We start from the raw sequence: 284,610 nt of genomic DNA, 5'->3' as shown, positions 1-284,610 counted from the left end.
CACCAGTTGAGAACCCCTTTTATTTAACCAGGTACACCAGTTGAGAACACCTTTATTTAACCAGGTACACCAGTTGAGAACACCTTTATTTAACCAGGTACACCAGTTGAGAACACCTTTATTTAACCAGGTACACCAGTTGAGAACACCTATATTTAACCAAGTACACCAGTTGAGAACAAGTTCTCATGTACAACTGCGACCTGGCCAAGATAAAGCAAAGCAGTGCGACAAAAACATCACAGAGTTCCAGAAATAAACAAACCTTCTACCTCAGTTACACAAGTATAACCTTCTACCTCAGTTACACAAGTATAACCTTCTACCTCAGTTACACAAGTATAACCTTCTACCTCAGTTACATGTAAGTATAACCTTCTACCTCAGTTGCACAAGTATAACCTTCTACCTCAGTTACATGTAAGTATAACCTTCTACCTCAGTTACATGTAAGTATAACCTTCTTCCTCAGTTACACAAGTATAACCTTCTACCTCAGTTACATGTAAGTATAACCTTCTACCTCAGTTACATGTAAGTATAACCTTCTACCTCAGTTACACAAGTATAACCTTCTACCTCAGTTACACAAGTATAACCTTCTGCCTCAGTTACATGTAAGTATAACCTTCTACCTCAGTTACATGTAAGTATAACCTTCTACCTCAGTTACATGTAAGTATAACCTTCTACCTCAGTTACACAAGTATAACCTTCTGCCTCAGTTACATGTAAGTATAACCTTCTACCTCAGTTACATGTAAGTATAACATTCTACCTCAGTTACACAAGTATAACCTTCTACCTAAGTTACATGTAAGTATAACCTTCTACCTCAGTTACATGTAAGTATAACCTTCTGCCTCAGTTACATGTAAGTATAACCTTCTACCTCAGTTACATGTAAGTATAACATTCTACCTCAGTTACACAAGTATAACCTTCTACCTAAGTTACATGTAAGTATAACCTTCTACCTCAGTTACACAAGTATAACCTTCTACCTAAGTTACATGTAAGTATAACCTTCTACCTCAGTTACATGTAAGTATAACCTTCTACCTCAGTTACATGTAAGTATAACCTTCTACCTCAGTTACATGTAAGTATAACCTTCTACCTCAGTTACATGTAAGTATAACCTTCTACCTCAGTTACATGTAAGTATAACCTTCTACCTCAGTTACATGTAAGTATAACCTTCTACCTCAGTTACATGTAAGTATAACCTTCTACCTCAGTTACATGTAAGTATAACCTTCTACCTCAGTTACATGTAAGTATAACCTTCTACCTCAGTTACATGTAAGTATAACCTTCTACCTCAGTTACACAAGTATAACCTTCTACCTCAGTTACAAGAGCTGATGATAATCTCATCTGAGATGTGACAATATTGGTGATGGATGTACAGGGTTATGAGATGTGGGTGGGGTTCCACCTCCATCCATATACTGATGCAAACCTGGGATCAAAATCGCTTGTCTTTTTCTTTCAACTAATCTCTGTATCTGTATGTAATGTACCTGACAGGAAACAAATACTATTTGAACCCAGGTCTGTTACACTACAGAGCTGTGGCTCTTATCTCTTCCACAGCAGGTTTACCATATAGGCGGGAATCGGGTGCTATTTGGGATGCAGGCTATGCTTCTCTGTGCCCTTTCCATTGCCCCAGGGCGCCACACAGAGAGAAGCTCATCCTCCAACCGCTAATGGAACATGTGACCTTTGACTTTTACACTGTCAGCTGCACTGAGCAAGAGGGGCTGGGCTGGTGAGGAGCCAGGAAGAGGTGGACGAGAGAATTAGAACCAGATTCAGAGAGACCAGGAAGTAACATGAATTCTGTGTATCTCTATGGATTTTAAATATATGATCATTATTTATTACGCACTATGTTTATTATGCTATATAAATGGTTGAGATGCTGACAAATGTGCTCCAATTGACAGGAGGAGGTGTACTGGAGAGCAGGAACCAGAGAGGTGCCAGGGAGAAACTGGTATCTGCTGTATATCTCTCTGTGGACGTATTGGGGGGAAATTATGATTAATTTATTATGGAATATTTCAATTTTGGTCCTTTTTAGGCACTGAGCAAGAGGACCTGGTTAGGAGGAGGAGGTGAACTGAGGAAGTGAGACCAGAGAGACCAGGAAGGAACAGTTCTACTGTATGATATGATATTCTTACCAAGCCGGTCTATACGTACTATATACTTTAGTTGACTTTCTGTTGGTGTCTGTGTGAATCATATGATTGAGAACAACAGATGGTCCTGGGCTCTCGGGAAGACTGTACCAAGTGCTGTATCCATTCATTCTGTCATCTGTGGGATTCAACTGTCAGAGAACTGACAAGCTGAGGCTGGCTAGAGCTGTCTTCCTTCTGCCTTCCCAATACCAGTTCCACTAATCTAGACAGCTTCACATCTCTACTGTATTGATTATATACAGTCTACAGTCTTTTCAGTGTTCCTTTTGTTCTGTGGGATTCAAATGCTATCAGGGAAATTACCAACTGAAGCTAATTTGTCTTCCTCCTGCCTTCCTCCTCTCTTCCTCCTGCCTTCCTTCTCTCTTCCTCCTGCATTCCTTCTCTCTTCCACCTGCCTTCCTTCTCTCTTCCTCCTACCTTCCTTCTCTCTTCCTCCTCCTACATTCCTTCTCTCTTCCTCCTCCTACATTCCTTCTCTCTTCCTCCTCCTACATTCCTTCTCTCTTCCTCCTACATTCCTTCTCTCTTCCTCCTACATTCCTTCTCTCTTCCTCCTGTTTTCCTTCTCTCTTCCTCCTGCCTTCCTTCTCTCTTCCTCCTACATTCCTTCTCTCTTCCTCCTGTTTTCCTTCTCTCTTCCTCCTGCCTTCCTTCTACCTTCCTCCTGCCTTCCAAGCTCCATCTAGACAGTCATGCAGTGAAATCACAGTATTGTCAGAACGTTGTCAGAGATATGTTTAATTCCAGTAGAAGCCTCTTTAGGAGCCTCTGAGAGGTCTCTCTCTGTCTCTGTTGTCTCCATACTAGATGAATGACAGGACTTGCCCCACCACTCTGGGGGACGGAGACAGGGCTGTGTCTCTCTCTGGGGGACGGAGACAGGGCTGTGTCTCTCTCTGGGGGACGGAGACAGGGCTGTGTCTCTCTCTGGGGGACGGAGACAGGGCTGTGTCTCTCTCTGGGGGACGGAGACAGGGCTGTGTCTCTCTCTGGGGGACGGAGACAGGGCAGTGTCTCTCTCTGGGGGACGGAGACAGGGCAGTGTCTCTCTCTGGGGGACGGAGACAGGGCAGTGTCTCTCTCTGGGGGATGGAGACAGGGCAGTGTCTCTCTCTGGGGGACGGAGACAGGGCAGTGTCTCTCTCTGGGGGACGGAGACAGGGCAGTGTCTCTCTCTGGGGGACGGAGACAGGATTAACAATCAGCCAGGGACTCAAATGGCCCTAGTCAAAAGTAGTGCACTATATAGGGATTATGTTTTAGGAAGCAGACATTGGCGTCGTCCCTGAGGGATGAGACTGAGAAATGAGACTGAGGGATGAGACTGAGGGATGACACTGAGAGATGAGACTGAGGGATGAGACTGAGGGATGACACTGAGGGATGACACTGAGAGATGAGACTGAGGGATGACACTGAGGGATGAGACAGAGATGACACTGAGGGATGAGCCTGAGAAATGAGACTGAGGGATGAGACTGAGAGATGAGACTGAGGGATGACACTGCGAGATGAGACTGAGGGATGACACTGAGGGATGAGACAGAGATGACACTGAGGGATGAGCCTGAGAAATGAGACTGGGGGATGAGACTCCAGGGATGAGACTGCGGGATGAGACTGCAGGGATGAGACTGCGGGATGACACTGCAGGGATGAGATGCGGGATGAGACTGAGGGATGACACTGCAGGGATGAGTGAGAAATGCCTGAGGGATGAGAATGAGGCAGGACTAACAACCAGCCAAGGGTTCGGTGACTCCATTCCTCCGGAACCCACTCAGGGAATGCTGATCGCGTCTCCTCAGTCCTCACGACCAGATGGTTGACAGGAATCCAAACTTCACAGGATTCCACAAATGTTATTTCTCACATAATACAATATAGCGATAACGCTGACTAATCTGTGTAAGGTACAAGTCCATGTAGGAAAGTTAAAACAAGGTTAATCATGTGTTTTCCTGTAAATGTAGCAGCGTCCTTGTTGTCACCTCTGGATGTGTCCGTCATTGTTGTCCATCCAAACAACAGGTTCACACACTACCTTCATCCTACGCCAGGTTTAAACAGAAAACCGCCGACCGAACCTTACTCAGTCCTGCTTAGTGTAGCCACGGGTGTATTAGGCTTTAGATCATGTGCCAAAGCCATAGGCTAAGTGGCTGTTAGTTCTCTAATTGACAGAATAGAATCGGCCCAAACCAATGACTGTATAAATAGAGGTCCAGACACTGGGCTTTCTCCCCAATGACACCCTATCCCCTATATAGTGCACTGCTTCCCTATGGGCTCTGGTAAAAAAAAAAAAAGTAGTGCACTAAATAGGGAATAGTATTCCAGACTGTTATTCCTTTTGTGTTGGGCCCATTGGAGGTCTCCCATCAGTCACATTGATCCTTGCTTCTTGTTAGGGAACAGAATGATATTCCACTTGACATTCAGTTCAGTCAGCCATCCCCTGTCAGTATGATGAGGTGTTTTATCATGGGGCTAGTGCCTAGCTCTGTCAGTATGATGAGGTGTTTTATAATGGGGCTAGTGCCTAGCTCTGTCAGTACCTAGCTCTGTCAGTATGATGAGGTGTTTTATAATGGGGCTAGTGCCTAGCTCTGTCAGTATGATGAGGTGTTTTATAATGGGGCTAGTGCCTAGCTCTGTCAGTATGATGAGGTGTTTTATCATGGGGCAAGTGCCTAGCTATGTCAGTATGATGAGGTGTTTTATCATGGGGCTAGCTTCCTAGTGCCTAGCTCTGTCAGTATGATGAGGTGTTTTATCATGGGGCTAGCTTCCTAGTGCCTAGCTCTGTCATTATGATGAGGTGTTTTATCATGGGGCTAGTGTCTAGCTCTGTCAGTATGATGAGGTGTTTTATCATGGGGCTAGTGCCTAGCTCTGTCAGTATGATGAGGTGTTTTATCATGGGGCAAGTGCCTAGCTCTGTCAGTATGATGAGGTGTTTTATAATGGGGCAAGTGCCTAGCTCTGTCAGTATGATGAGGTGTTTCATAATGGGGCTAGTGCCTAGCTCTGTCAGTATGATGAGGTGTTTTATCATGGGGCAAGTGCCTAGCTCTGTCAGTATGATGAGGTGTTTTATCATGGGGCAAGTGCCTAGCTCTGTCAGTATGATGAGGTGTTTCATAATGGGGCTAGTGCCTAGCTCTGTCAGTATGATGAGGTGTTTTATCATGGGGCAAGTGCCTAGCTCTGTCAGTATGATGAGGTGTTTTATCATGGGGCTAGCTTCCTAGTGCCTAGCTCTGTCATTATGATGAGGTGTTTTATCATGGGGCTAGCTTCCTAGTGCCTAGCTCTGTCAGTATGATGAGGTGTTTTATCATGGGGCTAGTGCCTAGCTGTCAGTATGATGAGGTGTTTTATCATGGGGCTTGTGCCTAGCTCTGTCAGTATGAGGAGGTGTTTTATCATGGGGCTAGTGCCTAGCTCTGTCAGTATGAGGAGGTGTTTTATCATGGGGCTAGTGCCTAGCTGTCAGTATGATGAGGTGTTTTATCATGGGGCTTGTGCCTAGCTCTGTCAGTATGAGGAGGTGTTTTATCATGGGGCTAGTGCCTAGCTCTGTCAGTATGAGGAGGTGTTTTATCATGGGGCTAGTGCCTAGCTGTCAGTATGATGAGGTGTTTTATCATGGGGCTTGTGCCTAGCTCTGTCAGTATGATGAGGTGTTTTATCATGGGGCTAGTGCCTAGCTCTGTCAGTATGATGAGGTGTTTTATCATGGGGCTAGTGCCTAGCTATGTCAGTATGATGAGGTGTTTTATCATGGGGCTAGCTTCCTAGTGCCTAGCTCTGTCAGTATGATGAGGTGTTTTATCATGGGGCTTGTGCCTAGCTCTGTCAGTATGATTAGGTGTTTTATCATGGGGCTAGTGCCTAGCTCTGTCAGTATGATGAGGTGTTTTATCATGGGGCTAGTGCCTAGCTCTGTCAGTATGATGAGGTGTTTTATCATGGGGCTAGCTTCCTAGTGCCTAGCTCTGTCATTATGATGAGGTGTTTTATCATGGGGCTAGCTTCCTAGTGCCTAGCTCTGTCACATTATATCCCACACACTCTAACCCTTATATATCCCAGGCCATTATTTATCCTGTATAGTCGACCCTCTGAGCCAAAGATCAATACAGACACTGTAATGAGCTAAAAGCCTCTGCTTTAAACCAATAACCTTCAAGTTATTAGTATCTTTACTTATTATCTGTGTTTACTCCAGTTGCATTAACGTTAACGATTAAAATAATAAGGACTGTGTGTTTGATTACCATAGGCCTGGTTGAGTCCCAAAGGGCACCCTAGTTTTTAAACCGTGGACTACTGGTCAACAGTAAAGTACTAAAAGTAGTGCACTACATAGGGAATAAGAGTGGCATTTGGGACGCATCCTCAGTAGTGGGTATTGCAGACCTTGGGTTTGGCTGACCAATCAGAAAAAAGTAGGCAGACACTGGTGTCTCATTAAAACCCTTGTGGTGTGGAGAGAGAGTCTCTTCTTAGATCAATGCCCCCCCCCCTCTCTCTCTCTCTCTCTCCTCCTATCCACCCCAGTCTTCATCTTCTCTAACCCCCAGAACATGGATTTATCTCCATCATTACGGCATTACAGCTTCAAAGTTAGTCAGCATGCGGTGTGTGTGTGTGTGTGTGTGCATGTGTGTGTTTGCCCTGAGATCAATTAACTTTCATCCCATTTCTGTCTCTGTCAGGCTGTTCCTGTCTTCCAGTGAGGGAAGAGGTTGCCATTTGGGAAGCAGACCCAGACAGCAGGCACTTTCAGACTTTCCTTATTCTGGATCCAAAAAGAAAGGTGAAACCTTTTCCCTCATGGCCTCTGCAGAAACACCTAGTTGGGCCTGAAGCATTAAGCATTGCAGGAGAGGGGATGGGTGATTGAATAGTTTGTTTGTTAGGGTTTGTGTGGCAATGTAGGGTTCGTTAACCTACAGTATTTGATACTTGGCAGTGAGATAGATATAAGAAGACGATTCCACAGTTTAGTCAGGGTCTAGTTCTTAAGAAACACCCATTTTTTGTTTTTCAACACAAAATCTTTTCTAATTTTTTTTTTCAGTTGCATGCCCTAATTAAAATGACTGCGTTTACTCCATTCCATATGGAGAGGTGTCCTGTGTGGTGAACATGTCATTAACCATGCTTCTCCAGAAGGGGGCACTGTGCCATTTGAAATGTAATGGGTGAAACGGATAGCGAGCTAGGTTTTATTAGAGGGCACGAAGAAGATGGATTTAGAATGTATTGCAGTCATCTTAGCTCACTGAAAGAAACACTTAGCAAAGAGGTAGAATATCTATATTCATCCATAGTTGTAGTAAAAACAATTACTTCATTGGTTAATACAGTGTAGCGTCGGCAGGGTAGCCTAGTGGTTAGAGTGTTGGACTAGTAACCGAAAGGTTGCCAGTTCAAATCACCGAGCTGACAAGGTACAAATCTGTCGTTCAGGCAGTTAACCTATTGTTCCTAGGCTGTCATTGAAAATAAGAATTTGTTCTTAACTGACTAGTTAAATAAAGGTAAAATTGACTATGCATGGTAATTTCTGCTACCACTCTCTCTCCTGTTGTGAAAGTGGCTGGCTGAGTCCATTGTCCATTCTCCCTGTTGTCTGTGTGGCTGGCTGAGTCTTCTCTCTGTTGTCTGAGTGACTTTCTGGCCCAGTGTCGTCCGGTTTTGGCCGGAGATAGGCCGTCATTGTAAAATAAGAATTTGTTCTAAACTGACTTGTCTAGTTAAAATAAAGGTAAAATAAAAAAAAACAGTGAAATGTAAATGTCTCTAGACACTGAAGTCTTCTAAAATAGCCGCCTCATGTCAGGGCTGCTTGGGAGCAAGCTGTCCCGTAGCATGTTAAGTTAAGCCCCGCGGCTCGAAGGTTGTGATTGCATCCTTGTGATCTAAGGTTTGATGACTTGAGATTTACCTCTCATTAAATGCATAGAGGTAAACCGTCACTGTGTGCCATTCAATTACCTCAGAGGCACAAATCCCTCTAATTATGAGCGTTCTGCCCTTTTAAAATGCCATTATTGTACTTTGTCCATCATCGCTTCTGCATGTACAGTAAAAGTGTATCATGACGATACTGTAGATACACTTATGGTTGTTTTATTAATCCCATTTGGACACTTTTTTTACAGTAAACTGTCTCCCGTGAACAATATTAGTGTGAGATATGTCTGTTCTGCCTCGTGCGTCTGTAGGGTAGATTGTTATTGCAAAGGTGTGTGTGGGTTTTTCTGTGTACCCTCGTCATGCAGAAGTAGGATGGTCCCCTGACAGCCAATGAGGGGGTTACTACAGTAGGAATCTGTTAATTGGATGGCGAAAGGAATATCCCTAGTCAGCTTATTCTACACCCCCCCCCCCCCCCTTACTGTTGTTCACACCTATTGTAAGTCCATTGGTTCACTCCTTTGTTTAAGCCATCATACACACGCATGCACATGTATGAACACAGACACACACATGTATGCACACTTACACAAACACAGGCATGCATGCAGTGCACACACACACACATACAGATGTAGGATCTTAATTTGAGCCAGATTGCTACAGGAGAAAATAATGCTGCAGCAACTGGAAATGTGAATTATTATGCAGGTTATAATTAACTGACGTTTTTGTAGGGGTTGACACGTTTTTGTAGGGGTTGACATGTTTTTGTAGGGGTTGACACGTTTTTGTAGGGGTTGACATGTTTTTGTAGGGGCTGACATGTTTTTGTAGCGGCTGACATGTTTTTGTAAGGGAAATTTCTATGTGAAAATTACAAACTTCAGAAGCCTTTCTAAACATTATACTGTAACAGTGTGATCAAATTAAGATCCTACATCTTCACACACACAGACACACACACACACACACACACGTGTGCAGGCTCATAGAAGACCATAGCTTACACACACACATACACATGCGCGCACACACACACACACACACACACACACATCAAGCATGTGATTGATGATAATGCCATGTCACATAAGCCCACAGTGAATTTAGAACGGGCAGAGTGTGATGAAAAGGCAACATCAGAGCGAGAGGGGGGAGGGGGTGAAGAGATAGCGTGAGAGAAAGAAGGACAGAGACAGAGTGAGAGATTGTGATGGAGAGAAAGAGGGAGGGGAGAGAGGTAATGAAAAAAAAAAATAGGAAGAGAATGTAAGAGAAACACTAAAAGAGTATATTTGTCACCTACTGAATGATAATACTGAGGAATGGAAAGGAGGAGAAATATACATTGTTTAAAATCACAACACTAGACATTCATTTCCTGTATTTTACCTGCAATGGAAGTGGTAAGGCACTTCTTCACCTGGCCAGCAGCACTGTAGCTGTATAGCTGGAGCTGTTTAGCTGGAGCTGTATAGCTGGAGATGTTTAGATGGAGCTGTATAGCTGGAGCTGTATAGCTGGAGCTGTATAGATGGAGCTGTATAGCTGGAGCTGAATAGGTGGAGCTGTATAGATGGAGCTGTATAGATGGAGCTGTATAGCTGTATAGATGGATATGTTTAGCTGGAGCTGTATAGGTGGAGCTGTATAGCTGGAGATGTTTAGCTGGAGCTGAATAGGTGGAGCTGTATAGATGGAGCTGTATAGCTGGAGATATATAGGTGGAGCTGTATAGATGGAGCTGTATAGATGGAGCTGTATAGATTGAGCTGTTTAGATGGAGCTGTATAGCTGTATAGCTGGATATGTTTAGCTGGAGCTGTATAGGTGGAGCTGTATAGCTGGAGATGTTTAGCTGAAGCTGTATAGATGGAGCTGTATAGCTGGAGATGTTTAGATGGAGCTGTATAGCTGTATAGCTGGAGATGTTTAGCTGGAGCTGGATAGATGTATAGCTGGAGATGTTTAGCTGAAGCTGTATAGATGGAGCTGTATAGCTGGAGATGTTTAGATGGAGCTGTATAGCTGTATAGCTGGAGATGTTTAGCTGGAGCTGTATAGATGGAGCTGTTTAGCTAGAGATGTTTAGCTGGAGCTGTATAGATGGAGCTGTTTAGCTGGAGCTGTATAGATGGAGCTGTATAGATGGAGCTGTTTAGCTAGAGATGTTTAGCTGGAGCTGTATAGGTGGAGCTGTATAGCTGGAGATGTTTAGCTGAAGCTGTATAGATGGAGCTGTATAGGTGGAGATGTTTAGATGGAGCTGTATAGCTGGAGCTGTATAGCTAGAGATGTTTAGCTGGAGCTGAATAGGTGGAGCTGTATAGATGGAGCTGTATAGCTGGATATATATAGGTGGAGCTGTATAGATGGAGCTGTATAGCTGTATAGATGGATATGTTTAGCTGGAGCTGTATAGGTGGAGCTGTATAGCCGGAGATGTTTAGCTGGAGCTGTATAGATGGAGCTGTTTTGCTGGAGCTGTATTGATGGAGCTGTATAGCTGTATAGCTGGAGATGTTTAGCTGGAGCTGTATAGATGGAGCTGTTTAGCTGGAGATGTTTAGCTGGAGCTGTATAGGTGGAGCTGTATAGCTGGAGATGTTTAGCTGAAGCTGTATAGATGTAGCTGTATAGGTGGAGATGTATAGCTGTATAGCTGGAGATGTTTAGCTGGAGCTGTATAGATGGAGCTGTTTAGCTGGAGATGTTTAGCTGGAGCTGTATAGGTGGAGCTGTATAGCTGGAGATGTTTAGATGGAGCTGTATAGCTGTATAGCTGGAGATGTTTAGCTGGAGCTGTATAGCTGGAGATGTTTAGCTGTCTGTCTGTGTTAGTGTCCGTCTGTCTGTGTTAGTGTCCGTCTGTCTGTGTTAGTGTCCGTCTGTCTGTGTTAGTGTCCGTCTGTCTGTGTTCGTGTCTGTCTGTCTGTCTGTGTTAGTGTCTGTCTGTCTGTGTTAGTGTCTGTCTGTCTGTGTTAGTGTCTGTCTGTCTGTGTTCCTGTCTGTCTGTGTTCCTGTCTGTCTGTGTTAGTGTCTGTCTGTATGTGTTTGTTCGTGTCTGTCTGTGTTTGTTAGTGTCTGTCTGTCAGTGTTTGTGTCTGTCTGTGTTCGTGTCTGTCTGTCTGTCTGTGTTAGTGTCTGTCTGTCTGCGTTAGTGTCTGTCTGTCTGCGTTAGTGTCTGTCTGTCTGTGTTAGTGTCCGTCTGTCTGTGTTCATGTCTGTCTGTCTGTGTTTGTGTCTGTGTTCGTGTCTGTCTGTCTGTGTTCGTGTCTGTCTGTCTGTGTTAGTGTCTGTCTGTTAGTGTCTGTCTGTGTTAGTGTCTGTCTGTCTGTCTGTCTGTCTGTGTTCCTGTCTGTCTGTGTTCCTGTCTGTCTGTGTTCCTGTCTGTCTGTGTTAGTGTCTGTCTGTGTTTGTTAGTGTCTGTCTGTCTGTGTTAGTGTCTGTCTGTCTGTCTGTCTGTCTGTCTGTGTTCCTGTCTGTCTGTGTGCCTGTCTGTCTGTGTTCCTGTCTGTCTGTGTTCCTGTCTGTCTGTGTTCCTGTCTGTCTGTGTTAGTGTCTGTCTGTGTTTGTTAGTGTCTGTCTGTCAGTGTTAGTGTCTGTCAGTGTTAGTGTCTGTCAGTGTTAGTGTCTGTCAGTGTTAGTGTCTGTCAGTGTTCGTGTCTGTCTGTGTTAGTGTCTGTCAGTGTTCGTGTCTGTCTGTGTTCGTGTCTGTCTGTGTTTGTGTCTGTCTGTCTGTGTTCGTGTCTGTCTGTCTGTCTGTCTGTGTTAGTGTCTGTCTGTCTGCGTTAGTGTCTGTCTGCGTTAGTGTCTGTCTGCGTTAGTGTCTGTCTGCGTTAGTGTCTGTCAGTGATGTCAAATGTCAAAAACATGTCATGAATATGCATATGTGAGTGGATGAGTTGTCTCCATTAGCAAGCACCACCATAGTGTTCAAAACATTAGGAACACCTGCTCTTTCCATGACAGACTGACCAGGTGAATCCAGGTGAAAACTATGATCCCTTATTGATGTCACTTGTTAAATCCACTTCAATCAGTGTAGATTAAGGGGAGGAGACAGGTTAAATAAGGATTTTTAATCCTTGAGACAATTGAGACATGGATTGTTTATGTGTGAATGGAAGGGTGAATGGGAAAAGCAAAGGATTTAAGTGCCTTTTGAACAGGGTATGGTAGTAGGTGCCAGGCACACCTGTTAGAGTGTGTCAAGAACTGCAATGCTTCTGGGATTTTCACACTCAACAGTTTCTCGTGTGTATCAAAATTCGCCCACCCCCAAAAGGACATCCAGCCAACTTGACACAAATGTGGGAAGCATTGGAGTCAACATGGGCCAGCATCCCTGTGGAATGCTTTCGACACCTTGTAGAGTTCATGCCCCGACGAATTGAGGCTAGTCTTGAGGGCAACTCAGTGTATAGTCTTGTGAGTGTGCATAGAATCAGTACAAGATGAGGTCAGTGCAGATAGTCTGGGTAACCATTTAATTAACTATTTAGCAGTCTAATGGCTTGGGGGTAGAAGCTGTCTCAGCGCCTGTTGTTATGGGAGCCGATGCACCAGGACCGTTTGCTGGGCGGTACCAGAAATGAACAGTCTATGGCCTTTGGTGGCTGGAGTCTTTGGCAGTTTTTCAGTCCTTCCTTCCATAGAGGTCCTGTCCTCTCGACACCAGTGATGTACTGGGCTGTGCGCGCCGCCACCTTCTGTAGCTTTGCTTTGGGGTCGTAGGCGGTGCATTTGCAATACTAAGCAGTGATGCAGCCAGTCAAGATGCTCTCGACGGTGCAGCTGCAGAACCTTGAGGATCTCCGGGCCAATGCCAATGTAACGTGTGGGATATGAACTCTGGTCTCCCACGGGAGTAACCAGTGTCTCAGCCTCCCTGAAATTAACCCTAACCATTCTGAATGCCTAAACTTAACCCTAAACATTCTGAATGCCTAAACTTAACCCTAACCATTCTGAATGCCTAAACTTAACCCTAACCATTCTGAATGCCTAAACTTAACCCTAAACATTCTGAATGCCTAAACTTAACCCTAAACATTCTGAATGCCTAAACTTAACCCTAACCATTCTGAATGCCTAAACTTAACCCTAAACATTCTGAATGCCTAAACTTAACCCTAACCATTCTGAATGCCTAAACTTAACCCTAAACATTCTGAATGCCTAAAATTAACCCTAACCATTCTGAATGCCTAAACTTAACCCTAAACATTCTGAATGCCTAAACTTAACCCTAAACATTCTGAATGCCTAAACTTAACCCTAAACATTCTGAATGCCTAAACTTAACCCTAACCATTCTGAATGCCTAAACTTAACCCTAAACATTCTGAATGCCTAAATTTAACCCTAACCATTCTGAATGCCTAAACTTAACCCTAAACATTCTGAATGCCTAAACTTAACCCTAAACATTCTGAATGCCTAAACTTAACCCTAAACATTCTGAATGCCTAAACTTAACCCTAAACATTCTGAATGCCTAAACTTAACCCTAACCATTCTGAATGCCTAAACTTAACCCTAAACATTCTGAATGCCTAAACTTAACCCTAAACATTCTGAATGCCTAAACTTAACCCTAAACATTCTGAATGCCTAAACTTAACCCTAAACATTCTGAATGCCTAAACTTAACCCTAAACATTCTGAATGCCTAAACTTAAGTTTTAGATTCACTTTTGCAGAATTTGACTGACCACACGGCGTAAATAAAACATCAAGCCATGGCTTAATTCTGTTGCTGCAGTTACACCACATTTTATTTGAAGATTGAGTTGGCCGCAACACACAGTGATTATCTCCATTCCCATCAGTGGCTGGCTGCTATTCCTGGTGTGGTAATGAGGAAAGCCATAATGACATGCTGCGTGGAGTGGAGCTATATAGCTCTCAGTGTGAGGAGAACTGGAGGGTATGACGATGGGTACTGTGCTGTGGGAAGGCTTCAGCTGCTGTGTTGAATAGGCCCCCACCTCACGGGCAAAACATTTTTGTGGCCCCCTTCTTGACGGTGGAAAGATATTTTTTTAAATTTTTTTTTAACAGTTCATCTTTTATTGGTTGCCATGGAGAAAATTTCAAACCAAGTTTGCTGCAATTATACACATTTTGACTTGGGGTGGAGAGAATATTTTTCAATTTGAATTTCCTGCAATTGTACACATTTTGCTATAAGGTAGAGAGACATTTTTGCAGTTTTATAGCAATTCTACACATTTTGTCATGACTTATGCCATGTTACTATGATATAGTCTGAGTCGATATCCACATAATAATAAGGAATTCCCCTTTGACCACACCCACAAATTTGGGGTAAACAAACATTCTTTCCAATGTAAAAGGGACAACTTTGTCGTCCATTTTTGATAATACAGAAAAAAACAAAACATGGCGAAAAGCTGCTGTGTTGTTCAGTGTACATGTAACCAGGTGATAAATCCAGACCTACGGTTGGCAATGCTCCCACAAAGGGAAATATTGGCTGCGAGAAGAGCTCCGTGGCTTCAGGCTATTTGCCGTGGGAAATGTGGGGAGTAGGCTACACGTAGGCTACACGTAGGCTATGTGTGTGGAAAACATTTAATCACAGGTAAGACATTTAACTTGTTTAGTACTTGTTTAGTACAGTCTGTTAGTAACTCCACTCACTACTTGTAGTGAGATAGTTTGTTAGTAACCCCACTCACTACTTGTAGCTGTATAGTCTGTTAGTAACCCCACTCACTACTTGTAGTTGTAGTCTGTTAGTAACCCCACTCACTACTTGTAGTTGTATAGTCTGTTAGTAACCCCACTCACTACTTGTAGTTGTATAGTCTGTTAGTAACTCCACTCACTACTTGTAGTTGTAGTCTGTTAGTAACTCCACTCAGTACTTGTAGCTGTATAGTCTGTTAGTAACTCCACTCACTACTTGTAGCTGTATAGTCTGTTAGTAACTCCACTCACTACTTGTAGTTGTATAGTCTGTTAGTAACCCCACTCACTACTTGTAGCTGTATAGTCTGTTAGTAACCCAACTCACTACTTGTAGTTGTAGTCTGTTAGTAACCCCACTCACTACTTGTAGTTGTATAGTCTGTTAGTAACCCCACTCACTACTTGTAGCTGTATAGTCTGTTAGTAACTCCACTCACTACTTGTAGTTGTATAGTCTGTTAGTAACTCCACTCACTACTTGTAGCTGTATAATCCGTTTGTTTGTGTTGTTGGTCTTGGCTAGCTTAAAATCTCTCTAGGGTATGTGGGCTAGCGTCCCACCTGGCCAACATCCAGTGAGATTGCAGAGCGCCAAATTCAAATACAGAAATACTCCTAAAAATTCAGAAAAAAAACATATTTTACATAGGTTTAAAGATTAACTTCTTGTGAATCGGTGTCAGATTTGAAAAATGCTTTACGGCGAAAGCATACCTTACGATTATTTGAGAACATAGCCCAGCAGACAAATCATTACAAACAGTAACCAGCCAAGTAGAAGAGTTACACAAGTCAGAAATAGAGATAAAATGAATCCCTTACCTTTGATGATCTTCATAGGTTAAAACCTGTTAAAGATATGGCAGTAATATGCCCCCTTTGGAGGGATTGGGTACCCCTAGTAAACTGAAAAAAAAATCTGTCAAAAATTGCTAATATATTCATATAATAATTATTATTGGATAGAAAACACTCTAAAGCTTCTAAAACCGTTGGAATTATGTCTGTAAGTATAGCAGAACTCACAGGGCAGGCATTCTTCCAAACTAGTTTTTGTGGTCATGAAAGTTGGAGCAACTTTGACGTCATCGCCCCCACCCTTCCCAACCAGTTATGATTCTGGGGAGACTTTCTATGTCTTCCACTAGATGTCCTCATTCAGTAGAGCTTTTAATCGTTCAAATCCCGCGAGAATTGGCCCTATGGGAGTGATTTGAGTAAGTGCCACGAGGAAAAAACCTGTGCGTTAGGGCGCAAATTGGTCATAGCCATTCCTTTGTTCCAGCACTCAAGAGAAGGACAGACGATGGCCGATTGAATTGAAATTTGTTTTGTGTGTTAAAAACATCATAAAGCTTGCTTCTGCACTTAGTTTGACCTGTTTAGTCGACATATAATATGTAATTTTGAAGTTTTGATGCGCAACTTTTCCGGACCAGAGGACATTTTGGCTGCATTTCAGCTGATGTTATTAGCAGTAGCTAATACAAAGACGCAAGACTTGAAACCAAACAATGTATTGGGTAAGTATGAAGCCTTCCACAACATTCTGAACGAAGACCATCGAAGGTAAGGGAATATTTATGCTTAAATCTGTGTTTCTGTTGACTCCAACATTACAGAGAAATGTAGCTTGTATCTGAGCGCCGTCTCAGCATATTGAATAGTGTGCGATTTCTGTAACGTTAAAAATAAATGTAACAAAGCGGTTGCATAAAGAAGCAGTGTATCTTTCTAACTATATGTAGAACATGTATATTTAGTCAAAGTTTATGATGTCTATTTACGTTATCTTGCCGCGCTACCTAGATTTCCTGCGGACATTTTTGAGTAATTTCTGACCATGAACTCAATGTAAATGGACATTTATGGATATAAATGGCATATTATTGAGAAGAAAAAAAAATAGTACTGTGTAACATGTCCTATTACTGTCATCTGATGAAGATTTTCAAAAGGTTAGTGAATGATTTATTTTTTAATCCTGCGTTTTTTTGATAGCATGTTTTGGCTATTCAAATGAGCTGTGTCTGGTGGTGGTTTGACATAAATATGTACTATGTTTTCGCCGTAAAACATTTTAGAAATCTGACTTGCTGGCTAGATGAACAAGGTGTTTATCTTTCATTTGAGCTATTGGACTTGTTAATGTGTGGAGGTTAAATATTTGTAAGAATATTTTTGCGTTCCATGCGCCACCGTTTCAGCTGAACGTGGGAGGGTTGAGTCCCAATTGGGAACCAATATCTTTAAGAGGTACTCAATACATTTTCCTTTTGTTCAATAAAGTCCAAAAAACTCAGTTTTGTTCGCGCATTTCTTCTAATCCACAGGCTCAAACGCAGTCGAAACAGGCAAACATAAAATCCAAATTGTATCCGTAAAGTTCATAGAAACATGTCAAACGATGTTTATATTCAATCCTCAGGTTGTTTTTAGCCTAAATGATCTATAATATTTCAACCGGACAATAACGTTGTCAATATAAAAGGTAAACAAGAAAGGCACTCTCTCGGGATTGCGCATGAAAAAGCTCTGTGACGCGGTAGGGTCCACTCATTCAGACTGGTCTTACTCCCTCATTTATCAGAATACAAGCCTGAATACAAGCCTGAAACAATTTCTAAAGACTGTTGACATCTATTGGAAGGCATAGGAACTGCAATTTGAGTCCTAAATCAATGGATACTGTAATGGCATTGAATAGAAAACTACAAAACCAACAAGAAAAACTACTTCCTGAATTGATTTTTCTCAGGTTTTCGCCTGCTGAATCAGTTATGTTACAATCACAGACACTATTTTAACAGTTTTGGAAACTTTAGAGTGTTTTCTATCCAAATCTACCAGTTATATGCATATAATATCTTCCGGGCCCGAGTAGCAGGCCATTTAATTTGGGTATGCTTTTCATCCAAAATTCCGAATGCTGCCCCCTACCCTAGAGAAGTTAATGTTCCGGTAGGTAGCTAGCTAGCACTCACTCACGTGGCTGCTAGGACCGCAATGAAAATGGGCATAAGGGAAGAGCTATTTTGTTTTTGTATGTAGAACCCGGGAGCAGCCAATGTTGAAAAGTAATCTTTAGACATTTTGTAATTGATTAAAGCAAGCCGATAACAAGAAAATATAGCAAGAAAACACATTTGTTGTGATCCAATGGAGTAACCTAGGTAACAGCGGGTTGTTTTCCCCACAGGAGGGCAGGGCCGCGACGTTCTATCTAATAACGACTTGGACTATCTGAATGAGAGTGACTTACAAAATCAATGAGGGACCCTAGAGATCAGGGCCCCTGGGAACGTGCCCTGCGTGCCCAGTCGGTAATTCGACCATGATTACTACAACGTTTGATAACTGGCTAACTGGTCAGTGACTGACATACTGTATCAAGAGAGAAACTGCTGATGCACAACCAAAATTCAAAATTGCACCTTGTATATTCTATTATTTTACGTTGAGACCCTGACTGAGTTCCTAAAAAAAACTAGCGGCTGCGGGGCCCTAAGCGGTCACTTATGTCGCTTAGTGGCTAGGGCCGGCCCTGGAGAGAGAGCAAGAGAAAGAGATGGGAGAGAGAGCGAGAGTTTCTTTTCACTTTTGTTTATTGTTTATTTCACTTGCTTTGGCAATGTAAACATATGTTTCCCATGCCAAATAAAGCCCCTTTTGATTTGAATTTAATTTAAGACAGAGAGAGAAAGAAAGAGAGGGGATTAATATCGGCGAATAGCACTTAAGGACTTACATTATTAATCAACCTGTCATACATATGTACAGTCCACCTGGAAGACCAGGGCTTCACAGGATTGGATAACAGTATCATGGAAATCTTGTCTGTTTTGGTCCATCACCTAAAGTAGAAACTACCTAGCCCAGGAGCTGTTATTCTGCGTTACACAGAATGTTGACAATATCCTGGTAAGTCTATGATTATGATTACGGCTACCTATATGAGTGTCTCCCTTTGCAGCTGAGCCTTGTTTTCGAAGCATTCACCAACGCATGAATCTTTCATGTTGAAGCTGGTGGATTTGTCCTCTGTGAGCTGTAGGTTGGCTATCCCTCCTTCCTTGCCATCTGCATCACGCATACGGCAACAGGAGCTTCAATCTTCAATGTAATCATTTGCATGAATATAGCTTTGGGAGATACTGTAATGAAAGTCCCTTGCCTCTCTCCTCCTTCCTGTCTTTCTCCCGTGATGAAACCAATCCTAGCTTCTGATCAGAACGAGAGAGAGAGAGAATGCATCCCAAATAACACCATATTCCATATCCACCAACATTTTCGAACGTTTTTAAAACTCCGAAAACTATTGATACAACTTCCTCTGCGCTCGTACATTATCATAATTCATATGCGCGCCACTAGAAATCCCTGCATTAGCATGTTTCTGTTAGCTGATACGTCCTGATAAAAAGACACCATATTACTAAAGATGGTTCTATCTGTGATATTACTGTCCTGCTAATGTGCCTGGACCTTGTATCAAAAAATCCCGAACTGATCGAAATGGTTGCCCAATCAGGCAGGCTAGATGCAGTTATTTCGAAATGAACATGCAGAAAAACCGCCAAGCTTTTGAGGGGTTATTCAAGCAACTTCGGCTATTCACCGCAGTTTTCAGCCTATAGTTTTGTACTGACTTGAAACCAATAACATTCTGTATTACGTTGTGTTGTAGCCTAGGTAGGATAAATATATTGTCCCTAAAAAAACAGGAGAAAAACAGATCGGGTAGGTTTACGAACTTCATACCCGGAGATTGGGAGGGAGCGCACATACCTATGATCAACTTATTTTTCTTTCACTGTGTACATTGACGGGATATATTCACAGCAGTATGAAGCCTAACATTGAGCTTATGAATTATGGGTTAATATGCATATGCTTCTAACATAGACATACTTGAGATGTAGCCCATAGCCTGTCTTCATTGTTCTGTAGTGTAATTACGCACATGGCCTCTCCGCTGCCACGGCTATTCCTATTAAATCCTGTGGAGTCCCAGGAAAAGCCAGACTACAGAAACTTGTTGTACACTTGTTACGACTTATTTTCTTTAGCCCACTAATAGCCTAGAGGAGGATAGATGCGCGCATGCTCTTTCTTGCTGAATGTAATATAAGCTACAGCATTAACGGGTGGAGAGGAAAGGAGAAGCCCATGTTTTCTTATAGTAGGTTTATCTTAATACCGGGCTACATCCTTACAAAATAGGCCTACACCATATTTTGGCCTGTTAATGTACCTTTCTGGACCTTCTAAACTGTCGAGAATAGACCCAAACTGATCCAAATGGTTGTTCCTTAACCAAGCCTAGACTACAGTAGGCCTATGCAGTAATTTCATGAAACAAACCAGGAACGTGTGAGCGGTTATTCAAATTAGCCTAGGCCTATATATCACTGCAGTTTACAGCCTATGGACAATACTTGTGTATTCACTTGAACACAATAGTAAATGCCTCATTGCACTGTGTTGTTGTAGCCCAGGTAGATGAATGTTCTTGTGAATAAACGTAGGCCTAATCAATAGTGGAGCTTTGCGTGCCCGGGGATCACAGAGCGCAGCCTGGAGGAATGCACTACGGAACTGCCATTTCATAATTTGTTAATACATTTGTCTTGCACTTTGACAGGTAAATATTAAGCCTATAGTCCTAATATTTAGCTAATGAATGGCCTAATATCTAGCTTAATGTTGTACTTCTTCGGCTACACATCACTAGCCTCTCTCTTCCAGCTGTTTCCGTGCGCACTCAGGCTATCACTCTAAAAAGAAACGGTTCCTGAAGTATCCTTTAGTTTAGGGGTTCTTCAAACTGAAACCATGGGGGAACCCCTATAAGTTATTTGAAGAACCCTTTAAAATGGTTCTTCGAAGGACTCACGTTAATGGATCCTCGAAGAACTCTTTTAATAACTTTTTGGGGTTCGTTTTTGAATTACTCCTCATGACCCTTTTATTATTAGTAGTAATACGCGCAACAACAATAACACAATATTTCAGTTGTCAGTGCTTATTATGATTTTAGTGGCAAAGCAGAATTAAAACATCGAAAGATAAGGAAAACTCCCACCGAGCCCCATGTCTAATGGATATATCCCCTGGCGTGTGGATGTTAATGTGTTGTTCTCCGTATCCATAGCCAGAATGATTTTGCAGTGCATGGTGATTGAACAGGTTTCCTGTCATATTCATCAGAGGTGCAGGGAGGATGAAGACTGAATCCCCCCAAAATAGTAATTATACAGATGATTAACAAAGGAGGGTGGTAAATGTAATCTGTATAACATACCAATAGACATACCTTTGTATACCTCCTCCTCTGTGTATCTGCAGACACAGAGAGAGCAGTTCAGTCATCTACACCCCTACAGCTAGCCTTCAACATATTCTTATAGCCTACATATTCTTATAGCCTTCAACATATTCTTATAGACTACATATTCTTATAGCCTTCAACATATTCTTATAGCCTACATATTCTTATAGTCTACATATTCTTATAGTCTACATATTCTTATAGCCTTCAACATATTCTTATAGACTACATATTCTTATAGTCTACATATTCTTATAGTCTACATATTCTTATAGTCTACATATTCTTATAGCCTTCAACATATTCTTATAGACTACATATTCTTATAGCCTTCAACATATTCTTATAGCCTACATATTCTTATAGTCTACATATTCTTATAGACTACATATTCTTATAGCCTTCAACATATTCTTATAGCCTACATATTCTTATAGTCTACATATTCTTATAGTCTACATATTCTTATAGTCTACATATTCTTATAGCCAACATATTCTTATAGTCTACATATTCTTATAGTCTACATATTCTTATAGTCTACATATTCTTAGTCTACATATTCTTATAGTCTACATATTCTTATAGTCTACATATTCTTATAGTCTACATATTCTTATAGTCTACATATTCTTATAGTCTACATATTCTTATAGTCTACATATTCTTATAGCCAACATATTCTTATAGTCTACATATTCTTATAGTCTACATATTCTTATAGTCTACAAATTCTTAGTCTACATATTCTTATAGTCTACATATTATTATAGTCTACATATTCTTATAGTCTACATATTCTTATAGTCTACATATTCTTATAGTCTACATATTCTTATAGCCAACATATTCTTATAGTCTACATATTCTTATAGTCTACATATTCTTATAGTCTACATATTCTTAGTCTACATATTCTTATAGTCTACATATTCTTATAGTCTACATATTCTTATAGTCTACATATTCTTATAGTCTACATATTCTTATAGTCTACATATTCTTATAGTCTACATATTCTTATAGTCTACATATTCTTATAGCCTTCAACATATTCTTATAGCCTTCAACATATTCTTATAGACTACATATTCTTATAGCCTTCAACATATTCTTATAGCCTTCAACATATTCTTATAGTCTACATATTCTTATAGCCTTCAACATATTCTTATAGCCTTCAACATATTCTTATAGCCTTCAACATATTCTTATAGCCTTCAACATATTCTTATAGCCTTCAACATATTCTTATAGCCTTCAACATATTCTTATAGCCTTCAACATATTCTTATAGCCTTCAACATATTCTTATAGCCTTCAACATATTCTTATAGCCTTCAACATATTCTTATAGCCTTCAACATATTCTTATAGCCTTCAACATATTCTTATAGCCTTCAACATATTCTTATAGCCTTCAACATATTCTTATAGCCTTCAACATATTCTTATAGCCTTCAACATATTCTTATAGCCTTCAACATATTCTTATAGCCTTCAACATATTCTTATAGCCTTCAACATATTCTTATAGCCTTCAACATATTCTTATAGTCTACATATTCTTATAGCCTTCAACATATTCTTATAGCCTTCAACATATTCTTATAGCCTTCAACATATTCTTATAGCCTTCAACATATTCTTATAGCCTTCAACATATTCTTATAGCCTTCAACATATTCTTATAGCCTTCAACATATTCTTATAGCCTTCAACATATTCTTATAGCCTTCAACATATTCTTATAGCCTTCAACATATTCTTATAGCCTTCAACATATTCTTATAGCCTTCAACATATTCTTATAGCCTTCAACATATTCTTATAGCCTTCAACATATTCTTATAGCCTTCAACATATTCTTATAGCCTTCAACATATTCTTATAGCCTTCAACATATTCTTATAGCCTTCAACATATTCTTATAGCCTTCAACATATTCTTATAGCCTTCAACATATTCTTATAGCCTTCAACATATTCTTATAGCCTTCAACATATTCTTATAGCCTTCAACATATTCTTATAGCCTTCAACATATTCTTATAGCCTTCAACATATTCTTATAGCCTTCAACATATTCTTATAGCCTTCAACATATTCTTATAGCCTTCAACATATTCTTATAGCCTTCAACATATTCTTATAGCCTTCAACATATTCTTATAGCCTTCAACATATTCTTATAGCCTTCAACATATTCTTATAGCCTTCAACATATTCTTATAGCCTTCAACATATTCTTATAGCCTTCAACATATTCTTATAGCCTTCAACATATTCTTATAGCCTTCAACATATTCTTATAGCCTTCAACATATTCTTATAGCCTTCAACATATTCTTATAGCCTTCAACATATTCTTATAGCCTTCAACATATTCTTATAGCCTTCAACATGTTCTTATAGACTACATATTCTCACCTCTTTGTTGATTATATATCCATTACATTGTAAATGTTCTGTGTAAGAAAGATTTGCACAAATATGAAAAGATGCTATCATCATCAAACAATCTATATTTAGATAATACAAGGGGAAAACCTCACTTTAAATTGAGGAGATCTATACATTTTTCAGTTAAGTGGCTGCACCTGCTGTCCTTTCAAATCCAAATGTTTCAGTTGGACAGTTAGGTTCCTGCAAGAACCCCCACCAACTAAGGAGGTTCCTCGATGAACCACACCTTCCATGGGGTTCTTGGAAGAATCTTTTTTGTAGGGCAATTTCCCCACCAACTAAGGAGGTTCCTCGATGAACCACACCTTCCATGGGGTTCTTGGAAGAATCTTTTTTGTAGGGCAATTTTCAGTGCCAAGAACCCTAAGATTCTTCTAAAGAACTTTGAGGATCTTAGGAGAACCCTTGTTGAACACCTTTTTTTTTTTTTGCAAGGCTACTCAAACCTCTCCACAATAGGCCATTCCTCTTCTCATGAAATCACATGCAAGAAGAGCTATAGGCTATTTATTTAGATCATTTTAATACTATGCCTAATAGTATATTCGAAGGAAAGAAGCAGGCTTGCTCTTGCTAATCACTTAATGTAAAACAGGTCTACAGCATAGGAAATGCATGTTGGGGAATGTTGAGGAGAGGGGGAGAGAGAGAGAGAGAGAGAGTGCATTGGTGTGATCACTGTAGGCCGGTTTTAACATTGTTGCACTGATGCATTGGAAATAGTTGCACAGGATATACAGTAATGCGTACAGTGGAAAAAAGAAGAACCTAAGGAATTGACAACCATTAGAAAAATGGAAATCACTTGCAAACCGCTTGAGCAAATGAGGCAACAACTTGCTTTAAAAGATGCACAGCTTAAATGGCGTTTGTTGTTGAATTGCGATGTTTAAATACTAGTTACTGTATTATTTTTCATTCGGTCTACATCTACATTGAAGTATTATTTGCAGTTGTCACCATGACAACGAAAACACCCTGAAAGCACTGAACGGTCTGAACCAGTATCAGTGTTAAGAGACCTCGTGAATGATCTTGTGTTACCACTTTATCATTATAGGTAGCGTGCAGTAGAATGTGTTGATCGACGACAAAACAATTTTACATTTTAATCATTTAGCAGACACTCTTATCCAGAGTGACTTATAGGAGCAATTAGGATTAAGTGCCTTGCTCAAGGGCACATCATCCGATTTCACCTAGTCAGCTCAGGGATTCGAACCAGCAACCAGAACTAGCCTACTAGTAGGTCTAGCTAACATTATTATCACAACATAACTACTCTACTAGTAGGTCTAGCTAACATTATTATCACAACAGAACTACTCTACTAGTAGGTCTAGCTAACATTATTATCACAACAGAACTAGCCTACTAGTAGGTCTAGCTAACATTATTATCACAACAGAACTACTCTACTAGTAGGTCTAGCTAACATTATTATCACAACAGAACTACTCTACTAGTAGGTCTAGCTAACATTATTATCACAACAGAACTACTCTACTAGTAGGTTTAGCTAACATTATTATCACAACAGAACTACTCTACTAGTAGGTCTAGCTAACATTATTATCACAACAGAACTACTCTACTAGTAGGTCTAGCTAACATTATTATCACAACAGAACTACTCTACTAGTAGGTTTAGCTAACATTATTATCACAACAGAACTACTCTACTAGTAGGTCTAGCTAACATTATTATCACAACAGAACTAGCCTACTAGTAGGTCTAGCTAACATTATTATCACAACAGAACTACCCTACTAGTAGGTTCTAGCTAACATTATTATCACAACAGAACTACTCTACTAGTAGGTTCTAGCTAACATAAACGAACTTGAATGAAAAAAAAAAAATACACTTACACTTATACTTACTTGACTTGTTTACTCAATAAATTGACTCCTTCAAATAATTGACTGGAAAGTTTGCAACCAGCGCGCTGCAGTAGGGAAGTAAAGCGGAAGTCGAATCCACAACCGCCATTGTTTGGCCGTGCCCATAGCAACGTTGGGAAATGAGGTGAATACAGTAAAACAAAGGGAAGAGGATGCAGACAGAAGTGACTGAGCTATCTGACTCCGTCTTCCCTTCCTGGACAGCAAGCTCTATAGGGCATACATGCAGTTACAGACAGCTCTTGCACTGAGGTGTGTGTGTGTGTGTGTGTGTGTGTGTGTGTGTGTGTGTGTGTGTGTGTGTGTGTGTGTGTGTGTGTGTGTGTGTGTGTGTGTATTTGTGTTTGTGTGTGCTTATATATAGTGTAACCATGTATATCCTGGAGCATTGTCAGATCAGAACCTCTGCACCCTCCCAAAATCTTCAACTCAATAATTAAACCAAGGACGTATCTCTGTGGGATATAATAGGATTTAAAACTAGGTCAGCGTCACAAATGTCTCCCTAGTCCCAATACAGTACACGGTCAACAGTAGTGCACTACGAAGGGAATAGGTGCCACTTGTGACACACACCTAGTTGTTGTTTCTGTTCCCTCATAAATCATTTTACTTTCCTCCCAGATGAGAAACGCCTTTAGCTTCAGTCTGTGTGGTTAGAGTCAACAATACACAATACGTTGGGTCGGTTCACATCCTGAGGTGAAATGATTAGCTAGCTGTGTTATAGCCACTAACCGCACTGCAACAGAGAATTACAGTCTGTGTCTCAAATATCAATCTGTTCCAGAACTATGGGCCTTGGTCAAAAGTAGTGCACTATATATAGGGAATAGGGGTCCATAGGACTCTGGTCAACAGTAGCACACTATATATAAGGAATAGGGGTCCATAGGACTCTGGTCAGAAGTAGTGCACTATATATAGGGGATAGGGTGCCAACGTTAGCCAGCACCATACGTTAGCCAGTACCATACCGCCCTGCATCCCACTCCTGGCTTTCTTCTGAAGCCACGCAGGGTTGGTCCTGGTCAGTCCCTGGATGGGAGACCAGATGCTGCTGGAAGTGGTGTTGAAGGGCCAGTAGGAGGCACTCTTTCCTCTGATCTAAAGGAATATCCCAATGCCCCAGGGCAGTGATTGGGGATGTTGCCCTGTGTTTAAACGTGTGTCCTGACTCTCTGTGGTCACTAAAGATCCTATGGTACTTATTGTAGGGGTGTTAACTCTGGTGTCCTGGCTAAATTCCCAATCTGGACCTCATACCATCATGGTCACCAAATCATCTTACAATTGGCTCATTCAACCCCCCCTCCTCTCCCTTGTAACTATTCCCCAGGTCGTTGCTGTAAATGAGAACGTGTTCTCATTCAACCCCCCTCCTCTCCCCTGTAACTATTCCCCAGGTCGTTGCTGTAAATGAGAACGTGAGCTCATTCAACCCCCCCTCCTCTCCCCTGTAACTATTCCCCAGGTCGTTGCTGTAAATGAGAACGTGTTCTCATTCAACCCCCCCCTCCTCTCCCCTGTAACTATTCCCCAGGTCGTTGCTGTAAATGAGAACGTGATCTCATTCAACCCCCCCTCCTCTCCCCTTGTAACTATTCCCCAGGTCGTTGCTGTAAATGAGAACGTGTTCTCAGTCAACTTACCTGGCAGAATAAAGGATATATTTAAATACACTCTTAGAAAAAATGGGTTCTTCGGATGTCCCCATACGAGAACACTTTTGGGTTCCAGGTAGAACCCTCTGTAGAAAGGGTACAACCAAAAGGCAACCAAAAATGGTTCTTCAAAAGGTTCTCCTATGGGAACAACCAAATAACCCTTTAAGGTTGTAGATAGCATTTTTTTGTTAAGAGTGTATTGTTGACTGCTTGGATTGTGTTGGAGGAGAAAATTATATAGATTTGAGGGAGATTTTACTTTCCTGCCCCCATGTAATTCAACTATTTTCATGGTTTTGTAAACTGCAAATGATTATTGACTAGAGTGGTGAACAGAGGGGGTGTAATTTCAACATGATTAAGTTGTATAAGTATTATCATGAACATATTAGCTTTTTTTTGACGGCAATTCTGTTTTTTGAAATGATAAAAACATGTTGACTTCCCTGTGATGAGAGAAACGAAGGCGTGGTATTATCCTCTTTGTGTCTGAGGTGTTTTGACTTTCTGTTGTCTAGGAGACACCAGAATGGTTTTGAAGATAGCGGCAATTTTGGAAAACAGAGCTACTTCTCATTCATCCCCTTTTCTCTGAAAATGGCACATGTCAACGTAAGCATTTCACGGTTAGGTCTACTACACCTGTTGTATTCAGCATTTCACGGTAAGGTCTACTACACCTGTTGTATTCAGCATTTCACTGTAAGGTCTACCTACACCTGTTGTATTCAGCATTTCACGGTTAGGTCTACCTACACCTGTTGTATTCAGCATTTCACGGTAAGGTCTACTACACCTATTGTATTCAGCATTTCACGGTAAGGTCTACCTACACCTGTTGTATTCAGCATTTCACGGTAAGGTCTACCTACACCTGTTGTATTCAGCATGTTACTGTAAGGTCTACTACACCTGTTGTATTCAGCATTTCACGGTAAGGTCTACTACACCTGTTGTATTCAGCATTTCACTGTAAGGTCTACCTACACCTGTTGTATTCAGCATTTCACGGTTAGGTCTACCTACACCTGTTGTATTCAGCATTTCACGGTAAGGTCTACCTACACCTGTTGTATTCAGCATTTCACGGTAAGGTCTACCTACACCTGTTGTATTCAGCATGTTACTGTAAGGTCTACTACACCTGTTGTATTCAGCATTTCACGGTAAGGTCTACCTACACCTGTTGTATTCAGCATTTCACGGTAAGGTCTACTACACCTGTTGTATTCAGCATTTCACGGTAAGGTCTACCTACACCTGTTGTATTCAGCATTTCACGGTAAGGTCTACTACACCTGTTGTATTCAGCATTTCACGGTAAGGTCTACTACACCTGTTGTATTCAGCATTTCACTGTAAGGTCTACTACACCTGTTGTATTCAGCATTTCACTGTAAGGTCTACTACACCTGTTGTATTCAGCATTTCACTGTAAGGTCTACTACACCTGTTGTATTCAGCATTTCACTGTAAGGTCTACTACACCTGTTGTATTCAGCATTTCACTGTAAGGTCTACTACACCTGTTGTATTCAGCATTTCACTGTAAGGTCTACTACACCTGTTGTATTCAGCATTTCACTGTAAGGTCTACTACACCTGTTGTATTCAGCATTTCACTGTAAGGTCTACTACACCTGTTGTATTCAGCATTTCACTGTAAGGTCTACTACACCTGTTGTATTCAGCATTTCACTGTAAGGTCTACTACACCTGTTGTATTCAGCATTTCACTGTAAGGTCTACCTACACCTGTTGTATTCAGCATTTCACTGTAAGGTCTACTACACCTGTTGTATTCAGCATTTCACTGTAAGGTCTACCTACACCTGTTGTATTCAGCATTTCACTGTAAGGTCTACTACACCTGTTGTATTCAGCATTTCACTGTAAGGTCTACTACACCTGTTGTATTCAGCATTTCACTGTAAGGTCTACCTACACCTGTTGTATTCAGCATTTCACTGTAAGGTCTACTACACCTGTTGTATTCAGCATTTCACTGTAAGGTCTACTACACCTGTTGTATTCAGCATTTCACTGTAAGGTCTACTACACCTGTTGTATTCAGCATTTCACTGTAAGGTCTACTACACCTGTTGTATTCAGCATTTCACTGTAAGGTCTACTACACCTGTTGTATTCAGCATTTCACTGTAAGGTCTACCTACGCCTGTTGTATTCAGCATTTCACTGTAAGGTCTACTACACCTGTTGTATTCAGCATTTCACTGTAAGGTCTACTACACCTGTTGTATTCAACGCAACATTTTTGATTTGATGTGTCAAAGTTTGGCGGTCAGAGAGAAAATAGTGCTCACTGTCTGAGTGACTTTTGTGAATTTCCCTGTTGTGAATTTACTTTAGGAGCTGGTCCGCACCCACGGGGCACAGACATCAGTTCAACTTCTGGTTTTGATTGACATTTGGTTGAGTTGTCAACTAACTTGAATTCAAATGTGAAATCAACACAAAATGTCACCATTTAGGTTCAAAGTTCAAAATTACTATATGACCTTCCGTTGAAGACTTTAAAAATAATCCAATTCATTTTCCACATTGATTCAATGTAGATTTTTGGGGGGTTGAAATGCTGTGGGAAAAACATTGATTCAACCAGTTTTTGCCCAGTGGGAACTGACACGTGGTCTAATGGACCAATCCCTAGTGGTAAAGATGTTATCTTTAGGCTGTGCTCAGATCCGTTTCCCAGACTCACATTAAGCCTGATCCTAGACCTAAATGTCAAGGTATTCGTCGTCGGAAGATGAGGAATCATCGGACCGAAGCGCAGTGTGGTAAGTGTTCATGTTTTCTTTATTAAAACTGAACACCTAATAACAAAGAGAATATCCGAGAACAGTCCTGTCAGGTGCAAACACTGAACAGAAAGTAACTACCCACAAAAACCCCGTGGGATAAGGCTACCTAAGTATGGTTCCCAATCAGAGACAACGATAGACAGCTGTCCCCGATTGAGAACCACACCCGGCCAAAACAAAGAAATACAAGAACATAGAAAAAATCACACCCAAATCACACCCTGACCAAACCAAAATAGAGACATAACAAGGCTCTAAGGTCAGGGCGTGGCACTAAAAAGCATGTCTAATGGTGATTTTTTAAATTTGAGTGATCTTTAGTCCAGGACTAGACTTAATCTGTGTCCAGGAAACCGATCCAATAACTTTTAATGTGCAGTGGATGGTGATTTGCAGATGAGTGATTCCCCATAGAGATACAATATTCTATGGATGTCCCAATGTCTCCCCAGAGGCTGGCTTGGTCCAAATTATAGCCATTCAACCTGTTGAATAATGAATTAGATGTAGTGACCTTGGTACTACCTTAGTGCTTTAGCCCAAGGGGTAAGGAGATATTTTGTGGATGATATTGATGATTGTAGTAGTTACTCATTGATTATAGGTGTAGAAATTGATGGGGTGGCAATATGACCTTGCCAATGGCTCCTTGGCTGGGACAAAGCTGTTTTAAAAAAATAAAATAAAAAACTCTCCTTGGCTCCTCAAAACGTCAGAGAGAAGGCATGAGAATATTGTAAAAGGGATTGTGCTGCTGAGATATAAATAATAGGGTGCGTCCCAAATTACAGTATAACATACTACTTTGACAAGGGCCCATAGAGTTCTGGTTCAAAGTATTTTCCCTAAATAGGGAATAGGGTGTCATTTTGGAGAATATTGGTGGAGGAGATCAGAGGACAAGACTCCATTGGGAGTCTCCCATTGTTAGTTTACCATTTTGTCTCTTGGACATGAGAAACATTTCTTATCAGACAGATGGACTCATTCTGAGGGGAACCAATCAAAGGGGAGTAAGACCCATCTTTACTGTAATTAACAGTGATTGCAATTTGAGATGTCAAAATGTTTCAACAGACATCAGACTCTGCAATCAGTGGTCACAGCAATTATAGTTTATATTCTGCGGTATTTTTACCCAAATACAGCGTAAACATATGTTTCCCATGCCAATAAAGCCCTTTGAATTGAATAGAGAGTGAGAGCACGAGAGGGGGGAGAGCACGAGAGGGAGGGAGAGCACAAGAGGGAGGGAGAGCACGAGAGGGAGGGAGAGAGCACGAGAGGGAGGGAGAGAGCACGAGAGGGAGGGAGAGAGCACGAGAGCGAGGGAGAGAGCACGAGAGGGAGGGAGAGAGCACGAGAAGGAGGGAGAGAGCACGAGAGGGAGGGAGAGAGAGCACGAGAGGGAGGGAGCGAGCATGAGAGAGAGAGCACGAGAGGGAGGGAGAGAGCACGAGAGGGAGGGAGCGAGCATGAGAGGGAGGGAGAGAGCACGAGAGGGAGGGAGAGAGCACGAGAGGGAGGGAGAGAGCACGAGAGGGAGGGAGAGAGCACGAGAGGGAGGGAGAGAGCACGAGAGGGAGGGAGCGAGCATGAGAGAGAGAGCACGAGAGGGAGGGAGCGAGCGAGAGAGTGAGCACGAGAGGGAGGGAGCACGAGAGAGAGAGCACGAGAGGGAGCGAGCACGAGAGGGAGCGAGCACAGAGCACGAGGGAGAGAGCACGAGGGAGAGAGCACGAGAGGGAGAGAGCACAGAGCACGAGATGGAGGGAGAGAGAGAGCACAAGAGGGAGGGAGAGAGAGAGCACGAGAGGGAGGGAGAGAGAGCACGAGAGGGAGGGAGAGAGAGCACGAGAGGGAGGGAGAGAGCACGAGAGGGAGGGAGAGAGATCACGAGAGAGAGAGATCACGATGGAGAGAGCACGAGAGGGATGGAGAGAGACAGAGAGAGCACGAGAGGGAGGGAGAGAGAGAGAGAGAGAGCACGAGAGGGAGGGAGAGAGCACGAGAGGGAAAGAGAACGAGAGCGAGAGAGAGAACAAGATACATTTCAATAATAAGAATGAGAAGAGGTCATGGCCCTCTGTGTCCTTTATCTATGTCATTTAATGAGCAGCACAATTGGTTTCAGCTGACAAAGAAGTAGAATTAGTCTGACCATTCAATGACTTGAATAGAATTCATCAATTAAATGTCGTAGACAATGAAAAAAATAAAAAATAAACACTTGGCCCTGGAATTAAAGCAGTTGCGTGCCCTCTTCAGCTAGAATAGATTATCTGTAAATAATAAGGACCTGTGAATCAGTGGAGGCTGGTGAGAGGAGCTATAGGAAGACCGGCTCATTGTAATAGCTGGAATGAAATAAATGGAACGCTAACGCTAAAGATATGGAAACCACATCCATTCCATGGATTCCATTCCGGCCATTACAATGATCCTATATAGGTCCTCCCACCAGCCTCCACTGCTGTGAACCTATGGTGCTACGCCAGTCTAAAAAGAAGGTTTGTGAGCCCAGCAAACTGGGAACATTCCAAAAACATTGGCTAAGATTCCCATTAAGTTCTAGTTAGGGATTTATCTAACATCTATAGTTTATATTCTGCTGTGTTTATACCCGTTTTTAGTTGGATGGAGATTCCTTTAAATATATTGTATTCTTGTGTATTCGTATGCTTCTTAAATACATAAGCCTTTCAACACGTGTGATGAAGAAATAAAATCAATGTTCTGTGTCCTGATTGACCATATTTGACTGAAAAAAGAACACAAGGTCACATCTGTCCCCTGGTGGCACACAGGGTTAATTAATCTGGCAAAAATAACTAAATGTTGCAAATTCAAACCCCACATGTGCAGATTGTCAACATGTAAAAAATATATATATATGGTTGTTTTTGTAGGATTAAATGCTGTGCAAATGTTCTGTGAAATAAAATTTTAAAAATGACGTGTCTCTGTATCAACAGGGCTCAAATGTAAATTGCCATTACATCTGGAGAGAAACAAAATTGGGATGTATTTCAATCTGCTTTAATGAAAAACACATTTGCAACGCTGAGAATATTGTGGTAAAACTTAAATATAACATTTTCTAAATGTTCTTGAAATGTCCAGACGACATCAAAGACAATGTATTGTGTGAAAATCAATGGAATATGATGTTAAACCTAAAAACAATTATGCTATGAACGTCATAAAAATGTCCTTCTTACAACATTAAGGGGATGTCTTGTGCAACCTAACTTTAAACATTGTATGAATGTCATCACAACTTAGCATTGTTCCCACAACCTAATTAAGTGTTCTGGGAACCTTTAAAGAACTCCGGACGGCTGATGAAGTGTTCTGGGAACCTTTAAAGAACTCCGGAAGGCTGATTAAGTGTTCTGGGAACCTTTAAAGAACTCCAGAAGGCTGATTAAGTGTTCTGGGAACCTTTAAATAACTCCGGAAGGCTGATGAAGTGTTCTGGGAACATTTAAAGAACTCCAGAAGGCTGATTAAGTGTTCTGGGAACCTTTAAAGAACTCCGGAAGGCTGATTAAGTGTTCTGGGAACCTTTAAAGAACTCCGGAAGGCTGATGAAGTGTTCTGGGAACCTTTAAAGAACTCCGGAAGGCTGATTAAGTGTTCTGGGAACCTTTAAAGAACTCTTGAAGGCTGTTTAAGTGTTCTGGGAACCTTTAAAGAACTCCGGAAGGCTGATTAAGTGTTCTGGGAACCTTTAAAGAACTCTTGAAGGCTGTTTAAGTGTTCTGGGAACCTTTAAAGAACTCCGGAAGGCTGATTAAGTGTTCTGGGAAACTTTAAAGAACTCCGGAAGGCTGTTTTGTCAACATTCTTGCAACATCAAAGGAATGTTTTGTGCACCTGATACAAATATTATCATAATATCAGCATTAACTGTACAGTTGTATTGTTCTTGGAACCTATCTGTTGTCATAGACACACTATGATCCCACAACCTAAAGAAACATTCTGTGAACCTTTTAAAGAACAGACTAAATGTGTTCTGGCGAATGTTCTTGTAAGATTAGGTGAATGTTTTTTTGCACCCAAAAAATAGAATCATCTGCGCAACTGGACAGTTTTTGTGTTTTGAGAACATACAGTGCCTTCAGAAAGTATTCACACTCCTCGACTTATTCCACGTTGTGTTATGTTACAGGCTGAATTCAATTTTTTTTGACTCACCCATCTACACACAATATAATGACAGAAATAAAAATATGTTTTTAGAAATGTTTGCAAATTTATTGAAGATCAAATACAGAAATATCTAATTTATATATATATTCATACCCTTTAGTCAATACATGTTAGAATCTCATTTGGCAGTGATTTCTGGATACAATATTCGATTTTGCAATATTTGCAAACTATTCTTTTAAAAAGTTCTTCAAGCTCTGTGCTACGGGTTTAGTTTTTTCCATTTATGTTTTGACGTTGGATTTATAGCACGTAGGGTGCACCGATTGGTGTCACCTCGTTAGTCAGTATGTGTTTCACCTGTGCTGGACCGGGTACTATTTCAGAGTGGCTGGCCCAGTGCTCCAGTTACCTTGAGAGATGTGGAGGGTCAACACCTTTTAGTTAGCTCGCCCGATTTGAATTCTAGAAAAACATTCCTTTATCTGATTTTGTTTTTGCTCCATCATTTTGGTTTGCTTCCTGTCTTTAAGTTTGGTGTGGATTTTTTATGTTGTTTTCCCTCTTCTTGGGCAAATTTAGTGTGCACTCATGTTGGGTGTCTTTTAGGTCCCAGTTGTTGTTGCTAGTCAACTTTCTGTGGACACCTCCATGAGTGTTTTTCAGAACCCCTCCTAAAACCATCCCTGTTTTGTTTTGGTTGTTGTCAGTGACTCTTTGTTAGTTCCCGCTTCTGTTTTGAGCAACATTTTTAAAAAGTTTTTCTTGCTGGGGAACATAACAAAATGGGGGCTCGTCTGGGATCTTGTTTCCCATGAGTATGCTAGTCACTCTAGTCACCTACTCTGAAGCTCTGCTGTGCCCTGATATTTGAGTGGTCAAAAGACATTTTTGTGGTAGAGTTTCTGTCACTGTCATCCACCCAAAGGGATTATCAGATTGGGGGAATCATTTTGAAAGTTGCATAAACACACAGGCTAATAAAATAAAGCCTTGGACTTCAAGTTGGATGAATTGGTGGAAAACACCACATGGGAATTGTTAGATAATGGTGAATCTGCTCATCATTGCAAAGCATTACACCACCCCTTTAAAAAAATAAAAGCATTACGACACCCCTTTAAAAAGAATAAAAAGCATTACACCACCCCTTTAAATGTAAATAAAAAAAAGCATTACACCACCCCTTTAAAACAAACAGCATTACGACATCAAGGTGGTATCTGGTGATCCAAAAGCTGTAGTCAAAAGAGTTTATCGGTACTGCTTTGGTGGAGGAACAAAGGCTCTGCATCTTTTAAAGAACATATTAAATGTGTTCTGGGAACGTTCTTGTAACATCAAGTGATTATTTTTTTCACCCTAAAATAAACATTGTAAAATAATCCGCACAACTGGACAGCTTTTGTGTTTTGGGAAAATATATTTTTGTTACCAAACACAACATAATGAAACATTCTGGGAACCTTTACAGATTAAATGTGTTCTGGGAACCTTTAAAGAACAGATTAAATGTGTTCTGGGAACCTTTAAAGAACAGATTAAATGTGTTCTGGGAACCTTTAAAGAACAGATTAAATGTGTTCTGGGAACCTTTAAAGAACAGATTAAATGTGTTCTGGGAACCTTTAAAGAACAGATTAAATGTGTTCTGGGAACCTTTAAAGAACAGATTAAATGTGTTCTGGGAACCTTTAAAGAACAGATTAAATGTGTTCTGGGAACCTTTAAAGAACAGATTAAATGTGTTCTGGGAACCTTTAAAGAACAGATTAAATGTGTTCTGGGAACCTTTAAAGAACAGATTAAATGTGTTCTGGGAACCTTTAAAGAACAGATTAAATGTGTTCTGGGAACCTTTAAAGAACAGATTAAATGTGTTCTGGGAACCTTTAAAGAACAGTGTTCTGGGAACCTTCTTGCAACATCAGGCAAATGTTTTATACAAACATTGTATAATCATCACAAATGGTTTGTTTTTGTGTTATGATTTTTTTTTGCTGCGACCTAACACATGCTCGGTGAACTTCACAGAACCAATTTTGGTTTGCTGGGGGCTCTGTTCTTTAATCGTCAGTGCTTCTTCTCGTGATGATGTCTCCGAATGGAGAGGGCTTGTAACACACAAACACATGTACATGCACACACACACACACACATACAGTACACACAAACACAAACACGCATGCAAACACATACACACACATACTCTGCTTCACTTAACAAGGAGGGCTCACCATCTTGCATCAACCTGAACCAGATCATACCATCCCTGTGTTGTGCTCTCTCTCTCTCTCTCTCTCTCTCTCTCTCTCTCTCTCTCTCTCTCTCTCTCTCTCTCTCTCTCTCTCTCTCTCTCTCTCTCTCTCTCTCTCTCTCTCTCTCTCTCTCTCTCTCTCTCTCTCTCTCTCTCTCTCTGTGTCTCTCTCTCTCTCTCTCTCTCTCTCTCTCTCTCTCTCTCTGTGTGTCTCTCTCTCTGTGTGTCTCTCTCTCTCTCTCTCTCTCTCTCTCTCTCTCTCTCTCTCTCTCTCTCTCTCTCATATAACATACAGTTGAAGTTGGAAGTTTACATACGCTTAGCTTGGAGTCATTAAAACTTGTTTTTCAACCACTCCACAAATTTTCCGAGAGGCTAATTGACATAATTTGAGTCAATTGGAGGTGTACCTCTGGATGTTTTACAAGGCCTACCTTCAAACTCAGTGCCTCTTTGCTTGACACCATGGAGAAATCAAAAGAAATCAGGCAAGACCTCAGAAAAAAGATTGTAGACCTCTGGTTCATCCTTGGGAGCAATTTCCAAATGCCTGAAGGTACCACGTTCATCTGTACAAATAATAGTACGCAAGTATAAACACCATGAGACCACGCAGCCATCATACCGCTCAGGAAGGACTTTGGTGCGAAAAGTGCAAATCAATCCCAGAACAACAGCAAAGGATCTGTGAAGATGCTGGACGAAACGGCTACAAAAGTATCTCTATCCACAGTAAAACGAGTCCTATATCGACATAACCTGAAAGGCCGCTCAGCAAGGAAGAAGCCACTGCTCCAAAATCTCCATCAAAAAGCCAGACTATGGTTTGCAACTGCACATGGGGACAAAGATCGTACTTTTTGGAGAAATGTCCTCTGGTCTGATGAAACATAAATATAACTATTTGGCCATAATGACAATCGTTATGTTTGGAGGAAAAAGGGGAGGCTTGCAAGCTGAAGAACACCATCCCAACCGTGAAGCACTTAGAATAAGGGTTAGGGTTAGAGTTTAGAATAAGGGTTAGGGTTAGGGTTAAAGTTTAGAATAAGGTTTAGGGTTAGAGTTTAGAATAAGGGTTAGGGTTACAGTTTAGAATAAGGGTTAGGGTTAGGGTTAAAGTTTAGAATAAGGTTTAGGGTTAGAGTTTAGAATAAGGGTTAGAGTTTAGAATAAGGGTTAGGGTTAAAGTTTAGAATAAGGGTTAGGGTAAGGGTTAAAGTTTAGAATAAGGGTTAGGGTTAGGGTTAAAGTTTAGAATAAGGGTTAAGGTTAGGGTTAAAGTTTAGAATAAGGGTTAGGGTTAGGGTTAAAGTTTAGAATAAGGGTTAGGGTTAGGGTAAGGGTTAAAGTTTAGAATAAGGGTTAGGGTTAGAGTTTAGAATAAGGGTTAGGGTTAGGGTTCAAGTTTAGAATAAGGGTTAGATTTAGGGTTAGTAGATAGTTAGTTGAAAATGTTACTGATGGTCTGTAGAGCATCTACAGATGGACTATCCAAAGAAATTGTTACACAGACTGCTTGTAAATGATTGTAGTGCTGAAGGTTTCTGTGGCACCAGGACCCAGATATCACTGTTAGTCCCAAATGGCACCCTATTCCTTCTATAGGGCACTACTTTTGACTAGGGCGCATAGGGTCCTGACTTGACTAGGGCGCATAGGGTCCTGACTTGACTAGGGCCCATAGGATTCTGACTTGACTAGGGCGCATAGGGTCCTGACTTGACTAGGGTCCATAGGGTCCCGACTTGACTAGGGTCCATAGGATTCTGACTTGACTAGGGCGCATAGGGTTCTGACTTGACTAGGGCGCATAGGATTCTGACTTGACTAGGGCGCATAGGGTCCTGACTTGACTAGGGTCCATACGATTCTGACTTGACTAGGGCGCATAGGGTTCTTACTTGACAAGGGCGCATAGGGTTCTGACTTGACTAGGGCCCATAGGATTCTGACTTGACTAGGGCCCATAGGATTCTGACTTGACTAGGGCCCATAGGATTCTGTATTGAAGCAGGCAGAGGATTCAGTTCTGTCAGTCCATGGTCTGCTTTCTTTGTTTTGTTTATCCTACATGCTGACTGCTAGGTTGAGGTTTTCCCAGACCTCGTGGATGACTGCTAGGTTGAGGTTTTTCCAGACCTCGTGGATGACTGCTAGGTTGAGGTTTTCCAAGACTTAGTGGATGACTGCTTTTTAGGTTGAGGTGTTCTCAGATTTAGTGGATGACTGCTAGGTTGAGGTTTTCCAATACTTAGTGGATGACTGCTCTGTAGGTTGAGGTTTTCCCAGACTTAGTGGATGACTGCTAGGTTGAGGTTTTCCCAGACTTAGTGGATGACTACTCTTTAGGTTGAGGTTTTCCCAGACTTAGTGGATGACTACTCTTTAGTTTGAGGTTTTCCAGACCTCGTGGATGACTGCTAGGTTGAGGTTTTCCCAGACCTAGTGGATGACTGCTAGGTTGAGGTTTTCTCAGACCTAGTGGATGACTACTCTTTAGGTTGATGTTTTCCCAGACTTAGTGGATGACTACTCTTTAGGTTGAGTTTTTTCCAGACCTCGTGGATGACTGCTAGGTTGAGGTTTTCCCAGACCTAGTGGATGACTGCTAGGTTGAGGTTTTCTCAGACCTAGTGGATGACTGCTCTTTAGGTTGAGTTTTTCCCAGACCTAGTGGATGACTGCTCTTTAGGTTGAGGTTTTCCCAGATTTAGTGGATGACTACTCTTTAGGTTGAGGTATTCCCAGATCTAGTGGATGACTGCTCTTTAGGTTGAGGTATTCCCAGATCTAGTGGATGACTGCTCTTTAGGTTGAGGTATTCCCAGATCTAGTGGATGACTGCTCTTTAGGTTGAGGTATTCCCAGATCTAGTGGATGACTGCTCTTTAGGTTGAGGTATTCCCAGATCTAGTGGATGACTGCTCTTTAGGTTGAGGTATTCCCAGATCTAGTGGATGACTGCTCTTTAGGTTGAGGTTTTCAGCTTCCTGGATATACAGTATGCACAGAGAGAACAGTGACAAGTTCACAACCAATCCCCAATTCTCTCCATGTTGTCCTTTTTGCTCTAATTCTTTAATGTGTGTGGATAAAGTGGTAGAAGCTCCACCACTACATTACTCATCCATACTTATCCAGACCCCCTCAGATCTACAAACATTGAAGGGTTTGGGCCAAGGGGAAAGGGTTGGAAGCAAATTGGGACTGGCTGTGAAGGCTGCAGCTCTAGTGAAGTGAAGTTGAAAGTCCCTGTGCTTGCCACCTGTATGTACGTTGAGCGGCTATTGGCTAATGGTCGCTGGCTGAACCTTCAGAATCTTTAGAACTTGGAGGGCATGTGGCTGTCATTCTAGAACCAATCAAACGTCTATCACATCCATTCTACCCCACAGCTGTGTCCAGCTAAATCCCATAGGGCTCTGGTGAAAAGTAGGTCCCTATTTAGACAACAGGGTGTGATTTGGGACGCGGTCTCTGTATTGTCACATCTGTCTAGCCACCAGCGATGTCACAGGAAATTAGAAATCCCAGTATTGTTTTTCTTTTATTAGACTGTGAATTGTGTCGTGATGCTGTATTAAAAAAACACAGGTTTTATTCTCTTCCGAAAAAGCATAAGAAAAAAAAAAACATTCATCAAGTTAAATCAAATTGTATTGGTCACATACAAAAAAAATACACGTGTTTAACTGATGTTAATGGTCACATACACGTGTTTAGCTGATGTTAATGGTCACATACACGTGTTTAGCTGATGTTATTGGTCACATACAAGTGTTTAGCTGATGTTATTGGTCACATACACATGGTTAGCAGATGTTATTGGTCACATACACATGTATAACCTTAACAGATGTTATTGGTCACATACACATGTTTAGCAGATGTTATTGCAGCCAAATGCTTTTAAATGCTTTATTTGAAATTATGGGAGTTTGTGATTATGGTTATGCATGATGGAGTTTCCTCTTTCATCATGACGGAGGGATTATGACTGCTACTGAATGTTATGTCTGTTCATTTGTAATGTTATGTCTGTTCATTTGTAATGTTATGACTGCTACTGAATGTTATGTCTGTTCATTTGTAATGTTATGACTGCTACTGAATGTTATGTCTGTTCATTTGTAATGTTATGACTGCTACTGAATGTTATGTCTGTTCATTTGTAATGTTATGACTGCTACTGAATGTTATGTCTGTTCATTTGTAATGTTACGTCTGTTCATTTGTAATGTTATGACTGCTACTGAATGTTATGTCTGTTCATTTGTAATGTTATGACTGCTACTGAATGTTATGTCTGTTCATTTGTAATGTTATGACTGCTACTGAATGTTATGTCTGTTCATTTGTAATGTTATGACTGCTACTGAATGTTATGTCTGTTCATTTGTAATGTTATGACTGCTACTGAATGTTATGTCAAATCAAATCAAATCAAATTTATTTATATAGCCCTTCGTACATCAGCTGATATCTCAAAGTGCTGTACATAAACCCAGCCTAAAACCCCAAACAGCAAGCAATGCAGGTGTAGAAGCACGGTGGCTAGGAAAAACTCCCTAGAAAGGCCAAAACCTAGGAAGAAACCTAGAGAGGAACCAGGCTATGTGGGGTGGCCAGTCCTCTTCTGGCTGTGCCGGGTGGAGATTATAACAAAACATGGTCAAGATGTTCAAATGTTCATAACTGACCAGCATGGTCGAATAATAATAAGGCAGAATAGTTGAAACTGGAGCAGCAGCACAGTCAGGTGGACTGGGGACAGCAAGGAGTCATCATGTCAGGTATTCCTGGGGCATGGTCCTATGGCTCAGGTCCTCCGAGAGAGAGAAAGAAAGAGAGAATTAGAGAGAGCATATGTGGGATGGCCAGTCCTCTTCTGGCTGTGCCGGGTGGAGATTATAACAAAACATGGTCAAGATGTTCAAATGTTCATAACTGACCAGCATGGTCGAATAATAATAAGGCAGAATAGTTGAAACTGGAGCAGCAGCACAGTCAGGTGGACTGGGGACAGCAAGGAGTCATCATGTCAGGTAGTCCTGGGGCATCCTAGGGCTCAGGTCCTCCGAGAGAGAGAAAGAGAGAGGGAGAGAATTAGAGAACGCACACTTAGATTCACACAGGACACCGAATAGGACAGGAGAAGTACTCCAGATATAACAAACTGACCCTAGCCCCCGACACATAAACTACTGCAGCATAAATACTGGAGGCTGAGACAGGAGGGGTCAGGAGACACTGTGGCCCCATCCGAGGACACCCCCGGACAGGGCCAAACAGGAAGGATATAACCCCACCCACTTTGCCAAAGCACAGCCCCCGCACCACTAGAGGGATATCTTCAACCACCAACTTACCATCCTGAGACAAGGCTGAGTATAGCCCACAAAGACCTCCGCCACGGCACAACCCAAGGGGGGGGGGGGGGGGGGGGGGCGCCAACCCAGACAGGATGACCACATCAGTGACTCAACCCACTCAGGTGACGCACCCCCTCCAGGGACGGCATGAGAGAGCCCCAGTAAAGCCAGTGACTCAGCCCCTGAATAGGGTTAGAGGCAGAGAATCCCAGTGGAAAGAGGGGAACCGGCCAGGCAGAGACAGCAAGGGCGGTTCGTTGCTCCAGAGCCTTTCCGTTCACCCTCCCACTCCTGGGCCAGACTACACTCAATCATATGACCCACTGAAGAGATGAGTCTTCAGTAGAGACTTAAAGGTTGAGACCGAGTTTGCGTCTCTGACATGGGTAGGCAGACCGTTCCATAAAAATGGAGCTCTATAGGAGAAAGCCCTGCCTCCAGCTGTTTGCTTAAAAATTCTAGGGACAATTAGGAGGCCTGCGTCTTGTGACCGTAGCGTACGTGTAGGTATGTACGGCAGGACCAAATCAGAGAGATAGGTAGGAGCAAGCCCATGTAATGCTTTGTAGGTTAGCAGTAAAACCTTGAAATCAGCCCTTGCTTTGACAGGAAGCCAGTGTAGAGAGGCTAGCACTGGAGTAATATGATCAAATTTTTTGGTTCTAGTCAGGATTCTAGCAGCCGTATTTAGCACTAACTGAAGTTTATTTAGTGCTTTATCCGGGTAGCCGGAAAGTAGAGCATTGCAGTAGTCTAACCTGGAAGCGACAAAAGCATGGATTAATTTTTCTGCATCATTTTTGGACAGAAAGTTTCTGATTTTTGCAATGTTACGTAGATGGAAAAAAGCTGTCCTTGAAATGGTCTTGATATGTTCTTCAAAAGAGAGATCAGGGTCCAGAGTAACGCCGAGGTCCTTCACAGTTTTATTTGAGACGACTGTACAACCATTAAGATTAATTGTCAGATTCAACAGAAGATCTCTTTGTTTCTTGGGACCTAGAACAAGCATCTCTGTTTTGTCCGAGTTTAAAAGTAGAAAGTTTGCAGCCATCCACTTCCTTATGTCTGAAACACATTCTTCTAGCAAGGGCAATTTTGGGGCTTCACCATGTTTAATTGAAATGTACAGCTGTGTGTCATCCGCATAGCAGTGAAAGTTAACATTATGTTTTCGAATGACATCCCCAAGAGGTAAAATATATAGTGAAAACAATAGTGGTCCTAAAACGGAACCTTGAGGAACACCGAAATTTACAGTTGATTTGTCAGAGGACAAACCATTCACAGAGACAAACTGATATCTTTCCGACAGATAAGATCTAAACCAGGCCAGAACTTGTCCGTGTAGACCAATTTGGGTTTCCAACCTCTCCAAAAGAATGTGGTGATCGATGGTATCAAAAGCAGCACTAAGGTCTAGGAGCACGAGGACAGATGCAGAGCCTCGGTCCGATGCCATTAAAATGTCATTTACCACCTTCACAAGTGCCGTCTCAGTACTATGATGGGGTCTAAAACCAGACTGAAGCATTTCGTATACATTGTTTGTCTTCAGGAAGGCAGTGAGTTGTTGCGCAACAGCCTTTTCTAAAATTTTTGAGAGGAATGGAAGATTCGATATAGGCCGATAGTTTTTTATATTTTCTGGGTCAAGGTTTGGCTTTTTCAAGAGAGGCTTTATTACTGCCACTTTTAGTGAGTTTGGTACACATCCGGTGGATAGAGAGCCGTTTATTATGTTCAACATAGGAGGGCCAAGCACAGGAAGCAGCTCTTTCAGTAGTTTAGTTGGAATAGGGTCCAGTATGCAGCTTGAAGGTTTAGAGGCCATGATTATTTTCATCATTGTGTCAAGAGATATAGTACTAAAACACTTGAGCGTCTCTCTTGATCCTAGGTCCTGGCAGAGTTGTGCAGACTCAGGAAAACTGAGCTTTGAAGGAATACGCAGATGTAAGGAGGAGTCCGTAATTTGCTTTCTAATAATCATAATCTTTTCCTCAAAGAAGTTCATGAATTTATCACTGCTAAAGTGAAAGTCATCCTCTCTTGGGGAATGCTGCTTTTTAGTTAGCTTTGCGACAGTATCAAAAAGGAATTTCGGATTGTTCTTATTTTCCTCAATTAAGTTAGAAAAATAGGATGATCGAGCAGCAGTAAGGGCTCTTCGGTACTGCACAGTACTGTCTTTCCAAGCTAGTCGGAAGACTTCCAGTTTGGTGTGGCGCCATTTCCGTTCCAATTTTCTGGAAGCTTGCTTCAGAGCTCGGGTATTTTCTGTGTACCAGGGAGCTAGTTTCTTATGAGAAATGTTTTTAGTTTTTAGGGGTGCAACTGCATCTAGGGTATTGCGCAAGGTTAAGTTGAGTTCCTCAGTTAGGTGGTTAACTGATTTTTGTCCTCTGGCGTCCTTGGGTAGACAGAGGGAATCTGGAAGGACATCAAGGAATCTTTGTGTTGTCTGTGAATTTATAGCACGACTTTTGATGATCCTTGGTTGGGGTCTGAGCAGATTATTTGTTGCAATTGCAAACGTAATAAAATGGTGGTCCGATAGTCCAGGATTATGAGGAAAAACATTAAGATCCACAACATTTATTCCATGGGACAAAACTAGGTCCAGCGTATGACTGTGACAGTGAGTGGGTCCAGAGACATGTTGGACAAAACCCACTGAGTCGATGATGGCTCCGAAAGCCTTTTGGAGTGGGTCTGTGGACTTTTCCATGTGAATATTAAAGTCACCAAAGATTAGAATATTATCCGCTATGACTACAAGGTCCGATAGGAATTCAGGGAACTCAGTGAGGAACGCTGTATATGGCCCAGGAGGCCTGTAAACAGTAGCTATAAAAAGTGATTGAGTAGGCTGCATAGATTTCATGACTAGAAGCTCAAAAGACGAAAACGTCATTTTTTTTTTTGTAAATTGAAATTTGCTATCGTAAATGTTAGCAACACCTCCGCCTTTGCGGGATGCACGGGGGATATGGTCACTAGTGTAGCCAGGAGGTGAGGCCTCATTTAACACAGTAAATTCATCAGGCTTAAGCCATGTTTCAGTCAGGCCAATCACATCAAGATTATGATCAGTGATTAGTTCATTGACTATAATTGCCTTTGAAGTAAGGGATCTAACATTAAGTAGCCCTATTTTGAGATGTGAGGTATCATGATCTCTTTCAATAATGACAGGAATGGAGGTGGTCTTTATCCTAGTGAGATTGCTAAGGCGAACACCGCCATGTTTAGTTTTGCCCAACCCAGGTCGAGGCACAGACACGGTCTCAATGGTGATAGCTGAGCTGACTACACTGACTGTGCTAGTGGCAGACTCCACTATGCTGGCAGGCTGGCTAACAGCCTGCTGCCTGGCCTGCACCCTATTTCATTGTGGAGCTAGAGGAGTTAGAGCCCTGTCTATGTTGGTAGATAAAATGAGAGCACCCCTCCAGCTAGGATGGAGTCCGTCACTCCTCAGCAGGTCAGGCTTGGTCCTGTTTGTGGGTGAGTCCCAGAAAGAGGGCCAATTATCTACAAATTCTATCTTTTGGGAGGGGCAGAAAACAGTTTTCAACCAGCGATTGAGTTGTGAGACTCTGCTGTAGAGCTCATCACTCCCCCTAACTGTGTCTGTTCATTTGTAATGTTATGACTGCTACTGAATGTTATGTCTGTTCATTTGTAATGTTACGTCTGTTCATTTGTAATGTTATGTCTGTTCATTTGTAATGTTATGACTGCTACTGAATGTTATGTCTGTTCATTTGTAATGTTACGTCTGTTCATTTGTAATGTTATGACTGCTACTGAATGTTATGTCTGTTCATTTGTAATGTTATGACTGTTCATTTGTAATGTTATGACTGCTACTGAATGTTATGACTGTTCATTTGTAATGTTATGACTGCTACTGAATGTTATGTCTGTTCATTTTGTAATGTTATGACTGCTACTGAATGTTATGTCTGTTCATTTGTAATGTTATGACTGCTACTGAATGTTATGTCTGTTCATTTGTAATGTTATGACTGCTACTGAATGTTATGTCTGTTTATTTGTAATGTTATGACTGCTACTGAATGTTATGTCTGTTCATTTGTAATGTCTGTTCATTTGCAATGTTATGTCTGTTCATTTGTAATGTTACGTCTGTTCATTTGTAATGTTATGACTGCTACTGAATGTTATGTCTGTTCATTTGTAATGTTATGACTGTTCATTTGTAATGTTATGACTGCTACTGAATGTTATGACTGTTCATTTGTAATGTTATGACTGCTACTGAATGTTATGTCTGTTCATTTGTAATGTTATGACTGCTACTGAATGTTATGTCTGTTCATTTGTAATGTATTTTATTTCGAGGAATGCCAAATGCTCCTGACTTTATGTTCTCCACCATTTACATAGGAAACAACACAGAGCTCCAGCCCAACTGGAAGACTGGAGAGTAAAATATAGTGTGTAATGTACACAAATATTCTAAAATGCACATACAATTTCATGATGAGCTTAAAAAGTGCTGTGATTTGCCATGGATAAATATTACCAGCGAAGAAAAAAAAAAAAAGGTCCCATATTGGCCCCATCCACTTGGCCCAGTCCACTTGGCCCCGCCCACTTGGCCCTGTCCACTTGGCCCCGCCCACTTGGCCCCGTCCACTTGGCCCAGTCCACTTGGCCCCGTCCACTTGGCCCAGTCCACTTGGCCCCGTCCACTTGGCCCCGCCCACTTGCCCCGCCCACTTGGCCCTGTCCACTTGGCCCCGCCCACTTGGCCCAGTCCACTTGGCCACGTCCACTTGGCCCCGCCCACTTGGCCCCGTCCACTTGGCCCCGCCCACTTGGCCCCGTTCACTTGGCCCCGCCCACTTGGCCCAGTCGAACCAGTGACTGTAGTGACACCTCTTGTACTAAGATGCAGAGCCTTGGACCGCTGCCCCACTCGGGAGACCCCCCCCCCCCCTAAAAAAAGATAGCATATTAATGTGAGGAATCTAAGTATTCTGTCAAATGTAGGAAGGTAGGTTTATGGAGTCCAGGTGAGCAGGGTATACAATGTATATAACATGTCAACATCACACGTATTTCTTTAGTGTTATTGTTTTTCTGGGTGAATAAAGTTTGTAAAATATCCTTGTGGCTGGGGTGGGGGAGGGGGGGGGGGTGATGCCTAAAGTATGGTAAGTATACTAAGTGATCTCATCTCATTGGGAACAATAGCAATGTAAGTTTATGATGAAACTTGCATGTGTGTTTTGATGAAGTTGATCACATAGTCAGTCCTCAGTCACACAATTGTTAATAATGGGGTTTTCTCTGAATGTCTTCTTGTAGTTGTTGTAACAAACATTCTATCACAGGTGCAGAATGCCGTGTCCAGTGGGCTGACTGGCGTAGCCTGCACAGATGAGCAGTGACAATGGAATGCAGGGACTCGGAGGAACCTTGAGCCAAAGTGGTTAAACAGCATTGACTTCCCACACCATAAGGCCAGTGACCAATAATATGCAGAAAAGCGTCCGGAATGTCCACCCCTGGTTCCCACTCCTGCCTCCCACCCCTGGTTCCCACTCCTGCCTCCCACTCCTGCCTCCCACCCCTGCCTCCCACCCATGGTTCCCACCCCTGGTTCCCACTCCTGCCTCCCACCCCTGCCTCCCACCCATGGTTCCCACCCCTGGTTCCCACTCCTGCCTCCCACCCCTGCCTCCCACCCCTGGTTCCCACTCCTGCCTCCCACCCCTGCCTCCCACCCCTGCCTCCCACTCCTGGTTCCCACCCCTGCCTCCCACCCCTGCCTCCCACCCCTGCCTCCCACCCCTGCCTCCCACCCCATGCCTCCCACCCCATGCCTCCCACCCCTGCCTCCCACCCCTGCCTCCCACCCCTGGTTCCCACTCCTGCATTCCACCCCTGCCTCCCACCCCTGCCTCCCACCCCTGGTTCCCACTCCTGCATTCCACCCCTGCCTCCCACCCCTGCCTCCCACCCCTGGTTCCCACTCCTGCATTCCACTCACAGGAGGAATTGAATAGGAGCCTGAGACACCTGAATCTGCCTGTGGGGAATCTGCTCTATGAGTGTGTTAATGCTGAACCGACAATAACATCACAGCCAGTAGCATCCCAGGTAAAATTGGACGGAAAGGAACATTTATTTGTGGCTGTACCATTTTCAATGTATGTGAAGATAATGAGCTCCCAGTGGCTGGAAGACTGTGGATACTCTGTGGACCACAGAGGCACTGTTGTCAGTGTCGAAGAGCCATGGTTATCAGCAAGTCCTGGTGGAGTACTGAAATCCAAGGAGTTGTTGAAGATCAAGTGTCCTGTCATGGGGTAAAGGCTGTGATTCTCATGTCTTCAATAGGAAAGTGATGTGAAGGTGATGCAGGACACACCTCGACTGCAACCACATGGGCCACGTGGCTACAACATGCAGGTACAAATTGGTCTGTTTCACACAGGACTGAGAGAAAGTAAGGTGCTCATCTGGACTCCGTCCCACACAAGTTGTCATCCCTGTTCCCTATGATGCACGGTCCTGTGCAGAGGCTGTCCTGAGGTTTAAGGCATTCTACTCAACACACATGCTGCCATTTATTGTTGAGGAGCATCATCAGGCAGGCAGATTGTCACAGAGTGACAAATATATATATGCAGCTCTGTAGAAGTATGTCGTCAGATGTCTCACCTGTTTACAGATACTATTAAAACCTTGTTTTTCAATTTAAAAGCCTGACTTAATGCATCAACAGTCTCAGTGTTGTGGAAATGTTTTTTTTCGGCTTTGTTTTTCATTAAGATGAATGAGTATGTAAAACAAATAATTAAGTTGAGTTGTTATTAGAATGAATTGACATTTATTTAACATAACTTTTGACAACTTTAATTCAATATTGGGAAATAGACCTTGTGAATGGCATTTGACTGGTCAGTTCATTCAGGATTTTCGTGATTGATATCACCACGCAGGTTACACAGGGCAGCGCAGATTCAAAGGTATTTTGTCCATTTTAGATGAGAGGTTGATTGGCACTGTCTGTGAGATGATTCTAAGCCGTTTAAGCCTTTGAATTACGCGTTCCACATGAACCCTCACGTTCGCTATCCGTCTTGTAGATGTGGCGTCCTTCTCTGACAGCTGTGCACCTCTATTTTTTTTTTGAAGGCTGGAATTGTTCATTTGACCTTCCTCTCGTGTAGCAGATCACGGATTGTGAAGTCTCGGTCAGCCATGACCTCATCACCTGGCCAGAGGTACTCCAGGAACCCAGAATCCGATATATATTTTTCCGCTACATCTACTTCCATATGCTGAGGAGATGAACATCACGAGGTGCAATGGCCACCGGATACTTGATAGTGTTCTGGGCGTAGTAATGGCTAAACGACTCCCTCCTTGAATCCTGATTCTTGCACTTCTGTAAAGCAGTTTCTGAGCAGTCAATATTGCAAGATGTTCCTGGGTAGTGGTCCTTAAAACATTGTAGCACGGACGGTCTCCCTTAGCAACCACGGAATGTACCCCCTCTGATTCTCTTCCATCGTGTCAATCCAATAACTAATCACTCGACTGACAATCCTCTGGGAAACACCAAACCTTTCTGATAGGTACTGCTGCAAAAAAAATTTAGCTTCAGCTTCATCAGTGTTATCGGAAGTTAGTCTGTCAGTTTTAACTGAAAGCTGCCTTTGTAGATGGGTGGAAGATGTTTCCTTCAGGGTAGAAAAGGCAGCAAGAGACAAGCCTGTATGCAGTGGGACAGAGTGCTTCGTTCGTCAGCAGGGTTTTGTAGAGAGGTGCTGCTGGGCTTTGTGTCCGCTGCCTCACAGGTAGCGGGGCTTTACATGATCACCTGAGCTGTAGCTGTGATCACTTAGAGATGGGTCTTCGCATTGGGTTTAGGCATCCTTCTCTGGAATAATATCCATTCCTTCTATCTGTGTTGGCCAATCCCCAATTTCAATTAGGTGAAAACACAACAGGCTCAGTGATCACGGCGATTTAGTTGCAATTGTGATTCTTTTTCCGACAACATCCGCGCGACGCTAGTGGCCAGCCTCCCCTGTGACGTTCCAGAATAAGGTGAATATACTAGTAATGAGCTGAAGGACATGGAAGTGGCAGTCCTATACACTAGAGTGATCCCTATCACGGGGGAAGTCAGTCTGCTGTAGCCTTTATGGAACTAGAGGCCCCACACATTTGTTGTTAGAGAGAGAATGTGACAGTCAGCCTGCCCAGTCCACTGGAGAAATCCCATTTCCCACTGCTCAATCAACCTAACCCATAGCTAACTCTCCTGTCTGAGAGACACTGATAAGGTCACAGATTTAAAACTCCCTGGTGTTTCTGCTGGCTTCTCAGTCAGTGTGGTGGACCGTCTTGTTGTGGTCTGACGTTTCCTGATGTCGTGGAAGACGAATGAAGATGAATGTTTTAGTGTATACTGCCTATTATTGCTGCTGCTGCTGCTGCTTGAGCTGTATGATTGGTTGAGGTCTGTTGAGCTTGCAGTAGGGCTTCGGTGTCTGTCAATCTGTCACTCACTGTCTGTCTGTCTGTCGGTCAGCCTGTCTGTCTGTCTGTCTGTCTGTCTGTCTGTCGGTCAGCCTGCCTGCCTGCCTGCCTGCCTGCCTGCCTGCCTGCCTGCCTGCCTGCCTGCCTGCCTGCCTGTCTGTTGGCCTGCCTGCCTGTCTGTCGTGTCTGTCGGCCTGCCTGCCTGCCTGCCTGCCTGCCTGCCTGCCTGCCTGCCTGCCTGCCTGCCTGCCTGCCTGTCTGGCAGCCTGTCTGTCAGCCTGCCTGCCTGCCTGCCTGCCTGCCTGCCTGCCTGCCTGCCTGCCTGCCTGCCTGTCTGTCGGCCTGCCTGTCTGTCTGCCTGCCTGCCTGTCTGTCGGCCTGCCTGCCTGCCTGTCTGTTGGCCTGTCTGTCTGTCGGTCGGCCTGCCTGTTGACCTGCTTGTCTGTCTGTCGGCCTGCTTGTCTGTCGGCCTGCCTGTCTGTCGGCCTGCCTGTCTGTCTGTCGGCCTGTCTGTCTGTCTGTCGGCCTGTCTGTCTGTCTGTCGGCCTGCCTGTCTGTCTGTCTGTCGGCCTGTCTGTCTGTCTGTCGGCCTGTCTGTCTGTCTGTCTGTCGGCCTGTCTGTCTGTCTGTCGGCCTGCCTGTCTGTCGGCCTGCCTGTCTGTCGGCCTGCCTGTCTGTCGGCCTGTCTGTCTGTCTGTCGGCCTGTCTGTCTGTCTGTCTGTCGGCCTGTCTGTCTGTCTGTCGGCCTGTCTGCCTGTCTGTCGGCCTGCCTGTCTGTCGGCCTGTCTGTCTGTCTGTCGGCCTGTCTGTCTGTCTGTCGGCCTGCCTGTCTGTCGGCCTGCCTGTCTGTCGGCCTGCCTGTCTGTCGGCCTGTCTGTCTGTCTGTCGGCCTGTCTGCCTGTCTGTCGGCCTGTCTGTCTGTCTGTCGGCCTGTCTGTCTGTCTGTCGGCCTGTCTGTCTGTCGGCCTGTCTGCCTGTCTGTCGGCCTGTCTGCCTGTCTGTCGGCCTGTCTGTCTGTCTGTCGGCCTGTCTGTCTGTCTGTCGGCCTGTCTGTCGGCCTGCCTGTCTGTCTGTCGGCCTGTCTGCCTGTCTGTCGGCCTGTCTGTCTGTCTGTCGGCCTGTCTGTCTGTCTGTCGGCCTGTCTGTCTGTCTGTCGGCCTGCCTGTCTGTCTGTCGGCCTGTCTGCCTGTCTGTCGGCCTGTCTGTCTGTCTGTCGGCCTGTCTGTCTGTCGGCCTGTCTGCCTGTCTGTCGGCCTGCCTGTCTGTCGGCCTGTCTGTCTGTCTGTCGGCCTGTCTGTCTGTCTGTCGGCCTGCCTGTCTGTCGGCCTGCCTGTCTGTCGGCCTGTCTGTCTGTCTGTCGGCCTGTCTGTCTGTCTGTCGGCCTGTCTGTCTGTCTGTCGGCCTGTCTTGACATAACTTTTTACTTATTTTTAAAATGTTTTCCATTTTCTCTTAAGAAATGTTAAGTGAATCCAGGCTCTGCTTTTCAATAGACCTCGACTGCTTGGGTTCCATTCACTGGTACAGTACAATAGACCTGTGTGACTAGAGCCCTGTTCTACTTACAATAGACCTGTGAGACTGCAGCACTGTGCTGGAGAGATTTGAAGCCCTCTGTCTCCTCTGCACCCCAGAGATATAGAAACTCAGACAAACTGTTACAGCAGTGTCTATTATGCTAGGGAATTAGGAGAATATGAGGTGTCGAGAGAAAGACAGAGACTAAGAAGTTTTAAGTTCACACAGTACAGTAGCACTGATTTGATTTCATGAAGTTAAAAATACCATTTGTTAGCAGTTGCTTGTTTTTTGAGAGAAGAGTTGCAGAAGGGGAAACTCCTGATTGTCCTTGTCACCATCACTATGATAGATCACTCTTCAGGTTTTAGTCAGTGGCTGTGTTCTTGTCTCTTTGAGCTGTAAAATCAAGCCTTCAATTGTGTTAGTTCAGTTGTCTATGTGAACTGTTGCACTATTCATAGGTCACAGGTAGATTTACTGTTTGGATTTTAGTTTAAAGCTGGAATCCTTAGTGGTCATACTGCCACGTCCAAACTGCCACGTCCAAACTGCCACGTCCAAACTGCCACGTCCAAACTGCCACGTCCGTTTGAGATATTACAACAACAAAGACGCTACTGTCCCCCCCCCCCCCCCCCCTCTGACATCACTGCATGTGAGATAGAACAGAAAAATATGGTCTGCAACTTTATTTTACGTTGATGCGCGACGCTTCCCCAGCTCTCTGAGGCGGACAGTGGAGGTTTTTGCCCTACTGAGGATTCCATCTTTACGGGAGCATACGCCTGCTGTAGGACAGGTTGTCTACAGTCAGTCAATCAGTCAGTCAATCAGTCAGTCTACAGCCAGTCAGTCAATTAGTCAGTCTACAGCCAGTCAGTCAATTAGTCAGTCTACAGCCAGTTAATCAGTCAGTCAATCAGTCAGTCTACAGCCAGTCAGTCAATTAGTCAGTCTACGGCCAGTCAGTCAATTAGTCAGTCTACAGCCAGTTAATTAGTCAGTCTACAGCCAGTTAATCAGTCAGTCTACAGTCAGATTGTCAGTCAGTCAGTGTACAGTAAGCGTTTCAGTCTAAAGTCAGGCAGTCAGTAAAACAGTCAGTCTACAGCCATTTAGTCAGTCTACAGCCAGCCAGTTAGTCAGTCTGCCTGACTAGACGGATTTCCTGACTGTAGACTGTCTGTAGATTGACTGACTGACTGACTGTAGCCTGACTGTAGACTGATTGCCTGACTGTAATCAGTCTACAGTCAGGCAATCAGTCTACAGACAGTCTACAGTCAGTGTGTGTGTATAACCTGTAATTATTAGCTGTCTGAAGCAGCTGTGGGAGCTGACCAGGGTTAGAGAGAGCACAGCATGGGAACTAGGGGAGGTTTCTATTCCAGAGAAATCAGAACCAACCAACCAGCAGCCTAATTACTCTCTCTGAGTTACGATGAACAATGGCTCCAGGGCTGTGTGTGTGTGTGTGTGTGTGTGTGTGTGTGTGTGTGTGTGTGTGTGTGTGTGTGTGTGTGTGTATATATATATAAAAGCCTTGGGTCTCACCATACACCATGCATTATGGCCCTAGTCCCAGCAGTATACAGTAAGTGGTACTTGTACATGGTGTTTAGTGCCAAGGCCCACCACTCAGTCCTCTCTGCTGACCAGCCTTACCATGCCTACCGCCCACTGAGGCCTGATGGAGAGCCTGTGGACCGGAATGTGCACACACACACACACACACACACACACACTAACACATTCAATTACATTCCATGAGCAACAGAGGGCTAACTGAGATGTCGTATATGGCTAGCTGCTGGGCATGTTGTTTGCTTCAACGGAAAACAAGAGGCACAGCAAAAAGACTGAGAGAGCTTGTTGCGGCCAGGTTGCTCAAGATCCACTGCAAAATTAGACGTCCGTCCAGGTAAGCAGGATGTCAGGAGATTACGTCAACCGTCCTCTAGGGGCAACAGTGAGCGCTATTACCATCAAGTAGGCTTAGGTTTTGCTAGGATGCTGTGGAAGTGGATGGTGGATCGGGGTAAACTGTGAGCTCTGGCTTTGAGTGTTGTGTGATCAATTTCAGTACTAAGCACTCATTTTAGAACATTTTTGTACCCTGTCCCAAACCTTAACTCTTAACTTAACCATTTGGAATTGATGCCTAAACTTAAAGGTGCAATAATGCAGAAATTGCTCTGCCATTTCCTGGTTGCTAACATTCTGTTTGACTAATTACAGTTTATGCAGTGGTAGAAAAAGTACCCAATTTTCATACTTGAGTAAAGATACTTTAATAGAAAACAACTCAAGTAAAAGTGGAAGTCACCCAGTAAAATACTACTTGAGTAGTCTAAAAGTATTTGGATTTAAATGTACTTAAAGTATCAAAAGTAAAAGTATAAATCATTAACAATTTCTTATATTAAGCAAACCAGACAACACGATTTTCTTGATTTTTTTAAATTTACGGCTTGCCAGGGGCACAGTTCAACACTCAGACAAAATTCACAAACAAAACATGTGTGTTTAGTGAGTCTGCCAGATCAGACGCAGTAGGGATGACCAGGGATGTTCTCTTGATAAGTGCGTGAATTACACCATTTTCCTGTCCTGCTACAAATTCTAAATGTAAGGATGGGTGTCAGGGAAAAATGTAAGGGATAAAAAGTACATTATTTTATTTAGGAATGTAGTGAAGTAAAAGTAGTCAAAAAATATAAATAGTAAAGGACAGATACCCCCAAAAAACGACTTAAGTAAAAAATACTTTTAAGTAGTACTTAAGTACTTAACACTACTGAGTTTGTGACAAAAGCAAGCAATGTAGAGAATCATTGTACCATCTAAACCGCTGTGAAATATATTTTCAATAGACAAAAATATCGTATTTTCAGTTGTTTGAAGATGATGTACAAAACCGAATGTGAAAGACTCAAAACAAAACATAAGAACGGGGAAGCATAGAAATAGAGCACATAGAACACATCTACCGCTTCTTAGACTTGCTTTCAATGAGAATGAAATATCTTTAACTCACATTTCTATGTGAATTTGGCAAGGTCACGCCCAAAAAGTTACTTATTGCAGCTTTAACCATGGAGTTGTATTTGTTTTTTTTACCCAATGCTAAACCTTAACCCTTAACTTAACCATTCAAAATGAATGCCTTAACTTAACCATTCAAAATGAATGCCTTAACTTAACCATTCAAAATGAATGCCTTAATTTAACCATTCAAAATGAATGCTTTAACTTAACCATTCAAAATGAATGCCTTAACTTAACCATTCAAAATGAATGCCTTAATTTAACCATCCAAAACGAATGCCTTAATTTAACCATTCAAAATGAATGCCTTAACGTAACCATTCAAAATGAATGCCTTAACGTAACCATCCAAAACGAATGCTTTAAAATGTAATATTTGTTGATTGTACAGTGGGTTGTGGACTGCAGTTGAAGCTTAAACAACTCCTCTACATGTTCGATTGTTCTGCTCAGAGTCACTCCTTGTTCATTATCAGCACACCTGGTTGCAAATATTATTTGAAATCTTTAAAATACTGTGAGTGTTTGCTCTAGCCTGCATGCACTGCCAGGTGGGTGGGGTTTACCGTTTTGGGGCTATTCTATTGGTCCATTAAGCCAGGCGAGCTCAATCAAGCACAGAGACTTTTAAAAAATGATTTCAAACAGTATTTGAAGCCAGGTCTGATTATCAGATTGTTAAATGCAATACAAGGCTAGTTTAGCTGCTGTCTCACAATTGACAGGCATGAATAGATATCGTTCCTGGAGGTTATACTGTAGGGTAATCTGATGGCTTCATATTCAACCACTCATACCAAGTCGTTTCACTGTCATAAAAAATATAATTGCAATTTTATTAGCCGGACAAATGAGCCACAACATAGCTGCGTATATACACGAAATGGCACCCTATTCCCTATTTGGTGCACTCCTTTTGATCATGTCCCATAGGTCAAAAGTGGTGCACTATATAGGGAATATGATGCCATTTGGGACGGACGCAGAGACGTGATGAAAATACATTATAGCCTCATAGTCTATAAGAGTTCTGCCAACGCAAGCGTTTGAGGAGCTGTTCAGAGGAGAGACGTGCTGAAAGCGCACTGCCGCTGGTCAATAGAAACTCGTTCTTTGGGGATGTTGTCAGCGGATGTAGGCGAATCAATTTACCATCGATTAAGAATATTTATTCAGTATAAAAAAAATGCACAGCACGTTCAATAGAACATTCAATCAATGCATTGCGTCAGTTTCTATGTACATGTTTAGCAATAGTCAGATTTTAATAGACGTGGACAATAGGACGCCACAGCAATATATTTAGAGGGAAACAGGTTATGATATATATTTGTTATCTTCCGATTTTAAAATGCTAATTATTTCACACAAACCTATTTAGTCAAAGAAAGCACCTGGGAAGTCTAATTGGCAGTATTTGAACTCAAAGTAGGCTATAAAAAGTGACGTATATACAGTAAAATTACTAATTTAACTTTTAACATATACGCTAATTGGATGAGGATATATCCATTAATTTACGTCCGGTGGTTAGCTGTTGCTATTAATAGCCCAGGAAAATAATTTGGAGCGAGATAATGATCCATGTCCGTTAATCAATAGAGTGGATCCGCACTGAGTGACAGTCAGTCAGTCAACTACAGTCAGTCTGTCAGTCAGTCGCAGGCAGCCGGCATGTGAAAGAATGCAGAGCGGGGGTGGGGCTGTTTCTCGGAGCATCTACATTCCAAACGCTCCATTGCCGGTAGAGATCATTCTTAGCCTGAAGACAAAGAGAGAAGCCCACGCTGGTGACTTGGTTGGGACTCCGGATCCACCGCCCTAAATCAATTACAATTTCATTTGGTTAGGCTGCTCCATGTTTCCACTATACTCAAACTGGACAGTGTTCCTTCTCTACCCAATGGAGAGCACTTACCGGATTTGACTTAACTCTTCATCTCTCTTCCTCTACTCATCCACCGACGGTTGATCTGTTCTCAGTGTAACGCTCGCTGTGCACCTGCGCTTGGGAGAAGGGCGTGGAGATACACACGAAAGGTACTCGTACGCGGCCAGGCTGAGTGAACAGGGGAGTTGGCCGGGTTCTTCCGCGCGCATGGAGGGAGACGTTATGGACAAGCTAGATAGCATGGCTGCGGTGTGTGACTTCGATCCCATTGCGGGAAGCGTCCCGGCCACCAAAGTGGAGATCACAGTGTCATGCAGGTAAGCTTGCAGAAACCGCTGGCTCTGTATCTCTCACAGATAGGTCCGTTGCGCTTCGGGGAACAGCGGGCAATACGAATCGCCCAGTTGCAAAGTTAATAGACCTTAGCCTAATGATGGAATTGATATTTGTATCGGTGATATTATTGGCCTCTATAGATGTCATATTACATGTGCAGGGAGAGGGTTAGACGGTAACTAGGCAAAGGAAACCCCATTTTCTGAACATGGTGTAATGTGGACATTTCATGTCTAACTTTTAATCAAGTTTTTTTTTTTTACTCTGTGAGATTTTCCTGAGATTTTTGTTTTTAAGGGTGGGGATGGGTGCGAGACTGTTAGACACAAACCGTTCCCCCATGTGTTTGCTGCGCCACTTTTCCAGCCAGTGAATAAAACAGCCGCGTGCCACAGTTGATATCGACGGTCGGAGAGTTTGTGGGGTGAAAAGTTCGCCTGAGGCGCGTGGCTCTTGTGTTGCCTGCTGCGAAATCTCTATAGAATAAGCATCGCAGCATCGCAGCAGCAGCATCGCAGCACAGTTGAAAAAATATATGGCAAATAGAAATCCAATATGGATGGTGTTAAGAGACAGATGAGAAGTGTTGAATGGAGCTCATGGGTGGGAATAATAACAACAAGATAACTCATGTAAAATATACTGACTGTGTCTGTAAAATGTATATAGGTTCAGAACTTTTGTGAAACGGGACAGTTCAAAATGTATGGCAAATAGAAATCAAACTGGATGGACATCAGAAATGTCTGATGTCCGTAAAATGTATGTTATTATGTATCAGCTGGAAGTAGAAGACTAGGTGTTGTTGTTTATTAGTTTACTCCATTTAGAGGAGGGGTGGAGGGTTAGGGGAATATAATAAACAGGTTTTAGTATGTTATTATGTATCAGCTGGAAGTAGAAGACTAGGTGTTGTTGTTTATTAGTTTACTCCATTTAGAGGAGGGGTGGAGGGTTTGGGGAATATAATAAACAGGTTTTAGTATGTTATTATGTATCAGCTGGAAGTAGAAGACTAAGTGTTGTTGTTTATTAGTTTACTCCATTTAGAGGAGGGGTGGAGGGTTTGGGGAATATAATAAACAGGTTTTAGTATGTTATTATGTATCAGCTGGAAGTAGAAGACTAAGTGTTGTTGTTTATTAGTTTACTCCATTTAGAGGAGGGGTGGAGGGTTTGGGGAATATAATAAACAGGTTTTAGTATGTTATTATGTATCAGCTGGAAGTAGAAGACTAAGTGTTGTTGTTTATTAGTTTACTCCATTTAGAGGAGGGGTGGAGGGTTAGGGGAATATAATAAACAGGAAAAATATATTTAAACAAAAATATACAGTATATTTTAAATATATATATATATATATACAAACAAATATATATTTGGGTTAGGGGAATATAATAAAGGAAAAAAAATATTTTAAAAAGACATGTGTGTATGTGTGTATGTATGTATGTATGTATGTGTGTGTGTGTGTGTGTGTGTGTGTGTGTGTGTGTGTGTGTGCTTGCGTGCGTGCCCAATTTTTCAGTTTTTGATTTGTTAAAAAAGTTTGAAATATCCAATAAATGTCGTTCCACTTCATGATTGTGTCCCACTTGTTGTTGATTCTTCACAAAAAAATACAGTTTTATATCTTTATGTTTGAAGCCTGAAATGTGGCAAAAGATCGCAAAGTTCAAGGGGGCCGAATACTTTCGCATATGTATGTATGTATGTACGTATATGTGTATGTGTGTGTGTATGTGTCTCTGTGTGTATGTATATGTGTGTATGCATGTGTGTGTGTGTATATGTATTTATGTATGTGTGTGTGTGTGTGTGTGTGTATGTATGTGTGTGTGTGTGTGTGTGTGTCAATGTGTGTGTGTGTGTGTGTGTGTGTGTATATGTGTCTCTGTGTGTATGTATGTGTGTGTGTGTATGTGTGTGTGTATATGTGTGTATATGTGTGTGTGTGTGTGTGTGTGTGTGTGTGTGTGTGTATATGTGTCTCTGTGTGTATGTATATATATATATGTATGTATGTATGTATGTACTTATGTGTGTGTGTATGTATGTATGTATGTATGTATGTATGTATGTATGTATGTATGTATGTATGTATGTATGTATGTATGTGTGTGTGTGTGTGTGTGTGTGTGTGTGTGTGTGTGTGTGTATATGTGTGTATATGTGTGTGTGTGTATGTATGTGTGTGTGTATGTATGTGTGTGTGTGTGTGTGTGTGAGTCAATGTTTGTGTGTGTGTGTATGTATATGTGTGTGTATGTGTGTGTGTGTGTGTGTGTGTGTGTGTGTATATGTGTCTCTGTGTGTGTGTGTGTGTGTGTGTACCCGGCTACCTGGGGAGGCAAGTATTCTAGTGGTTACAGTGTTGGGCCAGTCACCAAAAGTTTGGTGAATTGAATACCGAGCTGCCAAGGTCAAAATCTGTCGTTCTGCCCCTGAACAATGCAGTTAACCCACTGTTCCTAGTCCGTCATTGTAAATACGAATTTGGTCATAACTGACTTGCCTAGTTAAATAAAGGTTACATAAAATGAAATATATATGTATGTATACATATATGTATGAAATGATGCAGACAATTACATTGATGGAAGCTACAATGTATCTGCAATATTAAATCTGATCTACCCCCCCCCCCCCCCCCCCTCCAAAAAAGAAAGAAAAGCATAGCACATGTAGCCAAGTTTTTCCCACAATTCCTAGCCTAATCATTTTGCCACGACAACTGCGTCCAACTGCCCTCACTACAGTGGCGTGGATTGGGGTGGGGTTTGAGAAGGACAATGCTCCCACACACTATTATTTGTCCAGCTTCATCGTAAAGCAGATGCAGTGCCATCAGAAATGATACACTACCCCTGGACTTTTTCCACATTTTGTTGTGTTACAGTCTGGATTTAAAATGGATTACATTGAGATTGTGTGTCCCTGGCCTACACACAATACCCCATAATGTCAAAGTGGAATTATGTTTTTAGAAACTTTTACACATTAATAATACAAGAAAAGCTGAAATGCCTTGAGTCAGTAAGTATTCAATCCCTTTGTTGTTATGGCAAGCCTAAATACGATTAGGAGTAAAAATGTGCTTAAAAAGTCACATAATAAGTTGCATGAACTCACTCTGTGTGCAATAATAGTGTTTAACTTGATTTTTTAAATGATTACCTCCTCTCTGTATCCCACATATACAAGTAACTATATCTAAGGCCCCTCAGTTGAGCAGTGAATTTCAAACATAGATTCAACCACAAAGACCAGGGAGGTTTTCCATTGCCTTGCAAATAAGGGCACCTATTGGTAGATGGGTAAAAAAAACAACAACCTGACATTGAGTATCCCTTTGAGCATGGTGAAGTTTATAAATTATACTTTGGATGGTGTGTCTATATACCCAGTCACTACAAAGATACAGGCGTCCTTCCTAACTCAGTTGCCGGAGAGGAAGGAAACCCCTCAGGCATTTCACCATTAGGCCATTGGTTACTTTAAAACAGTTTGTATTTGTATTTATTATGGATCCCCATTAGCTGTCGCCAAGGCAACAACATTAATGCAGTTGTATAAAACATTTTTGAAACATTACAAAGCATTTCACAACAGGTTTCACATCAGGTTTCACATCAGGTTTCACATCAGGTTTCACAACAGGTTTCACATCAGGTTTCACAACAGGTTTCACATCAGGTTTCACATCAGGTTTCACATCAGGTTTCACATCAGGTTTCACAACAGGTTTCACATCAGGTTTCACATCAGGTTTCACAACAGGTTTCACATCAGGTTTCACAACAGGTTTCACAACAGGTTTCACATCAGGTTTCACATCAGGTTTCACATCAGGTTTCACAACAGGTTTCACATCAGGTTTCACATCAGGTTTCACAACAGGTTTCACATCAGGTTTCACAACAGGTTTCACAACAGGTTTCACATCAGGTTTCACATCAGGTTTCACATCAGGTTTCACAACAGGTTTCACATCAGGTTTCACATCAGGTTTCACAACAGGTTTCACATCAGGTTTCACAACAGGTTTCACAACAGGTTTCACATCAGGTTTCACATCAGGTTTCACCCTCGGGCCGCTATTCTACTACCACATACAACACAACACAAAATCCATGTGTACATGTGTGTATAGGGCATATGTATGTATGTCATAGCCACCGCTGTTCCATTTTTAAATGTGTTAAAAAAAAAAAAAATCTGTTTCTACTGCTTGCATCAGGTGCTTGATGTGGAATAGAGTTCCATGTAGTCATGGCTCTGTGTAGTACTGTGTGCCTCCCATAGTCTGTTCTGGACTTGGGGTCTGTGAAGAGACCTCTGGTGGCATATCTTGTGGTGGGTGTCCGAGCTGTGTGCTAATAGTTTAAACAGACAGCTTGGTGCATTCAACATGTCAATACCTCTCACAAATACAAGTAGTGCCAAAGTCAATCTCTCCTCTATTTTGAGCCAGGAGAGATTGACATGAATATTATTAATGTTAGCTCTCCATGTACATTAAAGGGCCAGCCGTGCTGCCCTGTTCTGAGTCCAATTGTACTTTTCCTAAGCCCCTCTTTGTGGCAACTGACCACACGACTGGACACTAGTCCAGGTGCGACAAATCTAGGGACTGTAGGATTTAGCGTTGTTGAGAGTTTAATGACTGTGATATGAGAAAACTACAACATTGTAGTTACTCCAACTACAACTACTCCGTAGTTACTCCATAATACTCACCTAAATGACATAGTGAAAAGAAGGAAGCCTGTACAGAATAACAATATTCCAAAACAAGCATCCTGTCTGCAATAAGGAACTAAAGTAAAACTGCAAAAAATATGGCAAAGATATTAACTTTACGTCCTGAATACAAGTGTTATGTTTGGGGCAAATCCAACACCACTCTTCATATTTTCAAGCATGGTGGTGGCTGCATCATGTTATGGGTATGCTTGTCATCGGCAAGGACTTGGGAGTTTTTTTAGGATAAAAATAAACGGAATAGAGCTAAACACAGGCAAAATCCTAGAGGAAATCCTGGTTCAGTCTGCTTTCCAACAGACACTGGGAGACAAATTCACCTTTCAGCAGGACAATAACCTAATAACCTAGATGAAATATACACAGGAGTTGCTTACCAAGACAACACTGAAGGTTCCTGAGTGGCCTAGTTACAGTTTTAACTTAAATCTGCTTGAAAATCAATGGCAAGACTTGAAAATGGCTGTCTAGCAATTATCAACAACCAATTTGACAGTTTTTTAAAGAATTTGTAAAACAATAATGTGCAAATATTGTACAATCCAGGTGTGGAACGATCTTAGAGACTTACCCAGAAAGACTCACAGCTGTAATCGATGCCAAAGGTGATTCTAACATGTATTGACAACTTATGTAAATGTGATATTTCTGTATTTCATTTGCAATAAATTAAATAATTTGAAAATCAATTTAATCCGTTCACGCTGTAACACAAACAAAATGTGGAATAAATCAAAGGGTATAAATACTTTCTGAAGGCACTGGAGAGGCCACGGCGACCTTAATCGGCTGTTCCTGTATTAAATTCAGTTGGCAATTTCCATTAGAGGTCTGGGAGGTGGAAATAAACAGATAATCAAATAACGATAGCCTGTTATCAAGTCCATCTGGAGTCATATACAGTGGGGCAAAAAAGTATTTAGTCAGCCACCAATTGTGCAAGTTCTCCCACTTAAAAAGATGAGAGAGGCCTGTAATTTTCATAATAAGTACACTTCAACGATGACAGACAAAATTAGAAAAAAAATCCAGAAGATCACATTGTAGGATTTTTAATGAATTTATTTGCAAATTATGGTTTCTAACAGAGGCTATACTAGTCGCATGTTGGTTAGGCTATCCCTCATTGTAACTTAAAGGGCACATGCTGAATTTTTCTCAATACCGGCAATTGATGAGTGTGTCACAGAACTATCAGAAATCAATATGATGTCACCGGCCCTGGAGGAGGAGAGAGATTGATCAGGGGCTTTACTTTGATGCTGCTTGTGGTCTCCCTGGAGCTGCTTACACACACACATGAACACACGCGCACACACACACACACACACACACACACACACACACACACACACACACACACACACACACACACACACACACACACACACACACACACACACACACACACACACACACACACACACACGTGCACACACACACAAACACACAAACACAGACACGAACACACAAACACACCCTCCTATAAATAAATAGGCTCACCACTGGCTATTCAATTAACTGGAGGGGAAATTGATATGGTACTGTAGATGCATTACAGTTTAACTTAATGTGTAATAGTCAGCTTAACCTTGTGTATTCATTTAATATTCAAATGAAGTCTAACTTATCCATCCAATCACCAAGCTGTCTCTGTTTCCTTTATTAATGACTCCCTTTGACTGTGACCTTTTGACTGACGTATAGAATCTGAAGCCAGATGTAACAGACAGTAGCACTGTTCTTCTGTGCTTAGTTTTAATGTGTATTTGGCCAATAAACCGCTACGTGGACAAATGTCACCCTGTTCTATATATAGTCCGCTACAGTTGAGCACTTGGACCCAGGTCAGTAGTGTGTAGGTGAGAAATTAGAGAAAATAAGTGTGTGTAAAGGCCTCAGATTGCAGCACATATGGAATTGAATTGGCGCTCAGCTCTGCTTTCACCCCTACAGCCATTCTAAGATTCTTATCAGCCATTCTAAGGTTCTTATCAGCCATTCTAAGATTCTTATCAGCCATTCTAAGATTCTTATCAGCCATTCTAAGGTTCTTATCAGCCATTCTAAGATTCTTATCAGCCATTCTAAGATTCTTATCAGCCATTCTAAGATTCTTATCAGCCATTCTAAGATTCTTATCAGCCATTCTAAGATTCTTATCAGCCATTCTAAGGTTCTTATCAGCCATTCTAAGATTCTTATCAGCCATTCTAAGATTCTTATCAGCCATTCTAAGATTCTTATCAGCCATTCTAAGATTCTTATCAGCCATTCTAAGGTTCTTATCAGCCATTCTAAGATTCTTATCAGCCATTCTAAGATTCTTATCAGCCATTCTAAGATTCTTATCAGCCATTCTAAGATTCTTATCAGCCATTCTAAGATTCTTATCAGCCATTCTAAGATTGTTATCAAATCCCACCTGCCTGCCGCCGCCGTCAAGGCAGTAAAGCTCCGACAAAACGGGAGGTGCAGAAGGAGATAACCCCTTCAGTATCAAAATATTTATCTGAAGGCAGATTGTTTCTATCACACAGCAACAGACAGACAGACCATGGCTTTCTGTTTAAAAGGACCTGGGACTCTGAGCACTCCAACCCTGATAGGAGATGGTCTGTATGTGTCGCTGCCTGTCTGGCCTTAGAGAGATACAGTGCTGCATGAATACAGGGCAGACAGAGAGGTTTGAATCCAAGATCAGGGATTTCTATTGGAGCTGTTTAGAAGTAGTGTAACCTAGTTACTTTCTTGGCCCCTAAGACCCTCACAAATTTCTACAGATGCACCATTGAGAGTATTCTGTCAGGCTGGATCACTGCTTGGTACGGTAACTGCAGCACCGCCTGCAACCGCAAGGCTCTCCAGAGGGTGGTGCCGGTCAGCCCAACGCATCACTGGGGGCGCACTGCCTGCCCTCCTGGACATCTACAGTACCCAGTGTCACAGGAAGGCTAAGAAGATCATCAAGGACCTATTCTGGACTCTGACGTTGCTCGTTCTGACATCGCTCTTTCTGATATTTTTGTATGTCTTTCTTTTATTTTTTGGGGATTATGTGCCTATTGTTTTGTATTGCTAGGTATTATTACTGCACTGGTGGAGCACCTGCGATAACATCTGCAAATCTGTGTACACAACCAATAAACTTTGATTTGCTTTGATTTGCTTACCGCCACAATGGGTCCACAGACGACGCAATCGCAATCACACTGCGCACTGCCCTAACCCATCTGGACAAGAGGAATACCTATGTTAGAATGCTGTTCATCGACTACAGCTCAGTATTTAACACCATTGTACCCTCCAAACTCGTCATTAAGCTCGAGACCCTGGGTCTCGACCCCGCCCTGTGCAACTGGGTACTGGACTTCCTGGCGGGCCGTCCCCAGGTGGTGAGGGTAGGTAACAACATCTCCACCCCGCTGATCCTCAACACTGGGGCCCCACAAGGGTGCATTCTCAGCCCTCTCCTGTACTCCCTGTTCACCCATGACTGTGTGGCCATGCACGCCTCCAACTCAATCATCAAGTTTGCAGACGACACTACAGTGGTAGGCTTGATTACCAACAACGACGAGACGGCCTACAGGGAGGAGGTGAGGGCACTCGGAGTGTGGTGTCAGGAAAATAACCTCTCCCTCAATGTCAACAAAACAAAGGAGATGATCGTGGACTCCAGGAAACAGCAGAGGGAGCAGCCCCCTATCCACATCGATGGGACAGTAGTGGAGAGGGTGGAAAGTTTTAAGTTCCTCGGCGTACACATCACGGACAAACTGAAATGGTCCACCCACACAGACAGCGTGGTGAAGAAGGCGCAGCAGCGCCTCTTCAACCTCAGGAGGCTGAAGAAATTCGGCTTGTCACCAAAAACACTCATAAACTTCTACAGATGCACAATCGAGAGCATCCTGTCGGGCTGTATCACCGCCTGGTACGGCAACTGCTCCGCCCACAACCGTAAGGTTCTCCAGAGGGTAGTGAGGTCTGCACAACGCATCACCGGGGGCAAACTACCTGCCCTCCAGGACACCTACACCACCCAATGTCATAGGAAGGCCAAAAAGATCATCAAGGACAACAACCACCCGAGCCACAGCCTGTTCACCCCGCTATCATCCAGAAGGCGAGGTCAGTACAGGTGCATCAAAGCAGGGACCGAGAGACTGAAAAACAGCTTCTATCTCAAGGCCATCAGACTGTTAAACAGCCATCACTAACATTGAGTGGCTGCTGCCAACATACTGACTCAACTCTAACCACTTTAATAATGGAGAAATTGATGTAATAAATGCATCACTAGCCACTTTAAACAATGCCACTTTATATAATGTTTACATATCCTACATTACTCATCTCATACGTATATACTGTACTCTATACCATCTACTGCATCTTGCCTATGCCGTTCTGTACCATCACTCATTCATATATTTTTATGTACATATTCTTATTCATTCCTTTACACTTGTGTGTATAAGGTAGTTATGAAATTGTTAGGTTAGATTACTTGTTAGATATTACTGCATGGTCGGAACTAGAAGCACAAGCATTTCGCTACACTCGCATTAACATCTGCTAACCATGAGTATGTGAGAAATAAAATTGGATTTGATTTCTGTTTCTATTGGAGCGGTCTATATTCAGTCTCTTTGGCGTGGAGAGTTAGACAGACAGGAAATGGAATAGTCGAGGTCCAGCTGAGCTCAGGACAGGGATGTGCTCTGTGTGGTTTTTGGATCAGTTGGTTTGGTCGGTAAGTAGGTTGTTTGTTGAGTATCTTGTCAGTTGAGCATCTTGTCAGTTGAGCATCTTGTTGGTTGAGAATCTTGGGTGTTGAGCGTCTTGATATTGATAGTTGAGTATCTGGTCAGTTAAGATTCTTGTTAGTTGATCATCTTGATGGTTGAGCATCTTGTCAGTTGAGAATCTTGATGTTGATCATTTTGCTGTTTGAGCATCCTACTGGTTGAGCATCTTGCTGGTTGAGAATCTTGGCTGTATGATTCATGGGTTGGTTTCCTGTACATACACTAAATGGTTTGTTTGGTTACATCAGGCATAATAATAAGCACAAGAGGATGAGTAACTGTGACTCCAGCTGTATTTCTCTCTGTGTGTCTCCACCAGCTGAGATCCTGTGTAACGGTGTTAAATCAAATCAAATCAAATGTATTTATATAGCCCTTCGTACATCAGCTGATATCTCAAAGTGCTGTACAGAAACCCAGCCTAAAACCCCAAACAGCAAGCAATGCAGGTGTAGAAGCACGTTGGCTAGGAAAAACTCCCTAGAAAGGCCAAAACCTAGGAAGAAACCTAGAGAGGAACCAGGCTATGTGGGGTGGCCAGTCCTCTTCTGGCTGTGCCGGGTGGAAATTATAACAGAACATGGCCAAGATGTTCAAATGTTCATAAATGACCAGCATGGTCGAATAATAATAAGGCAGAACAGTTGAAACTGGAGCAGCAGCACAGCCAGGTGGACTGGGGAGAGCAAGGAGTCATCATGTCAGGTAGTCCTGGGTCATGGTCCTAGGGCTCAGGTCCTCCGAGAGAGTGAAAGAAAGAGAGAAAGAGAGAATTAGAGAGAGCACACTTAAATTCACACAGGACACCGAACAGGACAGGAGAAGTACTCCAGATATAACAAACTGACCCTAGCCCCCCGACACATAAACTACTGCAGCATAAATACTGGCGGCTGAGACAGGAGGGGTCAGGAGACACTGTGGCCCCATCCGAGGACACCCCCAGACAGGGCCAAACAGGAAGGATATAAACCCACCCACTTTGCCAAAGCACAGCCCCCACACCACTAGAGGGATATCTTCAACCACCAACTTACCATCCTGAGACAAGGCTGAGTATAGCCCACAAAGATCTCTGCCACGGCACAACCCAAGGGGGGGGCGCCAACCCAGTTAAATGACCTAACGTTAACAAGGACTTTAGCGACTGTAAGTGACTCCAGATAGATAACCAGTGTGTGACTAGTTTTAGTCGTATGTACATGATACACATGGTACATGGTATACACTGCCCAACAAAATTCCTTCCTTCTCAGCAATGCAATAAACACTGTGTTTCTTGTTTCCTGGTAACGGAGAGATGGAGCAAAAACAGAACTGACAAAATGTCACCAACCCCCTGAAGGGTAGAAACTAGTGTTTTTTTTTCTTATTTCACCATTTGTTTTCCTTCATTTCCTTTTCTTTCTCCCTGGAAAGACCACTGGGTTTATCTTTTCCTCTGTGTCCTTTTCTTTCTGCCTGGAAAGACCAATTGGTTTATTTTTTCCTCTGTGTCCTTTTCTTACTCCCTGTAAAGATCGAACCCCATGACACAAGTCATTATTAATACCTATGGAGGTGATAGGATAGACCTATCTACCATTGGGCAAAAACTGGTTGAAGAAACCTTGTTTCCACGTCAATTCAACCCCATCTATGTGATGATGTTGAATCAACGTGGAAAATTGATTGGATTTGCAACAAGTCATTAAACGTTAAGGGCATATTGTCTTTTTCCTCAACGGACTTTGAACCTAAATCCAACGACATGGTGACATTTTGTGTTGATTTCACATTTGAATTCATGTTCGTTGACAACTCAACCAAATGTAAATCAAAACTAGAAGTTGAACTGACGTCTGTGCCCAGTGGGTGCAGACCAGCTCCTAAAGTAAATTCACAACAGGGAAATTCACGTAAGTCACTCAGAATCCAGGCCCCTTTATACCTCACCAGTTCTCTGTTCTGGAACACTTACCATTCCACAGAGGAAGAAGAGATTTGGAGAGAAGATTCTCTAGAAGGTTGCTGACAGTCGAGCCTCTCTCTCTCTCTGCTCTCTAGAACAGGCAGGTCACACACACACACACACACACACACACACACACACACACACACACACACACACACACACACACACACACACACTGACTGTTTCTATTATGGTTGAGGACACACTAGAGAGCATCAGTGAATCTCTATCTCCGGCGTTTCTTTACTACTCCACAGATAGAGACTCACCCCCATGCCCCCCCATGCCCTCTGATGCCCCCCATGCCCTCTGATGCCCCCCATGCCCTCTGATGCCCCCCCATGCCCTCTGATGCCCCCCCATGCCCTCTGATGCCCCCCCAAAGCCCTCTGATGCCCCCCATGCCCTCTGATGCCCCCCATGCCCTCTGATGCCCCCCCAATGCCCTCTGATGCCCCCCCATGCCCTCTGATGCCCCCCCAATGCCCTCTGATGCCCCCCATGCCCTCTGATGCCCCCCATGCCCTCTGATGCCCCCCCATGCCCTCTGATGCCCCCCAATGCCCTCTGATGCCCCCCCATGACCTCTAATGCCCCCCATGCCCTCTGATGCCCCCCCATGCCCTCTGATGCCCCCCCAATGCCCTCTGATGCCCCCCCATGCCCTCTGATGCCCCCCATGCCCTCTGATGCCCCCCATGCCCTCTGATGCCCCCCCATGCCCTCTGATGCCCCCCCAATGCCCTCTGATGCCCCCCCATGCCCTCTAATGCCCCCCATTTCCTCTGATGCCCCCCCATGCCCTCTGATGCCCCCCCAATGCCCTCTGATGCCCCCCCATGCCCTCTGATGCCCCCCCATGCCCTCTGATGCCCCCCATGCCCTCTGATGCCCCCCCATGCCCTCTGATGCCCCCCATGCCCTCTGATGCCCCCCCATGCCCTCTGATGCCCCCCATGCCCTCTGATGCCCCCCATGCCCTCTGATGCCCCCCCATGCCCTCTGATGCCACCCCAAGGCCCTCTGATGCCCCCCCATGCCCTCTGATGCCCCCCCATGCCCTCTGATGCCCCCCCAATGCCCTCTGATGCCCCCCCATGCCCTCTGATGCCCCCCCATGCCCTCTGATGCCCCTCCAATGCCATCTGATGCCCCCCCAATGCCCTCTGATGTCCCCCCATGCCCTCTGATGCCCCCCATGCCCTCTGATGCCCCCCCATGCCCTCTGATGCCCCCCATGCCCTCTGATGCCTCCCCATGCCCTCTGATGCCCCCCCATGCCCTCTGATGCCTCCCCATGCCCTCTGATGCCCCCCCATGCCCTCTGATGCCTCCCCATGCCCTCTGATGCCCCCCCATGCCCTCTGATGCCCCCCCATGCCCTCTGATGGCACCCCCCATGCCCTCTGATGGCACCCCCCATGCCCTCTGATGCCCCCCCGTGCCCTCTGATGCCCCCCCATGCCCTCTGATGCCCCCCCATGCCCTCTGATGCCCCCCATGCCCTCTGATGGCACCCCCCATGCCCTCTGATTTCTCCCCATGTCCTCCGATGTTACCGCCCATGCCCTCTGCTGTCCCCCACCACCCCATGCCCTCTGCTGTCCCCCACCACCCCATGCCCTCTGCTGTCCTCCACCACCCCATGCCCTCTGCTGTCCCCCCCATGCCCTCTGATGGCACCCCCCATGCCCTCTGCTGCCCCCCCCCCCCTCCCCATGCTCTGTGCTCCCCCCCTCCCTTGCTGGACCCACCCCTGCATGCCCTCTGCTGGCCCCCCCATGCCCAATGCCACCCCCCACCCCCTCATGCACTCTGCTGACCCCCCCACCCCCCCCCCCCACCCCCCATGCCCTCTGCTGGCCCCACTGATTTGGTGAGATAGATTGATATAGATTGGTTAGAGTAGAATTATGTGGTGTGTGTGTGTGTGTGTGTGCGTGTGCGTGTGCACCGAGGCACAGTGAGGTCACTGAGGTTCGATGGAATTCATTACCTGCTGAGAAACACACGCAGAAAATCACAGAGGTTATATCACAACAGAGATATTTGTGACAAATAGTAGTGAAGTGTGTGCCTGTGTGTGTGGATCCCCTGGGCCCAGTGCTTGAGACCATAGATTGCTGTCCTCCAGGGACCTGTTTTATGTTTCTCCTGCTTCTCAGAATAACTGCTGCTTCTCAGTCTAACTGTCCCTCGGGGATCAATGTAGGGGAGGATAGGGACGGAGGGGGAGGAGGGAAGATGAGTGGCGGGGTGGGGTGGATGGATGAGAGGGGAATAGAGGGGGGGAGCTGAGAAGGAGTAAAGGGAGGAAACGATGGAGGACTGGAGGTGGAAAAGGGAGGGAAGAGAGAATGAGGGAGGGATGGAGTGAGGAGTGGTGGCTGGAGGAGGAAGGAGGGATGGAGAGAGGAGTGGTGGCCGGAGGAGGGATGGAGGGAGGAGTGGTGGCCGGAGGAGAAAGGAGGGATGGAGGGAGGAGTGGTGGCCGGAGGAGGAGGGAGGGATGGAGGGAGGAGTGGTGGCCGGAGGAGGAGGGAGGGATGGAGGGAGGAGTGGTGGCTGGAGGAGAAAGGAGGGATGGAGGAAATAGTGGTGGCCGGAGGAGGAGGGAGGGATGGAAGGTGGAAGGAGTGGTGGCCGGAGGAGGAAAAAGGGATGGAGGGAGGAGTGGTGGCTGGAGGAGGGAGGGATGGAGGGTGGAGTGGTGGCTGGAGGAGGAAGGAGGGATGGAGGGAGGAGTGGTGGCTGGAGGAGGGAGGGATGGAGGGTGGAGAGGTGCCCGGAGGAGAAAGGAGGGATTTTGGGGAGTTTCTCCCATTCTGGAGAGCGTCGCTGCACAGCTATTTTCAGGTCTCTCCAGAGACGTTCGATCTGGTTCAAGTCCGGGCTTTGGCCGGGCCACTCAAGGACATTCAGAGACTTGTACCGAAGCCACTCCTTTGTTGTCTTGGCTGTGTGCTTAGGGTTGTTGTGCGGTTGGAAGGTGAACCTTCGTCCCAATCTGAGATCCTGAGCACTCTGGAGCAGATTTTCATCAAGGATCTCTCTGTATTTTCCTCCGTTCATCTTTCCCTTGATCCTGTCTAGTCTCCCAGTCTGAGAGTCTTTAGGTGCCGTTTGGCAAACTCCAAGTGGGCTGTCATGTGGCTTTTACGGAGGAATGGCTTCCGTCTGGCCATTCTACCATAAAGGCCTGATTGGTGGAGTGCTGCAGAGATGGTTGTCCTTCTGGAAGGTTGTCTCATCTCCACCTAGGAACTCTCGAGCTCTGTCAGAGTGACCATCGGGTTCTTGGTCACCTCCATGACCAAGGCCTTTCTCCCCCGATTACTCAGTTTGGCCAGGCGGCCAGCTCTAGGAAGTCTTGGTGGTTCCAAACTTTCTTCGACCTTGAGGCTTGGTTTTTGCTCTGATGTGCACTGTCAACTGTGGGATGTTATATAGACAAGTGTGTGCCTTTCAAAATCATGTCAAATCAATTGAATTTACCACAGGTGGACTCCAATCAAGTTGTTTCAAGGACATTTCAAGGATGATCAATGGAAACAGGATGCACCTGAGCTAAATTTCGAGTCTCATAGCAAAGGGTCTGAGTACTTATATGTACATAAAGTATTTGTGGTTTATTGTGTGTACATTGATGAGGATTTTTTTTTATTTAATCCATTTTAGACTAACATAACATTTGGGAAAAGTCAAGGGGTCTGAATAAATTCCGAATGCACTGTATAATCACTCTGCACTCTCTGACCTGTAAACACACACCACTAAATCGGATGTGTTCCCTGTAAACACACATAACTAAATCGGATGTGTTCCCTGTAAACACACACCACTAAATCGTATGTGTTCCCTGTAAACATACAACACGAAATCGGATGTGTTCCCTGTAAACACACACCACTAAATCGGTTGTGTTCCCTGTAAACACACAACACTAAATCGAATGTGTTCCCTGTAAACACACACCACTAATCGGTATGAGGTGTGTGTTGTTTTCTGACTCAACCCTAAAAGCCTACCTAGTAGTTATCAGTGTGTGTGTGTGTGTGTGTGTGTGTGTGTGAGAGAGAGAGAGAGAGAGAGAGAGAGAGAGAGAGAGAGAGAGAGAGAGAGAGAGAGAGAGAGAGAGAGAGAGAGAGAGAGAGAGAGAGAGAGAGAGAGAGAGAGAGAGAGAGAGAGAGAGAGAGAGAGAGAGAGAGAGAGAGAGAGAGAGAGAGAGAGAGAGAGAGAGAGAGAGAGAGAGAGAGAGAGAGAGAGAGAGAGATCTTTTTCCAATTTTGGGGATGTTAAGATTGCGCCTCACTGGGTCTCACAGGTCGATGGAGCGGATAATTAATGTAGGAACCCTCGACACCACGGAGGACAAAATTAGTTTAGATCAGAAAACACTTGGCTGCCCTGAATAAGTGTCTCTCATTAATACTGTCTCATCTGTAACCAACGACCAGCTGATGACAACAGAATTTTTGGGTCACAACCCACAGCCCCATCAAGTGAAATCAAAGTTTATTGGTTGTGTACACAGATTTGCAGATGTTATCGCATGTCCAGTGCAGTAATACCTAGCAATACAAAACAATAGGCACACAATCCAAAAAGTTTAAAAAAACATTAAGAAATATCAGAACGGGCAGTGTCAGAAAAAGCAATGTCAGAGTCCGCTGTCATGTTTATGACATGATAATATCACATTTATGTCATTCCAATGTCAACCAGTTTGTTTCATGGTTTGATTTACAGGGGGTTTCCCATAACAAATCAGGGTACCCCAGAATCAAGGTACCCCATGCGCCACAGAATCAGGGTACCTCGTACGCCCCAGAATCAAGGTACCCCATACTCCCCAGAATCAGGGTACCTCGTATGCCCCAGAATCAAGGTACCCCATACTCCCCAGAATCAGGGTACCCCATGCGCCCCAGAATCAGGGTACCTCGTAGGGCCCAGAATCAGGGTACCCTATACTCCCCAGAATCAGGGTACCCCATACTCCCCAGAATCAGGGTACCCCATACTCCCAGAGTCAGGGTACCCCATACACCCCAGAGTCAGGGTACCCCATACACCCCAGAATCAGGGTACCCCATACTCCCCAGAGTCAGGGTACCCCATACACCCCACTCGAAGACTCAATGTGTGCTTTGAATCCTGTCTGGTTATACTGTATGCATTTGTAGGAGCTAGGTTATTTAACCTTACATCAAATCTGGTTTAGGGTTGGATAATCTAATGTAGCAGGCTTAAAGGAAACGTCTGAAACTAGACCCCCTTCCACACTGGTCTTGACAAGAATCAAAAAACTGTCGGGATTGGTTCTCTTCTGGGCTGTTCAACCAATTAGGATGAAATGTTGCCTTGTTAACGTCCAAAAGGCTCTCTTTCCACTTCCCCTGAAAACAGAAACTGCCGGTTGTTCGGGACTCGGCAGAGGCTAAGCGTTGAGAGATAGACAGTGAGAGGTGCTGTATGTGAATAACAGGAGAGGGGAGATGTCACCACAGTTGAAGTCGGAAGTTTACATACACCTTAGCCAAATACATTTAAACTCAGTTTTTCACAATTCCTGACATTTAATCCTAGTCAAAATTATAGTCTTAGGTCAGTTAGGATCACCACTTTATTTTAAGAATGTGAAATGTCTGAATAATAGTAGAGAGAATTATTTATTTCAGCTTTTATTTCTTTCATCACATTCCCAGTGGGTCAGAAGTTTACATACACTCAATTAGTATTTGGCGGCATTGCCTTTAAATTGTTTAACTTGTGTCAAACGTTTCGGATAGCCTTCCACAAGCTTCCCACAATAAGTTGGGTGAATTTTGGCCCATTCCTCCTGACACAGCTGGTGTAACTGAGTCAGGTTAGTCGGCCTCCTTGCTCGCGCACACCTTTTCAGTTCTGCCCACACATTTTCTATAGGATTGAGGTCAGGGATTTGTGATGGCCACTCCAATACCCTTGACTTTGTTGACCTTAAGCCATTTTGCCACAACTTTGGAAGTATGCTTGGGGTCATTGTCCATTTGGAAGACCCATTTGCGACCAAGCCTTAACTTCCCAATTGATGTCTTGAGATGCTGCTTCAATATATCCACATGATTGTCCTTCTCATGATGCCATCTATTTTGTGAAGTGCACCAGTCCCTCCTACAGCAAAGCACCCCCACAGCATGATGCTGCCACCCCCGTGCTTCACGGTTGGGATGGTGTTCTTGGGCGTGCAAGCCTCCCCCATTTACTCCAAACATAACAATGTTCATTATGGCCAAATAGTTATATTTTTGTTTCATCAGACCAGAGGACATTTCTTCAAAAAGTACTATCTTTGTCCCCATGTGCAGTTGCAAACCGTAGTCTGGCATTTTTATGGCGGTTTTGGAGCAGTGGCTTCTTCCTTGCTGAGCAAGGACTAGATCAGGTTATGTCGATATTGGACTCGTTTTACTGTGGATAGAGATACTTTTGTACTTGTTTCCTCCAGCATCTTCACAAGGTCCTTTGCTGTTGTTCTGGGATTGATTTTCACTTTTCGCACCAAAGTACGTTCATCTCTAGGAGACGGAACGCGTCTCCTTCCTGAGCGGCATGACGGCTGCGTGGTCGCATGGTGTTTATACATGCATACTATTGTTTATACAGATGAACGTGGTACCTTCAGGCGTGTGGAAATTGCTCCCAAGGATGAAACAGACTTGTGGAGGTCTACAACTTTCTTGGCTGATGTCAAGGAAAGAGGCAGTGACTTTGAAGGTTTGCACGCCCAATTTTTCAGTTTTTGATTTGTTAAAAAAGTTTGAAATATCCAATAAATGTCGTTCCACTTCATGATTGTGTCCCACTTGTTGTTGATTCTTCACAAAAAAATACAGTTTTATATCTTTATGTTTGAAGCCTGAAATGTGGCAAAAGGTTGCAAAGTTCAAGGGGGCCGAATACTTTCGCAAGGCACTGTATATATATACACTGGATGTTGTTGACATGATGGTGTCAGTAACCTTTCTGTCAGACACTGTACATAGAATTTAACCTTATCACATACTGCATAGCCACAGCATATCAAGATACTCCTGGAGGTAAATTGGCATGTGTGTGTGTGTGTGTGTGTGTGTGTGCGTGCGTGCGTGCGTGTGCCTGCTTGTGCATGTGTGTATATATAGGCTCCATTCCAAGTGTGTCAGATTGACAGTCTGTGTGTTTAGCTGGCGTAGAGGAGAGAGACATGGTGAAATTGGCGTGAATTCCTGCTAAGCGAAGTGGAAAGTAACTCTGTGGAGGTTCTAATAGGCAGAGAAAGTATTCATGACTCTTGACTTATTCCAAATAGTGTTGTGTTACAGCCTGAATTCAAAATGGATTCAATTGATTTATTTTCCATCTAAACCCAATAGGTTTTTAGAAAATGTTTCATCTTTATTGAAAAATGAAATACAGACATATCTAGTATTTACACCCTTTTGCTATGACACTCCACATTTGAGCTCAGGTGCATCCAATTTCATTTTGATCATTCTTGAGACGTCGTTAACAACTTGATTGGAGTCCACCTATAGCCAATTCAATTGTTTGGACACTGGTAAGGATAGAGGGAACAGTGAATGGAACCAAATACAAATCCTCGATGAGAACCTGCTTGATGAGAACCTGCTTGACGAGAACCTGCTTGACGAGAACCTGCTTGACGAGAACCTGCTTGATGAGAACCTGCTTGATGAGAACCTGCTTGATGAGAACGGTTGAATAATTCAACAGACAGAGAGAAAAACTACCTGGTACCTCCATCATATGAAAGTCAATGGATGGGCTTAGCTACGGCTAATACAGGAAGCAGATTGGTTTGTTACAGGCTCCCCCAAGCGCAGATCTATCAGATTGGGAAAGGGGGATACCTAGTCAGTTGCACAACTGAATGCATTCATCCAAAATGTGTCTTCCACATTTAAACCAGAGAGGTGCGGGGGGGCTGCGTTAATTCAGCCCCCCCCCCCCCCTCCCCCGCCAGCTTGAGGACTCAAACCAGCGACCATCTGATTACTGGCCCAATGTTCTTAACCGCTAGGTTCTGTTTATAATGGGGGGATGTTACAGGTTATGTTATAGTGACAACCACACCCAAACTCAGATTTATCCATCAACTGAGTCTACATCCTAAATCGCACCCTTTTCCCTAGGGCTCTGGTCAAAAGTAGTGCACTCTGTAGGGAATATTGGGTTCTATCTGGGACGCAGACTGAGTCTCACTGATGACAGTGAAAAAATAAGATGGTGAACTTAGTACTGTACGTAGACATGAGTAGGTGATTATTGCCAGGAGATCTGGAGAATAGAAAAACTATGTGAAGGAGTATCTGCGAGCAAAATTACTAGAGCATGACTAGTAGGAGTTTAAAGGCAGTAGCAATTAGTGTTTTTTTGTGGTCGGTTCGGTTTTTAAAAAAAATATACAGTACCAGTCAAAAGTTAGGACACACCTACTCATTCCAGAGTTTTCTTTATTTTTACTGTTTTCTTCATTGTAGAATAATAGTGAAGACATTAAAACTATGAAATAACATATATGGAATCATGTAGTAACCAAAAAAGTGTTAAACAAATCGAAATATATTTTTTTATTTTACATTCTTCAAAGTAGCCACCCTGTGGAATTTCTTTCCTTCTTAGTGCATTTTAGCCAATCAGTTGATTTGTGACAAGGTACGATTGGTATACAGAAGATAGCCGTGTTTGGTAAAAGACCAAGTCCATATTATGTCAAGAACAGCTCAAATAAGCAAAGAGAAACGACAGTCCATCATTACTTTAACACATAAAGGTCAGTCAATAAAGGAGAATTTCAAGAACTTTGAAAGTTTCTTCAAGTGCAGTCGCGAAAACCTTCAACCAATTTCTAGAGCTTCCTTACCACCTCCTCCTCCTCCTCCCTTCTTTACCTAGAGCTTCTTCTTCACCTCCTCCTCCTCCCTTCTTTACCTAGAGCTTCTTCTTCACCTCCTCCTCCTCCCTTCTTTACCTAGAGCTTCTTTACCACCTCCTCCTCCCTTCTTTACCTAGAGCTTCTTCTTCACCTCCTCCTCCTCCCTTCTTTACCTAGAGCTTCTTCTTTACCACCTCCTCCTCCCTTCTTTACCTAGAGCTTCTTCTTCACCACCTCCTCCTCCCTTCTTTACCTAGAGCTTCTTTACCACCTCCTCCTCCCTTCTTTACCTAGAGCTTCTTCTTCACCTCCTCCTCCTCCCTTCTTTACCTAGAGCTTCTTCTTCACCACCTCCTCCTCCCTTCTTTACCTAGAGCTTCTTCTTCACCACCTCCTCCTCCCTTCTTTACCTAGAGCTTCTTTACCACCTCCTCCTCCCTTCTTTACCTAGAGCTTCTTCTTTACCACCTCCTCCTCCCTTCTTTACCTAGAGCTTCTTCTTTACCACCTCCTCCTCCCTTCTTTACCTAGAGCTTCTTTACCTCCTCCTCCTCCTCCCTTCTTTTGAATGAATTTTCATCTCGATGCCATTTGTCCTCCTGTGACTTCCATTGGACCAATGAGAGAAGAGATGGACTCTCAGCAGCAGCACATGCAGAGTTGGCCGTACAGATTCTATTTAAAACGGACTCACCAAAATAGACGCTTCCTCTTGGAGGTGCCAATTAGGTTACTGAAAACTCCTGGAGAGCACTGGGGCGAAGAGAGGAAGAGAAGGAGGGACTGGAGAGCACTGTGGAGAAGAGATGAAGAGGAGGGACTGGAGAGCATTGTGGAGAAGAAAGGAAGAGAATGAGGGACTGGGGAGAAGAGAGGAAGAGGAGGGACTGGAGAGAACTGGGGAGGAAGAGAAGGAGGGACTGGGGAGAAGAGAGGAAGAGGAGGGACTGGAGAGAACTGGGGAGAAGAAAGGAAGAGAATGAGGGACTGGGGAGAAGAGAGGAAGAGAAGGAGGGACTGGATAAGCTCAATAACATTAAACCCCAACACCTACCCAGACTGGCTCAATAACATTAAACCCCAACACCCACCCAGACTGGCTCAATAACATTAAACCCAATCACCTACCCAGACTGGCTCAATAACATTAAACCCCATCAGCCAGACTGGCTCAATAACATTAACCCCCATCACCTACCCAGACTGGCTCAATAACATTAAACCCCATCACCCACCCAGACTGGCTCAATAACATTAAACCCCAACACCCACCCAGACTGGCTCAATAACATTAAACCCATCACCTACCCAGACTGGCTCAATAACATTAAACCCCAACACCCAGACTGGCTCAATAACATTAAACCCCATCACCCACCCAGACTGGCTCAATAACATTAAACCCCAACACCCACCCAGACTGGCTCAATAACATTAACCCCATCACCTACCCAGACTGGCTCAATAACATTAAACCCCAACACCCAGACTGGCTCAATAACATTAAACTCCAACACCTACCCAGACTGGCTCAATAACATTAAACCCCATCACCTACCCAGACTGGCTCAATAACATTAAACCCCAACACCCACCCAGACTGGCTCAATAACATTAAACCCCAACACCCACCCAGACTGGCTCAATAACATTAACCCCATCACCCAGACTGGCTCAATAACATTAAACCCCATCACCCAGACTGGCTCAATAACATTAAACCCCAACACCTACCCAGACTGGCTCAATAACAGTAAACCCCAACACCCACCCAGACTGGCTCAATAACATTAAACCCCAACACCCACCCAGACTGGCTCAATAACATTAACCCCATCACCCAGACTGGCTCAATAACATTAAACCCCATCACCCAGACTGGCTCAATAACATTAAACCCCAACACCCACCCAGACTGGCTCAATAACATTAACCCCATCACCCAGACTGGCTCAATAACATTAAACCCCATCACCCAGACTGGCTCAATAACATTAAACCCCAACACCCAGACTGGCTCAATAACATTAACCCCCATGACCCAGACTGGCTCAATAACATTAAACCCCAACACCCACCCAGACTGGCTCAATAACATTAAACCCCAACACCCACCCAGACTGGCTCAATAACAGTAAACCCCATCACCCAGACTGGCTCAATAACATTAACCCCATCACGCAGACTGGCTCAATAACATTAAACCCCATCACCCAGACTGGCTCAATAACATTAAACCCAACACCCACCCAGACTGGCTCAATAACATTAAACCCCAACACCCACCCAGACTGGCTCAATAACATTAAACCCCAACACCCACCCAGACTGGCTCAATAACAGTAAACCCCAACACCCACCCAGACTGGCTCAATAACAGTAAACCCCAACACCCACCCAGACTGGCTCAATAACATTAAACCCCATCACCTACCCAGACTGGCTCAATAACATTAAACCCCAACACCTACCCAGACTGGCTCAATAACATTAACCCCATCACCCAGACTGGCTCAATAACATTAAACCCCATCACCCACCCAGACTGGCTCAATAACAGTAAACCCCATCACCCAGACTGGCTCAATAACATTAACCCCATCACCCAGACTGGCTCAATAACATTAAACCCCATCACCCAGACTGGCTCAATAACATTAAACCCCAACACCTACCCAGACTGGCTCAATAACATTAAACCCCAACACCCACCCAGACTGGCTCAATAACATTAAACCCCAACACCCACCCAGACTGGCTCAATAACATTAAACCCCAACACCCACCCAGACTGGCTCAATAACAGTAAACCCCAACACCTACCCAGACTTGAGCAATTTACCTCTCCAATTAGCACAGTGACATGAGGAAATGGAATACTATCTCTGCTCTACGGTTCTGTAAGTTCCATTTAGACAGGTGACGGACAAGCTAATTGGTTTAGATTAATGGAAGATAAAACAGAACAGAGCCAGGTGGTTGCGACAAGGTGTGTGTGTGTGTGTGTGTGTGTGTGTGTGTGTGTGTGTGTTTGACACAGATGGCTTTGTTTTCTCCAATGATAATTACTATGACAACGTTCTCACTGTAGTCAGGTCAGCTGCAGGGTAACCGCTTAACCTACATTATTAAACAATGATAATAGCATCACACACACACACACACATACACACACACACATCTTGTCGCAATCAGAGAGTTTCAGAGGGTTTGGTTAGGGTCATGAATGATGACTTGATGCCTGTACTGAATCAGAGGGTCTGGTATGTATTAATTGAACTGCCCCTCAGCCTGTGGGGCCTGTAGGGATGTAGAGCCTGTAGAGCCTGTAGAGAAGTAGAGCCTGTAGAGCCTGTAGAGATGTAGAGCCTGTAGAGATGTAGAGCCTGTAGAGATGTAGAGCCTGTAGAGCCTGTAGAGCCTGTAGAGATGTAGAGCCCGTAGAGACGTAGAGAAGTAGAACATGTAGAGATGTAGAGCCTGTAGAGAAGTAGAACATGTAGAGATGTAGAGCCTGTAGAGAAGTAGAGCCTGTAGAGCCTGTAGAGATGTAGAGCCTGTAGAGCCTGTAGAGATGTAGAGCCTGTAGAGATGTAGAGCCTGTAGAGCCTGTAGAGCCTGTAGAGATGTAGAGCCCGTAGAGACGTAGAGAAGTAGAGCCTGTAGAGATGTAGAGCCTATAGAGATGTAGAGCCTGTAGAGCCTGTAGAGATGTAGAGCCTGTAGAGATGTAGAGCCTGTAGAGCCTGTAGAGATGTAGAGCCTGTAGAGCCTGTAGAGATGTAGAGCCTGTAGAGCCTGTAGAGATGTAGAGCCTGTAGAGCCTGTAGAGAAGTAGAGCCTGTAGAGCCTGTAGAGATGTAGAGCCTGTAGAGATGTAGAGCCTGTAGAGCCTGTAGAGATGTAGAGCCTGTAGAGCCTGTAGAGATGTAGAGCCTGTAGAGATGTAGAGCCTGTAGAGCCTGTAGAGATGTAGAGCCTATAGAGATGTAGAGAAGTAGAGCCTGTAGAGATGTAGAGCCTGTAGAGATGTAGAGCCCGTAGAGACGTAGAGAAGTAGAGCCTGTAGAGATGTAGAGCCTATAGAGATGTAGAGCCTGTAGAGCCTGTACAGGTGTAGAGAAGTAGAGCCTGTAGAGCCTGTAGAGCCTGTAGAGATGTAGAGTCTGCAGAGCCTGTACAAATGTTGAGATGTAGAGATGTAGAGAAATAGAACACGTAGAGATGTAGAGCCTGTAGAGATGTAGAGCCTGTAGAGCCTGTAGAGATGTAGAGCCTGTAGAGCCTGTAGAGATGTAGAGCCTGTAGAGACGTAGAGAAGTAGAGCCTGTAGAGATGTAGAGCCTGTAGAGATGTAGAGCCTGTAGAGCCTGTAGAGATGTAGAGCCTGTAGAGCCTGTACAGGTGTAGAGACGTAGAGCCTGTAGAGCCTGTAGAGATGTAGAGATGTAGAGTCTGCAGAGCCTGTACAAATGTTGAGATGTACAGGTGTAGAGAAGTAGAGCCTGTAGATATATATATATATATATATATATATATGTAGAGCCTGTAGAGATGTAGAGCCTGTAGAGATGTAGAGCCTGTACAGATGTAGAGCCTGTACAGGTGTAGAGCCTATAGAGATGTAGAGCCTGTACAGATGTAGAGCCTGTACAGATGTAGAGCCTGTACAGATGTAGAGCCTGTACAGATGTAGAGCCTGTAGAGATGTAGAGCCTGTACATGTAGAGCTCTGTATCCTCTCCAGCAGGATGGAAGCTGTTGTGTGAGGGAGGGCTAAAAAAAAATACCTTTATTACCATCATTCAAAATGAATATATGTGGACTGGCCATGTTGATGGCTTTAGTTGGACAATAATGACTGTGACTCCTACTGTCGCTATGTGCTGTGGTCTGCTACGGTTGCTCACCCTGCCCGTGGCACAAATGGTGGCACAACACTCTGCAGTGCTGGTTGCCAGCTCCATTATCACAGAGGGGAACAAACTAGCACCAGCCTACTGCAAACTCACTCACACTCTGCTCTCTGCTTTTTTCCAGAATTGGCTGTTTGCCCGCTAATTGGTGCACAACGTTTTCAATTGGCTCCTCTGCCTCAGTGTCCTCGGTGTCCTGTGAGCTGGCTGGAGATTTACTGTGCAATATAGTACTGTGTGTTGGCAGTGAAAACATAAAGGCGACGGGATATGGTTCGTTTATTGGATAGTGTGTACCACCTGATTGTAAATAACCATGTTAATAGTGTAACGATATGGAGACATTTTGATGAAGCCGTGTGTATTGTGCTCTAAAGAAAGGAAACTGTAATCTAGGCTATACTTAAACGTAGTTATATGTGTTTTTGAGTTGAGTGGGATTATTGTTCAAATAAAAGTCTATTTTATTTATTTAACCAGGCAAGTCAGTTAAGAACAAATTCTTATTTTCAATGACGGCCTGGGAACAGTGGGTTAACTGCCTGTTCAGGGGCAGAACGACAGATTTGTACCTTGTCAGCTCGGGGGTTTGAACTCACAACCTTCCGGTTACTAGTCCAACGCTCTAACCACTAGGCTACCCTGCCACCCCATTGGAATAAATATATTTATTTCAGTACATACACATTGCCAAAACAGTACACAGTACAAACATCTTCTATATCTTGATGGTGAAGAACTTACTTGCGACCTGTTATTTCCTCTTATGACCTGTTATTACCTCTTATGACCTCCTCTAGAACTCTTATGACCTCTTTATGAACTATTATGACCTCACTCTCTGAGCCATAAATATTCAAATCAGACTCATTTCTTCTCTTTCAGGAATCTATTAGACAGAGACACATTCTCCAAATCTGATCCATGTAAGTACTTTACCTTCACAGTTATCATGTCACATTTATCACAATTATTACTGTATTGTGCTACAATTACAGATGAGTGACTGGCTTAGCCTATACGGCTAGTATGTGTAAAAGAATAAAGATTTTTTTTTCAAACTCATTCCACGGAGGGCCGAGTGTCGGCGGGTTATCGCTCCTCCCTTGTACTTGATTGACGAATTAAGGTCACTAATTAGTAAGGAACTCCCCACACCTGGTCCTCTAGGGCCTAATTAAAAGGGAAAACCCCAGAACCCTGCAGACACTAGGCCCTCCGTGAATTGAGTTTGACACCCCTGCCCTATACTTTCCTTCACTTGGTCTGGGTTTAACTGTGATTTAGCTGACTCTGCTATTTCAAAGTGTTCCCTCAAGAACTTGCATCTCATTTGCAGAGTAATATGACAGGTCTTCATCACAGCTAGAGTTATAGAAAGAGACAGTAGCTTTAAGCGATAGTTTGTGATTTTGGCAATGAGGCCCTTTTATCTACTTCCCCAGAGTCAGATGAATTTGTGGATACCATTTTTATGTACTGTATCTTCATCCAGTATGAAAGAAGGTGCTAACTAGCATTAGCACAATTTCTAAGTAGCATTAGCACAATTTCTAACTAGCATTAGCACAATTTCTAAGTAGCATTAGCACAATTTCTAACTAGCATTAGCACAATTTCTAAGTAGCATTAGCACAATTTCTAAGTAGCATTAGCACAATTTCTAAGTAGCATTAGCACAATTTCTAAGTAGCATTAGCACAATTTCTAAGTAGCATTAGCACAATTTCTAAGTAGCATTAGCACAATTTCTAAGTAGCATTAGCACAATTTCTAAGTAGCATTAGCACAGTGACTGGAAGTCTATAGGTGTTCCCGATGACTTTCAATCATTGCAATAACGCTAGTTAGCATTGGCTCGCGAAAATACCTCTATCTTCCTTCATATTGGACTCGGATACATACAAATGGTATCCTTAAGTTCACCTGACTCTGGAGAAGTAGGTCAATCGCATCAGTTCCAAAATACTGAACTTTCCCTTTTAATGCAATGCAGCTACAGTATGGTTCAAACACAGCCCTGACTGAACACACATGGGCTTCTTTAAGGTAAGCTGCCTCAGAGGAGAGGAGAGGAGAGGAGTGGAGTGGAGAGGAGAGGAGAGGAGGGGAGGGGAGGGGAAAGGAGAGGAGAGGAGAGGAGAGGAGAGGAGAGGAGAACTACGTTTGAGGCCTCCAGGGGGTGTTTTTGTATAGAGGCCTTAGATGCATCCCAAATTGCAGGGCCTTCTATGAGACCAGGGTAGAATCCCTCCAGTACCCTTCTATGAGACCAGGGTAGAATCCCTCCAGTCCCCTTCTATGAGACCAGGGTAGAATCCCTCCAGTCCCCTTCTATGAGACCAGGGTAGAATCCCTCCAGCCCCCTTCTATGAGACCAGGGTAGAATCCCTCCAGTCCCCTTCTATGAGACCAGGGTAGAATCCCTCCAGTCCCCTTTCTATGAGACCAGGGTAGAATCCCTCCAGTCCCCTTCTCTGAGACCAGGGTAGAATCCCTCCAGCCCCCTTCTATGAGACCAGGGTAGAATCCCTCCAGTCCCCTTTCTATGAGACCAGGGTATAATCCCTCCAGTCCCCTTCTATGAGACCAGGGTAGAATCCCTCCAGTCCCCTTCTATGAGACCAGGGTAGAATCCCTCCAGTCCCCTTCTATGAGACCAGGGTATAATCCCTCCAGTCCCCTTCTATGAGACCAGGGTAGAATCCCTCCAGTCCCCTTCTATGAGACAAGGGTAGAATCGCTCCCGTCCCCTTCTATGAGACCAGGGTAGAAAACCCCCAGTCCCCTTCTATGAGACCAGGGTAGAAACCCCCCAGTCCCCTTCTATGAGACCAGGGTAGAAACCCCCCAGTCCCCTTCTATGAGACCAGGGTATAATCCCTCACACTCTATCTCCCCCCAGTCCCCTTATTACGAATTCCCCTAAAGATGATAAGGACCTGGGGTTATATCTGACAGGTCACATGCCTTGTCCCAGCATGCACTGAGAAGGCCCTGGGGTGATATCTGACAGGTCACATGCCCTGTCCCTGCATGCACTGCTTCTTCTGCTCTAGCACCGTTTTGAAGTGAGGAAATAAAAGAGGGAGACCTACTGTTTAGAAATCCTATTTCTGATTATGCAATCACTGTTGCACTGTTGGAGGCTTTGTTAATTGTTAGTGTGTAGTCTCTCACTTGGGGAGATTAATTGCTAGATCTGATAATGTGATACTGAGCAGACAGCGGGCATGGCAGTGCATAATGAATATTATTAATGATGAATGTGATGATAGAAAGAGCATTTGTTTTGTTTTATGAAGTGAAGAAATGGTCATTCAAATGTATTTCTAATCTCCCTCCCTCCCTCCTTCCTCTCTCTCTGTCTCTCCCTCCCTATCCCTCTCTCCCTCCCTATCCCTCTCTCTCTCTCTCTCTCTCTCTCTCTCTCTCTCTCCCCACCTCCCTTCCTCCCTCCTTCCCTACCCAGTGGTGGTGTTGTACACTCAGGGCGTGGAGACCAAACAGTGGAGAGAGGTAAGAAGCAGAACAACTCTCTCTCTCTCTCTCTCTCTCTCTCTCTCTCTCTCTCTCTCAATCGCTCTCTCTCTCTCTCTCTCTCTCTCTCTATTTTGCTTTCTCCAACAATCTAGACTCAATCAAACCACTCTCCATTCCTTTCTATAACAATTTAGAGCCTCATGAGTCTAGACTGTAAACTAGTCAACAGAGAGCATGACTGTCTCCCCAGCATCGGTAGCTCAATCAACCTGCATCTCTTTTCCTCTCCATAACAATATAGAATCTAGCTTGTGGAACACTAAATATAATTGTTCTGGAATACTCCGACTCAGCAGCAGCACTGTGTTGTGTTCCAGCCCTGTCTGTCTCCAGGTGAATGCTGTTGCTGCTGACAATCATTGTCTATTGATTGGCTTGTGAATATTCATTGCTTGGCTTAAGGCATGTTTTTGCTCTGACCAATTGGTCATTAGGGCGATTGCTGCACATATCGATAAAGATTAGCGTCAGTGTCAGAATATCTCCAGGTCTGCCAGGAACCTGCCTTTACCCTTAACCCAGGACGGAGTGTCTTCATTGGGGCCCGAAGTTCAGTGAGTTCAGATAGATGTCTTTATAGGTAGTTATACCACTCTATTCTGCTCTATACCGCTCTATAAATCAAATCAAATGTATTTATATAGCCCTTCGTACATCAGCTGATATCTCAAAGTGCTGTACAGAAACCCAGCCTAAAACCCCAAACAGCAAGCAATGCAGGTGTAGAAGCACGGTGGCTAGGAAAAACTCCTTAGAAAGGCCAAAACCTAGGAAGAAACCTAGAGAGGAACCAGGCTTTGAGGGGTGGCCAGTCCTCTTCTGGCTGTGCCGGGTGGAGATTATAACAGAACATGGCCAAGATCTTCAAATGTTCATAAATGACCAGCATGGTCAAATAATAGGTATGGGACAGGTAGCACGTTGAACAGGTCAGCATTCCATAGCCGCAGGCAGAACAGTTGAAACTGGAACAGCAGCACGGCCAGGTGGACTGGGGACAGCAAGGAGTCATCATGCCAGGTAGTCATGAGGCATGGTCCTAGGGCTCAGGTCCTTCGAGAGAGAGAAAGAAAGAGAGAAAGAGAGAATTAGAGAGAGCATACTTAAATTCACACAGGACACCGGATAAGACAGGAGAAGTACTCCAGAAATAACAAACTGACCCTAGCCCCCCGACACATAAACTGCTGCAGTATAAATACTGGAGGCTGAGACAGGAGGGGTCAGGAGACACTGTGGCCCCATCTGATGATATCCCTGGACAGGGCCAAACAGGAAGGATATAACCCCACCCACTTTGCCAAAGCACAGCCCCCACACCACTAGAGGGACATCTTCAACCACCAACTTACCATCCTGAGACAAGGCCGAGTATAGCCCACAAAGATCTCCGCCACGGGCACAACCCAAGGGGGGGCGCCTACCCAGACAGGAAGATCACATCAGTTAGTCAACCCACTCAAGTGGCTCACCCCTCCTAGGGACGGCATGAAAGAGCACCAGTAAGCCAGTGACTCTCTAGAGACAGAGAATCCCAGTGGAAAGAGGGGAACCGACCAGGCAGAGACAGCAAGGGCAGTTCGTTGCTCCAGAGCCTTTCCGTTCACCTTCACACTCCTGGGCCAGACTACACTCAATCATATGACCCACTGAAGAGATGAGTCTTCAGTAAAGACTTAAAGGTTGAGACCGAGTTTGGTCTCTCACATGGGTAGGCAGACCATTCAATAAAAATGGAGCTCTATAGGAGAAAGCTCTGCCTCCAGCTGTTTGCTTAGAAATTCTAGGGACAATTAGGAGGCCTGCGTCTTTTGACCGTAGCGTACGTGTAGGTATGTACGGCAGGACCAAATCAGAGAGATCGGTAGGAGCAAGCCCATGTAATGCTTTGTAGGTTAGCAGTAAAACCTTGAAATCAGCCCTTGCCTTGACAGGAAGCCAGTGTAGGGAGGCTAGCACTGGAGAAATATGATCACATTTTTTGGTTCTAGTCAGGATTCTAGCAGCCGTATTTAGCACTAACTGAAGTTTATTTAGTGCTTTATCCGGGTAGCCGGAAAGTAGAGCATTGCAGTAGTCTAACCTAGAAGTAACAAAAGCATGGATTCATTTTTCTGCATCATTTTTGGACAGAAAGTTTCTGATTTTTGCAATGTTACGTAGATGGAAAAAAGCTGTCCTTGAAACAGTCTTGATATGTTCGTCAAAAGAGAGATCAGGGTCCAGAGTAACGCCGATATCTTTCCGACAGATAATATCTAAACCAGGCCAGAACTTGTCCGTGTAGACCAGTTTGGGTTTCCAATCTCTCCAAAAGAATGTGGTGATCGATGGTATCAAAAGCAGCACTAAGGTCTAGGAGCACGAGGACAGATGGAGAGCCTCGGTCTGATGCCATTAAAAGGTAATTTACCGCCTTCACAAGTGCAGTCTCAGTGCTATGATGGGGTCTAAAACCAGACTGAAGCATTTCGTATGCATTGTTTGTCTTCAGGAAGGCAGTGAGTTGCTGCGCAACAGCCTTTTCAAAATTTTTTGAGAGGAATGGAAGATTCGATATAGGCCGATAGTTTTTTATATTTTCTGGGTCAAGGTTTGGCTTTTTCAAGAGAGGCTTTATTACTGCCACTTTTAGGGAGTTTGGTACACATCCGGTGGATAGAGAGCCATTTACAGTGCCTTGCGAAAGTATTCGGCTCCCTTGAACTTTGCAACCTTTTGCCACATTTCAGGCTTCAAACATAAAGATATAAAACTGTATTTTTTTGTGAAGAATCAACAACAAGTGGGACACAATCATGAAGTGGAACGACATTTATTGGATATTTCAAACTTTTTTAACAAATTTAAAAACTGAAAAATTGGGCGTGCAAGCTAGTCCGAAGACTTCCAGTTTGGTGTGGCGCCATTTCCGTTCCAATTTTCTGGAAGCTTGCTTCAGACCTCGGGTATTTTCTGTATACCAGGGAGCTAGTTTCTTATGAGAATTTGTTTTAGTTTTTAGGGGTGCAACTGCATCTAGGGTATTGCGCAAGGTTAAATTGAGTTCCTCAGTTAGGTGGTTAACTGATTTTTGTCCTCTGGCGTCCTTGGGTAGACAGAGGGAATCTGGAAGGACATCAAGGAATCTTTGTGTTGTCTGTGAATTTATAGCACAACTTTTGATGCTCCTTGGTTGGGGTCTGAGCAGATTATTTGTTGCAATTGCAAACGTAATAAAATGGTGGTCCGATAGTCCAGGATTATGAGGAAAAACATTAAGATCCACAACATTTATTCCATGGGACAAAACTAGGTCCAGAGTATGACTGTGACAGTGAGTAGGTCCAGAGACATGTTGGACAAAACCCTCTGAGTCGATGATGGCTCCGAAAGCCTTTTGGAGTGGGTCTGTGAATATTAAAGTCACCAAAAATTAGAATATTATCTGCTATGACTACAAGGTCCGATAGGAATTCAGGGAACTCAATGAGGAACGCTGTATATGGCCCAGGAGGCCTGTAAACAGTAGCTATAAAAAGTGATTGAGTAGGCTGCATAGATTTCATGACTGGAAGCTCAAAAGACGAAAACGTAATTTAATTTTTTGTAAATTGAAATTTGCTGTCGTAAATGTTAGCAACACCTCCGCCTTTGCGGGATGCACAGGGGATATGGTCACTAGTGTAACCAGGAGGTGAGTTCTCATTTAACACAGTAAATTCATCAGGCTTAAGCCATGTTTCAGTCAGGCCAATCACATCAAGATTATGATCAGTGATTAGTTCATTGACTATAATTGCCTTTGAAGTAAGGGATCTAACATTAAGTAGCCCTATTTTAAGATGTGAGGTATCACGATCTCTTTCAATAATGGCAGGAATGGAGGAGGTCTTTATCCTAGTGAGATTGCTACGGCGAACACTGCCATGTTTAGTTTTGCCCAACCCAGGTCGAGGCACAGACACGGTCTCAATGGGGGATAGCTGAGCTGACTACGCTGACTGTGCTAGTGGCAGACTCCACTAAGCTGGCAGGCTAACAGCCTGCTGCCTGGCCTGCACCCTATTTAATTGTGGAGCTAGGGCAGTTAGAGCCCTGTCTACGTTGGTAGATAAGATGAGAGCACCCCTCCAGCTAGGATGGAGTCCGTCACTCCTCAGCAGGCCAGGCTTGGTCCTGTTTGTGGGTGAGTCCCAGAAAGTGGGCCAATTGTCTACAAGTTCTATCTTTTGGGAGGGGCAGAAAACAGTTTTCAACCAGCGATTGAGTTGTGAGACTGCTGTAGAGCTCATCACTCCCCCTAACTGGGAGGGGGCGAGAGACAACTACTCGATGCCAACACATCTTTCTAGCTGATTTACACGCTGAAGCTATGTTGCACTTGGTGACCTCTTACTGTTTCATCCTAACATCGTTGGTGCCGACGTGGATAACAATATCTCTATACTCGCCAGTTTTAGCTTTAACCAGCACCATCTTCAGATTAGCCTTAACGTCGGTAGCCCTGCCCCCTGGTAAACAGTGTATGATCGCTGGATGATTTGTTTTAAGTCTAATACTGCGGGTAATGGAGTCGCCAATGACTAGAGTTTTCAATTTGTCAGAGCTAATGGTGGGAAGCTTCGGCGTCTCAGACCCCGTAATGGGAGGAGTAGAGACAAGCGAAGGCTCGGCCTCAGACTCCGACTAGCTGCTTAATGGGTAAAACCGGTTGAAAGTTTCTGTCGGCTGAATGAGCTACACCGGTTTAGCATTCCTACAACATTTCCCTCCAGAAACCGTGAGAAAGTTGTCCGGCTGCGGGGACCGTGCGAGGGGATTTATACTAACGTTACTATCTGTACTTACTGGTGGCACAGAAGCTGTTTCATCCTTTCCTACACTGAAATTACCCTTGCCTAACGATTGCGTCTGAAGCTGGGCTTGCAACACAGCTATCCTCGCCGTAAGGCGATCATTCTCCTGTACATTATGAGTACAGCGTCTGCAATTAGAAGGCAATTGTTAATGTTACTATTTAGCTTCGGCTGGTGGAGGTCCTGACGAACCACGTCCAGATAAAGCGTCCGAAGTGAAAAAGTTGAATGAAAAAAAGTTGAGTGAAGGAAAAACCAAAAATATAAACGGTAATTAAAAAATAAAAACCGTAAAGTTGTCAGGTAGCAAAGTAAGGTCAGCAACAAAACGCACAGCAACACGCAAACAAGTCTGCAAGTTGTGACCGGAAATTACCGCTCTGTACCGCTCTATACCGCTCTATTCTGCTCTATACTGCTCTATTCTGCTCTATACTGCTCTATTCTGCTCTATACCCCTCTATTCTGCTCTATTCTGCTCTATACTGCTCTATACCCCTCTATACTACTCTATACCGCTCTATTCTGCTCTATACCGCTCTATACCACTCTATACCACTCTATACCCCTCTATACTGCTCTATTCTGCTCTATTCTGCTCTGTACCGCTCTATACCGCTCTATTCTGCTCTATACCGCTCTATACTGCTCTACACCGCTCTATACTGCTCTATACCTCTTTACACTGCTCTATTCTGCTCTATTCTGCTCTATTCTTCTCTATACCGCTCTATTCTGCTCTATTCTGCTCTATACCACTCTATACCACTCTATACTGCTCTATTCTGCTCTATACTGCTCTATACCACTCTATACCACTCTTGCTGAACGTGCCCCTGGGTTAAAATACTATGACTCTTTCTTTATAAAAAAACTTTAGCTGTTGGCCTCCCGAGTGGCTCAACTGTCTAAGGCAGGAGTCACTACAGACCCGGGTTCGATCCCAGGCTGTGTCTTAGCCGGCCGCGACCAGGAGACCCATGAGGCGGCGCACAATTGGCCAAGCATCGTCCGGGTTAGGGGAAGGTTTAGCAGGCTGGGATTTCCTTGTCCCATCACACTCTAGCGACTCCTTGTGGCGGGCCGGGCGCGTGCACTCTGACTTCGAACGCCAGTTGTGTTGCTGGCTTCTGGGTGAAGAGAGCAGTGTGTCAAGAAGCAGTGCGGCTTGGGAAGGTCGCGTTTTGGAGGATCAATGGCTCTCGACCGTCGCCTCTCCCGAGTCCGTACGGGAGTTGCAGAGGTGGGACAAGACTGTAACTACCAATTGAAAATCACAAAAATAGGGGTTAAAATGTTTTACTTTAGCAGAGCTTGCCTGCCAGGTGCAATGGAACCAATTAATTGATGTGCATTTGGCACGTAGATTCCAAAAAGTTACAGCAATGCCCAAACTCCTCCTCTCACTGTGTATGGCTGTGAACTTCCTCTCCCTCTCCTCCTCTCACTGTGTATGGCTGTGAACTTCCTCTCCCTCTCCTCCTCTCACTGTGTATGGCTGTTGAGCTTCCTCTCCCTCTCTTCCTTTCTCCTCTCTCTTCTTCTCTCTGTTCCTCTTTCTTCTTCTCTCTGTTCCTCTTTCTTCTTCTCTCTGTTCCTCTCTCTTTTTCTCTTGTTCCTCTCTCTTATTCTCTCTGTTCCTCTTTCTTCTTCTCTCTGTTCCTCTCTCTTCTTCTCTCTGTTCCTCTCTCTTCTTCTCTTTGTTCCTCTCTCTTCTTCTCTCTGTTCCTCTCTCTTCTTCTCTCTGTTCCTCTCTCTTCTTCTCTTGTTCCTCTCTCTCTTCTCTCTGTTCCTCTCTCTTCTTCTCTGGTTCCTCTCTCTTCTTCTCTTTGTTCCTCTCTCTTCTTCTCTCTGTTCCTCTTTCTTCTTCTCTCTGTTCCTCTCTCTTTTTCTCTTGTTCCTCTCTTCTTCTCTCTGTTCCTCTCTCTTCTTCTCTCTGTTCCTCTCTCTTCTTCTCTTTGTTCCTCTCTCTTCTCTCTGTTGTTATCAGGTTACATGCCACCCGCTAACAGATAACAAGCTCAGGGTGCAGTGGGCGCTAAATCTCTATTTTTAAAGAGATATGGGGTCTGTTATTTGGCTCAGGGCAGATTGGCTTTGTGAGCCAGAGTCAAGCTGTGTACAGTTGATAAAGCTAAGCGTTGGTGTCAGCCCCTCTCTCATCAAATGTGTTTTTGTCCTCCTTGTGTTGAGTTAGTAGATACGGTCTGAGCTCTCCTCTGTCTCACCCTGCCACAGACCGCCTGTAATCACAGTACTCTTCTTTCTGTGGGTGGAACTCTTCCTATCTATCCACTGTCTCTTATAGCCCTAGTACTGTAGGAGGGATTCTGCTATCTATCTACTCTGTGGGAGGATGAACTTTTTTATTTGTTTTATTAGAATAGACAAAGGTTAGACTACATGAGAAGGGGAGCCAGATGAGACTTGTTGGAGACAGACAATGAACTTTTCTATCTATCTACTCTATAAGAGGAGGAACTGTCTTCTATCTACCCTGTAGGAGGGAGGAACTGGCCTCTATCTACTCTATAGGAGGGAGAGAAATGTCCTCTATCAACTCTGAAGGAGGGGGGAACTGTCCTCTATCAACTCTGAAGGAGGGAGGGAACTGTCCTCTATCAACTCTGAAGGAGGGGGGGAACTGTCCTCTATCAACTCTGAAGGAGGGAGGGAACTGTCCTCTATCAACTCTGAAGGAGGGAGGGAACTGTCCTCTATCAACTCTGAAGGAGGGAGGGAACTGTCCTCTATCAACTCTGAAGGAGGGAGGGAACTGTCCTCTATCAACTCTGAAGGAGGGGGGGAACTGTCCTCTATCTACTCCAAAGGAGGGGGGAACTGGCCTCTATCTATTCTGAGGAGGCCCTGTCATATAAAATCAAATCAAATCAAATTTATTTATATAGCCCTTCGTACATCAGCTGATATCTCAAAGTGCTGTACAGAAACCCAGCCTAAAACCCCAAACAGCAAGCAATGCAGGTGTAGAAGCACGGTGGCTAGGAAAAACTCCCTAGAAAGGCAAAAACCTAGGAAGAAACCTAGAGAGGAACCAGGCTATGAGAGGTGGCCAGTCTTCTTCTGGCTGTGCCGGGTGGAGATTATAATAGAACATGGCCAAGATGTTCAAATGTTTATAAATGACCAGCATGGTCAAATAATAATAATCACAGGCAGAACAGTTGAAACTGGAGCAGCAGCACGGCCAGGTGGACTGGGGACAGCAAGGAGTCATCATGCCTGGTAGTCCTGAGGCATGGTCCTAGGGCTCAGGTCCTCCGAGAGAGAGAAAGAAAGAGAGAATTAGAGAGAGCATACTTAAATTCACACAGGACACCGGATAAGACAGGAGAAATACTCCAGATATAACAAACTGACCCTAGCCCCCCGACACATGAACTACTGCAGTATAAATACTGGAGGCTGAGACAGGAGGGGTCAGGACCTGTTATACAGTGCCTTGCGAAAGTATTCGGCCCCCTTGAACTTTGCGACCTTTTGCCACATTTCAGGCTTCAAACATAAAGATATAAAACTGTATTTTTTTGTGAAGAATCAACAACAAGTGGTACAATATCATGAAGTGGAACGACATTTATTGGATATTTCAAACTTTTTTAACAAATCAAAAACTGAAAAATTGGGCGTGCAAAATTATTCAGCCCCTTAAGTTAATACTTTGTAGCGCCACCTTTTGCTGCGATTACAGCTGTAAGTCGCTTGGGGTATGTCTCTATCAGTTTTGCACATCGAGAGACTGACATTTTTTCCCATTCCTCCTTGCAAAACAGCTCGAGCTCAGTGAGGTTGGATGGAGAGCATTTGTGAACAGCAGTTTTCAGTTCTTTCCACAGATTCTCGATTGGATTCAGGTCTGGACTTTGACTTGGCCATTCTAACACCTGGATATGTTTATTTTTGAACCATTCCATTGTAGATTTTGCTTTATGTTTTGGATCATTGTCTTGTTGGAAGACAAATCTCCGTCCCAGTCTCAGGTCTTTTGCAGACTCCATCAGGTTTTCTTCCAGAATGGTCCTGTATTTGGCTCCATCCATCTTCCCATCAATTTTAACCATCTTCCCTGTCCCTGCTGAAGAAAAGCAGGCCCAAACCATGATGCTGCCACCACCATGTTTGACAGTGGGGATGGTGTGTTCAGCTGTGTTGCTTTTACGCCAAACATAACGTTTTGCATTGTTGCCAAAAAGTTCAATTTTGGTTTCATCTGACCAGAGCACCTTCTTCCGCATGATTGGTGTGTCTCCCAGGTGGCTTGTGGCAAACTTTAAACGACACTTTTTATGGATATCTTTAAGAAATGGCTTTCGTCTTGCCACTATTCCATAAAGGCCAGATTTGTGCAATATACGACTGATTGTTGTCCTATGGACAGAGTCTCCCACCTCAGCTGTAGATCTCTGCAGTTCATCCAGAGTGATCATGGGCCTCTTGGCTGCATCTCTGATCAGTCTTCTCCTTGTATGAGCTGGAAGTTTAGAGGGACGGCCATGTCTTGGTAGATTTGCAGTGGTCTGATACTACTTCCATTTCAATATTATCGCTTGCACAGTGCTCCTTGGGATGTTTAAAGCTTGGGAAATCTTTTTGTATCCAAATCCGGCTTTAAACTTCTTCACAACAGTATCTCGGACCTGCCTGGTGTGTTCCTTGTTCTTCATGATGCTCTCTGCGCTTTTAACGGACCTCTGAGACTATCACAGTGCAGGTGCATTTATACGGAGACTTGATTACACACAGGTGGATTGTATTTATCATCATTGGTCATTTAGGTCAACATTGGATCATTCAGAGATCCTCACTGAACTTCTGGAGAGATTTTGCTGCACTGAAAGTAAAGGGGCTGAATAATTTTGCACGCCCAATTTTTCAGTTTTTGATTTGTTAAAAAAGTTTGAAATATCCAATAAATGTCGTTCCACTTCATGATTGTGTCCCACTTGTTGTTGATTCTTCACAAAAAAATACAGTTTTATATCTTTATGTTTGAAGCCTGAAATGTGGCAAAAGGTCGCAAAGTTCAAGGGGGCCGAATACTTTCGCAAGGCACTGTATCTACTGTGGGAGGACCTGTCATATCTACTGTGGGAGGACCCGTCATATCTACTGTGGGAGGACCTGTCATATCTACTGTGAGGAAGCCCTGTTATATCTACTGTGGGAGGACCTGTCATATCTACTGTGGGAGGACCTGTCATATCTACTGTGAGGAAGCCCTGTCATATCTACTGTGAGGAAGCCCTGTTATATCTACTGTGAGGAAGCCCTGTTATATCTACTGTGGGAGGACCTGTCATATCTACTCTGGGAGGACCTGTCATATGTACTGTGAGGAAGTCCTGTCATATCTGTGGGAGGACCTGACATATTGTTACGCACGCCTCTATGAAGAGGGAACGCAACACCCTGCTACAACTAAACTCTCTGTGAAGTGAAAAAAGGTATGGACTGTAGGTGCGAGTAAGGATGACAACAGACAGAATGTGGTACCGTTTACAAGGACTTTATATGGGGAAAAGGGGCTGGACGGAAGCAAAGCAAAGAAAGTAAATCTCAAAGCCCCCCCTCTCCTATCTTACCTGGCTAACCAATACTTACCTAATTTAGCACCACCTGGTGCCCTAACCAAAATACAGGGGGTGGTCCGCCCAGGTCTTACCTAGTGTGCCTAGACAATGAATATACTACAGGTATATGTATGCCCGCGAGCCTCTTGCCTAAACACTCCCAAGGTGCCTTCCCCTCCCCCCTGGGAACAAATGAAACAGAATATTAAACAATTTCACAAACAAACTAAGAAACAAAGGACATCAAATAAGCTCTACCTGAGCAACAAACTCACAGAACATACCAACTCTCAGCAATGAACTCCCAGCAAAATCAACCTCTAGCAAAAATCAACCTCTAGCAAAATCTCTGCAATGACCTCCCAACAAATCTCTCTAGCAAAATCTCTGCAATGACCTCCCAGCAAATCCTCCAGCAAAATCTCTGCAATGACCTCCCAGCAAATCTTCCAGCAAAATCTCTGCAATGACCTCCCAGCAAATCCTCCAGCAAAATCTCTGCAATGACCTCCCAGCAAATCCTCCAGCAAAATCTCTGCAATGACCTCCCAGCAAATCTTCCAGCAAAATCTCTGCAATGACCTCCCAGCAAATCTCTCCTGAACAGAACACTAGCTTATATACAGCTTCAGAAGGAACAGGTAATTGGAGACTGCTGCGTCTTGACGAGGGGCGGGGTCAGCTCTCCAATTAGCCCTGGAGTCGACCAATCAGCTGCTTGAGGGATTTCAGGAAGCCATTTCCTGAAATAAACACATGCAAGTACACAAACTACAACACATAAACTGGGGAACGTAACACATATCTACTGTGGGAGGACCTGTCATAAAGTACCTCCATACTACTGTTCCATATAGTACACAAACTACAACATATAAACTGGGGAACGTAACACATATCTACTGTGGGAGGACCTGTCATAAAGTACCTCCATACTACTGTTCCATATAGTACACAAACTACAACACATAAACTGGGGAACGTAACACATATCTACTGTGGGAGGACCTGTCATATCTACTGTGGGAGGACCTGTCATATCTACTGTGGGAGGACCTGTTATATCTACTGTGGGAGGACCTGTTATATCTACTGTGGGAGGACCTGTCATATCTACTGTGGGAGGACCTGTCATATCTACTGTGGGAGGACCTGTTATATCTACTGTGGGAGGACCTGTTATATCTACTGTGGGAGGACCTGTTATATCTACTGTGGGAGGACCTGTCATATCTACTGTGGGAGGACCTGTCATATCTACTGTGGGAGGACCTGTTATATCTACTGTGGGAGGACCTGTCATATCTACTGTGGGAGGACCTGTCATATCTACTGTGGGAGGACCTGTCATATCTACTGTGGGAGGACCTGTCATATCTACTGTGGGAGGACCTGTTATATCTACTGTGGGAGGACCTGTCATATCTACTGTGGGAGGACCTGTCATATCTACTGTGGGAGGACCTGTCATATCTACTGTGGGAGGACCTGTTATATCTACTGTGGGAGGACCTGTCATATCTACTGTGGGAGGACCTGTTATATCTACTGTGAGAGGACCTGTCATATCTACTGTGGGAGGACCTGTTATATCTACTGTGAGAGGACCTGTCATATCTACTGTGGGAGGACCTGTCATATCTACTGTGGGAGGACCTGTCATATCTACTGTGGGAGGACCTGTCATATCTACTGTGGGAGGACCTGTCATATCTACTGTGGGTGGACCTGTCATATCTACTGTGGGAGGACCTGTCATATAGTACCTCCATACTACTGTTCCAAATAGTACCTCCATACTACTGCTCCATATAGTACCTCCATAATACTGCTCCATATAGTACCTCCATACTACTGCTCCATATAGTACCTCCATACTACTGCTCCATATAGTACCTCAATACTACTGCTCCATATAGTACCTCAATACTACTGCTCCATATAGTACCTCCATAATACTGCTCCATATAGTACCTCCATAATACTGCTCCATATAGTACCTCCATACTACTGCTCCATATAGTACCTCCATACTACTGCTCCATATAGTACCTCCATACTACTGCTCCATATAGTACCTCCATAATACTGCTCCATATAGTACCTCCATAATACTGCTCCATATAGTACCTCCATAATACTGCTCCATATAGTACCGCCATACTACTGCTCCATATAGTACCTCCATACTACTGCTCCATATAGTACCTCCATACTACTGCTCCATATAGTACCTCAATACTACTGCTCCATATAGTACCTCCATAATACTGCTCCATATAGTACCTCCATAATACTGCTCCATATAGTACCTCCATACTACTGCTCCATATAGTACCTCCATACTACTGCTCCATATAGTACCTCAATACTACTGCTCCATATAGTACCTCCATACTACTGCTCCATAGAGTACCTCCATACTACTGCTCCATATAGTACCTCCATACTACTGCTCCATATAGTACCTCCATACTACTGCTCCATATAGTACCTGCATAGTAATTACCTTGAAGGAGGAGCAGTGCAATATGTGGACTTTGTTGTTGTTAGTTCTGTGATGAAAGGAAAGTTCTACCTACAGCATTCTTTTAAAACGTAGTTGTGATTGTAGTAAGTTGTCTTTCAGGGTTCATGCCAGACCGTGGCTCTTCTGATTCATTTTAGGATTCTCCATTTGTTATGCAATAGGTTGGGCTATGTCGCTCAATCAATCACCTCATGTTGTACTGAGATTAGATTACTTTACAATCCCCAAGATGGATCTACACAATTATTGCTTTAATATATAATGTATGGGTTGTAATGTTTGTAATGTATAATTACCCCATTAACTATTCCATAGCATTCAGCTGAGCTGACAGATATATTGATGTAGTTAGTGGCTTAATAAGTGGTTTTCCTGGTACAGACTCCCGGTTGTTCCCTGTAGTTCAGACTCCCAGGTCTATTGGTCCATGCTTTACATAAATCACATGAATCTTATATTATCTCCACATCTCCTCTCCACAATGTATTCTAGTTAAGGTTAGAGAGAAGGCTGAAGAGTAGGCTGAATTCGAGATAAATCACATTACACGTTCCTGTTGTTCCTAACTGGATTCTCCCACATCTCCACATCTCCTCCTCACAATGTATTCTACTTAAGATTAGAGGGAAGGAAGCGGAGGTTGTGCACAGTCAGAGCCCTGTATCCGACATCTCACTCTATAATATATTGTTGTTAAGCTTACAGAGAAGGCTGTGAGGAGGATTTAACCAGCATCTCCTCCCCACAATGTATTCCAGTTAAAGGGACAATCTGTGATTGGTACATCACCCTTCTGCAGAGCCATCTCTGAACTGTTTACCAAAACAAATGGCTGGGTGTGAATGCTTTGTTGATTTTGGAATCCCAGATTGCCCCTTTACAGATAGCGGGGCAGAGTCTGAACGACATCTCTCCCCACAATGTACAGTGCATTCAACCACATTCATAAAGTATTCATACCCCTTGGACTCACTGTATAATAACAATGTGTTGTAGGTTAGAGGGGTAAAGTCATCTCTCCCACAACAATATATTTATATTTATTTATTACTTTCCAAATAAACATTATTTTTCCATGGAAATACATGGGTAGCCATGAGAAAGACCCCCCCCCCCCCCCCCCCCTAGTGATTGACTATCAAGGATCGCTATGGGGCGCAATCGAGCGATGTAGGCTTGTACACAATCGCCCAACCTTAACACACACACACACTCTCTCTCTCTCTCTCTCTCTCTGTTTACAGTAGGCTAACGTATGTCAATGGTTTTAGGAATGGCAGTAACATCAGGCAGGATTTAGGCTACCAACTGCAATGTTCACATTCCCGCACTGACTGACTGTGTGGAGGCTCATTGATTTAACGTTACGTTAGCCTACATGCTACACCAGTAAAGTAATAAATGATATAGCGGTCTGCTGTATTAACCACGACTTACAGTTCTTTGTGCAGCTTCAAATGTCGAACAACGTTGGAAATTGTTTCGCCTCCGTCTGTAATTTTCTTCCCGCATGTTTTGCAAGTTGCAATCCGTTTTTTTGTTGATACAGCGTCGTCTTTGGGGTATCATCTTTCCAAGGGCTCCATCTGAATTCACCCGCCGACGTTCCTCTGCACTGCCACGCTCAACTGTTTCTCAGCTGGCACAATTTGATTGGCTGCTGTCCGATTCAAACTGTAATCCGTTAAATGAAGAGTTGATGCGCTGCACACTTTTGTTAATAGCATCATTTTGAATATTTGGACTTGGGGAGGCTTGGGGAGGGGTTGGGGAGGCTTGGGGAGACTTGGGGAGGGTTGGGGAGGCTTGGGGAGACTTGGGGAGGCTTGGGGAGACTTGGGGAGGGTTGGGGAGGGTTGGGGAGGCTTGGGGAGGCTTGGGGAGGGTTGGGGAGGCTTGGGGAGACTTGGGGAGGCTTGGGAGGGTTGGGGAGGGTTGAGGAGGGTTGGGGAGGCTTGGGGAGACTTGGGGAGACTTGGGGAGGCTTGGGGAGACTTGGGGAGACTTGGGGAGGCTTGGGGAGGGTTGGGGAGGCTTGGGGAGGGTTGGGGAGGCTTGGGGAGACTTGGGGAGGGTTGGGAAGTCTTGGGGAGGGTTGGGGAGGGTATCAAGTCAGGTCGAGTCATAACGCTCAAGTCCAAGTCACGAGTCACTGGTGTTAAAGTCAAAGTCGAGTTGCAAGTCATGTGACTCGAGTCCACACCTCTGCTTCATACTGTGTGAGTTTCCCTATACCAGACTGCAGGGCTGTGTAGTGTAGCAAACTGCAATTAGAGCTGTTGAGGTGACTGTATTACCGACCACAACACGCGGTCAGAATCATGACCACAGTAGAATTCCACGTGACCGTTGAGTCATGGTAATCTCCTCTTATGCACTCTGGACATGCTTTGGTAGTACCCAACTCACTAACGAGTATCAGGTCCTAATGGCCTGGTACTCAGGGCTCTATTGTCCCTCCATCAGGTCCTAATGGCCTGGTACTCCGGGCTCTATTGTCCTTCCATCAGGTCCTAATGGCCTGGTACTCCGGGCTCTATTGTCCCTCCATCAGGTTCTGATGGCCTGGTACTCCGGGCTCTATTGTCCTTCCATCAGGTCCTAATGGCCTGGTACTCCGGGCTCTATTGTCCCTCCATCAGGTTCTAATGGCCTGGTACTCAGGGCTCTATTGTCCCTCCATCAGGTCCTAATGGCCTGGTACTCCGGGCTCTATTGTCCCTCCATCAGGTTCTAATGGCCTGGTACTCAGGGCTCTATTGTCCCTCCATCAGGTTCTAATGGCCTGGTACTCCGGGCTCTATTGTCCCTCTAACCACTCTGACATCAATGCAAATGAAATGGAAAAATCACATCAAACACTTATCATTAAAACAGTATTTAAAAAAAATAAAAATAAAAACTCACCTCACTGTGATGATCCATTTGAAGAAAGAAGTTCAACAACAGGTTGAAACTGAGTGATCAAATCAAAATCAAATCAAATGTATTTATATAGCCCTTCGTACATCAGCTGATATCTCAAAGTGCTGTACATAAACCCAGCCTAAAACCCCAAACAGCAAGCAATGCAGGTGTAGAAGCACGGTGGCTAGGAAAAACTCCCTAGAAAGGCCAAAACCTAGGAAGAAACCTAGAGAGGAACCAGGCTATGTGGGGTGGCCAGTCCTCTTCTGGCTGTGCCGGGTGGAGATTATAACAGAACATGGCCAAGATGTTCAAATGTTCATAAATGACCAGCATGGTCGAATAATAATAAGGCAGAACAGTTGAAACTGGAGCAGCAGCACAGCCAGGTGGACTGGGGACAGCAAGGAGTCATCATGTCAGGTAGTCCTGGGGCATGGTCCTAGGGCTCAGGTCCTCCGAGAGAGAGAAAGAGAGAAGGAGAGAATTAGAGAATGCACACTTAGATTCACACAGGACACCGAATAGGACAGGAGAAGTACTCCAGATATAACAAACTGACCCTAGCCCCCCGACACATAAACTACTGCAGCATAAATACTGGAGGCTGAGACAGGAGGGGTCAGGAGACACTGTGGCCCCATCCGAGGACACCCCCGGACAGGGCCAAACAGGAAGGATATAACCCCACCCACTTTGCCAAAGCACAGCCCCCACAACACTAGAGGGATATCTTCAACCACCAACTTACCATCCTGAGACAAGGCTGAGTATAGCCCACAAAGACCTCCGCCACGGCACAACCCAAGGGGGGGGGGGGGGGGGAGGCGCCAACCCAGACAGGATGACCACATCAGTGACTCAGCCCACTCAGGTGACGCACCCCCTCCAGGGACGGCATGAGCGAGCCCCAGTAAAGCCAGTGACTCAGCCCCTGAATAGGGTTAGAGGCAGAGAATCCCAGTGGAAAGAGGGGAACCGGCCAGGCAGAGACAGCAAGGGCGGTTCGTTGCTCCAGAGCCTTTCCGTTCACCCTCCCACTCCTGGGCCAGACTACACTCAATCATATGACCCACTGAAGAGATGAGTCTTCAGTAGAGACTTAAAGGTTGAGACCGAGTTTGCATCTCTGACATGGGTAGGCAGACCGTTCCATAAAAATGGAGCTCTATAGGAGAAAGCCCTGCCTCCAGCTGTTTGCTTAAAAATTCTAGGGACAATTAGGAGGCCTGCGTCTTGTGACCGTAGCTTACGTGTAGGTATGTACGGCAGGACCAAATCAGAGAGATAGGTAGGAGCAAGCCCATGTAATGCTTTGTAGGTTAGCAGTAAAACCTTGAAATCAGCCCTTGCTTTGACAGGAAGCCAGTGTAGAGAGGCTAGCACTGGAGTAATATGATCAAATTTTTTGGTTCTAGTCAGGATTCTAGCAGCCGTATTTAGCACTAACTGAAGTTTATTTAGTGCTTTATCCGGGTAGCCGGAAAGTAGAGCATTGCAGTAGTCTTACCTGGAAGTGACAAAAGCATGGATTAATTTTTCTGCATCATTTTTGGACAGAAAGTTTCTGATTTTTGCAATGTTACGTAGATGGAAAAAAGCTGTCCTTGAAATGGTCTTGATATGTTCTTCAAAAGAGAGATCAGGGTCCAGAGTAACGCCGAGGTCCTTCACAGTTTTATTTGAGACGACTGTACAACCATTAAGATTAATTGTCAGATTCAACAGAAGATCTCTTTGTTTCTTGGGACCTAGAACAAGCATCTCTGTTTTGTACGAGTTTAAAAGTAGAAAGTTTGCAGCCATCCACTTCCTTATGTCTGAAACACATTCTTCTAGCAAGGGCAATTTTGGGGCTTCACCATGTTTAATTGAAATGTACAGCTGTGTGTCATCCGCATAGCAGTGAAAGTTAACATTATGTTTTCGAATGACATCCCCAAGAGGTAAAATATATAGTGAAAACAATAGTGGTCCTAAAACGTGGGGTGGTCCTAAAAGCTTGGGGTGATAAAACATGTTCGCTGTGGATGTTGTTTCAAAGCCTAACAACAGGAAATGGTGATGATTAATCCAAAACACATCTGTACGCATATTAGAACTCATGCATAGGATTATCACCCCAAGCCCCCCCCCCCCCAAAAAAAAATGACTGAATTAAAATTACGATTGTTCCATTATGCAAAATATATCTTACCATATATTACGTCTGCCAGAAAATTATTAAACAAAACTGATTTAAGATGTCTCCGGTACGTCACGGGTTTATACTATAACGGGTCTAGCCTATACTCCAACATAAAACAAATTAATGTGTGGTGTGAAGTAAATGTTCTTATAAGTATTTCTCAGCTGCTCATATTAAACACAGCTCTGCTATGAAACCGAAGTAGCCTAGCAGGCATCAACTGAAAAACAGACTTAGCGGGAAGCGCACGGCCTCCATTCACTATTGGAGTACATAGATGACTTTTTTCCTTCTTCCCCCTGCCTCTGTACCTTCCCATTTGACAACGGGCCATTCTAAATCAAAACTAATATTAACTCATTAGTAAAGACCAGATTCAATTGAGAATAGCCTGATGGGTGAAAATGATGATCACTTGATGAGAGAACAGCTGTGCAGCCTGAGGAAAGGAACAGAGCACAAGCTTCTTCTTTTTGAGACTTTCTCAACTCATTAACTGCCTTTGGTCGCATCTTGCAGCCCATATATGTGTTCATCTCTAAGACATTCTAAGGTTTGTATCATTCACAACTAAAGTTGCCAAATAACTCTGAATCTATCATATAAGACCTGTTTCAAATGACCACTTTAATGCTCAACGTAGCCACTCCAATATGCACACTCACTCCAGAATGGGAAAAATATATCCTTTCCATTTTATTAATCTAAGTTAAATTATATTCTTCTTTATTCTAAAATAAAGAAACTAATAAGCATATCTAGTCTTCTAATTGAACAAGTCTACAGCCTATATCATGGGGCATAGACAGATAACATACAGTAGGCCAACTCATATTCTGTTCTCCGGAATACAAAAAATATTCATATCATGTTTCTTTAGACCTGCCTAAAATAAAACATGGATTTATTGTGATGGTTTATATTGATTTATGAGACCTTTTTACGTGTAGATGTTCCATAAGAGGCTTGTAGCCAATGAGGAGGCCTGGAGATGCTAAACGTGTTTATGTTAATTAACCGTCAATTACCGTGAGACCCACAGTCTGTGTAGTATAACAGACTGCAGTACTGTGTAGTATAACCGTCAGCAGTACTGTGTAGTATAACCGTCAGCAGTACTGTGTAGTATAACAGACTGCAGTACTGTGTAGTATAACCGACTGCAGTACTGTGTAGTATAACCGTCAGCAGTACTGTGTAGTATAACAGACAGCAGTACTGTGTAGTATAACAGACAGCAGTACTGTGTAGTATAACAGACTGCAGTACTGTGTAGTATAACAGACTGCAGTACTGTGTAGTATAACCGTCAGCAGTACTGTGTAGTATAACAGACAGCAGTACTGTGTAGTATAACCGTCAGCAGTACTGTGTAGTATAACAGACAGCAGTACTGTGTAGTATAACAGACAGCAGTACTGTGTAGTATAACAGACTGCAGTACTGTGTAGTATAACAGACTGCAGTACTGTGTAGTATAACCGTCAGCAGTACTGTGTAGTATAACCGTCAGCAGTACTGTGTAGTATAACAGACTGCAGTACTGTGTAGTATAACCTTCAGCAGTACTGTGTAGTATAACCGTCAGCAGTACTGTGTAGTATAACAGACTGCAGTACTGTGTAGTATAACCGTCAGCAGTACTGTGTAGTATAACTGTCAGCAGTACTGTGTAGTATAACCGTCAGCAGTACTGTGTAGTATAACAGTCAGCAGTACTGTGTAGTATAACCGTCAGCAGTACTGTGTAGTATAACCGTCAGCAGTACTGTGTAGTATAACAGACTGCAGTACTGTGTAGTATAACCTTCAGCAGTACTGTGTAGTATAACCGTCAGCAGTACTGTGTAGTATAACAGACAGCAGTACTGTGTAGTATAACAGACTGCAGTACTGTGTAGTATAACAGACTGCAGTACTGTGTAGTATAACCGTCAGCAGTACTGTGTAGTATAACCGTCAGCAGTACTGTGTAGTATAACCGTCAGCAGTACTGTGTAGTATAACAGACTGCAGTACTGTGTAGTATAACCGTCAGCAGTACTGTGTAGTATAACAGACTGCAGTACTGTGTAGTATAACCGTCAGCAGTACTGTGTAGTATAACCGTCAGCAGTACTGTGTAGTATAACCGTCAGCAGTACTGTGTAGTATAACCGTCAGCAGTACTGTGTAGTATAACAGTCAGCAGTACTGTGTAGTATAACCGTCAGCAGTACTGTGTAGTATAACCGTCAGCAGTACTGTGTAGTATAACAGACTGCAGTACTGTGTAGTATAACCTTCAGCAGTACTGTGTAGTATAACCGTCAGCAGTACTGTGTAGTATAACAGACAGCAGTACTGTGTAGTATAACAGACTGCAGTACTGTGTAGTATAACAGAGAGCAGTACTGTGTAGTATAACAGACTGCAGTACTGTGTAGTATAACCGTCAGCAGTACTGTGTAGTATAACCGTCAGCAGTACTGTGTAGTATAACAGACTGCAGTACTGTGTAGTATAACCATCAGCAGTACTGTGTAGTATAACAGACTGCAGTACTGTTTAGTATAACAGACTGCAGTACTGTGTAGTATAACAGACAGCAGTACTGTGTAGTATAACAGACTGCAGTACTGTGTAGTATAACCGTCAGCAGTACTGTGTAGTATAACCGTCAGCAGTACTGTGTAGTATAACAGACTGCAGTACTGTGTAGTATAACCATCAGCAGTACTGTGTAGTATAACAGACTGCAGTACTGTGTAGTATAACCGTCAGCAGTACTGTGTAGTATAACCGTCAGCAGTACTGTGTAGTATAACAGACTGCAGTACTGTGTAGTATAACCGTCAGCAGTACTGTGTAGTATAACAGACAGCAGTACTGTGTAGTATAACCGTCAGCAGTACTGTGTAGTATAACAGACAGCAGTACTGTGTAGTATAACAGACAGCAGTACTGTGTAGTATAACAGACTGCAGTACTGTGTAGTATAACAGACTGCAGTACTGTGTAGTATAACCGTCAGCAGTACTGTGTAGTATAACCGTCAGCAGTACTGTGTAGTATAACCGTCAGCAGTACTGTGTAGTATAACAGACAGCAGTACTGTGTAGTATAACAGACTGCAGTACTGTGTAGTATAACAGACTGCAGTACTGTGTAGTATAACCGTCAGCAGTACTGTGTAGTATAACCGTCAGCAGTACTGTGTAGTATAACCGTCAGCAGTACTGTGTAGTATAACAGACTGCAGTACTGTGTAGTATAACCGTCAGCAGTACTGTGTAGTATAACAGACTGCAGTACTGTGTAGTATAACCGTCAGCAGTACTGTGTAGTATAACCGTCAGCAGTACTGTGTAGTATAACCGTCAGCAGTACTGTGTAGTATAACCGTCAGCAGTACTGTGTAGTATAACAGTCAGCAGTACTGTGTAGTATAACCGTCAGCAGTACTGTGTAGTATAACCGTCAGCAGTACTGTGTAGTATAACAGACTGCAGTACTGTGTAGTATAACCTTCAGCAGTACTGTGTAGTATAACCGTCAGCAGTACTGTGTAGTATAACAGACAGCAGTACTGTGTAGTATAACAGACTGCAGTACTGTGTAGTATAACAGAGAGCAGTACTGTGTAGTATAACAGACTGCAGTACTGTGTAGTATAACCGTCAGCAGTACTGTGTAGTATAACCGTCAGCAGTACTGTGTAGTATAACAGACTGCAGTACTGTGTAGTATAACCATCAGCAGTACTGTGTAGTATAACAGACTGCAGTACTGTTTAGTATAACAGACTGCAGTACTGTGTAGTATAACAGACAGCAGTACTGTGTAGTATAACAGACTGCAGTACTGTGTAGTATAACCGTCAGCAGTACTGTGTAGTATAACCGTCAGCAGTACTGTGTAGTATAACAGACTGCAGTACTGTGTAGTATAACCATCAGCAGTACTGTGTAGTATAACAGACTGCAGTACTGTGTAGTATAACCGTCAGCAGTACTGTGTAGTATAACCGTCAGCAGTACTGTGTAGTATAACAGACTGCAGTACTGTGTAGTATAACCGTCAGCAGTACTGTGTAGTATAACAGACAGCAGTACTGTGTAGTATAACCGTCAGCAGTACTGTGTAGTATAACAGACAGCAGTACTGTGTAGTATAACAGACAGCAGTACTGTGTAGTATAACAGACTGCAGTACTGTGTAGTATAACAGACTGCAGTACTGTGTAGTATAACCGTCAGCAGTACTGTGTAGTATAACCGTCAGCAGTACTGTGTAGTATAACCGTCAGCAGTACTGTGTAGTATAACAGACTGCAGTACTGTGTAGTATAACCGTCAGCAGTACTGTGTAGTATAACAGACTGCAGTACTGTGTAGTATAACCGTCAGCAGTACTGTGTAGTATAACCGTCAGCAGTACTGTGTAGTATAACCGTCAGCAGTACTGTGTAGTATAACCGTCAGCAGTACTGTGTAGTATAACAGTCAGCAGTACTGTGTAGTATAACCGTCAGCAGTACTGTGTAGTATAACCGTCAGCAGTACTGTGTAGTATAACAGACTGCAGTACTGTGTAGTATAACCTTCAGCAGTACTGTGTAGTATAACCGTCAGCAGTACTGTGTAGTATAACAGACAGCAGTACTGTGTAGTATAACAGACTGCAGTACTGTGTAGTATAACAGAGAGCAGTACTGTGTAGTATAACAGACTGCAGTACTGTGTAGTATAACCGTCAGCAGTACTGTGTAGTATAACCGTCAGCAGTACTGTGTAGTATAACAGACTGCAGTACTGTGTAGTATAACCGTCAGCAGTACTGTGTAGTATAACAGACTGCAGTACTGTGTAGTATAACCGTCAGCAGTACTGTGTAGTATAACCGTCAGCAGTACTGTGTAGTATAACCGTCAGCAGTACTGTGTAGTATAACTGTCAGCAGTACTGTGTAGTATAACCGTCAGCAGTACTGTGTAGTATAACCGTCAGCAGTACTGTGTAGTATAACAGACTGCAGTACTGTGTAGTATAACCGTCAGCAGTACTGTGTAGTATAACCGTCAGCAGTACTGTGTAGTATAACAGACTGCAGTACTGTGTAGTATAACCGTCAGCAGTACTGTGTAGTATAACCGTCAGCAGTACTGTGTAGTATAACCGTCAGCAGTACTGTGTAGTATAACAGTCAGCAGTACTGTGTAGTATAACCGTCAGTAGTACTGTGTAGTATAACCGTCAGCAGTACTGTGTAGTATAACAGACTGCAGTACTGTGTAGTATAACCTTCAGCAGTACTGTGTAGTATAACCGTCAGCAGTACTGTGTAGTATAACAGACAGCAGTACTGTGTAGTATAACAGACTGCAGTACTGTGTAGTATAACATAGAGCAGTTCTGTGTAGTATAACAGACTGCAGTACTGTGTAGTATAACCGTCAGCAGTACTGTGTAGTATAACCGTCAGCAGTACTGTGTAGTATAACAGACTGCAGTACTGTGTAGTATAACCATCAGCAGTACTGTGTAGTATAACCATCAGCAGTACTGTGTAGTATAACCGTCAGCAGTACTGTGTAGTATAACCGTCAGCAGTACTGTGTAGTGTAACAGACTGCAGTACTGTGTAGTGTAACAGACTGCAGTACTGTGTAGTGTAACAGACAGCAGTACTGTGTAGTGTAACAGACTGAAGTACTGTCTAGTGTAACAGACTGCAGTACTGTGTAGTGTAACAGACAGCAGTACTGTGTAGTATTACCGTCTGCAGTACTGTGTAGTATTACCGTCTGCAGTACTGTGTAGTGTAACAGACAGCAGTACTGTGTAGTGTAACAGACTGAAGTACTGTCTAGTGTAGCAGCCCGAAGTACTGTGTAGTGTAACAGACAGCAGTACTGTGTAGTGTAACAGACAGCAGTACTGTGTAGTGTAACAGACAGCAGTACTGTCTAGTGTAACAGACAGCAGTACTGTCTAGTGTAACAGACTGAAGTACTGCATCATTAAGACTGCTCATTAAGACCTGACTCTGTAATGATTCATTCTCTCTGTCAGTTTATGGTAAGCAACACTTTCTACTGGCCCATCATTAATTCATGTTCATCTCAAAGACTCAGCCTCTCAACATGCATTATTCATAATAGACACAATTAGCTGAGGGAACAAACTAACCGCAGCACAGAGGTGTGTGTGTTGTGTGTGTCCGTGTATGTGTGTATGCCTGCTTGTCAGCACAACACCCTCATCCCAAGCATCCTCACAACATCACGCACACACACACACACACGCACGCACACACACACACAATCAGACAGTAGTTTGAGCACCTCCTCACTATTACAGTTATAGCACCTCATCGTCTCACGCTTTAGTTCATATCAACTCAAATAACATGTTATTGGTCACATACACATGGTTAGCAGATGGTATTGGTCACATACACATGGTTAGCAGATGGTATTGGTCACATACACATGGTTAGCAGATGTTATTGGTCAAATACACATGGTTAGCAGATGGTATTGGTCAAATACACATGGTTAGCAGATGTTATTGGTCACATACACATAGTTAGCAGATGTTATTGGTCACATACACATGGTTAGCAGATGTTATTGGTCACATACACATGGTTAGCAGATGTTATTGGTCACATACACATGGTTAGCAGATGTTATTGGTCACATACACATGGTTAGCAGATGTTATTGGTCACATACACATGGTTAGCAGATGTTATTGGTCACATACACATGGTTAGCAGATGTTATTGGTCAAATACACATGGTTAGCAGATGGTATTGGTCAAATACACATGGTTAGCAGATGGTATTGGTCAAATACACATGGTTAGCAGATGGTATTGGTCAAATACACATGTTTAACAGATGTTATTGGTCACATACACATGGTTAGCAGATGTTATTGGTCACATACACATAGTTAGCAGATGTTATTGGTCACATACACATGGTTAGCAGATGTTATTGGTCACATACACATGGTTAGCAGATATTATTGGTCACATACACATGTTTAACAGATGTTATTGGTCACATACACATGGTTAGCAGATGTTATTGGTCACATACACATGGTTAGCAGATGTTATTGGTCACATACACATGGTTAGCAGATGTTATTGCCAGTGTAGTGAAATGTTTATGCTTCTAGATCCGACAGTGCAGCAGCATCTAACAGGTAATATCTAACAATTCCACAACAAAACCTAGTATCTAACAAATTCCACAACAAAACCTAATTCACACAATCTAGTAAAAGAAATGGGATGAGAATATATAAGTATATGGATGAGAAGTGACAGAGTGGCTAAGATGCAATAGATAGAATAGACAGTATAAGTGTGACCATCCTCTTCCTGGAAATGGACCAAAGCGCGGCGTGATGAGCAGACATTTTCCTTATATTTGAAATGAATGTCGCCAACAAAACAAGGAAACGACCTTGAAGCTTACCTTGGGCCACGAACAAAGTCAACAACTCACAAATGCGAAAGGAAAAAAAAGGCTGCCTAAGTGTGATTCCCCAATCAGAGACAACGATAGACAGCTGCCTCTGATTGAGAACCACACCAGGCCAAAACACAAAGAAATAGAAAACATAGAAATAAAGAAACTAGAATGCCCACCCACGTCACACCCTGGCCTAACCAAAATAGAGAATAAAAACCTCTCTATGGCCAGGGCGTGACAATAGGATACAGTATATACATATGAGATGAGTAATGTTAGATATGTAAACATTCTTAAAGTGGCATTATTAAAGTGACTAGTGATCAATTTATTAAAGTGGCCAATGATATTAAGTCTGTAGGTAGGCACATGCCTCTCTGTGTTGGTGATGGCTGTTTAACAATCTGATGGCCTTGAGATAGAAGCTATTTTTCAGTCTCGGCCTCAGCTTTGATGCACTTGTACTGACCTCGCCTTCTGGATGGAAGTGGGGTGAACGGGCAGTGTCTCGGTTGGTTATTGTCCTTGATTAACTTTTTGGCCTTCCTGTGACATCAGTGTTATAGGTGTCCTGGAGGGCAGGTAGTTTGGTCCCGGTGATGCGTTGTGCAGACCGCACCACCCTCTGGAGGGCCCTGCGCTTGTGGACGGTGCAGTTGCTGTACCGGGCGGTAATACAGCCCGACAGGATGCTCGCGATTGTCTGTGTGCGTGGACCATTTCAGTTTGTCGGTGATATGTACACCGAGGAACGTAATTTTCTACCTTCTCCCCTGCTGTCCCGTCGATGTGGATAGGGGGGTGCTCCCTTTGCTGTTTCCTGATGTCCACGATCATCTCTTTTGTTTTGCTGACATTGAGTGAGAGGTTATCAGCCTGACTACCTCAATCAGCCTGACTAACCGGTGTCTGTATGTAGCCTCTCTACTTTTATAGCCTCGCTACTGTATATAGCCTCGCTACTGTATATAGCCTGTCTTTTTTATTTATTTCTTGACTTACCTATTGTTCACCTAATACCTTTTTTGCACTATTGGTTAGAGCCTGTATTAAGCATTTCACTGTAAGGTTGTATTCGGCGCAAGTGACAAATAAACTTTGATTTGATTTATTTTCCTGACACCACACTTCGAGGGCCCTCATCTCCTCCCTGTAGGCCGTCTCGTCATTGTTGGTAATCAAGCCTACCACTCTTGTGTCGTCTGATGATTGAGTCGGAGGCGTGCATGGCCACGCAGTCGTGGGTGAACAGGGAGTACAACAGGGGGCTGAGAACACACCCTTGTGGGGCCCCAGTGTTGAGGATCAGTGGAGTGGAGATGTCGTTCCTACCTTCACCACCTGGGGGCAGCCTGTCAGGAAGTCTGGGACCCAGTTGCACAGGGCGGGGTCAAGACCCAGGGAATCAAGCTTAATGATGAGTTTGGAGGGTACTATGGTGTTGAATGCTGAGCTGCAGTCAATGAAAAGCATTCTTACATAGGTATTCCTCTTGCCCAGATGGCATAGGGCAGTGTGCAGTGTGATGGCGATTGCATCGTCAGCCTTGCGAGGGATAACATGTTTAAATGTTTTACTCACATCGGCCATGGAGAAGGAGAGCCCACAGTCATTAGTAGCGGGCCGTGTCGGTGGCACTGTATTGTCCTCAAAGCGTGCAAAGACGCTTTGAGGACAAAGACGTCAATGTCCGCGACGGGGCTGGTTTTCTTTTTGTAATCCGTGATTGTCTGTAGACCCTGCCACATATGTCTCGTGTTTGAGCCGTTGAATTGCAACTCCACTTTGTCTCTATACTGATACTTTGCTTGTTTGATTGCCTTACGGAGGGAATAACTACACTGTTTTTCAAAGAAATCTTGAAGCGTGGAATCCAATTGGTCAGGCCAGCATAGGATAGACCTAAGCATGGGTGCTTCCCGTTTTAGTTTCTGCCTATAGGCGGGAAGCAACAAGATGGAGTCATGGTCAGATTTGCCAAAAGAGGGTGGGGGAGGGCCTTGTATGCATGGCGGAAGTTAGAGTAGTAATGGTCGAGCATGTTACTCGCTCGTGTACTGTAATCGATATGCTGATAGAATTTAGGTAGCCTTGTTCTCATATTAACTTTGTTAAAATCCCCAGCTACAATAAATGCAGTCTCAGGATATATGGTTTCCAGTTTGCATAAAGTCCAGTGAAGTTCCTTGATGGCCGTCTTGGTATCCGCTTGCGTGGGGATACACACGGCTGTGACAATAACCAAGGAGAGTTCTCTTGGGAGATAATTTAGTCAGCATTTGATTTTGAGGAATTCTAGGTCAGGTGAACAAAAGGACTTGAGTTCCTGTGTGTTGTTACAATTACACCATGAGCCGTTAATCATGAAATATACATCCCCGCTCTTCTTCTTACCGGAGGGATGTTCATTCCCGTTGCACTGAAAATCCCGTTGGCTGTACTGACTCCGACGGCATGTCCCCAGCTTGCCATGTTTCCTTGAAACAGAGTATGTTACAATCCCGGATATCTCTTTGGAAAGCATCTCTTGCCCTGATATCGTCGACTTTGTTAGCTAGGGACTGGACATTAGCGAGTAGTATACTCGGAAGCGGTGGGTGGTGTGCGCACATCCGTAGCCTCACTAGAAGACCGCTCCGGCACCCTCTCCTCCGGCGGTGTTGTTTTGGGTCGGCCTCTGGAATCAGTTCAAATGCCCTGGGAGGTGCAGACAAAGGATCCGCTTTGGGAAAGTCGTATTCCTGGTCATAGTGCTGGTTGTGCTGGTAAGTTGACGTCTCTCTGATATTCAATAGTTCTTCCCGGCTGTATGTAATAACACTGGGCTAATACTGTAAGAAATAATACATAAAAAATGAAGGACTAGAAGCGAAGCTGCCATCTCTATCGGCGCCATGCTTTAGTTCACATGCTTTAGTTCACATGCTTTAGTTCACGTGCTTTAGTTCACGTGCTTTAGTTCACTTAAGTTCACAGAGACGAGACGAGAGGAGAGGTAAAGTAAACACAGCGACTTTGTTGTGTTTTTCTTTCCCTGTACATACAGGCAAGTGTTTCTGTTGCGTAACGACACCAACAGTTCTCACACTGTGAGGAAGTTGAGTTTCCTCTCTGTGTGATGAAGAGGAAAAAAGAGAGAGACAGTGAGAAGGAGACAGAAATAGAGGGGAGATAGGGAGCAAGAGGGAGAGAGATACAGAGAGAAGGAGACAGAAATAGAGGGGAGATAGGGAGCAAGAGGGAGAGAGATACAGAGAGAAGGAGACAGAAATAGAGGGGAGATGGGGAGCAAGAGGGAGAGAGATACAGAGAGAAGGAGACAGAAATAGAGGGGAGATAGGGAGCAAGAGGGAGAGAGATACAGAGAGAAGGAGACAGAAATAGAGGGGAGATGGGGAGCAAGAGGGAGAGAGATACAGAGAGAAGGAGACAGAAATAGAGGGGAGATAGGGAGCAAGAGGGAGAGAGATACAGAGAGAAGGAGACAGGAATAGAGGGGAGATGGGGAGCAAGAGGGAGAGAGATACAGAGAGAAGGAGACAGAAATAGAGGGGAGATAGATAGGGAGCAAGAGGGAGAGAGATACAGAGAGGAGGAGACAGGGAGCAAGAGGGAGAGAGATACAGAGACAAGGAGACAGAAATAGAGGGGAGATAGGGAGCAAGAGGGAAAGAGATACAGAGATACAGAGAGAAGGAGACAGAAATAGAGGGGAGATAGGGAGCAAGAGGGAGAGAGATACAGAGAGAAGGAGACAGAAATAGAGGGGAGATAGGGAGCAAGAGGGAGAGAGATACAGAGAGAAGGAGACAGAAATAGAGGGGAGATAGGGAGCAAGAGGGAGAGAGATACAGAGAGAAGGAGACAGAAATAGAGGGGAGATAGGGAGCAAGAGGGAGAGAGATACAGAGAGAAGGAGACAGAAATAGAGGGGAGATGGGGAGCAAGAGGGAGAGAGATACAGAGAGAAGGAGACAGAAATAGAGGGGAGATAGGGAGCAAGAGTGAGAGAGATACAGAGAGAAGGAGACAGGAATAGAGGGGAGATGGGGAGCAAGAGGGAGAGAGATACAGAGAGAAGGAGACAGAAATAGAGGGGAGATAGGGAGCAAGAGGGAGAGAGATACAGAGAGGAGGAGACAGGGAGCAAGAGGGAGAGAGATACAGAGACAAGGAGACAGAAATAGAGGGGAGATAGGGAGCAAGAGGGAAAGAGATACAGAGATACAGAGAGAAGGAGACAGAAATAGAGGGGAGATAGGGAGCAAGAGGGAGAGAGATACAGAGAGAAGGAGACAGAAATAGAGGGGAGATAGGGAGCAAGAGGGAGAGAGATACAGAGAGAAGGAGACAGAAATAGAGGGGCGATAGGGAGCAAGAGGGAGAAAGATACAGAGACAAGGAGACAGAAATAGAGGGGAGATGGGGAGCAAGAGGGAGAGAGATACAGAGACAAGGAGACAGAAATAGAGGGGAGATGGGGAGCAAGAGGGAGAGAGATACAGAGAGAAGGAGACAGAAATAGAGGGGCGATAGGGAGCAAGAGGGAGAAAGATACAGAGACAAGGAGACAGAAATAGAGGGGAGATGGGGAGCAAGAGGGAGAGAGATACAGAGACAAGGAGACAGAAATAGAGGGGAGATAGGGAGCAAGAGGGAGAGAGATACAGAGAGAAGGAGACAGAAATAGAGGGGAGATGGGGAGCAAGAGGGAGAGAGATACAGAGAGAAGGAGACAGAAATAGAGGGGAGATAGGGAGCAAGAGGGAGAGAGATACAGAGAGAATGAGACAGAAATAGAGGGGAGATAGGGAGCAAGAGGGAGAGAGATACAGAGAGGAGGAGACAGGGAGCAAGAGGGAGAGAGATACAGAGAGAAGGAGACAGAAATAGAGGGGAGATATGGAGCAAGAGGGAGAGAGATACAGAGAGAAGGAGACAGGGAGCAAGAGGGAGATAGATACAGAGAGAAGGAGACAGAAATAGAGGGGAGAGAGAGAAGGAGAGGGATCGAGAGAGGGAGAGAGAGAGAGAGAGAGGGAGAGAGAGAGAGAGAAGAGAGAGAGAGAGAGCGAGTGTATCAGTGTTTTGTTACTTGCCCATGTTTTTTGTGGACCCCAGGAAAAGTAGCTGCTGCTTCTACAAAAGCTAAATGGGGATCCAACTAAACAAACAAAACAAAGACAGAGGAGCCGTAGTAGTAGCATCCAGTCAGCCATTACAACACTGATTATTGACCTCCACTAATCAAATACTGTGGTCATCTGCTGCAGGGTCTCTACAAGAGAGGAGAGGAGACAGGAGAGAGAGGAGAGGAGACAGCAGATGAGAGGGGTGGAGAGAGGAGAGGAGAAGATGAGAGAGAGGAGAAGAAGGAGAGAGGAGAGGAGAGAGAGGGGAGATAGCAGAGGAGAGGAGAGAGAGAAGAGAAGAAAGAGGAGAGAGGAAAGTGAGGAGAGAGAGGGGAGATAGCAGAGGAGAGGAGAGAGAGAAGAGAAGAAAGAGGAGAGAGGAAAGTGAGGAGAGAGAGGGGAGATAGCAGAGGAGAGGAGAGAGAGAAGAGAAGAAAGAGGAGAGAGGAAAGTGAGGAGAGAGAGGGGAGATAGCAGAGGAGAGAGAGAAGAGAAGAAAGAGGAGAGAGGAAAGTGAGGAGAGAGAGGGGAGATAGCAGAGGAGAGGAGAGAGGAAAGTGAGGAGAGAGAGAAGAGAAGAAAGAGGAGAGAGGAAAGTGAGGAGAGAATAGGAGAGAGAGAGAGGAATAAAAAAGTTGGGCTGCTTTCTTACAAACTGCATAAAATATTATGATTATTTTTGTCACAACTCTCTCTCTCCATTTCTCTCTTTCCCCCTTCCCTCTCTATCTGTCCTCTTCTAGTTTGGGAGAACGGAGGTGATTGACAACACTCTAAACCCAGACTTTGTCAGGAAGTACATCCTGGACTACTTCTTTGAGGAGAAGCAGAATCTACGCTTTGACGTGTGAGTAGTTATTCTCTTTGATCTGGTCCTTGGAGGACTCACCAGGCAGACAGGTAGGGAGGGTGTGTGAGTTTTTACATGTGATGTGCCGTTTCTTCCCAATCCAACCTTCCTTTCCATCCTCCTATCTCTCCTTCTACCTTCTTTCTCTTTTCCCTTCATCTCTCCCCTACTTCCTCTCTTCCTACTATCCTTCTCTCTCTCCTACTTCCTCTCTTCCTACTATCCTTCATCTCTACCCTACTTCCTCTCTTCCTACTATCCTTCTCTCTCCATTCTTGCCCTCTTTTCTCCCTTTCCTACACCACCTCTCTCCTGTGTAATAAATAATCCATCGTTATTCTCCTCTGTCTTGATTGTCATGTGTTGTTGAGATTAGGGGGGAAAGAATTATCAATATTTTATATGATGGTTTTATCCTCATTCTCCATACTGCCTGAAGTCCCAGCAGAGTCCCATAATAATTACAGTCCTCCCTCCTCCATCCTACCTACTATATACTCTTTCCCTCCTCCCTCCTCCATCCTACCTACTATATCCTCTTTCCCTCCTCCCTCCTCCATCCTACCTACTATATCCTCTTTCCCTCATCCCTCCTCCATCCTACCTACTATATCCTAATTCCCTCCTCCCTCCTCCATCCTACCTACTATATCCTCTTTCCCTCCTCCCTCCTCCATCCTACCTACTATATCCTATTTCCCTCCTCCTCCCTCCTCCATCCTACCTACTATATCCTCTTTCCCTCCTCCCTCCTCCATCCTACCTACTATATCCTCTTTCCCTCCTCCTCCCTCCTCCATCCTACCTACTATATCCTCTTTCCCTCCTCCCTCCTCCATCCTACCTACTATATCCTCTTTCCCTCCTCCTCCCTCCTCCATCCTACCGTCTATATCCTCTTTCCCTCCTCCTCCCTCCTCCATCCTACCTTCTATATCCTCTTTCCCTCCTCCCTCCTCCATCCTACCTTCTATATCCTCTTTCCCTCCTCCCTCCTCCATCCTACCTACTATATCCTCTTTCCCTCATCGCTCCTCCATCCTACCTACTATATCCTCTTTCCCTCCTTCCTCCTCCATCCTACCTACTATATCCTCTTTCCCTCCTCCCTCCTCCATCCTACCTACTATATCCTCTTTCCCTCCTCCCTCCTCCATCCTACCTACTATATCCTCTTTCCCTCCTCCCTCCTCCATCCTACCTACTATATCCTCTTTCCCTCCTCCCTCCTCCATCCTACCTACTATATCCTATTTCCCTCCTCCTCCCTCCTCCATCCTACCTACTATATCCTCTTTCCCTCCTCCCTCCTCCATCCTACCTACTATATCCTCTTTCCCTCCTCCTCCCTCCTCCATCCTACCTACTATATCCTCTTTCCCTCCTCCCTCCTCCATCCTACCTACTATATCCTCTTTCCCTCCTCCTCCCTCCTCCATCCTACCGTCTATATCCTCTTTCCCTCCTCCTCCCTCCTCCATCCTACCTTCTATATCCTCTTTCCCTCCTCCCTCCTCCATCCTACCTTCTATATCCTCTTTCCCTCCTCCCTCCTCCATCCTACCTACTATATCCTCTTTCCCTCATCCCTCCTCCATCCTACCGTCTATATCCTCTTTCCCTCCTCCTCCCTCCTCCATCCTACCTTCTATATCCTCTTTCCCTCCTCCCTCCTCCATCCTACCTACTATATCCTCTTTCCCTCCTCCCTCCTCCATCCTACCTACTATATCATCTTTCCCTCATCCCTCCTCCATCCTACCGTCTATATCCTCTTTCCCTCCTCCTCCCTACTCCATCCTACCTACTATATCCTCTTTCCCTCCTCCTCCCTCCTCCATCCTACCTTCTATATCCTCTTTCCCTCCTCCCTCCTCCATCCTACCTACTATATCCTATTTCCCTCCTCCCTCCTCCATCCTACCTACTATATCATCTTTCCCTCCTCCCTCCTCCATCCTACCTACTATATCCTATTTCCCTCCTCCCTCCTCCATCCTACCTACTATATCCTCTTTCCCTCCTCCTCCATCCTCCATCCTACCTACTATATCCTCTTTCCCTCCTCCCTCCTCCATCCTACCTACTATATCCTCTTTACCTCCTCCCTCCTCCATCCTACCTACTATATCCTATTTCCCTCCTCCATCCTACCTACTATATCCTCTTTCCCTCCTCCCTCCTCCATCCTACCTACTATATCCTCTTTCCCTCCTCCCTCCTCCATCCTACCTACTATATCCTATTTCCCTCCTCCCTCCTCCAACCTACCTACTATATCCTCTTTCCCTCCTCCCTCCTCCATCCTACCTACTATATCCTCTTTCCCTCCTCCTCCCTCCTCCATCCTACCTACTATATCCTCTTTCCCTCCTCCTCCATCCTACCTACTATATCCTCTTTCCCTCCTCCTCCCTCCTCCATCCTACCTACTATATCCTATTTCCCTCCTCCCTCCTCCATCCTACCTACTATATCCTCTTTCCCTCCTCCCTCCTCCATTCTACCTACTATATCCTATTTCCCTCATCCCTCCTCCATCCTACCTACTATATCTTCTTTCCCTCCTCCTCCCTCCTCCATCCTACCTTCTATATCCTCTTTCCCTCCTCCCTTCTCCTCCATCCTACCTACAATATCCTCTTTCCCTCATCCCTCCTCCATCCTACCTACTATATCCTCTTTCCCTCCTCCTCCACCCTACCTTCTATATCCTCTTTCCCTCCTCCTCCCTCCTCCATCCTATCTACTATATCCTCTTTCCCTCCTCCTCCCTCCTACCTACTATATCCTCTTTCCCTCCTCCTCCCTCCTCCACCCTACCTACTATATCCTCTTTCCTCTCTCCTCCATCCTACCTACTATATCCTCTTTCTTCCCTCCTCCATCCTACCTACTATATCCTCTTTCCCTCCTCCTCCCTCCTCCATCCTACCAACTATATCCTCTTTCCCTCCTCCTCCATCCTACCTACTATATCTTCTTTCCCTCCTCCTCCATCCTCCATCCTACCTTCTATATCCTCTTTCCCTCCTCCCTCCTCCATCCTACCTACTATATCATCTTTCCCTCATCCCTCCTCCATCCTACCTACTATATCCTCTTTCCTCCCTCCTCCATCCTACCTACTATATCCTCTTTCTTCCCTCCTCCATCCTACCTACTATATCCTCTTTCCCTCCTCCTCCCTCCTCCATCCTACCAACTATATCCTCTTTCCCTCCTCCTCCATCCTACCTACTATATCTTCTTTCCCTCCTCCTCCCTCCTCCATCCTACCTTCTATATCCTCTTTCCCTCCTCCCTCCTCCATCCTACCTACTATATCCTCTTTCCCTCCTCCCCCCTCCATCCTACCTACTATATCCTCTTTCCCTCCTCCTCCATCCTACCTACTATATCATCTTTCCCTCATCCCTCCTCCATCCTACCAACTATATCCTCTTTCCCTCCTCCTCCATCCTACCTTCTATATCCTCTTTCCCTCCTCCTCCCTCCTCCATCCTACCTTCTATATCCTCTTTCCCTCCTCCCTTCTCCTCCATCCTACCTACTATATCCTCTTTCCCGCCTCTTTCCCTCCTCCATCCTACCTACTATATCCTCTTTCCCTCCTCCTCCCTCCTCCACCCTACCTTCTATATCCTCTTTCCCTCCTCCTCCCTCCTCCACCCTACCTTCTATATCCTCTTTCCCTCCTCCTCCCTCCTCCATCCTACCTACTATATCCTCTTTCCCTCCTCCTCCATCCTACCTACTATATCCTCTTTCCCTCCTCCTCCATCCTCCACCCTACCTTCTATATCCTCTTTCCCTCCTCCTCCATCCTACCTACTATATCCTCTTTCCCTCCTCCCCCCTCCATCCTACCTACTATATCCTCTTTCCCTCCTCCTCCATCCTACCTACTATATCATCTTTCCCTCATCCCTCCTCCATCCTACCAACTATATCCTCTTTCCCTCCTCCTCCATCCTACCTTCTATATCCTCTTTCCCTCCTCCTCCCTCCTCCATCCTACCTACTATATCCTCTTTCCCTCCTCTTTCCCTCCTCCATCCTACCTACTATATCCTCTTTCCCTCCTCCTCCCTCCTCCACCCTACCTTCTATATCCTCTTTCCCTCCTCCTCCCTCCTCCACCCTACCTTCTATATCCTCTTTCCCTCCTCCTCCCTCCTCCATCCTACCTACTATATCCTCTTTCCCTCCTCCTCCATCCTACCTACTATATCCTCTTTCCCTCCTCCTCCATCCTCCACCCTACCTTCTATATCCTCTTTCCCTCCTCCTCCATCCTACCTACTATATCCTCTTTCCCTCCTCCATCCTACCCACTATATCCTATTTCCCTTCCCCTCCGTCCTACCTCCTCCTCTTGCATAACAGCCCCTCTCGTCGTCTTGAAAGGCCCAATCAGAGTGCAGGGCAGAGGTGACACTTTATTAAGAGGCTTTGAGAATGGAGACAATTTCCTTATTCCCTTAACTCCCTCTGTACCTCACCTCAGTGCACGTCAACAAGGGGAAAGCAATGTCTAAGAAAATAACTATTGTCTGTCTAGCGTTATCTTTTGATTTCCACTGTGTAGAGACAGAGGTCCTAATGGACTTTAGTAACTAGCTACATATCCACTGTGTAGAGACAGAGGTCCTAATGGACTTTAGTAACTAGCTACATATCCACTGTGTAGAGACAGAGGTCCTAATGGACTTTAGTAACTAGCTACATATCCACTGTGTAGAGACCGAGGCTTTCATGGACTTTAGTAACTAGCTACATATCCACTGTGTAGAGACAGAGGCCTTCATGGACTTTATGATACTGTAGCTAGCCTCTTTCTGTTCATATCCAGCCTCTGTAGCTCTGTCATCAGTCCTCTGTAGCTCAGTCATCAGTCCTCTGTAGCTCTGTCATCATTCCTCTGTAGCTCTGTCATCAGTCCTCTGTAGCTCAGTCATCAGTCCTCTGTAGCTCAGTCATAAGTCCTCTGTAGCTCAGTCATCAGTCCTCTGTAGCTCTGTCATCAGTCCTCTGTAGCTCTGTTATCAGTCTTCTGTAGCTCAGTCCTCTGTAGCTCAGTCATCAGTCCTCTGTAGCTCAGTCATCAGTCCTCTGTAGCTCTGTCATCAGTCCTCTGTAGCTCTGTCATCAGTCCTCTGTAGCTCTGTCATCAGTCCTCTGTAGCTCTGTCATCAGTATTCTGTAGCTCAGTCATTAGTCCTCATCAGTCCTCTGTAGCTCAGTCATCAGTCCTCTGTAGCTCAGTCATCAGTCCTCTGTAGCTCAGTCATCAGTCCTCTGTAGCTCAGTCATCAGTCCTCTGTAGCTCTGTCATCAGTCCTCTGTAGCTCAGTCATCAGTCCTCATCAGTCCTCTGTAGCTCTGTCATCAGTCCTCTGTAGCAGTCCTCTGTAGCGCTGTCATCAGTCCTCTGTAGCTCAGTCATCAGTCCTCTGTATCTCTGTCATCAGTCCTCTGTAGCTCAGTCATCAGTCCTCTGTAGCTCAGTCATCAGTCCTCTGTAGCTCAGTCATCAGTCCTCTGTAGCTCTGTCATCAGTCCTCTGTAGCTCTGTCATCAGTCCTTATCAGTCCTCTGTAGCTCAGTCATCAGTCCTCTGTAACTCAGTCATCAGTCCTCTGTAGCTCAGTCATCAGTCCTCTGTAGCTCAGTCATCAGTCCTCTGTAGCTCTGTAGCTCTGTCATCAGTCCTCTGTAGCTCTGTGCTCAGTCCTCTGTAGCTCTGTCATCAGTCCTCTGTAGCTCTGTCATCAGTCCTCTGTAGCTCTGTGCTCAGTCCTCTGTAGCTCTGTCATCAGTCCTCTGTAGCTCTGTCATCAGTCCTCTATAGCTCAGTCATCAGTCCTCTATAGCTCAGTCATCAGTCCTCTGCTGAACGTGTCAGTAGGATATACTGTGACTTAATTTATTTTGGGTCCTTTACATATATAGTAACTCAGTCAGGGAATTGGGGGATGAGGATGGGTGGACAGTGGACGCATTCAAGTTGAATTACTTTTAGCCAAAGTTTATCACCGGCAGCAGCTGCTACGACACATTGTTTAAAACGTGATTGTTTCTAAAGTGAATGGGTGAGTGACAGCAGGGGAGTCTTGGACAACAGTGAAAGGAAAATAGACTTCATTCATGAAGTGTAGAAGGATGAAGTGAAATAAGTGGTTTTACCGGTTAACAATTTGTCATTTCAAGTTAATATAAATTGATTTTGAGTGGCTTTCTGTTTGTCCGAATGTCATTGTATGAGGAATGATATCAAACCACTTTGGTTCTATTTGTTAATGTTCAAACCCCAGCCAGTTTAGACACAAATAGTTCTCTCTCCGGCCCCTGTCAGCTCTTGCCTCTTTAATGTGTGTTTCTTTCTGTTTTCAGATACGACATCGATTCCAAAAGTCCAGATCTGGCGAAGCATGTAAGTGAAAAAAAGTTATCATGCCTAATAGTTGCTTGTTTTTTACTTTTCAAATCTATCCTCTATGAATGGAAACTTTTGTTTTTTAAAATGGGAACTTTTATTTTGAAATGCATCCCATTCCTTATTTTTGTTTTATGCTAATCAAAATCCATGTGGTCGCAAAGCTGAAATAGTACACCGTAGTGCCTTAGTAGTTTCACAATGTGGCCTTGCTGTCTGTCCGTGCGCATTTATAAATAAATATAACATATTACTTTATGTATTGATAGTGAGTAGCTTTCATAATAATCCAAATCCATATATTTTGTTGTGCGTAGTTATGATTTAATGAAGCATTGTAATTTGTCACACCATTATCAAAGCTTGTCAAACCCGTTTTTCCGAACCTCTAGGCATGATTTATTGTACTCCCATGCTATTAGCAATGTACTCACTAGTAATGATGACCAATGGATGGTGCAGTGAAAGGTTTGATAAAAGCAGCCCATTGCTCACACATACACAATTATAATTAATTATATGTGCAGCTAGCGGTTTGCATAATACTAGAATATTCATCATTATTTCCACATTTGTCATGACTATATTTTTTTGTTTTGTACTCGCTTTTGTGTTAATAGCTCTCTCCTCTCACACAAAAAAACACTTACCTCTTCATCTCTTTATTTCTCTACCACCCTCTTCTCCACTTCTCTCCCTCTCTCTTGTTTTCTCTTGCCCTTGTTTTGATGATGGTGTTGTATGGTTTGAGTCTTGTGCCTACATGATATGCTCTGTTGTTGTTGTTGTCTATGCTGCTGCCTGGTGTACCCCTCCTCCTCTTCCTCCTCCTCCTCTTCCTCCCTGGAAGCCCTCCGACATTGACGTACGTGTTTGACTCCTCTGACAAACTTTTTGCTTATAACAACGCCTATAACAAGGCTTATAACAACGCCTATAACAAGGCTTATAACAACGCCTATAACAAGGCTTATAACAACGCCTATAACAAGGCTTATAACAACGCCTATAACAAGGCTTATAACACACTGCTTAGCTCCATCCTAACTGTCCTTGTTACCCCGTCTACCCCATCTCTCCCCTGAACCCCCTCTATCCTTCCTCCCCCATCTCTCCCCTGAACCCCCTCTATCCTTCCTCCCCCATCTCTCCCCTGAACCCCCTCTATCCTTCCTCTCCCTCCTTTCTCCCCCATCTCTCCCCTGAACCCCTACTATCCTTCCTCTCCCTCCTTTCTCCCCCATCTCTCCCCTGAACCCCCACTATCCTTCCTCTCCCTCCTTTCTCCCCCATCTCTCCCCTGAACCCCCACTATCCTTCCTCCCCCATCTCTCCCCTGAACCCCCTCTATCCTTCCTCCCCCATCTCTCCCCTGAACCCCCTCTATCCTTCCTCTCCCTCCTTTCTCCCCCATCTCGCCCCTGAACCCCCTCTATCCTTCCTCCCCCATCTCTCCCCTGAACCCCCTCTATCCTTCCTCTCCCTCCTTTCTCCCCCATCTCTCCCCTGAACCCCCTCTATCCTCCTTTCTCCCCCATATCTCCCCTGAACCGCCTCTATCCTTCCTCTCCCTCCTTTCTCCCCCATCTCTCCCCTGAACCCCCTCTATCCTTCCTCTCCCTCCTTTCTCCCCTGAACCCCCTCTATCCTTCCTCTCCCTCCTTTCTCCCCTGAACCCCCTCTATCCTTCCTCTCCCTCCTTTCTCCCCCATCTCTCCCCTGAACCCCCCTATCCTTGCTCTCCCTCCTTTCTCCCCCATCTCTTCCCTGAACCCCCTCTATCCTTTCTCCCCCGTCTCTCCCCTGAACCCCCTCTATCCTTCCTCTCCCTTCTTTCTCCCCCATCTCTCCCCTGAACCCCCTCTATCCTTTCTCCCCCATCTCTCCCCTGAACCCCCTCTATCCTCCCCCGTCTCTCCCCTGAACCCCCTCTATCCTTCCTCTCCCTCCTTTCTCCCCCGTCTCTCCCCTGAACCCCCTCTATCCTCCCCCGTCTCTCCCCTGAACCCCCTCTATCCTCCTCCGTCTCTCCCTGCTCACTGTTTCCCCATTAACACCCCCTTCCCCGTCACGCCTCCTCACTCCTCTGTCTTTCCCGCCACCCCCTGTCCCTCCAGCAGGACTTCTTGGGGCAGGTGTTCTGTACTCTGGGAGAGATCGTAGGATCCCCCGCCAGTCGACTGGAGAAACCCCTGGGGTGAGTAGTGCTATCTTTGGTTGATTGGTTGATTGGTTGATTGGTTGATTGGTTGGTTGGCCTGTGTGTGTGAGTAGAATTGGTTTTAAACTGAGACTTATGACGTTACCACGAGCATCAGAATGAACCGCAGAAGTTGCAGATGAACAAGATGCAAGATGATGCACTCACAGAGGATTTGAGCATGTACATGGCTGTGATGATGCACTCACAGAGGATTTGAGCATGTACATGGCTGTGATGATGCACTCACAGAGGATTTGAGCATGTACATGGCTGTGATGATGCACTCACAGAGGATTTGAGCATGTACATGGCTGTGATGATGCACTCACAGAGGATTTGAGCATGTACATGGCTGTGATGATGCACTCACAGAGGATTTGAGCATGTACATGGCTGTGATGATGCACTCACAGAGGATTTGAGCATGTACATGGCTGTGATGATGCACTCACAGAGGATTTGAGCATGTACATGGCTGTGATGATGCACTCACAGAGGATTTGAGCATGTACATGGCTGTGATGATGCACTCACAGAGGATTTGAGCATGTACATGGCTGTGATGATGCACTCACAGAGGATTTGAGCATGTACATGGCTGTGATGATGCACTCACAGAGGATTTGAGCATGTACATGGCTGTGATGATGCACTCACAGAGGATTTGAGCATGTACATGGCTGTGATGATGCACTCACAGAGGATTTGAGCATGTACATGGCTGTGATGATGCACTCACAGAGGATTTGAGCATGTACATGGCTGTGATGATGCACTCACAGAGGATTTGAGCATGTACATGGCTGTGATGATGCACTCACAGAGGATTTGAGCATGTACATGGCTGTGATGATGCACTCACAGAGGATTTGAGCATGTACATGGCTGTGATGATGCACTCACAGAGGATTTGAGCATGTACATGGCTGTGATGATGCACTCACAGAGGATTTGAGCATGTACATGGCTGTGATGATGCACTCACAGAGGATTTGAGCATGTACATGGCTGTGATGATGCACTCACAGAGGATTTGAGCATGTACATGGCTGTGATGATGCACTCACAGAGGATTTGAGCATGTACATGGCTGTGATGATGCACTCACAGAGGATTTGAGCATGTACATGGCTGTGATGATGCACTCACAGAGGATTTGAGCATGTACATGGCTGAGATGATGCACTCACAGAGGATTTGAGCATGTACATGGCTGTGATGATGCACTCACAGAGGATTTGAGCATGTACATGGCTGTGATGATGCACTCACAGAGGATTTGAGCATGTACATGGCTGTGATGATGCACTCACAGAGGATTTGAGCATGTACATGGCTGTGATGATGCACTCACAGAGGATTTGAGCATGTACATGGCTGTGATGATGCACTCACAGAGGATTTGAGCATGTACATGGCTGTGATGATGCACTCACAGAGGATTTGAGCATGTACATGGCTGTGATGATGCACTCACAGAGGATTTGAGCATGTACATGGCTGTGATGATGCACTCACAGAGGATTTGAGCATGTACATGGCTGTGATGATGCACTCACAGAGGATTTGAGCATGTACATGGCTGTGATGATGCACTCACAGAGGATTTGAGCATGTACATGGCTGTGATGATGCACTCACAGAGGATTTGAGCATGTACATGGCTGTGATGATGCACTCACAGAGGATTTGAGCATGTACATGGCTGTGATGATGCACTCACAGAGGATTTGAGCATGTACATGGCTGTGATGATGCACTCACAGAGGATTTGAGCATGTACATGGCTGTGCTGATGCACTCACAGAGGATTTGAGCATGTACATGGCTGTGATGATGCACTCACAGAGGATTTGAGCATGTACATGGCTGTGATGATGCACTCACAGAGGATTTGAGCATGTACATGGCTGTGATGATGCACTCACAGAGGATTTGAGCATGTACATGGCTGTGATGATGCACTCACAGAGGATTTGAGCATGTACATGGCTGTGATGATGCACTCACAGAGGATTTGAGCATGTACATGGCTGTGATGATGCACTCACAGAGGATTTGAGCATGTACATGGCTGTGATGATGCACTCACAGAGGATTTGAGCATGTACATGGCTGTGATGATGCACTCACAGAGGATTTGAGCATGTACATGGCTGTGATGATGCACTCACAGAGGATTTGAGCATGTACATGGCTGTGATGATGCACTCACAGAGGATTTGAGCATGTACATGGCTGTGATGATGCACTCACAGAGGATTTGAGCATGTACATGGCTGTGCTTCAATCTGCTACAGTGTGATAGCTATGAGACCAAAAGAGAAGTTCAACCTCGCACTTAGTCTTTTTTATTATAATATATTTTCTTAGGGGGTGGATCAGCTTTAATATTGAGGATAGATTGTTGCTTCCATCAATGTACATGTCTGAATCATTTCCAATCCCGCATATACAGTGCCTTGCGAAAGTATTCGCCCCCCTTGAACTTTGCGACCTTTTGCCATATTTCAGGCTTCAAACATAAAGATATAAAACTGTATTTTTTTGTGAAGAATCAACAACAAGTGGGACACAATCATGAAGTGGAACGACATTTATTGGATATTTCAAACTTTTTTAACAAATCAAAAACTGAAAAATTGGGCGTGCAAAATTATTCAGCCCCTTTACTTTCAGTGCAGCAAACTCTCTCCAGAAGTTCAGTGAGGATCTCCGAATGATCCAATGTTGACCTAAATGACTAATGATGATAAATACAATCCACCTGTGTGTAATCAAGTCTCCGTATAAATGCACCTGCACTGTGATAGTCTCAGAGGTCCGTTAAAAGCGCAGAGAGCATCATGAAGAACAAGGAACACACCAGGCAGGTCCGAGATACTGTTGTGAAGAAGTTTAAAGCCGGATTTGGATACAAAAAGATTTCCCAAGCTTTAAACATCCCAAGGAGCACTGTGCAAGCGATAATATTGAAATGGAAGGAGTATCAGACCACTGCAAATCTACCAAGACCTGGCCGTCCCTCTAAACTTTCAGCTCATACAAGGAGAAGACTGATCAGAGATGCAGCCAAGAGGCCCATGATCACTCTGGATGAACTGCAGAGATCTACAGCTGAGGTGGGAGACTCTGTTCATAGGACAACAATCAGTCGTATATTGCACAAATCTGGCCTTTATGGAAGAGTGGCAAGAAGAAAGCCATTTCTTAAAGATATCCATAAAAAGTGTTGTTTAAAGTTTGCCACAAGCCACCTGGGAGACACACCAAACATGTGGAAGAAGGTGCTCTGGTCAGATGAAACCAAAATTGAACTTTTTGGCAACAATGCAAAACGTTATGTTTGGCGTAAAAGCAACACAGCTGAACACACCATCCCCACTGTCAAACATGGTGGTGGCAGCATCATGGTTTGGGCCTGCTTTTCTTCAGCAGGGACAGGGAAGATGGTTAAAATTGATGGGAAGATGGATGGAGCCAAATACAGGACCATTCTGGAAGAAAACCTGATGGAGTCTGCAAAAGACCTGAGACTGGGACGGAGATTTGTCTTCCAACAAGACAATGATCCAAAACATAAAGCAAAATCTACAATGGAATGGTTCAAAAATAAACATATCCAGGTGTTAGAATGGCCAAGTCAAAGTCCAGACCTGAATCCAATCGAGAATCTGTGGAAAGAACTGAAAACTGCTGTTCACAAATGCTCTCCATCCAACCTCACTGAGCTCAAGCTGTTTTGAAAGGAGGAATGGGAAAAAATGTCAGTCTCTCGATGTGCAAAACTGATAGACATACCCCAAGCGACTTACAGCTGTAATCGCAGCAAAAGGTGGCTCTACAAAGTATTAACTTAAGGGGGCTGAATAATTTTGCACGCCTAATTTTTCAGTTTTTGATTTGTTAAAAAAGTTTGAAATATCCAATAAATGTCGTTCCACTTCATGATTGTGTCCCACTTGTTGTTCATTTTTCACAAAAAAATACAGTTTTATATCTTTATGTTTGAAGCCTGAAATGTGGCAAAAGGTCGCAAAGTTCAAGGGGGCCGAATACTTTCGCAAGGCACATTAACAAGTCCAATAGCTCAAATGAAAGAAACTCCTTGTTCATCTACCCAGCATGTCAGATTTTTTAAATGTTTTACGGCGAAAACACACCACATATTTATATTAGACCACCACCGAAACCAAGACCAGAAAAAACTATAAAATTATAAAAGCAGGATTAAAAAATAAATCATTCACTAACCTTTTGAAAATCTTCATCAGATGACAGTAATAGGACATGTTACACAGTACTTTTTTTAAAAAAAATAATATGCCATTTATATCCATAAATGTCCATTTACATTGAATTCATGTTCAGAAAATACTCAAAAATGTCCGCAGAAAATGTAGGTAGCGCCGCAAGATAACGTAAATAGACATCATAAACTTTGACTAAATATACATGTTCTACATATAGTTAGAAAGATACACTGCTTCTTTATGCAACCGCTTTGTTACATTTATTTTTAACGTTACAGAAATCGCACACTATTCAATATTCTGAGACGGCGCTCAGATATAAGCTACATTTCTCCGTAATGTTGGAGTCAACAGAAACACAGATTTCAGCATAAATATTCCCTTACCTTCGATGGTCTTCGTTCAGAATGTTCTGGAAAGGTTCATACTTACCCAATACATCGTTTGGTTTCAAGTCTTGCGTCTTTGTATTAGCTACAGCTGAAATGCACCCAAAATGTCCTCTGGTCCGGAAAAGTTGCGCATCAAAACTTCAAAATTACATATTATATGTCGACTAAACAGGTCAAACTAAGTGCAAAACCAAGCTTTAGGATGTTATAGACATACAAAACAATTTTCAATTCAACCGGTCATTGTTTGTCCTTCTTCTGAGTGCTGGAACAAAGGAATGGTTGGGACCAATTCGCGCCCTAACGCACAGGTTTTTTCTCGCGGCACTTACTCAATTCACTCCCATAGGGCCAATTCTCGCGGGATTTGAACGATTAAACGCTCTACAGAATGAGGACATCTAGTGGAAGACATAGAAAGTGTCCCCAGATCCATAACTGGTTGGGAAGGGTGGGGGCGATGACGTCAAAGTTGCTCCAACTTTCATGACCACAAAACTAGTTTGGAAGAATGCCTGCCCTGTGAGTTCTGCTATACTTACAGACATAATTCCAACGGTTTTAGAAGCTTTAGAGTGTTTTCTATCCAATAATTATTATTATATGCATATATTAGCAATTTTTGACAACTATTTTTTCAGTTTACTATGGGCACGCAATTGCTCCAAAGGGGGCAGTAGTCAGCCATATCTTTAACAGGTTTTAATATTTATTAACACGGAACACAAAAACAAAATAACAAGGAGAATGAACGAAAACGATACCGTTCTGTCTGGTGAAGACAATGAGACAGAAAACAATCACCCACAACTAAAATGGGGAAAACAGGCTGCCTAAGTATGATTCTCAATCAGAGACAACGAACGACACCTGCCTCTGATTGAGAACCATACTAGGCCAAACACATAAACACAACATAGAAAAAAGAACATAGACTACCCACCCCAACTCACGCCCTGACCAAACTAACACAAAGACATAATAAAGGAACTAAGGTCAGAACGTGACAGATATTTTGGAGATAATTTCGTTTTCAAATAACCGAAAGTGAGCGGTTGTAATCGGAATAAAGGGACAAAGGACATTCTTGAACATGGGGTGACACATTCTTGCTAATTTACTAGAGAACCATTTTGGATTAAAGTGTAACTTTTGTATGACTGGTGCCTTTAGTGAGAGATCTAAGGCTTTAATATTTAATCATTTCTGCCCTCCGAATTCATATTCGTTATATAAATAGGCCCTTTTAATTTTATCTGGCTTGCCGTTCCAAATTAAATGTTATATTTTTTTGCTCATATAATTTAAAATGCAGGTGTAGGCAAAACCATAAGCAAATAGGTCAACTGTGATATGACTAAAGAGTTAATCAGGGTGATTTTTCCACAAATAGACAGGTGTTTTCCTTTCCATGGTAGCAAGATCTTATCTGTTTTTGCTTACTTTCTATAAAAATGTATTGGAGTGAGATCATGTCTTTCTTTGGGGACATGTATACCGAGTATGTCCACATCCCTGTCAAACCATTTTATTGGTAGACTATACGGTAATGTAAAAGTTGAATTTTTTCGTGATCCAATACCTAATATGTCCACTTATCATAATTTGCTTTTAATCCAGAGAGGTTCGAACAAGTATCTAGATCCTCCATGAGGCTGTGGATTTAAAAGAAAACATGAATCAATGATAAACGTTAATATCAAATAAAGTTGGTTATAGTTCCACTGGTGTGCCATCCAGCCGTGGAGTTTTCCCAGCCTTAAAGGCTTTCATCGCATCAAGATGTTCCTCCCCTGAGTCTTTCTGTACAAGATGTTCATTTTACATTATTAATAGAGAAAAAATCCATACAATGATCTTCGGTTAGTGGAGATGGAGGAGACTGAAACAAAAAACATATTCTTAAAAGTACTTTACTTCCTCTTTCAAAACATTGTTCGGTGAATTATGCGTGACTCCGTCATTTGTAACAAGTTTCAGGAAAATAAATTGTTGGCATTTCTATGCTGAAGATTGAAAAATAATTTGGTGCATTTTCCCCCATATTCCGTCCAGTTCGCTGTATTTTTATGTATTTTAATAATATATTACACTGAATCTTTCTGGAATAAGTTCCTACATTTCTTTTTGTTTTTCCTCTAACTTACTCTATTGGTTTTTATTGCTATCTATCTGTTCTGTTAGTCCTTCAATGTCCTGTTGGTTTTTATTGCTATCTATCTGTTCTGTTAGTCCTTCAATGTCCTATTGGTTTTTATTGCTATCTATCTGTTCTGTTAGTCCTTCAATGTCCTCTGTTAATATGGACTCTTTTGACCTAAATTGTTTTTGTTTTATTGATGAGTATTGAATTGCATGGCCTCTATTGCTGTACTTATGTTATGTCAGGAAAAAGTCAGTTATAAATTCTTCTGTCACTGTTAAAAACAAGTTGTCATCCATTAGGCTTTGATTACATTTCCTATATCCTCGCCCCTCGTGGAAATTCTGTAAGAGTAATATACATGCCAATTATGTGAGGGTCCGACTGCATTCTGTTCCCTATCAACACTTATAAAATAATAATAAATAAACTTTCGCAGCCAGAGAGAATGACATAAGAAGGTAATCAAGACGACTAGCTCGCGCTTAGTCTTAGCAGAAATCAGCCCGATATCGCTGTTTACTTGGTGTGTCACTGACTCTACCTTTAACTAACCCCTGGTTCTGTTCTACTAGCATTACCACGTCGTCTTAGAATGAAACACTACATGTATATTTAGCATGCATGGCCATCGTTCTATTGCATCGCCATCCCAGTGGCTCTTAGAGAGAGTTCCCTAACAACCAACCACTTGGGTCAATCAACAGTAACACTGAAACAGGAAATGACCTTACTCCGACTCAAGAGCTGGGCTCTCTATATATGAGGCTGTGCATTGGAACGTAACACAGCCAGCCGCCGCTTTCATTGGCTCCCATGTGTTCTAGGGTGTGTCCCAAATTGCGCAATTCCCTATACCCTATATATTCCCTATATACTGCACTACTTGTGCACAATGAAGGGCATGGGAGGCAATTTGGGACAATGCCCTAGACTCTAGCTGTGGGATGGTGATAAATATGTCTGTCGTCTATAGCCATCTGTGGAGTAATATGACTGTTGTCTATAGCCATCTGTGGAGTACTTGATGTGTTCAGATTAGACTGGTGTGCGTTGATGGCACTAGTAATTGAACAGGACCGGGGGCTTCCTGTGCCTGCCTGCCTGCCTGCCTGCCTGCCTGCCTGCCTGCCTGCCGTAACGCTGTTACTGTCATTAGGGAAGCAATCTGCCATGCAGAGACACCCTCTAATAGAGACGCACTGTTAACATGAGAGACACCCTCTAATAGAGACGCACTGTTAACATGAGAGACAGACAGAGAGACACCCTCTAATAGAGACGCACTGTTAACATGAGAGACAGACAGAGAGACACTGTCAACATGAGAGACAGACAGAGAGACACCATCTAATAGAGACGCACTGTTAACATGAGAGACAGACAGAGAGACACCATCTAATAGAGACACACTGTTAACATGAGAGACAGACAGAGAGACACCCTCTAATAGAGACGCACTGTTAACATGAGAGACAGACAGAGAGACACTGTCAACATGAGAGACAGACAGAGAGACACCCTCTAATAGAGACGCACTGTTAACATGAGAGACAGACAGAGAGACACTGTCAACATGAGAGACAGACAGAGAGACACCCTCTAATAGAGACGCACTGTTAACATGAGAGACAGACAGAGAGACACTGTCAACATGAGAGACAGACAGAGAGACACCATCTAATAGACACACTGTCAACATGAGAGACAGACAGAGAGACACCCTCTAATAGAGACGCACTGTTAACATGAGAGACAGACAGAGAGACACTGTCAACATGAGACAGACAGAGCGACACCCTCTAATAGAGACGCACTGTTAACATGAGAGACAGACAGAGAGACACTGTCAACATGAGAGACAGACAGAGAGACACCCTCTAATAGAGACGCACTGTTAACATGAGAGACAGACAGAGAGACACTGTCAACATGAGAGACAGACAGAGCGACACCCTCTAATAGAGACGCACTGTTAACATGAGAGACAGACAGAGAGACACTGTCAACATGAGAGACAGACAGAGAGACACTGTCAACATGAGAGACAGACAGAGAGACACCATCTAATAGACACACTGTCAACATGAGAGACAGACAGAGAGACACCATCTAATAGACACACTGTCAACATGAGAGACAGAGAGAGACACTGTCAACATGAGAGACAGACAGAGAGACACCATCTAATAGACACACTGTCAACATGAGAGACAGACAGAGAGACACCATCTAATAGACACGCTGTCAACATGAGAGACAGACAGAGAGACACCCTCTTCTCATAGACGGCACCAGCAATGCACTGCAGAGCTAGGTTATTAGTACCAGCAACGCACTGCAGAGCTAGGTTATTAGTACCAGCAACGCACTGCAGAGCTAGGTTATTAGCACCAGCAATGCACTGCAGAGCTAGGTTATTAGTACCAGCAACGCACTGCAGAGCTAGGTTATTAGCACCAGCAACGCACTGCAGAGCTAGGTTATTAGCACCAGCAACGCACTGCAGAGCTAGGTTATTAGCACCAGCAACGCACTGCAGAGCTAGGTTATTAGTACCAGCAACGCACTGCAGAGCTAGGTTATTAGCACCAGCAACGCACTGCAGAGCTAGGTTATTAGCACCAGCAACGCACTGCAGAGCTAGGTTATTAGCACCAGCAATGCACTGCAGAGCTAGGTTATTAGCACCAGCAACACACTACAGAGCTAGGTTATTAGTAGCTACTACAGGTTATTAGTAGCTACTACAGGTTATTAGTAGCTACTACAGGTTATTAGTAGCTACTACTACTACAGGTTATTAGTAGCTACTACAGGTTATTATAGCTACTACAGGTTATTAGTAGCTACTACAGGTTATTAGTAGCTACTACAGGTTATTAGTAGCCACTACAGGTTATTAGTAGCTACTACAGGTCATTAGTAGCTACTAGAGGTTATTAGTAGCTATTACAGATTATTAGTAGCTACTACAGGTTATTATAGCTACTACAGGTTATTAGTAGCTACTACAGGTTATTAGTAGCTATTACAGGTTATTAGTAGCTACTACAGGTCATTAGTAGCTACTACAGGTTATTAGTAGCTACTACAGGTTATTAGTAGCTACTACAGGTCATTAGTAGCTACTACAGGTTATTAGTAGCTATTACAGGTTATTAGTAGCTATTACAGGTTATTAGTAGCTATTACAGGTTATTAGTAGCTACTACAGGTCATTAGTAGCTACTACAGGTTATTAGTAGCTATTACAGGTTATTAGTAGCTATTACAGGTTATTAGTAGCTATTACAGGTTATTAGTAGCTATTACAGGTTATTAGTAGCTACTACAGGTTATTAGTAGCTATTACAGGTTATTAGTAGCTATTACAGGGTATTTTCGATCTGTGTTTTTCTATCAGTTCTTCCATTGTTATTTGAACCTCAGTTTAGTTTCAGTTAGTTTTCAGACCTGATTTGTTAGTTTTTATTTAGTTTCAGTTGTTTAATATTTTTTTTTTTTTATATCATTTAGTTTCAGTTTTAGTTTTAGTAGTAGGGACAGAAAGCATGCATGGGAGGCTAGGAGCCATTTGTGTAATTTTGGACAGAGCAGACATTTCCATATATTTTTGTTAGCTGTATGTGTGACCTAACTCCACCAGTCCTATTTATACCATTTACAAAGATTATACCATGTTGTTGTTTTTTAATCAATTAGTATATTTGAGTTGAACTATTTGTTGCTATATTTGTTCTGTATTTTCTGGTGGATTAAATAAAAATTGCAACCAAACTTTCTATGGCTTGTTTTAAAATAGCAATATTTTGTAGATGAATTCATTTTCAAATAACCGAAAGTGAGAGGTTGTAATCTGAATAAAGGGGAAAAGGCCATTCTTGAACACGCGGTTAGCAATTCTTACTAATCTGCTAATCTACCAGTTCGGATTTAAGTATAGCTTTTGTATGACTGAAGCCTTTAGTGAGAGGTCTAATGCTTTTATTTGTAAAAAAAAAAAAAATGGTAACCTTTATTTAACTAGGCAAGTCAGTTATGACCTAGAAAGTGGGTTAACTGCCTGTTCAGTGGCAGAACGACAGATTTGTACCTCATCAGCTCGGGGATTTGAACTTTCCGGTTGCTAGTCCAACGCGCTAACCACTAGGCTAACCTGCTGCCCCTTTAACCTACTGTTCCTAGGCCGTCTGGTTTGGTCTTAACTGAGTTTGGTCTTAACTGACTTGCCTAGTTAAATAAAGGTTAACAAAATGAATAAATAATCATTATTAAAGACTCACATACTTTATTTTCATTTCAACCACTTAACGTCTATGATGCTACTCTGCCACCACTTACTGCAGTTCTCTGCCCTACAAACTGCAGCTCTCAGCCCTACCTACTGCAGCTCTCTGCCCTACTTACTGCAGCTCTCAGCCCTACTTACTGCAGCTCTCTGCCCTACTTACTGCAGCTCTCAGCCCTACTTACTGCAGCTCTCTGCCCTACTTACTACAGCTCCCTGACTCTCTTACTGCAGCCTTCTGCCCTACCTACTGCAGCTCTCTGCCCTACTTACTGCAGAACCAATGACCTATATTCTTTACTTGACTATTGTTCCTGGTGTTATCCCTAAGATCTGGAAAGTGGCACATGTCCTCCCCCTACATTAATGAGGATATCCTTCTGTCCAATTTCCAAATTAGTTGGAAATTGGTTTTTGAATCCCTGGCCAACTGTCAGCTAAGAACTTTTTAAACTTCTCACTCTATTCTTAATGTGCACCAGTCTGGTTTCAGAACTGCACGTAGCACCCTTCCAGTTGCTATGTTTGTTTTAGATTGTGTTAAATGGCTTAGATCATAACAATTGTTCTGCCTTGTTTCTAGACTTTTCCAAGGCCTTTGACACTGTTGACCAGAATTATCTGTCAGAGAGGATACAATGTGTGATTTCTGATGGTCTTAAATTTAATTTCCTGGATATCACAATAGGTGTACCACAGGGGTCAATATTGGGACCTGTCCTGTTTACTATTTTTTATTGATATTTTTAAAAATGTGTACATTTTGTTGCCTTACAGAAAACCCTGGTTGGTTTAAAACTTGTACTTAATGCAGGCAAGACTAAATACATGTTGTTCTCTAATTCTGGCAAAAATATTTCAGTTGGGCTACATATTTATTCACTGGATGGTTCTCCCATCGATCGGGTTCCTGCCTATAAATATTTGGGCATTTGGATTGAAAAAGATGAAAAAGATGTAATGTTTAAAAAACCATACAAATGAGGTAGTTAAAAAAAGCTACGAGTTTAACAGTGTGGTAGTGTTGTGTTGCAGTGAGCCCAGGCTGGGCTGCCAGCGGACAGTGTGGTAGTGTTGTGTTGCAGTGAGCCCGGACTGGGCTGCCAGTGGACAGTGTGGTAGTGTTGTGGTGCTGTGTTGCAGTGAGCCCGGACTGGGCTGCCAGTGGACAGTGTGGTAGTGTTGTGGTTCTGTGTTGGGGTGAGCCCGGGCTGGGCTGCCAGTGGTAACACTGTGGACAGTGTTGTGGTGCTGTGTTGCAGTGAGCCCGGGCTGGGCTGCCAGTGGACAGTGTGGTAGTGTTTACCAGTATGGTGTTTACAAGTATGGTGTTTACCAGTATGGTGTTTACCAGTATGGTGTTTACCAGTATGCTGTTACCAGAATGGTGTTACCAGAATGGTGTTGCCAGAATGGTGTTACCAGAATGGTGTTACCAGTATGGTGTTTATCAGAATGTTGTTTATTATTATGCCTCAAAGACAGACAGGGGGGGCAGAGAAGGAGGGAGAGAGAGAGAAAGAGAGAGGGGGTGGGTAGCGGTGTGTGTGTGTGTGTCGATAGTGGTGTGTGGGTGGGTAGCGGTGTGTGTGTGTGTGTGTGCGTGGGTAGCGGTGTGTGTGTGTGTGGGTAGTGGTGTGTGTAGGTAGCAGTGTGTGTGTGTGGGTAGAGGTGTGTGTGTGTCGATAGTGGTGTGTGTGTGTGTAGGTTGCGGTGTGTGTGTGTGTGGGTAGCGGTGTGTGTGTGTGTGTGTGTGTGTGTGGGTAGCGGTGTGTGTGTGTCGATAGTTGTTCGTGTGTGTGTGTGTGTGGTTAGCGGTGTGTTCATGCCTGTAGCTATTGGCTTGTTAACAGCATTGTGGTTGCCCTCAAATACCTCCCTTGTGATTAGAACTAATTTTCTTGAAATGATCCGAAGGAAGGAGGGTTTCTCATGCAGTGAATGGCATTTAGCTGAAGGTCTTGACTGTAGCCCAAACTACTGAATGTGCGTCTTGTGAATGGTAGCATGGTTAGCCATGGCTAATGAAGACATTTCCTCTCCTGCCCACACTAGACTGTGACAGAGCTGTTAGTGGGGGGGGGGGGTCCCTCTCTCCTCCATCATCACAGGGCACTGTATTTCAACTCTACCAAGGGACTGGGAGAAGGAGGAGGTGTGGGCACTGCAGGGACTGAGGACATCTGGTAGCCATGTTTAAATGAGCTCTCCCACAGGGCAGGAAGGCACCAACTGAGCACACACTGGTTGGATCCTTTATGTTGTACCAATGTGAAATAGACGTTGAATTGACGTCTGTGCACAGTGTGCGGGCACGCTCACTACATCAATGACCTGCTTAAGTTAAGAAGTACCTCAGTCCCCACTCTATTCTCTCTCTTTCTAATTCTCTTACTTTTGGCTCGTCCAACATCTCGTTCCAAAATCATGGGTATTAATATGGAGTTGGTCCCCCTTTGCTGTTATTACAGCCTCCACTCTTCTGGGAAGGCTTTCCACTAGATGTTGGAACATTGCTGCGGGGGACTTGCTTCCATTCAGCCACAAGAGCATTAGTGAGTTCGGTCACTGATGTTGGGTGATTTAGGTCTGGCTCGCAGTCGGCGTTCCAATTCTTCCCAAAGGTATTCGATTGGGTTGAGGTCAGGGCTCTGTGCAGGCCACTCCGCGCTCCTTAACCAGGAAGCCAGCCACACCAATGTCTGGGAGGAAACACCGTTCAACTGGCGATTAGGCCTGGCTTGCAGTCGGCGAGCTTTACACCACTCCAGCCGACGCCTGGCATTGCAGATGGTGTTTTTTGGCTTGCGTGCGGTTGCTCGGCAATGGAAAAAAAATTCACGAAGATATCCGACAAACAGTTGTTGTGCTGACGTTGGTACCAGAGGCAGTTTGGAATGTGATAGTGAGTGTTGCACCAAGAACAGACAATTTTTACGTGTTATGCACTTCAGCACTCGGCGGTCCTGTTCTGTGAGCTTATGTGGCCTACCACTTCGCAGCTGAGCCGTTGTTGCTCCTAGACGTTTCCACTTCACAATAACAGCACTTCCATTTCACCGGGACAGCTCTAGCAGGGCAGACATTTGAGGAACTGACATGTTGGAAAGGTGGCATCCAATGTCAATTTCACATTGAAAGTCACTGAGCTCAAGAAGGCCATTCTACTGCCAATTTTTGTTTATGGAGATTGCATGGCTGTGTGCTCGCTTTTATACAGCTGTCATCAACGGGTGTGTAGTTGAAATAGCCAAATCCACTCATTTGAATGGGTGTCCACATACTTTTGTAAATGTAGTCTCGCTCCCGCTCTCTCTCGCTCTCTCTCTCTCTCTCTCCCTCTCTCTCTCCCTCTCTCTCCCTCTCTCCCTCTCTCTCTCCCTCTCCCTCTCTCCCTCTCTCTCTCTCTCTCTCCCTCTCTCTCTCTCTCTCTCTCTCTCCCTATCTCTCTCCCTCTCTCTCTCTCTCTCTCTCTCTCTCTCTCTCCCTCCCTCTCTCTCTCTCTCTCCTTCTGAAGAAAAGGAGGGTGACGTGTATCCACACTAGAGAATGCCAGCTAAAAGCATACTATGATAAAAAGGAATGAGAGGCCCGCACACTGAACATTAACCATCAAGGAAATGTAGGGAAGCGATGTGTGCTATGACAGCTGCCCCCAAATTCAAGTAAACATTTTGAACCATAGCAACAAAAAAACTCTGTGTATGGGGTTTACACTGTACTGTATTTGTAAATATGCCAGTTCTGCTTTTTAAAGACAGATGGTACCTTGTGGTTCTGTAATGAACAGACTGGGATGAGGCTTGACACAAATGTATTCGGTGAAAACTGGAGCAGCAAGCTGGAGGAGAAGAGAACGGTCTCATCTTGACTTCAGAGACTGTGAGTTTGAAGTTTTTTTGGTTAATGTCCTCGATCGGCTGTTGCCAGTTCTGACTCAAGGCTACATTTACATTTTAGTAATTTAGCAGACGCTCTTATCCAAAGCGACTCACAGGAGCAATTATGGTTAAGTGCTTTGCTCAAGGGCATATCCACACATTTTTCATCTATTCAGCTCAGGGATTCAAACCAAGAACCTTTCGGGCACAGGTCCAATGCTCTTAAAACCGCTAAGCTACCTGCATAAAACAACACAGGCTGTTCTTCACAGACAAGGAGGAAATGTGCTCTGTTGATAAAAAATAAGGAGTGGAAAACTGAAAACCCTTTTCAGTAGATATTCTTAAGATGCACCCTATTCCCTATGTGGGTCCTGGTCAAAAGTAGTGCGTTATATAGGGTGCCATTTGGGACAAGTTGAAGAGGATCCATACAGATAAGCCATGTTTATTTCAGGCTGCCGCTGTCTTGCATTATTTACCTGGAGGTGAAGCGTTTGAGGCCGGCTGGCAGTAATTAGCCTGCGGTGTCTTGGGACATCCTACAATTAGACCGCTGAGCCACTAAACGGCCATTTTATACCCATGGCTGAGCTTTCTAGCAAACAAAGGGCCCTCACTAATAACGTGTTCCTGCTTAGGTTGGGGGAAAAAAACTACTATAATCTTGCTGACATTACAACCTTTCTATTTATTTGCACCGAGGGGGATTTGGTTCCCATTATGAATCCATATTCAAATTTGAATTAATTTCTAAGAATGATGTGCTAACTAAAGCACATCAAAAGATCTCAGTTAGTTTGAAAGTGTCTTGATGTTTATACAGTAAATCTGAGAAGGACTGTGCCTGTGTCCTCTCTCTCTTTCTTTCTTTTTCTTTTTCTCTCTCTCTCTCTCTCCCTCCCTCTCCTCTCTCTCCCTCCCTCTCCTCTCTCTCCCTCCGTCTCCTCTCTCTCTCTCTCTCTCTCTCTCCCCTTCTCTCCATCTCTCTCCCTCCCTCTCCTTCTCTCACTCTCTCATTTCTCTCCCTCTTTCTCTTGTATACACTGATTGTGGAAGTGGGTAGGTTTTTACAGTTTTTCTCAATTGCTAAAACACTTCTCAAATCAAATCAAATCAAATCAAATCAAATCAAATTTTATTTGTCACATACACATGGTTAGCAGATGTTAATGCGAGTGTAGCGAAATGCTTGTGCTTCTAGTTCCGACAATGCAGTAATAACAAGTAATCTAACTAACAATTCCAAAACTACTGTCTTGTACACAGTGTAAGGGGATAAAGAATATGTACATAAGGATATATGAATGAGTGATGGTACAGAGCAGCATAGGCAAGATACAGTAGATGGTATCGGGTACAGTATGTACAATGAGATGAGTATGTAAACAAAGTGGCATAGTATAGTATAAAGTGGCTAGTGATACATGTATTACATAAGGATACCGTCGATGATATAGAGTACAGTATATACGTATGCGTATGAGATGAATAATGTAGGGTAAGTAACATTTATATAAGGTAGCATTGTTTAAAGTGGCTAGTGATATATTTACATCATTTCCCATCAATTCCCATTATTAAAGTGGCTGGAGTTGAGTCAGTGTCAGTGTGTTGGCAGCAGCCACTCAGTGTTAGTGGTGGCTGTTTAACAGTCTGATGGCCTTGAGATAGAAGCTGTTTTTCAGTCTCTCGGTCCCAGCTTTGATGCACCTGTACTGACCTCGCCTTCTGGATGATAGCGGGGTGAACAGGCAGTGGCTCGGGTGGTTGATGTCCTTGATGATCTTTATGGCCTTCCTGTGACATCGGGTGGTGTAGGTGTCCTGGAGGGCAGGTAGTTTGCCCCCGGTGATGCGTTGTGCAGACCTCACTACCCTCTGGAGAGCCTTACGGTTGAGGGCGGTGCAGTTGCCATACCAGGCGGTGATACAGCCCGCCAGGATGCTCTCGATTGTGCATCTGTAGAAGTTTGTGAGTGCTTTTGGTGACAAGCCGAATTTCTTCAGCCTCCTGAGGTTGAAGAGGCGCTGCTGCGCCTTCTTCACGATGCTGTCTGTGTGAGTGGACCAATTCAGTTTGTCTGTGATGTGTATGCCGAGGAACTTAAAACTTGCTACCCTCTCCACTACTGTTCCATCGATGTGGATAGGGGGGTGTTCCCTCTGCTGTTTCCTGAAGTCCACAATCATCTCCTTAGTTTTGTTGACGTTGAGTGTGAGGTTGTTTTCCTGACACCACACTCCGAGGGCCCTCACCTCCTCCCTGTAGGCCGTCTCATCGTTGTTGGTAATCAAGCCTACCACTGTTGTGTCGTCCGCAAACTTGATGATTGAGTTGGAGGCGTGCGTGGCCACGCAGTCGTGGGTGAACAGGGAGTACAGGAGAGGGCTCAGAACGCAACCTTGTGGGGCCCCAGTGTTGAGGATCAGCGGGGAGGAGATGTTGTTGCCTACCCTCACCACCTGGGGGCGGCCCGTCAGGAAGTCCAGTACCCAGTTGCACAGGGCGGGGTCGAGACCCAGGGTCTCGAGCTTGATGACGAGCTTGGAGGGTACTATGGTGTTGAATGCCGAGCTGTAGTCGATGAACAGCATTCTCACATAGGTATTCCTCTTGTCCAGATGGGTTAGGGCAGTGTGCAGTGTGGTTGAGATTGCATCGTCCGTGGACCTATTTGGGCGGTAAGCAAATTGGAGTGGGTCTAGGGTGTCAGGTAGGGTGGAGGTGATATGGTCCTTCTCCCTGAGAATTGTATGTTTTGAACAATGTGTTTTCTATTTTTCGGTGTATTGTTTACTGACTGCTTGAGAGTGTATTGATCACTTTGTTTATGATTTGTGAGCCGTGTTTGATTTTGAACACAGGTAAAACTGTTCTGAGGTGAATGTTTCATTTTGCGAGAGGAGTCAGAGGTTATGTAAATTCTGCTTGAAGAGGAGGTTTTGTGTTTAACGTTTTCAGGAAATGGAGCAAGGTTTCAGAAATTGTGTTTTAGCAATTGAGAAAAACTGTAAAAGAAGTGCAGACAGCCAATCATGCAGAGCGGACATTTCCCACCCAGAGTAGAACCCTCCGGGGAAAGTAAATGGGAGGACACTGGACATTTTTTAACCTTAAGCAAGATAATTGCACTGTTTTTATTATTGTATCAAAAGTCAAACAGTTTGTTTATTCGCTACTGGGGCCACAAACCTCATCAAGGACAGAGTCCATGCTGCTGGAGAAGTGGCATACAGAGATGGACAGTATTTCTGTTACATTTCAAATATGTATTTCAATTACTTCTGAGTATTTAAGCATTTATATTATACTGGGCTGAACTACACTCTGATGTATTTTGTCAAATATACTTTCAAGAGCTTTTTTCAAAATACAAAATACTTTCCTCTGCCATGTTTTTTTTAGAGCGGTTCACCACCTTTCACCCTCATTGGTATCAGAAGTCTGATGGCACTATGGTGTGATAAGACCGTAGGCTAAATTAGGTTGTCTAGAAGGGATACAGCTTTTGTCAAAATTGACTGTCGTAGCAGGTTTAGGAGAACTTACGCAGCAGGTTAAGACAATTAACATAGCAGGTTAGGAAAATGAAGTTGACCAGGACAGAGGTTCTGAAGTTGACCAGGACAGAGGTTCTGAAGTTGACCAGGACAGAGTTTCTGAAGTTGACCAGGACAGAGTTTAAAGTTGACCAGGACAGAGTTTCTGAAGTTGACCAGGACAGAGGTTCTGAAGTTGACCAGGACAGAGGTTCTGAAGTTGACCAGGACAGAGTTTCTGAAGTTGACCAGGACAGAGGTTCTGAAGTTGACCAGGACAGAGTTTAAAGTTGACCAGGACAGAGGTTCTGAAGTTGACCAGGACAGAGGTTCTGAAGTTGACCAGGACAGAGGTTCTGAAGTTGACCAGGTCAGAGGTTCTAAAGTTGACCAGGACAGAGGTTCTGAAGTTGACCAGGACAGAGTTTCTGAAGTTGACCAGGACAGAGGTTCTGAAGTTGACCAGGACAGAGTTTCTGAAGTTGACCAGGACAGAGGTTCTGGTTGACCAGGACAGAGTTTAAAGTTGACCAGGACAGAGGTTCTGAAGTTGACCAGGACAGAGGTTCTGAAGTTGACCAGGACAGAGGTTCTGAAGTTGACCAGGTCAGAGGTTCTGAAGTTGACCAGGACAGAGGTTCTGAAGTTGACCAGGACAGAGTTTAAAGTTGACCAGGACAGAGTTTCTGAAGTTGACCAGGACAGAGGTTCTGAAGTTGACCAGGACAGAGTTTAAAGTTGACCAGGACAGAGTTTCTGAAGTTGACCAGGACAGAGTTTCTGAAGTTGACCAGGACAGAGGTTCTGAAGTTGACCAGGACAGAGTTTCTGAAGTTGACCAGGACAGAGGTTCTGAAGTTGACCAGGACAGAGTTTAAAGTTGACCAGGACAGAGGTTCTGAAGTTGACCAGGACAGAGGTTCTGAAGTTGACCAGGACAGAGGTTCTGAAGTTGACCAGGTCAGAGGTTCTAAAGTTGACCAGGACAGAGGTTCTGAAGTTGACCAGGACAGAGTTTCTGAAGTTGACCAGGACAGAGGTTCTGAAGTTGACCAGGACAGAGTTTCTGAAGTTGACCAGGACAGAGGTTCTGGTTGACCAGGACAGAGTTTAAAGTTGACCAGGACAGAGGTTCTGAAGTTGACCAGGACAGAGGTTCTGAAGTTGACCAGGACCGAGGTTCTGAAGTTGACCAGGTCAGAGGTTCTAAAGTTGACCAGGACAGAGGTTCTGAAGTTGACCAGGACAGAGTTTAAAGTTGATCAGGACAGAGGTTCTGAAGTTGACCAGGACAGAGTTTAAAGTTGACCAGGACAGAGGTTCTGAAGTTGACCAGGACAGAGTTTAAAGTTGATCAGGACAGAGGTTCTGAAGTTGACCAGGACAGAGTTTAAAGTTGACCAGGACAGAGGTTCTGAAGTTGACCAGGACAGAGGTTCTGAAGTTGACCAGGACAGAGGTTCTGAAGTTGACCAGGACAGAGGTTCTGAAGTTGACCAGGACAGATCCATTTAATTTTCTCTTCCTCGTCTCTTTTATCTCTTTCTCTTTCTTTTTTTGTAAAGTCAAATGATGCTCTTTAAAACTCTGATCCTGTTTTCACCAGTGGGATTCAATGACTTGAATAACAAAGCTTATCTCATTAAAATAAGATATTTTGTTCCACTGCAGAGCTATGATGATTTTTACATCTAGTTAGGTTGTTGCCCTAATACTGCAAGTAAAACAAGTATTTATTCAACAAGCATAACATGACTTTTAGACAGCTGAAGGACACACGTTTTCTTCTGGATATGTACAGAGGCAAGAACAAGGATGTGAACCCTTTGATCTGATCTTCATCTAAGTCACAACAACAGACAAACACAGTCTGCTTAAACTAATAACACAGAAATGATTGTCTTTTCCTTTTCTATGTTGAATGCATAATTTAAACATTCACAGTGTAGGTTGGAAAAAGTATGTGAACCCCTAGAGGCTAATGACTTCTCCAAAAGCTAATTGGAGTCAGGAGTCAAATCAATGAGATGAGATTGGAGATTTTGGTTAGAGCTGCCCTGCCCCATAAAAAAACACTCACAAAATTTGAGTTGCTATTCACAAGAAGCATTGCCTGATGTGAACCATGCCTCAAACAAAAGAGATCTCAGAAGACCTACGATTAAGAATTGTTGTCTTGCATAAAGCTGGAAAGGGATACAAAAGTATCTCTAAAAGCCTTTGATGTTCATCAGTCCACGGAAAGACAAATTGTCTTTAAATGGAGAAATTTCAGCACTGTTGCTACTCTCCCTAGGAGTGGCCGTCCTGCAAAGATGACTGCAAGAGCACAGCGCAGAATGCTCAATGAGGTTAAGAAGAATCCTAGAGTGTCAGCTAAAGACGTACAGAAATCTCTGTAATCTCTGTAAAAAAAAAACATTGCTGCACGTTTGAAGTTCGCAAGAGAGCACCTGGATGTTCCACAGCACTACTGGCAAAATATTATGTGGACAGATGATCATCTGATCATCGACGGAAAAATGAATTCCCAAGTTTATCAAGACATTTTGCAGGAGAATGTAAGGCTATCTGTCCGCCAATTGAAGCTCAGCAGAAGTTAGGTGATGCAACAGGACAACAACCCAAAAGACAGAAGTACATCAACAACAGAATGGCTTGAACAGAAGAAAATAAGCCTTCTGGAGTGGCCCAGTCAGAGTCCTGACCTCAACCCGATTGAGATGCTGTGGCGCGATCTCAAGAGAGCGGTTCACACCAGACATCCCAAGAATATTATGGAACTGAAACAGTTTTGTAAAGAGGAATGTTCCAAAATTCCTCCTGACCGCTGTGCAGGTCTGATCCACAACTACAGAAAACGTTTGGTTGAGGTTATTGCTGCCAAAGGAGGGTCAACCAGTTATTAAATCCAAGGGTTCACATACTTTTCCCACCCTGCACTGTGAATGTTTACACGGTGTGTTCAATAAAGACATGAACATGTATAATTGTCTGTGTGTTATTAGTTTAAACAGACTGTGTTTGTCTGTTGTTGTGACTTAGATGAAGATCAGATACAATTTTATGACCAATTTATGCAGAAATCCAATTCTAAAGGGTTTTCTTCTCATCATATTTTAGAGTCAGTATACTATTAGAGGTCCAGGTACTCATAATATTTAGGTCCCGGTACTCATCATGTTTTAGAGTCAATATTCTATGAGAGGTCTCGGTACTCATTATATTTAGGTCCTGGTACTCATCATGTTTTAGAGTCAATATTCTAATTAGAGGTCTCGGTACTCATATTTAGGTCCCGGTACTCATCATGTTTTAGAGTCAATATACTATTAGAGGTCTCGGTACTCATTATACTTAGGTCCCGGTACTCATCATGTTTTAGAGTCAATATTCTATTAGAGGTGCTCTTGAGCAGTAGAAAATTCAAAGTGAACACCTGCCCACTTCACACACAGGCTATAGTATTGTATGTGCAACTGTTTGTGTGCAATGAAAAACACAGGGTGTACATAGTTGATATCCTCTGCATTGCTGACTGCCTGGTTAAATACCAACACCATTCCTCATCCTAATGACCAGACGTGAACAACTACCAAAGATTGCTTCCATTCTCCCCCTCCGTTTCTTCCATTCTCTCTCTCCGTCTCTTCCATTCTCTCTCTCCGTCTCTTCCATTTTCCCCCTCCGTCTCTTCCATTCTCTCTCTCCATCTCTTCCATTCTCTCTCTCTGTTTCTTCCATTCTCTCTCTCCGTTTCTTCCATTCTCCCCCTCCATTTCTTCCATTCTCCCCCTCTGTTTCTTCCATTCTCCCCCTCCGTTTCTTCCATTCTCTCTCTCCGTCTCTTCCATTCTCCCCCTCCGTCTCTTCCATTCTCTCTCTCCGTCTCTTCCATTCTCTCTCTCCGTCTCTTCCATTCTCTCTCTCCGTCTCTTCCATTCTCCCCCTCCGTCTCTTCCATTCTCCCCCTCCGTCTCTTCCATTCTCTCTCTCCGTTTCTTTCATTCTCTCTCTCCGTTTCTTCCATTCTCCCCCTCCGTCTCTTCCATTCTCTCTCTCCGTTTCTTCCATTCTCTCTGTCCATCTCTTCCATTCTCTCTCTCCATCTCTTCCATTCTCTCTCTCCGTCTCTTCCATTCTCCCCCTCCGTCTCTTCCATTCTCTCTCTCCGTTTCTTCCATTCTCTCTGTCCATCTCTTCCATTCTCTCTCTCCATCTCTTCCATTCTCTCTCTCCGTCTCTTCCATTCTCCCCCTCCGTCTCTTCCATTCTCTCTCTCCGTCTCTTCCATTCTCTCTCTCCGTCACTTCCATTCTCTCTCTCCGTCTCTTCCATTCTCCCCCTCCGTCTCTTCCATTCTCCCCCTCCGTCTCTTCCATTCTCTCTCTCCGTTTCTTTCATTCTCTCTCTCCGATTCTTCCATTCTCCCCCTCCGTCTCTTCCATTCTCTCTCTCCGTTTCTTCCATTCTCTCTGTCCATCTCTTCCATTCTCTCTCTCCATCTCTTCCATTCTCTCTCTCCGTCTCTTCCATTCTCCCCCTCCGTCGCTTCCATTCTCTCTCTCCGTTTCTTTCATTCTCTCTCTCCGTTTCTTCCATTCTCCCCCTCCGTCTCTTCCATTCTCTCTCTCCGTTTCTTCCATTCTCTCTGTCCATCTCTTCCATTCTCTCTGTCCATCTCTTCCATTCTCTCTCTCCATCTCTTCCATTCTCTCTCTCCGTCTCTTCCATTCTCCCCCTCCGTCTCTTCCATTCTCTCTCTCCGTTTCTTCCATTCTCTCTGTCCATCTCTTCCATTCTCTCTCTCCATCTCTTCCATTCTCTCTCTCCGTTTCTTCCATTCTCCCCCTCTGTTTCTTCCATTCTCCCCCTCCGTCTCTTCCATTCTCTCTCTCCGTCTCTTCCATTCTCTCTCTCCGTTTCTTCCATTCTCTCTCTCCATCTCTTCCATTCTCTCTCTCCATCTCTTCCATTCTCTCTCTCCGTCTCTTCCATTCTCCCCTTCCGTCTCTTCCATTCTCCCCCTCCGTCTCTTCCATTCTCTCTCTCCGTCTCTTCCATTCTCTCTCTCCATCTCTTCCATTCTCTCTCTCCGTCTCTTCCATTCTCCCCCTCCGTCTCTTCCATTCTCTCTCTCCGTTTCTTCCATTCTCCCCTTCCGTCTCTTCCATTCTCTCTCTCTGTTTCTTCCATTCTCCCCCTCCGTTTCCTCCATTCTCCCCCTCCGTCTCTTCCATTCTCTCTCTCTGTTTCTTCCATTCTCTCTCTCCGTTTCTTCCATTCTCCCCCTCCGTCTCTTCCATTCTCTCTCTCTGTTTCTTCCATTCTCTCTCTCCGTCTCTTCCATTCTCCCCCTCCGTCTCTTCCATTCTCTCTCTCCATCTCTTCCATTCTCTCTCTCCATCTCTTCCATTCTCTCTCTCTGTTTCTTCCATTCTCTCTCTCCGTTTCTTCCATTCTCCCCCTCCGTTTCTTCCATTCTCCCCCTCTGTTTCTTCCATTCTCCCCCTCCGTTTCTTCCATTCTCTCTCTCCGTCTCTTCCATTCTCCCCCTCCGTCTCTTCCATTCTCTCTCTCCGTCTCTTCCATTCTCTCTCTCCGTCTCTTCCATTCTCTCTCTCCGTCTCTTCCATTCTCCCCCTCCGTCTCTTCCATTCTCCCCCTCCGTCTCTTCCATTCTCTCTCTCCGTTTCTTTCATTCTCTCTCTCCGTTTCTTCCATTCTCCCCCTCCGTCTCTTCCATTCTCTCTCTCCGTTTCTTCCATTCTCTCTGTCCATCTCTTCCATTCTCTCTCTCCATCTCTTCCATTCTCTCTCTCCGTCTCTTCCATTCTCCCCCTCCGTCTCTTCCATTCTCTCTCTCCGTTTCTTCCATTCTCTCTGTCCATCTCTTCCATTCTCTCTCTCCATCTCTTCCATTCTCTCTCTCCGTCTCTTCCATTCTCCCCCTCCGTCTCTTCCATTCTCTCTCTCCGTCTCTTCCATTCTCTCTCTCCGTCTCTTCCATTCTCTCTCTCCGTCTCTTCCATTCTCCCCCTCCGTCTCTTCCATTCTCCCCCTCCGTCTCTTCCATTCTCTCTCTCCGTTTCTTTCATTCTCTCTCTCCGTTTCTTCCATTCTCCCCCTCCGTCTCTTCCATTCTCTCTCTCCGTTTCTTCCATTCTCTCTGTCCATCTCTTCCATTCTCTCTCTCCATCTCTTCCATTCTCTCTCTCCGTCTCTTCCATTCTCCCCCTCCGTCGCTTCCATTCTCTCTCTCCGTTTCTTTCATTCTCTCTCTCCGTTTCTTCCATTCTCCCCTTCCGTCTCTTCCATTCTCTCTCTCCGTTTCTTCCATTCTCTCTGTCCATCTCTTCCATTCTCTCTGTCCATCTCTTCCATTCTCTCTCTCCATCTCTTCCATTCTCTCTCTCCGTCTCTTCCATTCTCCCCCTCCGTCTCTTCCATTCTCTCTCTCCGTTTCTTCCATTCTCTCTGTCCATCTCTTCCATTCTCTCTCTCCATCTCTTCCATTCTCTCTCTCCGTTTCTTCAATTCTCCCCCTCTGTTTCTTCCATTCTCCCCCTCCGTCTCTTCCATTCTCTCTCTCCGTCTCTTCCATTCTCTCTCTCCGTTTCTTCCATTCTCTCTCTCCATCTCTTCCATTCTCTCTCTCCATCTCTTCCATTCTCTCTCTCCGTCTCTTCCATTCTCCCCTTCCGTCTCTTCCATTCTCCCCCTCCGTCTCTTCCATTCTCTCTCTCCGTCTCTTCCATTCTCTCTCTCCGTTTCTTTCATTCTCTCTCTCCGTTTCTTCCATTCTCCCCCTCCGTCTCTTCCATTCTCTCTCTCCGTTTCTTCCATTCTCTCTGTCCATCTCTTCCATTCTCTCTCTCCATCTCTTCCATTCTCTCTCTCCGTCTCTTCCATTCTCCCCCTCCGTCTCTTCCATTCTCTCTCTCCGTTTCTTCCATTCTCTCTGTCCATCTCTTCCATTCTCTCTCTCCATCTCTTCCATTCTCTCTCTCCGTCTCTTCCATTCTCCCCCTCCGTCTCTTCCATTCTCTCTCTCCGTCTCTTCCATTCTCTCTCTCCGTCACTTCCATTCTCTCTCTCCGTCTCTTCCATTCTCCCCCTCCGTCTCTTCCATTCTCCCCCTCCGTCTCTTCCATTCTCTCTCTCCGTTTCTTTCATTCTCTCTCTCCGATTCTTCCATTCTCCCCCTCCGTCTCTTCCATTCTCTCTCTCCGTTTCTTCCATTCTCTCTGTCCATCTCTTCCATTCTCTCTCTCCATCTCTTCCATTCTCTCTCTCCGTCTCTTCCATTCTCCCCCTCCGTCGCTTCCATTCTCTCTCTCCGTTTCTTTCATTCTCTCTCTCCGTTTCTTCCATTCTCCCCCTCCGTCTCTTCCATTCTCTCTCTCCGTTTCTTCCATTCTCTCTGTCCATCTCTTCCATTCTCTCTGTCCATCTCTTCCATTCTCTCTCTCCATCTCTTCCATTCTCTCTCTCCGTCTCTTCCATTCTCCCCCTCCGTCTCTTCCATTCTCTCTCTCCGTTTCTTCCATTCTCTCTGTCCATCTCTTCCATTCTCTCTCTCCATCTCTTCCATTCTCTCTCTCCGTTTCTTCCATTCTCCCCCTCTGTTTCTTCCATTCTCCCCCTCCGTCTCTTCCATTCTCTCTCTCCGTCTCTTCCATTCTCTCTCTCCGTTTCTTCCATTCTCTCTCTCCATCTCTTCCATTCTCTCTCTCCATCTCTTCCATTCTCTCTCTCCGTCTCTTCCATTCTCCCCTTCCGTCTCTTCCATTCTCCCCCTCCGTCTCTTCCATTCTCTCTCTCCGTCTCTTCCATTCTCTCTCTCCGTTTCTTCCATTCTCTCTCTCCATCTCTTCCATTCTCTCTCTCCATCTCTTCCATTCTCTCTCTCCATCTCTTCCATTCTCCCCCTCCGTCTCTTCCATTCTCTCTCTCCGTCTCTTCCATTCTCTCTCTCTGTTTCTTCCATTCTCTCTCTCCGTCTCTTCCATTCTCCCCCTCCGTCTCTTCCATTCTCTCTCTCCGTTTCTTCCATTCTCTCTCTCCGATTCTTCCATTCTCCCCCTCCGTCTCTTCCATTCTCTCTCTCCGTTTCTTCCATTCTCTCTGTCCATCTCTTCCATTCTCTCTGTCCATCTCTTCCATTCTCTCTCTCCATCTCTTCCATTCTCTCTCTCCGTCTCTTCCATTCTCCCCCTCCGTCTCTTCCATTCTCTCTCTCCGTTTCTTCCATTCTCTCTGTCCATCTCTTCCATTCTCTCTCTCCATCTCTTCCATTCTCCCCCTCCGTCTCTTCCATTCTCTCTCTCTGTCTCTTCCATTCTCTCTCTCCGTCTCTTCCATTCTCTCTCTCCGTCTCTTCCATTCTCCCCCTCCGTCTCTTCCATTCTCCCCCTCCGTCTCTTCCATTCTCTCTCTCCGTTTCTTTCATTCTCTCTCTCCGTTTCTTCCATTCTCCCCCTCCGTCTCTTCCATTCTCTCTCTCCGTTTCTTCCATTCTCTCTGTCCATCTCTTCCATTCTCTCTCTCCATCTCTTCCATTCTCTCTCTCCGTCTCTTCCATTCTCCCCCTCCGTCTCTTCCATTCTCTCTCTCCGTTTCTTCCATTCTCTCTGTCCATCTCTTCCATTCTCTCTCTCCATCTCTTCCATTCTCTCTCTCCGTCTCTTCCATTCTCCCCCTCCGTCTCTTCCATTCTCTCTCTCCGTCTCTTCCATTCTCTCTCTCCGTCTCTTCCATTCTCTCTCTCCGTCTCTTCCATTCTCCCCCTCCGTCTCTTCCATTCTCCCCCTCCGTCTCTTCCATTCTCTCTCTCCGTTTCTTTCATTCTCTCTCTCCGTTTCTTCCATTCTCCCCCTCCGTCTCTTCCATTCTCTCTCTCCGTTTCTTCCATTCTCTCTGTCCATCTCTTCCATTCTCTCTCTCCATCTCTTCCATTCTCTCTCTCCGTCTCTTCCATTCTCCCCCTCCGTCTCTTCCATTCTCTCTCTCCGTTTCTTCCATTCTCTCTGTCCATCTCTTCCATTCTCTCTCTCCATCTCTTCCATTCTCTCTCTCCGTTTCTTCAATTCTCCCCCTCTGTTTCTTCCATTCTCCCCCTCCGTCTCTTCCATTCTCTCTCTCCGTCTCTTCCATTCTCTCTCTCCGTTTCTTCCATTCTCTCTCTCCATCTCTTCCATTCTCTCTCTCCGTCTCTTCCATTCTCCCCTTCCGTCTCTTCCATTCTCCCCCTCCGTCTCTTCCATTCTCTCTCTCCGTCTCTTCCATTCTCTCTCTCCATCTCTTCCATTCTCTCTCTCCGTCTCTTCCATTCTCCCCCTCCATCTCTTCCATTCTCTCTCTCCGTTTCTTCCATTCTCCCCTTCTGTCTCTTCCATTCTCTCTCTCTGTTTCTTCCATTCTCCCCCTCCGTTTCCTCCATTCTCCCCCTCCGTCTCTTCCATTCTCTCTCTCTGTTTCTTCCATTCTCTCTCTCCGTTTCTTCCATTCTCCCCCTCCGTCTCTTCCATTCTCTCTCTCTGTTTCTTCCATTCTCTCTCTCCGTCTCTTCCATTCTCCCCCTCCGTCTCTTCCATTCTCTCTCTCCATCTCTTCCATTCTCTCTCTCCATCTCTTCCATTCTCTCTCTCTGTTTCTTCCATTCTCTCTCTCTGTTTCTTCCATTCTCTCTCTCCGTTTCTTCCATTCTCCCCTTCCGTCTCTTCCATTCTCTCTCTCTGTTTCTTCCATTCTCTCTCTCCGTTTCTTCCATTCTCTCTCTCCGTCTCTTCCATTCTCTCTCTCCGTTTCTTCCATTCTCTCTCTCCGTCTCTTCCATTCTCCCCCTCTGTCTCTTCCATTCTCTCTCTCCATTTCTTCCATTCTCTCTGTCCATCTCTTCCATTCTCTCTCTCCATCTCTTTCATTCTCTCTCTCCGTCTCTTCCATTCTCCCCCTCCGTCTCTTTCATTCTCTCTCTCCGTCCCTTCCATTCTTCCCCTCCGTCTCTTCCATTCTCTCTCTCCGTCTCTTCCATTCTCTCTCTCCGTCTATTCCATTCTCTCTCTCCATCTCTTCCATTCTCTCTCTCCGTCTCTTCCATTCTCTCTCTCCGTCTCTTCCATTCTCTCTCTCCATCTCTTCCATTCTCTCTCTCCATCTCTTCCATTCTCTCTCTCCGTCTCTTCCATTCTCCCCCTCCGTCTCTTCCATTCTCTCTCTCCGTTTCTTCCATTCTCCCCTTCCGTCTCTTCCATTCTCTCTCTCTGTTTCTTCCATTCTCCCCCTCCGTTTCTTCCATTCTCCCCCTCCGTCTCTTCCATTCTCTCTCTCTGTTTCTTCCATTCTCTCTCTCCATCTCTTCCATTCTCTCTCTCCATCTCTTCCATTCTCTCTCTCCGTCTCTTCCATTCTCCCCCTCCGTCTCTTCCATTCTCCCCCTCCGTCTCTTCCATTCTCTCTCTCCGTCTCTTCCATTCTCTCTCTCCATCTCTTCCATTCTCTCTCTCCGTCTATTCCATTCTCTCTCTCCATCTCTTCCATTCTCTCTCTCCGTCTCTTCCATTCTCTCTCTCCGTCTCTTCCATTCTCTCTCTCCATCTCTTCCATTCTCTCTCTCCGTCTCTTCCATTCTCCCCCTCCGTCTCTTCCATTCTCTCTCTCCGTTTCTTCCATTCTCTCTCTCCGTCTCTTCCATTCTCTCTCTCTGTTTCTTCCATTCTCCCCCTCCGTTTCTTCCATTCTCTCTCTCTGTTTCTTCCATTCTCTCTCTCCGTTTCTTCCATTCTCCCCCTCCGTCTCTTCCATTCTCTCTCTCTGTTTCTTCCATTCTCTCTCTCCGTCTCTTCCATTCTCCCCCTCCGTCTCTTCCATTCTCTCTCTCCATCTCTTCCATTCTCTCTCTCCATCTCTTCCATTCTCTCTCTCTGTTTCTTCCATTCTCCCCCTCCGTTTCTTCCATTCTCCCCCTCCGTCTCTTCCATTCTCTCTCTCTGTTTCTTCCATTCTCTCTCTCCGTTTCTTCCATTCTCCCCCTCCGTTTCTTCCATTCTCCCCCTCTGTTTCTTCCATTCTCCCCCTCCGTTTCTTCCATTCTCTCTCTCCGTCTCTTCCATTCTCTCTCTCCGTTTCTTCCATTCTCTCTCTCCGTCTCTTCCATTCTCCCCCTCCGTCTCTTCCATTCTCCCTCTCCGTTTCTTCCATTCTCCCCCTCCGTCTCTTCCATTCTCTCTCTCCGTCTCTTCCATTCTCTCTCTCCGTTTCTTCCATTCTCCCCCTCCGTCTCTTCCATTCTCTCTCTCCGTCTCTTCCATTCTCTCTCTCCATCTCTTCCATTCTCCCCCTCCGTTTCTTCCATTCTACCCCTCCGTTTCTTCCATTCTCCCCCTCCGTCTCTTCCATTCTCTCTCTCCGTCTCTTCCATTCTCTCTCTCCGTCTCTTCCATTCTCCCCCTCTGTTTCTTCCATTCTCCCCCTCCGTTTCTTCCATTCTCTCTCTCCGTCTCTTCCATTCTCCCCCTCTGTTTCTTCCATTCTCTCTCTCCGTCTCTTCCATTCTCCCCCTCTGTTTCTTCCATTCTCTCTCTCCATCTCTTCCATTCTCCCCCTCTTTTTCTTCCATTTTCTCTCTCCGTCTTTTCCATTCTCTCTCTCCGTCTCTTCCATTCTCTCTCTCCGTTTCTTCCATTCTCCCCCTCTGTTTCTTCTACCTCCCCCCCATCCGTCTCTCTAATTCACCCCATTTCTATCACCGGGGGTAATGGGAGAGAATGGGAAATGTTTTCTCTCTTCACGATAGTTACTGCCTGGGGCCCTAAGGGAAGGGGAGCTGGAAGAATGGAAGGCTATATATTTAGAATGGTAGAATGGAAGGCTATATATTTAGCCTGCAATACATAATGTGTCATGCATATAATTTAATTCGTTATTTTGCACAAGAAAAGGGCTATAAAAAATAAGTGGCTTAAAGGTGTGTGCTCTCTGTTTGTGACAGAAAAGGATCCCCACCTTGTTCAGTTTTCTGTACACAGACACCTTTAACCGACAGTATCACAGACATCTTTAACTGACAGGCATCACAGACATCTTTAACCGACAGCATCACAGACATCTTTAACCGACAGCATCACAGACATCTTTAACCGACAGCATCACCGACATCTTTAACCGACAGTATCACAGACATCTTTAACTGACAGGCATCACAGACATCTTTAACCGACAGCATCACAGACATCTTTAACCGACAGCATCACAGACATCTTTAACCGACAGCATCACCGACATCTTTAACCGACAGTATCACAGACATCTTTAACTGACAGGCATCACAGACATCTTTAACCGACAGCATCACAGACATCTTTAACCGACAGCATCACAGACATCTTTAATCGACAGCATCACCGACACCTTTAACCGACAGCATCACAGACATCTTTAATCGACAGCATCACCGACACCTTTAACCGACAGCATCACAGACATATTTAATCGACAGCATCCCAGGCATCTTTAACCGACAGTATCACAGACATCTTTAACAGACAGCATCACAGACATCTTTAGCCAAAAAACGGTGAAGGAGATAAGGTAACATTATTTATCTAATCTATCAAACCGTTTAGAATGATCAAATAAAGCAATTACATTTGACATTTGAGGCAAACTATTCTTCACACCGTGTCAGACTCAGGTCTTCTAGTAACAGATACAGCATGTTAACACCGTGTCAGACTCAGGTCTTCTAGTAACAGATACACCAAGCAGGCCTATACCGTATGGAGATTTTTACCCCCCCCCCCCCCCCTCCCTACTGAGAATCACTTTACATTACAATAGTTCCATCTCTGGAGCTGCCGTCATCAAGCCAAATATCCCCAGATTCATCTGTCTTTCTGAGGGTGTTCTCCTTTCTAAAGTCTTGTTTGATCCGCAGTGCTTTCTGTAGTGAGGAACAGGGAGCAGGAGGGAGGAGGTCGGGGGGAGGCGGGAGGGATGATGGGAAGAGGGAGGATGAGAAGAGGGAAGGGGGAGGAGGAGGAGGAGGAGAAGAAGGAGGATGAGAAGAGGGAAGGAGGAGGAGGAAAAGAAGGAGGATGAGGAGAGGGAAGGGGGAGGAGAAGAAGGAGGATGAGGAGAGGGATGGCTACTTCACTGACAGTCTGTTCATCTGGCTGTGGTTGAAACCCACCTGAGGTTCTGATGGGGGACATCAGTCTGCATAACGCACTAACGTGTCATCAGCCTTCAAAGGACCGTATGTTTTCTGTGTCTATTGAGAGCCAAGGGAAGCCCCAGTGGCTCAGTTACAATATGCCTGTAGACTAGAGTGTCATACTGCAAGTGTCACTTAGCACGGTAGTTAGTGCTGTCCATCTGCCCCTGCAGTGTTAGTAGTCAAAATACATTGTCCGTGTCATAAATAGCACCCTATATACCTATGTAGTGTACTACGCTGTAGAAAAACGTATAGTATTCCGTAAGTCCAACTACCACACTGTTAACAGGCTGAACCAGCAATGAAAACAGACAGGCCTCTCCTTGCCACTCTACTAGGGTGTGGGTGTGTGTGTGTGGGTCTGTGCCTGCGTTGTTGTGTGGTTGTGTGAATGTGTGTGTGTGTGTGTGTGTGTGTGTGTGTAGCACTTTGCACACTAGGTGACCTCTCCAAGGCCTTTCGACACTGTGAGCAGGGACCTACTATGAGGCATTCTACTCAGATTTGGCTGTCCAGACAAATTTGTCAACATCCTTTGCCAGTTCCATGATGGCGTTGATGGCTCGGGTGGCCATAGCAGGGTGGGAGTCGGTGCCTGTTGGAGTAAGCATCGGTGTGAGGCAGGGGTGTGTGCTGGTACCGGTCCTCTATAACATCTTCCTCCTAGGTGTGACCCAGCTTCTCCACAAGGAGCTTGAGGTCAGCAGCGGGGTTGTGGTGGACTTCAGGCTGGATTGAAACCTGTCGTTCTGCCCCTGAACAAGGCAGTTAACCCACAGTTCCTAGGGCCGTCATTGAAAATAAGAATTTGTTCTTAACTGACTTGCCTAGTTAAATAAAGGTCAAATTAAAAATAAAGTAAAAATATTCAACACCAAGCAACCACCAAGGTTTTGACAGAGTGGGTTCTTGAGCTTCTTGAGCTGGCCCACTCTCAGGAAGACCTTCAGTCCATCCTTGTAGTGTCGATGAGGGTCTATAGCAGGATGGGACTGTCTATCAACACCACCAAGACAGAGATGGTCTGCCAATGGAGATCCAGCCCTCCACCCATCATGCCTGTCTTCACCATTGAACACAAATCACTGGCAATAGTTCTGTCCTTCAAATACCTGGGCAGCATCCTCTCGGAGGACTGCAGCATCGACCTCGGGATTCAAAATAGGATCGAGCATCCGCTGTCTTCAGGAAACTCACTGTCTATCAAGCCGTCGGCATCCCCACACTTCTTTACAGCTGTGAAGACTGGGTCACTTACAGTCACCACCTTAAGCAGCTAGAGCGATTCCACATAAGATGCCTGCAGTGCATCCTGGGATTCACCTGGTGCGACCTTGTGCCCCATACAGAAATACTTGCTAAGATCAACTGCAAGAGTATGGTGGCCATGGTCACCCAACACCAACTACGCTGGCTTGGGCATGTCATTAGAATGTCTCAGGAGTACTTTTGGTGCAAAAAGTGCAAATCAATCCCAGCAAAGGACCTTGTGAAGATGCTGGAGGAAACGGGTACAAAAGTATCTATATCCACAGTAAAACGAGTCCTATATCGACATAACCTGAAAGGTCACTCAGCAAGGAAGAAGCCACTGCTCCAAAACCGCCATAAAAAAGACAGACTATGGATTGAAACTGCACATGGGGACAAAGATCGTACTTTTTGGAGAAATATCCTCTGGTCTGATGAAACAAAAATAGAACTGTTTGGCCATAATGATGATCGTTATGTTTGGAGGAAAAAGAGGGAGGCTTGCAAGCCGAAGAACACCATCCCAACCGTGAAGCACGGGGATGGCAGCATCATGTTGTGGGGGGTGCTTTGCTGCAGGAGGGACTGGTGCACTTCACAAAATAGATGGCATCATGAGGGAGGAAAATGATGTGGATACATTGAAGCAGCATCTCAAGACATCAGTCAGGAAGTTAAAGCTTGGTCGTAAATGGGTCTTCCAAATGAGCAATGACCCCAAGCATACTCCCAAAGTTGTGACAAAATGGCTTAAGGACAACAAAGTCAAGCTATTGGAGTGGCCATCACAAAGCCCTGAGCTCAATCCTATAGAATATTTGCGGGCAGAACTGAAAAAGTGTGTGCGAGCAAGGAGGTCTACAAACCTGACTCAGATACACCAGCTCTGTCAGGAGGAATGGGCCAAAATTCACCCAACTTATTGTGGGAAGCTTGTGGAAGGCTACCCAAAACATTTGACCCAAATTAAACAATTTAAAGGCAATGCTACCAAATACTAATTGAGTGTATGTAAACTTCTGACCCACTGGGAATGTGGTGAAAGAAATAAAAGCTGAAATAAATCATTATCTCTACTATTATTCTGACATTTCACATTTTTAAAATAAGGTGGTGATCCCAACTGACCTAAGACAGGGAATTCTTATTAGGTTTAAATGTCAGGAATTGTGAAAAAATGAGTAATGTATTTGGCTAAGGTGATCTTCTGACTTTAGCTGTACATACACATACACACATACACATAATGTACACACATGCACACACACACACAAAAGCAGAGGCAGCCTGGGAATTAATAAATGCTGTGTGAAGGCCTGTTCTCTTCTCACAGGCCGTGCCTGCCTGCCTGCCTGCCTGCCTGCCTGCCTGCCTGCCTGCCTGCCTGCCTGCCTGCCTGCCTGCCTGCCTGCCTGCCTGCCTGCCTGCCTGCCTGCCTGCCTGCCTGCCTGCCTGCCTGCCTGCCTGCCTGCCTGCCTGCCTGCCTGCCTGCCTGCCTGCCTGCCTGCCTGCCTGCCTGCCTGCCTGCCTGCCTGCCTGCCTGCCTGCCTGCCTGCCTGCCTGCCTGCCTGCCTGCCTGCCTGCCTGCCTGCCTGCCTGCCTGCCTGCCTGCCTGCCTGCCTGCCTGCCTGCCTGCCTGCCTGCCTGCCTGCCTGCCTGCCTGCCTGCCTGCCTGCCTGCCTGCCTGCCTGCCTGCCTGCCTGCCTGCCTGCCTGCCTGCCTGCCTGCCTGCCTGCCTGCCTGCCTGCCTGCCTGCCTGCCTGCCTGCCTGCCTGCCTGCCTGCCTGCCTGCCTGCCTGCCTGCCTGCCTGCCTGCCTGCCTGCCTGCCTGCCTGCCTGCCTGCCTGCCTGCCTGCCTGCCTGCCTGCCTGCCTGCCTGCCTGCCTGCCTGCCTGCCTGCCTGCCTGCCTGCCTGCCTGCCTGCCTGCCTGCCTGCCTGCCTGCCTGCCTGCCTGCCTGCCTGCCTGCCTGCCTGCCTGCCTGCCTGCCTGCCTGCCTGCCTGCCTGCCTGCCTGCCTGCCTGCCTGCCTGCCTGCCTGCCTGCCTGCCTGCCTGCCTGCCTGCCTGCCTGCCTGCCTGCCTGCCTGCCTGCCTGCCTGCCTGCCTGCCTGCCTGCCTGCCTGCCTGCCTGCCTGCCTGCCTGCCTGCCTGCCTGCCTGCCTGCCTGCCTGCCTGCCTGCCTGCCTGCCTGCCTGCCTGCCTGCCTGCCTGCCTGCCTGCCTGCCTGCCTGCCTGCCTGCCTGCCTGCCTGCCTGCCTGCCTGCCTGCCTGCCTGCCTGCCTGCCTGCCTGCCTGCCTGCCTGCCTGCCTGCCTGCCTGCCTGCCTGCCTGCCTGCCTGCCTGCCTGCCTGCCTGCCTGCCTGCCTGCCTGCCTGCCTGCCTGCCTGCCTGCCTGCCTGCCTGCCTGCCTGCCTGCCTGCCTGCCTGCCTGCCTGCCTGCCTGCCTGCCTGCCTGCCTGCCTGCCTGCCTGCCTGCCTGCCTGCCTGCCTGCCTGCCTGCCTGCCTGCCTGCCTGCCTGCCTGCCTGCCTGCCTGCCTGCCTGCCTGCCTGCCTGCCTGCCTGCCTGCCTGCCTGCCTGCCTGCCTGCCTGCCTGCCTGCCTGCCTGCCTGCCTGCCTGCCTGCCTGCCTGCCTGCCTGCCTGCCTGCCTGCCTGCCTGCCTGCCTGCCTGCCTGCCTGCCTGCCTGCCTGCCTGCCTGCCTGCCTGCCTGCCTGCCTGCCTGCCTGCCTGCCTGCCTGCCTGCCTGCCTGCCTGCCTGCCTGCCTGCCTGCCTGCCTGCCTGCCTGCCTGCCTGCCTGCCTGCCTGCCTGCCTGCCTGCCTGCCTGCCTGCCTGCCTGCCTGCCTGCCTGCCTGCCTGCCTGCCTGCCTGCCTGCCTGCCTGCCTGCCTGCCTGCCTGCCTGCCTGCCTGCCTGCCTGCCTGCCTGCCTGCCTGCCTGCCTGCCTGCCTGCCTGCCTGCCTGCCTGCCTGCCTGCCTGCCTGCCTGCCTGCCTGCCTGCCTGCCTGCCTGCCTGCCTGCCTGCCTGCCTGCCTGCCTGCCTGCCTGCCTGCCTGCCTGCCTGCCTGCCTGCCTGCCTGCCTGCCTGCCTGCCTGCCTGCCTGCCTGCCTGCCTCGTCTTGTCTTGCAGGCCACCAGCCATCACTGTGCGGTATGTGTTACACCTCTCCATGCGATGCCACAAACAGCTGCTAGCTCGATGTAGTACTGAGGTGCTTGTGACACGGGGGAGAATAACAGTCAGTTTCTGAATAACACGAAGGCTTGATAATGTATGTGATATCAACAGAGGTATATTTTCAGGGGTGATTTAAATACTGACTGGCTTTCATCAAGCTGCCCACTCAAGAAAAAGCTTCAATCTGTTAACAGTGCCTGCAACCTGGTTCAGGTTATCAGTCAACCTACCAGGGTATTTACAAACAGCACAGGAATGAAATCATCAACATGTATTGATCACATCTTCACTTCTGTTTCTCCAAAGCAGTATCCAACTCCATCAAATGTAGTGATCATAATATAGTGTATAAGAGGTCACACAATTCGTTTTGTAGTGATTCCTATGTTGATGATGTAAATAATATGTGTCGGTTCGTTGTGTGTGTAATGAGGAGCAAACAGACACTGCACTTAACATATTTATGAAATGACATATTCCAATTACCAATAAGCATGCACCCATTAAGAAAACGACTGAGAAGAAAACGGTAAAATCCCTGGGGATTGATGAAAATAACTGAGGATGATAGTGGATGATATTGAGGATGATAGTGGATGATATTGAGGATGATAGTGGATGATATTGAGGATGATAGTGGATGATATTGAGGATGATAGTGGATGATATTGAGGATGATATTGAGGATGATAGTGGATGATATTGAGGATGATAGTGGATGATATTGAGGATGATATTGAGGATGATAGTGGATGATATTGAGGATGATAGTGGATGATATTGAGGATGATAGTGGATGATATTGAGGATGATAGTGGATGATATTGAGGATGATAGTGGACGATATTGAGGATGATAGTGGATGATATTGAGGATGATAGTGGACGATATTGAGGATGATAGTGGATGATATTGAGGATGATAGTGGATGATATTGAGGATGATAGTGGACGATATTGAGGATGATATTGAGGATGATAGTGGATGATATTGAGGATGATAGTGGATGATATTGAGGATGATAGTGGACGATATTGAGGATGATAGTGGATGATATTGAGGATGATAGTGGACGATATTGAGGATGATAGTGGATGATATTGAGGATGATAGTGGACGATATTGAGGATGATATTGAGAATGATAGTGGATGATATTGAGGATGATAGTGGACGATATTGAGGATGATAGTGGATGATAGTGGACGATATTGAGGATGATAGTGGATGATATTGAGGATGATAGTGGATGATATTGAGGATGATATTGAGAATGATAGTGGATGATATTGAGGATGATAGTGGACGATATTGAGGATGATAGTGGATGATATTGAGGATGATAGTGGACGATATTGAGGATGATAGTGGATGATATTGAGGGTGATAGTAGATGATATTGCCACTCCTATTAGCCATCTCTCCAATCCAAGCCTACTAGAAAGTTTACCCCCCCCCCAGGGCCTGGAAGGAAGTAAAAGTCATTCCACTACCCAAGAATAGAAAAGCACCCTTTACTGTCTCAAACATCCAACCATATCAGCCTGTTACCAACCCATAGCAAACTTTTGACCAGAAACAGTGCTGTTTTCAGCACACTTATAGGGAAGGACATTCAACATGTACGACACATGCACAAATTACTGATGTTTGTCTGAGAGAAATAATTGATAATAAAAAATATTGTGGTAGCTGTTTTGTTAGACTTCAGTGCAGCTTTTGACATAATTGATTATAATCTGCTGCTGGTAAAACTGATGTGTTATGGCTTTACATCCCCTGCTATATTGTGGATTTAGAGTTACCTGTCTAACAGAACACAGAGGGTGTTCTTTAATGGAAGCCTCGCCAACATAATCCAAGTAGAGTCAGGCAAACCCCAGGGCAGCTGTTTAGGCCCCTTTTACTTTTTTTTCTAATGAAAATTTTTCTAATGTTACTAATGACATGCCACTGGCTCCAAGTAAGGCCTGTGTGTCTTGTATGCTGATGACTCAACACTCAACACATCCTGCTCAATATACCTTATCCAACCTATTAGTTCCACCACCCACACATGCGATGACATTTCCTGGTTTCAATGATGTTTCTAGGGACAATATCTCTCTCATCATCACTCAATACCTAGGTTTACCTCCACTGTATTCACATCCTACCATACCTTTGTCTGTACATTATACCTTGAAGCTATTTTATCACCCCCAGAAACCTCCTTTTACTCTCTGTTCCAGACGTTCTAGATGACTAATTCTCATTGCTTTTAGCCGTACCCTTATCCTACTCCTCCTCTTTTCCCCTGGTGATGTAGAGGTGAATCCAGGCCCTGCAGATTCTAGCTCCACTTCTATTCCCCAGGCACTCTCTTTTGATGACTTCTGTAACCGTAATAGCCTTGGTTTCATGCATGTTAACATTAGAAGCCTCCTCCCTAAGTTTGTTTTATTCACTGCTTTAGCACACTCTGCCAACCCGGATGTTCTAGCTGTGTCTGAATCCTGGCATAGGAAGACCACCAAAAATTCTGAAATGTTCATCCCAAACTACAACATTTTCAGACAAGATAGAACTGCCAAAGGGGGCGGTGTTGCAATCTACTGAAAGGTAGCTTGCAGAGTTCTGTCCTACTATCCAGGTCTGTACCCAAACAATTTGAACTTCTACTTTTAAAAATCCACCTCTCAAAAAACAAGTCTCTCACTGTTGCCGCCTGCTATAGACCACCCTCTGCCCCCAGTTGTGCTCTGGACACCATATGTGAACTGATTGCCCCCCATCTATCGTCAGAGCTTGTGCTGCTAGGCGACCTAAACTGGAACATTCTTAACACCCCAGCCGTCCTACAATCTAAGCTTGATGCCCTCAATCTCACACAAATGATCAATTAACCTACCAGGTACCTCCCCAAAGCCGTAAACACGGGCACCCTCATAGATATCAACCAACTTGCCCTCTAAATACACCTCTGCTGTCTTCAACCAAGATCTCAGCGATCACTGCCTCATTGCCTGTATCCGTAATGAGTCAGCGGTCAAACGACCTCCACTCATCACTGTCAAACGCTCCCTGAAACACTTCAGCGAGCAGGCTTTTCTAATCGACCTGGCCGGGGTATCCTGGAAGGATATTGATCTCATCCCGTCAGTAGAGGATGCCTGGTGATTTTTTTTTAAATGCCTTCCTAACCATCTTAAATAAGCATGCCCCATTCAAGAAATTTAGAACCAGGAACAGATATAGCCCTTGGTTCTCCCCAGACCTGACTGCTCTTAACCAACACAAAAACATCCTATGGCGTTCTGCATTAGCATCGAACAGCCCCCGTGATATGCAGCTTTTCAGGGAAGCTAGAAACCATTATACACAGGCAGTTAGAAAAGCCAAAGCTAGCTTTTTCAAGCAGAAATTTGTTTCCTGCAACACTAACTCAAAAAAGTTCAGAGACACTGTAAAGTCCATGGAGAATAAGAACACCTCCTCCCAGCTGCCCACTGCACTGAAGATAGGAAACACTGTCACCACTGATAAATACACTATAATTGAGAATTTCAATAAACATTTTTCTACGGCTGGCCATGCTTTCCACCTGGCTACCCCTACCCCGGTCAACAGCACTGCACTCCCCACAGCAACTCGCCCAAGCCTTCCCCATTTCTCCTTCTCCCAAATCCAGTCAGCTGATGTTCTGAAAGAGCTGCAAAATCTGGACCCCTACAAAACAGCCGGGCTTGACAATCTGGACCCTTTCTTTCTAAAATTATCTGCCGAAATTGTTGCCACCCCTATTACTAGCCTGTTCAACCTCTCTTTCGTGTCGTCTGAGATTCCCAAAGATTGGAAAGCAGCTGCGGTCATCCCCCTCTTCAAAGGGAGGGACACTCTTGACCCAAACTGCTACAGATCTATGTCTATCTTACCCTGCCTTTCTAAGGTCTTCGAAAGCCAAGACAACAAACAGATTACCGCCCATTTTGAATCTCACCATACCCTCTCTGCTATGCAATCTGGTTTCAGAGCTGGTCATGGGTGCACCTCAGCCACGCTCAAGGTCCTAAACGATATCTTAACCGCCATCGGTAAGAAACAGGGTTGCCTAGTGGTTAGAGCGTTGGACTAGTAACCGGAAGGTTGCAAGTTCAAACCCCCGAGCTGACAAGGTCATCTATCGTTCTGCCCCTGAACAGGCAGTTAACCCACTGTTCCTAGACCGTCATTGAAAATAAGAATTTGTTCTTAACTGACTTGCCTAGTTAAATAAAGGTACAAAAATACTGTGCTGCCGTATTCATTGATCTAACCAAGGCTTTCGACTCTGTCAATCACCACATCCTCATCGGCAGACTCGACAGCCTTGGTTTCTCAAATGATTGCCTCGCCTGGTTCACCAACTACTTCTCTGATAGAGTTCAGTGTGTCAAACCGGAGGGTCGGATGTCCAGACCTCTGGCAGTCTCTATGGGGGTGCCACAGGGTTCAATTCTTGGACCGACTCTCTTCTCTATATACATCAATGATGTCGCTCTTGCTGCTGGTGAGTCTCTGATCCACCTCTACGCAGACGACACCATTCTGTATACTTCTGGCCCTTCTTTGGACACTGTGTTAACAACTCTCCAGGCAAGCTTCCATGCCATACAACTCTCCTTACATGGCCTCCAATTGCTCTTAAATACAAGTAAAACTAAATGCATCCTCTTCAACCGATCGCCGCCTGCACCTGCCCGCCTGTCTAGCATCACTACTCTGGACGGCTCTGACTTAGAATACATGGACAACTACAAATACCTAGGTGTCTGGTTAGACTGTAAACTCTCCTTCCAGACCCACATCAAACATCTCCAATCCAAAGTTAAATCTAGAATTGGCTTCCTATTTCGCAATAAAGCATCCTTCACTCATGCTGCCAAACATACCCTGACCATCCTACCAATCCTCGACTTTGGCGATGTCATTTACAAAATAGCCTCCCCAATACCCTACTCAAAAATTGGATGCAGTCTATCACAGTACCATGCATTTTGTCACCAAAGCCCCATATACTACCCACCATTGGGACCTGTACGCTCACGTTGGCTGGCCCTCGCTTCATACTTGTCGCCAAACCCACTGGCTCCATGTCATCTACAAGACCCTGCTAGGTAAAGTCCCCCCTTATCTCAGCTCGCTGGTCACCATAGCATCACCCACCTGTAGCACGCGCTCCAGCAGGTATATCTCTCTGGTCACCCCCAAAACGAATTATTTCTTTGGCCGCCTCTCCTTCCAGTTCTCTGCTGCCAATGACTGGAACGAACTACAAAAATCTCTGAAACTGGAAACACTTATCTCCCTCACTAGCTTTAAGCACCAGCTGTCAGAGCAACTCACAGATTACTGCACCTGTACATAGCCCACCTATAATTTAGCCCAAACAACTACCTCTTTCCCTACTGTATTTATTTTATTTTATTTATTTATTTTGCACCCCATTATTTTTATTTCTATTTTGCACATTCTTCCACTGCAAATCTACCATTCCAGTGTTTTACTTGCTATATTGTATTTACTTTGCCACCATGGCCTTTTTTTTTTGCCTTTACCTCCCTTATCTCACCTCATTTGCTCACATCGTATATAGACTTGTTTATACTGTATTATTGACTGTATGTTTGTTTTACTCCATGTGTAACTCTGTGTCGTTGTTTGTGTCGAACTGCTTTGCTTTATCTTGGTCAGGTCGCAATTGTAAATGAGAACTTGTTCTCAACTGGCCTACCTGGTTAAATAAAGGTGTTCTCAACTGGCCTACCTGGTTAAATAAAGGTGTTCTCAACTGGCCTACCTGGTTAAATAAAGGTGAAATAAATCAATAAAAAACACTAAACACGTCAGCTACTACAGCATGTGACTTCACTGCAACACTTAACAAAGAGCTGCAGTCAGTTTCAGAATGCGTGGCAAGAAACAAGTTATTCTTAAATATTTCATAAACTGAAACTATCGTATTTGGTACGAATCATTCACTAAAACCTAATCAACTAAATCTTGTAATGGATAATGTGGAAATTGAGCAAATTGCGGTGACTAAACTGCTTGGAGTAACCCTGGATTGTAAACTGTCATGGTCAAAACATATTGATACAACAGTAGATAAGACAGTAGAGAAGTTTGTCCATAATAAAGCACTGCTCTACCTTCTCAACAACACTATCAACAAGGCAGGTCCTACAGGCCCTAGTTTCTACCTTCTCAACAACACTATCAACAAGGCAGGTCCTACAGGCCCTGGTTTCTACCTTCTTAACAACACTATCAACAAGGCAGGTCCTACAGGCCCTGGTTTCTACCTTCTCAACAACACTATCAACGAGGCAGGTCCTACGGGTCCTAGTTTCTACCTTCTCAACAACACTCTCAACAAGGCAGGTCCTAAAGGCCCTAGTTTCTACCTTCTTAACAACACTATCAACAAGGCAGGTCCTACAGGTCCTAGTTTCTACCTTCTCAACAACACTATCAATAAGGCAGGTCCTAAAGGCCCTAGTTTCTACCTTCTTAACAGCACTATCAACAAGGCAGGTCCTACAAGCCCTAGTTTCTACCTTCTCAACAACACTATCAATAAGGCAGGTCCTACAGGCCCTAGTTTCTACCTTCTCAACAACACTATCAATAAGGCAGGTCCTACAGGCCCTAGTTTCTACCTTCTTAACAGCACTATTGTCACGGGATTCTTCTGTTGAAGGAGAGGCGGACCAAAACGCAGCGTGGTTATTGTGATACATCTTTAATGAAGATGATAAATGAACAATATACAAAACAAGAAATGTGCAAAACCGAAAACAGCCCTATCTTGTGTAACAAACACAAAGACAGGAACATCCACCCACAAAACCAAACACAAAACAGGCTACCTAAATATGGCTCCCAATCAGAGACAATGACTAACACCTGCCTCTGATTGAGAACCATATCAGGCCAAACACAGAAATAGACAAACTAGACATCCAACATAGAATGCCCACTCAGATCACACCCTGACCAAACAAAACATAGAAACAGACAAACTAGACACACAACATAGAATGCCCACTCAGATCACACCCTGACCAAACAAAACATAGAAACAGACAAACTAGACATCCAACATAGAATGCCCAGTCAGATCACACCCTGACCAAACAAAACATAGAAACAGACAAACTAGACATCCAACATAGAATGCCCACTCAGATCACACCCTGACCAAACAAAACATAGAAACAGACAAACTAGACACACAACATAGAATGCCCACTCAGATCACACCCTGACCAAACAAAACATAGAACATACAAAACAAACTATGGTCAGGGTGTGACAACTATCAATAAGGCAGGTCCTACAGGCCCTAATTTTGTCACACCTGGACTACTGTTCAGTTGTGTGGTCAGGTGCCACAAAGAGGGACTTAGGAAAATTACAATTGGCTCAGAACAGGGCAGCACAGCTGGCCCTTGGATGTACACAGAGAGATAACATTAATAATATGCATGTAACTCTCTCCTGGCTCAAAGTGGAGGAGAGATCGACTTCATCACCACTTGTTTTTGTAAGAAGTGTTGACAAGCTGAATGCTCCGAGCTGTCTGTTTAAACTACTAACACACAGCTCAGACACTACTAACACACAGCTCAGACACTACTAACACACAGCTCAGACACCCATCCATACCCCACAAGACATGCCACGTCTCTCCACAGTCCACAAGTCCATAACAGACTATGGGAGGCGCACAGTACTACATGGAACACTATTCCACATCAGGTAACTGATGCAGGCAGTATAATCAGATAAAAAAACAAACATAAAAAATATAACTGCCTTAATTTAGCTGGACTCCAGGAAGAGTAGCTGCTGCCTTGGCAGGAACTAATGGGCATCCTTAATAAATACAAATAATCCTCCCAATGTAATTAATGAATGATAGAGAGTGTGAGAGAGAGAGAGAGAGAGACGGCAAGAGAGAGGGAGGGAGATTAATGTTGTTACATTTGTTTCTTCTCACTTTTGTTTGTTTATTTCACTTGCTTCGGTAATGTAAACACATGTGTCCCATGCCAATAGAGATAGTTAAGTAAATGCAGTGTACCTATTCAGCCTCTAACTCCGCTCTAGCCATCATAAAGGAAATAATGAATGTGTTCAATAATGGATTATGTCTTGACCGCTCACACACACACACACGCACACACACACGCACACACACACGCATGCACCCACTCGCGCACATACACACATACCCTACCCTACCCAACCCCGCCCTGGCTCAATATGGTGGTGATCTCATACCTCAACACCTCTTGGATTTAACCACTGTGTTCAATAATGTAATATGCTTGATTGAAAGATGTCAGTTTAAGGTATCCATCAGCCACCCTACCACCATACAGTGCATACAGTATGACTCTTCTGCTTCTCACAGCAGGAAAATAATCCTGCAGCAACAGGAAATATGAATTCTTTGTTTGGAATGTTTCAATGGACATTTTTTGTAAGGTTTGATATATTTTTTTCATTATGGTAAATCAAGTCTGACATTTTAAGGTGGAAATTACAAACTCTAGAAGTCTTTTCAAACCTTGAACACACTACCATTTGAGATTGGGTCCTCTGAGAGAGGGTAAGGGAGGAAAACGAAAATCTGTCTTTAAAAATCTGCCTTCTCATTGGACAAGTTTATGTACTGACTTTCTGTTTCACTCTGTTTTCTCACTAGTAACCCGGTCCCAGTGTGGATAAAACTCCTTAGTAACCCGGTCCCAGTGTGGATAAAGCTCCTTAGAAACCGGGTCCCAGTGTGGATAAAGCTCCCTAGTAACCCGGTCCCAGTGTGGATAAAGCTCCCTAGTAACCCGGTCCCAGTGTGGATAAAGCTCCTTAGTAACCCTGGCCCAGTGTGGATAAAGCACCTTAGTAACCCGAACCCAGTGTGGATAAAGCTCCTTAGTAACCCGGTCCCAGTGTGGATAAAGCTCCTTAGTAACCCGGTCCCAGTGTGGATAAAGCTCCTTAGTAACCCGGTCCTAGTGTGGATAAAGCTCCTTAGTAACCCAGTCCCAGTGTGGATAAAGCTCCCTAGTAACCCAGTCCCAGTGTGGATAAAGCTCCTTAGTAACCCAGTCCAAGTGTGGATAAAGCTCCCTAGTAACCCAGTCCCAGTGTGGATAAAGCTCCTTAGTAACACGGTCCCAGTGTGGATAAAGCTCCTTAGTAACCGGGTCCCAGTGTGGATACAGCTCCCTAGTAACCCGGTCCCAGTGTGGATAAAGCTCCTTAGTAACCCGGTCCCAGTGTGGATACATCTCCTTAGTAACCCGGTCCCAGTGTGGATAAATCTCCTTAGTAACCCTGGCCCAGTGTGGATAAAGCACCTTAGTAACCCGAACCCAGTGTGGATAAATCTCCCTAGTAACCCGGTCCCAGTGTGGATAAAGCTCCTTAGTAACCCGGTCCCAGTGTGGATACATCTCCTTAGTAACCCGGTCCAAGTGTGGATAAAGCTCCCTAGTAACCCGGTCCCAGTGTGGATAAAGCTCCTTAGTAACCCGGTCCCAGTGTGGATAAAGCTCCTTAGTAACCCGGTCCCAGTGTGGATATATCTCCTTAGTAACCCGGTCCAAGTGTGGATACATCTCCTTAGTAACCCGGTCCCAGTGTGGATAAATCTCCTTAGTAACCCTGGCCCAGTGTGGATAAAGCACCTTAGTAACCCGAACCCAGTGTGGATAAATCTCCCTAGTAACCCGGTCCCAGTGTGGATAAAGCTCCTTAGTAACCCGGTCCCAGTGTGGATACATCTCCTTAGTAACCCGGTCCAAGTGTGGATAAAGCTCCCTAGTAACCCGGTCCCAGTGTGGATAAAGCTCCTTAGTAACCCGGTCCCAGTGTGGATAAAGCTCCTTAGTAACCCGGTCCCAGTGTGGATAAAGCTCCCTAGTAACCCGGTCCCAGTGTGGATAAAGCTCCCTAGTAACCCGGTCCCAGTGTGGATAAAGCTCCTTAGTAACCCTGGCCCAGTGTGGATAAAGCACCTTAGTAACCCGAACCCAGTGTGGATAAAGCTCCTTAGTAACCCGGTCCCAGTGTGGATAAAGCTCCTTAGTAACCCGGTCCCAGTGTGGATAAAGCTCCTTAGTAACCCGGTCCTAGTGTGGATAAAGCTCCTTAGTAACCCAGTCCCAGTGTGGATAAAGCTCCCTAGTAACCCAGTCCCAGTGTGGATAAAGCTCCTTAGTAACCCAGTCCAAGTGTGGATAAAGCTCCCTAGTAACCCAGTCCCAGTGTGGATAAAGCTCCTTAGTAACACGGTCCCAGTGTGGATAAAGCTCCTTAGTAACCGGGTCCCAGTGTGGATACAGCTCCCTAGTAACCCGAACCCAGTGTGGATAAATCTCCCTAGTAACCCGGTCCCAGTGTGGATAAAGCTCCTTAGTAACCCGGTCCCAGTGTGGATACATCTCCTTAGTAACCCGGTCCCAGTGTGGATAAATCTCCTTAGTAACCCTGGCCCAGTGTGGATAAAGCACCTTAGTAACCCGAACCCAGTGTGGATAAATCTCCCTAGTAACCCGGTCCCAGTGTGGATAAAGCTCCTTAGTAACCCGGTCCCAGTGTGGATAAAGCTCCCTAGTAACCCGGTCCCAGTGTGGATAAAGCTCCTTAGTAACCCTGGCCCAGTGTGGATAAAGCACCTTAGTAACCCGGTCCCAGTGTGGATAAAGCTCCTTAGTAACCCGGTCCCAGTGTGGATATATCTCCTTAGTAACCCGGTCCAAGTGTGGATACATCTCCTTAGTAACCCGGTCCCAGTGTGGATAAATCTCCTTAGTAACCCTGGCCCAGTGTGGATAAAGCACCTTAGTAACCCGAACCCAGTGTGGATAAATCTCCCTAGTAACCCGGTCCCAGTGTGGATAAAGCTCCTTAGTAACCCGGTCCCAGTGTGGATACATCTCCTTAGTAACCCGGTCCAAGTGTGGATAAAGCTCCCTAGTAACCCGGTCCCAGTGTGGATAAAGCTCCTTAGTAACCCGGTCCCAGTGTGGATAAAGCTCCTTAGTAACCCGGTCCCAGTGTGGATAAAGCTCCCTAGTAACCCGGTCCCAGTGTGGATAAAGCTCCCTAGTAACCCGGTCCCAGTGTGGATAAAGCTCCCTAGTAACCCGGTCCCAGTGTGGATAAAGCTTGAATTATGTTAGTCTGACAGGTCTGATGCTTTCCTAAGGAAGACTAGTTCAAAGTTCAGAGAGAATGACAACAGTGAAGGTTAATGGACTGAGGTCTTCAGTCAAACATCTAAATGATTCACTAGGTGTCATTTATTACACTACTGTACAGACAGATAAGAGAAGGAGGAGTGGAGGAGTTGTCCTCCCTCCATGTATCTAAATGTCCTTGGCTGTGTTCATGTCCTTTTTCTATTTCATCATCTGACTTCACTTATCCTAGGTTTGATTCTGGAGTGCCAGACGAGGCAAGGGTTTACACTTTTGGGACTATTCCATTGGTTCCATGCAAAGCTAATTTGAGCACAGCTAAAGTATTTGAAAGGAAACAAATACTATTTGAACCCAGGTCAGGCAGAACACAGAACACACCATCAGACGGAGCCATCAGAACACACCCCCTCAGACGCAGCCGTCAGAACACACCCCCTCAGACGCAGCCGTCAGAACACACCCCCTCAGACGGAGCCGTCAGAACACCCCCCCCTCAGATGCAGCCGTCAGAACACACCCCCTCAGACAGAGCCGTCAGAACACACCCCCTCAGACGCAGCCGTCAGAACACACCCCCTCAGACGCAGCCGTCAGAACACACCCCCTCAGACGCAGCCGTCAGAACACACCCCCTCAGACTCAGCCGTCAGAACACACCCCATCAGACGGAGCCGTCAGAACACACCATCAGACGGAGCCATCACTCAGCTAAGATCATCTGTCACAGCTGGACGGGAGTTCTGCTACAAGCTTGACCTTCTAATCATAGGCCTCCCTCTAGCGAGAGAGTGTGTGTGTGTGTGTGTGTGTGTGTGTGTGTGTGTGTCCTGCTAGGGGCTTCCAGCCAGGAGCCCACAACGACCCGCATCCTTCTCTGTTTGTCTGGGAGGATGGACAACCTTATGTCTGGGAGGATGGACAGCCTTATGTCTGGGAGGATGGACAGCCTTATGTCTGGGAGGATGGACAGCCTTGTCAGAAGCAGACAGGAGATGCATTCCTTGCATCCCAAATGGCACCCTATTCCCTTTAAGGGGCTCTGGTCAAAAGTCTAAAGTAGTGCACTACATAGGGAATAGGGTGTCATTTGGGACAGGATAGTTGATACCCTGTCCTTCTCCTCCTCCTCTCTGTGGCCAACACAGTGTTGGTTTGGACCTTTTTCAACCCATTGAACTCATCTAGTCACAGTGAAAGATGAGAGCCTTGGTGATTGGATGGCAATAGATTCAAACCAAACCCCCCCCCCCCCCCCCACACACACACACACACACACCAGTATCCAGTTGAAATAGCATTTGCTGGACACTCCTGAGCCCTGCTGTTGTTGGTCTGTCTGAATTAGATTGGCAGCCATTGGAGAGATGGAGGAGAGGTCAACAGTGATTGTTTGGAGTTTCTACATGAACTTCCTGCTGTGTGTGTGTGTGTGTGTGTGTGTGTGTGTGTGTGTGTGTGTGTGTGTGTGTGTGTGTGTGTGTGTGTGTGTGTGTGTGTGTGCCTGCCTCGTCTTGCAGGCCACCAGCCATCACTGTGCAGTCTTTGTTACACCTCCCCATGCGATGCCACAACCAGCTACTGTATTCTCCTGTCTGGCAACAGAAGAATACACTGTAGTCTGGGAACAGGAGAATACACTGTAGTCTGGGAACAGGAGAATACACTGTAGTCTGGGAACAGGAGAATACACTGTAGTCTGGCAACAGGAGAATACACTGTAGTCTGGGAACAGGAGAATACACTGTAGTCTGGCAACAGGAGAATACACTGTAGTCTGGCAACAGGAGAATACACTGTAGTCTGGGAACAGGAGAATACACTGTAGTCTGGGAACAGGAGAATACACTGTAGTCTGGCAACAGGAGAATACACTGTAGTCTGGGAACAGGAGAATACACTGTAGTCTGGGAACAGGAGAATACACTGTAGTATGGGAACAGGAGAATACACTGTCTACTTCTACTGTGGTCTGGGAACAGTCTAATTCTACTGTGGTCTGGGAACAGTCTACATCTACTGTGGTCTGGGAACAGTCTACTTCTACTGTGGGCTGGGAACAGTCTACTTCTACTGTGGGCTGGGAACATTCTCATTCTACTGTGGGCTGGGAACAGTCTACTGCTACTGTGGGCTGGGAACAGTCTAAATCCTACTGTGGGCTGGGAACAGTCTAATTCTACTGTGGGCTGGGAACATTCTAATTCTACTGTGGGCTGGGAACAGTCTAAATCCTACTGTGGGCTGGGAACAGTCTAATTCTACTGTGGGCTGGGAACATTCTAATTTTACTGTGGGCTGGGAATATTCTACTTCTACTGTGGGCTGGGAACATTCTGCTTCTACTTTGGGCTGGGAACAGTCTACTTCTACTGTGGGCTGGGAACAGTCTACTTCTACTGTGGGCTGGGAACAGTCTACTTCTACTGTGGGCTGGGAACAGTCTACTTCTACTGTGGGCTGGGAACATTCTAATTCTACTGTGGGTTGGGAACATTCTAATTTTACTGTGGGCTGGGAACAGTCTACTGTGTGCTGCGAACAGTCGAATTCTACTGTGGGCTGGGAACAGTCTAATTCTACTGTGGGCTGGGAACAGTCTAATTCTACTGTGGGCTGGGAACATTCTAATTTTACTGTGGTCTGGGAACAGTCTACTTCTACTGTGGGCTGGGAACAGTCTAATTCTACTGTGGGATGGGAACAGTCTACTTCTACTGTGGGCTGGGAACATTCTAATTCTACTGTGGGCTGTGAACAGTCTAAATCCTACTGTGGGCTGGGAACAGTCTAATTCTACTGTGGGCTGGGAACAGTCTAATTTTACTGTGGGCTGGGAACATTCTACTTCTACTGTGGGCTGGGAACATTCTGCTTCTACTGTGGACTGGGAACAGTCTACTTCTACTGTGGGCTGAGAACAGTCTACTTCTACTGTGGGCTGGGAACATTCTACTGCTACTGTGGGCTGGGAACAGTCTACTTCTACTGTGGGCTGGGAACAGTCTACCTCTACTGTGGGCTGGGAACAGTCTACTTCTACTCTGGGCTGGGAACATTCTACTTCTACTGTGGGCTGGGAACAGTCTAATTCTACTGTGGGCTGGGAACATTCTAATTTTACTGTGGTCTGGGAACAGTCTACTTCTACTGTGTGCTGGGAACATTCTAATTCTACTGTGGGCTGGGAACATTCTAATTCTACTGTGGGCTGGGAACAGTCTAAATCCTACTGTGGGCTGGGAACAGTCTAATTTTACTGTGGGCTGGGAACAGTCTACTTCTACTGTGGGCTGGGAACATTCTACTGCTACTGTGGGCTGGGAACATTCTACTTCTACTGTGGGCTGGGAACAGTCTACTTCTACTGTGGGCTGGGAACATTGTACTTCTACTGTGGGCTGGGAACATTCTAATTCTACTGTGGGCTGGGAACAGTCTACTGCTATTGTGGGCTGGGAACATTCTAATTCTACTGTGGGCTGGGAACAGTCTACTTCTACTGTGGGCTGGGAACATTCTAATTCTACTGTGGGCTGGGAACAGTCTAAATCCTACTGTGTGCTGGGAACAGTCTAATTCTACTGTGGGCTGGGAACATTCTAATTTTACTGTGGGCTGGAAACAGTCTACTGTGTGCTGCGAACAGTCTAATTCTACTGTGTGCTGCGAACAGTCTAATTCTACTGTGGGCTGGGAACAGTCTAATTCTACTGTGGTCTGGGAACAGTATACTTCTACTGTGGGCTGGGAACAGTCTACTTCTACTGTGGGCTGGGAACAGTCTAATTCTAATGTGGGCTGGGAACAGTCCACTGTGGGCTGAGAACAGTCTAATTCTGCTGTGGGCTGGGAACAGTCTAATTCTACTGTGGGCTGGGAGCAGTCTAATTCTACTGTGGGCTGGGAACAGTCTAATTCTACTGTGGGCTGGGAACAGTCTAATTCTACTGTGGGCTGGGAACAGTCTACTATGGGCTGAGAACAGTCTAATTCTACTGTGGGCTGGGAACAGTCTAAATTCTACTGTTGGCTGGGAACAGTCTAATTCTACTGTGGGCTGGGAACAGTCTAAATCCTACTGTGGGCTGGGAACAGTCTAAATCCTACTGTGGGCTGGGAACATTCTAAATCCTACTGTGGGCTGAGAACAGTCTAATTCTACTGTGGGATGGGAACAGTCTACTTCTACTGTGGGCTGGGAACAGTCTAAATCCTACTGCGGGCTGGGAACAGTCTAAATCCTACTGTGGGCTGGGAACAGTCTAATTCTACTGTGGGCTGGGAACAGTCTAAATCCTACTGTGGTCTGGGAACAGTCTAAATCCTACTGTTCATGAAAGAAAACATCAAGACAGATTGCGGCGCACTTTTAGGGAGTTTATAAGAGACAGTCCTCCCGAGTGCTGTTTGGTTCCTGAATGTGGAGTATTCACAGAGAAAAGACAAAAGGTGGAAGTCCCATTATAATGCACGGTCATGTCAACACTTAATGTAATGAGTACAGGATGGAGATTTTATCTCTGTTTCTCTCTCTCTCTCTTTGTTTTGTAGTGGTATCCCTGGGAAGAAATGTGGCACCATCATCCTTTCAGTCGAGGAGCTGGGGAACTGCAGAGTAAGTGAAAAATATTTAACTGTTACCGTTTTCCCCGTACAGTCAATCAACGCCATTCAAAGAGTGTACAGTACATCAACATAATGCTTTTAAAATGTTCAACTCATTGTCAAGACATAAGATAGAAACCTCTACTGTATGTGTCAGCTAGGCCATAGAGAATAACCAGAGACTATTAGTGATAGTTTGACACATAGGAAGATAGAAACCTCTACTGTATGTGTCAGCTAGGCCATAGAGAATAACCAGAGACTATTAGTGATAGTTTGACACATAGGAAGATAGAAACCTCTACTGTATGTGTCAGCTAGGCCATAGAGAATAACCAGAGACTATTAGTGATAGTTTGACACATAGGAAGATAAAAAAACTGTATTGTTTGTGCCTAATAACCCATCTATTAGCGATGTGTTGAGCCATAGGAATATTGTATCCATACGTATCAGACCCATATACTGCATCAAAAAAACAACTACGATTTAAATGAGAAGTGGGCATTGGTCTGAAGCCGAAAAGAAAGGAAATTCACATGAGCACCCCAATGTCTACTTCACCCATGCTCTACCAAGGTTTTCCAGCACACAGCTTTGACCTACTACAGTAGCTATTTTGGTCTATTGTACTTCAAACGATGTGTATGCAGGTTGCTACGGATTCAAACCTTCTCAAATCATCATTTGTTTTGTAGCTTTGCTTGTACCTTGCCTCTCATCTGACTGGTGTTAGCTCGCTACTAGCGTTGTTGCTGCGCTAGTAACTTTGATATTTAGCAGAAAAGATGTTAGCGTTGTCAGAAATGCTACAAAAAGATAGCACGTCGTTGTTTCTTAATAATGGATGGAAATTAGAATGTGAGAGTGATAAATTATACATTTAATGAAAACTGTTGCCCCTACAAACGTATTGGCAAGACTAATGATCTCTTCATGGATACTGTAGTCTTGTTCTTATCCAATGTCTTGATATGGAGTGAGGTCAGGGCAAGACATTTTCTTGTTTTTCTAATGCTAACGACCTTGTTAACAATCCGGTATGTGGTTCTCGGGAAACGGACGGACGGCTCATGATGAGAGGCGAGGAGGAGTGTGTTGTGTACCTCCAATCAACTTGATTTGCAAATTTTCATTGATATTTGTGTCATATTGGCTTAGATATGATGGTATGGAGATTTGAATTTAACATTGAGCTTTAACCAATACATATACTGCACTATATATTATAGGTCTTCACGGGTCCAAAAGGTTGCACCCGTTCCGAAATGGATCTGGGGCTTTCCCATCCGGACCCATAGGCATAAATACATGTTTTAAATATAGAGACCCACTCCAAACGGACCCGACAACTAGACCCATTCCGTATAGACCTAAAGCAGAAAAGCTACTTTATTAACTGGAGCTGATAAAGTGTGAGGGAGAGGAGGTAGAGAGAGATGAGGCTCTAGCAGGGAATGTAGAGAGAGATGAGGCTCTAGCAGGGGAGGTAGAGAATGATGAGGCTCTAGCAGGGAAGGTAGAGAAAGATGAGGCTCTAGCAGGGGAGGTAGAGAGAGATGAGGCTCTAGCAGGGGAGGTAGAGAGAGATGAGGCTCTAACAGGGGAGGTAGAGAGAGATGAGGCTCTAACAGGGGAGGTAGAGAGAGATGAGGCTCTAGCAGGGAAGGTAGAGAGAGATGAGGCTCTAGCAGGGAAGGTAGAGAGAGATGAGGCTCTAGCAGGGGAGGTAGAGAGAGATGAGGCTCTAGCAGGGAAGGTAGAGAGAGATGAGGCTCTAGCAGGGGAGGTAGAGAGAGATGAGGCTCTAGCAGGGGAGGTAGAGAGAGATGAGGCTCTAGCAGGGGAGGTAGAGAGAGATGAGGCTCTAGCAGGGGAGGTAGAGAGAGATGAGGCTCTAACAGGGGAGGTAGAGAGATATGAGACTCTAGCAGGGGAGGTAGAGAGAGATGAGGCTCTAGCAGGGGAGGTAGAGAGAGGTGAGGCTCTAACAGGGGAGGTAGAAAGAGGTGACACTAGCAGGGGAGGTAGAGAGAGATGAGGCCCTAGCGAGGAGAAGAGAATGAGCGAGGAGAAGAAGGGAGCGAGGAGAAGAGGGGAACGAGGGGAAGAGAGGGAACGAGGGGAAGAGAGGGAGCGAGGGGAAGAGAGGGGAAGAGAGGGAACGAGGGGATGAGAGGGAGCGAAGGGAAGAGAGGGAGCGAGGGGAAGAGAGGGAACGAGGGGATGAGAGGGAGCGAGGGGAAGAGAGGGAACGAGGGGATGAGAGGGAGCGAGGGGAAGAGAGGGAGCGAGGGGAAGAGAGGGAACGAGGGGAAGAGAGGGAGTGAGGGGAAGAGAGGGAACGAGGGGAAGAGAGGGAACGAGGGGAAGAGAGGGAGCGAGGGGAAGAGAGGGAACGAGGGGAAGAGAGGGAATGAGGGGAAGAGAGGGAACGAGGGGAAGAGAGGGAGCGAGGGGAAGAGAGAGAGCGAGGGGAAGAGAGGGAACGAGGGGATGAGGGGATGAGAGGGAACGAGGGGAAGAGAGGAAGAGAGGGAGCGAGGGGAAGAGAACATTCAGGCTCCTCTGAATGACTGTAAACCAATCCACTGAACTCAGAATGGACTGGTTTATTGCCATACAGTCATAGTGCATCTGGCTGTAATGCATAGGCCATATAATGCATAACAATTTTAGCATTTGTCATAAAGTGTTCTCAGGGTAAATTACGAATAGGATAATGCAAAATACATTAAAAGCCAATGCATGCTAGCTAAAGAGAGAGCACTTTGCAGGCATCTCCAAGCATGCTGTTCTTCAAAGACTCCGCAGCATACAGAATCGCTAGAACATTCTGTTTGAACCATTAAAATGAACAAGACAGCCTCGAGCGCAAATAACCCATGTCCTTCAACCATGTTCACACATTTCATGACTGACATTACAGATAGGCTAGCGCACACGCTCGTCATCTAGAGACAATGTTCTGACTTACATTGTCAGGTTAATATAACCATCATCTCTGTAAAATAATCAAATAGTCCCACACATTCCACTCTGTGACTGATGTGTTGTGGTCCGACAGTGTGCCAGAGTACTTCTGTGTGTGTGCGTGCGCGTGTGCGCTTGCGTGTGTGCGTGCATGCTAACTCAGGGGTCTGTGTGAGGTACATTAAATCTATGATGATGAAGAGTTAGCCTCATCGCCACAAAGCACCACTTACACAGCATGTTTCTAATATAAATGCAAATGATCATTATCTTCACTCACAAGAGGTCATCTCCCCACTGCTTGAGTCGATTAGAGAGAAAAAGGAAAAGCAGGCACGACTGACACCTAAAATACATTGATTACATAGACTTGAACTATGAAAAATAGATACCCATGTAAAGCTGTTTAACGTGTAAGGAAAAAAATACAGTTTCTAGTTCTAGAATGTATGTGGGAATCCTATTGTCAAATGGAACTCCCAGGATTGTGAATTCTAACAACTTTAAAGCTGCCTGGTGGTTCGGTATCACTTCCATCCATCTGGATTTTGTTTACCACATCACAGGCCACCTGTGAGCAACAAATTGAGTGAGGCAGCTGAGGAGTTTCTCCAGGAAGGACATTATTACACCGCTTGTTGTGTTGAAGTCAAACCAGAGATGGATGGGGATACTGAAACACAACTACAGGGACTCAATAAAGTGTGTTTTAACAGAGAGGGAGGAGGGGGAAGATGGTGAGAGGGAAGGAGGGAGAGAGTGCAAGGAGAGAGAGAGAGAGAGAGAGAGAGAGAGAGAGGGGGGGGGGGGGAGAGAGAGAGAGAAGGGAAGGGAAGGGAAGGGAAGGGAAGGGAAGGGAAGGGAAGGGAAGGGAAGGGAAGGGAAAAGACTGCAGGGAGTGAGGGAGAGCGAGAGAGAGAGAGGGGAGAGAGAGAGTTATTTCAGCTCTGGTTAACATTAGACAGAGTTAGTAGATCTCTGGGTAACATTAGACAGAGAGAGTTAGTAGATCTCTGGGTAACATTAGACTGAAAGAGTTAGTAGATCTCTGGGTAACATTAGACAGACAGAGATAGTTAGTAGATCTCTGGGTAATATTAGACAGAGAGAGTTAGTAGATCTCTGGGTAACATTAGGCAGAGAGAGTTAGTAGAGCTCTGGGTAACATTAGACAGAGAGAGTTAGTAGATCTCTGGGTAACATTAGACAGACAGAGCTAGTAGATCTCTGGGTAACATTAGACAGAGTTAGTAGATATCTGGGTAACATTAGACAGAGTTAGTTGATCTCTGGGTAACATTAGACAGACAGAGAGAGTTAGTAGATCTCTGGGTAACATTAGACAGAGAGAGTTAGTAGATCTCTGGGTAACATTAGACAGAGAGAGTTAGTAGATCTCTGGGTAACATTAGACAGAGAGAGTTAGTAGATCTCTGGGTAACATTAGACAGAGAGAGTTAGTAGATCTCTGGGTAACATTAGACAGACAGAGAGAGTTAGTAGATCTCTGGGTAATATTAGACAGAGAGAGTTAGTAGATCTCTGGGTAACATTAGACAGAGATAGTTAGTAGAGCTCTGGGTAACATTAGACAGAGAGAGTTAGTAGATCTCTGGGTAACATTAGACAGACAGAGTTAGTAGATCTCTGGGTAACATTAGACAGAGTTAGTAGATCTCTGGGTAACATTAGACAGAGTTAGTTGATCTCTGGGTAACATTAGACAGACAGAGAGAGTTAGTAGATCTCTGGGTAACGTTAGACAGAGAGAGTTAGTAGATCTCTGGGTAACATTAGACAGAGAGAGTTAGTAGAGCTCTGGGTAACATTAGACAGAGAGAGTTAGTAGATCTCTGGGTAACATTAGACAGAGAGAGTTAGTAGATCTCTGGGTAACATTAGACAGACAGAGATAGTTAGTAGATCTCTGGGTAACATTAGACAGAGAGAGTTAGTAGAGCTCTTGGTAACATTAGACAGACAGAGAGAGTTAGTAGATCTCTGGGTAACATTAGACAGAGAGAGTTAGTAGAGCTCTGGGTAACATTAGACAGAGAGAGTTAGTAGAGCTCTGGGTAACATTAGACAGAGTTAGTTAGTAGATCTCTGGGTAACATTAGACGGACAGAGAGAGTTAGTAGAGCTCTTGGTAACATTAGACCGAGTTAGTTAGTAGAGCTCTGGGTAACATTAGACAGAGAGAGTTAGTAGATCTCTGGGTAACATTAGACAGACAGAGAGAGTTAGTAGATCTCTGGGTAACATTAGACAGAGTTAGTTAGTAGATCTCTGGGTAACATTAGACAGACAGAGAGAGTTAGTAGATCTCTGGGTAACATTAGACAGAGAGAGTTAGTAGATCTCTTGGTAACATTAGACATTGTTAGTTAGCATAACTCCTTAATGTACCTTCTGAGGAGAGGCTGCCTGCTACTTAATGTACTGAATGCGACACTGTCTCATCCTCACACTGTACTACTCTGTGGGCGCTGAGAGGACGCCAGGCAGTCACCTTGGAAACGAAGCTGCAGCTTGTGTCCCAAATGGAACCCTATCACCTATATAGTGTACTGTAAAGTGAAGTGGGCCCTGTGGGCCCTGGTGAAAAGTAGTGCACTATAAAGGGAAGTGGGCCCTGGGGGCCCTGGTCAAAAATAGTGCACTATAAAGGGAAGTGGGCCCTGGGGGCCCTGGTCAAAAGTAGTGCACTGTAAAGGGAAGTGGGCCCTTGTTCAAATTAATGTGGGGAAAGTGGGCCCTATGGGCACTGGTCAGAAGTAGTGTGGGGGGGGGGGGGGGTTAGGACACAGACCAAGTCACATTGTAATACTTTGCCATAACGCCACTAACTTTCTGTAGTAATACCCTTGGTAGTTAGTTAGTTAGTCCCTGGTACTAGTCCCTGGTAGTAGTCCCTGGATGTAGTCCCTGGAAGTAGTCCCTGGAAGTAGTCCCTGGTAGTAGTCCCTGGAAGTAGTCCCTGGAAGTAGTCCCTGGGTGTAGTCCCTGGTACTAGTCCCTGGAAGTAGTCCCTGGAAGTAGTCCCTGGAAGTAGTCCCTGGAAGTAGTCCCTGGGTGTAGTCCCTGGTACTAGTCCCTGGAAGTAGTCCCTGGAAGTAGTCCTTGGAAGTAGTCCTTGGTACTAGTCCCTGGTAGTAGTCCCTGGAAGTAGTCCCTGGGTGTAGTCCCTGGTACTAGTCCCTGGAAGTAGTCCCTGGGTGTAGTCCCTGGTACTAGTCCCTGGAAGTAGTCCCTGGAAGTAGTCCCTGGAAGTAGTCCTTGGAAGTAGTCCTTGGTACTAGTCCCTGGTAGTAGTCCTTGGAAGTAGTCCTTGGTACTAGTCCCTGGTAGTAGTCCCTTGTAGTAGTCCCTCGAAGTAGGCCCTGGTACTAGTCCCTGGTACTAGTCCCTGACAGAAGAAAGAGTGGATACTGAGCTGTGTTATCCTCCTCTAACATCGTCCTCAGGCTGTGGTGCGCCACACTAATACTTCTCTGGTCCCCAAACCCTCAATAGGATAACCTGTAGGATGGCTGTTCCCACAATCATCAGGTCCCCAAACCCCCAATGGGATAACCTGTAGGATGGCTGTTCCCACAATAATCTGGTCCCCAAACCCTCAGTGGAATAACTTGTAGGATGGCTGTTCCCACAATCATCTGGTCCCCAAACCCCCAATGGGATACCCTGTAAGATGGCTGTTCCCACAATCATCTGGTCCCCAAACCCCCAATGGGATAACCTGTAGGATGGCTGTTCCCACAATCATCTGGTCCCCAAACCCCCAATGGGATAACCTGTAGGATGGCTGTTCCCACAATCATCTGGTCCCCAAACCCCCAGTGGAATAACTTGTAGGATGGCTGTTCCCAAAATCATCTGGTCCCCAAATCCCCAGTGGAATAACTTGTAGGATGGCTGTTCCCACAATCATCTGGTCCCCAAACCCCTAGTGGAATAACTTGTAGGATGGCTGTTCCCACAATCATCTAGTCCCCAAACCCCCAGTGGAATAACTTGTAGGATGGCTGTTCCCACAATCATCTGGTCCCCAAACCCCTAGTGGAATAACTTGTAGGATGGCTGTTCCCACAATCATCTGGTCCCCAAACCCCCAGTGGAATAACTTGTAGGGTGGCTGTTCCCACAATCATCTGGTCCCCAAACCCCCAGTGGAATAACTTGTAGGATGGCTGTTCCCACAATCATCTGGTCCCCAAACCCCCAGTGGAATAACTTGTAGGGTGGCTGTTCCCACAATCATCTGGTCCCCAAACCCCCAGTGGAATAACTTGTAGGATGGCTGTTCCCACAATCATCTGGTCCCCAAACCCCCAGTGGAATAACTTGTAGGATGGCTGTTCCCACAATCATCTGGTCCCCAAACCCCTAGTGGAATAACTTGTAGGATGGCTGTTCCCACAATCATCTGGTCCCCAAACCCCCAGTGGAATAACTTGTAGGATGGCTGCTCCCACAATCATCTGGTCCCCAAACCCCCAATGGAATAACTTGTAGGATGGCTGTTCCCACAATCATCTGGTCCCCAAACCCCCAGTGGAATAACTTGTAGGATTGCTGTTCCCACAATCATCTGGTCCCCAAATCCCCAGTGGAATAACTTGTAGGATGGCTTGTTTCACCATAGAATTAGGAATTTGAATACGAGAATGGACAAAAACCTTCCTGTAATGGTCCCAAGGTCAGACATGTTGGTCAGGGAGTTAGTAAACCATGGTTTGCCAATGCTGTTAGAAGATATTGTTTAAAGCAATGAATGTGAAGAATTTATCTAAATTTGTATGTTAGCTAGCTAGCCAGCCAGTTTTAGAGGAATGATTCCATTTTCAAATGAACTGCCAATACGCCATACATTCCATTCAGCCATACACTGGCGAAAATCAGTTGATGATAGGACTTAGACAAGTTGTAAATCCAACAAGTACTGATATTGTATACTATAATAGGACACATAGCTTTCCAAGGATACTACATCGGAGACATTTATGGTCTGTTTACATATATTTTAGAGGCTATTGATACAGAAAATTAGTATAAAACCAAAATGTGGGAAAAATCAAGGGGCATTCGGAAAGTATTCAGACTCCTTGACTTTTTCCACATTTTGTTACTCATCAATCTACACGTACTCCACCGAAATGACGAAGCAAAAACAAGGGTTTTAGAAATGTTTGCAAATGTATTAGAAATAAAAAACAGATACCTTATTTACATAAGTATTCAGACGCTTTGCTTATGAGACTTGAAATTGAGCTCAGAAGCATCCCGTTTCCATTGATTATCCTTCAGATGTTTCTACAACTTGATTGGAGTCCACCTGTGGTAATTCAATTGATTGGACATGATTTGAAAGGCACACACCTGTCTATATAAGGTCCCATAGTTGACAGTGCATGTCAGAGCATCAACCAAACCATGGGCTTGAAGGAATTGTACGTTGAGCCCCAACACAGGATTGTATCGAGGCACAGATCTGGAGAAGGGTACCAAAATATTTCTGCAGGATTTAAGGTCCCCAAGAACAGAGTGGCCTCCATCCTTCTTAAATGGAAGAAGTTTAGAACCATCAAGACTCTTCCTAGAGCTGGCCACCCAGCAAAACTGAGCAATCGGGGGAGAAGCGCCTTGGTCAGGGAGGTGACCAAGAACCCGATGGTCACTCTGACAGAGCTCCAGAGTTCGTCTGTGGAGATGGGAGAACCTTCCAGAAGGACAACCATCTCTGCAGCACTTCACCAATCAGGCCTTTGTGTTAGAGTAACTTACAAATGTATTTTGGGATCCACTCCTGTACATTTAATTTGCCTAATGAAGCACGAGTGGAGAAGCAAGCGCATCATTTCAAGCAATGACTGAAATAGATTTTTGTTTCCCTGCATTAAAATCACCATCCACGAGAAACGGCGCCTCTGAATTTCTTATGGACCTATACAGCTCGTCGAGTGCGGTTTTAGTGACAGCATCAGTTTGTGGTGGTAAATAGACAGCTATGAAAAATGTAAATGAAAACTCTCTTGGTAAATAGAATAGTCTGCAGCATAATCATGAGGTATTCTAACTCAGGCGAGCAAAAATGTGAGACTTCCTTAACATTAGATATCGACCACAAGCTGTTGTTAACAAAGAGACACACCTACTTCTTTCGTCTTACCAGAGTCCGCCGTCCGGTCTTGATGATGCATAGAAAAACCAACAAAATGTACATCCATGTCCTCGTTCAGCCACGAATGGGATATTATCGTTTTTCAGATCCCATTAAAAAACCTCTTCATCCTACCCCCTCCTTTTTCGAATATTCTGTTAAAAATCGCGCAACTTTTCAGCGTCCTGCTACTCATGCCAGGAATATAGTATATGCATATTAGTATGTGTGGATAGAAAACACTCTGAAGTTTCTAAAACTGGTTAAATCACGGCTGTGACTATAACAGATCGTGTGTTTCATCGAAAAGCGCAAGAAAAACTGCTCTCTGAAAGCTAAAAATAATTTCCATGCGTCACTTTCATGGGTTGTTAAAAGGGCACAAAATTAATTATGGACCTGCATGCAATTCCTACAGATTCCACACGATGTCGCCATTGTCGTCATTTTCCAGGGAGTTTTTTGTTGGTAAATCCAACTAACTGGATTCAATTTCTTCCGGTCTCCGCCAGGATGTTTTGAAGTGCACATTTTCAGCCATTGATTTGAAGACGAGGAGCTATTGAATACACATCGCCCTGTAATCATTTTGATAGATTATAAACGTTTACTAATACCTAAAGTTGGATTACAAAAGTATTTCGAAGTGTTTTGTGAAAGTTTATCGTCAACTTTTTTAATTTTAAAAAATGACGCTGCGTTTTAAAACTATGTTTTTTTCTGAATTACACAGCTTCCATAGAAAGCTATTTTGGGTATATATGGACCGATTTAATCGAAAAAAAGACCCAATAGTGATGTTGATGGGGCATATAGGAGTGCCAAGAAAGAAGCTCGTCAAAGGTAATGAATGTTTAATATTTTATTTCTGCGTTTCGTGTAGCGCCGGCTACGCTAAATCTTTGTTTACGTCGCATTCAGGCATTTTGGGGTGTTGCATGCTATCAGATAATAGCTTCTCATGCTTTCGCCGAAAAGCATTTTAAAAATCTGACTTGTTGGCTAGATTCACAACGAGTGTAGCTTTAATTCGATACCCTGCATGTGTATTTTGATGAACGTTTGAGTTTTAACGAGTACATTTAGCATTTAGCGTAGCGCATTTGCATTTCCAGGTTCCTACTTGAGACATCTGCGTCTCAAGTAGGAGCAAGAAGTTAAAAGATGTTTCTTTCATTGGAGCTCATCCAGTTTGTTCTCCATTGAAAGATATTTCTTCAGTGGAGCTCATCCAGTTTGTTCTCCATTGAAACATGTTTCTTCAGTGGAGCTCATCCAGTTTGTTCTCCATTAAAATATATTTCTTCAGTGGAGCTCATCCAGTTTGTTCTCCATTAAAATATATTTCTTCAGTGGAGCTCATCCAGTTTGTTCTCCATTAAAATATATTTCTTCAGTGGAGCTCATCCAGTTTGTTCTCCATTGAAAGATGTTTCTTCAGTGGAGCTCATCCAGTTTGTTCTCCATTAAAAGATATTTCTTCAGTGGAGCTCATTCAGTTTGTTCTCCATTAAAATATATTTCTTCAGTGGAGCTCATCCAGTTTGTTCTCCATTGATTGTACGTTCGCCAATAGAGCAGAGGGCAATGGCAGTCTTTTTGCTCACCAACGTAGTCTCGTCAGGGTGCTGGTTCGCCTCCCTCTCTTTCGCCACCACTTCCTCTTTCGAGTCCCGAGCATTAGGGCCTGAGTACTAAATAGTAAAGTACATAGCCCAGTTGCATTTTCCCCTCATCTTTTCCCATAAAGTTTCCTTAAATTAAGTCAGTTACACAAAACATTTTAAGGTGGATTTCCCCCTTAAATTAAGTGAAAAATGTAAGGGGCGTAACCCATGAGGTCAATTCTCTGTATCATTCAGTAAGGATAGAAATGAAACCACATTTGTGGAGATTAAAGTTTCTTTCATCTGCTGTGGTTACAAAAGGTAAAGATCAACCAGCTAGCTAGCTACTTTGCTAAACAATAAAAGTTATGTTTTGCTACCTCACAAAATTAATGCAATCTCTTTGTGGAGACCTCAGTCCTCAGTCCGTCTCCATTGTAACCAAAAACGATTTCTGCCATACATGCCTTCAAATTACCGGAAATATTTGAGGGCAATGCCCTTAATCAATTCCCTTTCGTAAGGGAAAATTATTCCTTAAGGTAAACACTTAAGAGTTTTTTTTTTAACCTTTATTTAACTTGGCAAGTCTGTTAAGAACAAATTCTTATTTTCAATGACAGCCTAGGAACAGTAGGTTAACTGACTGTTCAGGGGCAGAATGACAAATTTGTACCTTGTCAGCTCGGGGGTTTGAACTTGCAACCTTCTGGTTTCTAGTCCAACGCTCTAACCACTAGGCTACCCTGCCATGGTCTGGAGTAAGCAGAACATCCGGAGCAGCCGACTCGTTGAAGTAGACATTTTTGTCCAAATCGAGGTAATTGATCACTTGTTTGATGTCCAGAAGCTGTTTTCAGTCATAGGAAATGATCCGAACCTTGAGGGAAGCTTATTTGAGTCAGAAAATGGGTGTTCATAAGATAGGGAAAATATACAAAACCTTGCAGAGAACATATCCAACTGACAATCTCTTAGAGAAATATATAAACTATTGGAACCAAGAACAACAACAACACCAACAACAACAGCAGCAGCAACAACAACAGCGACTCTCGTCACAGACAGAAACAGAGACCAAGTCAGAGATAATTGCACCAATATAATAACTGGTAGAGTGATTACGTCTGAAGAGAAAACAGCAATACAACGTCTTGAGTCCATTTAGTCACCACAGTTGTAATCAGCAGTTAACTTTTCTCTCACCTTCAAAATTCTAATCTTGGTTTTCCAACTGTGTTGATTGGTTTTTACAGAGCTAATCAGAGCTGCTCAGTTTTCAGAAGAAAACATTTAATTTAATTCTACACTATTACATTCACCAGATATTCTTTCCCGGGTACCTTTCCAAGGTCCGTATTACTAGTAATGTTGGTATAAAGCAGTATTTGGTGTGCATTCTAAATGGTATGTTAGTGTGTATAATGGAATGTAGCTTCGGGTCTGTGCTTTGAGGAGGCAGAGGTTGTAGCCCAGTTAGAGTTGTGGGCTGCTGACCAAGGCAGACCTTGGTTTCATTGGTTCCACTGTGCTAGGCAAGCTCAATCAACCACATTAAACAAATACTAGTTGAATCCAGGTCTGCTAGTCCAGTTGTGGGCTACTGGCCAAGGCAGACCATCATCTTCTATACTATACAGTATTATACTGTATTATACTGTGGTGCACTATACTGTATTATACTGTACTGCACTGTGCTGTACTTACTATACTGTTCTGTCTTGTGCTTGTACTGTACTGCACTGTGCTGTATTATACTGTACTGCACAATACTCTATTATACTTTACTGGCCGTACTGTATTATACTATACTGAACTACACTGTAGTATACTGTACTGCACTATACTGTACTATATTGTATTCTACTGTATTGCACTATACTCTATTATACTGTACTGCACTATACTGTATTATATTGTACTGCACTATACTGTATTATACTGTGCTATACTGTATTATACTGTATTATACCGCACTTCCCTATACTGTATTATGCTGTACTGTTCTGTAGTGTACTGTATTATACTGTAATGCACTATACTGTATTATATTGTATTGCACTATACTGTATCATACTGCACTATACTGTATTGTACTGTACTGTACTGCACTATACTGTATTACACTGTACTGCACTATACTGTATTATACTGTATTATCTTGTATTATATTGTACAACACTATACTGTATAATACTGTATTATATTGTACAACACTATACTGTATTATACTGTATTATACTGTACTGCACTATACAGTATTGTACTTTACTGACTGTACTGTATTATACTATACTGCACTATACTGTAGTATACTGTACTGCACTATACTGTACTATACTGTATTCTACTGTACTGCCATGTACTGTATAATACTGTATAATACTTTACTGCACTATGCTGTATTATACTATATTATACTGCACTGCACTGTACTGTATTATACTTTACTGACTACTGTATTATACTGTATTTCTCTATACTGTACTTTACTGCATTATACTGTATTATACTGTAATATACTGTACTGCACTATACTGTACTATGCTGTACTGCTCTATACTGTATTATTAAGTAGTATGTTAGTGTGTATATTGTAAGGTAGCTTAGGGTCTGTGCTTTGATGAGGTACCGGTTGTAGCCCACTTAGAGTTGTGGGCTGCTGACCAAGGCAGACCTAGGTTTCATTGGTTTCACTGTGCTAGGCAAGCTCAATCAACCACAGTAAACAAATACTAGTTGAACCCAGGTATATGAGTCCAGTTGTGGGCTGCTGGCCAAGGCAGACCTCGGTTTCATTGGTTCCACTGTGCTAGGCAAGCTCAATCAACCACAGTAAACAAATACTAGTTGAACCCAGGTATACTGGTCCAGTTGTGGGCTGCTGGCCAAGGCAAACCTCGGTTTCATTGGTTCTACTGTGCTAGGCAAGCTCAATCAACCGCAGCTAAAGTGAACAAGTACTAGTTGAACCCAGGTCTGCGAGTCCAGTTGTGGGCTGTTGTCCAAGGCCTCGAGCAGTGGTTGTGGTGGTTGTGTTGGTTTGTGGGGCAGGTCAGAGGATGTACTGTGTGTGAGTGATGTGAGTGAAGTGGGTCATGAGGATCGATAGAGACCATGTTTTCAAGCCCTGAGAAAGCACTTGGTGAAAATAGGGCTTTCATTCATATCTGATAACTGTGCCCTATTGAGATGCTGGAGTCTCATCCTCAATACTATACTGTATTATATTTTATTATACTGTACTGCACTGTGCTATATTATACTGTACTGTACTGCACTGTGCTGTATTATACTCTACTGCACTCTATTGTACTATTCTGTATTATATTGTACTGCACTGTACTGTATTATACTGTATAATACTGCAATATGCTGTATTGTACTGTACTGTATTGTACTTGTACTGTACTGCACTCTGCTGTATTATACTGTACTGCAATATACTGTATTGTACTGTACTGTCTTGTACTTGTACTGTACTACACTATACTATATTGTACTGTACTGCACTATACTGTATTGTACTCTACTGTACTCTACCATATTATACTGTACTATACTGTATTATACTGTACTGCACTATACTTTATTAGCCTGTACTATACTGTATTATACTGTACAATAATATACTGTACTGCACAATAATGTATTGTACTGTACTGACTTGTACTGTACTACACTATGCTGTATTATACTGTACTGCACTATACTGTACTCCACTGTACTGTATTATAGTTCACTGTACTGCACTGTACTGTATTATACTGTACTGCACTATACTATATTATACTGTGTAAAATTGTACTATACTGTACTGCACTGTACTGTAATATACTGTATTATACTGTACTGCACTATATTGTTTTATACTGTATAATACTTTACTATACTGTACTGCACTGTACTGTATTATACTGCACTATACTGTATTATACTGTACTGTACTGCACTAAACCATATTCCATTGTACTGCACTATACTGTATTATACTGTAGTATATTGTACTGCATTATACTGTATTATTCTGTACAGCACTATACGGTATTATGCTGCATTATATTATACTGCACTATACTGTATTATTCTGTACTGCACTATACTGTATTATACTGTACTGTACTGCATTATACTTTATTATACTGTACTGAACTAGACTGTATTATACTTTATTATACTGTACTGAACTATACTGTATTATACTGTATTATACTAAACTGCGGTATACTTTATTGTACTGTACTGCATTATACTCTACTGTACTGCACCATACTGTATTGTACTGTACTTGTACTGTACTGCAGTATGCTGTATTATGCTCTACTGCACTATATTGTACTTTACTGTACTGCACTATACTGTATTATACTGTGTAATATTGTACTATACCATACTGCACTGTACTGTATTATACTGTACTGCTCTGTACTGTATTTTGCTGTATTATACTGTACTGTATTATACTGCATTGTACTGTACTGCACAGTGCTGTATAATACTGTATTGTACTGTACTGCACTATACTGTATTATACTGTATTATACTGTATTGCACTATACTGTATTATACTGTATTATACTGCATTGTACTGTACTGCACAGTGCTGTATAATACTGTATTGTACTGTACTGCACTATACTGTATTATACTGTATTATACTGTATTATACTGTATTGCACTATACTGTATTATATTATGTATTATATTGTACTGCACTATACTGTATTATACTGTAGTATACTATGCTGTACCACACTGTACTGTACTGTAATGTACTGCACCCAGCAGCACAGCCATTACCAACATTACGCTGATAGCACAGCCATTACAGACATTACCAACACTGGCAGCACAGCCATTACAGACATTAGACATTACGCTGGCAGCACAGCCGTTGCAGACATTAGACATTACGCTGGCAGCACAGCCATTACAGACATTACCAACATTACACTGGCAGCACAGCTGTTACAGACATTATGCTGGCAGCACAGCCGTTACAGACATTACACTGGCAGCACAGCCGTTACAGACATTACACTGGCAGCACAGCCGTTACAGACATTACGCTGGCAGCACAGCCGTTACAGACATTACGCTGGCAGCATAGCCATTACAGACATTAGACATTACGCTGGCAGCACAGACATTACAGACATAACGCTGGAAGCACAGACATTACAGACATTACAGACATTAGACATTACGCTGGCAGCACAGCCGTTACAGACATAACGCTGGCAGCACAGACATTACAGACATTAGACATACGCTGGCAGCACAGCCGTTACAGCCATTAGACATTACGCTGGCAGCACAGACATTACAGACATTACAGACATTACGCTGGCAGCACAGACATTACAGCCATCACAGACATTACGCTGGCAGCACAGCCATTACAGACATTACCAACAGTATGCTGGCAGCACAGCCATTACAAACATTACACTGGCAGCACAGCCATTACAGACATAACGCTGGCAGTACAGCCGTTACAGACATTAAGCTGGCAGCACAGCCGTTACAGACATTACGCTGGCAGCACAGCCATTACAGACATTACGCTGGCAGCACAGCCGTTACAGACATTACGCTGGCAGCACAGCCGTTACAGACATTACGCTGGCAGCACGGCCATTACAGACATTACCAAGATTACGCTGACAGCACATCCATTACAGACATTTAGTTGGCAGCACAGCCATTACAGCCATTTAGTTGGCAGCACACCCATTACAGACATTAAGTTCCCCGGGCGCCGAAGACGTGGATGTCGATTATGGCAGCCCCCCGCACCTCTCTGATTCAAAGGGGTTGGGTTAGATCCGGAGACACATTTCAGTTGAATGCACTCAGTTGTACAACTGACTAGGTATGCCCCTTTCCCTTTCCATTACAGGCATTAAGCTGGCAGCACAGCCATTATGCTGGCAGCACAGCCATTACGCTGGCAGCACAGCCATTACAGCCATTACGCTGGCAGCACAGCCATTACAGCCATTACGCTGGCAGCACAGCCATTACGCTGGCAGCACAGCCATTACAGCCAATATGCTGGTAGCACAGCCATTACGCTGGCAGCACAGCCATTACGCTGGCAGCACAGCCATTCCAGCCATTACACTGGCAGCACAGCCATTACAGCCATTACGCTGGCAGCACAGCCATTACAGCAATTACGCTGGCAGCACAGCCATTACGCTGGCAGCACAGCCATTACAGCCATTACGCTGGCAGCACAGCCATTACGCTGGCAGCACAGCCATTACAGCCATTACACTGGCAGCATAGCCATTACGCTGGCAGCACAGCCATTCCAGCCATTCCAGCCATTACATACAATACAGCCATTATGGGGTTGGGGCGCATTCATTTTAATGTGTACCAAATAGCACCCTTGTCTCTAACAGTGCGCTACTTCCGATTAGAGCCGTGTGGGACACCCTATTGGCAGAGGTCAAAAGGAGTGCTCTACGTAGGAAATGGGGTACAATTTGGGACGTACCCCATTGTCACCATAATGGCGGTGCGTGAACACTTAAATGCTGCCAGAATGAGTGTGATTATGATAATAATACCAGGCTTTAAAATGTATCATTAGCTGAACTAAACCCCCTCTATCCCACCCTCCATACAGAGACATAAAGGCCATTTTCATTTTCTAAACCTATTCTATTTCAGAGCCCCATTTTGTATGCACTCTCAGGCATTTAGGGCTGTAATCACAACCTTCACAACCACAAGGTTGCGCATTACATTTTAAACGCTGCTTTTCGATACTCCTGGTTTTGAATGCAGGACACGACTCGAGTAATAATTATTAATGTGTCTGTTTTTTAGCTAGGATTTTGGATTTGAAAATCAGGGCTCACTGGCTATGCGGTGCTGCTGTGGCGTGTTGCTTATTAGGATGCAGCTAATGGGTTTATTTGGTCGTTCAGTGCTTTTATATCTTGGCACAAGACACCATATACAAAACACAACAGGAAGCATACAGAGAACCTGCAATCCTACTGGAGATTTACAATGTAATGTCTCCTCTCTCTCCCTCTCTGTCCCCTCTCTCTGTCTATTTCTCCCTTCTCTCTCTTGGTCCTCTCTCGCTCTGCCTCCCTCCATCTCCCACCCTCCATCTCTCTCTCTCTCTCTCTCTCTCTGTCCCTCTCACTCTCTCTCGCTCTGCCTCCCTCCATCTCCCACCCTCCATCTCTCTCTCTCTCTCTCTCTCTCTGTCCCTCTCACTCTCTCGCTCTGCCTCCCTCCATCTCCCACCCATCCACCCTCCATCTCTCTCTCTCTCTCGCTCTCTCTCTGTCCCCCTCACTCTCTCTCTGACCCCCCCTTCTCTGCCCTCCCTTTCTCTGCCCCTCCTCCCTCTCTCTCTCTCTCTTTCACCCGCTTCCCCTCTCTCTCTGCCCATCCTTCTTTCTCCCTCTTTCCCTCTCTCTCTGCCCCCCCTCTCTCTGCCCCCCCTCTCTCTGCCCCCCCCCTCTCTCTTTCTCCCTCTTCCTCTCTCTCTCTCTCTCTGCTCCAGGAAGTTGCCACCATGCAGTTCTGTGCCCACAAGCTGGACAGGAAAGACTTCTTTGGGAAGTCGGACCCCTTCCTGGTCTTCTACCGGAGTAACGAGGATGGAACGTGAGTTCTTCATTCCTGTTTTTCTGTTTGTTTTCTGGCTCTAATCTACTGTTTTACCAAAGAGAAGTATGAGGGCAAAATGTTGTAGTGACCCCACCTCTTGACAGGCAGAGAGAAAATATGACATTTATTTCCTACAATTCTACACATTATACCATAGGGCGGATAGAAAATATTACATTTATTTCCTACAATTCTACACATTATACCATAGGGCGGATAGAAAATATTACATTTATTTCCTACAATTCTACACATTATACCATAGGTCGAAGAGAAAATGCTGCAGTTTTAAAGCAAGTTTCCTGAAATTCTACCAATTTTGCCAGGGGTTGGAGAGAAACATGTGTAGTTGTGAAGCACATTTTCTGCAATTCTACAAATTTGATGTGGTGTTAATGATATCTGAGTGAGAGTGACTAACATGATTAATGGGAGGCCCCCTGGAGGTCAGGGCTCCTGGGCACAATTTGGTATTCAGCCTCCCTTGTCACAACACAACTGACTGGCTCAAACGCATTAAGGAAAGAAATTCCACAAATTAACTTTTAAGGAGGCACACCTGTTAATTGAAAAACATTCCTGGTGACTATCTCATCAAGCTGGTTGAGAGAATGCCAAGAGTGTGCAAAGCTGTCATCAAGGCAAAGGGTGGCTATTTGAAAAATTTCAAACATAAAATATATTTTGATTTGTGTAAAACTTTTTAGCTTACTACATGATTATTTCAGAGTTTTGACAGAACTCTAGAGTTCCACTGTGTAGATGGGAAATCCTTCCAGAAGGACAACCATCTATGCAGAACTCCACCAATCAGGCCTTTATGGTGGAGTGGCCAGATGGAAGCCACTCCTCAGTAAAAGGAACATGACAGCCCACTTGGAGTTTGCCAAAAAGGCACCTAAAGGACTCTCAGACCATGAGACACAAGATTATCTGGTCTGATGAAACCAAGATTGAACTCTTTGGCCTGAATGCCAAGCGCCACATCTGGAGGAATCCTGGCACAATCCCTACGGTGAAGCATGGTGGTGGCAGCATCATGAACGGAGATGAACGGAGCAAAGTACAGAGAGATCCTTGATGAAAACCTCCTCCAGAGCACTCAGGACCTCAGACTGGGGCGAAGGTTCACCTTCCAACAGGACAACGACACTAAGCACACAGCCAAGACAACACGGGAGTGGCCCAGACAGAATGTCCTTCAATGGCCCAGACAGAGCACGGACTTGAACCCGATCAAACATCTCTGGAAAGACCTGAAAATAGCTGTGCAGCGACGTTCCCCATCCAACCTGACAGAGTTTGAGAGGATCTCCAGAGAAGAATGGGAGAACCACCCCCCCAAATACAGGTGTACCAAGCTTGTAGCATCATACCCAAGAAGACTCGAGGCTGTAATCACTGCCAAAGGTGCTTAAACAAAGTATTGAGTAAAGGGTCTGAATACTTATGTAAATGTGATATTTCTGTTTTTTTAATTTTTTTATACATTTGCAAACAATTCTTAAAATCTGTTTTTGTGCCATTATGGGGTATTGTGTGTAAATTGAGTAGGTGTTAGGTGTTGGGGAAGTTGTGTTAGGGATAGAGTTAAGTAGGTGCTAGGTGTTGGGGAAGATGTGTTAGGGATAGAGTTAAGTAGGTGCTAGGTGTTGGGGAAGATGTGTTAGGGATAGAGTTAAGTAGGTGCTAGGTGTTGGGGAAGATGTGTTAGGGATAGAGTTAAGTAGGTGCTAGGTGTTGGGGAAGATGTGTTAGGGATAGAGTTAAGTAGGTGCTAGGTGTTGGGGAAGATGTGTTAGGGATAGAGTTAAGTAGGTGCTAGGTGTTGGGGAAGTTGTTGTCAGGCTGTATTCATTCTTCCGTCTGTCCAGGTTTACTATCTGCCACAAGACGGAGGTTGTGAAGAACACTCTAAACCCAGTGTGGCAGGCCATCGCCATTCCTGTCAGAGCACTGTGCAACGGAGACTTCGATAGGTACTGTTATACACACGCTATAACACACACACATACAGGTAGAATTTCAAAAACAGATTCAACCACAAAGACTAGGGAGGTTTTCCAATGCTTCGCAATGAAGGGCACCTATTGGTAGATGGGTAAAAAAACAAAACAGACATTGAATATCCCTTTGAGCATGGTGATATTATTAATTACACTTTGGATTGTGTATCAATACACCCAGTCACTACAAAGATACCCTTCCTTCCTAACTCAGTTGCTGGAGAGGAAGGTAACCGCTCAGGGTTTTCACCATGAGGCCTATGGTGACTTTAAAACAGTTACAGAGTTTAATGGCTGTAATAGGAGAAAACTGAGGATGGATCAACAACATTGCAGTTACTCCACAATACTAACCTAATTGACAGAGTGAAGAGAAGGAAGCCTGTACAGAATAAAAAATATTCCAAAACATGCATCCTGTTTGCAAAAAGGCACTAAAGTAATACTGCAAAAAATGTGGCTATGGTTGGGGCAAATCCAATACAACACATTACTGAGTACCACTCTCCATATTTTCAAGCATAGTGGTGGCTGCATCATGTTATGGGTATGCTTGTAATCGTTAAGTACTGGGGAGTTTTTCAGGATAAAAAAAGAAACGTAATGAAACTTAGCACAGGCAAAATCCTAGAAGAAAACCTGGTTCAGTCTGCTTTCCACTAGACACTGGGAGATTAATTCACCTTTCAGCAGGACAATGACCTAAAACACAAGGCCAAATCTACACTGGAGTTGTTTACCAAGAAGACAGTCTATGTTCCTGAGTGGCAGAGTTACAGTTGTGTCTTAAATCTACTTGAAAATCTATGGCAAGACCTGAAAATGATTGTCAAGCAATGATCAACAACCAATGTGACAGAGCTTGAAGAATTTAGAAAATAATAATGGGCAAATGTTCACAATCCAGATGTGGAAAGCTCTTAGAGACTTACCCAGAAACCCTCACAGCTGTAATCGCTCTTAGAGACTTACCCAGAAACACTCACAGCTGTAATCACTCTGAGAGACTTACCCAGGAAGACTCACAGCTGTAATCACTCTGAGAGACTTACCCAGAAAGACTCACAGCTGTAATCGCTCTGAGAGACTTACCCAGAAAGTCAGCTGTAATAGCTGCCAATGGTGCTTCTACAAATTATTGGCTCAGAAGTCTGAATTCTTATGTAAATGAGATATTTCAGTATTTCATTTTCAATAAATATTTTCACTTTGTCATTATGTGGTATTGTGTGTAGATCGGTGAGGGGGGAAAAATCGATTTAATCCATTTTGAATTCAGGCTGTTACACAACAAAATGTGGAATAAGTCAAGGGGTATGAATACTTTCTGAAGGCACTGCATTGAGCCTACCCCCCCCCAAAAAACTGAAATAAGATAATGATTGTGCTGTTATACAATACATAGCCTACCGCATATAATGCATGGCTGAAAAACATAAAACAAACTGATTTAAGATGTCTTTGGTACATAATTGGTCTAGCCCAGTGGTACCCAAACTTTTTATACTTCCGTACCCCTTCAAACATTCAACCTCCAGCTGCGTACCCCCTCTAGCCCCAGGGTCAGCTGTACCCCATCTATCACTAGGGTCAACTGTACCCCCTCTATCACCAGGGTCAGCTGTACCCCATCTATCACCAGGGTCAGCTGTACCCCCTCTATCACCAGGGTCAGCTGTACCCCCTCTATCACCAGGGTCAGCTGTACCCCATCTATCACCAGGGTCAGCTGTACCCCCTCTATCACCAGGGTCAGCTGTACCCCCTCTATCACCAGGGTCAGCTGTACCCCATCTATCACCAGGGTCAGCTGTACCCCCTCTATCACCAGGGTCAGCTGTACCCCCTCTATCACCAGGGTCAGCTGTACCCCCTCTATCACCAGGGTCAACTGTACCCCCTCTATCACCAGGGTCAGCTGTACCCCATCGATCACCAGGGTCAGCTGTACCCCCTCTATCACCAGGGTCAGCTGTACCCCCTCTATCACCAGGGTCAGCAGTACCCCCTCTATCACCAGGGTCAGCTGTACCCCATCTATCACCAGGGTCAGCTGTACCCCCTCTATCACCAGGGTCAGCTGTACCCCCTCTATCACCAGGGTCAGCTGTACCCCATCTATCACCAGGGTCAGCTGTACCCCCTCTATCACCAGGGTCAGCTGTACCCCCTCTATCACCAGGGTCAGCTGTACCCCCTCTATCACCAGGGTCAGCGCACTCTCAAATGTTGTTTTTTTCATTGTAAGCCTGCCACACACACACTATATGATAGATTTATTAAACATAAGAATGAGTGTGAGTTTTTGTCACAACCTAGCTCATGGGAAGAGACAAACAGCTCTTATAGGACCAGGCACAAATAATAATAGAATAATAATCAATAATTTTGCTCTTTATTTAACCATCTTACATATAAAACTTTATTTGTTCATCCACAATTTGCGAATAATTCATCACAGGTTAATGAGAAGGGTGTGCTTGAAAAGATGCACATAACTCGGCAATGTTGGGTTGTACTGGAGAGAGTCTCAGTCTTAAATCATTTTCCACACACAGTCTGTCCTGCACATTGAATATAGTTGTGGAGAGTCCTTGTAATCCTAGATTCAGATCATTCAGGCGAGAAAAAACATCACCCAGACAGGCCAGTCGTGTGAGAAACTTGTCATCATGCAAGCGGTCAGACAAGTGAAAATGATGGTCAGTAAAGAAAACTTTAAGCTCGTCTCTCAATTTAAAAAAATGTGTCAATACTTTGCCCCTTAATAACCAGGTCACTTCTGTATGTTGTAAAAGCATTACATGGTCACTGCCCATATCATTGCATAGTGCAGAAAATACACGAGAGTTCAGGGGCCTTGCTTTAACAAAGTTAACCATTTTCACTGTAGTGTCCAAAACGTCTTTCAATCTGTCAGGCACTCCCTTGGCAGCAAGAGCCTCTCGGTGGATGCTGCGGTGTAGCTAAGGGGCGTCGGGAGCAACTGCTTGCACGTTACCAGTCCACTATGTCTCTCTGTCATGGCTTTTGCTCCATCAGTACAGATACCAACACATCTTGACCACCAAAGTCCATTTATCACAAAGCTGTCCAGTACTTTTAAAAATATTCTCATGTTGTCCTGGTTTCCAGTGGTTTGCAGAAGAGGATGTCTTCCTTAATTGACCCCCCCCCCCCCCCCTTAAACGTAACGGACATATACTAGGAGCTGTGCCAGGCCTGCCACGTCTGTTGATTCATCCAGCTGTAATGCATAGAGTTCACTGGCTTGTATGTGAAGCAGTAATTGTTTCAAAACATGTCCTGCCATATCACTGATGCGTTGTGAAACAGTGTTGTTTGATGAAGTCATTGTCTGTATAGTTTTTTTGGGCCTTTTCCCCCAGCATTGTCCCAGCCACATCCGCGGCAGCAGGAAGAATTAAGTCCTCCTCAATAGTATGGGGCTTGCCTGTCCTAGCCACTCGGTAGCTCACCATATAAGATGCTTCTAGCCCCTTCTTATGAACGGTATCTGTTGCTTTTATACATCTTAGTACTCGAAAGTCATCTTATTTCTCGCTCAAAAAACTCCTGTGGTTTATTTTTCAAATTGGCATGTTTTGTTTCTAAAAGAGTGAAGGTTTCATCGAGTTGTGACATAGTACTTTTGCACATATAACACACCGTGGCTGAGGAAAAGCACTACTCCCAATATAAGGGAACCCAAAATGAATAGTTCTCATCATATTTGCGCATCTTTTATGGTCCGACGTCCCTGTCTGTTGTTCGGTGCTTTCCTGGGTAAGGGGGCAGTTGCTTGGTGCTTTCCCTGGTAAGGGGGCAGTAGCTTGTTGCTTTCCCGGGTAAGGGGGCAGTAGCTCTTCGGCTGCATCAGATTCACAAATGTCAGTGTCCATGCTAGCTGGGCTAACAACAAATGTAGAATTACTGATGCTAGCATTGGATGTGCTCGTGGAAGCAGAACAACTTGTGTCGTTGACAGGTGCAGGTGTAGTACTGCTGGTGGTAGCAGTACTACCAGTAGAGCTGGTATGTGTCTCTATGGAAGCAGAACAACTTGTGTCATCGACAGGTGCAGGTGTAGTACTGCTGGTGGTAGCAGTACTACCAGTAGAGATGATATGTGTCTCTATGGATGCAGGCCTTACTTTTTTTAACCATTAATACATTTTCGGGCAAACGGAATGAGCAGCAGCTACATTTGGCTACATACAGCCCGTTAGTGGAATTCCCGTGAGAATTCCAGGACCTTGAGATGCTTCTTATGATGCCACTCCTTAGTTGCCCTGGCTGTGTGTTTCGGGTCGTTGTCATGCTGGAAGACCCAGCCACGACCCATCTTCAATGCTCTTACTGAGGGAAGGAGGTTGTTGGCCAAGATCTCACGATACATGGCCCCATCCATCCTCCCCTCAATACGGTGCAGTCATCCTGTCCCCTTTGCAGAAAAGCATCCCCAAAGACTGATGTTTCCACATCCATGCTTCACGGTTGGGATGGTGTTCTTGGGGTTGTACTCATCCTTCTTCTTCGTCCAAACACGGCGAGTGGAGTTTAGACCAAAAAGCTCTATTTTTGTCTCATCAGACCACATGACCTTTTCCCATTCATCCTCTGGATCATCCAGATGGTCATTGGCAAACTTCAGACGGGCCTGGACATGCGCTGGCTTGAGCAGGGGGACCTTGCGTGCGCTGCAGGATTTTAATCCATGACGGCGTAGTGTGTTACTAATGGTTTTCTTTGAGACTGTGGTCCCAGCTCTCTTCAGGTCATTGACCAGGTCCTGCTGTGTAGTTCTGGGCTGATCCCTCACCTTCCTCATGATCATTGATACCCCACGTGGTGAGAACTTGCATGGAGCCCCAGATCGAGGGTGATTGACAGTCATCTTGAACTTCTTCCATTTTCTAATAATTGCACCAACAGTTGTTGCCTTCTCACCAAGCTGCTTACCTATTGTCCTGTAGCCCATCCCAGCCTTGTGCAGGTCTACAATTTTATCCCTGTCCTTACACAGCTCTCTGTTCTTGACCATTTTGGAGAGGTTGGAGTCTGTTTGATTGAGTGTGTGGACAGGTGTCTTTTATACTGGTAACAAGTTCAAACAGTTGCAGTTATTACAGGTAATGAGTGGAGAACAGGAGGGCTTCTTAAAGAAAAACTAACAGGTCTGTGAGAGCCGGAATTCTTACTGGTTGGTAGGTGATCAAATACATGTCATGCAATAAAATGCAAATTAATTAATTAAAAATCATACAATGTGATTTTCTGGATTTTTGTTTTAGATTCTGTCTCTCACAGTATATATATATTTATATAATTAAATTATAGTAATCACCTTTGAGTGTGGACAATGCATACTGGATGGACTGGTTACCTTACGCTCCAGTCTGGGAGATATCTTATAGGCCTCGGCGACACTTTTGGTTCATTATTGTGCAGAGTTAGCCTAGATTATAGTGATCTTGTATTGGATTTTGAAAAGCCTAGTGTTAGGGCATTTTTTTTTAACATTTTCAGATAATGAATATGCTGGCACATTACCTTTAGCGACAGAATATCTCACCACCACGCGTTTCCATCTCCTCCTCTCTCTCCTTCATTCCTTTCTCCAGCACGCAGAGAGAGGGGCTGTAAACAGTTTAATTAAATGTTTTTCATTGTGAAAACATGTTCCTATCGATGTCACGGAACAGATTTAATTAAACACTGGGTAGCAGCAGGAACAGGGTTAGAGAGTCCCTGGCATATTTGGGCAGTATATTTGGGCAGTATATTTGGGCAGTTTATTTGGGCAGTATATTTGGGCAGTATATTTGGGCAGTATATTTGGGCAGTTTATTTGGGCAGTATATTTGGGCAGTATATTTGGGCAGTATATTTGGGCAGTATATTTGGGCAGTTTATTTGGGCAGTTTATTTGGGCAGTATATTTGGGCAGTATATTTGGGCAGTTTATTTGGGCAGTATATTTGGGCAGTATATTTGGGCAGTATATTTGGGCAGTATATTTGGGCAGTATATTTGGGCAGTTTATTTGGGCAGTATATTTGGGCAGTATATTTGGGCAGTATATTTGGGCAGTATATTTGGGCAGTTTATTTGGGCAGTATATTTGGGCAGTATATTTGGGCAGTATATTTGGGCAGTATATTTGGGTAGTATATTTGGGCAGTATATTTGGGCAGTATATTTGGGCAGTATATTTGGGCAGTATATTTGGGCAGTATATTTGGGCAGTTTATTTGGGCAGTATATTTGGGCAGTATATTTGGGCAGTATATTTGGGCAGTATATTTGGGCAGTATATTACCTGTTGCACAGCGAGAGGCTGCATACTCCTCACACAGTGGAAAAGACAATTTACATACATTTAAAAACCTTTAACATGTAGTGTGTGTGCGTGTGTATCAGTGCATACGTGTATTTTTGCCCCTGTTCCTTCCCATTTCTAAATTGAAAAATAATTGTACATGTTTAATAAAGACTCAATTAAATTGACAATAGTCTGATGGGTGAAAATGATGATCACTTGATGAGAGAACAGCTGTGCAGCCTGAGGAAAGGAACAGAGCACAAGCTTCTTCTTTTTGAGACTTTCTCAACTCATTAACTGCCTTTGGTCGCATCTTGCAGCCCATATATGTGTTCATCTCTAAGACATTCTAAGGTTTGTATCATTCACAACTAAAGTTGCCAAATAACTCTGAATCTAGTTTACAGGAACCTGTTTCAAATGACTTTTATGCTCAACATAGCCTGTTCATATGTACACTCTCACTCTAGAATGGGAAAAATGTCCTTTCTATTTTATTCAGCTAAGTTCAATTATGTTCTTACTAGAAACTCATAGAATATAAAATAATGGCACGGAACTTCAAAACAAATCTTGTCAGTTAAATGAACAAGCCTACAGCCTATAGAGCATAGGCCAATTCATATTCTGTTCTTCTGAAATGCGTTTTATTCACATCATAATGTCTTTTTTAGACCTGCCAAAAAGAAATCATGGATTTATTTTGATGACGTATATTATATTGATATGTTAAACTTTTTAAATGTAGATGTTCCAAAGGCTCTCACCTGTGAATGCATGGAGGCCTGGAGATGATACATGTGTTTATGGTCGTTAACGGTCAATTACATTGAGACCAGCAAATCTTTTGCATGACAATAACCGGGTGACAAAATGTCATAGCCGCCACAGCCTTAGTCATGCCAATAAAGCAATTGGATTTGAATTGAAAGACACAGAGAGATAGACACAGAGAGATAGACACAGAGAGATAGACACAGAGGGATAGACACAGAGGGATAGACACAGAGAGGTAGACACAGAGAGGTAGACACAGAGGGATATACACTGAGGGATAGACACTGAGGGATAGACACAGAGGGATAGACACAGAGAGATAGACACAGAGAGATAGACACAGAGGGATAGACACAGAGGGATAGACACAGAGAGATAGACACAGAGGGATAGACACAGAGAGATAGACACAGAGAGATAGACACAGAGAGATAGACACAGAGGGATAGACACAGAGAGATAGACACAGAGAGATAGACACAGAGAGATAGACACAGAGGGATAGACACAGAGAGATAGACACAGAGAGATAGACACAGAGGGATAGACACAGAGGGATAGACACAGAGAGATAGACACAGAGGGATAGACACAGAGAGATAGACACAGAGAGATAGACACAGAGAGATAGACACAGAGAGATAGACACAGAGGGATAGACACAGAGGGATAGACACAGAGAGGTAGACACAGAGAGGTAGACACAGAGGGATATACACTGAGGGATAGACACTGAGGGATAGACACAGAGGGATAGACACAGAGAGATAGACACAGAGAGATAGACACAGAGGGATAGACACAGAGGGATAGACACAGAGAGATAGACACAGAGGGATAGACACAGAGAGATAGACACAGAGAGATAGACACAGAGAGATAGACACAGAGGGATAGACACAGAGAGATAGACACAGAGAGATAGACACAGAGAGATAGACACAGAGGGATAGACACAGAGAGATAGACACAGAGAGATAGACACAGAGGGATAGACACAGAGGGATAGACACAGAGAGATAGACACAGAGGGATAGACACAGAGAGATAGACACAGAGAGATAGACACAGAGAGATAGACACAGAGGGATAGACACAGAGAGATAGACACAGAGAGATAGACACAGAGAGATAGACACAGAGGGATAGACACAGAGAGATAGACAGAGAGAGATAGACATAGAGAGATAGACACAGAGGGATAGACACTGTAGGAACCGACGCTGAAGATGAGAAGCAGGTACAGGAAGTTGAACATTTAATGTAGCACAGACATGGAACAGGACATGAACAGCGTCAGAACCCGGTAACACAACGACATACGAACATTAATGCAGAGGCGGGGAACAACCTCGACAACAGACAGAAATAGGGGAGGAAATAAACACAGGGGAGTGAGTCTAGGTGAGTGTAATGAATCTCTGATGCGCATGACGAGGGGAGCAGGAGTGCGTAATGATGGTGGCAGGAGTGCGTAATGCACGGGAGTAACAGACACAAAGAGATGGACATAGAGGCCTTATCCATCTCTGCAATGGAGACTTCGACAGGTAGGACACACACACACACACACACACTATAACACACTCACACACACACACACTCATAATGGGAGAATGTGGGCGGTGGCACAATTTTGATATTGGTGTAATCATTTCAAAATGTGTCAGCCGAAGCGAATTTAGATTTGATTTTTTTATTGTTATTTTATCTGTGGCTCAAATGTAAAGTTATTACACCCCTATCTCTCTCTAACTGCCTGCTGGAGCTTGGCTGCTCATTGATCTGCAGGGTTAGCAATAGCATTTCAGATAAGGCTCTGATTGACTGCTTCTTCCAGAGGATTACGTCCCAAATGACACCCTATCTAGTGCACTACTTTAGACCAGAGACTCGATACCTATGGGCCCTGGTCAGGAGTAGTGCACTACATAGGGAAATAAGGTGCAATTTGGGGCACAAGCCATCTCTTTGGGAGGAAAGGAGAGAGTGAGAAGAGGTAGTGAAAGTACATAGATGAGGAGAGAGAGATCGAGAGAGAGAGATGGAGCGAGAGAGAGAGAGAGATGGGGGAGAGAGAGAGAGAGAGAGAGAGAGAGAGAGAGAGAGATGGAGCGAGAGAGAGATGGGGGAGAGAGAGAGAGAGAGATGGGGAGAGAGAGAGAGAGAGAGATCGAGCGAGCGAGAGAGCGACAGAGATGGAGCGAGAGAGAGAGAGATGGGGGAGAGAGAGAGAGAGCGAGAGAGATGGAACGAGAGAGAGAGAGATGGAGCGAAAGAGAGAGAGATGTAGCGAGAGAGAGAGAGAGATGGGGGAGAGAGAGAGAGAGAGAGAGAGAGAGATGGAGCGAAAGAGAGCGAGATGGAGCGAGAGAGAGAGAGAGAGAGAGAGAAAGAGAGAGAGAAAGAGATGGAGCGAAAGAGAGGGAGATGGAGCGAGAGAAAGAGAGAGATGGAGCGAAAGAGAGAGAGATGGAACGAGATGGAGGCGAGAGAGGAAGATTGCAGGTGTTAATCCTGTAGTGCCCAGACTTAAATCTGTATGAAGTGGACAACTGCAGTATCTGTGATTGTGTGATGCTAGACAGCCCACACATCAACCCAGTCCCTATCAGAGCCTTCCACACAATAGGAGTCCGTGGACAGTCATCAACCCAGGCCCTATCAGAGCCTCTCCCACACCACAGGAGTCCATGGTCACCCTTCTTCCTTGGGTTCGGTTTCAACCATAGAAAAGAGAATTACTGGAACGGAAATTCCCATAAAATTACCCATGACCACATCAGCTGTGGTCTGACCCCCTCCCCCCTCCTTTCTCTCTCTCCCCATCTCTGCACTTTCACGTCCTCTTCCCACCCCACATAACTCTCTCTCCCTGGCCCCTCTCTCTCTTCACCTTGAGAAAGAGATGGGAAGGTATCATCTTTAGATACTGTATTGAGCTGGGGGTATAGATTATTTTTACCCAAGATGGCATAGAAGTCAGACGTCCTTTGTCCTCGTCTTGTCGTGTCCCGTGTATATATATATATATATATATATATATATATTTACAACTTTTCTTTGCATATCTTTTATATATATATTTTTTCTAAAAAATCTCAACTTCAAAACACTGTCCTGCAACCCGCCTCACCAATTAAAAAAAAAAGAAAGTATTATTCACCTCAAATCTGAAATCAACAACAGAAGCTAGCAAGAAGCTAGCCAGAAGCTAGCTAGAAGCTAGCCAGTTTACTGGCTAACGTTAGTCTTCAGCTAACCACGGTTGGTGGTCATCAGCTATCCTTTAGCTCGAAAAGCTATCGCCAGTTTTGTAAAACGCGACTCAGACCAGAGCATACCGGACCTATTTTCTCTCCATATCCCCGGATTTCTACCGCAAGCTCTGGACATTTACACCTGGATCTTGCAGCTAGCTAGCTGCTATCCGAGTGACTATTGCTTACGTCGGTCCCGGAGCAAACATCAATTTTTCCGGAGCTAGCCAGCTGAAGAGTTCCATCAGCCACTCCTGGGCTACAATCACCTATCCATACCCGTTTTACTGCCAACGCGGAGCCCCACCGGGCCTTCACGACTGGACTACCGACGTTATCTGCCAGAGGGAGTTATCCAACTGGCCCCTCCGTCGCGACGTTACCTGAACGCCCATCTGCTGTCTTATCGGCTGCTATCTGAATAGGTCTATCGGACAATTTTCTTGGGTCACTATAACTATATCTATTTTGCCAATTGTATTGATCCCCTCTACCACCTGGAACACCACTAATCTACCGACAGAAACGCACGAGGTGGCTAAAAACAGACCTCCATCCTCTGCCAGCTTGCTACCGATGGCCCGGCTAGCTGTCTGAATCGCTGTGACCCCAACCAACCTCACTACTCACTAGACCCTTATGATCCCTCGGCTAAGCATGCCTCTCCTTAATGTCAATATGCCTTGTCCATTGCTGTTCTGGTTAGTGTTTATTGGCTTATTTCACTGTAGAGCCTCTAGCCCTGCTCAATATACCTTATCCAACCCTTAAATTCCACCACCCACACATGCGATGACATCACCTGGTTTCAATTATGTTTCTAGAGACAATATCTCTCTCATCATCACTCAATGCCTAGGTTTACCTCCACTATATCCTCATCCTACCATACCTTTGTCTGTACATTATACCTTGAAGCTATTTATGGCCCCCAGAAACCTCCTTTTACTCTATGTTCCGGACGTCCTAGACGACCAATTCTCATAGCTTTTAGCAGTACCCTTATCCTACTCCTCCTCTCTTCCTCTGGTGATATAGAGGTTAATCCAGGACCTGCATCTCCTATTCCCCAGGCGCTCTCTTTTGATGACTTCTGTAACCGCAATAGCCTTGGTTTCATGCATGTTAACATTAGAAGCCTCCTCCCTAAGTTTGTTTTATTCACTGCTTTAGCACACTCTGCACACCCGGATGTCCTAGCCGTGTCTGAGTCCTGGCTTAGGAAGACCACCAAAAACTCTGAAATCTCCATCCCTAACTACAACATTTTCAGACAAGATGGAACGGCCAAGGGGGGCTGTGTTGCAATCTACTGTAGAGATAGCCTGCAGAGTTCTGTCCTACTATCCAGGTCTGCCCGCCCGTCCAGCATCACTACTCTGGACAGTTCTGACTTTGAGTATGTAGACAACTACAAATACCTAGGTGTCTGGTTAGACTGTAAACTCTCCTTCCAGACTCATATCCAACATCTCCAATCCAAAGTTAAATCTAGAATTGGCTTCCAATTTCGCAAACAAGCATCCTTCACTCATGCTGCAAATATGCCCTCGTGAAACAGACAATCCTACCGATCCTCGACTTTGGCGATGTAATTTACAAAATAGCCTCCAATACCCTACTCAATAAATTGGATGCAGTCTATCACAGTGCCATCCGTTTTGTCACCAAAGCCCCATATACTACCCACCACTGCGACCTGTACGCTCTCGTTGGCTGCTCCTCGCTTCATACTTGTCGCCAAACCCACTAGCTCCAGGTCATCTACAAGACCCTGCTAGGTAAAGTCCCCCCTTATCTCAGCTTGCTGGTTACTATAGCAACACCCACCTGTAGCACACACTCCAGCAGGTATATCTCTCTGATCACCCCCAAAACCAATTATTCCTTTTGTCGCCTCTCCTTCGAGTTCTCTGCTGCCAATGACTGGAACGAACTACACAAATCTCTGAAACTGGAAACACTCATCTCCCTCACTAGCTTTAAGCACCAGCTGTCAGAGCAGCTCACAGATTACTGCACCTGTACATAGCCCACCTATAATTTAGCCCAAACAACTACCTCTTCCCCTACTGTATTTATTTATTTATTTTGCTCCTTTGCACACCATTATTTTTATTTCTGCTTTGCACATTCTTCCACTGCAAATCTACCACTCCAGTGTTTTACTTGCTATATTGTATTTACTTCGCTACCATGGCCTTTTTTTTGCCTTTACCTCCCTTATCTCACCTCATTTACTCACATCATATATAGACTTATTTTTCCATTCCGTTTCATCATTTCATCTGTTGGAATCCTCTGCCCTTGTTCTTTTATTTTTTTCATTGGCTGTATGCGATTGTGATGCATGAAATGGGTTTTTCTGATCTTTCTGAACCAGCCATGTCATCCCATCTCCAACAGATGTTCTCAGTCATGTTGTCTCACGTCAGCCACCTGTAACAGCGAGTAAAATGCCGCTCTGGTTTTCCCGTCAGACTTTCACTACGCATATTAATTACAATGGAAATGTTGTGAGTTTTTAAGATCTCAGTTTGTAGTGCCATAGATAGAGATGTATGATGTAGTATGATGTATGATGTGTTGTAACGTTATCGGGTTGTTTTTCTGTTTCATCATTGACATAGAAGGGAAACGAGAGCAAATTGACTTTGACAGGCGCATCAGTACGGAATCATCAGAGGAGCTGGTCTAATGTCAAAATACATCAGTTCCTTCTCGTGTCTGTCAATCAAAAGTTTAGGACAGGGGTTCTCTCCCTCTCTCCATGTGTTTAAGGCAGTATACATTACGGCAGGGATAGCAGGGTAGGACTGTAGCAGTGTGTTTCCCCCCTCCTTGTTTGGGAGATGATAGCTGATTGACATGGCCTTGGGGGGGACCAATGTGATCTGTGTCTGAGTGATGTGGAGGAGAGGCTATGTCTGTCTGACCTCTCTCTCTCAGCCTGCATCCTCCAACTTGTTTTGGGAACTATAATTATCGTGATGTGTTCCCCCCTTAGGGGGTTGTTGTCTATCTTTGGCAGGCAGGAGGAGAGGAGCAACTCACCCCAAAAAGTTTGAGAAACTCTTTCTGTCTTAACTTTATCTCCTCGGATATAAACATCCATCTGCACTCACAAATTCAGTTTCTATTAAATGTAAAATCAATTAAACGTTACATTCATCAGTGGGTCTTTCTGTGCGTAGCTCCACTTCATTTAAACGTCACATTCATGGTGATTACAGAAGGCTGTTTCAGACTTATTCGCTTTATTTTATTATTATTTTTCAAAGAATGTAATTAGCGTGCATTCACTCAAAAAAAACCATGAAATTCTCTTGATAGGATAATTTATTTTTGTATTTGTTTCTATCCCCCCTTAAATGCTCTTCTGAAACATTTTCCATGTCCGTTCACTCAAACATTCATCTCAAGGGTGTTATGTGAACCTCTCTGGCTATGATTGATTTAATTATCAGTGTTGCTTAATGCGTACTGAGGTTTAAATGGCCTGTCTCACTGATGTGGAAACCAAACACACAGTCAGACTTTTAATAGTCCAGCTCTCAGGCATCTCAAAGGGACAATTTGGGATTGATTGGTACAGTCGTTCCTCAATTAAAACTTTTGAGATTATGCCGCGGGACTTAGAGGTTTTTTGTGGTTTAGTACGGTACCCTGCATCACTGCTTCATTGTTCCAGACCACCACAAGGGGGAGTTAGAGCACTGATTACACTTTTGGGTCCCAAGGCACTAATGTGTCTCTAACTGACAATGAATGGGCGACATAAACCAAATCGAAACGGATAATTGTGCACGACATCAAAATTGAATTTCAATAAACTGAATGATGAGGATGAAGAAGGTGATTGAATTTAGAACAATAGTGTAAGAATTGGTCTTCCTCTGTCCTACACGCCCACACCCAGAAAAATACACATATTTTTATGTTACTACTCATCAGTATTACTTACTAAAACTGTTGTTACGCAAAGGTTTTTATTGTAAGAGAAACTAAAATGTTCAATTATATTCCATGATATTCTTAAGATACATGTGTTGACTGAATATTAGCAGGAAGTTATGTCTGCTAAATAATCAAGTTGAAGACACAGTCATATAGCCTCGGCACCTACATAAAGCTGAGTGACTCAGTCATATAGCCTCAGCACCTACATAAAGCTGAGTGACTCAGTCATATAGCCTCAGCACCTACATAAAGCTGAGAGACTCAGTCATATAGCCTCGGCACCTAACATAAAGCTGAGAGACTCAGTCATATAGCCTCGGCACCTACATAAAGTTGAGTGACTCAGTCATATAGCCTCGGCACCTACATAAAGCTGAGTGACTCAGTCATATAGCCTCGGCACCTACATAAAGTTGAGTGACTCAGTCATATAGCCTCGGCACCTACATAAAGCTGAGTGACTCAGTCATATAGCTTCGGCACCTACATAAAGTTTAGTGACTCAGTCATATAGCCTCGGCACCTACATAAAGCTGAGTGACTCAGTCATATAGCCTCGGCACCTACATAAAGCTGAGTGACTCAGTCATATAGCCTCGACACCTAACATAAAGCTGAGAGACTCACTCATTCATGGCTTTGGGTCAAAATAAATAAGTACCACCATTCTTTCTGATAGTCATTTATAAAGACATTTTATGGTTATCCTGGCCTGGATGCAATGTATTATAGTCTCTAAAAGGAAAAATATTTCCACTGTCTCTTGCGCATGTCAAGACAGCGCTGCTCTGAGACAAGCATGGGGACTGGTCTTGATAAATCAATGAGATTTTTATTTTCACTGAATCTCCGTTTGGGTATAGGTTAGACTAGAATTAGGGTGTGGAAATGTTAGGATTATTTTGCTCATACTGTAGTACTGTAACCTACTCCCGACCGGTCACGTTGTACAGCGCCATTATGGGCTATTGTACAGCGCCATTAAGACAATAGATACTTTGTGAAAGGAAGGAAGAACCACTGTACATCAAATTTTGGAGTTTTTAATGACTGATATATTAGACTATTGATTACTAAAGAATATAACTTATAAAATGCCTCATGAGCTTAGTTCAGCTGTCTTACTCCATCACAACCAAAAATATGTTGTCTCTAGCCACATCCCTCAACTGTTTATCAAACAAACAGCCACATTGTTTGAATCCCAGATTGGCCAATTCAATTTGAAAGACTACAGTCATTCTAATGATGCTTTCTGACACACACACTAACCCATACACACTAACCCATACACACTAACCCATACACACTAACCCATACACACTAACCCATACACACACTCACTAACACACTCACACTAACCCATACACACTAATACACATACTAACACACTCACTAACACACTCACACTAACCAATACACACTAACACACATACTAACACACTCACTAACACACTCACTAGCACACATACTAACACACTCACTAACACACACACACTAACCAATACACACTAACACACTCACTAACACACACACACTAACCAATACACACTAACATACTCACTAACAAACTCACTAACACACACACACACACAAACCCACTCACTAACACACTAACACACATACTAACACACTCACTAACACACTCACTAACACACTCACTAACACACACTCACTAACACACTAACCCATACACACTAACACACATACTAACACACTCACTAACACACCAACACACACCAACACACACACTATAACACACCAACACACACTAACACATTCACACTCACTAACACACACACACTAACACACACATACTAACACACTTACTAAAACACTCACTAACACACACTCACTAATACACTAACCCATACACACTAACACACTCACTAACACACTAACACACTCACTAACACACTAACACACACTCACTAACACACTAACACACACTAACACACTAACCCATACACACTAACACACTCACTAACACACACTCACTAACACACTAACACACACTCACTAACACACACACTAACACACCAACACACACTAACACATTCACACACACTAACACACATACTAACACACTCACTAACACACACACACTAACACACCAACACACACACCAACACACACACTAACACACACACTAACACACACACACACACACTAACACACACACACACTAACACACTCACTAACACACACACACTAACACACCTTCCTCATCTCTGGGTGTGTTTTTGTTTTTCAGGACGATCAAGGCAGAGGTGTACGACTGGGACAGAGATGGCAGGTTAGGATACTACACACCCAGAATAATGTTTCCTTCACATTATGTTCCAGGCGGGGAACGATTTATACACGCTACAGTATGACGTGTGTTATGTTCCTTGTTATGTTTTACAAGATTAAGCACTTTCTCAACCCTCAACCTAAAAGCCTTCATACTACATACATCCCTACCTTTAATTATGTCAACTGCCAACTCAATACACCATGAAGACAACCTCTTAGCATCAGCTACCCAGAACCTCATTCCTATTCACACGATGATAGTGGATAAAACCATCATTTACAGTGATATACTTCTTTATTTTTACAACACTGCTATATGTTTCACTAGCTTCATTCCTATACTATTGAGACATTTTACACAATACATCCTATTATACTTCAACACCCTCCCAGGAGGGAATGGCTATTTAGTTGTTGTTGTTGTTGTTGTTATTGTTTATTTTACCTTCCAGCCATGACTTCATCGGTGAATTCACCACCAGCTACCGAGACCTGTCCCGAGGCCAGAGCCAGTTTAATGTGTACGAGGTGAGTGGAGATGGAGGGAGCACTCATCCTATTGTGTTCACACTAAAAACGTTATGTCTCCCACGGGCATACACTTAAAAAACAGACCGCAGGTCCTTGTAGGCTGGAAGTAGAAAATAAACACAATCTTACCCAGTCAGGAGATGTACAGTACGTCACTACAATATTAGCATTAGCGCTAGTGTCTACTCAACCTTATTTCTAGTATTAGCATAACTTCCCCCGTGTGCCCACAGAGTTTGGCTATGGTAATAGCCTACTTGGACAGCATAGTGGATGAGAATTAGAAGGAGATGGAAAGATACAGTGCGGGGCTAGAGGGCCAGACCTTGATTAGACATCTCCCTGCATGGATATTAGGCCTACTCCCTGGCCCCCTGTGTCTGCGTCGCAAACAGCACCATGTTACCAATGCAGTGCACTACTTTTATTGGCCCAGGTGAAAAGTAGCATCTTATTGTAGCCAATAAGGGGTGCCATTTGGAACACAGTGACTACAGTGAAGTGGATATAAGAACGTTAGTCCCTGGCCCAGTTTCTGACTGGTCCCGTACGTTAGCAACTCAATTAAGTCATGGACCTGGCTTTAGTTAGGGAGAGATGGAGGGAGGTAAGGAGAGATGGAGGGAGAGGGGAGAGAGGTAGGGAGAGATGGAGAGAGGGGAGAGAGGTAGGGAGAGATAGAGATAGGGAGGGAGAGATGGAGAGAGAGAGAGAGAGAGAGAGAGAGAGAGGGAGGGAGAGAGAGATGGAGAGAGGTAAGGAGAGATAGAGATAGGGAGGGAGAGATGGAGAGAGATAAGGAGAGATAGAGATAGGGAGGGAGAGATGAAGAGAGAGTGAGGGAGGGAGAGATGGAGAGAGGTGAGGAAAGATGGAGAGAGAGAGAGGGGCAGGGAGAAGGGGAGTTAGGGAGGGAGGGAGCGAGGGAGGGAATATATGTTAGGAGACCTGTGTTGTATGATATGATACAGTATATTAAGTCTGTAGGGGGAGATGGAGGGAGGTAAGGAGAGATGGAGGGAGAGGGAGAGAGATAGGGAGAGATGGAGAGAGGTAAGGAGAGATGGAGAGAGGTAAGGAGAGATAGAGATAGGGAGGGAGAGATGGAGAGAGAGAGGGGGAGGGACAGATGGAGAGAGGTGTGGAAAGATGGAGAGAGAGAGAGAGGGGAGAAGGGGAGTTAGGGAGAGATGGAGAGAGGTAAGGAAAGGGTGGGAGGGAGGTAGAGAGAGAGAGAGAGAGACAGAAAGAGACAGAGAGAGACAGAGAATATATGTTAGGAGACCTGTGTTGAATGATATGATACAGTATATTAAGTCTGTAGGGGGAGATGATTAGTGAAGCTAATGAGTGAATTAGTGAGGCTGTAGTCGATGTGCAGGGGTGTAAGGCTGTAGTCGATGTGCAGGGGCATAAGGCTATTGTCGATGTGCAGGGGCATAAGGCTGTAGTCGATGTGCAGGGGTGTAAGGCTATTGTCGATGTGCAGGGGTGTAAGGCTGTAGTCGATGTGCAGGGGCATAAGGCTGTAGTCTATGTGCAGGGGTATAAGGCTATTGTCGATGTGCAGGGGTATAAGGCTGTAGTCTATGTGCAGGGGTATAAGGTAATTGGCTATAGTCGATGTGCAGGGGTATAAGGCTGTAGTCTATGTGCAGGGGTATAAGGCTATTATCGATGTGCAGGGGTATAAGGTAATTGACTATAGTCGATGTGCAGGGGTGTAAGGCTGTAGTCGATGTGCAGGGGTATAAGGCTGTAGTCGGTGTGCAGGGGTATAAGGTCATTGAGGTAGATACACTATGTGCATTCGGCAAGTATTTCCATATTTTGTTAGCCTCCCCCCCCCCCCCCCCCCCCCCCCATCAATCTACAGACAATACCCCATAATGACAAAGCAAAAAAAAAGGTTTTTCTAAATGTTTGATTATTATATTTTTTTTAAACACTGAAATATCACATGTACATAATCAATCAATCAATCAATCAATCAATCAAATCAGCCGATGTCACAAAGTGCTATACAGAAACCCAGCCTAAAACCCCAAACAGCAAGAAATGCAGATGTAGAAGCACGGTGGCTAGGAAAAACTCCCTAGAAAGGCCAGAACCTAGGAAGAAACCTAGAGAGAAACCAGGCTCTGAGAGGTGGCCAGTCCTCTTCTGGTTGTGCCAGGTGGAGATTATAACAGAACATGGACAAAATGTTCAAATGTTCATAGATGACCAGCATGGTCAGATAATAATAATCACAGTAGTTGTCGAGGGTGCAACAGGTCAGAACCTCAGGAGTAAATATCCGTTGACTTTTCATAGCTGATCATTTAGGGTATCTTTACCGCACCTGCTGTCTCTAGAGAGTTGAAAACAGCAGGTCTGGGACAAGATAGCAAATCCGGTGAACAGGTCAGGGTTCCATAGCTGCAGGCACAACAGTTGAAACTGGAGCAGCAGCACGACCAGGTGGACTGGAAACAGCATGGAGTCATCAGACCAGGTAGTCCTGAGGCATGGTCCAAGGGCTCAGGTCCTCTGAGAGAGAAAGAGAGAGAGAAAAAGGGAGAAAGAATTAGAGAGAGCATACTTAAATTCACACAAGACACCGGAAAAGACAGGAGAAATACTCCAGATATAACAGACTGACCTGAGCCCCCGACACATAAACGAGAGAGTATTCAGAAATATTCAGAACCTTCACTCAGTACTTTGTTGAAGCACCTCTCGCAGGGATTTCAACCTCGAGTCATCTTGGTTATGACGCTACAAGCTTGGCATGTCTACATTTGGGGAGTTTCTCCCATTCTTCTCCGCAGATCCTCCACAGATCCAGCTATTTACAGGTCTCTCCAGAGATGTTAGATCGAGTTCAAGTCCGGGCTCTGACTGGGCCACTCAAGGACATTCAGAGACTTGTCCCGAAGCCACTCTTACGTTGTCTTGGCTGTGTGCTTAGTCGTTGTTCTGTTGGAAGGCGAACCTTCGCCCCAGTCTGAGGTCCTGAGCACTCTGGAGCAGGTTTTCATCAAGGGTCTCTCTATACTTTGCTCCATTCATCTTTCCCTTGATCCTGACTAGTCTCCCAGTCCCTGCATCTTAAAATAATCCCCACAATATGATGCTGCCACCACCATACTTCACCGTAAGGATGGTGCCAGGTTTCTTCCAGACGTGACGCTTGGCAGTCAGGCCAAAGAGTTCAATCTTGGTTTTGTTGGATGTCTAAAAACCTGTTTTTGCTTTGTCATGATGGGGTATTGTGATGTCATGATGGGGTATTGTGTGTAGATAGTTGAGAAATGTGTTTTATTTAACAAAATGTGGAAAAAGTCAAGGGGTCTGAATACTTTCCAAAGGAACTGTAAACAAAAGTATGTGGACACCTCTTAAATTAGTGGATTTAGCTCTTTCAGCCACACCCATTGCTAACAAGTGTGTAAAATCAAGCACACAGCTATGCAATCTTCATTGACAAATATTGGCAGTAGAACGGCCTTATTGAAGAGTGCAGTGACAAGATGTCAGTTTGTAAAATGTCTGCCCTGCTAGAGCTGCCCCGGTCAACTGTAAGTGCTGGTATTGTGAAGTGGAAGCGTCTCAGAGCAACACCGGTTCAGCCGCAAAGTGGTAGGCCACACAATCTCACAGAACGGGGCCACCAAGTGCTGAAGCTTGTAAAAATTATCTGTCCTCAGTTGCAACACTCACTACTGAGTTCCAGACTGAGTGTATGTGATGAGTCAAAAGAATTAGTGCAAAAAGGGTAAATGCAGATAGTCCGGGTAGCTATTTGGTTAACTATTGTGGGTAGACTTGGTGCATCAGAACCGCTTGCCATGCGGTAGCAAAGAGGACAGTCTGAATTCTTTGCGAATTTGTTGGGCCTTCCTCTGACACCACCTAGTATAGAGGTCCTAGATGGCAGGGAGCTCGGCCCCACTGATATACTGGACCATACTCACTACCCCTTGTAAGCGCCTTGCGGTCAGATGCCAAGCAGTTGCTATACCAAGCAGTGATGCAGCCAGTCAAGATGGTGCCGCTGTTGAACTTTCTGAGGATCTGAGGGCCCATGACATATCTTTTCAGCCTCCGGAGGGGGAAGAGGCGTTGTTGTGCCTTCTTCATGACTGTGTTGGTGTGTGTGGACCTTGTTTATCCCTTAGTGATGTGGAACTTGAAGCTCTCGACCTGCTCCACTACAGCCCCGTCGATGTAGATGGGGGAGTGCTTGGCCATCCGTTTCCTGTAGTGCACGATCAGCTCCTTTGTATTGTTGATGTTGAGGGAGAGGTTGTTGTCCTGGCACCACACTGCCAGGTCACTGACCTCCTCCCTATAGGCTGTCTCATCGTCGTCGGTGATCAGGCCTACCACTGTCATGTTGTCAGCAAACTTAATGATGGTGTTGAAGTCGTGCCCAGCCACCCAGTCGTGGGTGAACAGGGAGGACAGAAGGGGACTAAGCGCACACCCCTGAGGGGCTCCTGTGTTGAGGGTCAGCGTGGCGGATGTGTTGTTGCCTACCCTCACCACCTAGGAGTGGCCTGTCAGGAAGTCCAGGATACAGTTGCAGAGGGATGTGTTCAGTCCCAGGGTCCTGAGCTTAGTGATGAGCATGGAGGGCACTATGGTGTTGAACGCTGAGCTGTAGTCAATGAACAGCATTCTCACGTAGGTGTTCCTTTTGTCCAGGTGGGAAAGGACAGTGTGGAGTGCAATAGAGATTACATCATCTGTGGATCTTTTGGGGCAGTAGGCAAATTGGAGTAGGTCCAGAGTGTCTGGGATGATGGTGTTGATGTGAGCCATGACCAGCCTTTCAAAGCATTTCATGGTCATTTAGACAGGTTACCTTAGCATTCTTGGGCACAGGAACTATGGTGTACTGCTTGAAACATGTAGGTATTACAGATTGGGTCAGGGAAAGGTTGAAAATGTCAGTGAAGACACTTGCCAGCTGGTCACTCGCATGAGTACGTGTCCTGGTAATCCTTCTGGCCCAGCAGGCTCGTGAATTTTGGCCTGTTTAAAGGTCTTAATCACATCGGCTGCGAAGAGCATGATCACACAGTCTTCCGGAACAGCTGGTGCTCTCATGCATGGTTCAGTGTTGCTTGCCTCGAAGCGAACATAGAAGGCATATAGCTCATCTGGTAGGCTGGCGTCACTGGGCTGTTCGCGGCTGGGTTTACCTTTGTAATCCGTGATAGTTTGTAAGCCCTGCCACATCTGACAAGCATCAGAGCCGGTGTAGTAGGATTCAATCTTAGCCCTGTATTGATGGTTTGCCTGTTTGATGGCTCGTCTGAGGTCTTAGAGGGATTTCTCTGTCCGAAAGAGTATCCTGCTCCTTGAAAACGGCAGCTCTAGCCTTTAGCTCAGTGTGGATGTTGTCTGTAACCCATGGCTTCTGGTTGGGATATTTATGTACGGTTACCGTGGGGATGAAAATTATGGTGGAGACATTCTGTACAAAAAAATGGCTGCCATCCACTGTAGCACCATATGTGTGTGTACGTGTGTATATGCATGTGTTTCTGTGTGTGTGTGTGTGTGTGTGTGTGTGTGTGTGTGTGTGTGTGTGTGTGTGTGTGTGTGTGTGTGTGTGTGTGTGTGTGTGTGTGCCTTTGTGTGCCTTTGTGTGCCTTTGTGTGCTAAAACGTTTATATTGGCATGTGCTGTTCCGAAATACAAACCACGGTGGATTGTATTCCATAGTTATGAGGCGTGGATACACATGCACGTAAATACACCCAGGGTAGACCCTCATGGAAAGACTGGAATAATCTATATTGGACATATACTGTACCACACCACTTCAGGCCTTATTGCTTAACTGGCCCATGGGAATGAAGACATTTTACAGGGTTTTTATTTGGACAAATCTATGATATCAAGCTCGTATTGTGGTTGTTGAATCCTAGGTGGTGAATGCCAAGAAGAAGATCAAGAAGAAGAGATACATCAATTCTGGGACGGTGAGTCTGTCAAAAAGGTTAAAATATAGAACATCGCTTCCTTCCTGGCGCAACCGTATATTCCTTCCCCGTTTGTTTGTTGTTGTGTTCATAAATTAGTTTGTGGTTAGTGGATTGCAATAAAAAAAGTGGTTGTCTCTTCTGTATCCATTCCTGGATACTTAACAAGATACTGTACTTTAGATACTTTTTGTTTCGTTATAGTTTAGAGTCTAGAGACAATTAACAAATACTAACCACTATACCACTAGAGAGGAAAGAAGTTGTAACAACCTCAAACAAAGTGAACCGGTCAGAGTACTCTGTCCTCTGTTGTCCTATCAGTCAGTTATCATTCTGTTGTCCTATCAGTCAGTTATCATTATTGTTGTCCTATCAGTCAGTTATCATTCTTGTTGTCCTATCAGTCAGTTATCATTCTGTTGTCCTATCAGTCAGTTATAATTCTGGTATCCTATCAGTCAGTTATCATTCTTGTTGTCCTTTCAGTCCGTTATCAGTCTGTTGTCCTATCAGTGACTGAGTGGCTGCCATGCCGAGTCAGTGACTGATATTTAGGAGGAAGTCAGTGCATTGTTATTATTGCCTGGGCCCAAACACCCAAACACACACACACACACAAACACACAAACACACTTTGGCATGCTGAGCTTCAATACGATGACGGTGACTAGATAATTAGAATCAGAGAGGGAGACATCCATCATGTCGCTCTCATCACACCTCAGTGAGATGGATCTGTGTGTGTGTGTGTGTGTGTGTGTGTGTGTGTGTGTGTGTGTGTGTGTGTGTGTGTGTGTGTGTGTGTGTGTGTGTGTGTGTGTGTGTGTGTGTGTGTTAGTGTGTGTGTGTGCGTGCGATTGAGATGGATCAATGTTCTAATATTAAAATGCCGCTCTGATGTCAAACAAACTCATTCTACCGAGATGAATCCCTCTTGGGAAGCGGGTTGGTTAACCCGGGGGGGGGGGCCTGAAGGCAGGGGGCTAACGGTTAATGTGTTTAAATTGGTAATTGGTAAATTGTGATTGTTTTGATTACTGATGTGGTGAGTAATTATGATTCAATTGGAGAATACATTGCATTTGTGACTTTGTGTTGATTACCTAAGTGTTGAATATACATGTTTGGTAACTGCTTTGAATATTCTCTCTACCCAGGTGACCATGCTGTCGTTCGCGGTGGAGTCAGAACACACATTCCTCGACTACATTAAAGGAGGGTGAGCTGGTTCAGAAGTTTACATTACAGTATTTCAATATACAGAAACAATGACAACTTTTAAAACTAGCCTCTAAAGTCTCTGATCTTGATGTTGCGTATGAAAACGGGTACCCTGCAGCTGAAGAGCGGAGGTCAAGACAACGTCCGCTGTAGCCCAATCTAAGAGTTGATCAATCCTATCGCTTCATGTTTACATTTGATTTTAAGAAATAGCTGTTGAAGACTTTAGTGAGCAAAGATGAGATTTGTCCTTATCAAGACACAACCATGTGACCAGGTCCAATTGACAGTCAGGCAGGGTTATTGAATGATAAAAGGGTCAAGAAAACGACACGTTTATATGACCCTAGATGAAAACGACACATTTATATGACCCTAGATGAAAACGACACATTTATATGACCCTAGATGAAGCCTACTACCGTTTTCAGGATGTATTTTTTTGGTTGCGTCTCAACTGGCTACCCTAATCCCTATGTAGCGCCACGGGTCAAAAGTGTCTCTCCGACTGTTCTGTTGGGGCTGTAGACAAGTTTCAGCTTGTCCTCCGAGGTCTCTTGACGGTGACATGACAACACTGTTAAGATCTGCCTGTCAGACAACACCATATTCACTTTATAGCGCACTACACCCTATGAGGCCTGGTCAAAAGTAGTGCACTACATCCTGTGGGTCCTTGTCAAAAGTAGTGCACTACATCAAATCAAATTTATTTATATAGCCCTTCGTACATCAGCTGATATCTCAAAGTGCTGTACAGAAACCCAGCCTAAAACCCCAAACAACAAGCAATGCAGGTGTAGAAGCACGGTGGCTAGGAAAAACTCCCTAGAAAGGCCAAAACCTAGGAAGAAACCTAGAGAGGAACCAGGCTATGTGGGGTGGCCAGTCCTCTTCTGGCTGTGCCAGGTGGAGATTATAACAGAACATGGCCAAGATGTTCAAATGTTCATAAATGACCAGCATGGTCGAATAATAATAAGGCAGAACAGTTGAAACTGGAGCAGCAGCACGGCCAGGTGGACTGGGGACAGCAAGGAGTCATCATGTCAGGTAGTCCTGGGGCATGGTCCTAGGGCTCAGGTCCTCCGAGAGAGAGAAAGAAAGAGAGTATTAGAGAGAGCACACTTAAATTCACACAGGACACCGAATAGGACAGGAGAAGTACTCCAGATATAACAAACTGACCCTAGCCCCCCGACACATAAACTACTGCAGCATAAATACTGGAGGCTGAGACAATTACCACCAATCTACCTGCTGTTATTACCATCAGTCTACCTGTTATTACAGTCTACCTGCTATTATTACCACCAGTCTACCTGCTATTACAGTCTACCTGGTATTATTACCACCAGTCTACCTGCTGTTATTACCATCAGTCTACCTGTTATTACAGTCTACCTGCTATTATTACCACCAGTCTACCTGCTATTACAGTCTACCTGCTATTATTACCACCAGTCTACCTGTTATTACAGTCTACCTGCTATTATTACCACCAGTCTACCTGTTATTACAGTCTACCTGCTATTATTACCACCAGTCTACCTGCTATTATTCCCACCAGTTTACCTGTTATTACAGTCTACCTGTTATTACAGTCTACCCGCTGTTACAGTCTACCTGCTATTACAGTCTACCTGCTATTACAGTCTACCTGCTATTATTACCACCAGTCTACCTGCTACATTTACCACCAGTCTACCTGCTGTTATTACCATCAGTCTACCTGCTATTACAGTCTACCTGCTGTTATTTCCACCAGTCTAGCAGGTAGACTGATGGCTATTATTACCATCAGTCTACCTGTTATTACAGTCTACCTGCTACAGCAGTCTACCTGTTATTATTACCATCAGTCTACCTGCTATTATTACCACCAGTCTACCTGCTGTTATTACCTCCAGTTTACCTGCTATTATTTCCACCAGTCTACCTGATATTACAGTCCACCTGCTATTATTACCATCAGTCTACCTGCTGTTATTACCACCAGTCTACCTGCTGTTATTACCATCAGTCTACCTGCTATTACAGTCTACCTGCTATTATTACAATCAGTCTACCTGATATTACAGTTTACCTGCTGTTATTTCCACCAGTCTACCTGCTATTACAGTCTACCTGCTATTATTACCACCAGTCTACCTGCTATTACAGTCTACCTGGTATTATTACCACCAGTCTACCTGGTGTTATTACCTCCAGTTTACCTGCATTAGTCTACCTGCTGTTATTTCCACCAGTATTTTTCTATTACAGTCTACCTGCTGTTATTGCTCTGCATAATAGCCCTGTAGCTGTCCTGAATTTAACCCAGTAGCTGTCCTGGTTTCAGCCATGTAGCCATGTAACTGTCCTGTTTTCAGCTCTTTAGCTGTCCTTGTTTCAGCCATGTAACAATCCTGGTTTCAGCCCTGAAACAGTCCTGGTTTCAGCCCTGAAACAGTCCTGGTTTCAGCCATGTAACTGTCCTGGTTTCAGCCATGTAACTGTCCTTGTTTCAGCCATGTAACTGTCCTGGTTTCATCCCTGTAACTGTCCTGGTTTCAGCCATGTAACTGTCCTGGTTTCATCCCTGTAGCTGTCCTGGTTTCATCCCTGTAACTGTCCTGGTTTCAGCCATGTAAATGTCCTGGTTTTGGCCCTGTAGCTGTCCTGATAAAAGCCCGGTAGCTCTCCTTGTTCAGCCATGTAAATGTTGTTGTTTCAGCCCTGTATCTGTCCTGGTTTCATCCCTGTAACTGTCCATGTTGTAGCCCTGTAGCTGTCCTGGTTTTAGCGCTGTAGATGTCCTTGTTTTTGCGCTGTAACATCCCTGGTTTCAGCCCTGTAACTGTCCTGCATAATATCCCTGTAGCTGTATTGAATTTAGCCCTGTAGCTCTCCTGGTTTTGGCCCTGTAGCTGTCCTGGTTTCAGCCCTGTAGCTGTCCATGTTTTAGCCCTGTAACTGTACTGGTTTCAGCCCTGTAGCTGTCCATGTTTTAGCCCTGTAGCTGTATTGAATTTAGCCCTGTAGCTCTCCTGGTTTTGGCCCTGTAACTGTCCTGGTTTCAGCCTTGTAACTGTCCTGGTTTCAGCCCTGTAACTGTCCATGTTGTAGCCCTTTAACTGTCCTGGTTTTGTCCCTGTAGCTGTCCTGATAATAGCCCTGTAGCTGTCCTGATTTTAGCCATGTAACTGTCCTGGTTCTATCCCTGTAAATGTCCTGATTTTAGCCATGTAACTGTCCTGGTTTTGATCCTTTAGCTGTCCTTATACAGCCATGTAAATGTCCTCGTTTCAGCCCTGTAGCTGTCCTTATACAGCCATGTAGCTGTCCTGGTTTCATCCCTGTAACTGTCCATATTGTAGCCCTGTAGCTGTCCTGGTTTCTTCCCTGTAACTGTCCATATTGTAGCCATGTAACTGTCCTGGTTTTAGCCCTGTAACTGTCCTGGTTTCAGCCCTGTAAAAGTCCTGGTTTCAGCCCTGTAGCTGTCCTGGTTTCAGCCCTGTAGCTGTCCTGGTTTTAGCCCTGTAAATGTACTGGTTTCAGCCATGTAAATGTCCTGGTTTCAGCCATGTAACTGTCCTGGTTTCATCCCTGTAGCTGTCCTGGTTTCATCCCTGTAACTGTCCTGATTTCAGCCATGTAAATGTCCTGGTTTTGGCCCTGTAGCTGTCCTGATAAAAGCCCGGTAGCTCTCCTTGTTCAGCCATGTAAATGTTGTTGTTTCAGCCCTGTATCTGTCCTGGTTTCATCCCTGTAACTGTCCATGTTGTAGCCCTGTAGCTGTCCTGGTTTTAGCGCTGTAGATGTCCTTGTTTTTGCGCTGTAACATCCCTGGTTTCAGCCCTGTAACTGTCCTGCATAATATCCCTGTAGCTGTATTGAATTTAGCCCTGTAGCTCTCCTGGTTTTGGCCCTGTAGCTGTCCTGGTTTCAGCCCTGTAGCTGTCCATGTTTTAGCCCTGTAACTGTACTGGTTTCAGCCCTGTAGCTGTCCATGTTTTAGCCCTGTAGCTGTATTGAATTTAGCCCTGTAGCTCTCCTGGTTTTGGCCCTGTAACTGTCCTGGTTTCAGCCTTGTAACTGTCCTGGTTTCAGCCCTGTAACTGTCCATGTTGTAGCCCTTTAACTGTCCTGGTTTTGTCCCTGTAGCTGTCCTGATAATAGCCCTGTAGCTGTCCTGATTTTAGCCATGTAACTGTCCTGGTTCTATCCCTGTAAATGTCCTGATTTTAGCCATGTAACTGTCCTGGTTTTGATCCTTTAGCTGTCCTTATACAGCCATGTAAATGTCCTCGTTTCAGCCCTGTAGCTGTCCTTATACAGCCATGTAGCTGTCCTGGTTTCATCCCTGTAACTGTCCATATTGTAGCCCTGTAGCTGTCCTGGTTTCTTCCCTGTAACTGTCCATATTGTAGCCATGTAACTGTCCTGGTTTTAGCCCTGTAACTGTCCTGGTTTCAGCCCTGTAAAAGTCCTGGTTTCAGCCCTGTAGCTGTCCTGGTTTCAGCCCTGTAGCTGTCCTGGTTTTAGCCCTGTAAATGTACTGGTTTCAGCCATGTAAATGTCCTGGTTTCAGCCCTGTAACAGTCCTGGTTTCAGCCCTGTAACCATCCTGGCTTCAGCCATGTAACAGTTCTGGTTTCAGCCCTGTAGCTATTGTCGTTTCAGCCCTATAGTTGTCCCTGTGCTTCAGTGTCAGTTTGCTGTGTCTGTTCGACCGTGTCCTAGATCTGTCAATGCCTCTCATGGCCTCTCTCTGTCCCACTCACCCACCCATCCACCCACACAGACAGGAAGGCGGGTTATCTTGCACCACTGAATCCCAACTCAACCCTTACACCCTATCCTCTTGAGACTTGTGAGGAGCTGAGAAGATTAGGCAGGTGTCCGATTGGTTATGCCTGTACAGTCTCATATGTATGGAATCACCCCAGCACTATGGGGGGAAAGCTGCAAGAGGTCCCATTGGTTACGCCTGTACAGTCTCATATGTATGGAATCACCCCAGCACTATGGGGGGGAAAGCTGCAAGAGGTCCCATTGCAGCGACATGACGTACCACTTCCGACTCCTAACCCAGCAGTTTCATGGAAACTAGGAATTGACATGGCCATGGGAATCTAGATGTACACAGGTGCCTAGGGGCTACGGGGTTAGGGGTCGATTTGTGATTCAGGCCATCTCTGCTGACCACCGTCTTCTAAGCCTCTGCTATCACTCAGTGTCCTGTGTTCAGTATCCTGTGTTCAGTGTCCTCTCCTTGCTTGAATGAGTGAGTGTCCCCGGGAAAGGACTCCCCACCATGCCACACTACGAGATATTGATGACACTATGCTTTCTTTGGATTCCATTCTCTCCTGTGTGTTTAGCCTCGTACAACCACTCACGTACTAATAGGCAAACGAAAGCACATCGACTTTGGTCAATGTGGTCTGATGAATGGGCTCTTTGAGGATAAGAGGTGACATCTCTTTTCCGGGGACACAGAGCCATTATGGTAGATCTCAGAGTCTAATAGGGTTTTCATTCATGTTGAAGTGATATGTGGAATATAATAGGTCACGAAGGGAAAAAAATATGGATCATATTTTCATTAGTTTTATTGAACGTTTCTTTTTAAATTAAATCTTGAATGAGACGGCCTGTAGAAATGGATCCTTTAAGACTTCTTCTATTGTATTTAAGTCCCTTGTTCATGTTTAATAGATTGAGCCAAATATAGCCTGTATAAAGCGAGAGAAATTTGATATTGCACTTTTTCCATGGGTAATATTTTTTATTTTGTTCTGGTTTTAAAATGTCAGTGGAAGGGAGTGGAACTTTGTTGAATGAGATAGTTTCATATCATCATACAGTCCTTCTCATCCCCGGGATTTACGGTATTACCGGCATAGCACAAAAGGGGGTGCTAAAAACACAAGAAAAGCCCATTGGGCCTCTATTACCAGAATGCTAACAACATTTGCACAAGCTAATAGCGAAATCAAATAGATGCTGTTAGCTAATGCTAACAAGCTAAAACAAATATAACTCATTGCAAAGACAGGCAAATCCAGCTCATAAAGTTATGCAAGAGTAGCTAGTAGCTACCATTTCAGTGAGTGTGGACATTTACAAGTACAAGTGAACGAGAGAAATTGTGCAAATGAACAAAATTGTGATGCATGATTTTCTGAAGGAACAGCAGCATGTGTCCATACGGACTCACCATCTGATAGAACTACAACACTACGGACTCACCAGCTGATAGAACTACAACACTACGGACTCACCAGCTGATAGAACTACAACACTACGGACTCACCAGCTGATAGAACTACAACACTACGGACTCACCAGCTGATAGAACTACAACACTACGGACTCACCAGCTGATAGAACTACAACACTACGGACTCACCAGCTGATAGAACTACAACACTACGGACTCACCAGCAGATAGAACTACAACACTACGGACTCACCAGCTGATAGAACTACAACACTACGGACTCACCAGCTGATAGAACTACAACACTACGGACTCACCAGCTGATAGAACTACGGACTCACCAGCTGATAGAACTACAACACTACGGACTCACCAGCTGATAGAACTACAACACTACGGACTCACCAGCTGATAGAACTACAACACTACGGACTCACCAGCTGATAGAACTACAACACTACGGACTCACCAACTGATAGAACTACAACACTACGGACTCACCAGCTGATAGAACTACAACACTACGGACTCACCAGCTGATAGAACTACGGACTCACCAGCTGATAGAACTACAACACTACGGACTCACCAGCTGATAGAACTACAACACTACGGACTCACCAGCTGATAGAACTACAACACTACGGACTCACCAGCTGATAGAACTACAACACTACGGACTCACCAACTGATAGAACTACAACACTACGGACTCACCAGCTGATAGAACTACAACACTACGGACTCACCAGCTGATAGAACTACAACCCTACGGACTCACCAGCTGATAGAACTACAACACTAAGGACTCACCAGCTGATAGAACTACAACACTACGGACTCACCAGCTGATAGAACTACAACACTACGGACTCACCAGCTGATAGAACTACAACACCACGGACTCACCAGCTGATAGAACTACGGACTCACCAGCTGATAGAACTACAACACCACGGACTCACCAGCTGATAGAACTACAACACTACGGACTCACCAGCTGATAGAACTACAACACTACGGACTCACCAGCTCCCACCGTCTCCCGTTGTGTTCTATTTGGGTTCCTGTGGCTCCCTGTAGTTGCATTAGCATGAAAAGACCACCTTTGTTCCTATGTACAGTGCATTCGTAAAAGAGGTTTTCAGACCCCTTGACATTCCAACATTTTGTTACGACACAGCCTTATTGTAAAATTGATTTAATAAACAAACATTTTCATCAATCTACACACAATACCACATGATGACAAAGTGAAAATAGGTTTTTGAGACTCTAAATTGAGCTCAGGTGCATCCTGTTTCCATTGATCATCCTTCAGATGTTTTCTACAACAAGATTGGAGTCCACCTGTGGTAAATTCAATTGATTTGGCATCATTTTTGAAAGGCACACACCTGTCTATATAAGGTCCCACAGTTGACAGTGCATGTCAGAGCATCGACCATGCATCGAGGTCGAAGAAATTGTCCGTAGAGCTCAGAGACAGGATTGTGTCAAGATTCCAGATCTGAGGAAGGGTACCAAAACATTTCTGCAGTATTGAAGGTCCCCATGAACACAGTGGCCTCCATCATTCTTAAATGGAAGAACTTTGGAACCACCAAGACTCTTCCTAGAGCTGGCCGCCTGGCCAAATTGAGTAATTTGGGAAGAAGGGGCTTGGTCAGGGAGGGGACCAATAACCCCATGGTCACTGACAGAGCTCCAAAGTTCCTCTGTGGGGATGGGAGAACCTTCCAGAAGGACAACCATCTCTGCAGCACTCCACCAATCAGGCCTTCATTGTAGTGGCCAGACGGAATTCACTCCTCAGGAAAAGGCACATGACAGCCTGCTTGGAGACTCTCAGACCATGAGAAACAAGATTTTCTGGTCTGATGAAACCAAGATTGAACTCTTTAGCCTGAATGCCAAGCATCACGTCTGGAGGAAACCTGGCACCATCCCTATCATGGTGGTGGCAGTATCATGATGTGGGGATGTTTTTCAGAGGCAGGAACTGGTAGACTAGTCAGGATCAATGGATAGATGAACGGAGCAAAGTGTAGAGAGATCCTTGACGAAAACCTGCTCCAGAGAGCTCAGGACCTCAGACTGGAGCGAAGGTTCACCTTCCAACAGGACAATGACCCTAATCACACAGCCAAAACAAACCAGGAGTGACTTCGGGACAAGGGTTCAAGTCCAGACTTGAACCCAATCAAACATCTCTGGAGAGACCTGAAAATAGCTGTGCAGCGATGCTCCCCATCCAACCTGACATAGCTTGAAAGGATCTGCGGAGAAGAATGGGAGAAACTCCCCAAATACAGGTGTGCCAAGCTTTTAGCGTTATACCCAAGAAGACTCAAGGCTGTAATCGTTGCCCAAAGGTGCTTCAACAAAGTACTGAGTAAAGTGTCTGAATACTAGTGTAAATGTGATATTTCAGTTGTATTGTTTTTGATAAATTAGCAAAAATGTAAAACAAAATGTTTTTGCTTTGTCATTATGGGGTTTTGTATAGGGGTTGATGGGGGGGGGGGGGGGGGGACGACTATTTCATCAATTTTAAAATAAGGTTGTAACGTAACAAAATGTGGAAATAGTCATGGGGTCTGAATACTTTCTGACAAACTGACACAAATAGCACCAGCATTTCAGTTCTATTAAAGTGTATGACATTGCTGTGGTGGTTAGCGTCCAGGGAATTGGTATAACAGTAAACTATTTTGGCATACAGTTGAAAGCATCAATCTGAATTTCTATAATCTCACACTGATAGGAAACAATTTTTGGAAAGCGAGGCACTCATATTTGAAGATGAAAACAATAAATTGCCTAAATGAAATGGGTGAGGAATGAAAAATACAAGCATCGACAGTCAGAGAAAATAACCAATCTGAGGAAGGAGTTGTGTATGAAATGACAAGTCCAGCTTGGCTAGAGGATATACTGTATTGATGGGTTGGGAGGCCCTAGTGAATTAAACCCATGTAATTCCACCATAATTTTTCTGTGAACGTTATCCACTTCTGAGCTAACCAATGGGAATACTTTAAACTGTGTTCCATGGGAAAGGATTATCATGGGAAAGGATTATCATGGGAAGGCATTATCATGGGAAGGCATTATCATGGAAGGCATTATCATGGGAAAGCATTATCATGGGAAGGCATTATTGTGGGAAAGCATTGCCACAGTTCCCTCTGTCTGTCTGTTAGTTGGGAAACCAGAGCTCTAACTAACTCAATCCAGAGTAACAAGCTATGGTCAGATGCTTCCTGCAGTAGGATAGGACCAGGGACTAGAAAGAGATGATATCTGCAGTATGATATGACTAGGGACTAGGAAGAGATGCTTCCTGCAGTATGATATGACTAGGGACTAGAAAGAGATGCTTCCTGCAGTATGATTTGACTAGGGACTAAGAAGAGATGCTTCCTGCAGTATGATATGACTAGGGACTAGGAAGAGATGCTATCTGCAGTATGATATGATTAGGGACTAGGAAGAGATGCTTCCTGCTGTATGATATGATTAGGGACTAGGAAGAGATGCTATCTGCAGTATGATATTACTAGGGACTAGGAAGAGATGCTTCCTGCAGTATGATATGACGTGGGACTATGAAGAGATGCTATCTGCAGTATGATATGATTAGGGACTAGGAAGAGATGCTATCAACAGTATGATATGACTAGGGACTAGGAAGAGATGCTTCCTGCAGTATGATATGACTAGGGACTAGGAAGAGATGCTTCCAGCAGTATGATATGATTAGGGACTAGGAAGAGATGCTATCTGCAGTATGATATGATGTGGGACTAAGAGATGCTATCTGCAGTATGATATGACTAGGTACTAGGAAGAGATGCTTCCTGCAGTATGATATGACTAGGGACTATGAAGAGATGCTTCCTGCAGTATGCTATGATTAGGTAAAGATGCTTCCTGCAATAGGATCTGACTAGGGACTAGGGTTGGGATGCCTCCTGCTGTATGATATGACTAGGGACTAGGAAGGGATGCTTCCTGCTGTATGATATGACTAGGGACTGGAAGAGATGCTTCCTGCTGTATGATATGATTAGGGACTAGGAAGAGATGCTTCCTGCAGTATGATATGACTAGGGACTAGAAAGAGATGCTTCCTGCTGTATGATATGACTAGGGACTAGAAAGAGATGCTTCCTGCTGTATGATATGACTAGGGACTAGGAAGAGATGCTTCCTGCTGTATGATATGACTAGGGACTAGGAAGAGATGCTTCCTGCTGTATGATATGACTAGGGACTAGAAAGAGATACTTCCTGCTGTATGATATGACTAGGGACTAGGAAGAGATGCTTCCTGCTGTATGATATGACTAGGGACTAGGAAGAGATGCTTCCTGCTGTATGATATGACTAGGGACTAGGAAGAGATGCTTCCTGCTGTATGATATGACCAGGGACTAGGAAGAGATGCTTCCTGCTGTATGATATGACTAGGGACTAGGAAGAGATGCTATATGCAGTATGATATGACTAGGGACTAGGAAGAGATGCTTCCTGCTGTATGATATGACCAGGGACTATGAAGAGATGCTTCCTGCAGTATGATATGATTAGGTAAAGATGCTTCCTGCAATAGGATCTGACTAGGGACTAGGGTTGGGATGCTTCCTGCAGTATGATATGACTAGGGACTAGGGTTGGGATGCTTCCTGCAGTATGATATGACTAGGGACTAGGGTTGGGATGCTTCCTGCAGTATGATATGACTAAGGACTAGGGTTGGGATGCTTCCTGCAGTATGATATGACTAGGGACTTGGGTTGGGATGCTTCCTGCAGTATGATATGACTAGGGAGTAGGGTAGGGATGCTTCCTGCAGTATGATATGACGTGGGACTATGAAGAGATGCTATCTGCAGTATGATATGATTACTTCTACTTCCGGCGCCGACAGAGATGGCCGCCTCGCTTCGCGTTCCTAGGAAACTATGCAGTTTTTTGTTTTTTTACGTGTTATTTCTTACATTAGTACCCCAGGTCATCTTAGGTTTCATTACATACAGTCGAGAAGAACTACTGAATATAAGATCAGCATCAACTCACCATCAGTACGACCAAGAATATGTTTTTCGCGACGCGGATCCTGTGTTCTGCCTTACAAACAGGACAACGGAGTGGATCCTATGCAGCGACCCAAAAAAACGACTCCGAAAGAGAGGGAAACGAGGCGGTCTTCTGGTCAGACTCCGGAGACGGGCACAGCGCGCACCACTCCCTAGCATTCTTCTTGCCAATGTCCAGTCTCTTGACAACAAGGTTGATGAAATCCGAGCAAGGGTAGCATTCCAGAGGGACATCAGAGACTGTAACGTTCTTTGCTTCACGGAAACGTGGCTTACTGGAGAGACGCTATCCGAAGCGGTGCAGCCAACAGGTTTCTCCACGCATCGCGCAGACAGGAAAAAACATCTTTCTGGTAAAAAGAGGGGCGGGGGCGTATGCCTTATGACTAACGTGACATGGTGCAATGAAAGAAACATACAGGAACTCAAATCCTTCTGTTCACCTGATTTAGAATTCCTCACAATCAAATGTAGACCGCATTATCTACCAAGAGAATTCTCTTCGATTATAATCACAGCCGTATATATCCCCCCCCAAGCAGACACATCGATGGCTCTGAACGAACTTTATTTAACTCTCTGCAAACTGGAAACAATTTATCCGGAGGCTGCATTCATTGTAGCTGGGGATTTTAACAAGGCTAATCTGAAAACAAGACTCCCCAAATTTTATCAGCATATCGATTGCGCAACCAGGGGAGGAAAGACCTTGGACCATTGTTACTCTAACTTCCGCGACGCATATAAGGCCCTGCCCCGCCCCCCTTTCGGAAAAGCTGACCACGACTCCATTTTGTTGATCCCTGCCTACAGACAGAAACTAAAACAAGAGGCTCCCACGCTGAGGTCTGTCCAACGCTGGTCCGACCAAGCTGACTCCACACTCCAAGACTGCTTCCATCACGTGGACTGGGAGATGTTTCGTATTGCGTCAGATAACAACATTGACGAATACGCTGATTCGGTGTGCGAGTTCATTAGAACGTGCGTTGAAGATGTCGTTCCCATAGCAACGATTAAAACATTCCCTAACCAGAAACCGTGGATTGATGGCAGCATTCGTGTGAAACTGAAAGCGCGAACCACTGCTTTTAATCGGGGCAAGGTGTCTGGTAACATGACCGAATACAAACAGTGCAGCTATTCCCTCCGCAAGGCTATCAAACAAGCTAAGCGCCAGTACAGAGACAAAGTAGAATCTCAATTCAACGGCTCAGACACAAGAGGCATGTGGCAGGGTCTACAGTCAATCACGGACTACAGGAAGAAACCCAGCCCAGTCACGGACCAGGATGTCTTGCTCCCAGGCAGACTAAATAACTTTTTTGCCCGCTTTGAGGACAATACAGTGCCACTGACACGGCCTGCAACGAAAACATGCGGTCTCTCCTTCACTGCAGCCGAGGTGAGTAAGACATTTAAACGTGTTAACCCTCGCAAGGCTGCAGGCCCAGATGGCATCCCCAGCCGCGCCCTCAGAGCATGCGCAGACCAGCTGGCCGGTGTGTTTACGGACATATTCAATCAATCCCTATACCAGTCTGCTGTTCCCACATGCTTCAAGAGGGCCACCATTGTTCCTGTTCCCAAGAAAGCTAAGGTAACTGAGCTAAATGACTACCGCCCCGTAGCACTCACATCCGTCATCATGAAGTGCTTTGAGAGACTAGTCAAGGACCATATCACCTCCACCCTACCTGACACCCTAGACCCACTCCAATTTGCTTACCGCCCAAATAGGTCCACAGACGATGCAATCTCAACCACACTGCACACTGCCCTAACCCATCTGGACAAGAGGAATACCTATGTGAGAATGCTGTTCATCGACTACAGCTCGGCATTCAACACCATAGTACCCTCCAAGCTCGTCATCAAGCTCGAGACCCTGGGTCTCGACCCCGCCCTGTGCAACTGGGTACTGGACTTCCTGACGGGCCGCCCCCAGGTGGTGAGGGTAGGCAACAACATCTCCTCCCCGCTGATCCTCAACACTGGGGCCCCACAAGGTTGCGTTCTGAGCCCTCTCCTGTACTCCCTGTTCACCCACGACTGCGTGGCCACGCACGCCTCCAACTCAATCATCAAGTTTGCGGACGACACAACAGTGGTAGGCTTGATTACCAACAACGATGAGACGGCCTACAGGGAGGAGGTGAGGGCCCTCGGAGTGTGGTGTCAGGAAAACAACCTCACACTCAACGTCAACAAAACTAAGGAGATGATTGTGGACTTCAGGAAACAGCAGAGGGAACACCCCCCTATCCACATCGATGGAACAGTAGTGGAGAGGGTAGCAAGTTTTAAGTTCCTCGGCATACACATCACAGACAAACTGAATTGGTCCACTCACACAGACAGCATCGTGAAGAAGGCGCAGCAGCGCCTCTTCAACCTCAGGAGGCTGAAGAAATTCGGCTTGTCACCAAAAGCACTCACAAACTTCTACAGATGCACAATCGAGAGCATCCTGGCGGGCTGTATCACCGCCTGGTATGGCAACTGCACCGCCCTCAACCGTAAGGCTCTCCAGAGGGTAGTGAGGTCTGCACAACGCATCACCGGGGGCAAACTACCTGCCCTCCAGGACACCTACACCACCCGATGTCACAGGAAGGCCATAAAGATCATCAAGGACATCAACCACCCGAGCCACTGCCTGTTCACCCCGCTATCATCCAGAAGGCGAGGTCAGTACAGGTGCATCAAAGCTGGGACCGAGAGACTGAAAAACAGCTTCTATCTCAAGGCCATCAGACTGTTAAACAGCCACCACTAACACTGAGTGGCTGCTGCCAACACAATGACACTGACTCAACTCCAGCCACTTTAATAATGGGAATTGATGGGAAATGATGTAAATATATCACTAGCCACTTTAAACAATGCTACCTTATATAAATGTTACTTACCCTACATTATTCATCTCATATGCATACGTATATACTGTACTCTATATCATCGACGGTATCCTTATGTAATACATGTATCACTAGCCACTTTATACTATACTATGCCACTTTGTTTACATACTCATCTCATTTGTACATACTGTACCCGATACCATCTACTGTATCTTGCCTATGCTGCTCTGTACCATCACTCATTCATATATCCTTATGTACATATTCTTTATCCCCTTACACTGTGTACAAGACAGTAGTTTTGGAATTGTTAGTTAGATTACTTGTTATTACTGCATTGTCGGAACTAGAAGCACAAGCATTTCGCTACACTCGCATTAACATCTGCTAACCATGTGTATGTGACAAATAAAATTTGATTTGATTTGATTTGAAAGAGAAGCTATCTGCAGTATGATATGACTAGGGACTAGGAAGAGATGCTTCCTGCAGTATGATATGACGTGGGACTATGAAGAGATGCTATCAACAGTATGATATGACTAGGGACTATGAAGAGATGCTATCTGCAGTATGATATGATTAGGGACTAGGAAGAGATGCTATCAACAGTATGATATGACTAGGGACTAGGAAGAGATGCTTCCTGCAGTATGATATGACTAGGGACTAGGAAGAGATGCTTCCTGCAGTATGATATGATTAGGGACTAGGAAGAGATGCTATCTGCAGTATGATATGATGTGGGACTAAGAGATGCTATCTGCAGTATGATATGACTAGGTACTAGGAAGAGATGCTTCCTGCAGTATGATATGACTAGGGACTATGAAGAGATGCTTCCTGCAGTATGATATGATTAGGTAAAGATGCTTCCTGCAATAGGATCTGACTAGGGACTAGGGTTGGGATGCCTCCTGCTGTATGATATGACTAGGGACTAGGAAGGGATGCTTCCTGCTGTATGATATGACTAGGGACTGGAAGAGATGCTTCCTGCTGTATGATATGACTAGGGACTAGGAAGAGATGCTTCCTGCAGTATGATATGACTAGGGACTAGAAAGAGATGCTTCCTGCTGTATGATATGACTAGGGACTAGAAAGAGATGCTTCCTGCTGTATGATATGACTAGGGACTAGGAAGAGATGCTTCCTGCTGTATGATATGACTAGGGACTAGGAAGAGATGCTTCCTGCTGTATGATATGACTAGGGACTAGAAAGAGATGCTTCCTGCTGTATGATATGACTAGGGACTAGGAAGAGATGCTTCCTGCTGTATGATATGACCAGGGACTAGGAAGAGATGCTTCCTGCTGTATGATATGACTAGGGACTAGGAAGAGATGCTTCCTGCTGTATGATATGACCAGGGACTATGAAGAGATGCTTCCTGCAGTATGATATGATTAGGTAAAGATGCTTCCTGCAATAGGATCTGACTAGGGACTAGGGTTGGGATGCTTCCTGCTGTATGATATGACTAGGGACTAGGGTTGGGATGCTTCCTGCAGTATGATATGACTAGGGACTAGGGTTGGGATGCTTCCTGCAGTATGATATGACTAGGGACTAGGGTTGGGATGCTTCCTGCAGTATGATATGACTAGGGACTAGGGTTGGGATGCTTCCTGCAGTATGATATGACTAGGGACTAGGGTAGGGATGCTTCCTGCTGTATGATATGACTAGGGACTAGGGTTGGGATGCTTCCTGCTGTATGATATGACTAGGGACTAGGGTTGGGATGCTTCCTGCTGTATGATATGACTAGGGACTAGGGTTGGGATGTTTCCTGCTGTATGATATGACTAGGGACTAGGGTTGGGATGCTTCCTGCTGTATGATATAACTAGGGACTAGGGTTGGGATGCTTCCTGCTGTATGATATGACTCGGGACTTGGGTTGGGATGCTTCCTGCTGTATGATATGACTAGGGACTAGGGTTGGGATGCTTCCTGCTGTATGATATGACTAGGGACTTGGGTTGGGATGCTTCCTGCTGTATGATATGACTAGGGACTAGGGTTGGGATGCTTCCTGCTGTATGATATGACTCGGGACTTGGGTTGGGATGCTTCCTGCTGTATGATATGACTAGGGACTAGGGTTGGGATGCTTCCTGCAGTATGATATGACTAGGGACTAGGGTTGGGATGCTTCCTGCTTTATGATATGACTAGGGACTAGGGACATTAAAACATCAGGCTGTGGATTTCTGAATGGAGCTAAATTTCTTAAACCTGTCACGGTCTTCCTCCTCTTCATCTGAAGTGGAGAGGCGAGAAGGATCGGAGGACCAAAATGCGGCGTGGTATGTGTTCATGATGAATATTTAATTAAAGAAAGTACTGAACACTGAATACAAAAACAATAACGACCGTGACGCTATAAATGAGACCTGTGCTGCCACAAGCAACTAACATAGACAATCACCCACAAACAAACAGTGCAACCCAGGCTACCTAAGTATGATTCTCAATCAGAGACAACTAAATGACACCTGCCTCTGATTGAGAACCATACTAGGCCGAAACAAATCCCCAAATCATAGAAAAACAAACATAGACTGCCCACCCCAACTCACACCCTGACCATACTAAATAAATACAAAACAAAGGATATAAAGGTCAGAACGTGACAAAAACACACTGATTGCTTCACCCTTTCTGCTCACCATGGTAATCACAGGATTCAATCTGATGTAACCAGGCTATATGAGGAGAGTCAATCATTGTTAATCACCATAGAAGAAGCACAATGCTAACAGCTAGCTACAGCTATGTCTTTAAAGTCTCACCTCTTAGGGAATGGATGGGGACATGAAGGGGAAGTTTGTTTTCCCCCAAATTCACTTCCCTTTCCTTCTTTTCAAGTTCCTTGGCTGTCATCCTTTGCATTTCTCATGATTGAAATATGGCTTAGGGTTTTATTAAGCGCGTGTGATGCTGTTTGCAGATTGTTTATAGACATACTGTATGCGAAAGGAATTCATGATTATTAACCAGAATAAATACTACTACTGGCAGAATTTAGATGATGGTGTTGGTGGTGATTGATTATTGTGATGATGATGATGATGATGGTTTTAATGATGATGATGATGTTGATGTTGATGGTAACGATGGTAATGATGATGATGGTTTTAATGAGCATGATGATGATGATGGTTTTAATGTTGATAATGATGATGATGATAATGATGAGGACGATAATGATAATGACGATAATGATGATGATGATGATGGTGTTACTGATGATGATTATGATGATGATGATGATGTTGATGGTGATGATTGTGTCATTAATGATGATGGTGATATTGATGATGATGGTGATATTGATGGTGATGATGATGATGGTGTTATTAATGATGATGGTGATATTGATGGTGATGAGGATGATGGTGTTATTAATGATGATGGTGATATTGATGATGGTGATGATGATGGTGATATTGATGATGATGATGGTGTTACTGATGATGATGGTGATGATGATGGTGTTTCTGATGATGATGATGGTGTTACTGATGATGATGATGATGATGGTTATGGTGATATTGATGGTGATGATGATGATGGTGTTATTACTGATGATGGTGATATTCATGATGATGATGGTGATATTGATGGTGATATTGATGATGGTGTTATTAATGGTGATGATGATGTTGATGATGATGATGATGGTGTTATTAATGATGATGCTGATGGTGTCACTGATGATGATGATGGTGATATTGATGATGATGATGATGGTGTTGTTAATGATGATGATGATGGTGTTACTGATGATGATGATGATATTATTAATGATGAATGATGGTGTTATTAATGATGATGATGATGATGATGATGATAGTGTTATGAATGATGATGGTGTTATTAATGATGATGATGATGATGATGGTGTTACTGATGATGATGGTGTTATTAATGATGATGATGATGATGGTGTTATTAAAGTTGATGATGATGATGATGGTGTTTCTGATGATGATGTTGATGATGATATTGATGATGATGATAGTGTTATTAATGATGATGATGATGATGGTGTTACTGATGATGATGATGTTGATATTGATGATGATGATGATGGTGTTATTAATGATGATGATGGTGTTACTGATGTTGATGGTGATGGTGATATTATTGATGATGGTGTTACTGATGATGATGATGATGATGATGATGATGTTACTGATGATGATGATGATGATGATGATGATGATGGTGATATTGATGATGATGATGATGATGATGATGGGGATATTGATGATGATGATGGTGTTACTGATGATGATGATGGGGATATTGATGGTGATGATGATGGGGATATTGATGATGATGATGATGTTACTGATGATGATGATGATGATGATTATGGGGATATTGATATTAATGATGATGATGATGATGGTGTTACTGATGATGATGGTGTTATTAATGATGATGATGATGATGATGGTGTTATTAATGATGATGATGATGATAATGGTGTTACTGATGATGATGTTGATGATGATATTGATGATGATGATAGTGTTATTAATGATGATGATGATGATGGTGTTACTGATGATGATGATGTTGATATTGATGATGATGATGATGGTGTTATTAATGATGATGATGGTGTTACTGATGTTGATGGTGATGGTGATATTATTGATGATGGTGTTACTGATGATGATGATGATGATGATGTTACTGATGATGATGATGATGATGATGATGGTGATATTGATGATGATGATGATGATGATGATGATGGGGATATTGATGATGATGATGATGATGATGATGATGGTGTTACTGATGATGATGATGATGATGATGATGGTGATATTGATGATGATGATGGTGTTACTGATGATGATGATGATGATGATGGTGTTACTGATGATGATGATGATGATGATGATGATGGTGATATTGATGATGATGATGATGATGATGGTGTTACTGATGATGATGATGATGATGATGGTGTTACTGATGATGATGATGATGATGATGATGGTGTTACTGATGATGATGATGATGATCATGAGGATGATGATGATGATAATGATGATGGGGATATTGATGATGGTGTTACTGATGATGATGTGATGATGGTGTTACTGATGATGATGTGATGATGATGTGATGATGGTGTTACTGATGATGATGATATTGATTATGGTGTCGATGATGACGATTGATATTAATGATGATGATGATGATGGTGTTACTGATGATGATGGTGTTATTAATGATGATGATGATGATGATGGTGTTATTAATGATGATGATGATGATAATGGTGTTACTGATGATGATGTTGATGATGATATTGATGATGATGATAGTGTTATTAATGATGATGATGATGATGGTGTTACTGATGATGATGATGTTGATATTGATGATGATGATGATGGTGTTATTAATGATGATGATGGTGTTACTGATGTTGATGGTGATGGTGATATTATTGATGATGGTGTTACTGATGATGATGATGATGTTACTGATGATGATGATGATGATGATGATGGTGATATTGATGATGATGATGATGATGATGATGATGATGATGATGGGGATATTGATGATGATGATGATGATGATGATGATGGTGTTACTGATGATGATGATGATGATGATGATGGTGATATTGATGATGATGATGGTGTTACTGATGATGATGATGATGATGATGGTGTTACTGATGATGATGATGATGATGATGATGATGGTGATATTGATGATGATGATGATGATGATGATGGTGTTACTGATGATGATGATGATGATGATGGTGTTACTGATGATGATGATGATGATGATGATGGTGTTACTGATGATGATGATGATGATCATGAGGATGATGATGATGATAATGATGATGGGGATATTGATGATGGTGTTACTGATGATGATGTGATGATGGTGTTACTGATGATGATGTGATGATGATGTGATGATGGTGTTACTGATGATGATGATATTGATTATGGTGTCGATGATGCCGGTAATTATCGTGATGGTGATGACACACAGTTGTCAGCGTTATATATTTAATTGAAACACTGCGTAGAACAGCAGTGATGAGGTTATTCATTGTGTAGTTTCGATACTACGTTAGTTATCACTAATCCCTTGTCTCTCATTATGGACACTTAGTTTCCTGTCAAATCATGACTACTTTCACCTCCCTCGGCTCATTATTGGTTTATGAGAAACCTTTTGGGAAAGGACTCCTTATCTCGCAGTTTTCCTAAATGTTAGTGAGGCTGTTTGCATATACACTGACAGCCTAATGATAAACCATGATTATACACTGTAGGCAAAAATACAATAGAGATGACTAACACAGGACTCCATTTAACATGGATGATGTTAATATACAATACAACAGAAGTGGGAATCAGATGAGTCTGAACAAGAAAACAGACCCTGACAGCTTGGAGAGCTGTTGATGAGGGTTTTGTCAGAACATGTTTAGTAGTAACTCTTCCTCCCATTAATTAACACTACTTTGTTTACCATCGGGTCGTGTTCGTTAACTCTGTCTGTCTGTCTGTCTGTCTGTCTGTCTGTCTGTCTGTCTGTCTGTCTGTCTGTCTGTCTGTCTCTCTCTCTCTCTCTCTGTCTCTGTCTCTGTCTCTGTCTCTCTCTCTCTGTATCTCTCTCTCTCTCTGTCTGTCTGTCTGTCTGTCTGTCTGTCTGTCTGTCTGTCTGTCTGTCTGTCTGTCTGTCTGTCTGTCTGTCTGTCTGTCTGTCTGTCTGTCTGTCTGTCTGTCTGTCTGTCTGTCTCTCTTTATCTTTATCTCTCTCTCTCTCTCTCTCTCTCTCTCTCTCTCTCTCTCTCTCTTTATCTGTCTCTCTTTATCTTTCTCTCTCTGTCTCTCTCTCTCTCTCTCTCTCTCTGCTTGTTATTGTGCCTAACAAACCCATCAGGGAAATGACTGTCTTTACTCTGTCTTGTCTCTCAGCTCTCCAAGTCTTTATATATTTATTAATTGACTTGCAACTTGTGTGTCTGGAAGGGATATAAGGATTTTTTCCCAGTATAAGGATAATGTCCAGTCTGGTCTGACCAGAGGTCAGTTACTATAACTATAACTAATATAAATATATATAAATATAAATATATATATATATAAATAGTTATTTACCATGAAGCCTACTGAGCTGCACACTCTAGGAGCTGATAGTTATTTACCATGAAGCCTACTGAGCTACACACTCTAGGAGTTTACAGTTATTTACCATGAAGCCTACTGAGCTACACACTCTAGGAGCTAATAGTTATTTACCATGAAGCCTACTGAGCTGCACACTCTAGGAGCTAATAGTTATTTACCATGAAGCCTACTGAGCTGCACACTCTAGGAGCTGATAGTTATTTACCATGAAGCCTACTGAGCTACACACTCTAGGAGTTTACAGTTATTTACCATGAAGCCTACTGAGCTACACACTCTAGGAGCTAATAGTTATTTACCATGAAGCCTACTGAGCTGCACACTCTAGGAGTTTACAGTTATTTACCATGAAGCCTACTGAGAATAATATACAGTATTTCTGTCTACTTGTGTAATTTAACTTTTAACACCGTTTTATTTGTGTAGCTCCAGTTTATCGTATGGTTTAAGTATACAGTTGAAGTCGGAAGTTTACATACACTTAGGTTGGAGTCATTAACCTTTCTAGCGCAGGGGTTCCGCTAGCGGAACACCTCGACAATATTCCGCAGAAAAGTCAGCGCGCGAAATTCATTTATTTTTATTTTTAATATGTAACTTTCACACATTAACCTGTCTACGATACTGGTTCCCAATTGGGGATCAACCCTCCCACGTTCAGCTGAAACGGTGGCGCATGGAACGCAAAAATATTCTTAAAAATATTTAACCTCCACACATTAACAAGTCCAATAGCTCAAATGAAAGATAAACACCTTGTTCATCTAGCCAGCAAGTCAGATTTCTAAAATGTTTTACGGCGAAAACATAGCACATATATATGTAAAACCACCACCAGACACAGCTCATTTGAATAGCCAAAACATGCAATCAACAAACGCAGGATTAAAAAATAAATCGCTCACTAACCTTTTGAAAATCTTCATCAGATGACAGTAATATGACATGTTACACAGTACATATTTTTTTTTTCAATAATATGCCATTTATATCCATAAATGTCCATTTACAGTGAGTTCACGTTCAGAAATTACTCAAAAATGCCCGCAGGAAATCTATGTAGCGCGGCAAGATAACGTAAATAGACATCATAAACTTTGACTAAATATACATGTTCTACATATAGTTAGAAAGATACACTGCTTCTTTATGCAACCGCTGTGTTAGATTTATTTTTAACGTTACAGAAATCGCACACTATTCCATATGCTGAGACAGCGCTCAGTTCCAAGCTACATTTCCACGTAATGTTGGAGTCAACAGAAACACAGATTTAAGCATAAATATTCCCTTACCTTCGATGGTCTTCGTTCAGAATGTTCTGGAAGGCTTCATACTTACCCAATACATCGTTTGGTTTCAAGTCTTGCGTCTTTGTATTAGCTACTGCTAATAACATCAGCTGAAATGCACCCAAAACGTCCTCTGGTCCGGAAAAGTTGCGCATCAAAACTTCAAAATGACATATTATATGTCGACTAAACAGGTCAAACTAAGTGCAGAAGCAAGCTTTATGATGTTTTAGACACGCAAAACAAACTTCAATTCAATCGGCCATCGTCTGCCCTTCTCTTGAGTGCTGGAACAAAGGAATGGCTGGGACCAATTTGCGCCCATACGCACAGCCTATTCTCTCGTGGCACACACTAATTTCACTCCCATAGGGTCAATTCTCGCGGGATTTGAAAGAGGACATCTAGCGGAAGAGATAGAAAGTGTCCCCAGAATCATAACTGGTTGGGAAGGGTGGGGGCCATGACGTCAAAGTTGCTCCAACTTTCATGGCCACAAAAACTAGTTTGGAAGAATGCCTGCCCGGTGAGTTCTGCTATACTTACAGACATAATTCCAACGGTTTTAGAATCTTTAGAGTGTTTTCTATCCAATAATAATCTTTATTTGCATATATTAGCAATTTTTGACAGATTTTTTTTCCAGTTTACTAGGGGTACCCAATCTCTCCAAAGGGGGCGTATGTCTGCCATATCCTTAACAGGTCCAATACAGCAAATGAAAGATTTTCCAGCCAAAGATAGGAGTCACAAAAAGCAGAAATCTAGATACAAATTAATCACATACCTTTGATGATCTTCATCAGATGACACTCATAGGACATCATGTTACACAATACATGTATGTTTTGTTCGATAATGTGCATATTTATATCCAAAAATCTCAGTTTACATTGGCGCCTTACATGCAGTAATGTTTTGATTCCAAAACATCCGGTGATTTTGCAGAAATACTAATAATAAACATTGATACAAGATACTAGTGTTGTTCACAGAATTAAAGATAGACTTCTCCTTAATGCAACCGCTGTGTCAGATTTCAAAAAAACTTTACGGAAAAAGCATAATCTGTATCTCGTTGTGATCATAATCTGAGAACGGCGCTCAGAACCCAAAACAGCCAGAGGAATATTCGCCATTTTGGAATCAACAAAGTTAGAAACAACACCATAAATATTCACTTACCTTTGATGATCTTCATCAGAAGGCACTCCCAGAAATCCCAGTTTGACAATAAATGACTGATTTGTTCCATAAAGCTCCATCATTTATGTCCAAATAGCCACTTGTTGTTAGCGTGTTCAGCCCAGTAATCCATCTACATGAGGCGCGAGCATTTCATCCAGACAAGAACTCAAAAAGTTCTGTTACAGTCCTTTAGAAACATGTCCAACGATGTATGGAATCAATCGTTAGGATGTTTTTAACATAAAACATCAATAATGTTCCAACCAGAGAATTCCTTTGTCTTCAGAAAGGCACTGGAACGAGAGGTAACTCTGTCGGGATGGTGCGTCATGAGACCAAGGCTCTCTGCCAGAGCACTGACTCAAAGAGGTCTCATGAGCCCCTCCTTTATAGTAGAATCCTCATTCAAGTTTCAAAAAATGGTTGACATCTAGTGGAAGCCCTAGGAAGTGCAACCTCATCCATATCTCAATGTGTATTTGGTAGGCCAGGCTTTGAAAAACTACAAACCTCAGATGTCCCACTTCCTGGTTGTATTTTTCTCAGGTTTCGCCTGCCATATGAGTTCTGTTATACTCACAGACATCATTCAAACAGTTTTAGAAACTCTGTTTTCTATCCAATACTAATAATAATATGCAAATATTAGCATCTGGGACAGAGTAGGAGGCAGTTCACTCTGGGAATGCAATTCATCCAAAAGTGAAAATGATGCCCCCATAAAACTCGTTTTTCAACCATTCCACAAATTTCTTGTTAACAAACTATAGTTTTGGCAAGTCGGTTAGGACATCTACTTTGTGCATGACACAAGTCATTTTTCCAACAATTTTGGTGTACTTTGGTGCAAAAAGTGCAAATCAATCCCAGAACAACAGCAAAGAACCTTGTGAAGATGGTGGAGGAAAAAGGTACAAAAGTATCTATATCCACAGTAAAACGAGTCCTATATCGACATAACCTGAAAGGCCGCTCAGCGAGAAAGAAGCCACTCCTCCAAAACCGCCATCAAAAAGCCAGACTACGGTTTGCAACTGCACATGGGGACAAAGATCGTACTTTTTGGAGAAATGTCCTCTGGTCTGATGAAAGAAAACAGAACTGTTTGGCCATAATGACCATCGTTGTGTTTGGAGGAAAAAGTGGGAGGCTTGCAAGCCGAAGAGCACCATCCCAACGGTGAAGCACGGGGATGGCAGCATCATATTGTGGGGGTACATTGCAAATGGATCTTCCAAATGGACACTGACCCCAAGCATACTTCCAAAGTTGTGGCAAAATGTCTTAAGGACAACAAAGTTAAGGTATTTGAGTGGCCATCACAAAGCCCTGACCTCAATCCTATAGAAAATTTGTGGGCAGAACTGAAAAAGCGTGTGCGAGCAAGGAGGCCTACAAATCTGACTCAGTTACACCTGCTCTGTCAGGAGGAATGGGCCAAAATTCACCCAACTTATTGTGGGAAGCTTGTGGAAGGCTACCCAAAACATTTGACCCAAATTAAAACAATTTAAAGACAATGCTGCCAAATACTAATTGAGTGTATGTAAACGTCTGACACACTGGGAATGTGATGAAATGAATAAAAGCTGAAATAAATCACACTCTCTACTATTATTCTGACATTTCACATTCTTAAAATAAATTAGTTATCCTAACTGACCTAAGACAGGCATTTTTTACTAGGATTAAATGTCAGGAATTGTGAATAACTGAGTTTAAATGTATTTGGCTTTGGTGTATGTAAACTTCCGACTTCAACTGACTGTACAAAACATTTTACGAACACCCGCTCTTTCCATGACAGACTGACCCGGTGAATCCAGGTGAAAACTATAATCCTTTGTTGATGTCACTTGTTAAATCCACTTCAATCAGTGTAGATGAAGGGGGGCAGACAGGTTGAAGAAGGATTTTTAAGCCTTGAGACAATTGAGACATGGATTATGTATGCGTGCCATTCAGAGGGTAAATAGGCAAGACAAAATATTTAAGTGTCTTTGAACAGGGCATGGTAGTAGGTGCCAGGCGCACCGGTTTGTATCAAGAACTCCAACGCCGCTGAGTTTTTCATGCTCAACAGTTTCCTGTGTGTATCAAGAATGGTCCACCACCCAAAGGACATCCAGCCAACTTGACACAACTGTGGGAAGCATTGGAGTCAACATGGACCAGCATCCCTGTGGAATGCTTTTGACACCTTGTAGAGTCAATGCCCCGACAAATTGAGGCTGTTCATGGGGAAAAAGGGGAGAGGGGTTTAGCTCAATATTAGAAAAGTGTTCCTAATGTTTGGTATACTCAGTGTATGTCAATGTTTGTAGTAATTGCTGTCCTGTCAGTCAAACACGTCTTATAAGTCTTAAAAGTGGTAAGGGTGCAGTCCAGCCAAGCGAAGCTAGCCATCCAGATGTGTGGCCATGCATGTAGTTGGACTGGCTTGCTGCCTAACTGGGCTTGGAAACCAGACTGGCTGCTTCTCTGCTGCTACTGTGAATTCATTTATCTCACGCTCCTGGGAGAAGGATAAAAAATAAAACATATATAAAATAAATATGTTGTTTTTTTTGAGGCGCCGACTCGGTTGAACAGGAAAGCCGGCTTGGTCGGTTCGGTCGGTGCTTTTCTCCCAGGTGAGAGCTGAAGCAGAGAGCAGAGTGATGGCTTCTGGGTAATTGAGGTGGTCTCCTGGACAGATGGGGAGGATTATATCTTCAAGCCGAGCAACTAGGATGTAACTGTAACTTTGTAGGAGAGAGAGAGAGACCAATAATTCACAAAATGGGACAAACACCAAAATGAGACTGCATGTAGAATTCTGCAAAAAATATCCTCTGTGTACAATGTAAAACACCACTGGGGCTCTGTTCACAATCACCAACAGACCCAACAGAGGCCCAGGACAGCAACACATTTAGACCCAACCAAATCATGAGTATAAAATTACTTGATACATTGGAAAGAATTAACCAAAAAACAGAGCAACCTAGAATACTAGTTGGCCCTAAACAGAGAGTACACAGTGACAGAATACCTGACCACTGTGACTGGCCCAAAAGGAAGGAATGCTTTGACTATGTACAGACTCAGTGAGCATATCCTTGCTATTGAGAAAGGTATATCCTTGCTATTGAGAAAGGTTGCCATAGGCAGACCTGGCTCACAAGAGAAGACAGGCTATGTGCAAACTGCCCATAAAATGAGGTGGAAACTGAGCTGCACTTCCTAACCTCCTTCCCAATGTATGATCAATATTAGAGACGCATATTTCCCTCATATTACACAGACCCACAAAGAGTTTGAAAACAAATCCAATTTTGATATTTCCCCTTTTGTACCTTAACCATTTTCACATCGTTACAACACTGTATACATAATATGACATTTGAAATGTCTTTATTCTTTTGTGAGTGTAATGTTTACTGTTCATTTTTTGTTTATTTCACTTTTGTTTATTATCTATTTCACTTGCTTTGGAAAGAGAGGAGAGAGAGAGAGAGAGAGAGAGAGAGAGAGAGACTCAACCCAACTCTAAATTAAACACCAGGAGTTCTCTGTTACAATATCTAAAATCAATATTTTTCTCTGTTCTTCTCTTCCAGAACTCAGATTCACTTCACGGTGGCCATTGATTTCACAGCATCCAATGGTGAGGGCTGGTACTATTTTGATACATTATTTGTATTGTATTCTACAGCTCTATAAGCTGACTATCTCTTACTGTGAGGCTCTCAAGTCCAGCAGGCTGCTGTCTCTACTCAAGCTCTGAACTCTGAACCCTGCATTCTAACCCACCTGGGTTGCTCTCCAGGTAACCCGTCCCAGTCCACCTCCCTCCACTACATGAACCCGTACCAGATGAATGCATACGCCATGGCCCTGAAGGCTGTAGGAGAGATCATTCAGGACTATGACAGTGACAAGATGTTCCCTGCTCTGGGCTTCGGAGCCAAGCTGCCCCCCGATGGACATGTATCCCACGAGTTCCCCTTGGTAACTATCTATCATCGTCCTATGACTGCAGACGCGCACACACACGCACACTACAGATTCTCACTGGGGCTGGTAGAGCTTGCAGAGTTTGGTGCAAAACTAGGTATTATCTGATGTCCAATGAGTTCCCCTGGTAACTATACTGTACAACCTCTGCCTGAAGGATGGATGGATCCTCACTGGTAACTATACTGTACAGCTCCTGCCTGCAGATGTAGCTATAGCTAGTTACTGTACAGCCCCTGCCTGCAGATGTAGCTATAGCTAGCTACTGTACAACCACTGCCTACAGATGTAGCTATAGCTAGCTACTGTACAACCACTGCCTACAGATGTAGCTATAGCTAGCTACTGTACAACCACTGCCTACAGATGTAGCTATAGCTAGCTACTGTACAACCACTGCCTACAGATGTAGCTATAGCTAGCTACTGTACAACCCCTGCCCGCAGATGTAGCTATAGCTAGCTACTGTACAACCACTGCCTACAGATGTAGCTATAGCTAGCTACTGTACAACCCCTGCCCGCAGATGTAGATATAGCTAGTTACTGTACAGCCCCTTCCTGCAGATGTAGCTATAGCTATCTACTGTACAACACCTGCCCGCAGATGTAGCTATAGCTATCTACTGTACAGTACATCACTGAGGGTGTTAATAATGCTGTTAGTAATGACTCAAAGAAGCACACTTCAAAGATTCAGCAGGTTTATTAATGTGGCTGGTTCTGACTGACTTCTTCTGGTATTTATTAATGTGGCTGGTTCTGACTGACTTCTTCTGGTGTTTATTAATGTGGCTGGTTCTGACTGACTTCTTCTGGTGTTTATTAATGTGGCTGGCTCTGACTGATTTCTTCTGGTGTTTATTAATGTGGCTGGCTCTGACTGACTTCTTCTGGTGTTTATTAATGTGGCTGGCTCTGACTGACTTCTTCTGGTGTTTATTAATGTGGCTGGCTCTGACTGATTTCTTCTGGTGTTTATTAATGTGGCTGGTTCTGACTGACTTCTTCTGGTGTTTATTAATGTGGCTGGCTCTGACTGACTTCTTCTGGTGTTTATTAATGTGGCTGGCTCTGACTGACTTATTCTGGTGTTTATTAATGTGGCTGGCTCTGACTGACTTCTTCTGGTGTTTATTAATGTGGCTGGCTCTGACTGACTTCTTCTGGTGTTTATTAATGTGGCTGGTTCTGACTGACTTCTCCTGGTGTTTATTAATGTGGCTGGCTCTGACTGACTTCTTCTGGTGTTTATTAATGTGGCTGGCTCTGACTGACTTCTTCTGGTGTTTATTAATGTGGCTGGCTCTGACTGACTTCTTCTGGTGTTTATTAATGTGGCTGGTTCTGACTGACTTCTTCTGGTGTTTATTAATGTGGCTGGCTCTGACTGACTTCTTCTGGTGTTTATTAATGTGGCTGGCTCTGACTGACTTCTTCTGGTGTTTATTAATGTGGCTGGTTCTGACTGACTTCTTCTGGTGTTTATTAATGTGGCTGGCTCTGACTGACTTCTTCTGGTGTTTATTAATGTGTCTGGCTCTGACTGACTTCTTGCACAGCATTTACATACATATTATATACCTTTCCCAGTAGAGTTTCTATATATATATGTGTGTGTGTGCGTGCGTGAGGGATTGAACATGTGTGTTCCTTTGACAGATATGAGCATGCATAAATTAAACACGGGATTCATTTAAAACCTTTTATTGTGCAATTTGGCTTCTATAAGCCTGACGGATTCTTCAATCAATTTTTTTTTTTTTTTTTTTTTTTTTTTTTTTTTTTTTTTTTTTTTTTTACCTTTATTTAACCAGGCAAGTCAGTTAAGAACAAATTCTTATTTTCAATGACGGCCTGGGAACAGTGGGTTAACTGCCTGTTCAGGGGCAGAACGACAGATTTGTACCTTGTCAGCTCGGGGGTTTGAACTCGCAACCTTCCGGTTACTAGTCCAACGCTCTAACCACTAGGCTACCCTGCCCAGTTAATGTGGATGGAAATGGGATACCTAGTCAGTTGCACAACTGAATCTATTCAAACCGAAACGTGTCATCGGCGTCTGGGGAGCAGTTGTTGTTGGGGGTTAACTGCCAGAGCAACAGATTTGTACCTTGTCGGCTAGGGTGTTAGATCCAGCAACCTTCCGGTTACTGGTCCTACTCTCCTACCCGCAAAGCTGGTTGGGGATGGTGTTGTACAATAAAACTAATGAGCAGGTCATCAACAGGGTCTCCACCGCCATAGCCCCGCAAAGTAAGGATACATTTTATTTTTAATTTTTTTTTAAACCAAATATTTTGTGTAGACCTTACAGTGAAATGCTGAATACAACAGGTGTAGTAGACCTTACAGTGAAATGCTGAATACAACAGGTGTGTAGACCTTACAGTGAAATGCTGAATACAACAGGTGTAGTAGACCTTACAGTGAAATGCTGAATACAACAGGTGTGTAGACCTTACAGTGAAATGCTGAATACAACAGGTGTGTAGATCTTACAGTGAAATGCTGAATACAACAGGTGTGTAGACCTTACAGTGAAATGCTGAATACAACAGGTGTGTAGACCTTACAGTGAAATGCTGAATACAACAGGTGTAGTAGACCTTACAGTGAAATGCTGAATACAACAGGTGTGTAGACCTTACAGTGAAATGCTGAATACAACAGGTGTAGTAGACCTTACAGTAAAATGCTGAATACAACAGGTGTGTAGACCTTACAGTGAAATGCTGAATACAACAGGTGTAGTAGACCTTACAGTGAAATGCTGAATACAACAGGTGTAGTAGACCTTACAGTGAAATGCTGAATACAACAGGTGTAGTAGACCTTACAGTGAAATGCTGAATACAACAGGTGTGTAGACCTTACAGTGAAATGCTGAATACAACAGGTGTAGTAGACCTTACAGTGAAATGCTGAATACAACAGGTGTAGTAGACCTTACAGTGAAATGCTGAATACAACAGGTGTAGTAGACCTTACAGTGAAATGCTGAATACAACAGGTGTGTAGACCTTACAGTGAAATGCGGAATACAACAGGTGTAGTAGACCTTACAGTGAAATGCTGAATACAACAGGTGTAGTAGACCTTACAGTGAAATGCTGAATACAACAGGTGTAGTAGACCTTACAGTGAAATGCTGAATACAACAGGTGTGTAGACCTTACAGTGAAATGCTGAATACAACAGGTGTAGTAGACCTTACAGTGAAATGCTGAATACAACAGGTGTGTAGACCTTACAGTGAAATGCTGAATACAACAGGTGTGTAGACCTTACAGTGAAATGCTGAATACAACAGGTGTGTAGACCTTACAGTGAAATGCTGAATACAACAGGTGTAGTAGACCTTACAGTGAAATGCTGAATACAACAGGTGTGTAGACCTTACAGTGAAATGCTGAATACAACAGGTGTAGTAGACTTTACAGTGAAATGCTGAATACAACAGGTGTGTAGACCTTAGAGTGAAAAGCTGAATACAACAGGTGTGTAGACCTTACAGTGAAATGCTGAATACAACAGGTGTAGTAGAGCTTACAGTGAAATGCTGAATACAACAGGTGTAGTAGACCTTACAGTGAAATGCTGAATACAACAGGTGTGTAGACCTTACAGTGAAATGCTGAATACAACAGGTGTGTAGACCTTACAGTGAAATGCTGAATACAACAGGTGTGTAGACCTTACAGTGAAATGCTGAATACAACAGGTGTAGATAGACCTTACAGTGAAATGCTGAATACAACAGGTGTAGTAGACTTTACAGTGAAATGCTGAATACAACAGGTGTGTAGACCTTAGAGTGAAATGCTGAATACAACAGGTGTGTAGACCTTACAGTGAAATGCTGAATACAACAGGTGTGTAGACCTTACAGTGAAATGCTGAATACAACAGGTGTGCAGACCTTACAGTGAAATGCTGAATACAAGCCCTTAACCAACAATGCAGTTTAAAAAATTTACAAATATACAAATAAGATGTTCAGTAGTCTTATGGCTTGGGGGTAGAAGCTGTTTAGAAGCCAATTGGACCTAAACTTGGTGCTCCGGTTCCACTTACCTTGCGGTAGCAGAGAGAACAGGATATGACTAGGGTGGCTGGAGTCTTTGACAATTTTTAGGGTCTTCCTCTGACACCGCTGTTGTACTGGGCCGTACGCACTACCCTCTGTAGTGCCTGCGGTCGGAGGCCAAGCAGTTGCCATACCAGGCGGTGATGCAACCAGTCAGGATGCTCTCAATGGTGCAGCTGTAGAACCTGGTGAGGACCTGAGGACCCATGCCAAATCTTTTCAGTCTCCTGAGGGGGAATAGTTTTTGTTGTGCCCTCTTCACAGCTGTCTTGGTGTGCTTGGACCATGTTAGTTTGTTGGTGATGTGGACACCAAGGAACTTGAAGCTCTCAACCTGCTCCACTACAGACCCGTTGATGAGAGTGGGGGCCTGTTCGGTCCTCCTTTTCCTGTAGTCCACAATCATCTCCTTGGTCTTGATCATGTTGAGGGAGAGGTTGTTGTCCTGGCACCACACGGCCAGGTCTCTGACCTCCACCCTATAGGCTGTCTCGTCGTTGTCGGTGATCAGGCCTACGCACTGTTGTGTCATTGGCAAACTTAATGATTGTGTTGGAGTCGTACATGGTCGTGCAGTCACGAGTGAACAGGGAGTACAGGATGGCAGCACGCACCCCTGGGGAGCTCCAGTGTTGAGGATCAGCGTTAAAGATGTGTTGTTACCTACCCTCACCACCTGGGGGCAGCCCGTCAGGAAGTCCAGGATCCAGTTACAGAGGGAGGTGTTTAGTCCCAGGGTCCTTAACCTAGTGATGAGCTTTGAGGGCACTATGGTGTTGAATGCGGAGCTGTAGTCAATGAATAGCATTCTCACATAGGCGTTCCTTTTGTCCAGGTGGGAAAGGGCAGTGTGGATCTGTTAGGGCGGTATGCAAATTGCAGTGACTCTAGGGTTTCTGGGATAATGGTGTTGATGTGAGCCATGACCAGCCTTTCAAAGCATTTCATGGCTACAGACATGAGTGCTACGTGTCGTAGTCATTTAGGCAGGTTACCTTAGTGTTCTTGGGCACAGGGACTATGGTGGTCTGCTTCAAACATGTTGGTATTACAGATTCGGACAGCGAGAGGTTGAAAATGTCAGTGAAGGCACTTGCCAGTTGGTTAGCTCATGCTCGCGGTACACATCCTGATAATCCGTCTGGCCCTGTGGCCTTGTGAATGTTGACCTGTTTAAAGGTCTTACTCACATCGGCTGCGGAGAGTGTGATCACACAGTCTTCCGGAACAGCTGGTGCCCTGGGCTGGCGTGGTTACACGTGGTCTGTGGTTGTGTGGCCAATTCTCTAAAACGATGTTGGAGGCTGCTTATTGTAGAGAAATTAACATTATATTCTCTGGCAACAGCTTTGGTGAACATTCCTGCAATCAACTTGCCAATTGCGCGCTCCTTCAAAACTTTAAACATCTGTGGGATTGTGTTGTGTGACAAAACTGCCTTTGCCCCCAACATAAGGTGCACCTGTGTATTTTTATTTGATTTATTTAACCTTTATTTAACTATTTAACTATTAACTATTTAACAAGTCAGTGTTGATCACGTAATGATGTAATAGTAATGATCATGCTGTTTAATCAGCTTCTTGATATGCCACACCGTTCAGGTGGTTGGATTATATTGGCAAATGAGAAATGCTCACTAACAGGGATGTAAATAAATGTGTGCACAAAATGTGAGAGAAATACGCTTTTTTTGTTCGTATGGAACTTTTCTGGGATCTTTTGTTTCAGTTCCCTTTACATGTTGCGTTTATAGTTTTTGTCGAGTTTAATTCAGGTTACATGTTTTGTATTTACTCCATCACAGAATGGCAACATAGAGAACCCTTACTGCAACGGAATGGAGGGGATTCTAGAAGCATACCATCAGAGTCTGAAGACTGTACAACTCTACGGACCCACCAACTTCTCTCCGGTTGTCAACCACGTGGCAAAGTGAGTGTGACCGTGAGCCCCCGAGACAGACCGTACCGACGCTCTCCTATCAACTCATATAGCCTGATCCCAGATCCGTTTGTGTTGTACAGCTATCTCCTATAGCCAAAGAAAGGAATGATAAGACAGCATAAACAGATTTGGGACCAGGCTACATTTCAACCTTGGTTAGAAAATAAGTTGAAAGACAAACCTTCAGGAAACCTTCATCTCCACCCTGATCCAGACAGACCACTAACAGACACTATCAGTTTTTTGGATGTGTGGTGATTTAATGAAAAGGGAAAAAAAAAAAAAAAAAAAAAAAAAAAAAAACAATTTTAAAAACTGTTGCCGCGGTAACAGATGTAACTTGTGGTCAAGTCCCAGAACAAATTAATAAGTGGTCACATGTTGTTTGTGTGTGTGTGTGTGTGTGTGTGTGTGTGCGTGTGTGTGTGAGTGTGTGTGTGTGTGTGTGTGTGTGTGTTTCGCTTGACGAGTAGGCTTGGTGTGCGTGTGTGTGTGTGTGCGTGCGTGCGTGCGTGCGTGTGTGTGAGTGTGTGTGTGTGTGTGTGTGTGTGTGTGTGTGTGTGTGTGTGTGCGTGCGTGCGTGCGTGTGTGTGAGTGTGCGTGTTTCGCTTGATGTCCATTTAACTTCCCAAACAGCAGTAATCTCTCATGTCTCTGTCTTATGATGACACACACACACAAATTCAAGTGTCGACTCCAGACTCCAGAGAGCCAATCGTTTGACAGGCAAAATTAGAAAGCAGGAGAAAGGACTCAACAAACCCCAGAGGTCTGGCTGAAATGTCAATAACGTCCTTCGTTTTGGCATAATGAGCACTTGGATGTTGTCACTGTTGTCTTCTCTAGTTACAGTAATAAGATCAGGGTCCGTATGAAACGTCTCAGAGGAGCAGATCATAATGAATAAGATTACATGGACGGGCGGGATGAGGGCTGATCCTAGATCAGTCATTCTATTCTGAGAGGCTTAATGCATACAGCCCCTGGTCAGAGCCTACCTGGCAATCCATCAATAACAACAACAAACAAAACATATATATATAACAGAGACAATACAGCAACTTGCATTGCTAAACACATCAGTCAATTATTCATGTTATGGACAGCTAGGGATGGGTGGTGAAAACTAGGCCACGTACATACAGAATACTGCTGAGACTTTGGCTCATCACAGACAGGAGAGTTACAGTACACAGCAGGCTGTACTTAACATGTCTATATTGAGGCTCTGGGACTCTGGCTCTCTGGTGACAGGAAGTTAGTATCTGAAAAGAGATTGCCTTTTAATGTGTTGTTGTTTTTTCCCCCCCAGTCAAACAGCGCAGGGCAGGTAAAACTATACACAGTTCAGAGGCACACTATGGTGGATTCCCAGAATATGTTGATACATTCTGAGCGTCTATGTCATAGACAGAGGATACACTAAAAACACAGGCAAATCTGCTCCCAAGTATTTCCACGAACAATAAAAAGACTTGATCGTAAACAAATGTAAGCAAGGTTTGAAATGATTACGTTTTATTCCAATATGAAATGTATTTGGGCTTCTTGCAGTTAATTTACAGTCTACAAATGCAGTCTCTGTTCTCTCTCTGTCAGATACGCAGCGGCCGTACAGGACGGCTCTCAGTACTTTGTCCTGCTCATCATCACAGACGGAGTCATATCAGACATGGCCCAGACCAAGGAGGCCATCGTCAATGTGAGTAGGCTGCTTGGATGTTCCCGCTACCCACAATCCTCCTCTGCCCTCTGTCTCCCTGTGTCTCTTTCTCTGTGTCTGTCTCTGTCTTTCTCTCCTTCTCCGCAGGGCTTTACGGCTGCTTTTAACTTCTCTGCTTTCAACGAGCCTTTTTTTTTTTTACCTCAGCTAGCTCCAGGCCAAAATCAATGTCTGTTTTTCTGCTGCTTTGAGCCATGCTCGTCAGAGCCACTATATTTCAGGATGTGGGCCTATGTTTAGTTCTGTTGTTCACTCTAGTTGTTTTACTGTTGTTCGGATCTTCTTCTATTTTTCTTTGACCAAATGTAGGTTTCGTAAATATGAACATCACAGCCCTGTTACTTTACATTAACTTCTGCTTGTGCCTTTCTGAAACGTCTGTTTGAAAAATCCACTTTGTGTCTCTCTGGCCGTGAGAAAACACTGAGAGGGTGTTTACTGGCCGGCTGTCCAATGGGCGAGCGGCGCGGCATTCTGACCTCTGATGACCTCTAACCTCTGACCTCACAGCAGACTGGGTTTAAAGGGAATTTGCGACTGTTAGTAAAACCATTAGAACAGCCACACCTTCCTTTTAAGATCTTGTCTGCTGCTCTATCTTACCTCGGCCTTCTGACCTGCCTCAGACATCTACCTCTAACCTGCCTCAGCCAAGACATCTACCTCTGACCTGCCTCAGCCATCTACCTCTAACCTGCCTCAGCCATCTACCTCTAACCTGCCTCAGCCATCTGCCTCTGGCCTGCCTCAGCCATCTACCTCTAACCTGCCTCAGCCAAGACATCTACCTCTGACCTGCCTCAGCCATCTACCTCTAACCTGCCTCAGCCAAGACATCTACCTCTGACCTGCCTCAGCCATCTACCTCTAACCTGCCTCAGCCATCTACCTCTAACCTGCCTCAGCCAAGACATCTACCTCTGACCTGCCTCAGCCATCTATCTCTAACCTGTCTCAGCCAAGACATCTACCTCTGACCTGCCTCAGCCATCTATATCTAACCTGCCTCAGCCAAGACATCTACCTCAGACCTGCCTCAGCCAAGACATCTAACCTGTCTCAGCCAAGACATCTACCTCTGACCTGCCTCAGCCATCTATCTCTAACCTGTCTCAGCCAAGACATCTACCTCTAACCTGCCTCAGCCATCTACCTCTGACCTGCCTCAGCCATCTACCTCTAGCATCTAGCCTGTCTCAGCCAATACATCTACCTCTGACCTGCCTCAGCCATCTACATCTAACCTGTCTCAGCCATCTACATCTAACCTGTCTCAGCCAAGCCATCTACCTCTACCCAACCTCAGCTTCCTCAACCAAGCCTTCCAACCTGCTTCCTCTGTCCTGCTTTCTGTGCCCTGCCAGCTGCCGCCACATTTGCAGTACTGTCTGCCCTTTTACGTGGCTCTGGATAAAAGCTAAATGATTCCAATATAAATGTACCAGGCCAGCCTTTTGGCTAAATATTAGTTCCAACCCCTCTCTCTGATGTTCCATGGTTCTCTCCTTAACTCTCCTCGCAGGGCAGTGAATCATAAAGGAGGGGGCCTCCTGTTTTCCTCACATGTTAGAACAGAACAGTAGAATCACCTTTCTGCCAATCATTCCTTTTGGCCCACTCTATTACAGCACTCCATGGCTCTGTCCCAAATGGCACCATATGGGTCCTGATCAAAAGTTGTGGACTACACACTACACCCTGGTCCAAAGTAGTGCACTACATCCCATAGGGTCCTGGTCCAAAATAATGCACCAACCCCTATAGGGCCCTGGTCCAAAGTAGTGCACTACATAGGAAATAGGGTGTCATTTGGAATGTTGGCAGTTCGTACCCATGTCACGGGGGAGGTGGGAGGGAAACGGACTCACTGACTGATTTGTCATGCAGAGGACGGTTGAAATAAAACTTGACAATATTAGAAGGTTTTTTTTTAAAGTCTGCAGACTAGAAAGTACTATTACAGCCGGGGACAGCTAGAGATCGACAGATTCCAAATTGCTGGGTTTGCAAGTATTTTTGCAGTCCAAAGATAGATAGTATTTAAACAGCTTGCAGAAGCAGGATCCCCTGGGTTAGAAGTAAAGTTACTAACAGTGTCGACTAAATAATGTACTTTTGGTGGTGATTGCAGTGGGGGCGCCGGGGGTGGTGGGGGTGGGGGAAAGGGGGTGGTGGTGCTGGTGGTGCTGGTAGTGATGGTGGGGGTGGGTGGGGTTGGTGGGGGTGGGGGGGGGGTTGGTAATGATGGTGGGGGTGGTGGGGGTGGTGGTGCTGGTAGTGGTGGTGGTGGTGCTGGTAGTGATGGTGGGGGTGGTGGGGGTGATGGTGCTGGTAGTGATGGTGGGGGTGCTGGTGCTGGTAGTGATGGTGGGGGTGGTGGTGCTGGTAGTGATGGTGGTGGTGGGGGTGGTGGGGGTGGGATGGCAGTGGGGGCGCCGGTGGTGGTGGGGGTGGTGGTAGGGGTGGGAGGGGTGGTGGTGCTGGTAGTGATGGTGGGGGTGGTGGTGCTGGTAGTGATGGTGGGGGTGGTGGGGGTGGTGGTGCTGGTAGTGATGGTGGGGTGGTGGTGCTGGTAGTGATGGTGGTGGTGGGGGTGGTGGTGCTGGTAGTGATGGTGGGGGTGGTGGTGCTGGTAGTGATGGTGGGGGTGGTGGGGGTGATGGTGCTGGTAGTGATGGTGGGGGTGGTGGTGCTGGTAGTGATGGTAGGGGTGGTGGTGCTGGTAGTGATGGTGGGGGTGGTGGTGCTGGTAGTGATGGTGGGGGTGGTGAGGGTGGTGGGGGTGGGGGGAGGGTTGGTGGTGCTGGTAGTGATGGTGGGGGTGGTGGGGGTGGTGGTGCTGGTAGTGATGGTGGGGGTGGTGGGGTTGGTGGGGGTGGGGGTGATGGTGGGGGTGGAATGGTGTTTTGGAGGATAAAACAGATTTATCCGTTATGTTGACATAGTGGGATGGAGACAGTTCAGATAAGCAGAGAGGAGTAAGAGGTGTTACTATAATAGATGTACAGTGTACAGTACAGGGCATGTTAGATACAGTAATTGCTAAGAGTTAATGCACATCAGGTTTTGCTTCGAAAGCCCTAGTTCATTATTAGCTGGTTTCAAGCACCTGCTGTTAGATCACCAACATATCTCATATAGGCCACTGTTCCAGCAATCATGAATAAGATTGAATGGAAATGTCTATGAAGGTGGCAGAGATAAAAGTGTTTCTACTAATTAATGTTTTGACCTACAGCACCAGTCAAACGTTTGGACACACCTACTCATTCAAGGGTTTTTCTTTATTTTTACAACTATGAAATAACACATATGGAATCAAATTGTAACCAAAAAAAGTGTTCAACAAAGTAGCCACCCTTTGCCTTAACCATGCTGGTGTCGTGTCTTTGGCATCATTAAACTGAAGATTAATCTTTATCAAATGACTCTCTGTAATTATTATTATGCGATTAAACTGATTAATCATGTAACTGTAATCAACTAGGAAGTCGGGGCACCAAGGAAAATATTCAAATTACAAAGTTATAATTTTCCTAATATAACTTTTCAGATATTTTCATGTCTGATCAATAGTCTTCTGATGAATGAATTCTTCTTTACCTCACGTTAGTCACATTCCAAACGTCGTAAATTGTTGCTTATCTGCAGGAACCCAGTCTTCACTATGAGTCATCCATACATCAATTGTCTAAAATAATGTATTTATTAACTAACTAAACAATCACAGAAGTGCACACACAAACAATTACAACATTTGAAATGACAAACGGTGCCCACAAACTGTACACCTGGCTATCAGCAGAGCCTTGTCTGGCAGCGAAACAGTTCATTCAGCCTCATTTACTGCCTTTTGAAAAGACATGGCTGACTTGCTTAAACAAATGTGATTTCTACTGACAATTTAGAATTCAGAACATGGGCCGTTCTTACAGTGTTCTCCCTGTATACCAAGTCAGAACCATAGGACAAATAAAGGGGGAACATAAGCAGACATTGAACTCTCTTACAATATTCAATGATTACATTTCTCTTAAACAGGTTATAGGCTACATGTGCACCAGCAAGTCAGAACAGTAGGTGAAATTATGAGGGAAAAATAGACCAAATTATCAGGGTGAGGCATATGGCCTACTAACAGCTAACTACACAACATACACTTAGTAATACTTTCTTAGCTACAGTATACATATCTTCCTGGCATATTGCATCATTTATGCAGCAGCAAGCAATTTTTGGACTCACCCTGTCATGCTTTGCTCACTTGAACAGGAAGGTGGCATGGCAGTCCTTCGTGGGCAAATTTTGTCGTCAAAGTCTGGCTTTCTCTGGATTTATGGTGCTTTCAAGACAACTGAAAACGTAGAAAAAAAACAAGGTCGATCTAGAAAGAAGCCTGAGTTCCCGATTAACAATTCGGAGTTGGATGACCGTTGAAAATGTATATTTTCCCAGTCGGAGCTTGTTTTTTCCCGGTTCCCAGTTGTCTAGAATTCACTGTAGTCAGATTTAGCAGTTCCGAGTTAAGTTGTTTTGAGCGCGGCACAAATCATGCTTCATTGACAGCATGGCCAAATGTTGAATTTTATAATTTTAAGAGACCCTTAAACCCAGACTAGGGTTTAAGACCCCATAGCCACTCCACTGAATAGCAGGCTAGTGACTGCTTTCCAATGCTTGCAGTTAGCCACTGATTCCTTCCAAACCACTCATTGTTGAATTTACGATTTCCAACTTGTTGTGTAATGTTTATGTCCAATGGCCGATGAGCACCGATGCATTTGATCTATAATTTGTCTTCATTATTTATCTTCATATGACAAGCATTAAAAAGGATTTGCCAGTAGATTGTCAACTTGATTCATGATGATGACTGCTAGCTAAGATTGTGAAAGTATGATGTTGACATGATCCGTCCAATCAAAGCTACTGTACATATAACGTGATTTGACGTAATTTTATCTGTGACCAACGGCCTTGAGCCTTCTTGGATGGGCACGTCTAATGTAACTCTGGAACACCTGCATTTCGGAGCTGCCTTACTCAAGAAAGCAAAAAAGAGACCATGTTTGTATGTGGCTTTATTAACTCAAATATTTAAAATGTTTTACATTGGTTGCAAACTGATATGTGACACGTATTAATGCCAAAATAACATGCAAACAGGCAAACCTGCCCCACGTGCCCTGAATGACAGGTCGCCACTGATTCCAGGTGACTTCCTCATGAAGCTGGTTGAGAGAATGCCAAGAGTGTGCAAAGCTGTCATCAAGGCAAAGGGTGGCTACTTTGAAGAATCTCAAATATAAAATGTATTTTGATTTGTTTAACACTTTTTTTTGGGGTTACTACATGATTCCATATGTGTCATTTCATAGTTTTGATGTCTTCACTATTATTCTACAATGTAGAACATAGTAAAAATAAAGAAAAACCCTGGAATGAGTAGTTGTGTCCAAACTTTTGACTGGTACTGTATATGAAATGTTAAATGTTATCCTCTTCTCTCTCCTTGTTCTGTGGAGATAAACATTGCATAGTGTAGAGACGAATATAGACATTGTTTGTTGTGTAATGTGTTTATTATGTTGGCCTTATATATAACTAGCAGGGACTCAAAATTGTCACTTATGTTCAACAATATGTTCAACTCCCTTTCCTTGTAAAATACATTGAAGCTGCTATTTCCCGCGGCAATGACACATCCACAAATGTTTCAAAAAAAATATTATAATCCACATTGGTTTCAGAGACGCCTGCTGAATAATATAGACGAATCGTTCTGTTTTTGCAATCCTGATGTAATAGTGTATTTCCCTTGACTGTCCGACTGGAGCTGGGCTGTGTTCCATTGCGGCACAGGGTGACTACACAATGTCATGTGCTTGGGAAGAGAGACCGAGAACAGCAATCAGCAGAGAGGGAATTTGTCAGCAAATGTATTGTTTCGGTTATCTTGTCTTTTTCAATGCACTTTTATTTGTCGCTTGTCCAATGGTCTCCTTGTGTCTTGCTGCCCTTTGTGACTGGATGACCAGACTGCAGACTAGTGAATAATGAATCAGAACTGCTACCATGTCACTGAATAACCCCCAATGCATCATACACTGTTTGAGTAATGGTAAACTGCTTTGTTTAAGGACATCGGATTGGTTTGTGATGGATTTGAATAGTTCATCAGTCCTCTTCAGAATATATATATATTTTTTTGTAATCGATATTTTTTATTTTTTTGCTAAAGACATTGAACAAAGACAAACGTGTACATGTTTATGCCTAAAACTTTGTCCTCGTAAGAACTCAAAAAGCACCTTGTTGTCAGAATGTAGATAATATCGCATGGAATCTACCTGTTGTTTGTTCTCCGCAGGCTGCTAAGATTCCTATGTCTATCATCATTGTTGGAGTTGGACACGCTGAGTTCGATGGTGAGATTGACCCCCCTCATTCACACTCATTCCCACAAAATTATATTTTATAATACTTTCATGTTTTTATTGTTTTGTTTATATTAGCATATAGTTATGTTAAATGTTTTCAGAGGGGAAAATGTTTTCAAAAGATGCCTTTATAAACTGCTGGTTGGTTTGAAAATCTTATTTCACTATTGGGCTTAGATAAAGTTAAAAACATTTTCACATAATGTCTTTAACTTAATCCTTGACCCATGATAAAGAAATAAATCATCATAAATTAGCACAACTAGTCAACAAGAACACAAATAAGAAATTCCTCTGTCAAATATTCCCGTGATGTTTGACCGTTTATACGTTCCCAGTCCACAAGCATTGGGTTGAATGTACTGTAGATAACGCAATACAATGAATAAGGGCTGAGGTTATCAGGGACCGTTTCAATGTGAGGGATGTTAGCTAATTGGCAGTTTGGTGGAAGTCACTAGATAATAAGCAGGATGTCAACCTGCAGGGTTCTAAACCCAGTTCACAGCTGTTGCGTACAATTTGAATATTTGTAACACGGTCACAACTTTGATGCTCTCGAACTTGTTGTGTTGTGTGCTGTTACCGGGGCTGGCTGGTATTTCTTTCTGAATATGCTTCTTTAAAAGTATTAATTACGGTGCTGGGAATGTTCTCAATGTAAAAAGCAATTATTAGCATTTATTTGAAGTCCATAATAGCCATGATGGGTTTTTGACTCCCACAATGCAATAGCAAGTTTAAACTGGTCTTAATAACCCACCATTACTCTGTTCATATTAGGACAGCCTCCAACTCTAGCTAACCGATCGCTGCAGCTGTACATAGTCCATCTGATAAATAGCCCACCCAGTTTACCTACCTCATCCCTATACTGTTTTATTTATTTACTTTTCTGCTCTTTTGCACACCAGTATCTCTACCTGTACATGACCATCTGATCATTTATCACACCAGTATCTCTACCTGTACATGACCATCTGATCATTTATCACTCCAGTATCTCTACCTGTACATGACCATCTGATCATTTATCACACCAGTATCTCTACCTGGACATGACCATCTGATCATTTATCACACCAGTATCTCTACCTGTACATGACCATCTGATCATTTATCACACCAGTATCTCTACCTGGACATTACCATCTGATCATTTATCACACCAGTATCTCTACCTGTACATGACCATCTGATCATTTATCACTCCAGTATCTCTACCTGTACATGACCATCTGATCATTTATCACACCAGTATCTCTACCTGTACATGACCATCTGATCATTTATCACACCAGTATCTCTACCTGTACATGACCATCTGATCATTTATCACACCAGTATCTCTACCTGGACATGACCATCTGATCATTTATCACACCAGTATCTCTACCTGTACATGACCATCTGATCATTTATCACTCCAGTATCTCTACCTGTACATGACCATCTGATCATTTATCACACCAGTATCTCTACCTGGACATGACCATCTGATCATTTATCACACCAGTATCTCTACCTGTACATGACCATCTGATCATTTATCACACCAGTATCTCTACCTGGACATGACCATCTGATCATTTATCACACCAGTATCTCTACCTGCACATGACCATCTGATAATTTATCACACCAGTATCTCTACCTGTACATGACCATCTGATCATTTATCACACCAGTATCTCTACCTGCACATGACCATCTGATCATTTATCACACCAGTATCTCTACCTGCACATGACCATCTGATCATTTATCACACCAGTATCTCTACCTGCACATGACCATCTGATAATTTATCACACCAGTATCTCTACCTGCACATGACCATATGATCATTTATCACTCCAGTATCTCTACCTGTACATGACCATCTGATCATTTATCACACCAGTATCTCTACCTGTACATGACCATATGATCATTTATCACTCCAGTATCTCTACCTGCACATGACCATCTGATCATTTATCACACCAGTATCTCTACCTGTACATGACCATCTGATCATTTATCACTCCAGTATCTCTACCTGTACATGACCATCTGATCATTTATCACTCCAGTATCTCTACCTGTACATGACCATCTGATCATTTATCACTCCAGTATCTCTACCTGTACATGACCATCTGATCATTTATCACTCCAGTATCTCTACCTGTACATGACCATCTGATCATTTATCACTCCAGTGTTAATCTGCCAAATTGTAATTATTCGCCTACCTCCTCATGCCTTTTGCACACAATGTATATAGACTCTTTTTACTTTTTTCTACTGTGTTATTGACTTGTTTATTGTTTACTCCATGTGTAACTTTGTGTTGTTGTCTGTTCACACTGCTATGCTTTATCTTGGCCAGGTCGCAGTTGTAAATGAGAACTTGTTCTCAACTGGCCTACCTGGTTAAATAAAGGTGTTCTCAACTAGCCTACCTGGTTAAATAAAGGTGTTCTCAACTAGCCTACCTGGTTAAATAAAGGTGTTCTCAACTGGCCTCCCTGGTTAAATAAAGGTGTTCTCAACTGGCCTCCCTGGTTAAATAAAGGTGTTCTCAACTGGCCTCCCTGGTTAAATAAAGGTGTTCTCAACTAGCCTACCTGGTTAAATAAAGGTGTTCTCAACTGGCCTACCTGGTTAAATAAAGGTGAAATAAAATAAAAATAAATCAGAGGGACACGGAGACCCACTCCTGAGGCTATCCTAATATGGACACCATACATTATGATGTTTAGTAACTCCTAAACACGGATTCTACAAAATATTAAGAACACCTTCCTAATATTGAGTTGCACCCCCCTTTTTGTCCTCAGAACAGCCTCACTTCGTCGAGGCATGAACTCTACAAGGTGATGAAAGCGTTCCACAGGGTTGCTGGCCCATGTTGACTCCAATGCTTCCCACAGTTGTGTCAAGTTGGCTGGATGTCCTTTGGGTGGTGGACCATTCTTGATACACACGGGAAACTGTTGAGCGTGAAAAACCCAGCAGCGTTGCAGTTCTTGACACAAACCGGTGCGCCTGGCATCTACCACCATACCCCGTTCAAAGGCACTTAAATATTTTGTCTTGCCTATTCATCCTCTGAATGGTACATATACACAATCCATGTCTCAATTGTCTCAAGGCTTAAAAATGATTATTTAAACTGTCTCCTCCCCTTAATCTACACTGATTGAAGTGGATTTAACAAGTGACATCAACAAGGGGTCATAGCTTTCACCTGGATTCTATGTCATGGAAAGAGAAGGTGTTCCTAATGTTTTGTACACTCAGTGTAGACAATGCAGAGCATGTTAAAACCGGTTCATTATAAAGCCATCATAATGGGTCAAGTTAGACAGGCAGTAGTGTTATAAGACACTATGAAGGGTAGTGACTCACCCAGACACTAGAGGTTTAAACTTGTGTTATAAGACACTATGAAGGGTGGTGACTCACCCAGACACTAGAGGTTTAAATTGGTGTTATAAGACACTATGAAGGGTAGTGACTCACCCAGACACTAGAGGTTTAAATTGGTGTTATAAGACACTATGAAGGGTAGTGACTCACCCAGACACTAGAGGTTTAAACTTGTGTTATAAGCCACTATGAAGGGTAGTGACTCACCCAGACACTAGAGTTTTAAATTGGTGTTATAAGACACTATGAAGGGTAGTGACTCACCCAGACACTAGAGGTTTAAATTGGTGTTATAAGACACTATGAAGGGTAGTGACTCACCCAGACACTAGAGGTTTAAATTGGTGTTATAAGACACTATGAAGGGTAGTGTCTCACCCAGACACTAGAGGTTTAAACTGGTGTTATAAGACACTATGAAGGGTAGTGACTTACCCAGACACTAGAGGTTTAAACTGGTGTTATAAGACACTATGAAGGGTAGTGACTCACCCAGACACTAGAGGTTTAAACTGGTCTCTTCTCTTTCCGGTAGCCATGGTGGAGTTGGACGGTGATGACATCAGAATCTCCTCGCGAGGGAAGCTAGCAGAAAGAGACATTGTACAGGTAGATTTAACTTCATATTCTAACCCTGTAGAGAGACATTGTATAGGTAATTCACTTCCTATTCTAACCCTGTCGAGAGACATTGTATAGGTAATTCACTTCCTATTCTAACCCTGACGAGAGACATTGTATAGGTAATTCACTTCATATTCTAACCCTGCCGAGAGACATTGTATAGCTAATTCACTTCCTATTCTAACCCTGTAGAGAGACATTTTCAGGTAGATTTAACTTCCTTTTCTAACCTTGTAGAGAGACATTGTACAGGTAAACAGTGTTTACTCTCTTTGCTGATTGTCAGAGGGGAAGAGCAGAGTTTCCTTTTGTGAAAGCCCCACTCCCCCAACCCAGCAATCTGATATCTTACGAGAAAATCAATCATGAGTGAAAAAAGAAACAAAAATATTGCATTTCTGAATTGAAATATCAAAAACATTCTGATGTGAAGCATTTGGTACCATTTGTGATGTTCCATTTGGAGACAGGTCCCAGCACTATAGAAAACCCTTGTGCAGGAGTTTGGACTAGTTGTATTACTGCCGACGGCAGGCCACACATACCCACTGGCAATTGGGTTACGAATCCTGCCTCGGTCCCTACTCTCTGTCTCCCTCTATATCTGTCTCTCTCTCTACCTTCTAATGACCCCTACTCTCTGTCTCCCTCTATATCTGTCTCTCTCTCGACCTTCCAACTGTCACTTCTAATGACCCCTACTCTCTCTGTATCTGTCTCTCTACCTTCTAATGACCCCTACTCTCTCTGTATCTGTCTCTCTCTCTACCTTCTAATGACCCTTACTCTCTCTGTATCTGTCTTTCTCTCTACCTTCTAATGACCCCTACTCTCTCTGTATCTGTCTCTCTATACCTTCTAATGACCCCTACTCTCTGTCTCCCTCTATATCTGTCTCTCTCTCTACCTTCCAACTGTCACTTCGAATGACCCCTACTCTCTCTGTATCTGTCTCTCTACCTTCTAATGACCCCTACTCTCTCTATATCTGTCTCTCTCTCTACCTTCTAATGACCCCTACTCTCTCTATATCTGTCTCTCTCTCTACCTTCTAATGACCCCTACTCTCTCTATATTTGTCTCTCTCTCTACCTTCTAATGACCCCTACTCTCTATATATCTGTCTCTCTCTCTCTACCTTCTAATGACCCTTACTCTATCTATATCTGTCTCTCTCTCTACCTTCTAATGACCCCTACTCTCTCTGTATCTGTCTCTCTCTACCTTCTAATGACCCCTACTCTCTCTATATCTGTCTCTCTCTCTACCTTCTAATGACCCCTACTCTCTCTATATCTGTCTCTCTCTGTATCTGTCTCTGTATCTGAACTCTCTCTATATTTGTCTCTCTCTCTACCTTCTAATGACCCCTACTCTCTATATATCTGTCTCTCTCTCTCTACCTTCTAATGACCCCTACTCTATCTATATCTGTCTCTCTCTCTACCTTCTAATGACCCCTACTCTCTCTGTATCTGTCTCTCTCTACCTTCTAATGACCCCTACTCTCTCTATATCTGTCTCTCTCTCTACCTTCTAATGACCCCTACTCTCTCTATATCTGTCTCTCTCTGTATCTGTCTCTCTCTACCTTCTAATGACCCCTACTCTCTCTATATCTGTCTCTCTCTATATTCAATTCAATTCAATTTCAATTCAAGGGCTTTATTGGCATGGGAAACATGTGTTAACATTGCCAAAGCAAGTGAGGTAGACAACATACAAAGTGAAAATATAAAGTGAAAAACAACAAAAATTAACAGTAAACATTACACATACAGAGGTTTCAAAACAGTAAAGACATTACAAATGTCATATTATATATATATATATATATATATATATACAGTGTTTTAACAATGTACAAATGGTTAAAGGACACAAGATAAAATAAATAAGCATAAATATGGGTTGTATTTACAATGGTGTGTGTTCTTCACTGGTTGCCCTTTTCTCGTGGCAACAGGTCACAAATCTTGCTGCTGTGATGGCACACTGTGGAATTTCACCCAGTAGATATGGGAGTTTTTCAAATTTGGATTTGTTTTCGAATTCTTTGTGGATCTGTGTAATCTGAGGGAAATATGTCTCTCTAATATGGTCATACATTGGGCAGGAGGTTAGGAAGTGCAGCTCAGTTTCCACCTCATTTTGTGGGCAGTGAGCACATAGCCTGTCTTCTCTTGAGAGCCATGTCTGCCTACGGCGGCCTTTCTCAATAGCAAGGCTATGCTCACTGAGTCTGTACATAGTCAAAGCTTTCCTTAATTTTGGGTCAGTCACAGTGGTCAGGTATTCTGCCGCTGTGTACTCTCTGTTTAGGGCCAAATAGCATTCTAGTTTGCTCTGTTTTTTTGTTAATTCTTTCCAATGTGTCAAGTAATTATCTTTCTGTTTTCTCATGATTTGGTTGGGTCTAATTGTGCTGTTGTCCTGGGGCTCTGTAGGGTGTGTTTGTGTTTGTGAACAGAGCCCCAGGACCAGCTTGCTTAGGGGACTCTTCTCCAGGTTTATCTCTCTGTAGGTGATGGCTTTGTTATGGAAGGTTTGTGAATCGCTTCCTTTTAGGTGGTTATAGAATTGAACGGCTCTTTTCTGGATTTTGATAATTAGTGGGTATCGTCCTAATTCTGCTCTGCATGCATTATTTGGTGTTCTACGTTGTACACGGAGGATATTTTTGCAGAATTCTGCGTGCAGAGTCTCAATTTGGTGTTTGTCCCATTTTGTGAAGTCTTGGTTGGTGAGCGGACCCCAGACCTCACAACCATAAAGGGCAATGGGCTCTATGACTGATTCAAGTATTTTTAGCCAAATCCTAATTGGTATGTTGAAATTTATGTTTCTTTTGATGGCATAGAATGCCCTTCTTGCCTTGTCTCTCAGATCGTTCACAGCTTTGTGGAAGTTACCTGTGGCGCTGATGTTTAGGCCAAGGTATGTATAGTTTTTTGTGTGCTCTAGGGCAACAGTGTCTAGATTGAATTTGTATTTGTGGTCCTGGTGACTGGACCTTTTTTGGAACACCATTATTTTGGTCTTACTGAGATTTACTGTCAGGGCCCAGGTCTGACAGAATCTGTGCATAAGATCTAGGTGCTGCTGTATCATCGGCAAACAGCAGACATTTGACTTCGGATTCTAGCAGGGGGAGGCCGGGTGCTGCAGACTTTTCTAGTGCCCGCGCCAATTCGTTGATGTATATGTTGAAGAGGGTGGGGCTTAAGCTGCATCCCTGTCTAACCCCACGACCCTGTGTGAAGAAATGTGTGTGTTTTTTGCCAATTTTAACCGCACACTTGTTGTTTGTGTACATGGATTTTATAATGTCGTATGTTTTACCCCCAACACCACTTTCCATCAGTTTGTATAGCAGACCCTCATGCCAGATTGAGTCGAAGGCTTTTTTGAAATCAACAAAGCATGAGAAGACTTTGCCTTTGTTTTGGTTTGTTTGGTTGTCAATTAGGGTGTATCTGTCTCTCTCTCTACTTTCTACCTGACCCCTACTATCTCCGTCCCCGTGCAGTTTGTCCCGTTCAGAGACTACATGGACCGGACAGGAAACCACGTGTTGAGTATGGCCCGGCTAGCCAAAGACGTCCTAGCTGAGATCCCTGAACAGCTCATCCTCTACATGAAGAATAGAGGTATCAAACCCTGTCCCCTGCCTCCACCCAATGAGGAACCAGGCCCTGAGGACCAGGACCACACCCACCCCTATCTGAGCCCCACCCCCACTCCCATCTGAGGCTCCAACCCTGGGGAAGTAGTTTCAGGGTAGGGTGGGTGGTAGCCTGGATGGTGCACCCCCTCATGGAGAAATGAAATGTGGAAATGCTTCAAGGCACATTTTTCTCCATCTTTACATATTCGTCTGGTTGTCGTGCTGAACAAATAGCACTCTATTTTCTTTGGAACGAGACTTCAGAAAGACTGCTTTGAGCAACAACAAAAAAAAAAGCTGAAGATCGGGGAGTTTTACTTTTGAGTTTCAACGCCTGATTGGGAGGGTGGAAAGGGGGATAAGGAAGAGAGGAGGAGAAGAAGAGAAGAGAAATGTAAAGGAATGTTAGGCGTTAGATGTCAAAGTGGTGACGTAATGGGTAGTATACCCTGAGGTAGAGAGGGAGGTTTTTTGAGGTCATTATTTATTAGAACGTGCCAGTCATGTTTGTCCATATGATACCTTTTAGAGTGGTTGTGTATGTGGGACTAAGAAATCATCTGTATAATGATTTATTTATTGTAAAAACTACAGTATTTATTCGTGGGGATGGGGATCCTCATATTTTCCCATACCAATTGTTGGGGTGATCAATGCTATAAATAATTGTTTATTTCTACTTCAAATAGTACTGTAATATAAAGCATGTTTATAATTAGATAATGTCCAGCTGTTTAGGAATAGTTAGGAATGATGAAGATGAGTTATTTGACACGTTTGACTGTAACAGTTATTCAGAGGACCAGCTGTTTGTGTGACAGTTTACCTTCATGCATCTTAAACAAGACTTACTTACCCTACACATATTCAATGTGTATCAATAAAATGCACTGTAACAGGCCAAATAAAAAGCACAAATATCATATACAATGCATTGATACTGAAGTATATATCAAAATTATATACAAGCTAACCAACAGCTACCACAACAAGATACAATGGAAAGGACTGTTATAATTCATTTCTTCCAGTTCTAGAATATCATTGTTGATGATAATCTATTTACTTGACATTCTACATTCTTTAATATTATAATTCACCTCGTTATGCATGAGCGTAGCCACATCTTCAAAGGCCTAGAATTTACATGGCATTTACATAGTATTTACATGGCATTTACATAGTCGTAGTGTGTGGAGGGAATGCCATGTCGTTTATAAGATCCTTCTCATTATATTTGCTGTGGTCGATGTTGTCGTTTCTGTTTTGATCGTTCTTCATCCCTTGCGCACACCGTACCATGGATATTAAGGCAGCGGGTGTATAACGGTGAGAATGTACTAAAAAGTTGGTATAATGTCAGTTTGGTTTCTTCAGTTCGATGTCAAGTCAACCGCAATCCTTTTTTTTTTGTTGGACTAGATTGTTTGTTTTTGAACCGGATGAAAACTACTTTGAGAACGGCATAATAGAACAATTGGAAGTATTGTAGTAAACTGTATATTAATTGTGTTTATAACAAGTCATTAAAAGGGAGTCAATATAAGCAACTGCACAAAGAACAGTTGAAACCATGAACAACCCTAACCCTAACCCTTAACCCTAACCCTAACCCTAACCCCTAACCCTAACCCTAACCCTAACCCTAACCCCTAACCCTAACCCCTAACCCTAACCCCTAACCCTAACCCTAACCCCTAACCCTAACCCTAACCCCTAACCCTAACCCTAACCCCTAACCCTAACCCTAACCCCTAACCCTAACCCCTAACCCTAACCCTAACCCCTAACCCTAACCCTAACCCCTAACCCTAACCCCTAACCCTAACCCCTAACCCTAACCCTAACCCCTAACCCTAACCCTAACCCTAACCCTAACCCTAACCCTAAACCATGAACAATCTGTTTTCCTCACTTCAACTGGAATACTGAGAGATTTACAACTCGCTGCCAGGGATGTATTGACGTCTTTAATTGAAGTTATTGGTGTATAATGTGACCGACTGGGGTTCGAACCCGGGTTTCCTAAGAACCGCAAGACTGTATTAGCCCGCTAAGCTAAACCCTAGCCATTAGCTGAAGGGGCCAACACAAGTCTTCTCGTTTCGGACAAGGGACACTGTATGTATCAAGACAAATTTCAATTGTTGGTATAATGCCATCTACGACTTGCTGTTATATTGCCAAATTGAAGTTGTTGACATATTAAAGTAGTAGTTTCCTGAGCGAACAGCGGAGCAGCATAACCACACAGCAGAACACTATCACCACACAGCAGAACAACAGAACCACACAGCAGAGCAGCAGAACCACACAGCAGAGTACTATCACCACACAGCAGAGCAGCAGAACCACACAGCAGAGCACTATTACCACACAGCAGAGCAGCGTAACCACACAGCAGAACACTATCACCACACAGCAGAACAACAGAACCACACAGCAGAGCAGCAGAACCACACAGCAGAGTACTATCACCACACAGCAGAACAGCAGAACCACACAGCAGAACACTATCACCACACAGCAGAACACTATCACCACACAGCAGAACACTATCACCACACAGCAGAACAGCAGAACCACACAGCAGAACACTATCACCACACAGCAGAGCAGCGTAACCACACAGCAGAGTACTATCACCACACAGCAGAGCAGCGTAACCACACAGCAGAGTACTATCACCACACAGCAGAACAGCGTAACCACACAGCAGAGTACTATCACCACACAGCAGAACAGCGTAACTACACAGCAGAGCAGCATTACCACACAGCAGAGCAGCGTAGCCACACAGCAGAGTACTATCACCACACAGCAGAGCAGCGTAACCACACAGCAGAGTACTATCACCACACAGCAGAACAGCGTAACTACACAGCAGAGCAGCATTACCACACAGCAGAGCAGCGTAGCCACACAGCAGAGCAGCATAACCACACAGCAGAGCAGCGTAACCACACAGAGGAACACTATCACCACACAGCAGAGCAGCATAACCACACAGCAGAGCACTATTACCACACAGCAGAGCAGCATAACCACACAGCAGAGCAGCGTAACCACACAGAGGAACACTATCACCACACAGCAGAGCAGCATAACCACACAGCAGAGCACTATTACCACACAGCAGAGCAGCGTAACCACACAGCAGAGCACTATCACCACACAGCAGAGCAGCATAACCACACTGCAGAGCAGCGTAACCACACAGCAGAGCAGCATAACCACACAACAGAGCAGCGTAACCACACAGCAGAGCAGTGTAACCACACAACAGAGCAGCGTAACCACACAGCAGAGTAGCGTAACCACACAGCAGAGCAGCATAACCACACAACAGAGCAGCATAACCACACAGCAGAGCAGCGTAACCACACAGCAGAGCAGCATAACCACACAGCAGAGCAGCATAACCACACAGCAGAGCAGCGTAACCACACAGCAGAGCAGGATAGCCACACAGCAGAGCACTATCACCACACAGCAGAGCACTATCACCACACAGCAGAGCAGCATAACCACACAGCAGAGCAGCATAACCACACAGCAGAGCAGCGTAACCACACAGCAGAGCAGCGTAACCACACAGCATAGCGTCATTGGCTCTGTCTCTTCAGTCCGACCGGGTTAACCTCCCGTAGAGGGGACACAGCAGATGGATAGCGTCTGTCTGCACTATTGATTGCCAAGTCTTTTTCTACAGTGGAAGGAAGTGTGCATAATGATGTCTTCTTCTCTCTGTTTAAAACACATGAAATTGCCTTCATGCCAATGCAATGCCAATACGATATAGACTACAGTCACAAAACCAAATATTTTCTCACAGATAGGTCACAACAATGCAACATCTCAAAACAAATGTGTCTACCTACAGTATTGAAACGGCCTTTTGCATATCCAGATTCGATTCTCCTTTTTAACATTTTTGTTAGCAACAGTTCCCTTCCTATATTATATTATTGAACATATGATTCCTAATGTCTAGAATGGTAACCATTTCATATGTACAGTAAAGCCAACCGAACAAAAAATATATACTATTATTTACTATTATTATTATTGCATCTTAAACAACAGATATGCTGTATGTTCCTACATGAGTGCTATTATGCTTTTGTATTAAATGAGAACGACGCCACGGATCTATTGGAGTGATGCTGTGGCAGTATAATGTTCTTATGACAGGGTTTTGCTATACATTTTCAAAGTTAGCATTTGTTTACAATTTAGATAGACTGACTGAAGCTATATTTACATTGCCTCAAGGCTATGAGCAAATATTTATGAAAAAGTGTTTGTTGATCGTTCTCTATTTCGTGTACTGGGCGATAATGGACGCGGTTTGGTTTGAGCGTAGAGCAAATGATTCTAAAGAGATGGGTAATTGTAGTTAAATATTTTTATTATTGTTATTTTGTCAAGTTCTGTTAAGATATTTTGTGTTGAGTTATAACAAAGCAATCGTGTAAGAGTATGCTGTTCAAAACCACTTTGAATCCTAACTGTGTACACAAACCCCGTAAAACGACTGGACTTGATATCCAAAAAGATTTAAAAAGATGTTCTGTTGAAATTAGCCTCTTTTAAGGAAATGGTGCATGTTTGTGATCCCTCCTCGTTCCTCTCACCTTACCGATGGCCTGTGATAGACAGGCACTTCCTGAGTGAGCCATTTGTATCGTAAGATGATGATGATGATGATGATTATATCTAGGGTAGACTGCAGTCATCTAGCATGTTGCATCCCTGCTTTTCCCTTTTGGTTTGTTCCTAGATGGGTACTGCGTTTGGTTATCCTTATTTATACTTTGCCCTTCCGGGGGTGTTTACAGCATACTGTAGACATAGAATGGCATGTCATTCTATGCCATTGTATATCTATGCTTTACAGTGTGTACCTCCCTCTTGGTCTCTGGTTTGCATGCTGATAATGAAGAATTATTTTCCAAACCAGACATTGGACATAATTGTTGTCATTCTGTGGTTTGTGTAAAATGCATTGTAATGGATTGCCTTAATAAAGTGATTGAAGAGTAATGAAATCATGACAACTTTTACAGAATGTAAGAGAGAGGGGAGGGGGTGGGGGGAGTTATCTGATAGAGTTGATCTCAGTGAGTGTAGCCTCAGAGCCAGTGGACTTGTGACATTCTGACAACTTCTTGTCACTCATTGTCATACCATGATTGGTTTGAAAATTACAGTAAACAGATCTGGGAGCAGGTTAAAGTGAATGATTATCTTGAGAGGAGATGCTGGGGTTCCTCTTGCTAAAAAAATGAAACCAGTGTTAAAACGAACAAACCTAGATATCCCAGGCATTTTCATTCAATCTTCCGTCTTCTATTTCAGGATTTTCCCGATGAATATATCCCCTGGGATTGATCTTACTTGTCCAATCACAACCCTTACAGCGTGCGTTCCCCTTTCAAATGTGTTTTCTCTCAGCAGCTTTAATGAGATGCATTGCTGACAAACCAAGCTGGCCACCTGGGGGGGGGGGGGGGGGGGGGGGGGGGGGGGATGAAGACAGCAGCTAGAACAAGAACAGACTAGAGAAAGTAGCCATGACTCTTCTCTGCTGTTTTAACAGTTAGACAAAGAGACAAAGAGCTACTAATGACATTTAACTGTCCTGGGTTGATAAAGCATCTAGGTACCATTTTGCTGATGATTCTTTGGATAGTTACCTTTACCACCCGGGGGGGGGATAAGAGATAGATGGAGCTGTAGTTTACCATTCACTACTGTCCTCTACAGTCAGAACAGACAGCTGTACACACTGAACCAAAATATAATATAAACGCAACATGTCTTTGGGTTTATATTTCTCTCAAATTTTTGTGCACAAAAAAACGTTTGCATCTCTGTTAGTGAGTATTTCTCCTTTGCCGATATAATCCATCCACCTGACAGGTGTGGCATATCAAGACTCTGATCAAACATCATGATCATTACACAGGTGCACCTTGTGCTGGGGGACCATAATAGGCCACTCTAAAATGTGCACTTTTGGGGCCTCCCGGGTGGCGCAGTGGTCTAGGGCTAGCTGTGCCACCAGAGACCCTGGGTTCGCGCCCAGGCTCTGTCGCAGCCGGCCGCGACCGGGATATCCGTGGGGTGACGCACAATTGGCCTAGCGTCGTCCTGGTTAGGGAGGGCTTGCGCACTAGTGACTCCTGTGGCGGCCCGGGCGCAGTGCACAATAACCACGTTTCCAGGTGCACGGTATTTCCTCCGACACATTGGTGCGGCTGGCTTCCGGGTTGGATGGAGTGCTGTGTTAAGAAGCAGTGCGGCTTGGTTGGGTTGTGTTTCGGAGGACGCATGATTTTCAACCTTCGTCTCTCCCGAGCCCGTACGGGAGTTGTAGCGATGAGACAAGATAGTAACTACTAACAATTGGAAAAAAAAAAATTGGGAAGAAAAGGGGGTAAAATTATAAGAAAAAATGTCAGTTTTGCCACACACAATGTCACAGAAGTCTCAAGTTTTGAGGGAGCGTGCACATACTGACTGCAGGAATGTCCATCAGAGCTGTTGCCAGAAAATGGATTTTGGAATTGTTCTACCATTAGCTATCTCCAACATCGTTTTAGAGAATGTGGCAGTATGTCCAACCGGCCTCACAAACGAAGCCCACGTGTAACCACGCCAACCCAGGAGTAGCGTGGACCTCCACATCCAGCTTCTAAACCTGCGGGGATCGTCTGAGACCAGCATCTGACTGAAGTTCGTTGTGGTGCGTACGTTGGATTTATCAAACATATGCGTCAAACTGTATGTGTAGACGGCTTGACAGAAATGGTAGCAGAGGGTGAATGTTGAACTTTTTTTTGTACACATATCCAGATGATGCTGCGGACTATTTTGCGCAATGACACTGTTGGCGTGTTCAACATTCACCTTCTGCTACCATTTCTGTCAAGTTGGCTACGAGTACGAACGCTCTGCAACTGCCTGTGCAAAGCAATGCTGCAAGGCAAACGCAGCGTTTCATTGGAAATGAATGTAATTCTGATGTACCAAAATGGGAAAACACTGTCTGTGTGATCGAAGCGTTGGGAGTCGAGCAGCGGTAACGTAGCTAACTAGCGAACTCCATTTGTTTATTTACACCAACATCTAGCTCAAGTTAGCATTCATAATACGCTGGCTAGACATTCCCAACGCAAATCAATGTAATGAACCAGCTGCTTTGTAACTTAGCAAGCTAATGTTAGCTACGTTAGGTTGCGTTAGCAAGTTGACGTACTATACTAAATCAGAGGCTAACATGACTGGCCTATGTGTTCTATTTACAGAGTCCGATCCCATCAACATCTGCAGCAGCACCACTAACTAGTCACCTTTCCTAAATCTTTCCATGACTCCATGATGACTAAATAAATATACCGTAACTTCGGTGTAAACATGGTGTGTGTCTTGTTGTCATAGTTTGTGTGTTTTATAAGTAGGCTTACAACTTCTACTGTAGTTTTCTGTGTATTATGCAGTGGTGTGTAAAGTACTAAAGTAAAAAATACTTTAAAGTACTACTTGTAGTTTTTTGGGGGTATCTGAACTTTCCTTTACTATTTATATTTTTGACAACTTTTACTTTTACTTCACTACATTCCTAAAGAAAATAATACATTTTCCCTGACACCCAACATTGTACTCGTTACATTTTGACACGAAAATGGTCCAACTCACACACTTATCAAGAGAAGATCCCTGGTCATCCCTACTGCCTCTGATCTGGTGAACTCACTAAACAGAGAACATCCCTGGTCATCCCTAATGCCTCTGATCTGGTGGATTCACTAAACAGAGAACATCCCTGGTCATCCCTACTGCCTCTGATCTGGTGGACTCACTAAACAGAGAACATCCCTGGTCATCCCTAATGCCTCTGATCTGGTGGACTCACTAAACAGAGAACATCCCTGGTCATCCCTAATGCCTCTGATCTGGTGGACTCACTAAACAGAGAATATCCCTGGTCATCCCTACTGCCTCTGATCTGGTGGACTCACTAAACAGAGAACATCCCTACTGCCTCTGATCTGGAGGATTCACTAAACAGAGAACATCCCTGGTCATCCCTAATGCCTCTGATCTGGTGGACTCACTAAACAGAGAACATCCCTGGTCATCCCTACTACCTCTGATCTGGAGGATTCACTAAACAGAGAACATCCCTGGTCATCCCTACTGCCTCTGATCTGGTGGACTCACTAAACAGAGAACATCCCTGGTCATCCCTACTACCTCTGATCTGGAGGATTCACTAAACAGAGAACATCCCTGGTCATCCCTACTACCTCTGATCTGGAGGACTCACTAAACAGAGAACATCCCTGGTCATCCCTACTGCCTCCGATCAAGAAAATGATGCCATCTGATTTGCTTAATATAAGGAATTTTAAAGGGTTTATACTTTTACTTTTGATAATTAAGTACATTTTAGCAATTCCATTTACTTTTGATACTTAAGTATATAGCTCAGGCAGTAGGAAGCTCTCTCATCCAGCTGGCCCCTCCCCGGATTTTGTGTTAAATGCTCTACAACAAAGCTTTCTTAGTGTCCAACAAGCTTTCTCTACCCTTAACCTTGTTCTGAACACCTCAAAAACAGAAGGTCATGTGGTTTGGTAAGAAGAATACCCCTCTCCCCACAGGTGTGACTACTACCTCTGAGGGTTTAGAGCTTGAGGTAGTCACCTCATACAAGTACTTGGGAGTACGGCTAGACAGTACACTGTCCTTCTCTCAGCACACATCACAGCTGCAGGCTAAAGTTAAATCTAGAATCTAGACATCGTAATCTCTCCTCTTTCACCCCAGCTGCCAAACTAACTCTGATTCAGACGACCATCCTACCCATGCTAGATTACGGAGACATACTTTATAGATCGATAGGTAAGGGTGCTCCCGAGTGGCTAGATGTTCTTTATCATTCAGCCATCAGATTTGCCACCAATGCTCCTTATAGGACACATCACTGCACTCTATACTCCTCTGTAAATTGGTAATCTCTGTATATCCGTCGCAAGACCCGCTGGTTGATGCTTATTTATAAAACCCTCTTAGGCCTCACTCCCCCCTATCTGAGATGTCTACTGCAGCCCTCATCCTCCACATACAACACCCATTCTGCCAGTCACATTCTGTTAAAGGTCCCCAAAGCACACATATCCCCGGGTCGCTCCTCTTTTCAGTTCGCTGCAGCTCGCGACTGGAACGAGCTGCAACAAACACTCAAATTGGACAGTTTTATCTCAATATCTTCATTCAAAGACTCAATCATAGACACTCTTACTGACACTTGTGGCTGCTTTGCATGATGTATTGTTGTCTCTACCTTCTTGCCCTTTGTGCTGTTGTCTGTGCCCAATAATGTTTGTACCATGTTTTGTGCTGCTGCCATGTTGTTGTCATGTTGTATTGCTACCATGCTGTGTTGTCATGTTGTGTTGCTGCCTTGCTATGTTGTTGTCTTAGGTCTCTCTTTATGTAGTGTTGTGTTGTCTCTCTTGTCGTGATGTGTGGTTAAATAAAATATATATATATATTTAAAACCAAATAGTTTTAGACTTTTACTGAAGTAGTATTTTACTGGGTGACTTTCACTTTTACTTGAGTCATTTTCATTTGAGGTATCTTTACTTTTACTCAAGTATGACAATTGAGTACTTTTTCCACCACTGGTATTATGGAGGCTTAGTTGATTGTTTATGCAAAACTTGAAGTCTAAATTGGAGAAAAGCAGAGTTATTAGTAAGGAGGGGATGGTGTCGGTGACTAACTGGTGTCTGCTGGGTGTTGTGTGGGAAGGTTAGTATGCGTGATTTATTGACATGAGTGGATATAGTACCTTGTTTGAGTGTGTATTGGTGGGGATAAAGCAGTAATATGTTGGCTAATCACGGACTAGTGTATGTCCCACAGATTAATCCTGCTGGTAATGATGATGATGATGATGACGGTGATGATGATGACGATGATGGTGACGATGATGATGACGGTGATGATGATGATGACGATGATGGTGACGATGATGACGGTGATGATGATGACGATGATGGTGACGATGATGATGACGGTGATGATGATGATGGTGATGATGATGACGATTATGGTGACGATGATGACGGTGATGATGATGGTGACGATGATGATGACGGTGATGATGATGATGACTATGATGGTGTCGATGATGATGACGGTGATGACATTGACACCAGCTTTTAGAAAATACAGATCCTGTGGTCCCATTGGATGAAAATTTTCAGCCGGGAACAAGTTCATCATCATCTGACTCGGAAGAGGAAAAGACTGCACGGAGCTGGCAAGAGCCAGAGCATATGGTCTATGTCCAAGATCATAGAGCTCATGAAGTTCTGCCAGACCGGCTGCCATTGGCCAACACTAGACGAGGTTTCCCAGCTGAAGAACATTCTGGAACCTGCCTGGAACATTCAACCAACACAACTGCATTGTGGTATAGATATTGTTAGCTCTTGTACATACAGTATATATATATATATATATGATATGATGAAGTTTGATCTAATATTTTATATAGTATTTGTTACAAGTATACTGACAAGTGACTAAATTATTCCAGTTGCATCTGAAACCAATGAAGTGTTGAAACTTCTGGATCAATTCATTGTGATATTCATGAAATGTATTTGTATTTTAACTAGGTATAATCTTACTGCAAAAAAACAAATGATGCAGGGGGTTGGGTGTATCATGTCAACTTTAATTTGTTCGTAAGTAAACATGTTTCAATAATATAGTAGATTAGGCGGTCAATGTAGCAAATAAGTAAACATGGCTCGTATTCAAGATCAAGTTTATTTGCTCTGGAGACCGAGGTGAGTTTATACATTAGTATTCAGGAACAGTTAAGGCAATATATGCAGTAGAATCAAATATATACAGTACTTCAAAAGTCTATGTGTTTGGGGGGGGGGGGGGGGGGGGGGGGGGGGGGTATAGTGAGGTGTGCATAGTTACTTTGATACAAGGGTAGATTGTTGTTATGGGACCTTTCACATCTCTTGAGTCATCAATTTCTTTGTATCCAACATACCGTCCATCGTGTGAGGGATAAATTACTCGAATGGCCCCAACAACACACACAGTCAACAGTCAAGGGGATTCAGTGTCCTCTGCCTAGCTTCTCCCCACATAGAACAAACTCCAAGAAGAATCTGTAAGCCACCAAGTGGTATTGTCTAAGATAATCTTTGTAGGTATTTATTTTATATTGTTTGTACCTGTACCCCCCCCCCCCCCCCCCTCTGAAAAAGAAAAATGACAAAACGAGAGAAAAAAGTTGGACATAAAAAAGAATGAAGAGGACTAAAATGCTATTAGACTTTAATGGGCAGTCATTGTAGCAGCACGGTGTAGAATATTACATCTCACAGACACACGTTAGCTAGCTAGCTACAACACACAGGTATAGTTACTCCAAGACCAGTCATTAGGCTACAGTCCATTTTGGATATAGCAAACAAAGCTAGCTCAACTTGTAGTGGTGCTAGCAAGCCCCGACATAAAAATCTAATAAAATCAAATTTATTTATATAGCCCTTCGTATATCAGCTGATACCTCAAAGTGCTGTACAGAAACCCAGCCTAAAACCCCAAACAGCAAGCAATGCAGGTGTAGAAGCACGGTGGCTAGGAAAAACTCCCTGGAAAGGCCAAAACCTAGGAAGAAACCTAGAGAGGAACCAGGCTATGTGGGGTGGCCAGGCCTCTTCTGGCTGTGCCGGGTGGAGATTATAACAGAACATGGCCAAGATGTTCAAATGTTCATAAATAAAACAAAATGACAAAACGAGAGAA

At 44.1% G+C, this 284,610-nt stretch overlaps 1 protein-coding gene and 1 long non-coding RNA gene across 4 annotated transcripts; one reads left to right on the top strand and one right to left on the bottom strand.

Moving 5' to 3' along the window:
* The first annotated feature begins 55,519 nt into the window (after positions 1 to 55,519).
* Positions 55,520 to 274,310, top strand: LOC110531262 (copine-8). Of its 3 annotated transcripts, XM_036988906.2 has the most exons (21): positions 55,520 to 57,165; positions 83,438 to 83,478; positions 86,025 to 86,071; positions 117,496 to 117,599; positions 123,999 to 124,038; positions 124,892 to 124,906; positions 126,162 to 126,238; positions 178,181 to 178,244; positions 196,515 to 196,618; positions 198,496 to 198,600; positions 215,204 to 215,245; positions 215,700 to 215,775; positions 221,703 to 221,756; positions 222,917 to 222,978; positions 250,448 to 250,494; positions 250,657 to 250,838; positions 256,741 to 256,868; positions 258,480 to 258,582; positions 264,974 to 265,031; positions 268,996 to 269,069; positions 272,614 to 274,310. In XM_036988906.2, exons 1-21 carry the CDS (start codon positions 57,056 to 57,058, stop codon positions 272,833 to 272,835), a joined length of 1,755 nt encoding a protein of 584 aa, XP_036844801.1. In that variant the 5' UTR covers positions 55,520 to 57,055; the 3' UTR covers positions 272,836 to 274,310. The 3 variants fall into 3 exon arrangements, with proteins under 3 accessions (XP_036844801.1, XP_036844803.1, XP_036844802.1); XM_036988908.2 differs by lacking the exon at positions 124,892 to 124,906; XM_036988907.2 differs by lacking the exon at positions 124,892 to 124,906 and having other exon boundaries at positions 126,159 to 126,238.
* On the bottom strand, positions 102,015 to 102,765 carry LOC149981347 (uncharacterized). The gene is made up of 2 exons (XR_016483486.1): positions 102,713 to 102,765; positions 102,015 to 102,417 (listed from the first exon to the last, which is right to left on the bottom strand). It is a non-coding gene; the product is annotated as an uncharacterized LOC149981347 (long non-coding RNA).
* Positions 274,311 to 284,610: the final 10,300 nt, after the last annotated feature.

The sequence above is a fragment of the Oncorhynchus mykiss genome, chromosome 9, assembly GCF_057628025.1.
Source record: "Oncorhynchus mykiss isolate SJ-2025 chromosome 9, ASM5762802v1, whole genome shotgun sequence".
NCBI lineage: Eukaryota > Metazoa > Chordata > Actinopteri > Salmoniformes > Salmonidae > Oncorhynchus > Oncorhynchus mykiss.
The sequence above is the reverse complement of the archived record's forward strand: the minus strand, read 5'-3'. Positions and strand labels throughout refer to the sequence as shown.

Bases quoted from the DNA above. Each gene is read 5' to 3' on its own strand.
- LOC110531262 (XM_036988906.2), top strand. From the start codon at position 57,056: ATGGAGGGAGACGTTATGGACAAGCTAGATAGCATGGCTGCGGTGTGT. The intron at 196,619-198,495 runs GTGAGTTCTTCA...CCGTCTGTCCAG, and splicing joins CGGAGTAACGAGGATGGAAC to GTTTACTATCTGCCACAAGA. The intron at 198,601-215,203 runs GTACTGTTATAC...TTTGTTTTTCAG, and splicing joins TGCAACGGAGACTTCGATAG to GACGATCAAGGCAGAGGTGT.